Consider the following 288,358-nt stretch of genomic DNA (forward strand, 5'->3'; position numbering starts at 1 on the left):
CCTGACCTTCAAAATTCAGCTTGAGTTGTTGCTAAAACATTCTAACGTTCCTTTGCTTTCGACTCCCCACCCCTTTTTTTCTATAAGAAGCACCTGTGCATAATTTCTCTTCACCACAGTGGTTCCTGAACTTTACATATATCTCCTGGAGGAAAGGAAACATTTTTTGACTTTGAGTGATACTTATTTGTGGATAGATGGACAAGGAAATGAACACTTATAGGAGCACAAAATAATACAATTGGGTATAGTTGAGAAAAGACTTCATGTTAATTTTTGGTTCACTGTCCCAGAGATATAATTTTAACTTTCCAATGAACTTATATTTTAGGTGTAGTCTGAACCAGCTGGACCTAATTATGTAAAGTGACCTTTCTCTCTCTCCCTCACACACAATCAAAACCTACGCAAGAGAGTTTTTGTTTCATCTCTTACAAAGCAATGATCTAAAGTAATGATAGTTATGTTCATTTTTCTGTTGCCCGTTATCAAAAAGGAAACATGGTACATCAAAAGTGTTAAAAACAATTCTTATTTCATAGTACTGTGTATGAAAACAAACCAAAAATTGCTCATGAAGATATTTAGTAGCTCAAAAGGAAAATGAAAACAAATACTTTGAAATGGAACAAAAAGCTGAATTGAAAATGCTTTATAGCAATCAAAAGTACCAAAGAGCATAGTTTTAAAATCGTAGTGCCCCAAACTTCCCACCTCTACCCCACCACCTCTAGGTTTCTTTGACATCTCAGAAATGTCTTGTTTGCATCCAGCATCATTGATACTTTTGAAACTAACTTCTTGACTCACATCATTGGTTTATGTAAACTAGGAATACATCGTTTAAAGATCTTGCACCCTTCCATTCCCAATGTCAGGAATTCAATAGGAGATTACTGTTACGGGGCTGAACTGGGTGAGTGAAATACTAATTAAGATCACTATAAGCTTCTCCTGGATAGGATTAAAGAAGACCAGACTAAATTATTTATGTAATCACTTTGCTTTGGCATTAAGAGTGTATCATTTGGTTGAGCAGAGCCAAGCTCAAGATGATGCTGGAGATTGGTAATTAGATATGGGACTTTTCATAACTTGATAAAAGGCTCCATCTAACTCAAGAGAATTGTGACAGCTGCTCAGTAGCTGATGTTGGAAGTGATCCAGTGTGTGTGTGTGTGTGTGTGTGTGTGTGTGTGTGTGTGTGTGTGGTGTGAACCCTTCTTGTAAATGGCTATCTCATATTACTCAGTGACTTCATAAAACCCTTCATATTATCATTAGAAACCACACAAAAGTCTTTGGATGAATCCACCAAGAAAACCAACAGGTGCAGTCAGGCAATTCAAGTTCTAGTTTCATCTCTGACACTGAATTATCAGGTAAGACTGACTCTTCTGCCTCAGTTTTCTCATCTGCATAATAGGTCTGATATTATCCAGCAAGAATTAAAATAATTACAAAGTTGTTAGTACTATGAATAAAATAGTCATAAAAGCAATATGGATTTGAGTTACTCCTAGGAAGAACTCTAGAAATCTGTAATTATTTACCATGTGTTTTCTGGATTTATACAGATATATGAATTACAATGTATGTGGAAAATAGCTGCTTTTATTTTTTCAGGAATTTCTATATACTATTAATTACCATGATAATACCTATAAAAATGAAGATAACAAACATGCCTTTGGTTGTAATAGATTAAATTGCACTCTAATAGTACTTAGGGAGGGTTGAAATTATCTGTAGTCAGTTTTAACCTCATTCTACTATTAACCCCTCTATGACACAGACTGTATACCATTTATCTTTTTATCCTAAGTGCCTAACAGAATAAATTCTTGATAAGTTCTTTTAAAGATATGAATAAATAAACGCAACAGAGAATGAAATTTGGCATGTGCCTATTTATTCCAGACTTCAAATTGTGCTGTTCTGTCTGTCAGCCACCAGAGGGCACTTGAAGCCCGTAGTTTGGTTCCATCCGGGGCTCTCCCTAACTCCAGTGTGTTCTCTTGACAGGCCTAATTTCAATTCGGGCCAGCCAGATTTTTCAAGATGAAAGTGCTATTGAATTAAAACTTAATGTGAGGACCTCAGAATGCGGTTCTGGTATAAATTAAAATGAAGCTACAGTGAGATGCGTTGCTTTACTGGTATCATTTTCTGAAGTCAATCCAGGGTTTCAGACAGCAAGTTGGATTTAAATAGCATATGCCATGACTGAAATAGTTCTGTTTCAGCTATTTTATCAAAAAAAGAAGGACAGTAAATTCTTAATAAAAAGTGAAAGAAAATCTCGTGTCTCATTTCCCTGTCATCATGGTCCTCTCTCATAGAGTCCTTTTAGAAGGGAATAATACTCCTATCTTCCTTTTTCATACTGTTAGTGTTTAAAAAAGGAAAGTATAAATAGAACATTATATAGTGCCAAAACCCTGTAGACACTCAATGAATGTTGGCTTATGATGATGATGGTAAAGAATGCCAGTTAATGAAGGCAGATAGATTCTGTACTTGGGGTTCAATGTCGCTCATAAAATAACGTTGAGTACAGGAACTGGTGCCAGTACTTAGGGCATTCATAAATGCTCCGGCATAAATGCTCATAAATGTTCTGATCACCAGAACTGAGTGATAATAAATGGCTTTCAGTTACTGCAAACCTTCCGAATCCAAAATTATCTGTTGAGGGCACATCTTTAAGAATTTATCCTTTCTAGGTGGCTATTTATATCCAAATTGGGTTTTGACAAAGTAAGAGGCATAATGTCAAGTAACGAAAACAGAGACGTCCATCAAGCCCCAGCCCTTCCGATGTGCAGGCGATTTGGGTAGCGATATATATTGTGTCATTTGAGGAGCGTTCAGTTTGGCTAATATAGCACGTGAGTGCGTACTCTGGTTCTCTTCTCGGATGTATCATTGATGTGCTTGGTGATTTCATTGGTCACTTACAAAGTTCTACATGACGGTTGCCTATCATCCACATGATTCCTTTCTGCTAGGGATGCTGAAAATATAAAAAAGCAGGAGATTCACAGAGCTCCTCTTAGCAGGTGTAACATAAAGTCAAAGTTATAGGAAAGGACTTTACAAGTCCTTATGTATAATACATGCTGTACTTCTAGCAGTGGGGCTCATGAAACAGTTTTGTGTATGGGATCTATCTCCCAGATTTTGTCTCATGCATAAACATTTTTGGCAGACCTAGGTACTGAAAAACACAGATGTATTCACTGATCAGCTGCTTTTCCTATGTTCCTGACCCAGTTCTTTCACAATATGGAAACTTTGTAGAAACCTCCAGTTAACCAACTATCCCTTTATTATTATCCTCACTCCCTTCATGGTCTCGTTCCCTCCTTTTACCCATTGATGGTAAAAGGTGATGGTTTATCATTAGAACTCCTTTACAATTAACTTTAACTTCTCTCACCCTTTTTCCCCCCAATCACACACAGTCCTGCTTAAATGTAACTACCCTGAGAGCTTACTCCCTCCACGCATCTTATCCCCTGAACTTTGTGTTGAAGAAAATTACACAACATTCTGATAAGTCCTATTCTAAAATAACAACTACAACATTCTGAAGTTGGCCTAGGCTGGTCAAAACTGTTAATGTCATGAAAGAATGAAAGGCTATAAAAATTGAAAAGCGAAAAAAGCAGGGTGCCTGGGTGGCTCATTCAGTTAAGCATCTGGTCATGATCTCACGGTTAGTGGGTTCAAGCCCCACTTTGGGCTCTGCTGACAGCTTGGAGCCTGGAGCCTGCTCCCGATTCTGTGTCTCCCTCTCTCTGTTCTTCCCCCGGTTGAGCTCAGTCTTGGTCTCTCAAAAATAAATAAAATGTTAAAAAAAAAAGGGGGGGGGAGCGGAGAAGGAAAGAAATGAAGATCAAGAATTGTTTTATGTTTTTAAAAAAGAATAGATATTTGCATTTAAAAAATTTTTTTAAACAAAGTTTATTTTTATTCATTTTGAGAGAGAGAGGGAAAGAAAGAGAATCCCAAGCAGGCTCTGCACTGTCAGCACAGAGTCCAATCAATGCAGGGCTCAAACGGTCAAACCATGAGATCATGACCTGAGCTGAAACCAAAGGTCAGATGCTAACCAACTGATCCACCTAGGTGCCCCCTAGAGAGATATTTGTCTTTAAAGCGATGTGACAGTCTTATTAAACAAAATTATAAAGAATATTATTAGGACACTTGGTAATTTTAAACATGGGCTATAATATCAGTATTTTAAATTTCCTGAATGTTATATTTGTATTAGGAGGAATGACTTTGTCCCATGTTGTAGTATTTAGGGATGAAGTGTTACATCATAACAAACTTTCAAAGGGTTCAACAACAAAAACAAAAGTATATATACTTGATATGGAGAGAATGATAGACACTGTTAATCTAAGAGAAGGATATACTTATCACAAACAGCCTTGAAATTTTTCAAAATCATATTTTTAAAAGAAATAATGGTCACAATTCTCAAACGAACACTTTTCGCTGCCCCCAAAATTCTACTATACTTCCCTAGCCTACACTTCCCACTCCCCCAAATGCCCGTTTCACACTCCTCTCCCACAGTAACAACACTACTTCCTGCTTTACCAACAAACAGCAGCAATCAGACAAAAACCCAGCATCATCACATCACCAAATCTGTCAGCCTTCCTGAATCTGAATCCACTTTCCCCACTTTCCTCCACTTGTACTCTGGATCCCAGCACTCTCTCTTTCTTGATAATTTCTTTCCTGAGGTTACTCCTCTCCAACAGAAGTTTCTCCCTCTATTTCATCAACCCTTACAGCAGAAATTTGGCCTGGTAACTTGCATCTTTTACAAAAAACCATGTCTTGGTCACAAATCTCCCTCAAGGAACAGCCTCATTTCTTTGCTCACATTCAAAGCAAGGAAGACTTCTTAAAGAGATTTTTTGTTGTTTAATTTTGAGAGAGAGAAAAAAAGAGAATGTGAGAGGGGAAGGGACACAGAGTGAATCCCAAGCAGGCTCCGTGCAGGGCTCGAACCCACAAACTGTGAGATCATTACCTGAGCTGAAATCAGGAGCTGAATGCTTAACCAGCTGAACCACCCACACACTACTGTAGGAAGGCTTCTTAACTGAGTTGTCTATAGCTCCACTTACTTCCCACTCACTCACTCAATTCGGGGTTATGGTAATTGTCATTTCACTGAAGCTATTCATGTCAAGGTCAAGAGAAACATCTACCTTAATAACCTCTTAGCAACAATGGTAACAAATGACCACTCTCCTTCGTTAGACACATTCCTCTCTTCATTCCCATGTTGCAAAACTCTCCTACTTTTCTCTTAACTCATGGCTGCTGTCTTTCAGTCTTTGCTAACTTCTCAAACCCCAATTATATGGCCTAAGTTCTTCTCTGTCTCAGGGTTCTTGACTGCTTTGTGTTATTGGCACTCAAGTGAAGCCTATCAATTCTTTCTCATAATAATATATTAAAATGCACCAAATAAAATTCTTAGAGTTACACAGGAAACTATATTAAAGTATAATTATAAATATCTTTCAAAATAAATGCACAATATTCATCTTTATTAACACAAAAATAAGGCAATGCATTTCAAATATAGGTAGGCTTAAAATCACATCTTATTTTTAAAATACCAATTTAAAGGCTATTTATTTCTTAACTTTTATAAGAACATTAAGTTATGAGGTGGTGTTTAGCCAAGCATATATATTACATATGATATTTATATGATATATTGGACATTCCATCAATTTCAAATTTTTGTTTTAATGGTTATAAGTACTGAAAATATTGATTACTTAAGAGACATTTTTTCTTTCTTTTTTTTTTTTTTTTGCAAATGGAATGAAAGCTTCTTCAGCTCACTTTGCAAAGCCAGGAAATCTTGTCTCAAAGAACACCAGGATTCTTTTTGAGTTACATTTCAACTATAATAAGATTTGGTCCTAAGATCAAAGATCACAGGCTAGGACAATATCTTCAATAGAGTTTATTGAAAAGAAAAGGATTATGGATCTCTGGTTCACTTTAATATTATCAAGATAAAAGTAACTTCTGAAAGAATCAATAGTTTCCAATTGTCCCTAGATTTCTCTTTTTGAAGAAATTGACAGCCATCTGAGGACGAAGCACCTTCTCTCACATTTCAAGGTTTGGAGGGTGTCAGCCTTGCTTCTGGTTGCCTTGCTTCCTGATCAGTTGCTAATCCTAGTCACCTTAGGATTTTTTTTTTAAGTAGAAGGCACAATAGTCTTGAAATGAAAGTTTTATCTCATTCATATGGTTAAAAATAACTGCCAGGGGAGCCAACTCATGGATAAATCATTTTTTTTCAAAGTGTTCCAAATGTGGAATTTTTGGCTTTTAGAGAAATTAAAGCCAATGGTCCTTAATTCAGATAAGCATTTAAGTCTTGTTCTCTGGGAATGCCAATGAACTATTTGGTAAAGATGTCCTTCTTAGTCTGATCCTCTCTCTTGACCAATTCTTTTTTTTTTTTAATTTTTTTTAACGTTTTATTTTTGAGACAGGGAGAGACAGAGCATGAACAGGGAGGGTCAGAGAGAGGGAGACACAGAATCTGAAACAGGCTCCAGGCTCTGAGCTGTCAGCGCAGAGCCCGACGCAGGGCTCGAACTCACGGACCGTGAGATCATGACCTGAGCCGAAGTCAGCCGCTTAACCGACTGAGCCACCCAGATGCCCCATCTCTTGACCAATTCTTAAATGTAGTTAATTATTCAGAGTAATTATCAAAGGATAGTGTTGATAACTTTTACAGTTGTTGGCAAAGGATTTTAGGGATAGTCTTAATTCTTAGTGCATGTCTATACTAAAAAACAAAAAGTGATGACATCATGAGGTTCTTCCTTTCCCATTAAGGTAAGAATATTGGATATATTACCAAGTATTGCTGCAATCAGGAAGGAAAATAATGCTTTTTTTTTCCAATTGAAGTTTTGTTTGGAGAAATAATGTTTACAAAAAACAGAGCGATAAAACTTTTCACAACTTCGAACTTGTCAACAACCTTGCCCATTTCCTACAGAGACTCACAGAATAGGAATTCTTCCAGCCACATACTCAAGGGGAACAGGGAGGCTATCAGTTTCTCCATTTCTTGTTTCAAAATGTTAAGATATTTTTATAATTCTACCCTGAATGAGAACATTTGACATGAGAATCTCTCCTAGATTTCTGCTGGTTTGGGAGCTTCTGGGTAAAACCTGAAACTAGCCCCTGTACATGGAGGGAGCTTAGAGATGGAAGAAAGAGGCAGGCCACTCCAGACAGAAGTTTTAATAAGCGGGGAACTTACATATGAGGCTTGCCTTGGGCAGCAGAAAAGCAAGCTGATTTCTGCACTACCTGCCATAATCTTAAAAGTTCACATAGAGATCTTAACTTGGTTCAGTGATATATCACACAGTCCAGATGGTCTCAATAGCAACTCACTCTCTCAAGGCTGCGTTCCTGAAAATAGTTCCCACTGTGGGAAACGGTGGGCAGAGTGTGCATTCCAAGCCTCTGATTGCCTGGGTTTAAATTGTGGGTCAACTGGTGGTCACATCCCCTCTACCCACCTGCTCCAACAATTTCCTCTGTTCCAGTCCAAAAACCAACTTGAACATTTTCAGTGAATATGGCTGAACTAGAGTCTCTCCAATTTTATAGGATGTTAGAAAAAAGAATTTTGTTAAATGGAAATTCCAAATTTCAGAACTATCCTAGCTTTCATCTTGAGATTTTCTTGCATGAAAAAGTGCCACTCTTAAGAATTTTTACAAATAAAAACTCTGGTGGCATGATCCATGAAAGAACTAATCAATAAACATGACTTCATTCAAAATTTAAGTTTCTGCTCTCCAAAAGGCACTGTCAAAAATTGAAAAGACAGGGGCGCCTGGGTGGCGCAGTCGGTTGAGCGTCCGACTTCAGCCCGGTCACGATCTCGCGGACCGTGAGTTCGAGCCCCGCGTCAGGCTCTGGGCTGATGGCTCGGAGCCTGGAGCCTGTTTCCGATTCTGTGTCTCTCTCTCTGCCCCTCCAGCGTTCATGCTCTGTCTCTCTCTGTCCCAAAAATAAATAAACGTTAAAAAAAAATTTTTTTTTTTTTTAAATTGAAAAGACAAACTACAGACTGGGAAAAAATATTTGCCAAAGGTTTATCTGATTAAGGACTGTTATCTAAAATATAACAAAGAATTTCTTAAACTCAACAAGAAAACAAAAAACCAAACATGGGCCAGAGACCCCACCAAAGATCTACAAATAGCAAATAAGCACGTGACAAGATGATCCACATCATATATCATCAGGGACATGCAAATTAAAACAATAAAGAGATGCCATTATACACTTATTAGAGTGGCCAAAACCCAGAACGCATTGAATGCTGAGGAAGATGTACAACAGGAACCCTCCTCATTCTATTCCTGGTAGGAATGCAAAATGGTACAGCCACTTTGGAAGATAGTTTGATGTTTTTTTACAAAACTAACTGTACTCTAAACCATGTAATCCAGCAATCACACTCTTTGGTATTCACCCAAACGAGATGAAAATATATCTACATAAAAACCTGTACATGGATATTTATAGCAACTTTATTCATAACTGCCCAAACTTGGAAGCAACCAAATTGTCCTTCAGTAGGTGGGATGGATAAATAACCTGTGGTACATCTAGACAATGGAATATTATTCAGCACTAAAAAGAAATGAGCTATTTAGTTCATTAAAACTTAAAGGCATACTACTAAGTGAAACTTAAATGCATACTACTAAGTGAAAGAAACCAATCTGAAACCCAAAGAATACAAGGTCAAGAGTGAACCCTAAAATACAGACTTTGGGTGATAATGTATCAGTGTAGGTATATCACTTGTAACAAATGTACCACTCTGGTGGGGGATGTTGACAATGGGGGAGTCTCTGCATATGTGATGGCAGGAGGTATATGGGAAGTCTTCATACCTTTTGCTCTACTTTGTGAAACTAAAGGGCTCTAAAAAATAGTCTGTTAAAAAACAACTACACTGTAGCCTTTGTGTCCCTTACATGAGGTAATACACAACTAATACACTAGCATCTGAGATGGGAAGAGTATAGTTATGTTGTTATGGGCCTAATAATTCCTTTAAGTAGTGATGAGCATAAATGATGTTTCAAGATACCTCCAACAATTGTAATATTATAGAAGAATATCTATGATTTCCAGTGATATCACAGATACCAACGACACTACTGTGGTTTGCTGTCTACGTTAATAATTGAAGGGAATGCAAAATAAAGCTGTAATATTTTTCCCCATCCAAGTTCACAGCCATCTGCCCTCTGAGATCTTAGCCACTCTTGTGGCTTCAAATACCATCTATGTGCTGCTGAATAAGTCCCAGGTTTTATTTGTTTACTTGACTTGGCATTTACACTTGGTCTATAAGAACAGTTACCATTGTTGAGGGCTTCCTATATGCTAAGCACTATTATAAGCATTTTACATTTACTAAGTCATTTACTTCTCAAAGTAATACTATCAGTAAGTTCTATTCTCATTTTACATAACAAGAGACTTGAGGACAAAGATGTTAAGTAGTTTGTCCCTGCTACTGAGTAGCAGAGTGAAGCATAGAGCCCTGGAGGGCTGCCTTCAAAGCCTGTGCTCCCAGCCTGTAAACCAACCCTTCTCCTAATCAGTACTTCAAACTCAAGTTGGAGAAAACAGGGGTGTGGCTCACTGACCTCAGAATGCACCTCCTCCAGCCTTTCGATATCAAAGTAAATGGTCCACCATCCACCTAGGCATTAATGCCTCAAACTTAAGACATCATAGGTTTCCCTTGCTCCACCAATGCATTCCAAAATATAATTCCAAACGTAAATAACAATGCTGTCTTTAACCTATATCCAGGCATCTGTCCATTTCTTAACAATTCCAATACTTCCTTTCTTTTTAAAAAACATTTTTAATGTTTATTTATTTTGAGAGAGATAGAGAGAGAGAGAGAGAGAGAGAGAGAGAAAGAGCAAGCAAGCAGGTGAGGGGTAGAGAGAGGGAGACAGAGAATCCCAAGCAGGCTGCACACCGTCAACACAGAGCCCAATGCAGGGCTCAAACTCACAAACTTTGAGATCATGACCTGAGCCAAAATCAAAAGTCAGACACTTAATCGACTGAGCCACATCCAGGAGCCCCTCCAATACTTTTTTTCTAATTTCATCCTCATTATCTCTAGTCAAGAACACTACAATAGCATACTAACCAGTCTTATGTCCATTCTTGTCCCCAATTTAATCCCTTACTGCAAAGCAGGCATAGTGCATTTTCTGAAACATAAATCAAGGTTTAAAACTTGAACAACTGCTTCCTTGGGTTTTAAAAGCCTACTTTATCTTGCCCTCATATCGCTTTCCAAACTTACCTCATGCTTCCTTCCCCCTCATTTGCTATCTCCAGTTGCACTGGCTTTTTGTTCCTTCCCAGTTATTTATTTGTTTGTTTATTTGTTTTTAGTTTATCCTTATTTGCCATTATTTTGAAAGGGAGAGAAGAGGGAAATAGAAATAAAATCCAAGCCATCACTTAAAAATGTGGCCATAGGCACTGTTATTTATGTGTCATTGCATCATGGCATTTGATAAAAATGTTTCCTAATTTTATTGAGATATGATGAACATATAACATTGTGTTAGTTTAAGGTGTACAACATGATAATTTGATATATGTATATATCACAAATTGATTACCACAATAAGATTAGTTAACACGGTCATCTCTTCATATTATTACAATTTCCATCAAAAATCAGGAACAAGACAAGGATCCCACTCTCACCATTCCTATTCAACATAGTACTAGGCGGCACCAGGATGGCTCAGTTGGTTAAGGATCCAACTCTTGGTTTCAGCTTAGGTCATGATCTCACCATTAGAGAGACTGAGCCCCATGTCGGGCTCTGTGCTGACAGCATAGAGCCTGTTTGGGATTTTCTATTACTCCCTCTCTCTCTGCCCTTCCCCCACTCATATGCATGCATGTGCTCTCTCTCTCTCTCTCTCTCTCTCTCAAAATAAATGAATAAACTCAAAACAACAACAACAACATAGTACTAGAAGTCCGAGCCAGAGCAATTGAGCAAGAAAAAGAAGAAAAAAAGGCATCAAAATCAGAAAGGAAGAAATAAAGCTGTCACTATTTGCAGATGACAAGATGTTATATATAGAAAACCCTAAATATTCCACCAAAAAAAAAAGCCTATTAGAACTAATAAGCAGATTCAGTAAAGTTTAGGAACAAAATCAACATATACAAATCAGTTACATTTCTGTAAACAAATAATGAAATATCTTAAAGAGTAATAAAGAAAATAATCCCATTTACAATGGCTACAAAGACAATAAAATACCTAAGAATAAATTTAGCCAAGGAGGTGAAAGATCTGTACACTGAAAATTATAAGACATTGATTAAAGAAACTGAAGACACAAACAAATGGAATTTTGTTTTGGTCTCATAAACTGCAAGAATTAATATTGTTAAAATGTACATACTACCTAAAGTCATCTTTAGGATGACATCTTTAGGTATTCAAAGCAATCCCTATCAAAATCCCAAAAGCATTTTTCACAGAACTAGAAAAAGCAATCTTACAATTTGTATAAACTACAGAAGACCCCAAATAGCCAAAAGCAATCTTGAGAATTAACAGAGTTGGAAACATCACACTTTCTGATTTCAAACTATATTACAAAGTTATAGTAATCAAAAAACAGTATGGTAATGGCATGAAAACAGACACATAGATCAATGGAACAGAGACCCCTGAAATAAACCAATGAATATGCAGTCAACTAATATTGGAAGAGGGAATCAAGACTACTCAATGGGGAAAGAATGATTTCTTCAATAAATGGTGTTGGGAAAACTGGATAACCACATGCAAAAGAATGAAATTGGACCTCTTAGATCTTTCCAGTTCTTACTCATTCTATGTTTGTTCCTTATTTAAGATAATTGCTCTAGATGTTACCTCAATTGAAACTTTCTTACTTGACTGTAAGCTCCATGAGGGCAAGGACTTTGTATGTCTTCCTCATTGACACATTTCTATTACCTAGAACTATTTTTGATGATCAAGCATCCTTAATAAATATTTGTTGAATAAATGCATGAATATATATATATATATATATGCTTCTTAGTGAAAATATAAATTAAAACAATATTTTATTTGAGTTTATTGGAGTTTAATACACCTAACAGAATGCTGGGCAAATAGTAAGTGCACAATAAATACTTTTTTGATGAACTGAATATGACCATTATATAGTTAATCTACTTTCAAAGTAATACAAATTGCTAATTATAAGCAATACTTGGCCAGGAAATACTGTGGAGTGTTTCAAAATATAAAGTCAAGATTGAAAGCTTTTTGTTTGCTTCAAAACAAATAACAAATGGTTATTACCATTTGCCAAGGGCATATAAGATGTTGATTTGTTCTCAGTTCTGTCTAGGAAATGTCTTCTCAACTAGGATTATCCTAGCGCGTAGATAGCTATTTGGGGAAGGGAGGCTTAATAACATTGTGTCTAAAAAAAATTGGGGTCAATACAGTTTCCATATTTAAATCTCCTATATAAGGTTTTGGGAAAATAAGAATTGCCAAATGACTCAGCCCTCTGAGAACACTGCCCCACTGGTCCTTCACCTTCACCTTATTAAATATTATACCCAGTGAGGCATTTTTCAAATTGGCCTGTATCATTTTCCAGGGCTTTGCCCTTGACACAAAAGTATGATTTACTAATAAAAATGTTTTCTTAATTAGAATTTGGAGGGGGGGGGGTTGCAAACAAAAGTAACTAACTGGAAAACTTAAGCAAAAGGAAATTTATATAAAAAATAATGGAAGCTCCATATTGTCACAGGAAACCTGACAAATCAAAACATGGAAACAGGTAGGAACCAAGCCACTTTCTTTCTTTTTTTTTTAATGTTCATTAAATTATTAATGTTTATTCACTTTTGAGAGAGAGACAGAGTGTGAGCAGGAGAGGAGCGGAGAGAGAGGGAAACACAGAATCCGAAGCAGCTCCAGGCTCTGAGCTGTCAGCACAGAGCCCAACGTGAGACCCAAACCCACGAATCAGGAGATCATGACCTGAGCCAAAGTCAGACTCCCAAGGGACTGAGCCACCCAGGCACCCCTGTACCAAGCCACTTTCTAAGCCTTGGAGGAAGGAACCTCAGAACAGTCCTGTGTGAACAGACCAGTCAGGGCACCTCTGAGGCAATGAATGAATTCCAGCATTTACTCTCTCAAGGCTCCTCTGCCCAAGGTTCAAGCTCCAAGGAGAATCTGATACTCTGGGTTCCCCCCACCACACATATACACACCTTGGGTCACCAGACTACATTTAACTGGGAAAGAGATTATTCCACAAAGGAGAAATTGGGATGATGTTTAAAAGGGAGAAAAGATAGTGCTTCCCACATAAGAACTGTCTACTTCAAACAACAGAAACAAAATTCTCAAGGCATTAAAAAACAAAATAAAACCCACATGCTTGCCTAGGTTTTAGTCTCTTTACCCCTTTACATTTTTCTAGTTTCCTGACTTTTTATTAGAGAATGCTGCCAACAGTGTCACCTAGTGCCGGCAAGTGCCTTAAAGATAAGTGAGTAATACTACTAGCTTTCCCAAATTGCCTACTCTCATGCCTGCACATGCACACCTCCAAGTAACTGGAGAAAAGACACCATTCTTGTTGATTTCACTTTAATTCAAGACTGCTATGACCACTAGTCTGATTGGCTGCCTGCAGGGAGTATTTTCTGCTGACCTTTTGACTCTCCAACTCTTCTATCTTGTGGTGGATAGAGTCTAAGATGGTCCCCAAGTAGCCCTATTTTTTCAGGAATCTGCTCCAATCAGGATTTCACTCCTGCCATTTTACTATAACTGTTCTTAGAGTTTCCAATAAGCTCCACATTGTTAAATCCCAGGGTAATTGATAGCCATTACTTCTTCCTCCTTGAATACTTCTCCACATGGCTTCCCAGGCAATACTCTTGCCTGATGTCTCTGCCATTTTTTGGACCACCCTTTCTCAGTCAGTTTTGCTTGTTTTTCCTCATCTTTCCTACTACTCAATATTGGAGTTTCCCAAGGCTCTGTCTTTAGATCTTTTCATCTATATTCCATTCACTAGATGATCACATTCGGCCTCATTATTTTTAAAATACATGCTCATGTTTATCAGATTAATATTTCCAACCTGAAGTTTTCCCTGAGCTTCAGATTCAAAAACCAAACTGCCTATTTTACATCTCACTTGGAAATCTAATAGATCTTAAACTTGATATTTACAGAGGTGAGCTCTTGATACACTCTTCAAATATACTCTTCCTACATTCTTCACCACCTCTTAATGACCTCCATACTTCTAGATGTTGCGGACCAAACCTTGAAGTCATGTTTGCCCCTCCTTTTTTCTCTTACCCTACATATTCCCTGTCAGCAAATCCTATCGACTCGGTTCTCAAATATACCCACAACCTGACCACTTTTCACTACCAACACTGTTACCATCCTTTTCCAAGATACCATTATTCTCGCCTGGATTATTTGCATTCTGAATTTGCATCTCTGAATTGATGTCCCATCTCTGAATTGATGCATCTGCTCTTGCCCTAGTGCAACTAAATAGTATCTGAGTGTTTCTTTGAAAACATAAGTTAAATCATGTCATATTTTAGCTCAGTATTCTACAGGGGGTTCCCATCTAACTCAGAGTCAAATACATGATCCTGCATGATCTGCCCCACCTCCCATTACTTCTTGGTCTTCATATCTTATATACTTTGACTTCCCTGTTCCTTACACATCAAAACACACTCCCTCCTCATGGCATTGCATTTGTTCTAAAATGACTGGAATGCTCTTCTTCCAGATGTCCACATGGCTAAGCAAATTCCCTTTAGACCTTCAGATCTTTACTCTAAATTCACCTTCTCTGTGACAATTTCCTGGTCCTTCTATTTAAAACTTCATCATACTCAATCCACCCCCCTGCCCGCAATACACATGTGATATACTTCCCTCCTTATTTTTCTCTCTCCAGCATGTATCACTTTCTAACATACTATATATTTTACTCACTTATCTTGTCTATTGGCTATCTCCATTAAGAATGCAAGTTATGTGAAGACAGAGCTTAAAAACAAAACAAAACTAGTGCCCTATTCCTACTGCCTACAATACTGAATATTTGTTGACAGCATACTAAGAGAACCACCCTATTTTTGTAGGTACCTCATTTTGTTCATCTCTCATAATTAGTTCTATATTCAAAGTCAGGCTCTCACACACAGCTCATTTTCCAAGTAAGGTGAATTCATAGTGAACCCTTTATTCCTTGTAGCTCTGCAAGAGTTCTTACTAACTCCCTATACTTTCTCACTGCTTTCAAATTGAAGGATAAACAAGTTTATAATCTGTCTCTTTTTCACCATCAAGGCAGGTAGGACCAGGCAAAATGAAAATGAGGATTCCCTCATTCCAAAATTACTTAGGACTTCACAATGGTGACAGCATGGATTAAATGCATGGGACCTATGAGACTGCACGAGTCATATGCCCATGATGCTGGCCTATTAGTGGGGCTTTCTTAGAGCTGGAATTTTTTTTTACTTAAAAAAGAAGCATGGGATTTAGTGATCAGAAGTCACCTTCCCCTGTCAATGGTCCATGATGAATCTGTATTACAAAGGTTTAAGTATTCTAAAGATAAATACAATTTAAATTATTAGTTATGGAAACTACATAGTCATTTTTTCTGGTTCTAAGTTGACTTTTCATTACATAAATTTTCATCTAGTTGTAATTATTTATTGTCACATTATCCTATCCACTTATATTAATATTTTAAGATAAAAGTATCACTGGTGAGGGGCGCCTGGGTGGCTCAGTTGGCTGAGCGTCTGACTCTTGATTTCAGCTCAGGTCATGATCTCACAGTTCGTGGGTTCCAGTCCTGTGTATGGCTTCATGCTGGACGTGTGGAACCTGCTTGGGATTCTCTCTCTACCTCTCTTTCTGCCCTTCCTCCCTCTATCTCAAAATAAATAAATAAACTTAAAAAAAATCACTGGTGAGATCTTTTGCAAGACATTGATTTATCATCTAAATAAGAACTTTTATTTATTTATTTATTTTTATTTTAAGTAGGTTCCACAGCCAACATGGGGCTTGAACTCACAACCCTGTGATCAAGAGTCACATGCTCTACTGACTGAGCCAGGCAGGTACCCCATAAATAGGCACTTTTAAAGTGAGAAATGTTAAAGATGCTCATTTATTCATCAAGAGTTGAGTATAAAATCTATATATGCAAATTACAGTGCTTGGCTTTTCAAGAAATTTAGGCATTATGTGGCAGAAAATCAGGCTTTTTGTTGAAATATCAATTTTCCTAAAACAAATTAGCCAAATGATCAATTTGCTAAATGACCAATATGCCAAATTTACCAAATGAATGCAATTTAACATAAATAATTAGCAGCTTGAACAAATTGATTTTGGTTACTGATGGTGAAATATATAGAAAAATTATACACACATTTTTGAGTCTCACAACTGGGTTGTGAATTATATATGGATATGTGTATTTTATATTTATATATACTTGTTTCATACATATATGCACTTTTCCCTATTCACTTTATTGATATCCAAAACATAGAACAGTTTTCCTCCTTGTTATAAACAATATGGATTCCTTCTATAGGAGGACTTTCTATAGAAAAGTCTGCCTATTTCAATGGTTCCTGGTTATAAACTGTTCTAGTATAGGATATGGGACAAAGTTTTTCATTAACTTCTGATTTATTTGTTAACACTTTTGAATGACATTTACTACCTTTTTAATACTAAAACCACTTAAAATATTTTAGTATTATTTCACCTATTCCTCGTACTCTTTTTTAATTTATAAATTCAGAGGCATCTGAAAAAAAATAAAAATTTTGAATTAAATTGTTTAAATTACTTTTTAATGAAATCATCTAAAGTTTAACTTAGGTTAACTTAATCTAATTCTAATTTAAAAGCAGCAGAAAGAAATCAAAATTAACCAAGCAATTCCAACTTTTATTCCCACAGTACATTTTATTTTGGTTTTTGATATTGAAATATATATACACTTCTACACATTTCACAGCTAATAATTTAAAGTAAGTATTTTTGAAAATGCTGCTAAGCAATTCTTGATAAAGCTGGTAACTATTGCTATATGACATTGCAGTCTTCAAATTTAGTAAGTTTGGTAAATAATTAATCAGCAAATTGGCACTCAATGAGCTGATTTTCTGCTAATTGACCAACTTCCAGATGGAGAAGGGAAGGAAGGGTGAGTAAAACCTGCAGAAACATCAATTTTCAGGAAGAAGAAGTAAGAGAAAAATAGAAGATGGAAATGACTGGAGAGGTAGGAAGAAACCCAAGACTCTTCAGAGGAATGGAATTTCAAGAAAGATGTTACCAGTGTCACATGCTACAAAGAGTTCCCAGAGGCAGTGGTACCTTGCAGGCACTAGTTTCTGTGGGATGGTGACATGGGGAGTCAGTTTGCAGAACATTATGAGATGAATGTAATTAACCGGATCTAACCACAACAAAAACATTCAACCCCCGATGAGATAGGTATAAACTCTTGAAGAGCAAGGGACTAATATTATTATTTTTCATATTTTAGAGTTCTGGCTTCTATTTCTTCTCTCTTCCCTCCCAGCTAGAGTAGTCAGGTTTAGTAAACACAGGATACTGAGTTAAATGTGAATTTCAGATAGATAATGAATAATTTTTAGGATGAGTATGTCCTAGGCATTGCAAACCCTCACTAGAGGTGTGCTAAACTGGGGGGCAGTGGAGGGGTTAAGTGCATTGGCTCTGGAGTCACTGCTTGGGTCCTCACTGCACTTAGCTACGTGGCCTTGGGCAAGTCACTCAAAGTTTGGTGCCTCAGTCCACAGCTTGGAACAATGGGGATAACAATAGTAATTGTCATTAATAGTAATCGTAAGAGTCCTTTGGGGATTATTGTGAGTTGAAGTCTCTAAAGCACTGGGCATGGTGTTTGGGACATGAAGAGAAATCGATACATATTAGTATGATTGTCAATTAAAGGATCAGCACTAATTTATATGAATGTGAAGAGGAAAAAAACGTGTGGGGTTTGTGCATTAGGTGGACTTTTAGGCCCACCTGGTGATAATAATTAAAGCAGACTGGCAAATGAAAGTGTGTAGGCCTAGAATTGAAGGGGGGTGGGGAGTGGGGTAGGATTCATGGAAAACTTGCCCATTGATCTCTGTTGCCAGATGAAGTGGAGTCATTACACTCATGGGGACAGCCTTCAGACGTCAGCACCCAGGTTTGCCTGTGGAGGTCTGATCACCACAGACCGGTCGGGGCGGGATCAGTTCTCCCGCGCAGGGGAGTGTATCTGCGTGCAAATCCCAGAGGTGCGGCGGGACGGCCGGGGGCGGGGCGGGCCTCGGGTGGCTGAGTTCGCCTGCGTGCGTGGGAAGAGCGTGGCGCGCGAGCGCGTCTCCGCCCGGACCCGAGCCAGACACTGGCTGCAGCTGCGAGTGAGCGGCGCGCGCGGACTCTGCGGGGCTGGCGCGGCGATGGGACACCTGTGGCTCTTGGGAACCTGGGGCCTCTGGGGACTGCTCTTGTGCGCCGCGGACCCCCGCACAGGTAACTCATCCCGGGCACGGTCCGTGCAGACGCAACCCCTGATCCCAGGGGTGGCGTGGGAGAGGCGGGACTGCCTGCCACCAGCCCTGCGCCAAGGCTGCGAGTGCAGCTGCATGGCGATCCTGCGGACCTGGGACCTGCAGGGCAGGCCTAACAGAGAGACAGAGACAGAAGAGAAGAGGGATTGCTCTGAAGTCTTAAGAGTTCCTGCGTGAATTATGAAACCTCACAGCCCCTACCCCCAAGTGACTCCATTGAAAAAGACACTGAAACTTGGCTGGAGGTGGGGATGGGGGACACAGTCTGAGTCCTCTCTCTTCTCACCCTTTTTGGGTCCCTTTCCCCCAAGGTATGGAGAGCAGTGCCCCCCCCCCCCCCACCAGCTTAGGACAGGAATGGATCTCTGTGACTGGTGTCAGTCACTTTCAGGGGCAGCTGCCCTGTGCCTTCAAAGTAATACCCAGGAGAGAGTTGGAAGAGATGATAAGATAAGAAATTGGAGTTGTCCGTGAAGATAACGGGAGGATGAACCTGAGATAGGTGAGGAGCAGCACGGTCTTGGAGATAGGGTTCAGAGTCCTTACTGGAGTTTCCTACTCTTGGCTGTGAGCTGGTGGGAGTTATAAATGTGCCTGAAGCAGGATCAGTCTTGGAGCTCTTGGCAAAGTCAGACCTAAATTACAGACACATCTGAAGTCCATACTAAACTTTTTGCATGCAGGAATGGACTATACGATTATAATTTCTTTAACCTTTTCTCATATATCCATTTTAAACAGTAATTTGTGTGGCCTTTCTTTTTGGTCTCCATTTAAATTTTTCCACCCACTTTGAGAATTGTTACTGAATCTTATAAGTACCAGATTTGTATAGTTTAAGCAGAAAACGAACTCTTGTAGCCAATGTGTATCTTTGAGTTGTTTTAAAGCATACTTCCAGTTCTCCAAAGAAGCAGTCCACTCACCCTTGTGTATGCAGAGGCCCCTCCCTGTTTCTAGACCTCTTTATCTTTCCCAAACTTGGTCCAGGCCAGCTATTTACATTGGCCCTGCAAGATGCAGCCGGGGTGCCCCTTCTTTCAAGAAGCCAGTATGACCCAAGCAGTGTGGATGAAGTGCCCCTTCTTAGTCACCCATGGCCCCTGTGCTGTCTTCTGTGTGCTGTCACTCTGTGCTGTCTATCCTAACTTTTGGAAAGTTGGGACTGTCAATACATTTGTATATCCCCAGGAACCTTACACCATTCATTGAATGAGTTAGGGACCATTAGAGTAAGAACTTACTATCATCAGGAGGCTGAAAAGATCCCAGAAATTATCCTCCCTAAAGTCTTACTCTGTCACAGAAAACAATTTCTTCTTAAGACATATCATTACCTTTTGTACCTGGACTATTCTTTCAATTGACCCAGCTTTGCACTTCTGTGCTCTTATAACGAACAACCCTTTTCTCCACAGTATTATTTCTGCAGCATTGTCTGCTGCTGTGTGGGCTGCTAACTGTAGTTATGGAACTGTAGTTAGTGAGCACTACATGAAATTAAGGGTTGGAATAAATCTTTTGTAATATGATAGGTAAGAGTGATGAGAATGATCATGTATTATTCCCACTCTTTGTGGCACCTAAGATAGTACTTTGCATAAAGCCAATGGGTATTAAGTTAATGACTTAGTTTCTGTCAAATCATTGGTTAGTAGTAGAGCCACAAATAGAATATGGGTGTATTTACTTTCAGTCCTGTATCTTCATGATGTTTTTCTGTTAACATTGTAATATGTGGTACCATTTGATGCTTGAAATGAGTACTTGATGCTTTTACTTCTGCACTGTAATATCTTTCAGGTGGCTCCAAAATTATTCCCAAAGTCACAGAAATAATACCTAAATATGGCAGCATAAATGGAGCGACAAGGCTGACTATCAAAGGAGAAGGTAAGGTTGCCTCTTTTTTTCTTTTTCTTTTTCTTTTTTTTTTTTTTTGGCCAAGGTTGAAGCATTTTAAAGACTATATCACATTTAGAGATCTGTGGTTAAAAAAAAAATCCATAAGAGTTGTTTCTCCATTTGGCCAGAATATTAACTCTACCCCTTTGACAACTAACAAAATCCCCAACAATCTCTACCATCCTGATCATCTGAATTCATACTATAATCACTTGCTTAATTTAACTTCCAAGATCTGGATTATAATGACTGAACTGAAAGGAACATTTTTTTAAATGTTTATTCAATTTTGAGAAAGTGAGCATGAGCAGGGGAAGGGCAGAGAGAGAGAGGGGAACAGAGGATCCAAAGCAGGCTCCGCACTGACAGCAGAGAGCCCAATGTGGGGCTCCAACTCAGGAATGGTGAGATCGCTACCTGAGCAAAAGTTGGACGCTCAGCTGACTGAGCCACCCAGGTGCCCCCAAAAGGAAAATCTTGAATCCACCTTGGCAGTTATTTGCGTTGTTCTTCATGGGTCTAATAACATTTAATTTATCTTTATCAAATATAACATTTGGAGGGCTTGGGAAGTAGAATGTTTAATAAGAGGCTGTGATGGATAACTAGAATGTTAATGAAGGCAGAAAGGCAATTAAAAGCAAAACTTTGGATGGCTTCTCCTGCCACCCAGTCCTTTTCATATACTTCATCAAAGTATGGGTTATGTATCACTTTCTCCTTGCCTGGTCATGGATGGAAATATAGTAGGCAATCAGTGAACTTCTTTAATGAACAACTGTTCCTAAGATTAAATATATGGTTCTTTTAGTCCTAAGGCCTTTGCATTCTAAATAATAGTAATATTCTGTTCATGGATTTTTGAAGGATAGGAAAGAAAAGCATTTTTGAAAATACAAAAAACTATTATTTAGTCTTTAAAATAAAAAGACAAATGAGAACCTTTGGGAGTTAGAATGGACAGAGCAACACATTTAATTATTCTGTCATACATACTGAAATGTCTTTTGATACTTCTAAGTAACATTTCTGCAGAATTCGATCTCTCAATGACATATTTAAAATGGTTTATGCCTCTAAATTGTGAAGAATATATTTTGGACTAACGTTTGACTGTTGTTGTTTAGAGCTAAACACCTAAAGCCAATGTATTTGCTGAAGACTAATTTAAAAGAGGCTTTATCCGGAGTTTCCTTGTATTGTAAATTGCTGTTAAGATGTGCTTGAAAGCTATTTGGTTCTTAACAGAGTTTTCAAAGCCATAAAGAAATGCCCAGACTAAAGCAAAGCAAAACACAACAAAATAAAACAGAACAGAACACCACTCAACTATTTCTTTCTGCCTTGAGACCTAAACTTTTCTGATCTAAAAACCATTCTTTGAGATTAAGTACGTAGACCCAGATGGCCCTTAGTTATAAATACAAAACAAAACATTCTATTCTTAAGGTGTTTTGGAAGAACATCTTTATGAATTTAGCTGTAACCTTTGCTCTTACATGGACTTTCTGAGTCACAGTGTATTGTGTGTCACTCGTGTCATGGTGAATTTCTAGTTTTCCCATCTGTCTCAATTGCTGGATGCTCTTGCTAGAGATAGAGGATCATGGGATAGTGAAATCCTATTTGAGTTGCAGATACCTGCATCCCCACCTTGATTTGTCTTCCCTCTTCTTACTTTACCCACGTACTGCAGGTGACTAAAAATGTGTTAGCATATGTCCTTCTCAGAGGCTGAGTCTAAATACTGTTTTATATAGGTTTTCAGGGCCCATGATATATACAGAATGTGTATAGAGCAATGTAATGAATTTACAAAACATACCAGACTTCCAAAGCTAAGTGAATGTGCTACTTGAACAAACTTTTTTGAAGAACTACGTACACATACTCCATCAGTGCTCTCTAACCCATATTTCATGTTTAGAATTGCATGCAGACCTAATTTATTAATCACACAAGAACACTTTCTAAATGGAATTGTCACTGCTAGATGATTACCTAAATGTTGGTCCCATATGACTATATAAATATTTTTGTAAAAGTCATGATGAGAAAATTAAATGTTATAGAAATGTTCGACTTAGAAAGTGAGTTCCTGAAATTCCACCATCTAGAAAGGTCTACCGTTAATATTTTGGTGTATCTACGTGACTTACAGCTATTTCCACATATCATATTCACCATTGCAGGCAGAAATTTGCTGCTGCATTACTTTGTTCTAAAGGCTAGGCTTCAGGAGCCAAAGATATAATTTTACAATTATGTGACCTAAGTAAAAGTGTTTTAAATATTTTTGAAATGTTTATTCATTTGTGAAAGAGAGAGAGAGTGAGACAGAGTGCTAGTGGGGGAGGGGCAGAGAGACAGGGAGACAGAATCCGAAGCAGGCTCCAGGCTCTGAGCTGTCAGCACAGAGCCCAACGTGGGGCTTGAACCCACGAACCACGAGATCATGACCTGAGCTGAAGTCTGGTGCTTAAAAACCCCTAAGTAAAAGTGTCTTGAGCAATGGCATGATCATGGAAATAATTGTGTCTCTGTCTAGGAGGCCTACTTTAATGAGGAGTGTTATCGTTTTGATTAGTTCTGGAGTGTTTCTAACTTTCTTGGCCTTGTTACTTTATATTCATACCTTGTATTTCTCAAATGTCTTTTTTTAATATTTCTCTTAAGTAAGATGGAAGGAGTAGTATTTTACTTTTGGCTTTTTTTTCTAGAGATTTCCCTATTACATATATTTTTGTCTAACCGAAGTATTGAATTATATAGTTTTTATAATGTTATGAAAACACAGGGACTTTTTGGTCCAGTCTGACTGGCTTTTGTTCCATCTCTGCCCCTTCCCACTGTGTGACTGGGGCCGGTTACTCCTCTAAGCCTCAGCTTCCTCATCAGTAACGTGGGATATTAATTCCTACCTGTTGGGGCTGTTGTAAATATTGAAAAGGATGATGTATCTAAGGTACCCATAGATACTATCTGTTCTGTAAACTAGAGCTATTTTATTTTTGCATTTATGTTATAGGTTTGGTTCCATTCTTTAGGAATCATCCTTCATCACACTGCACCTTTCCTTCTCATCGTTTTGAATGTTACAACTTTGGAGTAGGTTTATATGCTTTCAACTCTGCTTTGTTTTTAACTAGAGAAACCCAAACAGCCTGCATTGTGCAAAACGACGACTGGCCTTAACAACACTGACATTTTCCATGATAGCAGCACAGGCTGCTATCAGGAGAACCAGGTTTGTGTGCCTGGCAAGTCTTATCTCCAGTTTTTCTGCAAAAGAAAAAAATACATCAACGTGCCAGGAATTTCCATCTGAAGCTTCAACGTTTTCTGTTTCCAGGGTACACCCAACCCTTCCTGTAATCTTTGTGCTTTGGAGTACTTCCAGAGGTATCTTCTTCATACTCAATTATTTTTTAGAATTATACCTTTATATTGAAATTCTTTCTAGAGGGGATTCTTTTTAACTCTTTGGAGTTAGCTAAAACATTAGAAATATTTCTATAGTTGTTTTTTTAAGTAGAATTTATGAGGATATTTTCAAATCTTACAGATTTGGCCTATGCTTTCCCATAGATTTTACTCCTGGGAGATATGTCTATATATGTGACATAAATACTGTATAAAATTTGTGTATGACATATATGACATTAAATATATATGTGACATTAAGTATATAGATGACATTAAAACAACTCCTAAGCAAAAAAACCAAACAAACAATATCTTCTTTTGTTGGTTTTATTTTTTACAATTGTATTTGCCTTAAGAATGCTTATGAACAGATCTGTGTTACCATATCAATTATGTGGCATGTGCCTAATAGGAAAATAAATACATGCATCACATCCTGAACCACACCACTAGTAAAACTTTCCATGCTTTAGTTAGTTTCCAGCAGCCCTTCTGTGTATTTCAAACTCAACAGGAACTCCAAAGATAAGCATTAGCTGGCAAAAGGAAAGAACACGTTTTCAAGTAGCTAGCTTTCCTCTGTTTTCATGTATCTTTTCAAAATTCCATTTTAGCAGTAACTGCCATCCTAGAATCAAAGCTTCAGATTCAATGCAGATATCTTTTACATGTTAAATTGATACTTATATTTGAACTTTAGCCTATGTTGGATAAGTTCTGTTTGTTTACGGTTTATGCTTAGAGGAAGAAAGCAGTATTTATTGAAATCCTTCCCCGTTGTTGAGTTCTGCTTATGTTTTCTATGTTTAAAGGACAGGAGAAGAGCTAAGAACATAGAGTCTGGAGGAAGTTATGTATGGTAATGGGTAATAGCTTTGTAATGAACATTTTTAATGTTATTTTTCTCCCAATATCATGTGTGCCAGGTTGACATCTACAATTAGATTCGAATCCTAACCACCCACTTATTAGTTTTGTGTTATTTATAAAAAGGAATATTAATACTGAACTTAAACTTCAGGATTTTTGTGACCAATAATAAGAGCAAATATCATCTGAGCTCTTAACATGTGAGCCAAGCACCAAGCTAAGCAATATATACAATCCTTGGTTAGTCTTCCTACAATCTAATAAGTGTGTTATTATGTTCATTTTTCTGATGAGGAGACTTAAGAATGAGAGAGTTTATGTCTAAAATTCTAATGCCCAAAGTCATACAACAAGGACATGTGGAGTTGGGATTTTACCCAGGATGTCAGGGTTCCTTTAAAAGCACTATCTCCTGGGGCAGCTGGGTGGCTCAGTAGGTTAAACCCCAACTCTTGATCTCAGCTCGGGTCATGATTTCACTGTTCGTGGGTTTGAGCCACGCATCGGGCTCTGTGCTGACATTGTGAAGCGTGCTTGGAATTCTCTTTTCTCTGTCTGCCCTTATCCTGCTTGTTCTCTCTCTCTCTCTCTCCAAATAAATAAACTTAAAAAAAAAAATAAATAAAAATAAAAGCACTATCGTCTAACATGTAGCTTTACCAGAGCTGGGGCTTTGGGGCTTTGGCATTTGATGAACCTCTAGCACAGTGTAGTCCTACTTCCAGTCCTACCTTAGACAAGGCAATATTCATGTTTTCTCACGGACTTTTTAGAACACCGAAAGTGTTCAATACTTTAAAAAGAAGTCACGCCACAGATATCTGTCAACCCCAATTCAGCCACTTCAACTATTAAAGGTTGTTAATTGTGAGCACTTGTGGTAGTAGTGATTGTTTTCTGAAACAAGCTGCAAAACTACTGACAATTTAAAGCAAGTACTTAATATTGATTTTTTCTAACATTAGTAATATATACACAGGATTTAGAGTTAAATCTACATCTTTGGGTTTAATATTTTTCATGGCTTGCAGATTTTAAGTTTATTATGGTACTGTGGGACAATATGCTATGTAGGGATTAGGTTCTGAAATTCAGGTAACTTATAAATTTACATTAATGACATGTATGCAAAGGAAAAAAATTCATAATTAAAAAATATCAGTCATCAATTTGGCAATAGTGCTGTTTTAATGTTAAGCACTTGTGATATTTAGAAAAAAATAACATTTAAAAACGCACATACTTTTTAAAACTAAGAATTTAGGAATTTTAGATTTTGAAGTGGTCAACTACTGCTCATTTACTAACTTAATTTTATTCCAGAAAATATTATAACATTAACAAATTCATATATTCACTCTGCATGTTAGAATACTAAGTATCTTTTAAACATTTTTATTAGAAGAATATTTAATTATAGGATTTAATCAATAGAACATTATCCAATTAATCTTAACCAAAGATATTATTTCTTGGGTTATTTTCAAAATTGAATGTTATTCCAACTATATAAAATACTTATCTGTGGCATAAAATTACTTAATGGATATTTAACTACTTCCAGATCTATTCTGGAATTTTCATATATTTATAGTAAGTTTAAAATAATTTTCATCAATTAAAAAATAATTTTCTACTCTGTTTCACATCATCCATTTCTCTGGTTCTATTGAATCACACCCATTAGCATGCAAGCATACTGTTATTTCACCAACCTAAAAAAAAGCAAGAGCAAAATCATCAAGTTTCCTCTTGCCCCGCAACCCCCTTCTGGCTACCACCCACGTCTCTGCTTCTGTGTACAGTAAAACACCCCCGAAAGGTATAAGTTTCTCTTCACTGATTGTCCTCCAATATTCTCTTGACCCCATGCCAATTATTTATCCATTGATCACTGAAATAGCATCTTCACTGCTGCCCCTCATCTATATTCTCAGAATAGAAGCTAGTGAATCTTAGAAGCTAGTGAATCTTAGAAAATGTAAGTCACATCATGCCCCTCCTCTTCTATGAAGCCTCTAGTGCTTTCTCACTCATAAAAATAATCTAAATGCCTCAACTTCTGGTCCCATGTCCTACCACTCTTCTCACACATACTTCTCCAACCGTGCTTGCTAATTCTTGAATCCAGAAACATGTTCCCAGTAGAGAACCCTGAACATCATGTTCCCTCTATCTAAAATGCACACACCATAGATAGTCTCCTGGCTTACTCCTTCCAAAAAGCTTTCTTGACCATTTATGTCACATGCCTCCTATATCCCAGAAACAGGGTTTGAAATCAGAAACAAGAAGGTCTTGGAAACAGGCACGTGAAGGGGCTCATGGTATGAGCACAAAGTATGCAGATCTGTATGTCTCAAGTTAATTCCTGCAAGAGAGGATCCCCCACAGAGGAAACAGAGCAACCACGTTGATGGAGTGACTCATTCAGGAACTTCTCTCTTTGTCCACCTCAGTGCTTGTGCAATGGGCCCATGAACAGAGGGGCCATGAGGTGAAGGCCATGGGCCAATACCATGGACTCCCTTTTCCCGAGGCTAAGCTGCTCACTGCAGTTGCTGAATACCTGACCTGCCAGTAGCAGAGACCAATACTAAGCCCTCAATAGGGTCCATCCCTCAAGAAGTCCACCACCTATTTAGTCACAAGTTGATTGCATTACTCCCCTTCTTTCATGGAAAGAGCAAAGATCATTATTGCAGGAACAGACACTTCGGATATAGATTTTGCCTTCTCTATCCACAGTGCCTCTGCCAGTTCCATCTTAGAGCTTCCAGAGTCTGAGTTATTGCCATGAAATTCCACAGAATAGTGCCTCATAACAAAGAAAACATTTTATAGTGAAAAAGTTGTAATTATTGGCACATGACCACAAAACCTGTGTTACCCTGAAAGATGTGGCCTAGTAGAATGATGGAATGGTCTATAACAGATAAGTCAGCTATAAAAGGGGTCTATAAAAGATCCCAGCTAGGAAACAACGTTCTGTGGGATGAGATGCTAGCCTCCATCATATGCCATATGCATGGAGCCATGGCAGATACATGCTGCTGTTTCCCAAGAGACAGAACACTTGGAGCTGGAAAAAAATGGTTACTCTCTGTTAGTATTGCTTCCAGTGATCTGGAAACTGAATCTGTGCTTTCTGTCCCTACAGTTTTAGATTCTGCTGGATTATAGAATGCTTTTTCTTTCTTTCTTTTTTTCTTTTTTTCTTTTTTTCAGAGAGAGAGAGTGTGTGCACATGAGCTGGTGGGGTAGGGACAGGGAGAGAGGGAAACAGAAGATTTGAAGTGAGCTCCATGCTGAAAGCAGAGAGCCCAATGAGGGGCTCAAATTTACGAACTGTGAGATCATGACTTAAGCCATAGTTGGACACTTAACTGACTGAGCCATCCAGGCACCCCTAGAGAATGCTTTTGCCAGGGATCCCTGTATGGCTTCCACTGAACTGAAACTACCACTACTACTTGATCTGTTTGAATTCATCAAACATAATTAGCAGACTACTAGAGATAATCAGTACTGATGATCATGGAGAGGTAGGGTTGCTTTCCCTAATGGAGATAGGGAGGAATATGTCTGGAATTCAGGGTATTAATGGAGTATCTCTTGGCTTCTGTGTCCAGTGATAACTGTGAATAGACGATTGTGGTAACCATAGCCTAACAAGGGCAAGGCAATTAAGGGCTCAGACCCTCAGTATGAAGGATAGTGTCACTCCATTAGTTGAAGTACTGGTTAAGGGTAAGGAAATCTATGTGTGGTAAAAAAAATAAAATGGGTATGGTGAATATTCATTATAGCCTCAGGAACCATTGTGTTAGTGTGGCCTGTATCTTGCCCCACTAACTTTCTGGTATTAAATCTTTAGCAGAGCTCTTGGCTTGAAAATGGATTGTACTTAAAATGTGGGGCATAAGCATGTCTATATGTTGTGAAGAGTTGACTGTAAGAGGTGTCTTTTACACTCAGCTTCACATCCTCTTGTTCTCACCTCTAATGCTAGCCACAGCTATGGCAAATAGTCCCTCATATACTTTGACAAAGTCTATGCTTGTAGCTCTTGCCTTCTGTGCCCATAGCATGTCTTTGTCTATTGTCCCAGGGCTTCACTGATGCAATGACTTGGGACATTGGAATCCATATGGCATGTGGACATATGTGCAGCCCGAAAGTGCAGGAAAAACCCTTTTCCCCTAGGGAGAACTCTCAACTAATGCGACAGGATTTGATGAAGTGATGTTTATTGCCATTGATTCTTTGATTCCGAGAGGTAGTCTGTAGTTTCCTTGGAAGTTTCCAGCAAGATTGAACCCCAGCTGTGCTTTTGGCTCAGGTTTTCTTTCTTCAGGTTTTATTCTTTTGTCCCAAAGGGGTCATCACTTGAATAAACCATTTGCTTGCAAGTTCTCACCTCAGATTTTGCTTTTTAGGAACTCAAAGTTAAGATTCCATCCCTTATAAAATAGTGTTCGCCTCATCTACTCTTCCTACCCCACCAGGCCTGCTTGGTTTCATAGCAGTTATCCCCAGCAGATATAGCAATTGGTGCACGTCTGTTTTCTCCAGCCTTGCACACCCTACCACTGGAATCTAAGCTATTTAATTCCATGCCTAACAAATAATACATTCTCAAGCATTACTTTTGTGGAGAAATGAATTGAAAGCAATTTTTTATGCTTCCAAGGAGGATTATTATCATTGGGATAAATACAAAATAGGTTAACTGCTTACTTTAGTACTATTCCTTATTATTTATTGATGATTCAGTACTGAATGACAATTCTTAGATCTTTGAAAACAGAATTCCATTAATAATAATTCAGTGTTTTGGGGCGCCTGGGTGACGCAGTCGGTTAAGCGTCCGACTTCAGCCAGGTCACGATCTTGCGGTCCGTGAGTTCGAGCCCCGCGTCGGGCTCTGGGCTGATGGCTCAGAGCCTGGAGCCTGTTTCCGATTCTGTGTCTCCCTCTCTCTCTGCCCCTCCCCCGTTCATGCTCTGTCTCTCTCTGTCCCAAAAATAAATAAAAAACGTTGAAAAAAAATTTAAATAGTAATTCAGTGTTTTTACCTTTCCAGGTTTTGCTCAAGCAAACCAGTTTAACTATGGAGTTGATAACGCTGAGTTGGGAAACAGTGTGCAATTAGTTTCCTCTTTCCAATCATTTTCTTGTGATGTAGAAAAGGATTCAAGTCATTCAACTCAAATTACATGCTATACTAGGTATGTTTTATACTACCTTTAATAAGAATATCTTTTTCATATACATATTAGTTTTATATAGTTTTTTATATAATCTGGATATTAATAATATTTTCTGATGATCAGCTGTCTTTATTTCATGTAGTTTAGACTATTTTATAACTTTATTGTATTGAGTTGTAATGCTCTTTCCACATATTGGCACAATAAAATATATTCTAAATATTCTCCCAGGTTATTATAGCTATTATCTTATCATTGTTGATCCCTTTTAGAAGATAAATGGCTACTATTAAATCATAATGATGCTCCTCAAAATATCAAAATTATGCTTTCCTGTCTGATTTAATCAATTTTGTTCAAAGTCTTGATGTAATCATTAAGATTAAAGATGATCATTTTGTAGAGTGACATTTCAAGTTCTTTACTATCAGCCCAAAATGATGTTTGTTATTAGCAACTTAGAGGAAAAAATTAATCATTATAAATGGCAACTTTTACTAATAAGACAGGTAGCATGTATTCTAGAGGATTTCATCTACATTGAGCTTGTTGGCTATTTTTCAGCAGCAAAAACTTTCTTAGAAATTTGATCAAACTTTTTAAAAAGCAAATCATAGCATAACTGTACCAAGGTGACAATGATAGCGTTTCAAGTTATTATTCTTACATTTGTTAATACATTTGTTTTCCTCCTCAGTACGCACCAGTGCACTTAGAATAAGCATTTGCCTGAGGTCCATGATGCTAGAATCTGCAGTACAGAGTTCAGGATGGACCTCTCTCCATAATATAGAATGGAATTCTAATAATATAGAATGGAATTTAGCTGTGCGTCAATTAGAATTTTTGACACTTTGTTTTCAAAAATGACTTGTAGTCTGGGGCAGTATTTTTTATTGATGGTATACATGAAATAAAAGGGTCATTGCATTCCTTATATGTTCTTCATTTGCTTTGCAGAGCAATGCCAGAAGGTTCCTACACCGTGAGAGTCAGTGTGGATGGGGTTCCTGTTACAGAAAGTAATACCTGCAGAGGTCGCCTTGACAGCTGGGCATGCACCTTCAATGTACATGGGATCTCCTCTTTAGCTTAACGGATAATCGATCTCGTGCTTGCTTTCTTGCAGAACTGGGCTTTTATTTTTTAATTTTAAAGATTGTTATCTTTTCCACATTTAAAAAATATACTAGCAGGTAGCTAAGGATAACTTCACTCAGGTTTAATTATCTTCTATAGTAGTGGAATCTCTTTTATCATTTATTTGTTTCCCTCTTTATTTTTACTATTGAATTAAACTTTTAAACTTTAAATTGTTTCCTCACTCATACTGTTTTTTCTCTTTCTCCATTTCTACTCTTAGTTTGATTTTCCTTTTCTTATTGTCATTGGATTCATCTTCATTTTAAATAGCCTATTTTTCCTTTCTTTATAATTTCTAATGTAAAGAGATGAAATATAACTGCACGTACCATAGAAGTCATGCAAAATGTAATTACCCTATATAGAGTTATTTACAATAATACATTTCTTCTAAGGATAATCCATATATTTTTAAAAATTATGTGTGTCTATCAAAAGTATTAGAGTTTCCATCACCCTTGTGGGCTCCCTGGACTTCTGCTCTCTCCCAATTCCAATCATGTTTGTCACAATTCTTAAGAATTATACCTGCATTACTCTAGAAAGTTATCATTAGTTTAGTTACTAAAGCTTAACTTTGATGGACTTTTGCCAGGTTTTGCTTCTGTTTATGAAATATGCTTTGTTATTTTTTCTCCATTGGCTTAAATAAAAGGAGGCTTTCTGTAATTTTATTTCACCAAATTCCTAAAAGTTGTTACCAGGGAACCTTATTACTAGGGTTTGACTTACACTGATAACGAAGGATGATTGAATGTGAAAATTCCAAGCTAAAAACATTTTGAAATGAAAGAAGATTTTTAGTGGCTAAGGAAAAGATCTTGAATAATCAGAATAATATTCTAAACCCTATTTTCTTATATGTAAAAAGATATATTTTGTAAAGTCATATTATGGATATTGTTTAAATGTAAATAATGTAAGGAGCAGAGATACTAGCTTATTGACAGTATTATTTTACAGGCAAAAAGTTTCAGAACCCCAACAATAAAGAGCATCACACCTTTATCTGGAACTCCAGGTCTGTTATAAGACAGCTGAAATATTTTTTTTGTTTGTGGTCTTTAATTTTTAGTATATAAAATTATTATATCTGATAATTTATAAGTAATATTTCTTTTTTATTAAAATATTTATTTATTTTGAGAGAGAGAGAGTGCACATGTGTGAGTGCGGGAGGGGCTGAGAGAAAGGAAGAGGGAGAATCCTAAGCAGACTTCTCACTGTCAGTGCAGAGCCCAGCGCAGCTCAGACTCACAAACCGTGAGATCACGACTTGAGCTAAAACCAAGTTGAATGGCAAACCGACTAAGCTATCCAGGTGCCCTAAATAACACATTTCTGATTGTACAATAGCTCTCAATATTGTCTCAAAAATGATTTTCGGTGGATGCATATGAATCTGCTATAAAGTATTTAACTATACCCCTATCGGACATTTAGCTGGCTTCCACTTCATTATAGTTATAATTATACCAGTGTATAATCCCAACAGGAATATGTGAAAATACCCTTTTCTATACTCTTGACAATTTTAAGTACTAATTTTTTTCAAGTATTTATATGAAAAATATAGTAGCTTATTTCTAATTTTTCCAGTTCTTGATTTATGCAGTTAAATTTACTCATTTATGGGGCGCCTGGATGGCTCAGTCAGTTGGACGTCCAACTTCGGCTCAGGTCATGATCTCACAATTTGTGAGTTCAAGCCCCACGTCAGGCTCTGTGCTGACAGCTCAGAGCCTGGAGCCTGCTTCGGATTCTGTGTCTCCTCTCTCTGCCCCTCCCCAACTGTGCTCTGTCTCTCTATGTCTCTCAAAAAATAAATAAATGTAAAACAAAAATTAAAAAAAAATTACTCATTTATGTACATTTATTGACCATTTGTATTTCTTCTTTTATAAATTACTTCTTCATCACATTGGTTTAATTTAATGCTAGTCAATTTTTCCGTATTAAGTTACAAAAATTCTTTATATTTTAAAGATATATATATCTTTATGTGGAAAGTATTTTTTTTAATTTACCATTTACTTTTAAATTTCATTAATGGTTTTTCTTGTCATTAAGACATTTTTTATTTTCTAAATTAAATCTATAGCTCTTAACCATTGTCATTTCTTCATTCATTTTATGCTGTAGAAGGCTCTACCACCTCAAATTATATAGATATTTTATAAATTTATACTTATTTTTCAAGAGTTTTTATGGTTTTAGTTTTATATTTAATTTTTATTTCTCTCAGGATTTATTTATTTTTTTTGGTAAAGATCTTATTTATTTTTTCAAATATGTCATTCATGACCCAGGCAGTATTTATTGAATAATTCATTCTCTTTTTCATGAAAAACTTCTTTAATAAATACTTTAATAAATACTATCTATAAATACTTACAGATAGTGCTTTAATACCATAAATACTCATGTTTTATTGTATTTGCTAGAACTTTCAGAACAATGGTAAACAATAGTGATGAACATGGGATATAAGTATCTGGATGCCTGTTTTATTGGGAATACCTCTGATGTTGGGTATTAAGTGTATGGGTGTATGGGTAGATAATCTTACACAGATTTTTTTGTTTGTTTGTTTTAGGCACACTAATAACTATCCAAGGCAGAATCTTCACTGATGTCTATGGAAGTAATACTGCATTAAGCTCAAATGGGAAAAATGTTAGGATTTTGAGGTAAATTTTTGATGTGGAAACATATGCTTATCATGGTATCTCATGATGTGATATTCCAAAATTAATGGGGCCAATGATATTAAAAATCACTACAATGTGATGGGATTAAGCATTGTATTTTCAGCCACATTATAGGAAGAAAAGTAGATTATTAGATGATTCATCCATCAACATGGAAGCAAAGGGCCAATATGCCATTCTTTTTTGGTTTGATGTAATTCTTTTTTTTTTCTTTAATGGATATTATTAATGGAAGGAACATGGAGGCAAGTTCAATAGTAATTGAGTTAGTCATAGAACTTTATTACTGGATAACTTGTTACCTAATCTAACTGCCTCAATTTGTATATATATGTAGCTGTGTAGCTTGGAGGTTTATAGCTTAGTCAAGATCAGTGGGATGCGGGAAGACGGGGGGAACCGAAGCCTCCTAACATGCAGTTTGGCCCTTTTTCTTCTACCCCATGGTGCATGGGAGAGTGCTGAAACTGAAAATAGTTAATAACTTATAGTGACAGTGTAGGATTTGAACACTGGTTCCTCTGTTTACCAGCTATGGACCAGATGGTAATATTGGCTACTTACCTAATATCAAGAAATAATTGTCCACATTTTGGACCAGAAACTAGCATTGTCACTAGCATTATCTTTCTGTAGCATAGGTGTGCTATACCTATTTCAGTCCTGCCTTGGAAGACATAAAGCCCTCTTCATTTGCTATAGAAGGAAGTACAGAATCAGTACTATGGCTTTGAAGAGGCTCCATGCTTATCGAATACATGTATAAAATGGATAAATAAATTAGATAAAAATTCATACAGCAATTAGAGGTTTTTTTAAATACTGAAAAGGTGATACATATGTATACACACATATGAGTATATAACTGTGAAAAGCAAGTAATTTGAGAGGTTTTGCTAAATGAAACAAAGGTAATTTAGGTGGCATTCTGTGAGGTAGAACTCAAATCACATTTGTATACATGTGTAATACTCTGGAAATGTTTATATTGTTTCCTTACATATAATAAAATAAATACTAAATAGAGAAAAAAATACTTAACATTTTGTATAGATAGTTTAGCATAAAGATTTTGTTTGCTTCCATATAGTTGAATGCCGTGAATGGCTTATATTCTAATTCTTAGATGGTATTTTCTAAGTCATCCTTTCCTATAATAATGCCAGGAAATAGAAAGCTTAACCTTCAAGAAGATTCCTTTTTTCGCAATTGTAGCTGAAATTTCTTATGTTTAGTACAGGGGAATGGATAGAAATTATTTCATGAAATCACAGGACTGCAGTCAGCAGCGACCTAGAGATCAGGCTACCTAGCCCTTATATCCTGGAGACCCTGAGATACTATATAAATGTAGAAAAACTTTTCACACACCTATTGATGTGAGAGGTGAAGAAGGTCTTAGAACTGCATTTATCTCATTTCTACCATCTTAATTGTGACACCAAGTACCCCCAAAGCAGTTTACTGGGCTTGATTCCCTTAGCAGGGAGCAGTGGCCATGTTCTGAGCAGGAAGTCAAGACACCAAGGTGTTTAAGCTGCTTCTGCTTCTCACAGGTCTTGTCAATTCAGCCTAATCTCCAAACTCAGACGAGGTACAAATTATAGAGGACACACAAATAACTAACGGACTTGGTACCCACTAAGGAGATTTTGGTATAAAAGATAAGATGGAAAAAATTTTATATATTTAAGGCCAAATAGGGTAGTAATCCCACTGATAGGCAAATCCAGATCACTGTGGGAATCACTGGGCATGGTTAAGAGCACCTGCTGGAGTCCAACTGCCTGGGTTTGAATCCCGAATCTATTCCTTATGGTTGTAGGCTTAAGCAAGCTACTTAACCTTCCTGCCTCAGTTTTTTCATCTATAAAATGGAAGAGTAATAGTTACTAACCCATAAGATGGTTGTAAGGATTAAACATAGTAAATGCCTGTAGGTGTTCGCTGCTAAATTTATTATTTAGATGCAATAAAGTGGGAGGTTAGAAGGAGAATATGAATCCATAAATCTCATACTGGGTACAGTAATTCAGTGTACTTGCATTACAAACCTAATGTAATGATAAAAGATTAGTGTGTAAGAGTATATTAAAAAGCGTAAAGTTCTCTGCAAACTCAAGTCCTAACTTTAAGAGCTCATGCTTGTATCTGCACTTACTTTGAATCTGGGATTTGTTGGCATGGAAGCTGGGTGGTTTGTTCTGAGTGCAGCAAAGAATACAGTACCAGTCATGCCTGCAGGCTTCCAATAGCATCGGGGGTCTGTCACCCTTAAAGCAGTAGGTTGACCTGGTCATCTAGGGAAATGCACAGGCAGATGTTTCCCTCAAGCCTAACCCTGCCTCTTCTCAGCTTTTTATTTCCATTCCAGTGGCATTGAGGATGTTCTTCTTTTCATTCTGATTTCTCTGTGGGCTTTCTGCTGTGGACCTTGTGTAATTCCAACCTGTAGGAATCAAAGGAACATACTTTGTATTACAAAACACAAAATTCTGTTTTGTATTTGACTTAATTGAACTTCTGATGGAAGAGTTCCCATTATCTGTTTCCACATTTTCTGTTCCTGTGGTATTATAACTTTCTAACACACCAAATGTATTATGATTATCATGTTTGTTACCAGGTCTTTCCCAGTTAGAATGTCAGTCCCACAAGAGCAAGATTTTTGTTTTATTCCCTGATGTGTGCTAGTATCTACAGCAGAGACTGCAACATAATAGATGTACAGTAGGTGTTTGTTGAATGAATGAGTGATAATAATAAGTGATTGTGAGAAAAACATAAGGTGTCAGCGAGCTTCGTCAGAGGAGAGCATTTTGAAATGACTTACTAAACATAACTTGATCTTTTCCAATACAATATTTATACAGAGTTTATATTGGAGGAATGCCCTGTGAGCTTCTCATACCACAATCTGATAATTTGTAAGTAATTCAAATAATTTTATTTAGAATATGAATAGTAGGTATAAACATACCAGTGTAAATAGTAATATCTAGCAATACTGTATAGTTGAATACTCTAAAATACAGTTAAAATTATAATATTTTGTATGGTAAATCAGGAGTCATTTATATAGTTAGATGTAACCTGATATCCCCTATTGTCTCCAGTACAGTATGATATGAACTATTATTTAGATTATTCTGTTTTAGGATATTTTGAGAAATATCTTTGTCAACTGACTGTTTCATTTGGTAGTATTTAAAAATATTTAAAAGGAATATCAATGGGGATAGCCAAATTAACTACAAAATAATTATAAACTGAAGCTTTATTCAAGTATCTTCAACCAAGGCTGGGAAATTTTTCATTTTACAGAAATTTTTGTTGTAGCAAAGGTTTCTGTCCTGATAGATATTCTAAAGTCCATAAGATGTTTTCAAGGAAACACAGTTATTTTATTTTATTTTACTTTATTTTATTTTATTATTTATTTGACAATAAATGGATCTTTATTATATAGATACTTAAGGGAAATGCAGTATTTAAGAACTCTATTGTCAATCTAAACTTTGTAATTAACATATATATTTTATTAGGTATGGTCTAAAACTAGATCATCCAAATGGAGACATGGGTTCTATGATTTGTAAGACGACTGGAACCTATATTGGTAAATGTTGATCATCATTCTTCATAATTCTCAGAAATGCCTGACTGACTCTGTTTCCTTGTTTCATATTCTCTTAGACCTCCCCTGCCCTTTCATCCCTTTCTTTTCAACATTTCCTCTTTACCTTGGCTTCTTTTCAGTTTCATGTAAGCATGTATAAATTACCTTTTTCCTAAGGTTTACATTGAGGGTAAACTTCTTCAGATTTCTTTTTTTTTTTTTTTAATTCTTCTGTCACCCAGAAAATTCCATTACTAATTTAGCTGTTTTCCCTTTAGCCTTAATTTTTATGTTGTTTTTTTTTTCCCCTTGGTCTATGTACTCCAGGCACATAAATCTTTCAGTTCTTTTTTTCCAGTTTTATATCGACATAGATCACTATGTAAGTTTAAGGCATACAGCTTGATGGCTTGATACTCACATATTGTGAAATGATTGCCACAGTAGGTTCAGCTAGCATCCATTATAATCTTTAGTTCTAGAATGAGCTTCACTTCATTCTGTCTCAGAGCCTTAACAAGCCTCCTCCCATCTTGAGAATTTCTGATAAAATGTCATGTCTTCAAAACAGCCTTCACTGATGCCCTGCCTTCCACTCTCAAAGTTCACTCTCCCTCTCTTTGATAGCTTTATCACAATTTTTAGCTCTCCGTTTGTGTCATTGCACTTGGCTGTTTCCTCTACTGCACAATATGCTCAGTTTGGAGAACCGAGAGCTCACCCTGCGTCTCTCATCTCCCTAGCAGAGTATCTCCCCCAAATAAATAGCTGTTGAATGAATCAAGGAAATTTGAGGGGTATATGGTTATGCATATGTTCTTTTATCATCCTTCATTCATTATTATATTTCGTCAGGTTTTTCTAGTTATATTTTTAAAAAATTTAAGTTTATTTATTTTTAAGAGAGAGTGTGTGAGTGGGGCACAGGCAGAGAGAGAGGGGGACAGAAGATCTGAAGCAGGCTCTGTGCTGACAGCAGAGAGCCTGATGTGGGGCTCGAACTCACGAACCACGAGATCATGACCTGAACTGAGGACAGACACTTAACCGACTGAGCCTCTCAGGCACCCCTCTAGTTACAATTTTGAGACATCTTAGTGTGTATATTTTAAAATACTTCTTTCAGATAATGTCTTTGAAGATTAATAAATGGTTGTGTAATTACAGTTTTAATTTTAAATGTCTTTACTTTGGTTTTAAATCAGCTTTATAATGTATAGTTATTGTTCTCCTGTGATTGGGAATTTAATTGATTGTCTATTTTAATTAATTCCAGGTCATCACAATGTCAGCTTCATCTTGGATAGTGATTATGGAAGGTAGGTCATTTTGTAAATAATAATTTTCATAATTGAGTCAACTGGGTAAATAAAAGTATATATTTACTTTGTGCTGTAGATCCAGAGATTAAAGAACGGCTAATCACTTTTTTCTCCCAAATTAATATTTAAGGGGTCCGTAACTCCCTTTCTCCAGTTTGTATCTCAGACACAGCCTTTCAACTGTTGGGAAATCTGGCATTACCTAAAACAACAAAATAAATCTTTGATTGTGATATTGAAAAGGGTTCTTTTAGGTCTTACGGCTTTTCTGACTTAATTGTAATTCTTTTGATAACTGAATAGTTCAGTTTTGATGTGAACTAATGTAAGAGTAAATAAAATCCCACAGTTAATATTTCCACATAAAGGTATTCATTTAAAGCATCAAGACATACAGAGTGATGAAAGATGGCAGTTACAGCTCTCAATTGTCCATCTTAGCACCAATGTTAATCACTTATAATCATGATTTTTAATAAAGCTAGAAATCATCTTGGAATCAATCAAGATTTTATTTACTCTTAACATTAGTTCACATCAAAACTGAACTATTCGGTTATCAAAAGAATTACAATTAAGTCAGAAAAGCCGTAAGACCTAAAAGAACCCTTTTCAGTATCACAGTCAAAGATTTACTTGTTGTTTTAGGTAATGCTAGATTTCCCAACAGCTGAAAGGCTGTGTCTGAGGCACAAATTGGAGAAAGGGAGTTATATGTAGATATCCTACATCCTAATTTCACTAAGAAATACTACCATATGTTTATAGAAATATCAGAATATGCAAATCTCAACACATGTTGCAAACCTCATATTACAGATAATAAAGAACATTTAGTCGCAGGCATGGTACTAAGCACTTTACATATATTGTCTAGTTGAATTCTCCCAAAGAACCTATGAAATTGAGTGTTATCATCTCCCCTGTGTTGCACACTGGGAACAATGAGACTCAGGAATGTGAGTAATTTGTCCACGGATATTCAGCCAGTTAGAAGGAGTGCTGGAATGTGAACCCACACAGCCTAACTCCAGGCTCTGAGCATTCCGTTCCAGTGCTCTGCAAAGAGTGATGGAGGGTTACAGCCATAGAACCACATTGGATCACTACGTAACATCCTGATCCAGGATTCTTTGACCATGGCAGGATTACCCCACCTCTCTGTGCATTTGCAAATGTGTGGGGGCATTTGTTGGCTGTCACAGTAACTGGGGCATGCTAATGGCCTTTTATGGGCAGGACCAAGATGTGCCAAACCTAAATGAATTATTCTGCCCAATGTATCATAGTGTCTTCCAATGAGAAAATGAGCCAGTTAACAGAAATCCAAATAAATCATACTATCAAGCCATCCAATACTAACATAGCTGTAGTAGATCAATAATAGGATAAGTCTTTTGATTTCTTTTTTGTTTCTGAAGAGAGATGAATGATTAGAAAAGATTGAAAAAAGATGAAAAAGATTGAGAAGAATGGCAATATTACAATCAAAGTAGATGTTATTCCTCACAGACTGCAAAATAAGGATGATGTTTGATCCTTTCATGCATAGAACTGTAATTGAATTGGTGAGACCAAATCCATTATCATTGTATTTGAGGATCATCTGGTTCCAGACATCCAGAAGGAATAGGTTTATAACAAAGTGATGATTGGATTGCATACTTTATTATAGACCAATACAGACTGGACCAAAACCATGAAGAATATTATGATTCAAGGGCAGACCTTACTGGATGGCATGTAAATGGTACTATGACTCACTGTTGTGATTTCCATGGGGCAAATGACATAGTGTCCCGTGATTTACCAGTTTTTTTTTTTCAGCAGGGACACTACCTACATATGTATATAGGCAATAGGATTTTATTGAAAAAATTAGAAAATCATGTTAGGAGCAGTACTTACTGAGTTTTAAATGATTTCTTGAAACATACTTGCTTTTTTTTAATGCCACTGTCATTCTTCTTCAGGTGAAAAAGATGAATTCTTAGTTCTGAGTCTGTGTGAAAGGTATTAATTACCAAATCCATCATAGATTTCTCAGAGAAATAATTATCTAAAAATAGGTTTGAGTGATCAAGCTTGAATGTGATTGATAAGTATCTATAAATCAGCATGTTGCATTAACATGCCCTGAAACTTTCAATTTTAAAAAGCCAGTAAATTTGCACATAATATAGGCAAAAATATTGCTTAAAATAGTTGATTCTGTGATCTTGGTGTATAATTCCTTTTTTTTTTAAAGCCAGTAGCTTTTCTTTTGTATTAATGTCTCAGAATTGAGGAAACTGTGTTTCTATATAAAACAATCTTAGGACTTTAAGATAACTGGTAAAAATATGGCATATACTTTTTAAAAGCCTAGTTTTATGATTAAATGGCATTAAAAATGTTAAATCATTTTATAAATTAAAAAATCCATATTTTACAAATTTCAGGAGTCTTCCTGAATATCAAATGAACCAATTAAAGACCATCGTGGCTTCCATTCTCTATTTCTTTTAATAGTTCACCTTCTCTCCTCTATTACCCCAAGTTCAAACAACAGCTGTTCCAAACTGATAAGGTTCAGATGAGGCTGCCTTAATTGAGAAATGCCTAGTCATTATCAATGAATTAGTGAAAATCACCTCAGTGTCATACCAAATAAATTACATTCAAATTTTATTTCAGGAGGCAATTTTCCCACCAACTTAAGAAGCAGGGTTAATTTTTCAGACGCAGGATCTGGCCACAGACAATATTTTTGGAGCTGGCATCATTTCAGATCTTTGAGAAATCAATTGAAAGGCTTATAGCATACAAACATGAATCCAGTATGAACTTCTTAAATAACTAATTTAGCATTCAGTATTTGCAGAGACCCTTTAGTCTTGCAAATGTGGATCATAGTGCTTGGGTCAGATTTGTAGTTTACTGTTGGTCTCAACCACAAGATTTGCCTTATCCTTTTAGATTCTAGTTTGGTGTGTTAGAAATATAATGAATGGGCTTTAAGTCTTAATACTTGAATTTCTTAACTTCTCTAATTATGAATTACATTGAGGTAATTAAGGGAACAGCATTTAATTTCTAGGATCAGATTCCTTACCGTCCACGCTCTCCAGGCTATGAAAGTGCAAATCTTATGTCTGTCAAAAAATGTGAATAGGTTCTATGTTTGTGAAGGGTGACTTACCTCTGGTGCGTTACTGTTAACCTGCTTTCATTCATTGTGCTTTCATGCAGATTAGTGAGTGGCAGGAGAAGAGAACTGTGTAGGATACAGGATAGGAGCCAGGGGTCAGGACTCAACTTGCCTGGCTTCAAATTCTATTTCTACCACTTACTCCCCATGTGATTTTGAGTAACAGAAGTAGATTCTCTGACCTGTACCTACCTCATGGGGTTAATGTAAGGATAAAATGGCATAATAAGTTTAAAGCTTAAAAAATCTTAGATTAAAAGCTTAAAAACCTTAGCATGATATCTGGTAAATGTTCAGTAATGTTACTTACTCTGATGTCAAATGGGTTATAAGAGAGAGACGAGGGCTGTCAACACAAGAGCCTGCATGAAGGGTGATCCTATTTTTTTACATTAATATGAATTCTTTACTGAGGTATAATTTGCATATAATAAAATGTACATAATTTAAGTGTGCAGTTTAGTAAGTTCTGACAGATGACTATTTGATTTGTATACTTTTATATTTATGTAACCAATAAGTACATCAAGATATAGAACATTTTTATCTTCCCAAAATGTTCTGTCCATGTCTTTTGCAAATTATGACATGATTTATATCACTAAAAAAATAACATTTTCCTAAAATAAAGTTTATTTTAAAGTAAGGATTTTTACTTTTTTTTTTACACAGGAGTTTCCCACAAAAAATGGCGTATTTTGTTTCTTCTCTAAATAAAATTTCAATGTTTCAAACATATGCAGGTATGTGACCTGTGTGTGTGTGCATGTGTGTGTGTGTATGTGTGTGTGTGACAGAGAGAGAGAAAGAATGAGAGAGACAGAAGGGGGATATGTGTACTTTCACCGAATTGAAGATAATAATGATTTAAGGGTACTATATTAATTTATGTATTGCTAAGAAAGGAAAAGCACACAAGATGGGGAGCCTAATAGGAAGCCCTGACATTAAGCTAAGTCCCTGAAAACTATATTTTAATATTTATTTATTTTTGAGGCAGGGAGAGAGACAGAATGTGAGTGGAGGAGGAGGGTCAGAGAGAGAGGGAGACACAGAATCTGAAGCAGGCTTCAGGCTCAGCACAGAGCCAACATGGGGCTTGAACTCACGAACCGTGAGATCATGACCTGAGCTGAAATTGGATGCTTAATGGACTAAGCCACCCAGGCACCCCTGAAAACTATATTTTAAATAGAAGGTTGAAAAAATAAGGGAAAGACAGAAGAGAAATTTGCATGTCTCTGCTTGGGCTGTGGGTTGAGGGAGGAAAAAAAGTTCTCCACTGTCAGTTTAATCTACAAGGCAGTACTCTCAGATTTATGGTCTCAGTATGGTCCAAAAGAATCCTCAAGCAGATTATAATTTATTGTAATTTACAGAAATCTCAGGTTGGTAGACTCCTAGGAGAGTGTCAAAAGCAAACACAAACCCTCCTGGAAGAATTACACTTCATTCCAGGTCAGGAGTGATTGCTGGAATGGCACGTTCAGATTTCAGAGATGTTCAAACGTGAAGAAAAGTGTCTTGGAATCAATCACATATGACATATCCTGGCTTTTTCTATTTGATGTGAAACTCATATGTAAAAATACAAAGAACTTTGATAGATAGAACTAATAAGAATAAATTTCAATAAGAATCTATCATATATCATACACTGGCTATTTTACTAATATACCTAAAACTTTTATATATGAAGCCAGAAGACTTCCAATCATAGTTAATGTATTACCATATGAGAAAAATACAAATATAAGATGTTGGCCCATAAATAGAAGAAAAACTTATTATTTAAGAGCATAGGTGTAAAGAGGCTGTTCTCTTGCCTTCCTGTGTTTTTTGTTTGAATCAAACACCTCTGCTCAGCCCAGGTTTTCCTTAATTTCTGCATCTTCCATTACCAGTATCTCTTTAGTACCAGTCAGCACTAAAGACTGGTTCCCATGAGATGTAGGTCTCTGTGAGAGCCATATTAATTGTCCTTTTTGCAGGGTTGCACCAGAGACCAAATTGAAACATTTAATTCATTCATTTAGTAATCCAGTGCCTGTGCTGTGCTATGTGCCAAGGCTAGGTAATCTAGAAAATTTATAAAACTCAAGCATTTGGGTTTATGTGTAATGTTCATGAAATTTTATTTAATGTGTTTCTCCTCCCTCTCTCCAGAGGTCACTATGATTTCCCCGTCACGAGGAAGCATTCAAGGTGGCACCATGCTAACAATAAGTGGACGATTCTTTGATCAGACAGATTTCCCAGTCAGAGTTCTAGTTGGAGGTATTTTTTATGACTTTTAATATATTACATTATAAGAATAGATCCTGGCTTTTAAATAATTTGTAAGCAGAATAATAGTCTTTTTTCAATTAATGTCTTACATTTATTTAAGTTTATTTATTTATTTTGAGAGCGCGAGCTTGAGCCAGGGAGGGGGAGAGAGAAAGAATCCCAAGCAGGCTCTGTGTTGTCAGCAGAACTGTGACATCATGACCTGAGTAGAAACCCAGCGTTGGACAGTTAACTGACTGGGCTGCCCAGGCACCCCCTTAATGTCTTACTTTTAAAGCTGAGTATTTTCACATGGGCATTTGGTTTTGGGGCTTGATACTTTTCCCATTGCTACTTTTCAGTGAGGGTTATTTCTTGCAGCCTTACATGACCAGGACTTGGGCTCTGAGTTCATCACCAAAGGACATTGTGTGGTAGCATCGTAGTTGCCATCCACAAATTCCCCACCATACTTTGAGACACATAAACCCTCTATTTAGCAAACTTTTAAATGCCTTTCTTGAGCTGTTGTATAATTCTCAGGGGGTTGGTTATGGGGAAATGTAAAGTACATGGGGATACTCTTCTCATTCCCTTTTCACTGACTGTGTTTTATCTGGACATCAGGAATCACTGATGATGTTGGCTCTGGAAAGAGCATTAATGTGTTCTATCTTTACAAATGTACATATGGCTTGGTTCTCTCGTTATACATCATTTTTATGTGTCTGGTTGAGACCAGTTCAAGGTAGGAAGCTGTGTAGCTCAAAAGGGAGATAGAGGATGAATGTAATAGAGGGGATCTGCCCACTTGATCATAATGACCTTACCTACCTTGATGAGCAAAGGACTGCATGTCTGTCCATGCAATTGGGTACATACTTATTCTGATACAGCCCTCTGCCATGGTACTTTCTACTTTTAAGGAATATGCCCATGAGCCAACCAAAATGTGATTTGAAGAAAAGAAATTAATATAAAATAACCTCATCTAACATTTATATCTCTATCTCTATGAATCCTTACTGGTCACCTGCATAAATATTAAAACTGAGGCAATAAGATTTTTAAATATCATGTATGTTATTTTGAAGTTTATATGTAAATATGTTTCAAATATTAAAACCAAGAACATAAAATATTTTTAATTTATATACTGTGTTTTAGGATCTGATATTGTGATACAGTTGACATGCAAATATAACTATAGCATGTTAAATTTTTATGGTACTTCACTGCCATTAATGTGGCAACTAGGTTTAAGATTTTAAATCCTAAGTAATTCCTTTTTCTTTTAACTTGTTACTTTTTTTAAAAGGTGGGGTTTTTTTGCATTTTTAAAATATAATTTATTGTCAAATTGGTTTCCATACAACATCCAGTGCTCATTCCAACAAGTGCATGCCTTAATCCCCATCAACTATTTAACCCATCCCCCATCCACCTCTCCTCTGGTAACCATCAGCTTGTTTTCAATAGTTAAGAATCTGTTTCTTGGTTTGCTTCTCTCTCTCTCTTTTCCCTTTGCTCGGTGGTTTTATCTCTTAAATTCCACATATGAGTGAAATTATATGGTATTTGTTTTTCTCTGACTTATTTTGCTTAGCATAATACTCTCTAGCTTCATCCACGTCATTTCAAATGACAAGATTTCATTCTTTTTATGGCTGAGTAATATTCCATTGTGTGTGTGTGTGTGTGTGTGTGTGTGTGTGTGTGTGTACCATCTCCACTTTATCCTTTCATCACTTGATGGACACTTGGTCTGTTTCCATAATTTGGCTATTGTATATAATGCTGATATAAACATTGGGGTGCATGTATCCCTTTGAATTGGTATTTTTGTATTCTTTGGTAAGTACCTAGTAGTGCAATTGCTGGATCATAGGATAATTTTTTTAACATTTTGAGGAATCTTGTTCTGTTTTCCAGAGTGGCTGCACCAATTTGCATTCCCACCAACAGTGCAAGAGGTTTCCCCTTTCTCTACATCCTTGCCAATAGCTGTTTCTTGTGTTGTTGATTTTAGCCATTTGACAGGTGTGAGGTGATATTTCATTGTAGTTTTGATTTGTATTTCGCTGCTGATGAATGATGTTGAGCATCTTTTCATTGGTCTTTTGGCCATTTGTGTGTCTTCCTTGGAAAAGTGTCTATTTGTGTCTTCTGCCCACTTTTAATTGGATTGTTAATTTTTTGGGTGTTGAGAAATCATCAGTAATTTCTTGAAAATAATGATTTGTTTATGTATCTTTCCCTTGCTCCAAACAAAATGGGCTAAGTTGGTTTAATATACTGTTCAAATGCACTGTTTTCTAGTTCAATTACCTTGCATTCACAGAGCGTTCAAAATCATGAAAGGTAGTGTTGAAGTATGTTTTCCAGGCCACCAGGCAAGACTTGGAAAAGATACCTTCCTCCATTTGCTAACCCTTGCCTCACTTTTCATGGGTTGTGATTCCCATGTCAGTAAATACTTAATGGACTTACCTTACGTTAGGCTCTGACTGTGAGGGACACTTTGGAAGTCTAAACCATAGACTCTTTGTTCAATTCAAATTGTGCTTTTGTAGAAGTATAATCATTCTCATTTGGACCCTGTCTGTTTTGGTTTCAGTCTGCCTGTGAAAATACCATTTACAAATTATTATCTCTGTTGTTTTCATTTGGAGGACTTGGACTATAGTGCCATTTTATTTATTTATCTTACCTAAGAGGGCTGGGATCATCTGCTATTGCAGATTCTGAACATCATGAGTTTATTCAGCACCTTTTCTGTAGGAGACAAAATAGAAAGCTTCACTTTGGACTCAGAGTGAAATCTCTTACAGTGACATAGTTTTATCATTTTTTAAAAATTTGTTTCTCAGAAATTACAAAATTTTCTAACTGAGGCTTGTGATGTTTTGCCAGGAAAACATTACCATGTAAAAGTATGACAATTAATGAGTGATAAGCTTTCATGGAGAACATATAAAGGAAATGAAGAACCCCCAGCTTTGTTTCTTTGCTTATGCAACTTGGTTTTTATCAAAAAAGTATTTCAAGATAAGCTGATTGTGATTTACATTATGGAGCTCTGTAGTAATAGCTTTACACCTTGCTTCTTTCTAGGCCAAGCCTGTGATATTTTGAATGTCACAGAAAATAGCATATGCTGCAAGACACCCCCTAAACCTGATGTTCTCAGAACTGTATATCCGGGTAAGTTACCAGAAGAGAGAACAGCCATTTCTGCATTTATGTAAGAAGACATATATCATTAGGGCTTTAGTACATTCAGGCTGCTAAAACAGAACACCATAGACCAGGTAGCATATAAACAACCAACATGTGTATCTCACAGCTCTGGAGGCTGGGAAGTCCCAGATCATGGTACCAGCAGATTGGATGAAGGCCTGCCTCCTCACAGATGGCATCTTCCTGGGTCTAGAGAGCTCTGTGGGGCCTCTGTTATAAGGACTCTAATCCCATTTATGAGATTAGGTCCAATTTCATGACCTAAACAACCTCCCAAAGGCTTCCCCTGCTAATAACATCACATTGGGCATTAGGTTTCATTATACAAGTTTTGGAAGGGATACAAATATTCAGCCCATAACAATTAGTAACAAAAAATATTTGAACTATTTAGAATTTATGGTGAGAATTATAATAAATTTCTTCCTAGTTTTTGGATCAGGAAATATTTGCATTAAAATAGCTGCACCAAAGCTGCACCATGCCTAAGTTCCTCAGACACCCTACTGAAAACAACACATCTCTATTGAATGAGTTCAGTGGTGACTTTATTTAAAATGAAATGAGATTACTAAATGTTGGTGCAGGCTACATGGAAATTGTATAAATGCCTTTCTGTGGTTAAAAAATAAATGGGAGAGGTTAAATCCTTACTTGTCTGGAATGTTTTAAGAGTGATAACGGGATGGGAGAAAGGGGACTCAAAATTCTTTCCAGACTTTGGCCTGTGGCCAAAGTGACATCTGCAGTGATAGCACTGAGAGGCTGTGCTTGGATCTGAGGGTGTGTTTCTCATATCTTGTGCACAAAGTGAAATTGGTTTATAATTGTATCACTGGTTGGTATTTGGAGCCAAGAAAATTACATTTATCAGCCTCTTAAATTTCCTTGTTTTGGATGACATTAGAAAAAAATGACCAGTTTCAGAAGAGAATTTTGATAATCACAGTTGGTAACTTTAAAGAGAGTTGTGTATATCAGAGCACACTGCTGGTGCAGAAGTTTGAGATGCACAAACTTCTCTCTGAACAAACTCAGCTGAAGAGGAGGAGCCTTTGTTTTCTAGATCCAGCCGCTCCAGAACAGCTTAAGGCTGCGGAAAGAAGGCATGTGTCTGATTGTTGTGTTTCAAGGAAGAAAAAAGAAAAAAAGTGAGATGGCTCCCTTATGATTAGGAAAAAACTTTTAATTACAGAGTTTACATTGGCAAGTGTAGGTTAACTTTAATGATAATTCTCTCTGATTCTGTCCAAGCAGGAGATGAATTCATAGCAGTTGTAATGTCAAAAAGAAGAAGAACAAATAATGACAAATCTTAAAGCCAACACTGTCTGTTCCTTGATTACTTGTAAACCATTAGTAGAGTAACTTTTGTTAGAGTAATCAGGCAAAAGTTTTGAAATCAAATGGTCTGAACCATGAAGTTTTGAGATTTAACTATATAAAACAACATGAGTCATGTCATAGGTAATAATTATTATATTATTATCTTAAGTAAAGCACTAATATCTAATCCCCATAGCAACCACACAAATAGTAATATCACTCCTATTTTACATATGTAGAATCTGAGGTGCAAATATATGTAATAATCATAAATAAATTGTAGACTATCTTAACAGCACTCTATACTGTGGATACAGGTATATGTACAGGTATGTGCAATTGTTTCATTAACATGCCTGCTCTAAAAATGTGAATAACAGTAGAATAATCTATAACCACCACCCACATAGAGGGCCATTGAGACACCACATCAAAATTCTGATGAGAATACTTTTTTGTTACATTCAGGTGGGAGAGGGCTAAAGCTTGAGCTCTGGAATAATAGTAGGCCAGTACATCTTGAAGAGATACTTGAATACAATGAGAAAACACCGGGGTACATGGGTGCCAGTTGGGTAGATTCAGCTTCCTATATCTGGCCTATGGAGCAAGATACATTTGTTGCACGCTTCAGTGGATTTTTGGTGGCTCCGGAATCTGATGTCTATAGATTCTACATTAAAGGTGATGACCGTTATGCCATTTATTTCAGCCAAACTGGACATCCAAAAGATAAGGTAAGGAAGCCACAGAATACTATTTAATATTACAAAAGCAATATGGCAACCTTTATATGTATCTCATCTATTCTAATCCAAACCAATGCATATATTAAAGAGTTTATGAGAGATATTTTCATGTGATTGGGTTCTTGGCTATTTTAACATGTGTTACATGAACTATAAAGTCATCATAGAAAACCCATGGCCTAAAAAATATGCTTTCCTGTATCTAAATTTGCCCTAGGAAGGGAAAAACATGCATATTTCCTTTAAATATCATTTTAATTATGGAAGAATTACTTAGGCAATTTGGGAAAGAGTGAAAATATTTCACTATTCTACTACATCTATTTCACTATTACTTGGTCATGACATTAAAGTCTATCATTTCTTTTTGTGTCTATTTTGTTTTTTTTTTATTTAAAAAAATTTTTTAGCGTTTATTTATTATTGAGAGACAGAGAGAGAACATGAGCATGGGAGGAAGAGACAGAAAGAGGAGGAGACACAGAATCTGAAGCAGGCTGCAGGCTCTGAGCTGTTAGCACAGAGCCTGATGCAGGGCTCGAACTCACAAACCGCAAGATCATGACCTGAGCTGAAGTCAGACACTCAACTGACTGAGCCACCCAGGCACCCCAATTTTGTTTTTTATATACATAAGATCACACATCCAATTTCATAGTCATTTTTGTCACATATAAATATTTTCACATTTTATTAAATAATTTACACAACACAATTTTTAATGACTGAAAAGTGTTTTATTGCATGGGTTTACTAAACCTGTATAACTTTGTGCATGTGGATAAAGTTTTTAGTTTACTTCTGACTTTTCATGACCACAAATAATACTCCATTGAACATTAGTGTTCATTAAATTATTCTGCATTTTAATTATTTCTTTAGGAGTTTTCATAAATGTGAAACTAATGAACCAAATCAAAAGAACATTTTATGACTCCATGTACATGGCAAGATTACCCCCCAACCTGGAGGAACAAATTTAAATTGTTGCCTGTAATATATGACTTCTAATTTTACCATAGCTTTTCAGCACTTTTCCTCCAAAGATAGTATAATCTTTCCTGATGGGAAGCCCAGAATTTTCTCAATCTGGCATGCAGACCCATTTAGTGACCTTGGCATCTTTCAGACCTACTTTTGGTGATCTCTTGTAGATTAAACCCCTAAAACCTCTCCACAGAGCAAGAGGATGTTTTAACAATATCAGCCTTCCTCCTGGTATATATCTTTCTATTTTCCATTGCAGCACTAATTGTGGAAAAGTTGTGGTTTGTGTGTATTTATGGTATAGTGGTTCTGACGTTAGGTAAGGGTGGAAAGTATGAAGTGAACTTTGATAATTTTTAAACACTGGATTTCACCATGGATAACAGATCCTAGAAGAAAAATATGTAGTTTCACATTTTCTGTTCATGAAAGTTCTAGGACTGACAGAAATAATAAATGATAAATAAATGCTGAAAAGTTTATTAATAAGTTCTCTCTCTCTCTCTCTCTCTCTCTCTCTCTCTCTTTGGGATAAGGTGAAGATTGCATATCATTCTTCCAACGCCAACAATTATTTTTCCAGTCCAACACAAAGTTCAGATGACATTCATCTTCAGAAAGGAAAAGAGTAAGGTTTTTTTAATTTTCATTAAACTGTTATGTAGTATTTAAGAAAAGAACTGTAAGTTTATATCTAAAAACATTGTCAATTTGTTTTATTGGTAGCAATGATGTTATTTCATTGGCTTAATTTACAATTGGTCATTCTCTATAATTTTATTAAAAATTTCTTCTGGGGGCGCCTGGGTGGCGCAGTCGGTTAAGCGTCTGACTTCAGCCAGGTCACGATCTCGCGGTCCGTGAGTTCGAGCCCCGCGTCGGGCTCTGGGCTGATGGCTCAGAGCCTGGAGCCTGTTTCCGATTCTGTGTCTCCCTCTCTCTCTGACCCTCCCCCATTCATGCTCTGTCTCTCTCTGTCTGAAAAATAAAAATAAACGTTGAAAAAAAAATTAAATAAAAAAAATTAAAAAAAAATTTCTTCTGTATTTCCAAGAATATTGACATTCATCTAACCAGGGAAATTTGAAATCTAAATATTTCTGTTGCAGAAATTATAATTTTGTGAAATTTACTTGATCCTGTTCTTAGTTTCTTACTAGGACCTTTCAGTCAATTCAGCCATCTAAGCTGAGCTCTTGAATATTTCTAGAGAAGAAACATAAAACCACATGAATTATTAACACAGCTAACATATATTTAATATTCACTGATTTAGATATTGGGCCAGGAAATTTAATACAAAAATATTCAAATCTACTCCCTACCCTTAAGGAGTATATCACTTAGTGCTGAAAGGTCAAGTCCAGGGAGAAAATGAGAGTTTCATTCAAATATGAGATACCACTCAAAAAGGCATTCAGGATTCCTGGAAAGCAGAGGTAAAAGACATGATAAATTCAAAGGAGCTAAGTTACACGGAGATCTAAAGACTCCGTGATATCATCTTCCATTTATCATTTGTATGTGTTAGGTTTTGCTGCATAAGATACCACCCCGCCCCCCCCCCCAATTTTGTAATTTAAGCAACTCAATTTTGTGATTGGCCAGGCAGTTCTTTTGGTTCTGTCTACTCTAGTTGGTGATGGATGGCCTAGGATGGCCTCACTTATATATCAGGAGCCTCAGTTGGCATGGCTGGAACTTAGATATTTGGGATGTCCCACTCCACATGGTCTCTTGCCTCCCAAGAGCTACCCCAGGCTTGTCAAATTTGTGAATGGGTTTCCAGCAGTGAAGAAAGAAATTCCTACTGTACATAATCTTTTTAAAGACTCTGCTTGTATCACTTTTGCTAATATCCTATTGGCCAAAGCAAATGGCCAAATCTAGATTCAAGGGGGGTGAAGAAATAGACTTCACTTCTAGATGGAAGGATATTGTTGTTTTTTTCCCCCTTCATTCTATCACACCATCCTTCCAGATATTGACAGCACCATGAAGATCTGTTGGAACTAGACAGAGAGGATTGGGATTAAAGGTACCTGAAAGCAATTACGCTCAGTGTTCTCACTGAAATCTTAGTAATAATGACATGGGGAAAGCGTTCCATTCTTTCTATCCTCCTCCTTCTACTGTCACTTCTTTATGTACTTTAACACTTGCTTTTTTAACCAGGATCAGTGGGCCAATTCAGGGTAAACGGAACACCTAATTAATCCCTACTGCTATTAAGTGTTAATACACTTTCAGGCTTTGCCTTGGCCGTGGAAAGTGCATTTAGTTTACCTGCTTGGCAGGAGCGTAGAGCTTACATGAAAGTGAGCCCTAATACATCTGCTGTCTGCTTTCTGCAAGGCAGCTTGGAATTTACACACTGATACTTATAATGATGGCTGTGAATTTTGAAACTGAGGCCACTGTACTTGGCTTATTGAACAGTGGTCCCTAGACCTTTCCAAAGGTAGCTGCTCATTTGCCAAATTCATCCTACTCAGATAATATAGCCCCATCTCTAAGTGAATTTCTTTTTCATTACCCTGTTCTACTTTGAATCAGTTACTAATTTTTAATAATCCTTTAATCTTTAAAACTCTCTTAGTCTCTGTTATTCATATGAACAAAGAGAATTATATTTTTTACAGGATTTTGTGAAGATTAAATATGATGTCTATAAAGTGCTCAGTTTAGTGTGTGATACATAGAAAGTGCCTAATTAATATTTTTAAGCTGCTAACAGGGTACAGAATTTAATGGTTCTTCTTTGAGCCCTACTTCTTAGTATTGCCCACATTCATTTGGTAGAGCTGGCAAACAGATTCTCAGAGCAGCCAAGAGCCTGATGGAATCCTCCTGTATCAGTTCTATGAGGGGGATGACCCAGAGCCTCATCATCCTAGAAAGATGAGAGGTGATAAATGTCCCTCATTCAGAGTCTTTCATGAATTGTGAATATTTAGTCTTCATATACAAAAGGGTATCTGTTAAATGATGTGAGGCAATTTAGAGGAACTCCCAGCTGGCCTCTCCAAAGATGGGAGCAATGGTGACATTGATTGAGATTTAAGTAGGTAACCAGTAACTTTTCACTCACCTGTAACAGCCAGTCAGCAAATGCCTTATCCTGGACATGCAATTAGATGATCCAGCTTGTTGGAGAGGCCATGATCAATCTAATCAGTAATAGTTTCCTGAAGCAGTGTTTTATTTCCACAGTTTTAACTGGAGTCATTATTCAAGGAACTAGAAAGGAACTTCCATCCCTGACAACATTTAACCACTAAGATACAAAACATGATATGTCTAAGTCTGCCTGTTATTTTCTTATATACATTAGAGTATTTAAACTCTGCATGCCTTCTGTGTTTTATGCCAGGGAGTTTGCATTATAATCTACAATGTAATTTTGTTTTAAGCTCCTTGAGGATAGGAGAGGGGAATGTATCTTTTTTCAATAAATATCTATTGACAAAACTGAATGAATTAGTCACGAATGGGGACAACTCTGTATCTCTAGTGCAGATACCCTACATAATTCATTTTATTTTAAAAAAACTGCCATGAAAGTTTAATATTTAAAATCAGGGATACTACAACATAAATCATTTAATAGGCAGGTATTTTATATAGTGTTGAAATTTTATTCATTGGAAAAAATTTCATATTTTTCAGGTATTACATTGAAATCTTGCTGCAGGAGTATAGACTGAGTGCCTTTGTTGATGTTGGCTTGTACCAGTATAGAAATGTCTATACTGAGCAACAAACAGAAGATGCAGTAAATGAAGAACAAGTTATCAGATCCCAGTCGACAATTGTCCAGGAAATACAGGTTTGCTGTGATGATAGATCTGCTTTGTAGAAAGTTAACGTTCCAAGATAGCTCTATTTGGTTATTAATTTTACTATGGAAGATACTACTTGAGGGGAAAGCAGTCATGGAAAATTATTGACTTGTGGTTAGGAGTATCTGTATTATAAATGAAAGAGGCTGTCATTTGATAAGACTGAAACTTTAAAATATTTTATCATTTGCAGTAAAATAGAGCAATAAAGAAGCATTGAATAATTGACTATCATGCTTTTTAAACGTGCTTTTCTATACAGTGAAGGTTTTTTTTTTTAAATTGGGAAATAGGTTATAACATTGGAAAACTGGGAAAGAACTACTGCAAGGAGTGAGGTTCAAAAGATAACAGTAACCAGCCCATGCGTGGAAGCTAATTCATGTTCCCACTACCATTATAGATTAATCTATAACATGGAAAAAACTGGTAAGTTGCAAATAATAAAGGAGATTTCATTTCTCTTCATTTATAGATGAAATTATAAAAATTTAGTCTAGTCTAGTTCTTTCTGGAAAATATTGTTTTAATAGTGTGCTAGACAAAGAAGCTAAAAATGTATTATGAAGAAAAACCTTTGGACTGGGATAAAAAATGGTATCAGTAAAAACAACTTCCTGGTATATACTATCATTTTCTTTTGTAATGATCACAATAAATGTATATCTAAGTGCATAGAAGGGTTTTATGTGTCTGTGACTCACAGGGATAAGTTAAGATAATAAGAATTAAATTCATCATTACAGAGAAGTAAATATTCCAATTTCTCAAAAAAAAAAGCTATGAGATACTAATTTATCTGTTAACAAAAATATTGCGTCTCTATATTTTATAATAAACCTGAAAATATAAGTTTTCTATTTCTGTTAATTGTTTCAATAAGTAAATATTAATGGGTGATTACTGTTTTCCAAATAGCTTATATAACAATAATAACAATGGTAATAACAATGCTTATTACCATGGGAATATTAAAACAATAAAATATGATCCTGATCTTTAGGAAATTACAATCCAATGAAGTAGTCACTATTTTTGAACTAGAATTACTTTCAAAACACAATTTTATTAAATGATAATATATAATACAGACTACGGGTGCTTTAAAAATTCAAATATAAGACATCAGTGCTGGCTGTGGTTAGTGCAGAAAGATTGCAACTCTTTTCTTTTTTTTTTTTAAATTAAGGCCCCTAATCATTTGCCTTTTTATTTTTATTTTTTTTAAATTCATCCAAGTCTTGGTACCTGGTGATGCTTCTGACTTCATACTGCAATCAGCTTTAAATGACCTCTGGTCTATAAAACCAGATACAGTTCAAGTAATAAGAACACAAAACTCCCAAAGCTATGTTTACATGGTAACGTTTATATCAACTAGAGGTAAGCATGTATCTCATTTTGTACTTCTGTAAATTTTTCTCTAAGAAACAAATTTATATTCTCTAAAGCTCCACTGAAAAAATTAAAAACTCCATACTACGTGGCAATGAGAAAGAATGAAATATGGCCCTTTGTACCAACGTGGATGGAACTGGAGAGTGTTATGCTAAGTGAAATAAGCCATACAGAGAAAAACAGATACCATATGTTTTCACTCTTATGTAGATCCTGAGAAACTTAACAGAAACCCATGGGGGAGGGGAAGGAAAAAAAAGAAAAAAAAGAGGTTAGATTGGGAGAGAGAGTCAAAGCATAAGAGACTCTTAAAAACCGAGAACAAACTGAGGGTTGATGGGGGGTGGGAGGGAGAGGAGGGTAGGTGATGGGCATTGTAGAGGGCATCTTTTGGGATGAGTACTGGGTGTTGTATGGAAACTAATTTGACAATAAATTTCATATAATAAAAAATTAAAAAAAGTAAAAAAAAAGTAAAAATTCCATAAAATGGCAGAGAAAGAAGTGGATTCATAGCCTTGATCACTTTTAGGAGAAATAGAAAATAAATGGTCAATTTTTTTCTATTGTAATTAAAATTTTAGTCCTACTTCAAGGAATGTACAGCTTCAATGCATGAGAAACACTATATATACCATAAATGCACTATCTGTATAATAGGCTACTTCATATTTAGAAAAAATTAGCAAAGATATGAATTCTGGAAATGAGCTTTAAGTAGTTAGCATGTCTTGGGAGACACTAGTCTAACCAGATCTTGCCTGATGAAAGGATTCTGTGGTCAAATCCACATGGGAAACTGCATACCCCAGCTTCTCCTTGAAGATTGACATATCTCATTAGAATAATAAAATCCCTGAGAATTCCTACAGTAAGAAAAAAAAACCATACAAAAACAAAAACTGAAAGAAAACATTTCACCTGTGTTTAAGACAGCATTTACCAAAATTATTTTTACCTCTCTGTCCTTTTCAAGCAATAGCTATTAACTTCCTATTAATGTTTTGCATTTTCAAGTCTTAAAGTCAAGTTTAACGACCAAATTTAGTATTTGGGCTATCTAGTTCAAAAATAGGTCCCTGAATATGTATGTATTTACTTTTCTTTGGGCAATAATTATTTTCCAATTCATTGTTTATTTCTCATTTTATAAGATTGTTTAATGTGCTTGTTGGATGGAGGGCAAAGAATTTCATTTAACATGAATTGAAATTCTAAAAATTTCCCAAAGTTTAGATTGTCAAAAATGCTGTATAAATGAAGATATGGTGATCCTTGTTCTCCGAGGAATACATCTATAGTTCAGAGAGAAATTTTACAGCTTCAGCAGCCTTAAGAAATATAGCACCAAAATCATAAGTACCAAATCAAGTTCTAGGACTCTACCCAGCAGAGGTCAGTGGGCTTCCAATGGTGAAGCATCTTCCCAAAGCAGCGATAAATCTGAGGACAAGCCCTTATTTCTTTTAAAGTGAGATTGTATTAACAGGCCTCCCAGGCCTCGGGCTATTTCCTGGAATTCAGTTTTGTACTGTATTCATGTTTAAAGAAAATAGCAATATCCCAACCTAGCCCTCTATACTATGATAATGGTACTGGGACAAAACGAAAAGAAGTTTTGGAATATCCCACTGGTCGTTGATCTTTACCTCATGGTCCCAATACCTCCTTTTGTTTATCCCGTAACACTTTATTTTAAGCCATGGATATTGAACCTTAAATGAATAGCACTTTATCTGTTATTTTGCTGTTTCTGCTATGGCTAATCTTTAGCTCAAATTCAAGGATCCACATCTTCCCCATTCATCCCCCCTTTTTTGTGATAATACAATAAAACCAATTTTGTTACTCATGGATATATTGGTATTTTATTAACATCTTCAAATCCTATTTGGTACTTCATCGCAGGAGACTTTGATCTGCTTGGTTATGAAATGATTGAAGGGAACAATGTCACCCTGGATATTACAGAACAAATCAAAGGAAAACCCAGTTTGGACACATTCACACTAAACTGGGATGGAATCACTTCGAAGCCTCTGACCCCATGGTCATCAGAAGCTGAAGTATGCTCTTAGCTAATTTGTTAAATAGAAAGCTATTTAAATATCACCTTTCTAGTAAAACAAAAGAAAACAAAATAAACCCCACACTTTAAGGAGCGGTAATACACTCATTTACTTGACATGGTGGGTTGGAGCCAACCCATAGAGAGTGGAGAAGGGAGGAAACATCACAGAGACACAGGGGATGAAAGGGGGGGTTCTTAGATCTGTGCCAGCAGGATCTATTGTATCTCTGTGTGGGGCAGCTGTTTTTGTAGAAAGAATGTTTGCTTGGGAGTTATTGAATTTTGACAACTATCTACACAATGAGTTTAGGTTAATATTTGTTTGATGATTAACATCTTACTTTATCTCCTTAATTCTAAATGCTAATTATATCTGTGCTTTGCAAGAGAAGTAGATGTGGAAATTACAGGAAAACTTGTGAATAAATGTGTACCAATTCCTATATAATCCAAGATCATTTATTATTTTTAAAATAACCATCAATACAGTCTTATAGTATCTGAATCTCTTCTTTTGAAAAACAGAACACATTGTGTATTTTGTATATTGTATTTGCATATTTTGAAAAACAGAATACAGTGTATAGTTTTTTCCAGTTAATTTTGAGCTAATGGGGAAAACTATTCACTTGGAACCTGTTTAATTGAGTGCTAATTCATTTAGGTTTGCCTCATTGCCCTCTTTAAAAAAAACTACTAAACAAGTGCGTCTACCTTACATAACAACGGTGTAAGGTAATGTTACCCAATTGGATGTAACTATTGTGATTCTAAAATAAAACTCTTGAAAAAGTCACTAGACACTAAAATTATTACATATTAACTTAAAATTATTTAGGAAATGATCTCATAATGATGGCTGAAGTATGGGAATTATGCAAATGTTCAGTTATAACTAATTAGTGGAATGAGTAGTTAGTATAAATGTTCTAACTCTTCATGAAAAAGAAGTTACTAAAGCTCATATTTTTAATTTAGTTTCAGGCAGCCGTAGAAGAAATGGTTACTGCCAAGTGTCCACCGCAAATTGCAAATTTTGAAGAAGGATTTGTTGTGAAATACTTTAGAGATTATGAGTCTGATTTTAACCTGGTATGGAATGTAAATGAACAGTGAAACTGACCAAATAAGAATTCGTATAAATGCTTGGAATCTTGTGATTCTCTTTGGACTAACATTAATTCCTATTGTCAAATTGCAAAAATAATTTGTTACACATTTATTGGTAAGGTCTGCTTTATCATCTCCTTGCATTATAGTGTGATTCATTTGTGAAATTCACCACATATGAATTTTCTCGATCAAGGGAAAGTAAGAAAGATGATGGACAATATAAGATCTATAGGGTGTTTTACTTGTTTTCTTTACTTGGACGCAGAGTATATCCTGTTTCCTCATTGGCTTCTGAGCATATAATTTGTAGTAGGGCTTCCCTTGATTTTTGAGATCACCCTCTGGTCAATTAGTAAAATACTTGTCCTTATTTCTCTCTTGGTGAGGTATAAGAACTTTTCTTTGATGTACAGTAAAGAAAATTTCAGAATACTCTTATCTTCCTAATTCTTATTTTGAAAATCCGAGGAAGCCAGATATTCACCATTTCCAAATGAATACCATAAGAATAAGGACTATATAGGCTAGTGATTTGGTTCAGATCAATACCTTAGAAATAAATATGAATCCTTAAAAATATTTATCACATGCTTTAAATTACATGCTTTAAATCTGTTTAAATGAGCAGATTTATTAGTGAAAAAAAAAGGAAAATCTTTCCATTTAATTGGCTCTCATTTCAAATTAATTTAATAAACATGCATGTACTTGGGTTCTCCTATCCTGAATGTAGCGCTAGCAGCCTTGGGAATTGCACAGTAATTTACACTATGTTCTTTCCTTTCTTCATTCCCCATCGTCATGCTGGCACACATTCTTTGCTCTATCTTACTTTGATTATTTGCATTTCCCAGCACCATCTTCTTACATCCCTGCTTATTTCACTTATTTTACCCTCTCCCTGAAGCTCCTTAGTCCATCTTTCCTTTGAAATGAGTCTTGTTTATCTTTAAAGACAACTCATGTAGTGCTTCCTCTGAGTTATCTTTCTTGATGCTTTATATGTGAGTTAGAGGCCTCTCTTCAACCTCATAATTATATAATATATGTATAATACTTCAACATCAGTATTATAATCCTTAGTTCCTTTGTCCCAAACTTCATGGGATAGGAAATATCCCATATGGGGATAGTGTTCTTCACCACTTGAACCTTGAAGATTCAACAAAAAACAAATTAACAAACAATAGCCTGGCACATAGTGAACACTGAATGAATATTTGTGGAGGGGTTCCTGGGTAGCTCAGTCGGTTGAGCATCCGACTTCCACTGAGGTTGTGATCTTGGGAGTTTGTGAGTGTGAGCCCTGCATTGGGCTCTCTGCTGTCAGCACAGAGCCTGCTTCAGATCCTCTGTCCCTGCCTTTCTTTCTGTACCTCCCTCCCTCACTCTCTCTTCTTCTCCCTCAAAATAAATTAACTTGAAAAAAATTATAAAAAAATATTTGTGGAAGGAATGAATAAATATCCCTAAGAGTTCATGATATAAGGAGAAATATAAGATTTAGGAAATAGCCAAATACAGGTACAAGGGATTATATGATTGTGGAGCCAAAGGAGTGATACAGGATGAGAGCATTAGACTTTCAAAGAAGAGAGAGAATATTTCAAGTTAAAGTGGTGTGGGAAGCAATGGATCCAAGTTGGAACTTGAACAAATTGTGTGGAGATGTGGGGGAATAAAGCAGGACAATAAGTCATGTTTTCATTTGAAATATTACTGTTTCTGTAGGAACATATTAATAGAGGGCAGAAGACAGCGGAAACTGATGCTTACTGTGGTCGTTATTCCCTGAAAAACCCAGCTGTTCTCTTTGACTCCACAGATGTTAAACCAAACAGACTACCATATGGAGACATTTTATTATTTCCTTATAATCAGGTGAACTCAACAAAATGATATGCTAATTTAATCTGTAAAATACCTTGATAATAAAATTTCCTGAAATATAAGACAGGGAAAACTGCTTGTCATGTGAAATCATGTCACATTAGACAGGTACTGTGGTTCACATTCTGGGGCCTTGTGATTTCCTCTTCTGTTGGTTTTCAAAAAAAAAATGAAAAAAATATGTAATATCACGCACACGTATTCTGCTTTATCTTATAATTTCAGAGAAAATTACTTGCACATGAATTTAAATATTAAAACAATTAAAAATGTATAATCTCCTCAATATATTTTATTTATTAAGAAGAAACAAAAATGGATAGCCATCATAGAGTGATCTTGGGTATCCAGTCAAGGAGAAGTGAAGGGAAAGCATGAGTAGAGATGGGAGTTTTAGGATAGGTATTTAAGATTAGCAGTCATAGTCTTGTTTACCCTTTCTCTGGTTTTAAAATTCTCAAGTTCTGATATACATCCTCAAGTTCTAAGTTCTAAATATATTTGGTATGCTTAAGATGTTGTAGACCATTAAGATTGGTATTTAACTACCATTTTACAGTGACATGCATCTTTACCTCTAAATGCTGAGCTGCATTCACATCCCAATTAATCTACTTCAGTGTTTATCTCCTCTTTGTGTGTTTGGGCTTTTACATCCACTGTAGAGTTCACTTAGAGCTGGATTTAAATTTTACATTGCTACATGACTAAAGGGAGGGAATTATTTTCATTTTTTAAGGAAACCATATCTAAGAAAACAATAAGGAATAATCCTTAATTGTAAGGTCATTCAACTCCACTTCCTCTTCTAGAAAATCTTTCACAATTCTTCTATACCTAATTGGCTGAAATTAATTATCCCTGTCTCTGTGTTCTGAAATATTTTGTATGGAAAATTATCAATATTTATTTACTGGATTAGGTTGAGTTAACTTGAATTGCTATAAAACAACTTAAAGCTAAGATATTATTATTGATTTCTTTTTTAATTTTCTGTGTAGTTATGTTTAGCATACAAAGGATTCCTGGCAAATTATATTGCTCTAAAATTCCAATACCAAGACAGAAGCAAGATTACTAGAAGCAATGATATACAATTTACCTATAACTTTACTAATGGAAACAAGTAAGTTACATTCTGTGAATGTAAAATGGAAGTTATAATACAGTGTATAACCTGAACATAAAACAAACCCACTCTTTGTTAACTTTTTAAATTTTTTTTCCACTTTTTGTTAGTTTGGGTTTTTTTGTTTTGTTTTTGAGAGAGAGTATGTATGCACACGAGCAGGAGAGGGGCAAAGAAAGAGAGGGAGAGAGAGAGTCTTAAGCAGGCTCCACACCCAACATGGAGCCTAACACAGGGGTCAATGTCACAACTATGAGGTTATGACTTGAGCCAAAAATCAAGATTTGGACGTTTAACTGACTGAGCCACCCAGATGCCCACTTTTTGTTAGTTTTTGACAAATGCTGTGCAGCATAGATCTGACTGCCGTTTTCATGCCCTCTACATTAGCATCCTAACAGAAATAATTGTGGCAAAAATAAATAGATAGATTATGAATATAAGAATTGGTCTAGTGTTATCATCACCCATGACCATTTGAAAGGTAAAACAATGGTAAACCTTATAATTTAAATCATGTATTATTAAATCTAATAATGTTCCCACTTACTGAAGGCAGGTAGAAAGAGACTCCTTTATCACAATATTGTCATTAAACTTTGATCACTGAAAACAAGGTGCTTTCTAGGTGTGAGCAGAGCAAATAAAATATTTCAATGAATATTTCAAAGTTAATGGAGAAGAGACACTTTTTAATGCTTGGTTTGCCAAAATTTAGACACATAGAAATGCAAGCAGAGAAATATAAGGGAAGAAGATAGATGTCTAAGAAAGCTATCTAATGACTATAATTGCCACACCCTCAAGCACAAGTTAGTTCTGCATAATTACGTTTGGTTTTTATTATTATATCTTCTGAAATTTGTGTCAATCCACTTTTGTATTTCCACATAGAACACACATACAAATTTCACACACAATAGAGTCATAATGAAGACATACACATGCACATATACACCTTTTTTATTTGAAAACGTGTTCTCCAGGTACATTTTGCTATAAACACTCCCTGCATGCCTGAATTGAACAGATTAGATTGACAATTTTAGTTTTGGTGAGCATCACCTGCATGCGTTTGACTCATTCACTGTGACGAGATTTTGGAACATTTTACAGATCTTGGTTCTTTCATATTCGTCAAAGCATCACTCACCATATTGCTAAATAGGTCTTTCCTTTTAACCTGTAATTTATCTGCTGTAAAATACATTTGATAAGACTGATGGGCTTCCTTTACCCTAAATGCTATGATAGCTTTAAACAAGAATGTCATGATTTTCAGAGGAATAGGGTTCACTGGGTAAAATTATTGCCAGTCAAGGCAAAGTAAACTCCCCTGCTCCTATTGTGTATTTCTAAATTTGCTTTGATTTAGGTTAGACAGGCCACCATCAAGTAGATGTGTTAGAGTTAGATTATTTTTAGTACAATGTTAGTGTTAGAAGTGCCATTGCCCCCCCAAGAATTATGGTATAACCTTTCCAAAACAGTGATTTTTGTAGCTATAAATCAGGTTTCAAAATCTGAAAAGTGAAATATGATTTTCTTTTAGAAAACACTGTTTTCTAGGGATGCCTGCATGGCTCAGTCGGTTAAGCGTCAGACTTCTGCTCAGGTAATCTCACAGGTTGTGAATTCAAGCCCAGTGTCAGCTCAGAGCCTGGAGCCCACTTTGGATTCTGTGTCCTTCTCTCTCTTTGCCCCTCCCCCGCTCATGCTCTGTCTCTCTGTCTCAAAAATAAATAAATGTTAAAGAAATAATAATAATAATAAAACACTGTTATGTAGCCACAAAGACAGTGTGCTGTTCACTTAAGTTTTGATATCATTTGTAGTCTCTTTTTGTCGGATAAAGGGTCCTGTCCAGTATACTAAATTTTCTAAGTAGTAGTTTCTTAAACTTTAGAATTATATAATTAGGGTAGAATTCTACTGAGACCCTAAGTCGGTTTTTTTTTTTCATATTTATTTAAAGAGCACTTTATCTTGCTGTAGTTCCACATATAGTTTTCTAAAAATATGTTAGTTTAAGCTAAGCTTTGAGGCACTGAGGTGGATCCCATGATGAGTTTGGGAACCATGAAGGAAATTAAAATAGTAGGTGCTCAAACAAACTAGTCAGTTAATAATTACAGCAGTAGCTGATATAAAGATTATTGTTAAATTGTGTTTAGTTATTTTGATGGCAATATTTTTCTCTTTGTTGCAAACTCTCATAGCTGAATTGCTTAACTATAACTCATAGAATTCCAATGCAGTTAATATCAAGTGCAAAATATGAATCTAAATTACACATTTAAGGGGTAATGTGCTTTACGTAAATCACTTACCACTTTTGTCTCCTATCAGGAGACAGTGCAACTCTAGGGAGCTCTTTTGGGAGTAATAACAAGTTCCAGTTTGGCTTCTTGGTATTGAACTGAATTTACTGTTCTATCCTTGACATTTTTTACTAAAATAGTTTACTTTATTCTTGTGTCTTGTTTTTATTTATATGCTTGCTCTACACCAAGGCACATACTCCTTAATTTCCTTACCTATCGCTACAGAATATTTCACCTTCCTGTGGCTATTGCCAAGGCTACAAATAAAAGAAAACCTATATTTACAGTATACAACATTAAGTCTATTACTACCAGTTCAAATTTCTGTCTGCTGTTTCTTGTTATGGCTGCACCTCTGTGCTAATAAAGTGCGTTTAATGGTCTTCTTGTGGGAAAAAAAACACTTTTACTCTTTAAGAATTTAGTGCTTTTTTATAGTGTATTGGTTTACGTTAATTAACCATATTTCAGCTGGACCTACACTTGCATAGACCTTCTGGACCTCATACAAGCCAAATACACTGGGACAAATTTTTCTCTTCAGAGGATTGGTTTACAGAAGGCATCAGAATCACAGGTTTTCTATGTAGACACAGTATACATTGGACAGACATCTACAGTGTCTGCGTGGGATGGTATGTTGTATCATTTCATATCGATTCAAAACCTCTAAATCTATCTTGTAGAAAAATCTTTCCAGGGGAATTATTGTTTACTTTACATAGAAACATTAATCTCTAAATATTTGAGTCATTCTTTTATCTGAATATTATTATTTAAATAATATTATTTTTTATTCTAAGGATAAATGTATTCTTAATGAAAACTTTGTCATTATGGCAAGAATTAGTCTTTCTAGTCCTGGATTCTGTTTATATATATATAAACTGTGACAAATATTTTCATTTTGCTTTGTTTGATTTTTGAGAAACTAATCACAAAGATATGTGTTCCTAAAAGGCAGCTATTGACATTGGCATCTGTTTGGTAGGATTAAACTGAATATTTTCATGGACATCATGGTGATAATTAATAATACTATAAATGAAAAATTTATTTCTGGTAGTCTAAGCATTGTTTTATAGTCATATCAGTAGACTCCTACATATGAGCTGTGATGATAAAATAATTACAATTAAACTGTGATCTTTAAAAAAATCAACCTAATTCTAAACAGTCACCTTTAACAGTGACTACTCACATTTTTCAGAGAAATTTTAAAATCCTTTCCTTTGGAACTATTTTCAAGTGCAAGGTTAAAAGTCAACTTAAATGTACTACTTTAGAGTCACTTCTTTTGAATCTGCTCTCACCAGAATTTACATTCTAATTAGTGGAGCACATATATAAGACAGCTCACTTGGGCTCAGATGGATGTTGTAGTTCAACAGATAGCATGCATTTAGCACCTACCATGTACCAGGCACTGTACTAGCTACTAAAGAAATTGCTGTGGACAAGACACCCCGAGTCCTGTCCTTATGGAGTGCACGTCTTAGCACTACATTCAGGAACCTAGGACAGAGCAGAGCTAACAGGCCCACAGAAGGCTACATGAAACCCAGGGTTTGGTGGCTTTTAAATATTTTCTTTTACCTGATAAAGCTCATATGTTGACAGACTTTAAAGCTTTATATTCTAGAAGTAAAAGTTTGCCAAGCTCCAAAAACTACTTGTCTTAAGATCTTCTTTCTAAAATTTGATTCTAAACAGCTATTCCTATTCCATGACATGGATATTATTTGATGATTTTCTTTTTTAGCAGCAGAAGCTATGAAATTTTATTTTCCATTTATTCCATGTTCTTTAGAAATGCCAAAGAGAAGACTTCCAGCATTAGCAAATAAAGGGATATTTTTAAAGAACTTTCAGGTGAATCAGACCAAAATTAATGGATCAAGTATTACCAACCAATATTCTGTCACCATGACTTCATATAATTGCAGTTATAATATACCCATGATGGCTGTGAGCTTTGCACAGGTAAGCTCAGAATTTTGCAGCTTACTGTTTTCAATTTATGGAAAATTAGCTTTGATCTAATAACCTTTTTAAAAAATTTTTACAAATGGCTGACATTCAGATGGAATATCTTTTAATAGGACAAGATAAGCATATAGCATCTGACATTCAGATGGAATATCTTTTAATAGGACAAGATAAGCTTATTCTAAGCATAAATGAAGAGTCAGAGGCTTGTTAGACTTGAGCATGAAAATTCACTTTAAGCATTAAGAAAGTCTTTAAGAAATATGTCTATGGGAAAAAACAAGGGGAAACTGTCTTAAGAAACAGATTTAAGTAGAATTTTCTCTGTTGACTTAAAAGGAAATGCTGTGGGCTCTTTCAGTAAAAGTTTTGAACAGAGATTGTTGAAAGAAAATTTGAAATTCTGCAATATGTTCTTAAATGTTTCTGTTAGAAACACCACTTTTTGCTTGTATCAAAATTGGTACTGGGAGGAAAAAGATAGGTTTCCAGAATTCCAAAAGGACCTGAATAATTTTTGTACTGCTTGCGTTATTTATAATAAGATCAGTATTAAATACTATAAATGTAAGTATTTTAAAATGTAATGTCCTCCAAAACTATCCAAGGAATTAATATAATTTTCCACAGTGAATCAAAAACAAGTATAATAAGCTCTAGATTGGAGTTAAATAGTAATTAAATATTTTTGTGAAAGTCTCAAAGAGTGTTTTGCTTAATGATAGTCTGATTCTGTGATTAAAAATACAGGAAAACTCTTAAGTATTCCACAAAAGTTGCTTTACCCTATGCTGGTGCAATGTTGTAATCTTAGTATCTTCAAGATGAAATCTCTTGTAAATATGTTTCAGTCGTTTACTCTTAGCTGCACAACAGAATGTAGTATCAGGGGTTTGTGTTGTTAAATAATCAGTGACATCAGCTCCCATTTTTCAAGATTCCTCATTAAAATTGGTAATTGTATCCTCTAGCTTTTGTTATTCAGTCAAAGTCAAATTAAGGAATAGGGGACATATGTTTGTGACCTTTTTAAAAAAAATTCCAGTGAAAGATACACGCAGTAATGTGCACATCTGTTAAATGTTATTTGTATTGATAAATAATCCAGTATGTGCTCTTTTGCATCTAGCTGCTTCTGTTTGATATTATGAGATTTGTGTGTTGCATGTAGCTGTAGTTCATTCTTTGTCATTGCTTTACCGTATTCCGTGGTGTGAATATACCACAATTTAACCATCCTGTTGATGGGCTTTTGTCTTATTTCCAGTTTGGGGCTATTATGAACAAAGCTGCTGTGAACTTATGTCTTTTGGCAATTATGTTTACTCTTTTCTGTGGGCAGTGAGGCTTAAAGTTTTAAATTCCACAAGATTCACAGACAACCGTGAGGGATCTGAAGCAGGAGGATGTTATCATTTTCACTAGTACAATCACTGTGTATGAATTTTTATAGCATGTGTTGCTTTTGTCAATTGATTGGCACTCAACGTTAGGCAGGTTTTTCTTGAGTCTGGATCAGAATCTGTGCTGATTATATACTTCAGTATATTGTTAGTTTTCTAGTCCCCATATGTTATTTCTCCAAAGAGATTTTCAGTTTTTTGATAGCAAAGACTTCATCTTATGTTTCTTTGCCTCCCCACAGTGATTAGCACTGTACCTTGAATGGGATGCCTGTTCAATAAATATTTGTTCGTTGAGTGATGGAGGGTACACTCTGAATTAATGAGGTATTACTAAGGTTCCAGCTGATTGCTGCACAGATGACTGAGTTGACTTTGGCCTCATTATTGCAGCTTTGTAGGTATGGCCTGGGTTGATTTATGTGACTCTCCTTAATGTTCTGAGGAATCCTGAATACCTGAGGCTCATTTATGTCATGTCACAGGATTGTACGATGGTGAAATAGAAATCATGTTAGCTGTTGTTATGTTTAATCATTTTATCAATATTTATTTTGGAAATTAGATAATCACAAATGAGACAGAGAATGAGTCTGTTTACAGAGGAAATAATTGGCCAGGGGAGTCAAAGATTCGTATTCAGAGAATTCAAGCCGCGTCTCCACCTGTAAGTGGCAGCTTTGACATTCAAGCTTATGGACACATTCTCAAAGGTATATGACAAAAGTTCAGAACGGTTGGACAATGCCAATCTAGGCAGCCATAATAACAATTTTGGTGTATTTCTTTCTAATATGATTTCCCTACATAATTTATATCCTTGAGATTATGTTAGTGACATAAAGCTAAATTATCCAGAACAAATTATATTTTCACTTTTTCTTTATTGCCTCACCAGATATACCAGGTTACATTCCCAAAAGTTTGTTTTTCTTTTATGTCCCCAGCTTATAGGTTCTCTATAAAGTTAATCAGTAATCAAAAATAAAAGTTTTTGAGCCAGAGCTATCATCTGAGGTACATCACTCATGTAATTTTCGCTTCCAAGAGGTTCATAAATTCTTGGCCTAAATAAGACACAAATTTCATTTTTACTATATTGGAGGAGGACAGTTGGCTTACAATATGTAGCACATACTTCATGGATTTTAAGGGTGAAATCGGTTTGTGAATTTTTGACCCCTGCTATTTGCTGTCCCTCTGTTGAATGCAGGCCTTCCCGCCACTGTGTCGGCTGCAGATTTACAGTTTGCTCTCCAGAGTGTGGAAGAAGTGGGACGAGTCTCAGTAACACGGGAGGGAACGTGTGCTGGATACTCATGGAACATCCAGTGGAGAAGCACACATGGAAGGCAGAATCTTCTACAGGTTCCCTCCTCTGGCTTGGCTTTTGTTTGTTTGTTTATTTTCCATGTGTTGCTGGCTTATTGCACCTTGCCTCATTTTTTTTAAAGAATTGGAGACTGTCTATATTTAAAAAATGCAAACTATAGACTAAACATTAAAAAAAGAGAAATTGAGGGAAGATTGTTCTAAGTTAAGTTGATTCGATGTTCTCTTTCATGGAGAATTGCTGTTGGTACTTTATTTGCTGTCCCCTCTGGAAAGAGACCAGGGATATGTGTTAGAAGACCCTTGATAGGGGCAGGAGGAGCCCAGGCAGGGCTTATAGGTTATCCTGTGTACCCCCAGGTAGTTCCTGTGGTAAGCTGTTATCTAATTACCTTTGCTTAGTTAGAGTGTGAAGGGGGTCAGAGGAGAGGAGTTGGACCCAGAGTATGTGAAGGAGAGGAATCTAGAGGAGTCTGGGGGCTCAGACTGTCAAAAACATTAAAAAGATGATGCTTTTGAGTGATAGTAAGAGTGTGAGGGAGGAAACGGTCTCTCTCGTGCACTATTGGCGAGAAAGTTGATTCGTATGATCATTTTAGGGGATTATTTAGTAGAATCTGAATGTAGATACCTTCTGATTTAGCAATCTCAGCTATGTAACTGTATAATACTGAAATAATAACACAAATATGAAATGATGTAGGCACAAAAGTAGTCACTGTGATAGTATTTGTAATAGTAAAAACCTAGCAACCTGGCCCCATCAAGAGAAGAATGGTTGTTAAAATGACACAACATTAGCCTGAATACCATGAAGCCATATATAGTGTAGACCCACGTGTATTCACCTGGAAAGGTGTCCATGACAGAAGGTGGAAGAAAATACAGAAATCTACTTATGGGACCATTTTGAGAAAAGAAAAAAAAATGAGGAGAGAGGGGAAAGAGGAGACCAAGAAAAAAAAAAAAACACCCGTACCCGTATATAAATGTAACATATGATGTACCTTACATAGACTATGGGTGTGCAGAATAGTAACATTCATAAAGATATGGAGGTAATTTAAGAAAACACATGGTCTGGAACTAGAATTAGCAGATTCTGTAGCTGAGTGGCTCTAGTGACTGGTCTTCCTCTTGGTATCTCTGCTGATGTCTGTGCATTTACCCCCTTGTCTCTTTTCTGACCAGTCCTTCCCTGCTTGCTCATCACTTCTGCTTCTTATCACCACTTTAGCACACACAGGGCCCAGCGTGGAGACTCCTGTCTCTTTGCTAGCCACTGTATATATGAGAAGGCTGGCATATTGGCAGAGGGATTTTGAAATAACCAAGTTGTATATATTGATTTTATTTTATTCATTTTTATCATTGGCAAAAAATATAATTCCACAAATGGATGAAAAACCAGGATAATCAGGGGTGAAAAATGCTGAAGGGGAAAAGTTGACTCTCAGGTGGAAAGAGGTATAACTCATTCAACTATTCAAAAATCATTTATCAGAATGGTCACATTTAGGACAATCATAGAACATTTTGAGAAAATAAAATTTAGTAAATTGATTTTCCTTAGACATGCTTTATTCTAACAATTCAGGTTGATTTTAGTCATTCAGTTCAACTTGTAATTGATGTAATATATTATAATGCAATCATGTTAGCCCTTTTTGGGGGGGGGGGTAGATTATGTTCACTTTGGAAGAGTCTCCTTTTTCAAAAAATGTGACTAAAGTGCTTTTTTGAATGATTTTTTTTCATTTTTGACTTTTATTCACTTTCAACCTTGCTTAATTAAAAAAAAACTAGTACAGTCATATTTATCATAGCCTTTCTAGTAAAATAATTTTGTGTAAAAATAGATTAATGATTCCAATATTATTGGAGAAAAAGCTAATATGACAGTTACGAAGATAAAAGATGGTGGCTTATTCAGACGGCGCATACTTGGAGACCTACTTCGTACACCCAACCAACAGCCACAGGTATTTCTGAAACTTTTCTCATGACCTGTAACATAATTTTAAATATGTACCAAGTTTGTAATACATTAAAGACCTGTTGAAACAGCAGGAATGATGTCTTTATTTTCATCTGAATATTAACTCAATAATATTATTATGACTTTTGGGAAAATTACCTTCCTTATGATAAAAGTGTGGATTTCTAAGCTTGACTACTACCTGTTAGAATTTGAAAATATGCTTTTTAATTTAATCTTTAGTTATTCTGTGAAGTAATTATTAGCATTCCTACTTTAATGATGAGGAAATTAATATGTAATGAATGTAGGTGACTTTCACAAGAGCATCCTTTATTGTCCTTCATAGCACTAATCACTGCTAGGGCATAATATGCACTTACTTCTTTTTCTTTATGCTTATTTATTTATTTTGAGAGAGAGAGAGACTGAGAAGGGAAAGCACATGTATGTGTGCACAGGCACAGGAGGGGCAGAGAAAGAGGGAGGGAGAATCCCAGGCAGGCTCTGTGCTGTCAGCGCAGAGCCCAATGTGGGGGCTCCATTGCACAAACCAGTAGATCATGACCTGAGCTGAAATCAAAAGTCAGACACTTAACTGACTTAGCCACCCAGGCACCTTGCATTTACTTAAAAAAAAATTTATAGTGTGACTCTCTGTCTCCCCCCAACCCCCACTAGAATATAAATTGAGTGACAGCAGGGATGTTGTGTTTAATGTGTCTTAATGCATTTTAACACTTAGAACTGTGCCTTTGCATACGAGGCACATGTGTTGAATGAATGGTCAAAGCAGAGAGTATAAATAGACTAATCTTTGAAAACAAACAAGCAAACAAACAAAACCCCATCATTTGTTTATATCTTACGTATATTCTCCATAGCTGTGCTACCCGTTCTCTGTTTCTGTGTTTCATTATTTGAAGGTTGAAGTCTATGTCAACGGAGGTCCATCTAAGTGTTCAGGTGACTGTGGGTTTACGTGGGATTTCATGGCGACTCCAGTAGTCCGGGCCATAAACCCATCTCAAGGTAATCTCCCGCTTTTTAACTTGGAGTAGAGTGTGGAAGACGAGTAGCAAAAGTGTAAACTAATAATGATTTTTAAATATACTGGTTTCACCACCTCAGGCATGCAGACATTGCTACATAGTTTTAAAAAAAATCTATCAGAAAGCTGTGGAAAGAGCATTAATTACTTACTTTTGAGAAACAAATCACACTTGAAGTTGGACTCGCCAGTCTACTTCTCTAGTTTCACCACGTTAGAGTCGGGTCTCTAAAATTTCACTCTGACGAGGCATTTTTGTGAAATTCTGCTTGCTAGGGTATTAACAGGAATCTTTCGTCAGATGAGACCACTTTTAGGAGATTTAGTACTAAAAAGCTGGTAATGAGACAGCTGCTGTTGAGTAAAAGAAAATAATTAGGTCCTAGACTTGAGAATTAGAGGAAAACACATTGCCAAGAACTCAGTCTTGGATGACACATTGTACCATATCTTCGTATTATGTAATTACTTTAAAAACGTGATTACTCTTTGTGTCTGAACTCCCCAGCACGAAAGTAAACAGCAGGGGCTAAAGATTGCAAGGAGTGGCTTTTCTTTTCAGTCAGAATGCTAAACTCAGATGATATAATCACAGATTTAATCTTGGTAGCTAGTAGGAAAATTCATCTGCTAATTATATATCACCAAAAAAAAAAAAAAAGAAAGAAAATTTAAAAAATAACTCATCTTTGTGTTGAAAGAATATGTTCTTCAGACTTCTTTACAGTAATGATATTACTTTGGGATAATCCATGTTACATGGGATCAAAACTATCAAGTATAAAAATTTGATGAACTTTAATTTGGTTGTGGTCCCTTGATATTTATATTTTTACATCTATTCTTGTATCTTATAACGAATTTCCACTTTTATATGTACTTCCTGAAAAAAACTGTTTCTTACTCAAGATAATTAACAATCTAAATTGCTTTTTTGCCATATTTTGATAAATTTTAAAATAATGAAAAGATAAGTATAAATAATGCTGTAAAAAACACCTATCTTCTCTTCACTGAAAATTAATGCAGTTAACAGTTTGTCATATTTACTTCCAATTATCAATTTAAGAAAGAAAATTTTATAGGAACAGCTAAAGTCCTCTTGAAACACAATCTCCGGTTCTAGTTCCTAAAGATCTCCCCAGAGGCAGTCACAATAATTAATTTTGTGTGTATTCTTCCATGCCATTGTTAATACCTTTTGTAAAGAACACACACACATAAGGTAATTTTAGTGTTTTTAAGCTTGTGAAAGAGATGTTAAAATGTAAACATCAGAGAAATTACGCTGTAAATATTATTTGCATCTGATTTTTGTCATTCAGCATTCCTTTTGAGAAATATATATATGTTTTTATGCATAGCTAATTTGTCATTTAAAAATACTTCATGACTATACCAACTTATTTTTGTCTCTGTTGATGGACATCTAGATTGTTTACAAACTTTTGTTTTTACATATAATTGCATTGAGCTTTGTTGTACAAATCTCCTAAGGTGTACATGCTAGAGCTTATTTAGGGTACATGCCCAGAGATAGAATTGCTGGATAATAATTGAGTATGTGTGTATTCAGCTTATTAGATGGCCAAATTTCTCTCCAACATGCCTGTACTTCCAGCATGTGTGAGAGCACTGTATTCCTCACATCGATGTCAATACTTAGATTATCAGCCTCCTAATTCTGGTCAATCTGATGGGTGAAAGAAATTGTCTCATCATTGTTTTAATTTGTCTTTTCTCTGATGAGTAATGCATGTAAGAATCTTCTTATTGGTTCTTGAACATTTAGAGTATTTCTTCTGCACATTGCTTGTTAACATCCTTTATTTATCAGATTGTCTTTTTTCTACTGACTTGTAGCTGTGTATTTTATATTATATTTACTGATCCTCTAGCACATCTTCTCCCAGTATGTCACCTGCACGTTGTTTTAGTATCTTGTTTATGGGAACAGTCAAATCACTGATTTATTCCAGTTTATTTATCTTTTTCTTTATGGTTAACCATGACTTTTCAATGTTATTTAAGAAAACCATCTGTACATTAAAGTTAAGATGTTTGATTATGTTTTCTTCTAAAATTCAAGAGGTTGACATTTTTCATTCTTAGCTCTTAAAATCCATGTGGAATCCATCTTGTATGTGATGTTATATAAGTAGGGTGACTATACCACTTATCGCCCAAATCTGGACACGCTTTTTTTTTATAATATGTGAAGTTTATTGTCAAATTGGTTTCCATACAACACCCAGTGCTCATCCCAAAAGATGCCCTCTTCAATACCCATCACCCACCCCCCATCAACCCTCAGTTTGTTCTCAGTTTTTAAGAGTCTCTTATGCTTTGGCTCTCTCCCACTCTAACCTCTTTTTCTTTTTCCTTCCCCTCCCCCATGAGTTTCTGTTAAATTTCTCAGGATCCACATAAGAGTGAAAACCTATGGTATCTGTCTTTCTCTGTATGGCTTATTTCACTTAGCATCACAGTCTCCAGTTTCATCCACGTTGCTACAAAGGGCCATATTTCATTCTTTCTCATTGCCATGCAGTACTCCATTGTGTATATAAACCACAATTTCTTTATCCATTCATCAGTTGATGGACATTTAGGCTCTTTCCATAATTTGGCTATTGTTGAGAGTGCTGCTATAAACATTGGGGTACAAGTGCCCCTATGCATCAGTACTCCTGTATCCCTTGGGTAAATTCCTAACAGTCATAGGGTCGGTCTATTTTTAAGTTTTTTTAGGAACCTCCACACTGTTTTCCAGAGCGGCTGTACCAGTTTGCATTCCCACCAACAGTGCAAGAGGGTTCCCGTTTCTCCACATCTTCTCCAGCATCTATAGTTGGACACTCTTAAGAATGAATGGAAATAACAGTTATGAGTAAAATGCTGAGACAGAGGGTGTACCCTGGGAATATCTCAGCCACTTGAGGATGCATATTACCCCAGACAGAGGAAGCTTATTTTATCACAAGTGGAAAGTGCCCACAAGTATTGTGCAGTTCATCTTTTTTCTCATGAATTTGTGATGGCAGTTCTGTCATACGATAAGTTATCATATAGGAATGCCTGTTTAATTTGTCATAACGATAATTTTCCTTATATCATTCCATACTTCAGACAGATATTCTACTGCTAATCTCTGTCAACACAGATTTAAAACATGAACAAATATAGAGCAATTCAATGGGAAAAAATTTACCATTGGTAAATATGTGTCTGTTTTCCCTGCTTATTTACCAGCTTATTGTTTATAGCCTTTAGATGAAAATAGGCTTATTTGTCTCTGCAAAACATTTGACTTCATAACAACAGATTCTTTGGTTTTTTCTTTTTCATATTGTTATTTAAATTGATCATTTTCAGGATCCTTTGAAGAAAGCACAATTCTAACCATAGTAGGCTCTGGATTTTCCCCCAGTTCAGCTGTATTGGTCTCTGTTGGACCAGTGGGTTGCTCTCTTCTTTCTGTGGATGGTAGGTCCTTTGTAAAATTATTATTATTACATTTAATTGTTTTTCTCATAAGAGAAAGTAGAGTCAAAGAGCAGTATTAAAATAGTCCTTCTGTAGAGTACCTCTGGGGACATGAAATTGGCAAACTTCTCTGGATAAATGCATTATGGTTTTTTTTTTAATTTTTAAATGTTTATTTATTTTTGAGAGAGAGACAGAGTGTGAGCAGGGGAGGAGCAGAGAGAGAGGGAGGCCGAAGCAGAATCTGAAGCAGGCTCCAGGCTCTGAGTTGTCAACACAGAGCCCAATGTGGGGCTCAAACCCAGGAACCACAAGATATGACCTGAGCTGAAGTTGGACGCTTAACCAACACACCCAGGCACCCCAAATGCATTATCTTTTTAATCTTTGGTTATGACCACAAACTAGTTCTTTCAGTGTTGGACAGTGTGTTTTATCCCTTAACTGTTGATTTTTGTTCTTTTTCCCTTATAAAGTGATTATATAAAAGCTTTCCTTCTTGAGGTGCCTGGGCGGCTAAGTCAGTTGAGCGTCTAACTTTTGATTTTGGCTCAGGTCACGAACCCAGGGTCGTGGGAGCCACATGTTGGGCCCTGTGCTGAGCGTGGAGTCTGCTTAGGATTCTGTCTCTCAATCTCTCTCTCTTTCTCTCTCTCTCTCTTTTCCTCTGACCCTCCCCTACTCACATGCACATAAGTGCACAAACTCTCTCAAATTAAAAAAAAAAAAAAAAAAAAAAAAGCTTTTTTTGGTGTGTCCCTGGGACACAAAAATATAAGAGATGCCACTCTGGTATTCGATGGTGCCCATGCTTTGACAGTGTCACATTAATAATGCAGCAAAGAGACATGGTCATCCTCTCTGAGTTCGAGTCCAACAAAATCTCTATCCGTTAACATAAAATTTCAAGATTATTCACATTTTTTACTCTTGAAAAAGTGAGAGCCATGATTGTGTATTTCCCTAAATATTACCTTTCATAATTAATCCTAGGTGTTTTCCTTAATTTTAATGGGATTATATAAGCAAATGTATCTTTCATATAATTTGTTTTTAATTCAGTTACTCTATGCATTCTTGAGATCTAAGTCAGTAATGCATCTGTATTACAAATGTGCATATATTGTTCTGAATGAAGTGTGAAGGATAGATTTTCATTTAGTTTTTGATCACCTTTCTTGATGAAACCTGATATTTTACTTAACATAAATCACATATTGGACCAACAATTTTAGAATTATTGATATAAATGATTTTCCAGATTAGGATTTTAAAATTACTAGTACAATAATCCCCTCCCACTTTTGGGGGGCCACAGTAGAAATCAGGAGTAAATTGTTCACTTTGCTTTTATTATTATTTCACCTACCTTTTTCTAACAGTGTCTGAGTCATAACATCAGATAGTTTGTAAAAACTTTCGCCCCATTCGTATATGAGTAGTTTTCCTCAGATATATTTCTTGGGATAAAAAATGAAGCTATTTATATTTGCAAATGTAAACTTTCAGTAATTTTATCTTACAAAAACATTTGTTTTATCATGTTTTTCTTTTGTTTCACAAGAAAATGAGATCAAGTGCCGGATTCTGAATGGCAGTGCTGGACATTTCCCAGTTGCTGTGTCCATAGCCGATGTTGGACTAGCACGGAACATAGAGGGTGAGGTACTCTACTTCATTTATCAGAATCAGATCTCACACATCTGGCCTGCTTCTGGGAGCCTGGCAGGTAATAGTTAATTGTTCTAAACAAAGAAAATTGCATACATTTCCATCATTTCGTTGTACTGTTTCTAGAACAGGGTGGAGGGAGAGGAACCCAAAGCCCCCTCATATAGAACAAAGGAGGCTCCCCTTTTGGAAAGCACAGTAATTAAATGGCTGACTAATTCTTTTGTTTCTTATGAAGCACAAGTCAGGGTGACTGCTTATACTTACATCTTAGGTTATTGAATTAATATCATCAATTATTACATGTTTCTATAACAAGCTCATCAATTATGTCAAGATAAGATTTATTAGTTATTATTCTGCTTACCAGCTGCTCCATTTGTAACCACAGTCTCAATGGAGCTACTTGACCCAGAAAAAGTTCCAGGAACAAATCGGGGAAAGGAAGTCTGACACAGAAGATGAAAAAAAAATAACACATTTTTCCTGTCCTGCTTCATTTCCCTTAGTTTGGGATTTTTGCCTTGGTCTTGATCCTTTTGGTGTGTTTTGTGTTTTTATTTCACTTTATTTTATTTTTATTTTGTTGGGATTATTTCTGAGTTTCCCTTTTACTTAGCGATAATAAAATTTGGGATTTGGTAAGAGTCTTAGTTGACTTTAATTTCATTGAGAGTCTTAATTCACTTTCAGAACACAAAATGGTTGAACATATAAAACCAGCATAATTTCTCTTTAGGATGAAGAAGACACTATAGAAAATAGCAGTTGATAGTAATGCCCCAAAACAGATGTTGGTTTGCAAATCTGTTATTTCATTAAATCACTTAGCCTAGTTTCCTTTATGGTTCCGGACTTCAGAGCTCAGGCTGTACTATGTGGCAGTGATTACACACACTGAGCCTAGTCCTTGATCTATTTGACGACCCATCCATTGGATGATAAGAAAATCCTTGAAGGATGAGTTAGATTCTTGCCAAAGTTTCCTTTTGGTATTGTTGACCTGTTATTGTTGTTGTCATTTCCTTATGAAGGTGGTACTCTTTTGACTCTGTCTGGATTTGGTTTTAATGAAAATTCAAAGGTGTTAGTTGGAAATGAAACCTGCAATGTGATTGAAGGGGATTTGAATAAGATAACCTGCAGAACACCAAAAGTAAGACATCTGATTTTAGTTATTTTTTTTTCTGAAAACTAATGAATTAAGGGACATCTCAGGAGAAGTTTAAACAAGTGACATATTTACCTAGGAACTGCAGCATTATAGTAACGTTCCTTCACAATTATTTCTTCAACATCTTTCTGCTAAGATCCAAATAGGAAGTATTATATCCACATTCTAGATACCTAACATTTAGAAAGACAGACAGAGAAACCAATACTAAACAGTGTGTTCGATTTGAAATAATAGAAGTAGAAACAAACTGGGGGTGCCTGGGTGGCTCAGTCCGTTAAGCGTCCGACTTTGGCTTACAGTTTGTGTGTTCAAGTCCCACGTCAGGCTCTGTGCTGACAGCTCAGAGCCTGGAGCCTACTTCAGATTCTGTGTCTCCATCTCTCTGGCCCTCCCCCACTTGCACTCTGTCTGTCTCTCAAAAATGAATAAATGTCAAAAAAAATTTTTAAAAAGAAGTAAAACAAAGTAAAAATAAAATAGAGCGAGGAGAGGCTGTCAGAAGAGTTTCACAGAAAAATAGATGGCCTATCAGAGCTTGAAGGATGAAAGAGAGTTGATCAGGTAAATCTAAGTATGAAAGAACCTTAGCACTAACAGTCTAAAAAAATTCAGAGAAGCAAATCTTTTGCTTTTTTTAAGGACTATATATTTTAAATGTGTTAAAGTTTCAGTTTGTTGATAATAAATAAATACATAAATCTAATACCAAAAAAACACCCCCATGTGAAGTTCCTTGTGGAATATTGCATCTTAGCACTAAATTGTTGTTCTTTCTCTTAAAAAATAGTGTTTAAATTTAAACCAAGACTCTTGTTTGTTTATTATGTGCACAAAGATGCTGAATATGGTAATTAACATTAAAAAAATTTAGCAGACTAAGTGGGGGTATTATGTAGTTGAAATCTATAGGAAGAGTAAATTAGAGCATGTGTTGGACCGAATGATGATGAGAACCTGGAGGATAGGGTAAGTGAAAACATTGTTTAGATTTTCTGTTTCAGCTAAAGGCTGAGTGCGCATTAAGCAAATACTGTGTGCTGGAAAAACTGTTTTTCCTAATTGGGAAATCTGTAGGTCCTCTATCAGTGAGAACACCAAATGTTTTTCTTAGGGGTCCAAGTATTCGTCTTGGATTGTGAATCCAAGTCAGCAAAAGATATAATAATGTGATTTGTCAATGAAGAGGAATAGATTACATGAGTGTATTTTAAGAGCAAAATGTCAAAACTTTTAGTATCTTATGCTTTATTAATTTAAAAGAGTCACTTATCCAGGGCATCTTAACTATATTGCAGAGCCCTTAGGAATCCAGTAATATAGATACATTTAAGTTGGTCATAACCTCCCTCAAACCAGTACATCATATACCTTTATCTAAAACATTAAAACACGTAGCCTGCATTTGACACCACAGCTCTCTAAATATCTGAAAATTGATTCTGATTCACAACTTTGAAACAAAACATCTTCAGCAGTTTATTTTGAATGGTTCTAGTTGTTTTTAGCCATCAAATTTCTTCATCTCAACATTGAATATTTTCTAATTTTTTTCTTCTTATTTCAGAGAACTGAGGGTACAGTTGATATTTCAGTTATTACCAATGGATTTCAAGCCTCAGCAAAGGATGCTTATAGTTATAACTGTTTGCAGACTCCGGTTATAACTGATTTTAGTCCAAAAGTACGAACAATACTAGGTAAGGAAAACTTTAATGAGATCAGTCATTTGACATGTGCATGAAAGATATATATGTATATGTAAGATGCATGTTTGTAAGATATATATACATACGTCATCACACATACATATACATCACATATATAAATGTAAACTCTTTCTAGAAAGGTTTTTGAAGTATAGTTTCTCCTGCAATTTTTTTTATTGTTTATTTGTTTTCGAGAGAGAGAGAGGGAAATCGAGCACACATGAGGGTGGGGTAGAGAGAGGGGGATACAGAGGATCCAAAGAAGACTGTGTGCTGACAGCAAAAAGCTCAATGCAGGGCTCAAACTCAGGAACTGCAAGATCATGACCTCAGCTGAAGTCGGACACTTAACCAACCAACTGGGCCACCCAGTTCTTTCTTAAAGCAAAACCAGCCACAAGTTCTATTAGTCTATTTATTATTTCACTTTGAACATGTGTGATAAGGAGAAAAATATTAAGTTTTTTAGAAAGTACTTTGCCATCTTTTTTTTCCTCTGTGAAACAATTAGATATGAATTTTATCTCCATATGGCAGATATCAATTCTTGCACTGATTTTTCTTTTGCCTCTGCAAGCGTTAGGATTTCCTAAATCTGATGAAAGATAAGAAATGAGTTCATTTACTTAATATGCAAATTTTATGCCACATAATAAGTGGAATCTTCTTCTAAAACTTCTATTGTCTTTTAAAATAATAGGAGAAGTTAATTTAACAGTTAAGGGTTATAACTTTGGCAATGAACTCGCACAAAACGTGGAGGTGTATGTTGGAGGAAGACCCTGCCAGATTTTTCACTGGAATTTCACAGATATTAGATGTCTTTTGCCCAAGTTGTCTCCTGGAAAACATGATATCTATGTAGAAGTCAGAAACTGGGGTTTTGCATCAACAAGGTATAGTAATGACCATAAACTCATGGGGTTGTGGGACACATGGGGCTAACAGCTTTGGGATAAGAAAAGAAGTAGCCATTCATCTTCTAATATTTGCAGTTGCTTTCTTCACCCATGTCTATCTCCTTTTGCAAAAGATTCTGAAAATGTAAAGTGCAATACGTGCTTAGTTTTGAGAACAATTCAGATTATGTTGTAGGATTCTCTGTAGAACTAGATTTGTGTATATATCACATATTTTCATTCATTCTGGAAATACTTACCGAGCAGTTAGTTACTTGTTCAGTGCTGAATTCACAGTGCAGAATAAGAGGGGCATGTCCTCTGCCATTAATAATACCCACAATTTTGTTGGGGAGGCAGATTTCAAACACATTACATCAATAACTTAATTATAAGTATGAAAGAGGCTATGAATAAGAGGTTGCAGGTCTGTAAGAGCATATAGTAGAGAGCACTGACTTTTCCTGAGGGACAGGAAAGCATTCTCTAGAAGGTGACAATTAAGCCAAGAAATGGGTAGGAGCTGACCATCTGAAGGAGAGAATGGAGAGAATCTTTCTCCAGCTTTTTCCTGTAGGTAACTTCTCACTATTTTCTTCCTGGAAGCTGTTTGTTAAAATTTTGAAGTAAAATTTCAGTGCTGGCCTAAGGAAAGTACTGGTTTAGATACTTAGAAAAAGAGAAAACTAAAATTTAGGAATTAAGAAAAAAGTAGGTAAAGCTGAAGTCAGAATAGGAGGAGAGATTATCGCAGCAGAATCTTGAGGTGAAGGAAGATGAGCAAGAGCAACCACGAATGAACCCCAGAACTACATCCCCACCTTTGATTAACAGGGCAGCTGGTTTGTGCTTTTGGCGTGATGGAGATAATGAATAGAATCGATAGCATACAAAGCTGGGTGTTTCACTGGCAGTTTAAGAAATACCAATCCAGGGGCACCTGGATGGCTCAGTGGGTTGAGCATCCCACTCTTGATTTCAGCTCAGGTCATGATCCCAGGGTCGCGGAATTGAGCCCCGTGTTGGCCTCTGCACTGGGCATGGACCTGCTTAAGATTCTTTCTCTTGCCCTTTGCGCCTCTCCCCCCACCTCTTCCTCAAATAAAAAAATAAAAATAAAAAATAGCAATTCAGTTGCATAGAGGAAGTGAAATAAAAGTTAATACAAAGACTCATTTTACTTATGGTGAGAGCTAGGATGTAGGAGTCTACTTCTATGTATCAGGTCAGAACAGCATGACCTCCTCGGAGACACATCGTCTGTAACAATGCAAAACAAATTTAAAACTCTCATTGAAATAGTGGGAAGGGAGATCATGACAAGTTTCCAACATATATAGAGTAATAAATTCAAATTAGTTGCATACAACTTTTATTTCTTTTTAAAAATTTTTTTATATGTTTAATTTTTGAGAGAGAGAGAGCATGAGCAGGAGAGGGGCAGAGAGAGAGGAGACAGAATATGAAGCAGGCACTGTGCTGACAGCTCAGAGCCTGACATAGGGCTCAAACCCACCAATGGTGAGATCATGACCTGAGCCAAAGTCAATGCTTAACCAATTGAGCCACTCAGGAGCCCTATTTCTTAAATGAAATGTATGGAATTTCATTTCTATACTCTTACAGATCATGAATGCTGCCTTTATGTTTTACTGTAATGAATATGTAAAATATTTTAAAGGATAGCATATATTTCTTGTGACCTCAGTTCTCATAACCATATTTATTTCACAATATTTTAAGTTCCTCCATATGAAATTATTCTGCCATGGGATTTTCAGAAAACTAATTTTCATTGTTAGGGAAAAACTATTATTATATACATTATGATTATATATATATAGTATGTTGTTACATGTTATATGATTATATTATTATTATATATATACACACATACATACAAACCATCCAACAAAATTAAAGCCATGATAATTATCAGATTATCTAGTTTGAAAAAGTAATGTCTAATTAAATATTCAACTTCTTCCTCCTTTGAAATGAGTCATATTCTAATGAGAGTTTAGCAACAGGACGCCATGGAAAAGTCACTGAAACATCTACCAATTTTTCTTTTGCAGAGATAAGTTAAATGCTTCTATACAGTATATTTTGGAAGTGACCACCATGTTTCCACAGAGAGGCTCTTTATATGGTGGAACTGAAGTCACTATTATGGGCGTGGGGTTCAGCACAATACCGACTGAGAACACTGTGTTCTTAGGTAAGAGTCTTATCCTCACCAAAGAGCGTTATCCCTTTTTCTCACTGTAAAGGATGTGCTTATAGGTGCTGAGTTATTACACAAATACTGTTCAATCATGGAAACGTTATTTTTCTATTAGTGTATAAAAAGTTAAGTGTGGTTAAGGTAGTAAAGAGAAATTGAGTAACTTTTTTAATTTTAATAAATATTTTACATTTGATGCATATAAAACACTTTAAAAAGTTAAGGTCTCTGGGGGCGCCTGGGTGGCTCAGTCGGTTAAGCCTCCGACTTCAGCTCAGGTCATGATCTCGCAGTCTGTGAGTTCGAGCCCCACGTCGGGCTCTGGGCTGATGGCTCGGAGCCTGGAGCCTGCTTCCAATTCTGTGTCTCCCTCTCTCTCTGCCCCTCCCCCGTTCATGCTCTGTCTCTGTCTCAAAAATAAATAAACATTAAAAAAAAAAAAAAAAAAAAAAAAAGTTAAGGTCTCTGTTGTAAAAATAATCAGTACGCAAACATGATAACTATCAGAAAAATATCAAAGATCCTGCTACATAATGTGGAGTTTTTGTGGCGCCTTTACTGTTTACTACTTATACTTCATTTCTATATTTTACAAAAAATGTTTGAGAAAAAATTTCCCCCATCTTTTTTCTTTCTAGGGTCCTTCCATTGCAGTGTGATTTCATCATCAGAAAATGTCATAAAATGTATTCTTCATTCAACAGGGAATACATTTAGGATTACCAACAGTGGAGAAGATTCAGGTATCAGCCAACATTTGTATATTGTAAATAATGGAAGCAATTTACCCTGATATTGATTTTATTTTCATTTATTTAATACTTCAAAGTATTCAGAGAATAAATATTGCTATTTCTTTCTATAATTGTATAGACAGTAATTTGTCTATACTTTCTCTCTTTGACATAGGGGGCTACATATAGAATGAGCCAGTGGTAGACTTGAGTCTAAAACGCTAGACTACAATTGCCAAGATGAGGAATCGCCATTCGATTTTATTGCAGTCCCAAACCTACTGAGTGTCTGTTGTTTGTTATTGGTCATAGGTCCCTAAATAAATATTCAAATTGACGTTATATAGATTTCGCATGCCTCTATGCCTGAGAAAATTATGTTTAAAAAATTGACCATAGCTTTAAAAAAATATTCCATGTGACATTTCTGAACAACTTGTTATTGACTTTCTGATTTTTTTCAAACTGTTTCTTGATCATCAGTTTTGGAGGTGAGTGGCTTATTTTTTTCCTTAGCTTCTCATGATCATACTTTCCATTATTTCTGTTTATTTTTGTTACATGTTTAAATTATGCACATAAAAAATTTAGGATGTTAGCCTAAAAGAGTTTTTTGCTAGTAGCTGTACAAAAATGCAATATTTGCAAAGATAATTATTGAGAATTTTTACTCCTTTTCCTTTTTTCTTTTAAAAATGTGTCTCAATTCTTGCTCCTAGTACATGGATTAGGTTATGCCTGGTCACCATCAGTCTTAAATGTATCTGTGGGAGACACAGTGACATGGCATTGGCAAACACATCCATTTCTCAGGGGAATAGGATACAGGGTATTCTCTGTATCCAGTCCTGGAAGTGTAATTTATGATGGCAAAGGATTTATGAATGGAAGAGAAAAATCTGCATCAGGTATGTTTCCACTTTGTTGAATTTTGTGTTATGTTTCTTTTTCCTAGATATAATAAAAGGATATTGTTTATATTTAAAATACTTTTGTATAAATAATGTGTATAAATACACAAATGATTTATTTGACATTGTATTGCTATAGTAAAAATATTAAAAATTTATAAACCTATTATAAGTAAATGTAAGCAATGTATTTTGTATATCAGAGATGATTTCTGATATCAGAAATGTCTTTCTTCATTCTGGAATAACCAACCAATTAAAAAAGTATTGAGATAAGCAAAATACAAAGAAAACTGGAGTATGTTTTAATCACACCAAACTAGTAGCAAGTAACAAACTTCTGTCGATTGGAATCAGCCTTAAAAATCAGTATTTCTCCTAGAACAACTCAGTGTAAAGTGTACTGTTAGACTGCCTGTTTTGTTATATATATATATATATATATATATATATATATATATATATACATATATATATATGTATATATAATCACTTTGAACTTTTTCTCATGAACACAAAGTATTGTTTATTTTTCACTGCATGTTGAGTTTTTCTTTAAAATTTGGTAAGTTATGCCATACTTAATGTGGTTTTCTAGAAAAATTAATGCTGGCTCTTGTCTTCCTGGAATGTAATTTCATTATACAAGATGGTTCTTTTATAACCAGTGAATCATTTTTTTACTACTTCCTGTTGAAATGTCATGTGCATGAAAAATAATAAACCTGTCATCTGCATGTGTGTTTGAATGATCATTTGAAATTTCTTTTTGAGGATGCATTAATTGCTTGTATTTATTACATACAATCTTATTTTATGGCAGGTTCATTTTCTTACCAATTTACTTCACCTGGAATCCATTATTATAGCAGTGGGTATGTTGATGAGTCTCGCTCTATTTTTCTCCAAGGAGTCATTAATGTTTTACCAGCTGAAACCAGGCACATTCCCTTGCACCTGTTTGTGGGTAGCACTGAAGCTACATACGCTCCAGGTAAGAGGGTTAAAGATGGAAACTCTGTTACTCCAGTGACCCAGGGTGTATGTGACCTTTCTGGAGGAGGAGGCTGATGACTAGGTCTAACACTGCTTCTGCCTCTGACCAACCACACGACCTTGAATAAATCTGGACTGTTCTAAGATTGGAATTTGTTCTATAAAATGAGGCCCATGTTAATGTTGTCCTACCATTCTCCCAGAATCCTTGTATGCCTCAAATGAGATGTAGTGTGAAGAAGTTCTGACACTCTGAGAGCACCTGGATGGCTCAGTTGGTTGAGTGTTGGCTCATGTCATGATCCCAGAGTCAAAGTCTCCAGCCCTGCATTGGGTATCACACTGAGTATGGAGCCTGCTTGAGATTCACTCTCTCTTTCTCTCTCTCTCTCTCTGTTTGTCTCCCTCCCTCTGTCCGTCTGCCCCAATCATGCTCTCTCTCTCTCTCTCTCTCTCTCTCTCTAATAAAAAAAAATGGGCCACCTGAGTGCCTCAGTCGGTTAAGCATCCAACTCTTGATTTCGGCTCAGGTCTTGATCTAATAGTTTGTGGTTCCAGCTCCATGTCAGGCTCCGTGCTGACAGTGCAGAGTCTTCTTGGTTTCCCTCTCTCTCTCTTTTCTCTCTCTCTGCCTCTCTGCCACCCACCCCCACTCACACTTTCTCTCTCAAAATAAATAAACTTAAATAAAAAATAAGGTTCTGACCCTCTGTATGTGCCCCAAAATATATTAAGATGTGAAACGATGTTATTGTTTTATTTTCCCTATAGAATCTGGCTTTGGAAACATTGAAAAGGAAATTATTTTTATATTCACTTTTCTCTCTTTACTGCACCATCTTTGTCCAGGTCTTTATTTTAACTTTGTATTGCCTGAGCCCGTCTTGTCACTAAAACAAAAGAAAAGAAAAAGTTTTAATGGAATATAAGCCACCACCATTAAAATAAAGAGTAATGCATTCTGAGAACGGTTCTTGTTTTAGAATATTTATACATGACTTACGGGTAGTTCTTTTTATCTAAAGGACCTGTGAGTTTGCACTTGGGAAGCTCTGGGACAGACTGCCTAGCAACAGAACCCCAGTGTGGCCTGAACAATACTGGGGTTAAAAATTCAGATAGATTGGTCTTTGAGCTTTCAAGTTGTTTTTCACCATCTATAAGCAACATTAGTCCATCTGCTGGAACACTACATGAATTGATAACAATTACTGGATGTGGCTTCAGTAATCTCACATGTGCTAATAAGGTAAGAATATAATGATCTCCTTTTTACTACTGTGTACTCAATAAAAGGAAAATGTTTCATCCATAACCTCATAACGTAATTCCTAACAGCTTTATTGCAATATAATTCATATACCATACAATTCACCCATTGAAAGTGCATAATTCAATAGCTTTTAGTATATTCACAGAATTGTGTATCCATCCCCACACTCAATTTTAGAACATTTTACCTTAACCCTTAGACATTATGCCCAACCTCTCCAACCCTTCTAGCCCCAAACAACCATTATCTATTTTCTGTCTTTATGGATTTCCCTATTCTCGACCTTTCTTATAAATAATTGAATAATGTATAAATAATAGAATGATAATAATAATAAAATAGAATGTATAAATAATAATGTGGTCATTTGTGACCAGCTTTATTCACTTAGTGTAATGTTTTCAAGGTTCTTCAATGTTATATACTATGTTTATCAGTGCTTTGTTCCTTTTTATGGCTGAATAATATCCCATTATATAGTATACACATTGTATTTATCCATTTATCATTTATGGGCATTTAGATTGTTTTCACCTTTTTGGCTATTATGAATAATGTAGCTATGACCATTCGTGTATGGTCATAGTTTTGTTTTTTTTTTTTTTTTAATTTTTTTTTTCAACGTTTATTTATTTTTGGGACAGAGAGAAACAGAGCATGAACGGGGGAGGGGCAGAGAGAGAGGGAGACACAGAATCGGAAACAGGCTCCAGGCTCTGAGCCATCAGCCCAGAGCCTGACGCGGGGCTCGAACTCACGGACCGCGAGATCGTGACCTGGCTGAAGTCGGACGCTTAACCGACTGCGCCACCCAGGCGCCCCCACTATGGTCATAGTTTTAAGATTGATCCGAGAGATGCTTTAATCAGCCCCCTAAATCAGTTTTATGAGGAAAAAAGTTTGCACATGATTAAATTTTTAAAATTCAGTTGCTGTTAATATAAAATTTAAGTTCACTCCAGAGTAATGTATTGACTTGTTTCCATATTCATCTTACTTTCAGGTTACGATTGGTAGCTACCCCTGTATTGTAGAAGAAAGTAGTGATAATTCCATTATTTGTCATATCGACCCTCAAAACTCAATGGACGTTGGCATCAGGGAAATTGTCACATTAACTGTCTACAACCTGGGCACTGCTCTCAACACGCTGTCCAGTGAATCTGATGGGCGTTTTGTACTTTTGCCAAACATCGACATGGTGCTGCCAAATGCAGGATCAACTAGCGGAATGACCAGAGTGACCATAAAAGGCTCTGGATTTGCGGTTTCTTCTGCAGGTGCAGAAGTCTTTATGGGTCATTTGCCATGTAAAGTTCTGTCTGTAAATTACACAGCCATTGAGTGTGAAACATCTCCCGCTCCCCAACAGCTGGTGAAAGTGGATCTTCTAATACATGGAGTGCCTGCCCAGTGTCAGGGGAACTGCAGCTTTTCATACTCAGAAAGTATCACTGCTTTCATAACGAGAATCCTCCCAAACTCCATCAAAGGACCTGGAGAAGTTCTTATTGAAGGAGACGGTTTTGGCACTGCCTTGGAAGACATTGCTGTTTTCATTGGAAACCAACAGGTCAGAGCAATAGATGTTAATGACAATAACATCACCGTGCTGGTGAGTCCTCTCCCAGCTGGAATTCATCCTCTTAGTGTTGTGGTGGGAAGTAAAGGTGTGGCTCTGGGGAACCTTACTGTTAGCAGCCCAGCAGTTGCATCTGTCACACCCACTTCTGGAAGCATTGCTGGTGGAACTCCTTTGGTGATCACAGGAAATGGCTTCTATCCAGGCAACACCACAGTCACTGTTGGGGATGAACCTTGTGAAATTATTTCTGTCAACTCCAGTGAAGTCTTCTGCAGTACCCCGGCAGGGATGGTTGGGAGGGTCGATGTGAAGATCTCCGTTAATACAGTTGCTTATCCACCTCTGTCATTTACATACACCTTGGAGGATACTCCGCTTCTCAGAGAAATTGATCCAAGGACAGGTACTCCAATGCCTTCCTTTTATTGTCTTGATATGATATTATCAGTAATATTTACTAGTGTAGAAATGGAATAATGTTTATCTGTGATTATTAAGATGTGTTCTTAGACAATCCACTTAACTCAGTTAATACATGGGATTTGAGTTCTGTGTAGTTTCCGTTTTGTGATTATTTTTTGCACATTCTTATGATGAAATTTTTAATCAAACTCCAACTTCTATTTTGAAACAAAATCCCCATTAACATGACCTGAATTTCAAAATGAGGAAGAAATAGATGGGTATCTATGAGTTGAATTGATAATTTATGTCATTAATGCTGGTATGGCACAGGAAACAACTGTTAAAATTCAGGGGTAGGTGATCTTACTAAACATTGAGACTTTTTCTATGTATCTTGTTTCCATGAAACTACAATTGAATACTAACTTATTAACTCAACAGAGTTCTTTTTAAGAAGGTAATTGGCCCATTCAGATAGAAAAAATATTATGAAATAAGATTTGCATAATGATTTAGCATAACTCATTTTTCTAAGGTAAGAATAGTTGGAGATGTCTTAATTTTTTTTGTCATTATTCTATGCTGTTTCTGATAATCTTCAAGGTGTTGGAATGCTTATCATCTACATAATGAATTCTGGAGAGGCAGCTATAGTGTAAAGGTGAGAACATGGCCTTGATGCCTAGGTTCAAATCTTGGTTCTTCTAGTTTATAGTAATACAACTTCGGACACATTTTTTTTAAATATTAGTTTCCTTATACATGCAAGTACCTACCTGATAAGGTTAAATAAATTCATTCATAAAATGTAACTTAGAATGGCAACTTTAATAAGAAAATAATTAAATGTTAGCCTTAAAAAAATTTTTTTACCTTTATTTATTTTTGAGAGACAGAGACAGAGCATGAGCAGGGGAGGGGCAGAGAGAGAGGGAGACACAGAATCTGAAGCAGGCTCCAGGCTCTGGGTTGTCAGCACAGAGCCCGACGCGGGGCTCGAACTCACAAACCGCGAGATCATGACCTGAGCCGAAGTTGGACGCTCAACTGACTGAGCCGCCCAGGCACCCCTAAATGTTACCCTTTTAAAAGGCTATTTAAAAATAATCTTTTTAAGTTTGTATTACCAGAAAATGTGCCAGGTTTGGGTAAGATGTATTCTCTCCCTTCAAGAGTTTGCTAGTGAAATTTTCTTTGATACATTAAGTTTTCTCATTTAGGAATTTTTTTTTAAAGTGAACATTAATATAGCAATAACATACATTTCCCCATGTATTTGTAATCATTACAAATGATGAATTGGATATTGGCATGTGTTTGTATTTCTGTGAGCCATTTCTGTTCCATCTTTTTGCCTGAATGTATCCTTCTTTAAAAAAAAAAAAAAAGGTTTATTTAGGGACACCTGCAAGGCTCAGTCGGTTGAGTCTGACTTTGGCTCAGGTCATGATCTCATGGTTCGTGAATTGAAGCCCTGCATCAGACTCTCTGTGGTCAGTGTACAGCCTGCTTCGAATCCTCTGTCTCTCTCTCTCTCTCTGCCCCTCCCCCAGTTGTGCTCTCTCAGAAATAAATAAAACATAAAATAAAAATTAAAAAATTAAAAATAAAGTTTATTTATTGATTTTGAGAGAGAGAGAGAGAGAGAGAGAGAGAGAGAGAGAGAAGGAGAGAGGCAGAGAGAGAGGGAGAGAGAGAATCCCAAGCAGCACAGGGCTCAAACTCTTGGAACCTTGAGATCATGACCTGAGTCAAAATCAAGAGTCAGACTCTTAACATACTGAGCCACCCAGACACCCCTGAATGTCTCTTTCAAGCAATGTATATGAAGTTATGGAACTTGCAGACAAGTGAGAACTGAGCTGCTTTATTTACCAAAGAGATAGGCAATAGATCAAACTTAGAACAACACTTCCATTTGATAGGTGAAAATGCTAGACAAAATTAAAAATTTAAGACTAAAAAATCATTTTTTTGGCTTGTATCTTAAAACTATTCCTAACATGAAAGATCTTATTAATTTCTGTGGTCTTTAAAATGACCATTTAGATGTCAGTGGTCTTTACTATGGTCAGTTATATGGCCATTTTTACCATTACTGCTTGAATTAAAATCAGCCTACTATTTGATGACTCTATGTGTAACAAGTTATGTTGGTTAGTATCTATTCACTTATTCTTTAAATATGAAGGCATTCATTTGGATGAACTATGAAAAATTCCATGTGTTTAATGCCCTTAATGCATTTTTGTGAAAAGGAAGAAGGATTGAAGTACTTTGTTCTATGTGCATTTATTCAAGGCATCAACATTCATCTATAATTCTTAAAATTAATTCCTTGTTTCTGTATTTACTATCTTACCTATCATAATTTGTTTATCAAGTATATATATTGAAAATATTTAAATTAAGAAAAATAATCCATCCTCAAAAGAGTTGCCAATATCAGGAAAGTACTAAAAATAAAAAATTCTAAGCCTCATTCATAAAATATACTCCAACTCACCACCCCTGCTCAGACATTCATACTTTTTTTTATTTTGAGAGAGAGAGAGGGAGAGAGAGAGAGAGAGAAAGCATGATCAGGGGAGGGACAGAGCGAAAGGGAGAGAGAGAGAATTCCAAGCAGGTTCCACACTGTCAGTGCAAAGCCTGACGTGGTTCTTGAATCCATGAAGCACAAGATCATGGCCTAAGCCGAAATCAAGAGTCAGACACTTAACCCACTGAGCCACCCAGGTGCCCCAGACATTCATACTTCTTAATTCTGAATCTTTTTCTTCTCTTTTCCCCTCTTCTGCAGTAGCCTGAATTAACATTAACAATAGCAGAATAACAATGTGCTGGAAAATAATGAATGTTGAGATAATTTATAGTAAATATACTATAGATTATAATATATGGTATAGCCAAACTTTGTATTTTGTTAATGTTTTTTAAGCTTTAAAATACTGGATATTATTTTGTTTATGGAAGTAATTAAGTATATCTTTCAATGCATATATAAGTACTGGATATATTGTTTTCTTTTTTTTTTTTTAAGGTCCACCAGGAACCCAAATTCAAATCACTGGATCTAATTTTGGTATTGATATCTTGGAAATTTCCGTGATGATAAACAACATCCACTGTAATGTAACCATGGTCAATGATAGTGTATTGCAGTGCATCATTGGAGATCATGCTGGTGGCACCTATCCTGTCATGATGCATCATAAGACAAAAGGCTTTGCTGTGTCCACAGTTGTATTTGAGTACCCACTTACTATTCAGAATATTCATCCAAGCCAAGGTAGCCATGAATGTGTAGGAACCTACAAATATTTTATATTGTTTCAGTAAACACTTAATCTTCAGTAAACACTTCAGTAAAAAAATTATTCTTTAAACACTGCTAAGATTTGTAGTTCCTATAACACATTGAAGATAGTTTGGTTTATCCATCAAATAAGCATGTGCATGTATCAATGAATCACTTCAAAATATTCATTTACTGCCTATATTTCTCTTAGTGTTAACATAATTTTATGAAATCATATTTAGACGTCACTGACCTATAATTACGAATACATAAATATTTTTTTCTATTTGAAAATTATTTTAGTGGTTAAAGAAAGTATAATCAATGTACTCTTAATTAAATAGTAATTTTGCATTTATGTTTTGACTACTCTGAAATTCCTTTTGACATCTCTGGTAAATAAAATTTTAGTTCCTAGAAGTAGTTGAAATAAATGACAGGATGTAATGTTTACTCAGTAAAGGTTTTAAATTAATACCATCAAAAGGAATTCTGTTGCATTAATATAATATATACTATATAATTTCAGTTCTAAGAATCATTTCATTTATTATAATTTACTTCCATTTCAGGTTTTGAAATATGTACACAGAGGAGGTTTTCATTTCATTAGCTGTGTTTTTCCCTTTTATTTTTCTTTATTAGGGAGCTTTGGTGGTGGTCAGACCATGACTGTGACAGGCACTGGGTTTAATCCACAGACCTCAACTATATTAGTGTGTGGCTCAGAATGTGCAGTTGACAGGCTTAAATCCGATTGCACAACACTATTGTGTAAAACTCCACATAATAATGGTAAGTAGTCAGAAAAAAGAGTGGCAGTCTCTGAGAAATGGCTAACGTTAAAGAAATCAGAGTCTAAATTTCTTCTAAGATTTGGAGGCAATTGAATCACCTTTATGACTGTCCTCATTTAAAAAATTTCTTTTTAAATTTTTTTTAACGTTTATTCATTTTTGAGAGACAGAGAGAGACAGAGCATGAGTGGGGAAGGGACAGAGAGAGAAGGAGACACAGAAATCGAAGCAGACTCCAGGCTCCGAGCTGTCAGCACAGAGCCCGACATGGGGCTCGAACTCACAAACTGTGAGATCATGACCTGAGCCGACGTTGGACGCTCAACCAACTGAGCCACCCAGGCGCCTCTGACTGTCCTCATTTTAAACAATTTCTGTAGAACTTTGTTTTCTAGGTTTATATGTCTTTCAAGACTCATGACCTTTGGGCTAGATTAAATTGTTTATAATAAATTGTGGTTTTTCAGTTTATCAGGTAAACTGATCATGCCTAATGGAGAACACATTTTTAATTCCTATTGAACTGTTAGATTTCCGTTAAAGAAAGGATAGTATAATGGTTATGAGTGTAAACCGTGGTAATGCATTGCTGAGATTCAAACCCAAGCTGTGTCTTTGGGCAGGTTATTCAACTACTCTGTGCCTCAGTTTCCTCATCTGTAAACTGAGAATAATCACATTTTCCTACTTTATTACTGTAAGGTTTAATAAGTTAATGTATGTAAAGTGGATGGAATGATATCTGAAACATGAGATGTGATTTGCTGTTGTTATTATTATTACTCTTATTTATTTTTATTTGGTGGTTAAGAGCCCGGGCTCCCAGGAGCCCCTGAATTTCATTTTTCCACTTACTGTGTCACCTCAGTTAAGTAACTGAACTCTATTTCAGTTCATGCATCTATTAAGTGGAGATATTATTAACCCTAATTCTTGGGTTATCATATTATTGCGAAGTTTAAACATCTGGTATTTTAAGTACACAACACATTTTAATTATCCAGTGAAATTTAAGATGAAACAAATGGAATGTTCTAGGTGAATAAAAAATATGGTTTATACACATTTAAAAAAATTTAACAAAATTTGAGGAAGTCTTTATAAACATTTTTACTTCTTCTCTGACTTTTTAAAAAATGTTTATTTTCGAGAGAGAGAGAGGGAGACAGAGTCAGACAGAGTCCAAGTGGGGGAGGGGCAAAGAGAGAGGGAGACACAGAATCCAAAGCAGGCTCCAGGCTCTCAGCTGTCAGCACAGAGACAGACATGGGGCTCGAACCCACAAAACATGAGATCATGACCTGAGCCGAAGTTGGACGCTTAACCAACTGAGCCACCCAGGCACCCCTGACTTCTTAAACAAAGAATATTGAAGAAAATATAACACTTTTATGAATGAGCTTATTTATCATTTCAACATCAGTTTATATGCTGATTTTCTTTTTAATGCAACAGTGCTGTCAAGATTTGTCGAGGTTTTGGGGGCTGTCTTGATGCCAGCTCTGCTTCTTTGTACACTTTCGTACCAGGTGTCTGTGTTCTTTCTGCCTCTTAGCTCACTTCCAGCTGTCAGTCCTTGCTGCTCTCAGCCTGTGTGTCTTACCAGTTCTCCCTCCCTTCCTGCTCTGATTTGTGGTGTTGCATCCTCTAGGGCTGGAAACCACAGGGAGGTTTGCAGCATCATCTACAGTAAGAATCTCCAGGAAAGGGTCTAAGGGGTTTTCTCTTTGACTACATGCATGAATTTTGAGGTTTTTTTTTGGCTATTGCTAGAGATCCTTATTAATTGAAAAATAGCCTGTGTATATTGGAAGTGATTACGGGAAAAGGAAGATGTTATTGAAAATGGGAGTTTTGGAAATGAATAAGGGCCTGATGGCAGAACTGTCCTCAGTTCGATCCTCTTCTCATAGGCAGAGGACCTGAGCAAGCTTGTGAAGTGAGTGTGGTCAACGGGAAGGATTTGTCACAGTCCACGACCCCTTTTACGTATGCCATGTCACTGACTCCACTCATCACGGAACTATCTCCCAAGAGAGGCAGTACAGCAGGGGGCACCAGACTTACGATCACGGGATCAGGCTTCAGGTACTGTCTTCACACACACATACATCGGTGTGTATAAGCTCAAGGCATCACTCTTCCTTTCTCCTATGCAAGGACAGTGCTTAAAATACTCACGTAATGTGTACCCATCTGCTCAGAAGTCATGCTTGAGGCACATCCTAGTACTAATAGCCAACATTTATCAACTACTTACTCCATGTCAGGCACCTTCCTACCCCACAGAAACTTCCTGCCTTACCATCTTAGATATTTTTATACCATTTTATGGCTAGGAGACTGAAATTAGGTTAAATAACTTGCCCTAAATCCTAGTCAGACCCCAAGTATAAATCACATCTTGTTATGTTTCCCCCACTATCTCATCACCAACCATGATCTGCTTCACTGAGTTGATGAAACATGTCTTCATACATCATGTCCATTTCATTGTAAGTGGCCGGATTCCTTCTTCCTAAACATATTCATTATTTGGCTCAAATTTATATACTGCACTGTCATTATTCTTCAAGTGGATAAGGCTGACTTCAAAACCACAGATCATTTAAATCATAGAAGGCAATTTTAATTTCTCAAGTATTTAATTTCTCAAGACCTTGGACTTGAATTTTTACATGGATATTAAATTCTGAAGTCTTTGAATTTAGTGAAAATATCACATAAACCAAAGGATCCCTGAAAGTCTCTACCAAAAGTGGCTCTTTAGAGACCAACATGGATTCTTTCAATAAATTGAACCCAGGCAATTTTTCTCCCAGCACTGGAATGCCTGCTAATTTGTACAGCTTTATGTCCTGTCTTCTTAATCTCTGTTTACTTTTTTTAACACATAGTTTGAAGACTTGCTATTGAAAAAAGTGTCAGTCTGCACTTTGATGGATCATAGAGTAAGATCATTATTTTTGCAGTAGTGCGTATCATTAATAGGGTTTGAAAATGTTACCTAGAAATTTGAGGGAAGAAAGTCAATGTTTTGTTTGTCCCCTTTTTTCTTTACAGTGAAAATATGCAGGATGTTCACATCACCATAGCTGAAGCCAAATGTGATGTTGAGTATTCCAACAAGACGTATATCATCTGTGTGACAAATGCCCACACCCCTTCAGGGTGGGCTCCAGTTAACGTCCACATCAGGAGTAATGGCATGGCCAAACTGGTAAAGGTGCTGTTGAGTATAGTACTAATGACAGTAATAGAAAAGTAGAAGAGAAAGGAGAAATAGAAAACATTATGGGAGATGACATAATTGTTAATGGACTTTTTACTCTGTTAATGTCTCCAAAAAATAACTGAAATGTAACTATGCTAAATTTAAAGTAACATGTTTTTGTTGCTTGTTATTAATATTTTATGATTTCAAATTTTTACTTATTCTGGATTGTAGGCTAATTGGTAATTGATTTTTCACTTTATAATTATTGTGAAATAAACCGACAGCTGTGACATCTTTAAAGTAGATTAAACTTGGGGCACTTGAGTGGCTCAGTCAATTAAGTGTCTGACTTCAGCTCATGATCTCACAGTCTGTTAGTTTAAGCCCCGTATGGGACTCTGTGCTGACAGCTCAGAGCCTAGAGCCTGCTTCAGATTCTGTGTCTCCTCTCTCTGCCCCTCCCCTGCTTGTACTCTGTCTCTCTCTCTCTCACAAAAATAAATAAACACTTAAAACTTTTTAAAAAATCGGGTAGGGGCGCCTGGGTGGCTCAGTCAGTTAAGCATCCGACTTCGGCTCAGGTCATGATCTCGCGGTCCGTGAGTTCAAGCCCCGCGTCAGGCTCTGTGCTGACCTCTCAGAGCCTGGAGCCTGTTTCAGATTCTGTGTCTCCCTCTCTCTCTGACCCTCCCCCCCCATTCATGCTCTGTCTCTCTCTGTCTCAAAAATAAATAAATGTTAAAAAAATTAAAAAAAATAAATAAAAATAAAAAATAAAAAAAATCAGGTAGATTATACTTTGTTACTAATGAAAATGTTTCCTGGTTTAGGTTCCTTCTTGTTTGAGAAGTTGAACGAATCACTCTGATAAAACGTTTGTATTTAAAAGCTTCTCATATTTTATTACAGGATGATGCTGACTTCCTGTATGTCGATTCCTGGTCTTCCAACTTCTCATGGGGAGGAAAATCTCCCCCCGAGGAAGGGTCTCTAGTTGTTATTACAAAAGGACAGACAATTTTGCTGGATCAAAATACACCTATTCTGAAAATGTTGCTTATTCAGGGTAAATTTCTGAAAACCTGCTTATTAGATTCTGTCTATGGAATATTTCTGTGAATAAAATTTAGTTAAAACTCATGATTATGATTATTTATAGTGGTATGATGTTTTTAATGCAGTATGGAATACTGTGTTCTTTAAATTGAACATTATAATCCATTTGTGGTATGCTGTTATTTAGTGTGTTGTAACCATAATCTTTTGATGAAATGGAATGGAAAATATCAGAGTGTCTTGCCTTCTTATGGGTAAGCACCTTCTAAAGTTAAATGTTGTTTTGCGAAACAAACAAATGTGCATGTGCCTATGCCTCTCCGCGTGTGGTGAATCACAACAGTAAAAGGTATTTCCCATTCAGAAAAGGACTGGTATAGTGGCCCCCAGGGGTTATAAAATCAGAGAGATTTGCTAAATTCTATACTAAATGACCACCCCAACTCCCACTGGGTGCCAGGTTGTGACTCTCACCTTTGTCTTTCAAACTACTTTCATTGTACTTGGGCTTCTCTCTGCTTCTTGATATTCCATTAGTACAGAGGAGGAAATAACCAGAACTGTTACAACTGCATGTAAAAGCAACAGTATTTGGTGAAAGTAAAATGTTTTGGGCTTTCAGGTATCAGCTTTGCCATAATGGCTTTAGCTGCTCAAAAACCTTTGTGTTTTGTTTTTGTTTTAACTTCCAGGATAATAGTGTGTTTCAAGTATTTGAAGTTATTAACTCTTGGACCTTTGGACAAGGAAAGTTTTACTGTTGACAAATTTACATCAGTCTCATAAAAATATATCTCAGCACATTCTTTAATAATGCTAATCAGGCTATAGGTGTTGCTGGTGCAAATTAGTGGATAGGAGTTCAGAGCTAATGTCAGCATTGTCATGATTTCTATAAAAAGTGCTTTTCTTTCATTTTTAGTTTAATTTAATTTAACTTTTTCTTTTCTTTTCTTTTCTTTTCTTTTCTTTTCTTTTCTTTTCTTTTCTTTTCTTTTCCTTTCTTTTCTTTTTTAGAGAAAGAGAACACAAGCAGAAGAGAGGGGCAGAGGGAGAGAGAAGGAGAATCTTAAGCAGAATACATGCTCAGCATGGAGCCCAGTGCAGGGCTCAATCCCATGACCCTGGGTTCATGACCTGAGCTGAAATCAAGAGCTGGGCGCTCGACTGACTGAGCCACCCATGTACCCCTAATTTTAATTGTTTTTGGCCTTAATTTATATTTTGAAGACTTGTGTTTATAGAACATGTAGCTGCACTATTTAAAAGCATAGAAAATAACAGTGGTCAAAGGAAAATAATCTGTCTAGGGATTTAATTTTCCATCAACTCTTGGGTCTTGTCTGAATTTTTGTATTTTATAGTGCTAAAGAGCTGAAGTTAAAGTGGCGTGCATAGTGATAGCAGATAAGAATAAGAAATTAGGGCTGGCTCAGTCCGTTCAGTGTCTGACTTTGGCTCCGGTCATGATGTCACGGTTTGTGAGTTTGAGCCCTGCATTGGGCTCTCTGCTATCAGCACAGAGCCTGCTTCCTCTGCTCCTTCTCTCTCTGTCCCTGCCCCACTCACGCACATGCCCGCTCTTTCTCTCAAAAATAAATAAACATTAAAAAAAGAATAAGAAATTAAAATTATATGTGTAATTTGATAAATAGCTTTTAATAATAATTTCCTTTGTTATATTTCAAAATTGTATGGTTCACAGGTGGAACTCTAATATTTGATGAAGCTGACATTGAACTCCAGGCAGAAAATATCCTAATTACAGACGGAGGCATTCTTCAGGTATATGAGAGAACCTGATATGGAATCCTTGCTAACCTCTCTCCATCTCTTTGTAAAATACCACTTGTAAAATGGATGGTTAATTATAACAAGCCCTCACAAGTTTATCTTTATGTAGGTCTCCATTACTAGTCTAAAATCCCCTTTTTGGGAAAATGTCTTCCAGAGTGTTCTTGTGCTTTTAATGGGAAGAGAATAGCATACTATCATAGAGCCAAATTTTAAATAGAACAGAAAAAAAATAATAGCTCTGAAATATGGCTAAAGTCAATCAGTATACTTTCCAAAGATCTAACTAGAAAATGTAAGGTTTATCTTCTGGAAGAAAGATACTAACAACCAAGCAATCAATTTCTCAAAAGAAAGGGTTACTTTTTAAGTGGTTAAAACTGTGGATATTGACTTTTAACTTTCCGAATGATGCTTGTGAAATCCCTTGCAGATTGGGACAGAAGCATCCCCGTTTCAACATAGGGCGGTCATTACCTTGCATGGGCACCTGCGATCTCCTGAGCTCCCAGTATATGGCACCAAAACTCTGGCCGTGCGAGAGGGAATCCTGGATCTGCATGGTAGGGCAGCCAAAAGGGCTCAGGGAATTGGTCCAGGAGATACTAGCCAGGAAACAAGGGATAACCCTCCTGACAACTCTCTAAAAGAAAACTTGCCAAGCTTCTCCTGTCTTTACATGTCCCCTCTTTGTTCCTCTTTATCTCTGCCCTCCCCTTATCCAGGGCAGGTCAGCCCTTCCTACTACCAAGACTCACAACCCAAGTAACTCCTGGGGACACCGTTCTGGATCTTCTCTACACCGTTCTGCTTCTTTGTATGTGTTCCCACAACACCTTTTGCCTATTTCAGCACCTACCAGAGTACATAGTGATTATTACTGCTTTCATTTGTCTATATACAAAGGCATTAAGTCTGGAAGCAGAAGATTGTAACTTCTAATGTTTGTATTTTAAAATGGGCTCTTTCTAAAATATGTTTATAGTTGTACTTCTATATGACTATATTCTGGAAAATTACCAGCAAATAAAAATGATTATGATCATGTTTGAGGTATCAGGCTTACTTATTTAAAGGAAGCATGGTGTGAATCCTTTTTATGTTAAAGTCTTCTATATTGCAATAATCTGTTTCTTTCATAAATTTAGAATGTATAAACACAATCCCTATTATGATAATAACTGTCACCCTGCATTGTGCTAAATAAATATCCTAATGTAATTTTCAGAAGTTTACACATTTCATTTGTCTCTAGATTATCAATATAAGCAATTTATATCAACAATGGCAAAGGTAATAGGCCTCTGCCTGTTTTAACAATAGTATCAAATCACATTTATATTGTGTTTTTATAAAGATGATTGTTTTAAATGGAGTATATCATTGCAGAAGGATGATTTTTGGTTTTATAGACCCACACATGTTATCATAACGTAACTGTTTCTTTTATAAAGCAAGCATTCTAAATATTTCTTTTTCTTTTTTGAGAAAGGTATAAAATGCCAAGGTAAAAATGAACCTTTCCAAAGTTGACTCAATCCAGGCAAATATGAAAAATACATAAAGCCCTCACTATGCAAGAAAACACGTCTTTAGACATACTCAGTCTGGGGGCACCTGGGTGCCTCAGTTGGTTGAGCATCTGACTTCAACTCAGGTCATGATCTCATGGTCCGTGAGTTCAAGCCCCATGTCAGGCTCTGTGCTGACAGCTCAGAGCCTGGAACCTGCTTTGGATTCTGTGCCTCCCTCTCTCTCTGCCCCTCCCCTGCTTGTGCTTTGTGAATCTTTCTCTTTCTCAAAAATAAATAAACACTGATTTAAAAATTAAAAAAAAAAAGAAAGAAAGACTCAGTTTGTCTGTTGGCTCCAGGTCTGCCTGTTTCTGTGATCTGGACTCGTCTGGCTCATACAGCAAAGGCGGGGGAAAGGACTTTGATTTTACAAGAAGCAGTAACTTGGAAACCAGGCGATAAGATTGTAATCGCAAGCACAGGTCACAGGTATGATGTCTTCTGGACATGATAACTTTGATTTAGAATAGAGATTTTTTTTAACTCTGCAAAAGAGGGATGATCCAGAAGGTCTACAACTATTTGATTTAAATTTGAAACCTCTAATAAAGAAATATAAATAGCCAGGTACGTATTTGCTAAATGTTAACATCAGGTTGAACACCACTGTGTTGTTTTAATTGGTTAATTTCTAATAGGAAAAAGTATAAATTTGAACCTATAAAATGTATACTAATGAAATATTTTAGTTGTTTTTCACAGATAGATTCCCATGTAAGATTTTGCTTGAAAAAAGCATTCTGCTATTAAGTCATTTAAAACCTCTGACTTAGAGCTTTAGCTAAATACATTAATGAATGCAAAAATGTAAACGAGCTGCTTTATTTGGGGTCACCAGAGAACACGGTGTCAGGCTGCTGGGGAACTCTTTCATATCTTACAGTCTTAGCAGTGGTTCCCATGGAGCAAGGTTGTTAGTAATGATTGAAACAAAGAGAAGAAATTATTACAGATTGAGTGATGATTAACACGACCTTTTACATGTCTGACATTTTACAATTGAAACGGCCTATGACCCTGAATTTCTGCTTAATTATATATATTAGCAAATGAGAAATAAAAAGAATAAAAATAATACAGCTACACCAAGAATATTGGTGGGGAAAGGGAGCAGGAAGAGCTTTATTTTTGCTTTATTGTTCAAATTATGGGTAATAGCAAAATTGGGTATGGTCGTGCTTATCAGGTAACAAGTAGTAATTTATGGTAAGAAACGGCTAAATTATGTTAAGGTCGTGACTCAATTTAGAATTAAAATTCAAGATGGCATTTTGATTTTGCCATTTTCCAAGTTAAAAATAGACTTGCAGATGTTAGGAAGAGTTAAGTATATACTTAGCTTTATAAGTGCCCTTTTTTTTTCCTGCCTTTGGAAGAAATTTTAATTACATAATGGCAAAATAAAAAGCAGCAAAATGAGAGGGCTTCCGAGTAGAATAGAAGGTTCTTGTTTATAGATTTTCTGTGTGAAATAACAGAGTAAATTTAGAATTTAGCTTAGAGATATTTAATTTTAAGGAACAAGAATTAAGAAGTTTCCCACCAAACTGAACTCATTGTTTACTATTTCATTCATACGTTGTATTTAAGAATTTGTAAAAGCAAGTGGTTGAGAAAACTACTAAAATTAGTCAGCCTGGACCCATTTCCCAGCAATACCACTTGCCAGGTCTGCAGCCATAGTATTTCATCTCTGTACTCCAGGAAAACTAGAATGCTAATAGTGTCTATGTCAGAGTTATTGTAAGAATTAAATGAGTTAGTATGTGTAGGCACTCAGAGTGAAACTGGCTCAAAGTAAGTGCTGTAAAAATGTTAGATATTATTAAAAAGGCATAAAAATTGTGTTCAGGTGCACATAACGTATTAAAATGCTTTGTAGAACCTTCTTTTCTAAAGAAATCTGTGTATCATCTGAATCCAAGAGAATTTGGGAGAGGCCATCCTAAATCCCTTTTCTATATCGCCTAAGGGATCTTACGCTCTTGGTATACCCTTAGCTCAAGCATCATTAATCCTCACCTCCCCATGGCTTCCTTTGCCCACAGTTCCTTCTCAGAGTCTTTTGTACTTTGGCTTTCTCCAACCACTCACTGTCTTGAAAAATAACTTTATTCTCTTATCTTTTCTAGCTGCTTTCATTTTGCTTAAAAAAATGATTAATTTGCTTAAATATTATGCCCATTTTTTCATTGCATTTTTGTTATCCATTTTTTCCCCTTAAGCCCTTACAGTCTAGTTTTGATCTTCACAAAAAATTTCCCAGTGACTTTCTGACTATCAGTATCTGTCACTTCCTTCACATCACCAAGTTCTTTGGGCCCTGCCCTTGAAATGTCTCTTCCATCAGCTTTCCCTGCCCTTAGTTTAATTTAGACTCTGTCCCTCACACCTGGAATATTACATCACCTTCCGATGTGGGCTCCACTCCTCTATTTTCCTCCCCTCACTAATTCGTTCTGCATTAATTTGTTAAATCAATCAAACACTGTTCCTGAGTTGTGACAAGCACTGTACTAAGTGCTCAGCACACAAAATGACTTAACCTCTGGGTGCCTTACCTGCAGGAGCAGCCAGGTAGTGGAAAGGACGAAGAAGCAGATAGGAGAGCCACAGCAGACATGATGGGCCTGCAGTGTGGCAATGGTGGGCACTGACAGGGCATGAGATAGAGTGTGTTGGGAATCCAGAAGAAGGGCTGGGAAAGTTGAGAGAGGTGTCTTTTTACCCAGTTTGCATGTGACGTTGTCATTTGAACTAGTATTTAAAAGAGGAAAAAGATTTGCCAAGGGAGAGATGAGTCAAAAGGGAAGGTCAGGAAGACACAGAAATAACTCCCCTAACCTTACCTCTGTTGAAAACATCAGTCACACACTTTGGTAGATAATAGACAATCAGGCACGGGCACACACGTCTCTGTAAAGTTAGGGGTACTTTCTACTTGGCATCCTTCACTCTGTGCCTAGAAAACCAGCTAGACACTCAATAAATGTTTGCTAAATGACTGAATACATGAGTGAGTATATTATAGAATCGAGAGGTCCTTTCGCTGTGGCTGGAATTGGAGGTGTTTTGAAGAAGTGGTAGAAATAACGCTTCATATACTTCCCCTCAGTCTTGTCTTTTCCCTACTCAGAAACTTCCAATGGCTTATCAACCTCAGCACTGTTGACACGTTGGGCCTGACAAGTCTTTCTTGTGTGGGGCAGCCCCTTGTGTTATAGGATGTTTAGAAATATCCATAGCCACTCCCCACTAGATGCCAGTCGGACCCCCATTTGTGACAACCGAAATGTGACAGGCATTGCCAAATGTCTCATGGGCAGATATAATCATTCGCAGTGGAGGACCACTGAGTGTGATCTTCAAAGTTTTAAGTGAATGGCTTATGTGAATACTTTATAGGAATTAGTCCAGTTCTCTCTAAACAACTGCAGCACTGGGAACATATTTATTTAATTGAAATGCATTTGTAAAAGTTGCTCACTCTAAGAAAGAGTTAAACACCATTTTCGAATTCCTCTTCAGAATATTGTAAGACATTTAAAAATTTCCTAGTTTATAGATGGAGTGTTCAGAGAGCATAAAACAAATGCACTGAAACAAGATTATGTTGATTTAGATTAATCTGGAAAGGTTTTTGTTGAAATTTTTACAGACATGGTCAACGAGAGAATGAAAAACGCACCATTGCATCCGTATCTGCTGATGGCACAAACGTAGTGCTCACTGACCCACTGAATTACACACACTTAGGAATCACTGTCACACTCCCTGATGGAACTCTGTTTGAAGCAAGAGCAGAAGTTGGAATTCTCACAAGGAATATTTTAATAAGGGGATCTGATACTATGGAGTGGAATCACAAAATTCCAGCATGTCCTGATGGATTTGACACTGGTAATTTTAGCAACCTGAGTATGTCAGCTTGTAAATTGTTTCCAGACATTGTAAAAGTGCTCCCTGGGAGAAAAATCACCCCCAGTTAAAAACTGCTGTTGAAAGAGCATACTAGGTTATGCTCTAGTACTAAATAAACCTCAAATGGCATTTCTCTTTAAAATGAGAAAGGTTTATTTCTCACTCACGCTGCACGTGTCCAATATGCTCATTGTTATGATTCTAGGATATAGGCTGATGGAGACTCCACCTCAACATAGGCCTCTGTGATCTCTGGGACAAGGAAATGGGATGGCCAGGGTGTCCGGCAATAGCAGTTAATCACTTTGGTCCTGAAGAGACGTGTCTCTTCCACTCAAGTGTCAATGACAAGAAATGATTCCATAGCTTACCACAGTTCTTATATGTGTGCCTGTGTGTGTATGCGTGTATATATAGAGAGATGATACATAGATAGATAGATAGATGCTTTATGTAGTAAAAATACCATTACAATATGATGTATAGTTAAATATTAAGAAATATGGTTTAAAGATAGACTTCAGTGGGTTATATTAGAAAAGGCTCTCTGGATTCAGTGTCAAATAACCTACATTCTGATTCCAGTTCATGAAACCTAATATCATCCTGTTTAAAATAAGAATATTTCCTGTTCTGCCCACTTACTGTAGTTACAGGAATTAAGTGGCAATATGCATATTCTAGTGCTATACAAATATAGGATTTGCATTATGTTAATCTCCAAATATTGGGGCAAAGCTTCAGAGATAGTAAGAAAAAATACCTTTATTAGTATTAATTTAACCAGTCAAATATTTATTTAGTATCTTTGAAAAATGCTGTAATAGGTACCTTAGGGAATGCAAAGGTGAACGAGATAGAGGAGGAAATGATGTGAATGCAAATAATTACATCCCAGGATGAGATTAAAATTATGTATGAATAAAAAGGTATAATTAGGTATGGAGGATCTATATAATTAAAGGATTTTGCCATGGTTTTTCTTTATGATATCTTAAAAAATATTTTTCAAGGTGAATTTGCTACACAGACATGCTTCCAGGGAAAGTTTGGAGAAGAAATAGGAAGTGACCAGTTTGGAGGCTGCATTATGTTTCATGCTCCTGTCCCTGGTGCTAGCATGGTAACTGGAAGAATAGAATACGTAGAGGTAAGACGCATTGTTAGTAAATCACAGTGGTTTGCCAAAAGTTATCCATGGCAGTGACTAAGCACTGAACTCCTGCTGTTGACCAGATGCTGCTTATAATCTGGTAGAGGAGACAGAGAAGTAAACAGACAATTTTGATACACCCAATTATTCACCCATTTAATCATGCCAAAATTTTGTTTCTTTTTCTCACACCCCACATAAAACTCGTCAGCAAGTTCTACCCACACAGCCTACAAAATATAATGACCTGCATCCACTCTCCCTCCACTACTGCCACCCAGTCCCTCACCCAAGCCACCATCCCCTCTCATCTGGACTACTATGATTCCCTCCTAACTGGTCACCGTGCTTCCACCCTTTCTCCAATAGAATCTCCATGCCACAGCCAAATAAACTTTTTAAAGTATAAATCAGATCTTGCTGCACCCTGTTCCAATGGCTTTATGTTACACCTAAAACAAAAAGCCCAAGTCCTTCCCATAGGACCCACACGATCTGTCCCCCAGCTGGCCTCTGACTTTATCTCCTGTGACTCTACCCAGGCTCATGCCATGCTAGCTGCATGGGCCTCCTTGTCAAGCACATTTCTGTCTCAGGTTCTTTGCATTTGCTCTTCTTTTTGCTTGGAATGCTCCTCCAGCAAATGCTTGTATGGCTCACATTCATTTCGGTCAGGTGTCTTTCTCAAATGTCCTCCCTTAAGAGAGGCCTTTCCTTACTGTCTTTATTTGAAATAACTGCCCAAACCTGTTTTCCTTCATTTACTCATAGCTCCTGACATATATGTATCTATTTTCAATCTCTCTCCCTAAAACATAAACTCAATTAGTTCAGAGATTTTGTGTTTCTGGTTTTCTACTGATTGTCCTGTAGCTGAAACTGTGCTTGACATACAGCAGGTTCTCAACTGATTGTTAATGTAACCAATTTGTGAAAAAATGAATAAATACGCAAGTTATCCCCAGGAGATTAGGAGCCCCTCTGTAACTTACTCAAACTCAGTCTATATAATCAAAATTTAGCACAGTTTTTATCAGATATTCAGCAAAAGGGAGGAGGATAGGAAGGATGAAATGATGGAAGGAAGGGAGGGAGGCAGGGAGGGTGTGTGTGAGAGAGAGAGGAATAGTAAAATCCATAAATCTATTAAATTGGAGACACCCAGACTGCAAACAACGTATTGAGGGTGGTAGAGGCAACACCTGTATCTCCCTCTTTCTAGGATATGTTACACATATGTGACATCTGAGATATGGACTAAATAAGGTCAGGGTCGATCTGTGTATTGATTATTAGTAATAGTTTTTATTTTTAGATGAAAAATGAAAATAAATAGATGCCCTAATATTTTTTCTAACATTATGGGATCATATTACACCCACACACTTGCACACGCACTCCCACACACTGGTATCCTCTGTATTAAATTAATGGATTATAGACCTACTGAAAGAAAGCACAGCACAGTGGTTAATAAAAGCACCAACCTAGAATCAGACCACCTTTAATGGAGTTTAAATGGAGTTTTATGACCATGAACAAGATTCGTAGCCATCGTAAACTTCATCTGTAAAGTGAAGTTGGTGACAAATGGCTACCTTGTAGGACTGTGGTAAAGATTGATCATGCATATAGGACACAGCACAATATCTGGCAATCGGTAAACATTCAAGAAATATTTGTTATTATTATATAAGAATCAGAGTGAAGGAGAAAAATAAGTCTTTGAAAGGTTTTATATTGCCAAACATGGAAGTTTAGTAATATATTGAGGTGAAAAACAAGATTCAGAGATGGATTTTGTTCATTCATTCATTTGGTAACAAGTATGGGCTGTTATATATTGAATAAAACAATGTGGATTGAAGGACACATAACAGATTTGAAGGATAAAAATGAATAATATGGCAGATATAAATGTATCGATAATAATTAATATAAAATTGGAGATTGTTATGAAACAAGAAAATATAAGCCAGGCAAATTATGAGTCTATGTGTATCACTAAATAGCTATGATTTCTGGGCTTGACAGATATTCCATGCTGGCCAGGCTTTCCGGTTGGGGCGATATCCAATTCATTGGCACCTGCTCGGAGATTTGCAATTTACATCTTATGTAAGAGGCTGTGCAATTCACCAGGCCTATAACAGAGCTGTTACTATCCATAACACACATCACCTGCTGGTTGAGTGGAATATTATATATGATATCAAGGGAGGAGCATTTTTTATAGAAGATGGTATTGAACATGGCAATATTTTGCAATATAACTTGGCAGTCTTTGTGCAACAAAGTACTAGTCTTTTGAATGATGATGTGACCCCAGCTGCATTTTGGGTAACCAACCCAAACAACACCATACGACACAATGTAGCTGCTGGAGGCACTCACTTTGGCTTTTGGTACCGAATGAACAACCATCCTGATGGGCCATCCTATGACCGAAACGTTTGCCAAAAAAGAGTTCCTCTTGGAGAATTCTTTAACAACACTGTTCATTCTCAAGGCTGGTTTGGACTATGGATATTTGAAGAATATTTCCCCATGCAAACAGGATCTTGTACTTCTACAGTGCCAGTGCCTGCGATATTTAATTCACTTACTACTTGGAACTGTGAAAAGGGAGCTGAATGGGTCAATGGAGGAGCCCTTCAGTTCCATAACTTTGTGATGGTAAATAATTATGAGGCTGGAATCGAGACCAAGAGGATTCTGGCTCCTTATGTTGGGGGATGGGGTGAAACCAATGGAGCAGTGATTAAAAATGCCAAAATAGTTGGGCATCTTGATGAACTGGGAATGGGATCTGCATTTTGCACAAGGAAAGGCCTGGTTCTCCCCTTTAGTGAAGGCTTGACTGTATCTTCTGTACACTTTATGAACTTTGACCGTCCCAACTGTGCAGCTTTGGGAGTGACATCCATCACTGGAGTTTGTAATGAAAAATGTGGAGGTTGGAGTGCAAAATTTGTTGATATCCAGTATTTTCACACACCAAACAAGGCTGGCTTTCGATGGGAACATGAAGTGGTACTGATTGATGTTGATGGTTCACTTACAGGTAATGTTATATTCTAATCTGATAATATACATTGGAAATGTTTATGTTTACACAAGAGAGTTGAACTGTCAAAGCAGATTCACATGAATCACAGATCTTACCCAGCATCAAACTTTGGCAATGATTTAAGGATATAGGTCAGCACTAGGCACAGGTGAGACACTCTTTTTGTGGAAGAAGCCCAAATTGTCAGGTGTAGCCTTTAAAATCATCCTTTATCCTTTTTTTTTTTCTCTTGCATTTGCACTTTGGTTTGGATTAACAGCAAATTTTGAGGAATATTTATGGGAACTTTGACCACAAAGGGAAATTTTTTGCTTATTCATTTTATATTCAGTTAATTATGCAGATAAGAAACTGTTTACATGATTACCCAAATTCTCTAAGCTAATCATGCCCCATCAATGTATATATTCCAGGTTTATTTACATAAGCAATGTAAGAAAACTAGAAATATCCTGCTAAAATACTGTAAAAGAAAGGAATAAGTTACAGGGCTACTGTTAACTCTTTCCTTTTTTTTTTAATTTTTAACATTTATTTATTTTTGAGAGAGAGAGACAGAGTGCGAACAGGGGAGGGGCAGAGAGAGAGGGAGACACAGAATTCGAAGCAGGCTCCAGGCTCCGAGCTGTCAGCACAGAGCAGGATGTGGGGCTCAAACTCACAAACTGTAAGATCGTGACCTGAGCCAAAGTCAGACACTTAACCGACTGAACAACCCAGGTGCCCCAGTCCTTTTCTTACCACTCTAAATTCTGAATTTGAAATTAGTTCAAAGAATATGTTAACTGTAGTACAAAATTCAACATAGAGTATGCCACATTTTCTGTAAATATTCATAATTTCTACAGTTTAGTATCTGCACACATTTTAATGATATATTTGTCTAAATAAGATCACAAGGATTATGTGTGGGATTCTGCATAATTCTTTAAGAGATCATTGACAAGTAAATCTACAGATATTAACAATTTACTTTTGAAAAACTTTGTAAGATGGAAAAAGATTCATCTCAATATTCAAATAGACTGAGTTCTCAACTATAGTTGTTGACTTTTGACTGTTGTTCTAATTGTGGCTTTTAGAGGGAGAACATTTGTGTGATTCTCATTTATAAAAATTTGTATAACCTTTATTAGTATCTAATTCATTCAGCTTGGGTATTTAATGGTAGTTGGCAGTCCATTGGTTAAGAGTACAGGCTCTATGGTCAGACTTCCTGGATTTGAATCCTTCTGTGTATCCTTGAGTAAGTTACTTATCCTGTTTCCCATCCTTATTTGGCTCTCATGTATTCTTCAGATCCTGTGTTTCATCTACATCTACAATAATCTCCCTAACCAAAGAATCCACTGCAAAGCTTCCATATGAGGTCCTATTCCCCCATGCCAAAAAAATAAATTACCAGGACTTTTAGATTTTGTTACTGGTACTATGGGTCACAGTAGCTATATGTTGTAGACAGTTTGGGGTTTTGTTGGTTTTTTTAGTTTTCTAACATGATACAGGAAACATGCTGTTTATGTCCATCTCCTAGGTCACAGAGGACACACTGTCATTCCATACAGCTCATTGCTGGACCCTTCCCACTGCACACAAGAAGCCGAGTGGAGCATTGGGTTCCCTGGGGCTGTCTGTGACGCCTCAGTCAGCTTCCACCGTTTGGCATTCAACAAGCCTTCTCCAGTATCTCTGCTTGAAAAGGATGTGGTTCTCTCAGACTCTTTTGGTAAGTGGAATACAATCATTTAAACTAGTAACTTAAATATTTTTCTATTGTCATCATCATCTTTTTGAGTTGTCACTCGCTATTTGGAACATGGAAAAATTATAATATTTTTATTAGTCATTATCAGGCAGGAAACAAATAACACACCCAAAATGGGCATGTGAGGATACGGAATAAATGCATGGACCAGCATGATGTTCTGCTGCTCAAGGAACCTCCAGATAATATTACTACAGAGAGTAGGAAAGTTGACATAGTCCTTGGAGCAAGACGGTAAAAATACACTGTTGTCCCTGCTAGTGAAGGCAGAGCCTTTTGATTATATTTGTTGATTGAAATGGGTTGGAGGGGCATTTGCTAGGTCAATAGCTGTACACCAGGTGCCAGAGATTATTGGTTCACCGATTTGTTTTAGTAATGATATCATACCTAGAATATCAGATGAGCTTGACATCATTACCTGACTAGTTTGAATTAATTTGCTGTCATTATTCATGATCCCTCTGGCATTTGCACCAGCCAAACAAGCAAGTTAAATGGGAATGTGCCCTTTGGTCGAGAGATGCAGGAGCCCACTGAGAACCACCTACTTCCTCACAGGGAGAGAGTCAGGGGACTAATGAGCTCATTACACATTCCTCTCTGCCTCTCTTCTTCCTCTGCTCCCCACTGTCCAAACTCATGAAGAATAGTGGACAGTGGATCTGCAGGGGAAACAGTAAGTATGAAGCAATTCTTTTATCATTTATTATGATGTTATCAGTTATTATATTTAACTTTTAAAACATTCTTACTAGAGTTTCTTCCTCCTATGAATTGAAAAGGTCATACAGCAACTCTCTGGGTAATGGTTATACCCACTATCTCAGTGGCTTAAAAACATGAACCCAGCAGCCATTCCTTTTCTTGTGATTACCAGATGTCTGGGATGGAGCAACATCACTTAAACTTTTAGAGACTGTGGTACAATAAACAATATTTTAAGCAAAGTATCTATGAATGTTTTCTTCTGATTAAAAACTGAGAAGCTAAAACAAAAAGGAACCAAAACACCAAATGAAGCTATTTTGTCTGATTAGATAATACATTAATATTTCCCATTATTATGTTATCAAATAGTTACTTATGATAAAAGTTTTAATCATATCTTCAAAAACTTTATGACTGAACATTAGCTTTTTATAAAACGTGGTCTAAGATAATTTTCCAGAGGACTCAGAGATGTACAAACCATTCTGAGGAAATTATTTTAAATATACAGCATAATAAAAAATATATATGCCTTTAACAATTTTTCAGTGGTAATATTTGAACATTTTGAGTCTGTAGTTTAGGGTTTGTTTTTTGTCATTGTTGGTTTTTTGGTGGTGGGGGCGGTGGTGGTGGTAGTGATGATTTTAGAAGTTTTTATTTGTGTTATTATTCATTTTTTAAAAGTTTATTTATTTTGAGAGAGGAAGAGAGTGGGGGAGGGGCAGAGAGGAGAGAGAGGCTCCCAAGCAGGTTCCATGCTGTGAGCGTGGAACCCAACTTGGGCTCAAATCCACAAACAGTGAGATCATGACCTGAGCCAAAACCAAGAGCAGGATGCTTAACCGACAGAACCACCCAGGTGCCCTGTTTGTTTTTATTTTTGATTTAAGAAGTCTAATATTTCTGAATTTATGAGACTATAGCTTTCTTGTGAAGTCTCTCTGTGCCGTTTTGTCTGATCCTTTCAGGAATAAAGATTTTTATTTAATTACTAAACTGAACACCTTGGTGGCAAGATCTATAAATTTATCTTTCTGTCACCCACATAGCTCAATACAAGACATTGCAATAGTGGAGACTCAGTAAGCATTGAATTACAATGGAATTAGTTGTAGTACCCAGACCAAATTACAGAGTAGAGAAAACATCATGCCAGGTATTTTCCTTTATAATGTGACATAAAAAATCAATTTTCAAAGTCAAGCAAATTTGACTATTTTTATTTTATCTCCATTGAATCCAAATAAAATTACTTAGTACTAAGAATTAAAAGCAAAAAAAAAGATCACTTGTTTTCATTTTATATATATACTAAATGAATCAAAAGTTCAACAAATATACTAGAAAAGTCGGAAATAAGATTTGATATAACTTTACATATATCTTTAGATATCTTTATCAAAGGGTCTTATACATGGTGATGTGTGTATCTTTATGTATATATGTATGAATATACATATCTTTATGAATTCATATGTAAAGTTAGACCAGATGGCAAATTAATTTTTGACACTGTTAGTGATACTATAGACCAGATGGCAAATTAATCTGAGACACTTACTTTTAATACTATTTTTTTAAATATCAATTTCAAATTTCAGTCCAAGATGCTTAAAATCAACATGCTGAAAATGAATGCATCTGAAAAAAATTAAGAAAACAAAAATAACTATTAAAAATGATAATTAGTTTTATTTACAAAATAATCATGAAGGAAGTTCAGCTTAAAGTATAATTCCATGCATCAGAAAAACTTTGGTGGAGGTTGGTTCTGCCAAACATAGAGCAAATTCTAGAGGTTGTGGATGATTTTCACGAACTCTTATCTAAGTCAGCTATTGCTTCCTGACAGACTATCCCCAAACTTAATAGCTTAAATCTACAATCATTTGTTTTCACTCTCGTGTCTGAGGACTGGGGGTTGGGTGATCTTGGCTGTGCTCGGCTAGGATGCTTTGCCTGAAGGTGAGGAACCAGTGGGCTCTGCTCCTCCCAACAGTTGAATTCAGGTTGTTCCATGTGTGTTTATTCCAGAGCACATGCTGAAAGGAGAGCCAGCTCCCTGGGGCAGGATCTCTGCACTGCAACCAGAGGCTCAAGATGGCAAGGCTCACTCAACTAGCACTTTTCAAATGGTTATGAGTGTCTGGTCCCCCAACATCATTAGTCCTGAGGAGTCTACGCTGCACTTAAGGAAGAGAGAGGAATAAATACTTACTGAATAAAATTGAAATCATCATAGTTCTTCTCATACATTGCAGGTCATTTGGAACTGTATGTTTTCAGGGTCTCTGCTCATGGCCTTTTTAAATGCAGTGCTAATTCACAAGCCTAAGAATTAATGAATTTGTTCCTCCTTAATATTGGAACTTTTTTTGCCTCATTCTCCAAAGAAAAAGGATGAGAGTTTATTTTATAGTCTTTCTTCTAGCTTCCTCTTCCTAAATTTATAAGGGAAAAGTTTGCAAATTTAACATAAATTTCAATCAGAGATGACAAGAGAGAGGGAAGGGAATGGAAAAAATAGAATGTAAGCAATTAATCATAGATCTCTTCTTTACATTGTAAGAATTCTTTTCAAATCTTTAGCTGAAGTTGTCAGGCACTCTCTTATGAACAAGAATTACCAAATTAAATATTTTTTTTCTCGTAACAGGTAGTTTAGGTCCCAAGTTTGTTGTTCACAAAATTTAGGGTATCATGGCCACTGTTCATGGTAAGTCTGGTGGTAACCTAGATCCTTAAGAGCTTTAAATCAAATCTTACCATTAGTACTTGTTACTCAGATTTTGTTAACTCAACAAATACAGGAAATCTAATAAAGAATTAGAACTTATATTGACATGCCCTACAAATGAAGCATCCTGAAGAATTAAGTTCTTAAAAGAATAGCAACACAGTACATATTTTTTTTTAATTTTTATGTATTTATTTATTTTGAGAGAGAGAATGCATGCACAGCACAGGCACAGAGAGAAAGGGAGAGAGAGAATCCCAAGTAGGCTCCATGCTGTCAGCACAGAGCCTGGCACAGGGCTCAATCCCACGAACCATGAGATCATGACCCGAACCAAAATCTAGAGTCAGACACTTAACCAACTGAGCCACCTAGGGACTCCTCAAAAGAATTATATTTTAGACCAATAATACTTAAAGAACTGTGTTAATATATTTAAACACTTTTGTCATAGTGGTCATAATCATCATCATGTTTGAATTTTATCTTTCCCTAAGGAATAATGATGTCATCTCAGTTCAGAATTCCAAGTGAGAAAGCATTTTGTATTTCAGTTAAGTGGAATATTAAACATTGGGGCCTTCAGTTAACAAAGACATTTAGAATATAAGTAATGAAATGCTATGTTGACTTCTTCAGAGACTTCTGTTGACTTGGCTAATATTTGACATTTGCACTTCTTGGTAAAAAGAGGAATTTTCTAGAGATAGAGATCACTATTATTTGTTTGTTTTGCATTCTGCTGTAGGCACAAGCATTGTTCCCTTTCAGAAGAAACGACTGACTCATATGTCTGGATGGATGGCTCTGATTCCAAATGCAAAGCACATTAACTGGTATTTTAAAGATGTAGGTCACATAACCAACATATCCTATACATCAACATTCTATGGATTTAAGGTAAAGAGCTATAAAATTCATCTTCTAATAATTATGATTGCATATAACACGAATGCAGCATGGAAGGTGGTTGCCTCACATGCTGACCTGCACACACTTCATGACCCACCCTGAATCTAAGCAGCCAAAAAAAAGGAACCTTGTGTAGGAATCGAAGTCAACAATCTCTGCCATATTCCCATAATACTAAGCTGGTGTCCTTTTATTATCACCGTAATAATAACTAGCATTTATTGAGTGCTTATGATGTTCCAGGTACCAGTTAAAGGCTTTATAATTTGTATTATTAAAAATTATTTTTGAGAGAAGAGAGAGACAGAGCACGAGTGGGGGAGGGACAGAGAGAGAGGGAGACACAGAATCCAAGGCAGGCTCCAGGCCCTGAGCTATCAGCATAGAGCCTGACACCAGGCTCCAATCCACGAACTGCGAGATCATGACCTGAGCTGAAGGTGAACACTTAACCGACTGAGCCATCCAGGTGCTCCTATAATTTGTATTTTCATGTATCAAACACAAAAAACAACAGGCCAAGTCCTTTATGCCTACCACCTAGATCTATCTGAATCTAACATTCTGTGTATATTTACTTTTGATTTTTTTTTAAAGAAATAAATATTTTTAGATAAAATGGAAGTCCCCTGTTTGGCTTACCCTAATCTTATTCCCCCACTTTCCACCTCTGGTGATAAACAGTATCCTGAATTGGGATTCATATTCTTCTACTTATACTACATACGTGTAGCCAAAAACAATACCTATCATTGTTTTAAATGTTTCAAACATTATAGAAATAAAATATTCTCTAGATATGTGTGTATGTGTATGCATATACAGAGAGAGAGAGAGAGAGAGAGAGAGAGAGAAAGACTTTTGTTGCCTTAGGATATAGTTAGCCTTATTTCCATAAATGTGTAAATGTTACTAAACAAAATATGAATGCAAAATGACAAACTAAAACCACAACTTAAGTCTTAATATAAGCTGTATCTATATGTCATCAAAATTAATGTATATCTCATCAAAATTAATGTATATTATGTAGGATATTACCATATAAAAGAAATCATATTTTGGGGAAAACTTTTATAGGAAGAAGACTATGTAATCATATCTCATAACTTCACTCAAAATCCTGATATGTTTAATGTTCTTGATATGAGGAATGGCTCTTCAAATCCGTTGAGTTGGAATGCTAGCAAGAATGGAGACTGGCACCTTGAAGCAAACACAAGTACTCTGTATTACTTGGGTATGTGTTCATTGGGCAGAGTGATTCTTTTATCTAATGCTTTGTCTAAAGGAAGAGAAAGATAGCTTAATGAGCAAATATGCCATACAGTGTCCTGCATATAGCAAGAATCAAGAAATGTTTGCTGAGTGAAAGGATTAGAGACTGAATTTATGTTGAAAAGGGCCTTGACAAAATGAATAAATCAGGAGACTATAGATGCTGGAGAGGATGTGGAGAAACAGGAACCCTCTTGCACTGTTGGTGGGAATGCAAATTGGTGCAGCCACTCTGGAAAAGAGTGTGGAGGTTCCTCAAAAAATTAAAATAGACCTACCCTATGACCCAGCAATAGCACTGCTAGGAATTTATCCAAGGGATACAGGAGTACTGATGCATAGGGGCACTTGTACCCCAATATTTATAGCAGCACTCTCAACAATAGCCAAATTATGGAAAGAGCCTAAATGTCCATCAACTGATGAATGGATAAAAAAAATTGTAGTTTATATACACAATGGAGTACTACATGGCAATGAGAAAGAATGAAATATGGCCTTCTGTAGCAACATGGATGGAACTGGAGAGTGTTATGCTAAGTGAAATAAGCCATACAGAGAAAGACAGATACCATATGGCTTCACTCTTATGTGGATCCTGAGAAACTTAACAGAAACTCATGGGGGAGGGGAAGGAAAAAAAAAAGAGAGGTTAGAGTGGAAGAGAGCCAAAGCATAAGAGGCTCTTAAAAACTGAGAACAAACTGAGGGCTGATGGGGGGTGGGAGGGAGGGGAGGGTGGGTAATGGGTATTGAGGAGGGCACCTTTTGGGATGAACACTGGGTGTTGTATGGAAACCAATCTGACAATAAACTTCATATATTGAAAAAAAGAAAAGAAAAGAAAAGGGCCTTGAGTTGAATTAAGAACTTACATTTTATTTTTTACAAGAATTTTTTAATGATTTTATTTATTTATTTATTTATTTATTTATTTATTTATTTAAGAAAGTGAGCTGGTGGGGAGAGGGGCAGAGGTGGGGAGAGAGAGAGAGAGAGAGAGAGAGAGAGAGAGAGAGAGAGAGAGGGAGGGAGAATCTCAGGCAGACTTCATGCTCAGTGCAGAGTCTTACACAGGGCTCAATTCCACAACCCTGAGATCATGACCTGAGCTGAAATTAAGAGTTAGACGCTGAACTGGCTGAGCCACCCAGGTGTCCCAGAACTTACATTTTATGTTTGAGATAATACCAACACTGTTACACATGGCCCTGACATTTATTTCACAAAATTAGAGGAAATGAATACAAAGGAAGCTGTCAAATATTTCATTTCCATTTTTATTATTTTATTATTTGGGGCAATTATAAATATTTAAGAATACATTTTGAGTTCCAGAATACTTGTTTTGTCAAGACAGTTTGACTGCTTCTCAATAAGACATGTGCATTTCATCAGAATTTTTCCATATGTATTGCATACGTTTGAGCTCTACCAACCTACTATCTAAAGAATATTTTCAAGTCGCCATGGTTTTGTCTACATTCAGATTCTTTAGTCATCTTATGAATTTACTGTTTTTAAAATTTTTTTTTAAATGTTTATTTATTTTTGAGAGAGAGCACAAATGGGAGGAGGAGCAGAGAGAGAGGGAGACAGATGATCTGAAATCTGAAGCAGGCTCCACACTGATAGCAGACAGCCTGATGTGGGACTCAAACTCATGAACCCTGAGATCAGGAACTGAGCTGAAGCCAGACACTTAACCACTAGAGCCACCCAGGTGCCCTGATCGTCATATTAATTTAAAATATTTTCCTTCACCTCCAGTGTCAGGAAGAAATGAACTTCAGCAGAGCCAGCCCATTTCTGGGACCCTGGATCCTGATGTGAAAGATGTTATTATTAATTTCCAAGCTTACTGCTGCATTCTCCAGGATTGCTTTCCTGTACATCCCCAATCAAGAAAACCAAATCCCAGGAAGCGACCAGCCACATATAAGTATACAGGCCTTTTGTTTGTTAATACCTTTGATAGCACTTGACGGTTTTCACACCTCACTCTTGGTTGAGAAAATAATGCCCTGGACCTGCACAATGCCTTGTAAGTCACCAGGCATGTCCACACTCATTACTTCACTTGGGCCTTATAACCACCCTGATGAGAAAATGGAAACGTCTCACAAAAATTATGTGTGAATGTTACTGGTAATCTCCAACTTGCAGAATGTTAGATATGGATTGCTAGGCCAACTCACTTATTATATATGTGAGAAAGCGGGCGCCAACGACCTTTAGTGAATTATGCGACATCACAAAACTTTTGATGACACTTTCAGAATAGCACCAGAAACTAAGTCTCCTCATTAATCCAATGCTTTCTTAGCAGGTCATGTCTCCTTTGTCTAGAATAACTGTCATGGCCAAATCTTGTAATACAACTTATTTTAGTTCAAATGTTTGATTCCCTAATGTATGTTAATTCTCCTAGTTAAAAATGATTTTTCTATCTTTGAAACTTACATAGACCTTTACCTTTATGTCTCATGTGAAATGTCATCTCTATCTTGTATTATAGCAATTACCATACATCATGGAACTAGTATGTGATGACTGTACTAGCCTTTAAGACCCTTAAAGGTATGATCCTGATTTTATGTTATTTTTGTCCTTTATGGACAAGTAATCATAAAAATAATGTTAGTGATGATAAAAGCTAACATTTAGTGGGCACTTAAGAGCCTACTACTATGCATCAAGTATGCCTCAATATTTCTTATTAGGTGAATTACATTTCAAAATATAGACATACTACAGTAGCTACTATACAAAAAGAATAATTGAATTTGTTTATATATTAACCCAATCATTAAAAAAAAATGTGCTGAGCACCTGCTATGCCCCAGACACTGTGCTGAGCATTGGGGAGTCCATTGTAAACAACAAAGATGTGGTCCCTGCCCTCATTGCACTCACATTCTATCCAAAGAGATAGATGCCAACAAAAGAAAGCAAAGAAACAAAAAAGTAAAGAGAAAATAAAGCACATGAGTGTAAGTTGTAATAAAGGTTATAAGGGCAATGGTTAGGGGCTGGAACAGAGAGCAACATGACAGGGACCTCCTTTGGGTGGAATGGTTAGAAAGGATGGGAAATTCCAGCTGAGAGCCAAAGGGTGAGGAAGAGAGGACCATAGGAAGGGTGGGAGAGGAGTGTTCTAAGCCAAGGAAGCATCTTGGCCCTGAAGTGGGAAAGAGTGTGGTATATCTAGGAACAGAGAGAAAATCAGCATGGCTGGACCCTGGTGAGCAGAAGACAGTAGCCTGGAAATATTGTTGGAAACAGGTAGACATCAGACCATTCAGCTCAGGCAGGCAGTTAGTATTAAGAAGTAGAAGCTTTTAAATGACTTTCAGCTGAGAAGTAACATACTCCAAATTGCATTTTGGAAAGGCCACTTTTGCTACTCTGTCAGCATTACAGAGGGACAGTGAAGAAAGGCTCATGAAAAGACTCTAGAGAGCTTTGTTTTTTTTTTGGTTTTTTTTGTTTTTTTTTTTAATTTTTTTTTTAACGTTTATTTATTTTTGGGACAGAGAGAGACAGAGCTTGAACGGGGGAGGGGCAGAGAGAGAGGGAGACACAGAATCGGAAACAGGCTCCAGGCTCCGAGCCATCAGCCCAGAGCCTGACGCGGGGCTCGAACTCCCGGACCGCGAGATCGTGACCTGGCTGAAGTCAGACGCTTAACCGACTGCGCCACCCAGGCACCCCGACTCTAGAGAGCTTTGTAAGAGACATGGGCCTTCAGGGTTATTGACCAAAAAGCCCTTATGTAGTCTAGGGTAGAAAAAATAGTTGAAAATTTAATTAATATTCATTATGACTCACATAATAGGTTTAGATTGGTCTAGACCAGAATGTGATAGAGGAATATGTTGTTATGCTACGTGAATAGGTCTTAGAATAGGGTTTTTCCCTTTCATAGTATGAGTTCTGCTCTCTAGAAATGGCTATAGTTGGATTTGTTAATTAGTATTATGCAGGTAATACTATCAGTAAAAACAAACAGAATCTTGATCCAGAGCTGGTACCTCAAGATTAGGATGTAAAGCTCTAGCTATTCAACACACATATGCTTAGTTTAAGAAGTATTAGGCTTCATTTCATTGATTATAACAATGGGCAGTAAGAAGAAGAATGTATAAAATGCATGGTATAGTGCTGGTAGGGGTAAGAATGAAAGGCTATTAATCTTGAGAAGAGCTAGATAAAATCAATTATCCAATCTGTACAATGCTGGCCAGGTTATTTAGTTAGAAAGATACAACCTTAAACAAACCTTCCCTAAAATTGCTTCTTGAAAAATAATGTATTATTGTCAGTCTAACTGCTAACCTCACTTTTAAAACTATTAAAACAAATTTTTATAACAGAATTTTTGATTAACACATTTCTTAATGATAAAACTTAGTAATTCAAATGTATACTACAAGTACACTTTTAACCAAACTGTATATTGACCCTTTTTTAGAATTCCAGAATTAGTATCATAGAATTTTTAAAGTTTTTACTAGTTAAGGAAGCAACCACTGATTGTGAATGTTTTCCAGTAGGAAAATATCATCAACTTTATAATAATATTCTTTACAACAATTTGGACTTGAGGTGGTTTCTGGAAAGTATAGTGATGAAAAGAGGAGACTGCCTCTCCCCCAAAGCACTTTTTATATCTATTTCAGTTTAACATAACCCTCACTCTGGTTGTACACCTACCATCCCTGACTCCAGTCCAGGGGCTTAACCTCATTGACTCATCGTTGCCAATTCACATCGCCAATTCCATCCGTCCCTTCACAGAATCTAACTGACCATATCCTATTTCCCCTTTCCCCATGCAGTAGCACCACATGTAAGGGTCTTTAAATGGACAAAGGATGCATTCCTTTTCTTTTTAAAAAAAATATTTTATTTTATTTTTTGAGAGAAAGAGAAAGAGAGAGTGAGCCAGAGAGGGGCAGAGAGAGAGAGAGAGAGAGGGAGAGAGAGAGAGAGAGAGAGAGAGAGAGAGAGAGAGAATCCCAAGCAGGCTCCATGCTGACACAGAGCCCAATTACAGGGCTCAAACTCATGAATTGCAAGATCATGACCTGGGTTGAAATCAAGAGTTGGGTGCTTAACTGACTAAGCTACCCAGGTGCCCCAGGATACATTTCTTTTCACTTTCTGTCATGTGAAATCTTATAAGGAAATTAAGTAATTTACATCTTAGCCAAAATGAGGGTATTACAATGAGGATTTAGTGGGAGAAAAAGTGATTCAGATTGTAGATGGAAAGGAAGTTTTCTTCAATGGAGAAAAAAAAAGCTGTATATGCAGTCATATGTGTTAAGTGTCCTACCAATTGCACCTATCAGCTCGCCTGCTTAGTGACAATGTATAAATTCTCTAATTTACATTCTGTCATCCCCGAAACATCTAGTATAGTGGTACACCCTAAGGAGATGGTCATTAAGTATAAAGAGATAGTACTTAATGGAATCATTTCTCTTCTCTTTTCAGCTTATGGTCAAATGATTCTTTTTGGCAATCATCTCGAGAAAATAATTATACCATACCTCACCCAGGGGCAAATGTGGTTATTCCTGAAGGTAAGTATATAAACGTAAGTAAATGAAATGCCTATATTTATGTGACATTAGGGTAGATACGACAATAGTTACATTCTACCTTTAAGCAGCACACCTTGGGGAAAGAGCAAATGTGAAGAGATGGATTCTATTATTGTGTCCTGGGTACTAGACCTAGCCTTCTGGGTTTTATGTGGATTTCAACCTGAAGATTAAGGATAACAGATTTCCTGTGAGAGATAAGAATAAGTCATTGTGTGGAAAAAGGGTTGCAAACTTCAAAACCAGGGCTCACTGATAAGGTTGTCATTGTTTTTATCTATAGGCAATAGTTTATGGATTATGTTATATTTCTCATAATAAAGCATTGTTTTATAGGAACATGGATTGTAGCAGACACAGATATTCCACCAATGGAAAGTCTCATTATTTGGGGAGTTCTGGAACTGGAAGATAAACACCGTGTGGGAGCTGCAGAGTCTTCTTACAGAAAAGTTGTTCTGAATGCTACCTACATATTGCTTCAGGTAGGAGGAAGGGTCTTACAATTTATACCTTTATTAGTCTAATTCTAGGATGTTGGAGATTTACTGAAAAAATTATAGGGGTGCCTGGGTGGCTCAGTCGGTTAAACATCAGACTTCAGCTCAGGTCATGATCTCATAGTTTGTGAGTTCTAGCCTCGCGTCAGGCTCTGTGCTGACAGCTTAGAGCCTGGAGTCTGCTTCGGATTCTGTGTCTCCCTCTCTCTCTGCTCTTTCCCCGTTCGCTTTCTGTCTCTCTCTCTCTCTCTCTCTCTCTCTCTCTCTCTCTCTCTCAAATAAGTTAACATTAAAAAAATTATAAGAACATATGTTCAATCGATGTGAATAAAAAACACAACTGGCTCTAACCTATAAGTCCAATATATTTCTGCTGCCCTTTAAACTGGTGGCCACACATTCCTTAGGTAGTAATTATGCTACTTTTTACTGTGAAGTTTGCCCATTTTTAATTCTACGTAGAATATTTGTATTATTGTTAGGTAAAGCTAAACCCACAACTTGCTCCAACAACTAGAGAATCCGATTCCAGGAGTTGTGGAAAAAAATAAAAAATTTAAACCTTTTCTTTTTTTAAGAAAACAGTGTTTCTTAAAATGAATGGACATAGATGGAATTATGACAACAGGAGAAGACTACTAAAAATATTTCGGTTGTTTGGAACAATCACCTCATTCTCTCATAAAGCTCAGACTGTCTTGAATATGTAACAGTATAATTGGTTGAATTGTTCTGTCAGTTTTTATTATTGTTAATTAAAAAGAATGGCCTAGCCAAAAAGCTGTTACGTGTCCTAAGAAAATAAAAGTAGTAGTAACTTTTCTTTGCTAAAACTAGGCCTTTACTGCTTTAAAGATATGCAGTATTTTAGTATTTAGATGCATGAGCTTTGAGGTAAATTAAAGGTACGACTGAGTCCTTACCTCAGTTGGGAACCTTGGGTAAGTTATTTGACCGCTTTTAGCAACAGTTTTCTCCCCTATCAAGGGAGAATAATAACAGCAATTCATGGGCTTAGTGTAAAGGTCAAATGATATAATGTATGTAAAGCCTTACACATTATGCCTGGCAGAGAATCAGCAAGCATTTAGTAGTAGCTATTATTATCAACAAAGAGGGCTCCTTAAGAAACGAAATAGATGAACATAGGGGAAAGGGGGGAAAAAAGAGAGAGAGAGGGAAACAAACCATTAAGAGAACAAACAGGGTTGACAGAGGGAGATGGGTGGGGGGTAGGCTAAGTGGGTGATGGGCATTAAGGAGGGCACTTGTAGTAGGTATTGTATGTAAGTGATGAATCGCTAAATTCTACTACTTAAACCAGTATTACACTATATGTTAACTAAAATTTAAATAAAAATTTGAAAAAACAAAACAAAACAATGAGGCCTCCTAATGGGCACAGCTTGGAATTAAGTGTGAGGAGTGTACTTCATATATGTCATATTGTGGTAAAATAAAACGTGATCTGTCCAGTAACACTAGTTTAGGTCTAAGCAGGTCTCAGCTTTAGGACAGTGCTGACAATAAGTAGCTAGTAAGTCCGACTTTGAAAAATCATTTAAGCAGCCCATCCCAAAGTGACAGGGTTAAATCAAGGTCACTTCCAGATACAATACTGTTCTTTGTATAACAAATTTCATTCATTTTTACTAGAGGAGGCTACCAGTATCTTTCTAATTCCATTTTTATGGGTGAAATTTTTTTCTGCCCAATTTTTAAGTATTAACAATTTTCTGCTTCACTGCAGGGAGGTAGATTGATTGGTGGCTGGGAAGATAACCCTTTTAAAGGAGAATTACAGATTGTTCTTAGAGGAAATCATTCTACTCCAGACTGGGCACTTCCAGAAGGACCAAATCAAGGATCAAAGGTCTTAGGTATGTGTTTCCAGATACCAAAAGTATCATGTCAGTTTTGAGAATCTATTTTTTTAAATTTTTTTAATGTTTATTTATTCTTGAGAGAGAGAGAGACAGAGACAGAGTATGAGCAGGGAAGGGTCAGAGAGAGGGAGACACAGAATCCGAAGCAGGCCCTAGGCTCTGAGCTGTCAGCACAGAGCCCGATGCGAGGCTCGAACTCACAAACCACAAGACCATGACCTGAGCTGAAGTCAGACGCTCAACCAACTGAGCCACCCAGGTGCCCTGAGAATCTATTTTAAGACATATGGCACTAAAATACTTATCAGTTCATGATGTTATGGTATCAGAAGATTTCACAGACATTTATTTATAGTAAAGCATTATAAAAATAAATTAAAAATGTTTAAATAAATCATGTCACACTAAAATAGGTATAGATGTGTGTATTTGAAACCAAAATATAATTCATTGCAAAACTAACATTAATCTCTCCATATGTGTATTATTTCTCCAATCTGGTTTTCTTTATAACTGTCTCTTTTTATAAATAATCATACTTTCTCATATCTTAGTGCTTTTCCCTTAAAAGGTAACTTTTCTACACATTGTTCTACTTATAGTGTTAATAATCTGTGAATCAGTTGACTGCCATCAGTTATCCAGTCACAACTGTTGCTGAACTTTATACTTTCCTGTTGGATGTGTATGGCTGTATGTATTCCTATCTGAGCCTGGAAAGTAAAGGAACTGAGAGGGTTTATTTGGTCATGATTAATAACCAAGTTTATTAACACTGCTGCATATCTGTTGGAAAGATACATACAAGCATGTGCTGCAGTCGCTTTGCCATACAATTTCTAAACAGTGACAATCAGTAAATAGGGGCATAAAAAATGGCTTTGACTGAAGGAGTCAGCTCTCCACTGGTAAGTGTTTCAAGGCAGACAAATTCCATCTTAAAAAGAACTTGCTTTTATGTGTTTATTTTTTTGTTTCAAAAGTAACATTTCAAACAACATAAACGATATCAATAAAAAATATTGAGAAAAAGTATACATCTTTCCAATTCTACCCCATCATGAGGAAACTAGTATCTGTATTAGTAGTTTTTACATGTCTTCTCATGTTCTTTATATATGTGTACATTCATATTGCATACATTGATTTGTGGTTATAGTATTGTGCCTTTTACAAAAACATGGTCAAACTGAATATATTCCTATGCAGTTTTCTTTCTCAGTTAACATGTTATGGATATCTTTCTACGTCAATATTTACAGATAACACTCTTTCTTTTTATAGCATATTACCCTAATGTATTAGTATATTATAATTTATTCCATCATTCTCTTGATGTACATTTAGATTTATTCCATTTTTCCAATATTTTCTAGTATTATGGTGGGCATTCCCATTCATGTATCCTTGTGCGCTGGCTTTAATTTCTATGGACCAGATTCCTAGAAGTGGCTCAAAGAGCCAAAGCCATCTTGTATAACCCTGAGCAGATATCCAACTTCATTCCATTCATTCTAAAATATCCAATCATTTATTAAAATGAATGGTTTCATTTTATATTAGCACCTAACTCAGTACTATGTGGTGAATAAATAGAAGCTTTTCTATTTCAGGGGTGTTTGGTGAGCTGGATCTTCATGGATTTCCACGTTCAATATATAAAACTAAGCTCTCAGAAACTGCAGAGGCTGGTTCCAAAGTCCTATCTCTAATGGATGCTGTGGATTGGCAGGTACAGGAAATATTATGTGGTGGGAACTGAATACACACAGTGGGTCAATTTACAAAGGTTTCTTTTTTATTCTCATGCACATTTTTTTTCCATAGGATTGATCAGATAAGAAATATATATTTTGCATTAACTTGCACTCAGAAGCTGACCTGATAGTAGGCATTTAAAAATTGGGATTTTAAAGGTCCTTCAGAATATATAAAGAACACTATCTTTAGTTATGAAAGGAAAATATGAAAGTTTCTGAATGGAAAAAAATTTTTTATGTGTGTCTTTCCCATATTTCAGGAATATCAAGTAATAGTTAATTATATTAAAAAACTGGCAAAATTTAAGAATATTGTACTGACCAGTTTTTAATATAAATATGAATATATTTGCTTTGATCTATTTAATTTCTTAAAAGTATATTGCCTGTGATTTTATTTAGTGACTGAATTAAATTTGAGGAGATGTTGAGATAAATCATAATTTAGAATTCTTAATATCAAACACAAGCATATTTATTTTTAGAGACCTCAATGTATGTTTGTTCTTTCCGATAATACCATGTTGCTAATCAGATATAAATTAAATTAGAATTTTAAAAGTTATTATTAAGAAATAGAAACCTATTTTGAAAATTGTTCTTGAATTTGGCACTTGAATTTTTCTAAGGAGGGAGAAGAGATTGTGATAACAACTACAAGCTATGATTTCCACCAGACAGAAACTAGAAGTATCATTAAAGTCCTGCATGACCAGAAAATTCTGATTCTCAATGATACCCTTTCCTACACTCACCTTGGTAAGTAGCTGTTCTTTAAACAGATATGTAATTTACATGCCTTGAAATGTTCACATTTTTAGTGATCTCCTTTGTAATTACAACTATTTGATTTAAGAATCTAACATTTTTGAGGAACATTTCACTCTGATTGGTACTAGTACCCAAGGGGCACTACTGTATTGGCTTCCAATAGTCCCTGCTGTATGCATTCATTCATTCAGCAAATATTCAGCAAAGACTAACATGTAACATCCCATGGGGTAAAGTGAGCACTTTCTGTTTTAAGCAAGCTTCTAGGTGATTCTCATCCACGTGAATTTTGAGAACCCTTGAGCCAAGAGCATCTTTGTCCCAATTTGTTTTGTTAACACATTTCTCAGCTATAACTGCATTTAGAAAAGCTACAACAAAATGGTAGAACCATAATTCTCAAGGATAGAAGGAATTCATCAGAATCATCTGAAGATGATCTTTCAACTTAGAGGATCAGGGCTATCCCAGCACCCACTCTTTCCCCATTTGACATTCTACTTTCATCTGAATCTAAGAAAGTGGTAGCAGACAGGGGTGTTATGTTAGAAAAGCCATACAGATGCTTCTGGTGCTCATGAGAACTTCAGCTATAATGTGGCATGATTGATAGGCAGATGTTTGACGTTCATGGAAAAGAAACTTCAAAGAACTTTTTATAGCAGTATTTTGATAGAAGCATATGTATCTATCATTCTATGTCACACATTTGTTTAAATCAAAAGGAAAAAGCTTGTTGACCAACACTGTAATTGTAAAACAAGTGGTTTTTATAAATTTGACATTATAGATTCTTTCATTTAAACTACCAAACATTTATTTCTGTTGAAATACACCTGCTTGCCTTAAAATTTTGAGTAAGAGTTCTAGAAATGTAGAATGTAATTTAGATTATGTTTTACAAATCATTAAGATATAAGTGTATAGACTGCGCTTGATATGCTACCACACATTTGTAAAAAAATGTGATCGGTATAAAATATGCCATAGGAAAATTGGAACAAACCAAAGTTTAGGCATCATAAAAGATAATATCTGTGTGCTTCTGATTATCCATATGACCTTGGACAAATTATTTTACTTCTCTACTTCATTTTCTCAACTTGGCCTTACAACAGTGATTTAATTTATATGCAAACTACCAAGTAAACAATAACTTCATAATTGCTGATTATAATCATACTTTTGGTGTAAACAGAAGAAATGCTTTTTATTTATTTCATTTTATAAATTAAAAAGTATTATGGGGGAATCTAAGATGGCAACATAATAGGAAGATGCTATAGACTCATCGTGTCCCTTGAACACAGCTAGATAACTGTCAAATCATTCTGAATACCCAAGAAATCAACCTGAAGACTGACAGAACAAACTCTACAACTAGACAGAGAGGCCACATGGAGAAAGAAGGTAGGAGGTGCAGAGACACGGGTTAGAAGAGAAACGAATCACTGTGGAGGTGCTGTGGAGAGGAGGGAGCCCTGGTCATGGAGAAAGGCAAGAGAGAGCATAGCACACAGGGGTAAGCACGAGGAGAACACTTCCTCAAAGTTATTGCCTAGGAAAACAGAGGGGCTGATTTTCGTGAGTTTTTGCAACCAGCAGGTCTGGAAGACTAGAGTTTTAAAGGTATGTGTGCATGGCTTGTATAGAGCCCTGAAGGTTCTACCCTGCTCCTGGAAAGAAGGCAGGCAAACAACCTGGGAGGCAGCTGGCAGAATCTGAGGAATGCCTAAAACACAGGGAGAGACTGTTCCCTCTTCTTGGAGCACTTCTGTGAAAGGTAGAATTCATGGAGATGCGTCTCTGTCTTGGCCATCCAGGGGCCTCGTTTCCCTTCCCTGCCCCTCAGCATAGCTGCAGAGCCACATGCAGCTGGTCTCTGACACTGGTTGCCTGGCCTGCCTCTTCCGAGTCCCACACCCCTGTGCTCTGGCGGGACTGCCCTTCTTGGTCAAGCCAGCCTCAGTCACAGGGCGGTGGGCCTCTCCCTCAGAAGACCAGTGCAGGTCCCCATCACACCATGTTCCTAAAGCCTGGAGTTTTAAAAGTCAGCAGGCTTGCCTGGGATAGAGCCCTGAGGGCACTACCCAGCTCCTGAAGTGAAGGCAGGCAGACAACCGGGAGGGTGGGGGTGGGGGACAGACAGTGTGGAAACAACAATCTGAAAAATGTCTGGGACATACAGCAGGGAGATTATTTGCTGTTTTGGGAGTGCTTCCCTGAGAGGGATTGTGCCTGGAGACTCCTTTCTGGGGACAAAGGAGCTGCCTAGCACCATTTCCCACCCCTGTCCCTCAGCATAAACACAGAACCACCTTCAGTAAACAGCACAGCACCAACACTGGTTGCCTAGTCCACTTACACCAGCTCCCACACTGCTGTGCTCTACCGGTATGGCCCTTCTCAGTCAAGTGTGCCCCAATCCCAGCATGGTGGGCCCCTTCCTTAACAGACCAGCAGAAATTCCTGCCCATACCATGTCTCCTGACCAGAGACTTCTGCAGGGCTTCAGTTCTAGTGGAAGTAGCATCAGGTCTCACTTAACAGGCAGACCAAAGCAAACCTACTTAAAACCCGGCACACTATGGCCAAGGACCAAACACCGCCCACTGCAGGCAAGGAGAGCCTCTGCAGACAGCTAGCCTGAAGGATAGCAGCCAAAACACTATAGCAGCATACATCCAGCAGACACTAGAGACATGATCTTTTCCTCATAAAACCATCTAAGGAGCAGGACACATAACAGACTTTTCTAACACAAAGAAGAAGACAGAAATTTAGACAAAATGCCAAGATGGAGGAATTCATCCCACATGAAAGAAAAAGATAAGGTCACATCCAGAGATCTAAGTGAAACTGATATAAATAACATATCTGATGGAGAATTTAAAGCAACAATCATAAGGATACTCACTGGGATTAGGAAAAGAATGGAAGATGTCAGGAAGGGCCTTACCACAGATATAAAATAGTTAAAAAAAATTGAAATGAAACATGCAATAACTGAAATTTGCAACTGACTAGAAGCAATGAACACAAGAATAGAAGGAGAAGAGGAATGAATAAGTGATATAGAAGCTAGAATAATGGAAAATAATAAAGCTGAACAAAAGAGAGAAAGAACTATGGATCATAAGAATAGATTTAGGGAACTCAGTGACTCCCATCAAATGTAATAACATTTATATTATAGGAGTCCCAGATAAAGAAGAGAGAGAAAAGGCGGAAGAAAATTTATTTGGGGAAATAATAGAAAATTTCCCTAATCTGGAGAAGGAAACAGATATCCAGATCCAGGAGGCACAGAGAATTCCCATCAAAATCAACAAAGCAGGCCAACACCAAGACATATTGTAATTATATTTACAAAATATAGTGATAAAGGAAAAAATTCTAAGAGCAGTAAGACAAAAGTGGTCCCTAACTTACAAGGGAGGGTTCATAAGGCTAGCTGCAGATCTCTCAACAGAAACCTGGCAGGCCAAAAGGGAGTGGCATAATATATTCAACATGCTGAATGGGAAAAATCTGCACCCAAGAATACTCTATGACAGTAAGGCTTTCATTCAGAATAGAAAAAGACACAAAGAGTTTCCCAGACAAACAAAATCTAAAGAACTTTATGACCATTAAACTAGCCCTCCAAGAAATAGTAAAAGGGACTCTATGTGGAAAGGAAAGACCAAAAGTGACAAAGACAAGAAAGGAACAGAGAAATCTCCAGAAACAAAACAAAACAAAACAAGTAATAAAATGACACTGAATACATACCTATCAATAATTACTCTGAAGGTAAATGGATTAAACAGTCAAATCAAAAGACATAGGGTGTCAGAATGAATTAAAAAAAAAACAAGACCCATTTATATGCTGCCTACAAGAGTCTCATTTTAGAACTAAAGACACTTGCAGATTGAAAGTGATGGGATGGAGAAACATTTATCACACAAATGGATGTCAAAAGAAAGGCAGAGTAGCAATACTTATATCAGACAAACTAGATTTAAAAACAAAGACTGTAACAAGAGATGAAGAAGGGCACTATATCATAATAAAGGGAACACTCCAACCAGATCTAATAATTGTAAATATTTGTGCCCCCAACATGAAAGAACCCAAATATATAAAACAAGAACAAACATAAAGAACTAATTGATAATAATACAGTAATAGTAGGGGCTTTAACACCCCACTTACAACAATGAACAGATCATCTAAGCAGAAAGTCAACAAGGAAACAATAGCTTTGAATGACACACTGGACCAGATGGACTTAACAGATATATTCAGAACATTTCATCCTAAAATAGCAGAATGCACATTCTTTTCAGGTGCACATGGGACTCCAGAATAGACCATATACTGGGTCACCAATCAGGCCTCAATAAGTACAAAAAGATTGAAATCATACCATGTATATTTTCAGATCACAATGCTATGAAACTTGAAGTCAACCACAAGAAAAACTTTGGAAAGACCAAAAATATATGGAGGTTAAAGAACATCCTGGTAAAAATGAATGGATCAATACAGAAATTAAAAAAGATATTAAAAATACATGGAAACAAATGAAAATGAAAACACAATGGTCCAAAACCCTTGGGATGCAACAAAAGCAGTCATTAGATGGAAGTATATAGCAATACAGGCCTACTTTAAGAAGCAAGAAAAATCTCCAATAAATAACCTAACCTCGTACTAAAAGGAGCTAGAAAAAGAACAACAATTGAAGCCAAAATCCAACAGAAGAAGGAAAATAATTGAGATTAAAGCAGATATAAATGATATAGAAACTAAAAAAATAGACCAGATCAATGAAGCCAAGAGCTGGTTCTTTGAAAAAATTGATAAAATTGATAACCCCTAACCAGACATATCAAAAGGAAAAGAGGAAAGGGCCCAAATATATAAAATCACAAATGAGAGGATAAATTAACAACCAGTACTACAGAAATACAAACAACTATAAGAGAATATTATGAAAAATTATATGCCAACAAATTGGACAACCTAGAAGAAATGGATAAATTATTAGAAACATATGTACTACCAAAACTGAAACAGGAAGAAATAGAAAACTTGAACAAACTGATAACTAGCAAAGCAGTTGAATCAGTAGTGAAAAATCTCCCAATAAATAAATAAATCTCCCATCCTGAGCCAGATGGCTTTATAGTTTAACTCTGCCAAACATTTAGCGAGTTAATAACTATTCTTCTCAAACTATTCCAAGGAAACAGAAATAGAAGGAAAACTTACAAACACATTCTACAAGGCCAGCTTTACCCTGATCCCAAAACCAGACCAAGACTCCACTAAAAAAGAGAACTACAGGCTAATATCCCTGATGAAGATAGATGCAAAAGTCAACATACAGAAATCTTTTGCATTTCTATACGCCAATAATGAAGCAGCAGAAAGAGAAATCAAGGAATCAGTTCCATTTACAATTGCACCAAAAACCATAAGATACCTAAGAATAAACATAACCAAAGGGGTAAAGATCTGTACTCTGAAAAGTATAAAACACTGATGAAAGAAATTGAAGAAGACACAAAGAAATGGAAAAACATTCCATGCTTGTGCAATGGGATAGCAAATATTGTTAAAATGTCTATATTACCCAAAGCAATCTATACTTTTAATCCAATCCCTATCAAAATACCACCAGCATTTTTCACAAAGCTAAAATAAACAATCCTAAAATTTGTATGGAACCCAAAAGACCCTGAATAGACAAGGCAGTCTTAGAAAAGAAAAGTAATGCCAGATGCATCATAATTCTGGACTTCAAGCTATATTACAAAGCTATAATTATTAAGACAGTATGGTACTAGCACACATACAGACACATAGATTAATGGAATAGAATAGAAAATCCAGAAATGAACCCATAACTCTGTGGTCAACTAATCTTCAACAAAGCGGGAAAGAATATCCAATGGGAAAAAGTCTCTTCAACAAATTATGTTAGGAAAACTGGAAGCAACATGCAAAAGAATGAAAGAGGACCACTTTCTTATACCATATACAAAAACAAATTCAAAATGGATTAAAAACCTGAATGTGAGACAGTAAACCATTAAAATCCTAGAGGAGAACACAGGCAGTAAGTGCTTTGACATAGGCCATAGCAACTTCTTACTAGATATATTTCCTGAGGCAAAGAAAACAAAAGTAAAAATAAACTATTGGGACTTCATCAAAATAAAAAGTTTCTGCACAGTGAAGGAAACAATCAACAAAACTAAAAGGCATCCTGCACAATGGGGGAATAATGGCATATCTGATAAAGGGTTAGTATCCAAAATATATAAAGAATTTATACAACTCAACACCTAAAAAAAACAAATAATCCAATTAAAGCATAGGCAGAAAACATGAAAAGACATTTTTCCAAAGAAGACATCCAGATGGCTAAAAGACACATCAAAAGATGCTCAACATCACTCATCATCAAATCAAAACTACAACTGGTGTGATATCACCTCACACAAGTCAGAATGGCTAAAATTAACAATACAGGAAATAATAGGTGTTGAAGAAAATGTGGGGAAAGGGGAATCCTCTTGCACCAGGAATGCAAATTGGTGCAACGACTCTGGAGAACACTATGGAGTTTCCTCAGAAAGTTAAAAATAGAACCATCTATGATCTAGCAATTGCACTACCTGGTATTGACCCAAAGGATACAAAAATACTAATTCAAAGGGATACATGTACCCTGATGTTTCTAGCAACATTATCTACAATAGTCAAATTATGGAAAGAGCCCATATATCCATTGACTGATGAATGGATAAAGAAGATGTGGTATATATGTATATACATACATACATATATACACAGTGAAGTATTATTCAACCATAAAGGAGAGTGAAATCTTGCCATCTGCAACAACGTGGATGGAGCTAGGGGGTATTATGCTAAGTGAAACAAGTAAGTGCGAGAAAAACAAATACCATGTGATTTTACTCATACGTGGAATTTAAGAAACAAAACAAATGAATATGGGGGGCAGGGAAGAAAGACAGGAAAAGCAAGAAACAGACTCTTAAATATAGAGGACAAGCTGATGGTTACCAGAGGGCAGGTGTGTGGGGGGATCGGTTAAATAGGTGACAGAGATTAAGGAGGGCACTTGGGATGAGCACCAGGTGTTGTATGTAAGTGTTGAATAACCAAATTCCACACGTGAAACCAATATTATGCTATATGTTAACTGGAATTTAAATAAAAACTTGGAAAGAAAAAAATTAAAACTATCATAATTTCAGTCTGCCATCTATGTATGTTTAAGCATGCAAATCTAATTAATTCACACATTTGTGTTGACTTTTGGCATATTAGAAATTTATGTGGCCTGTGAATTACAAAGGAACTGATAAACACAGGTATTTCTCAGCATTGGTAATAATCTAGCTGTCCTTTCTGTTGTAGCTGAAAGATACCATGTTCCTGGAACAGGTCAGAGCTACACGTTAGCAGCTGATGTTGGGATACTGAGTAGGAACATCAAAATATTTGGTGAAGATTACCCAGGTTGGTTCAAGGAATCTTTTGGTGCACGTGTCCTGGTCAGCTCATTCACTGAAAATATGATGACATTTAAAGGTTGGTACAAATTTGAAATATAACATGGTCTCTTCTATGTTTAGTCATTTCTTAAACAATTGTCACTTCTTTTTAGGATCACACTGTTTAAAAAATTCAAGTGAGTACATTTTAAAGATCTTACTGGCTTTAATCAATGAGTTGTGAATCAGGCAGTGTCTGATCTAGCGGATAGAAAGGAGCTCCAAAGAGCTGTGCAAAATGAAATACTTTTACAGGCAGAAGGGAGCAGGTTACTTGCCTCTAGGGGACGGCAGGGGCTAATCAGGGAGATTACCTAACCAGTGCTGATCAGGTGATTCCTGACTGACTGGTTTAAGATTCTATTTCTGGGAGTGGAACTGTAATTAAGTTCAGTCTCAGTTTGGTGACATGGGGCCGAGCATAAGCAACTCCCAGTTTGGGCCTGTTGTCTTGTTTTTAACATATGGAAGAATAAAGCCTTGAGAGGGATTATGTAAACCCAGGTGCTACCCTCAACAACCAAATCCCTAACATTTTTCTACTTATTTTATCTTCATAGACAATAAGAATTATTAATAATGACCTTAGGTAACAGCCCAGCTTCTCACCCAAACAGAAATCATTTGATAACAAGCACAATAGATCTGTTAATTTTGTTTGAAGGAAAATTTCAAATATATACAAAATTTTCAAACATAGAGAAATGTGTAATGAACCCCAGTGTACCCATCACTAGGTACCACAATGGTCAACTTTGGTCATTCTTGTTTCAACTATACAACCACCCACTCTCTTCAAGCCCCTGGGTTATTTTGAAGCAACCACATACATTTTTTTAATTGAGATATAATTGACATAACATTGTATAAGTTTAAGGTGTACACTGTATTTATGTTGATACATTTATATATCCCAATATGATTACCATTGTAGTGTCAGCTAACATCTCTTTCATGCACATAGTATGTCTTTTGTGTGGCGAGAGCAATAAAGATCTAGTCTCTTAGCAATTCTTAAGTTACAATACAGTGTTGTTGACTGTAATCACTACGTTGTACATTAGATCTCCAGAATTTATTTAGCCACTAGCTGCAAGTTTATACCCTTAAACATCTTCCTAATTCCCCACCACTACCACCCCAGCTCCTGGTAACCACCATTCTACTCTGTTTTTATGAATATGGCTTTTTTAGATTCCACATATGAGTTTCATACAGTATTTGTCTTTCTCTGACTTACCCCACTTAGCATAATGCCCTCAAGGTCTGTGTGTTGTGGCAAATGGTAGCAAATGGTAAGAGTTCCTCTTTTCTTAAATGGCTTAATAATGTTCCATTGTTCATATATGCCCCATCTTCTTTATCCATTCATCCATTGGTGGACACTTAGGTTGTTCCCATATCTTGGGTATTGTAAATGAAGCAATCACATATTATTTCATCTAAAAATATTTCAGCATGCAACTTTAAAAGACTTTAAAAATGTTTGTAAGTATCAGATTCTAAAATGTTAATGTAATTCCTTATATCAAATGATTATTCAGACTCCCCCAATTTATTCTTTCTCTTTCCTTCCTTTCTTCCTTCCTTCCTTCCTTCCTTCCTTCCTTCCTTCCTTCCTTCCTTCCTTCCTTCCTTCCTCTTGCATTCCCTTTGTTCAAATCAGGATCTAAATAAGACCATGCTGCAATTGGTTGTGAATTTTATAATTTTTTAAAACATTTATTTATTTTTGAGACAGAGAGAGAGACAGAGTATGAACGGGGGAGGGTCAGAGAGAGAGGGAGACACAGAATCTGAAACAGGCTCCAGTCTCTGAGCTGTCAGCACAGAGCCCGACGTGGGGCTCAAACTCACAGACCGTGAGATCATGACCTGAGCCGAAGTCGGACACTTAACCAACTGAGCCACCCAGGCGCCCCTGTGAATTTTAAATATCCGATTCATGTATCTCTTCTTGCAGTTTATGTACAAAAGAACCTAGATCACCTGTTCAGTAGTATTTCCAACAGTCTAGAATTTAGTAATTCATCCCTAGAACTTCACTTGTTCCTGTATCCTTTGTATTTTCTATCATAGGTAGTTTAGAGCTAAAAAATTGATCATACTCAGACCCAATTTTTAGGCAAGAATTCTTCATGGTTGACGGTGTACTTTTCCACTAAGTAGACATGTAATGTATGATTATTCCGTTTGTGTCTGATAAGCTTCTTTTGTGAAGTTAGCAGCTATTAATGATCATTGCCTGGATCTGTTAAATCACTGAGGTTTAAAGGGGTGATATTTTAATTCTACCACTCCCTTCTTATTTGTAATCTAGAATATTTCTGTAAAGAGAAGCTTCCCCAGACAACTATTTGACTACCCTGAGAAATAGTTTATATACGAAGTGTAGGAAAAATGCCTGATTCTTTCCTATTATTACCTAGTTCTGAAGTAGTAAGTTGGTGCCCAACCATTTTCCAAAGGTGACAAAGCATCTTTATTTTTTGTTTGTTATTAGTGTCATTATGAGCTCTGTGGCTTTAAACATATTTGGTGTTTTCTTATCCATATATGGATTGTGATTGTTAATCTTACTGATATTACAAATGCCCAGTTGCCATTGACAAATGAAAATGCCCCATCACTGACCTTCAAAACATTTTCATGTTGATACCTAATTCCTTTTGATTTAGGTTTCATTAGCTTCTTCAGTTTCTGATATGACAAACGCATGTCTTTTGTTTTGTTCTTCCGAGCCTGAGACTAAGTCATTCCTCCAAGTAATGCTGATTCTTTTATTTGGAAACTGATATTTCGATCCCACAATCTGGGTTCCAGGATTCACTCATTTATTCTTGACTTGAAATGTTTAGCAGGTCTTCACTTGTTCATAATTCTGCCTATTATGTTTTACAACAGTTCTAATTTTAGAAAGCTTTTATACTGAGCAAGAAGTCATCCCAGTATAGCTTCTACCTGTTGGCTATAATCTGTCAACAGGAGCTTAACTGATGATAACAGTAATGATGATCATGGCACAATATTCCAGGCACTGTGCTAAGCATTTAACATATATTATCTCATTTAATCCCCATAGTGCTATGCATAAATATTGTCCCCTTTTAAAGACAGATAAATAGATTATTAGAGGGATGAAATTGCTCTGACCATGGATCTAATCCACACCTGCCTCACTTCAAATCCATGATGGATCCAATTCTCAGGACAACTTTTCCTTGTTCCTATAAATTGTTTTGTGATGTTATACACACCTGTGGCTTTTATAGGCCCGGATGATCTGTAGTAACCATTTCTTCTCTGTCTCTAGCTTATGATTATGTTCTTCATCGTACATCCAATTGCTGGCTCATGGGTTTTGAGACAGGCTTTTCCCTTTCAGTACAAAGTAACTCTTCTCCACTGCATTTTATTAAATATCAGTTTTTGAAACAGGAAATATCCTCTACTGTTGCTTACGAGCCATGCATGATTCTCTGTGGCTGTATTTTCTTATATAGAATATAAGAATAATAAAACTTCCTAACTCACAGGATTTGAATTAAACCACAAATTGCCTTTTAAGCCCTTAGTGCAGCACTTGGCAGAGTAATCTCTCATGGATTGCTATTGCTGTTATTACTAATCTATGAAATTGCCTCTTGTCACCTCAATGGTACTTATGACAAACTGATGAGCAGATACTTACAATGCTTATTCTGGAAGGGATTATGTAAAGATAATGCCCTTAAAATCTCTTTAGAGCATCAAAATTGAACTGTTGGGTAAATTATATCTTGTGCTTTATGTCATGCGTTCTCAAAAGGGACAATATCACTACCAAGGGGATGAAAAATGGCTCTTACAGGACAAAAAAACTTAGATGAGCAATGGTTTGTGGCCCCCAAAGAGCCACCATATATTAACAGATATATAGTATATCTGAGGTATCGAAATTTCATGGGGAGGGGAGGCTATTAGAAAAAAGTCCAAAAAGGTCCTTGTGGAGGGCAGTGAAAAAAAGTCCGGAAATACTGCCTTATTTAGATTAAATAATGAATTAAATAATGAAATTTCAATGAAAAAGTTAAAAACAAATTTGTCATTTGGAAAATTACAATTCTTATAGCTTACAAAAACACAAATTTTATTATTTCAAGAAAAAAAAAATGTAACTCTTTCTTCCCTACCCTGCCAGGAAATGCAAGGATAAGCAATGTGGAATTTTATCACTGTGGTCAAGAAGGCTTCAGGGATAGCACAGATCCAAGATATGCAGTAACATTTCTTAACTTAGAACAGGTTTGTACTTGAATTTTTGTGTATATTCGAAATGAAACATTTTGATTTTGATTTGATTTTCATTTAACTTTACTAAAAATGCGATATCTTAGAATTGCTAAAACTATGATCTAATGTAACTTCCTTAGATACATTTCGCACCAACTTTTTTAGACTCATAGCATTTGATTTACCCACGTCACGCATTTAAAGTCAGTAAAAAAAAAAAAAAGACAGAAAGAAAACACAGAAAAAAGGAGCACAAAGGTGAAAGAATTAAAGATCTGTGATATTATTTCACATCTCCACTTTATTTCGCAGTGACCAAAAATACTTCCAAATAGTTCTATTAAACATAGCGGGGTTTGCTTATATTTCTCAAGTGAAAAGTATGTGTGCATATCCAAGCCTCTGTCAAAATAGATGTGCTTAGAAGGCTGGTGATTGAAGAAAAAATGAGAGAGAACATGTTTCTTATGGAAATGAAAAATAATGTTGCAGGTTTGAGGTTGCAGCCCCAGTCCTGTTCATTGACTGGTTCCTACAGACATTTGACTGTAACCCCCTGCCTAGAGCATCACCTTTTTTAATTAAAAAAAGTCCCTGCTTAATCATGTAATAAATTATTCTGAAAAATACTTTTTAGTTCCTTAACATTTTATAGGTAATGATAGAAAATAAATGCATAGAAAAGTACTTCAGAATTTTTATCTACATTTAAATATGCATTTTTGCTTTACTTAATCATAATTTGAAGACATATGGAAATTTCCAGGATTAAAAGATATACAGGGAAATAATCTTCTTTCATGGAAAGTAAATTGAGTATTTTATTTATGAACATTTATTTCCTGAAAATCACTTACTTCAAATTTTTTCTTCAAATATATTTTAATTTTATTTGTAAAATTTTCACTGAATCCTGATGTTTCATAGATTCAAAATCATGGCTCATCTTATATTCGAGGCTGTGCCTTTCATAATGGCTTTTCCCCAGCAATCGGTGTGTTTGGAACAGATGGAGTGGACATAGATGACAACATCATTCACTTTACAGTGGGGGAAGGTAGTATGATAATATTTTTGTCCAAATAATATGCTTCCTGAGACAATCTTATCTGAAGACTCTAGAGCCATGCTGTTTAATTGATCTTCTTGTGAGAATGGAAATGGCCTATATCTATGCTAATATGGTAATTACTAAACCACATGTGGCTACTGAGCACTTAAAATGTGGCTACTGTGATTGAATAACTGGATTTTTAATTTTAATTGTACTTTTTTTTTTTTTTTTATAGTGAGAGAGAGAGTGCGAGTCGGGGAGAGGGCAGAGGGAGAATTCCAAGCAGGCGTGGAGCCTGTCATGGAACTCACTCCATGATCCCGGGATCACGATCCCAGCCAAAATCGAGAGTCACATGCTTAACTGACTGAGCCACCCAGGCACCCCTAATTGCACTTAACTTGAATTGTACTTACTTTATAGTAGTTGCATGTGGCTATGGCTATCATAGCCATAGTAGTACAACTCTAGAATTATTTACCAGACCATGATATCGTGTGAATCATCTAATCACCAATAGTTTAAATTACTATGACTCTTAAAATACTCCTCACATATCAATCAAAAAGATTATTCACAAATAAAGGTTACTATTTTTTAAAAATTGGACTTGGTTTTAGGGGGTTATCCTTTCTTGAATATCAGTATAAAGCATAATACAAACTCATTAATGTGTATAAAATTGATGTGTTTGGTAAAATCTGAGGCAGAGCCTGTCAACCCACATATTTAATAGGCACCCCAGAAGATTTTAATGCAGGTAGTCTATTAAAGAGGTAGAGTTCAAAAGGTGTACTCTAGAATTTAGGAGGTTGATTTGTCAGGCTCAAACTAGAAAATGAATTTCATGGAAACATGAAAGACATTCCCCCATAGGACTCATTGCAAATTTTTATGTATTTGAGGGGATTTTATTAATATTTTGCAGGAATAAGAATATGGGGAGATGCCAACAGAGTTCGAGGAAACTTGGTGGCACTTTCAGTTTGGCCGGGAACCTATCAAAACAGAAAGGATTTAAGTTCAACTCTCTGGCATGCAGCAATTGAGGTAGAGTGATCAGATTTATAGTTATACAAAGGTATACAAAATTATAATTTGTAATTTCTTCACTGAAGATTATAAATTCTGTAGAAACTGTAATTCTCAAAATACTGAAAACTATTTCTTCCTTAAAGATTGGTGAACTAATAAAATAAGCTAAAGAAAGGAGAGAATAAACTTTCTTAAAAGATGTGGCAAGCTCCCACAGCCATTAGATTTTTCTTTGTGTTGATGTCCAGTGGTTTAAATATTCTCTTATTTCCTTGTTTCTCCAACATTAGTTATCACTTTGAAGTTCTGGTACAGGGTCTCTCTGCTGTTAATTGACTGAGTGCCCTGTCGATATTAGTACTTTGAATTTAGTTTTCTTCTTTGTAAGGAAAATTAGAGTGATAGACTACAGAATCTTTAAAATCTCTTTCTCATCTAAAACTCTTATGAGTCTCTATGCAAAGTTATTTAGTCTAATCGGTATTCTTAGCTGAACCCTTCTTGTTGCTCATAAAGTTTCTTCAATCACTGTAGGTTGTTAGGGGTAGGATGAGAAGGCAGGCAAGCAAATAGAAAGTACAGAGGAAGGGTTTGGAGGAAATAAAGCTCCATCTTGTTTTTATTTTACTTACCTATGCCATAGGAACCAAAAGGAATTTTAAAAATAGCTCTCTTCGGAATATAGGGTAAGGATTGAGTTTTGTTTTTGTGCAACTATTAACAATTACCTTAAAGTAAAACCTAAAATCCTGAAACATATACATTTATGATGATGTTCTCTTTCATCTATTTATAGATGTGAAAATGTCATCCAATGGCAATTCTAAATCTTTAAAGTTTTCTGGACCTTTTGAAAGAAAAGACACTAATTTTACTTTTATGGATTTCACTTGACTCTGTTCTCTTATCATAATATTTAAAAATAAAAGTGCTTAATATACTTTAAATAGTTGAAGTTTTGGCTGTTTCACTGACACCAGAGGCAAAAACTAAATCTTCTGTACTATATGCATTTCATTTTTTGCCACTTTGGTCTCATAAAATAAAATTGTTCAGTGACTGCCTAACCAGTTTTTATTATAGCAGATTTTATTTAAACTAGTGAGTGCTTCTATTGAATCTTATGGTCTACTGTAATTGCCTTAGTTGTTTTTTTTCTTAATAAGTTAAATTGGTAACATAATATAACCAGAGAGTGATAAAACCCTACTAACCTTGCTGTAATACTGAATTTGGCCCTTGGCTTATAATTATTGAGTGATACCCAGTGGATTTTGTGACTGAAATAAAAAAAAATATCTTTCATGTAGTTTTCTAATGAAATCTAAGGCATAGTATCTAGTGATGATTTTATACCAAGAACCTAAGGTAATTTCAATACTTCATTTATAATGTAAATTTGGACAGGGTGAATAATGAAACACATTTTTCCTCCTAAAGAGTAGTCATAATTCGTTTTCCTATATATGTTGATACTTGATCTCTTTGTACAGTTGTATAAGAGCCTGACCCATGGCATTTTCTTTATCACTGTGCTAGGTAAACAGAGGGACCAATACAGTCTTACAAAATAATGTCGTGGCTGGATTTGGAAGGGTGGGATACCGTATTGATGGTGAACCTTGCTCAAGTAAGTCTTTTGGCACAGAGCCACTAAAACTAGGAAATACCGTGTTCAAATTGGTTAGAAAGAAATAATTATTGTTTGTTAGTTCAATATATAGTATCTCCTCCTCCAGGACACTAAAAGAAGTCAACAAGCTAAATTATTTGAAGATACCATTGGGTCTAAAGAAAAAACGAATAGACTTTTAAGGATAATTACTTTTCCATGTTTATGATTGAAAAACTCTAGCAGTCACTTCAATTCTTGATGTGGCTGGTGTTGGACCAGTGAGTGCCTCATCCCACTACTACTTTCACAAAAGTAACACTTTCAAGCATAGAGATACATATCTCTAGGGATATGACACTGTTTCATGCTTCTTCTTTAGAGGAATTAATGTTCACTCTTCCTGTGTTTAAACCTACAAGCATGAAAAAGTCAAAGGGCATAAACAGTTCTTGGATACATTTCTATTAGATGAGTAAAAGTCCAAAATTAACCAAACAACTACTCTTTTGGCAAGGCTGTAGGAAAGCTAGGACATCTACGCATTGCTGGTTGAATGACAAATATAACCAACTCCTATAAAGGGGAGCAGGGCAGTAGCTGCCAAAATTATAGGAGCATTTGCCTTTGGCTCAACATTTCCACTTCTGGCAATCTAACATTTGCCTCTACAACACTTAGAAAATGATTTGTGAACAAGGTGATTCATCACAGCCTTGTCTGCTAGCAGGAAACTGGACCCTGCCTTGTGTACAATAACAGTGGGCTAGTTTTATAAAGCCAGACATTGGAACACTAGGGACCTTTCAAAAAGAAGGAAGAAGATACATATTGATCTACTGATATGGAGAGAGAAATCCCCAAAGATATTCTTAAGTGATAAATGGAGATTGCAGAACAATATAATACAATATGGTTTTGTTTGTGATATGCTTTATGGAAGAAAGGAAAGAAAATATGAATATGTAGGGTATTTGTGTTTAAAGAGACACAAAGTGTAAAAACAAACAAACAAAAAAACAAGGTGAGTAGGATCAGGGTGACTGGTGACTTATTATTGTATAATTTTTTATAACCTTTTGGTTTTTCAGTTAGTTAAATGAATTATCAGATCAAAATAAAATAAATACTAGAATTTCAGGGTTCACCTCTTAAGAAACTTAGGGGAAATGGGACTTTCTCTGAATACTTTATATCCCTTGTACATCTGGTTTTTATATCTCAGTATGGTTGTTTTTAAGATTGTTTGAGTCAGTATTTTTTCTGTAAATTCAAAAATCATTGGGCTTAAGCTAATATTATTCTTATGCAAAATACATTTTGAAGGAATAAAACAACTTCCAACAAATTCCTTATTATATTCTCTTATTAAATATTTTAATTCCCAACAACTTAAAGGTTTTCTTTGACTAAAATTTTTACAATATGTAGTTCTTCTGCAACTTCTTTTAAGTAGTCCTGGATTTTTTTAAGTCAAAATATGACCTGTGAATATGAACATTTACTAATATGTGTGTTTCACCAACTGATTAAATATTTATGAATATTTAATTAGTGATATTCCTAAATAATTGAGAGTGTTTACAAGGAAGTTTGGAATTTAGAGAAATTGAAATAGGAGACATCACTGAGGAATTGAGGATTTATGTTCATGGAATGGGACACCAGCCTATCCAGTCCACCTCCCAGGCAAGTGGGAGACTGGCACCAAGAGGCCCACAGTGAGAGGCCAGGAGGTGAGGAGGGGAACCCTGACCCACACTGGGTCCCAGGGGCAACACTGCGTGGGACCAAGGGAGAGACATGTGAACAGCTTCTTATGGAGAAAACAAAACAGAATCCAGGCAGTTGATAAGTAAAATGTCAATCCCAAAGCATTAGGAGGAAAGGAAAGTCAATAGAAGATAGGAGGAAGTCAAACACCAGGAGATTTGGACAAGAGAACTGGTACTAAGTAAAGTTCAGGAGGTGATGCTGCTGTATATAGGGCATCCTTCAATGTATGTATGCATGGTTGGGAGGGAGTTATTAAGGTTGCTGATCTGATTTGGACATAAATAAAGTTTCATAAATATCCACCTCAATTATCCTATATATTTAAAACAAATTTTTTTAATGTTTATTTTTTTTTCAACATTTATTTATTTTTGGGGGGACAGAGAGAGATAGAGCATGAACGGGGGAGGGGCAAAGAGAGAGGGAGACACAGAATCGGAAACTGGCTCCAGGCTCTGAGCCATCAGCCCAGAGCCTGACGCGGGGCTCGAACTCACGGACCGCGAGATCGTGACCTGGCTGAAGTCAGACGCTTAACTGACTGCGCCACCCAGGCGCCCCAATGTTTGTTTATTTTTGAGAGAGAAATAGAGCACAAGCCGGGGAGGGGCAGGGAGAGAGGGAGACACAGAATCCAAAACAGTGTCCAGGCTCTGAGCTGTCAGCACAGAGCCCAGCGTGGGGCTCAAACCCATGAACTGTGAGCTCATGACCTGAGCCAAAGTCAGACACTCGACCGACAGAGCCACCCAGGTGCCCCATAATTATCTTATATATTAATAATGAGTATAGCGTCCATTTATTGAGGCACTTTATGTGGGTTATTTAATTTCAGTTTGAAACTACTCTCAATTAGGCATTAAAACATGTTTTTTAAGTTCATTTATTTATTTGGAGAAAGAAGAGTCAGAGAGAAAGAGAGAGAATCCCAAGTAGGCTCTGCACTATTGGTTCAGAGTCCAACGTGGGGCTTAATCTCACAAACCATGAGATCATGGCCTGAATCAAAATCAGGAGTCAGATGAACACTCAACTGACTGAGCCACCCAGGTGCCCCCAAAGTTTTTATATATGAAGAAACTGAGGTTCTAAAAGGTTAAACAATGTTTCCAAGGACATACATACATTAATTCAACAGGTAGTTAAATGAGCACCTATCTCTGCATTACCCTCTAGACTCTGGGAATACGGTGATCAATGAGGTAGACAGACACAGTGTATTCTCTCATGAAGCTTACATTCTAATAGGACAGAGGAGATGGACAATTCATGAATAAGTAATAATAAAATAATTTTAATTGCCATGTGGAGAAACCGAGGTGCTACTTTGAATCAGATAGTCAAGAGAAAGCCTTCTAAGAAGTGACACTTAACTTGAAAATGGGGTGACTGGAAGGAACCAGCAACAAAAAGGTGTGTAGGGGAAGCATTTTATAAACAGCAAGTGGTATCACTTGTGTTTCAAAATTAGCCTTCTTTGAATCCAAACTTCATGTACTTTCTCATGAAATTCCTGTTTGGTTTAGTCAGATATAGTAAATTCAGTGTGCTAGCAACTAAACCAAACTTTTGCAAATGAGTATGCAATCGTTCTACTGGTAAAGGGACAAATTAAATAAGATTAAATACTGAGTAGAGTAACCCATAAATGGCCAAGCCATAAAAATATTTGATCATCATGTTTAAATTTGCATAAGAATTATGTATAGTAAGACCTTGGTTTGCAAGCCTAATTCATTCCAGAAACATGCTTGTAATCCAAAGCACCTGTATATCAAAGCAAATTTCAAGAACCATGGGCTAAGTCGTAATCACGTGACATTTGGCATCACATACTACTCATATTGCAAAACATCACTCATTTATCAAGTTAAAATTTATTAGAAATGTTTACAGAACACTTGCAGAACACTTGCAGAACAAGTTAATCGCAATCCAGGGTTTTATTGTATTTAATTTTTAAAAAATTTAACTTTAACCTGTACTGTTCATAAAGCTGTAGGACATGACTTATAATATTCTCTGTTTTCATATTTCCTTCCAAGGTCAGTCTAATCCCATGGAAAAGTGGTTTGACAATGAAGTGCATGGAGGTTTATATGGTATTTATATGAACCAAGACGGCCTTCCTGGATGTTCTCTTATACAAGGATTTACCATTTGGACATGCTGGGATTATGGAATTTATTTTCAGGTAAATGTGATCCAATATGGTGCTTGTTTATCTTGTTTTATGATTGTATTTTGTGCTATGTGACCTATAAGTTGTTTTACAGACCACAGAGAGTATGCATATCTATAATGTGACTCTGGTTGACAATGGAATGGCCATTTTTTCAATGATTTACACACCAGCTGCTGTATCTCACAAAATTTCCAGTAAAACAGTGCAAATTAAGGTAAGAAATGAATACAGCCACAATAAGAAGAAAAGGTGAACATTTTGAAGTTCCAATAAGAACAATCTCCTTGATGGGGCACCTGGGTGGCTCAGTTGGTTAAGCATCTGACTTTGGCTCAGGTTATGATCTCATGGTTTGTGAGTTCAAGCCCCATGTTGGCCTCTGCACTGAAAGCTCAGAGCCTGGAGCTTGCTTCAGATTCTGTGTCTCTCTCTATCTCTCTGTCCCTCCCCCATTCACAGACACTCTCTCTCTCTCAAAAATAAATAAATGTTAAAATTTTTTTTTTTAAAGAATGATCTCTATGACTTCATAGCTTGGCTAGTCCAAACATCCTCCCCTTGTTCTCATTGTCTTCTGCCAGGAAATGCTGTATCCTTCCCTCTCCTCCATATTCTCCTCACCCCTTCTTGCTTGCCACCTGCTAATATTGCCACAGTTAAATTTTCATTTCCTTTGTGAAACCTTTCCTGAATTTGCTTAGATAGTATTGACACTTTCTCCTCTTTTTGTTTCTACTTTTTCCCTGGGCATATTTCTGTCATAGAAATATGTCATTATATATAACAATTTACCTGCCTGTCTTCCCCCTTCCAATTTGACTGTAATTCTGTTCAGGGCATAAAATCACATCCTTTCATCTTGGTTTTATGAATAATCCATTCCTCAAACTGAAAGGCTGTGTTTTGCTACAGTGGAATTTAGAATTACCCATTCTAATGTTTTTATTGAGGAAAAGCTATTATTTAAGCTGTACTGTTGAATTTTTTTAATAGAGCTCATTAATTGTTGGAAGTAGCCCTGGATTTAATTGCTCTGATGTCCTAACTAACGATGATCCAAATATCGAACTTTCTGCTGCCCATCGGAGCACCAGACCTCCATCAGGTGAAAATTTTAGAAATTTAATTTTGGTGTTCATATGAATGCATATTTGAATTTTATTAACTTTCTTTCTTTTATAACAGGTGGGAGAAGTGGGATTTGCTGGCCTACCTTTGCTTCAGCACATAACATGGCACCCCGGAAGCCTCATGCAGGGATCATGAGTTACAATGCCATTAGTGGCCTTTTGGATATCTCAGGCAAGTTTAAACATAGTCTTGAAAAATCTACTTAATCAAGTTCTATAAAGAATATGTAGAATATATCTCATAATGTTTCACTGTAAGTAAAAAAAAAATAATGATTTAAGTAAACTTATATATGAATCTGCTCAGTATGAGAAGCAAAGAAATCAGATTATCAGTCAATTTGAAGAATGGTCCCCTGCCAAATTTGTATATGTTAAAGAAGTCCCATTTATTTTACCTTCTAAAACAACAGAAATAACACTGGTATAGTGATTTACATTAATTAGTTTCTATCAATTACAAAAGCCCTTTTATGTAAGTAGGGTTATATATTATGATCTCTCTTTAGAACTGAAGAAATTTAAGCTTATAAAACCTAAGAGCATAGTAACATCTACTGGCTATATTATTCTGTTCACTTATTTCTTCAGTGCTTCTTCCATAGTTGATACTGCTTTGTGATCATTTATATGCTTACTCCCATTGACCCATACCCTTGCTTTTCCCTCAGGCTTCCTTTTACCCAATCATCCAGTCTTATTCCTTCCAGGCCCCTAACTAGCTGTGTCATTTACCACTGCCTGTAGTCCATGTTTATCCTTACCTCAGACCACTCCACTCTTCACACGAAGTGGATCACCCTGTGTACTACCCAAATTTCTATCCCATAGCAGAATCCACCCACACCATACTCTTTCAAGGCCATCCCCAGTTTGAGCTGAAATGCACAGGCATTATATAATAGAGTGATTCCAATATTGCCCATTGCTCAGAATCTTTTGAATCCTTCTACAGTCTGACATGACAATTCTTACAATTCTACTTCATTTAAGGTGGAACATTATTTTTCCCAAACTTGGAAAAGCCATGGCAGCAACATGGGAGAATACCCTCATCCATATTGACACTCTCCCTTGTCTAGCTTTATATTCTTTACCCCTGATCTAACACCATCACAGTTTACTCTCCAATATATACTTCTAATTCCTGGCAGTACATGTTACTCAGCTTTTGCAGTTCCTTTGGTATATAACTCCTCTCACCCCATAGCATGCTTAGTGCTTCCCCAGTGAGGCCATGTTGAGACTTGACCAGGCTTACTGCTCTGTTTTCTAGAAGGGAAGGCAGAGACAGGTCCTGAAAAAGGCAAGATTTTCCTTTTAAACAACTACCTCTTTTGAAGTCTTGTCAGGATTTCAAACAAGTAGGGCAGGGCAGCTAAACTCTAATAAGGAAGAAGTGGACCACTTACACAGATCTGGACATTCAAGGGGAACCCAGAGTTTCAAGGTTCAAGTTCATCTTCTTCTATATTCCCATCCTAACTCAGGGTTCCATTTCTTTTCTATTAGAGCCATGACTTTGAAGTAGGAGACTTGCCAGTCTGAAATTCCACCTTCTAGGAACGTTCTGCTGGTTTTGTGATTAGATCCTGAGGTTTGCTTTGAATTTGTGATTGATCACCACAGCTTACATTTTCTTTCTTCAAAGCATCAGTGAGGGTCAACAGTTGACTACTTCTAGTTTCCTTGTAATTACTATTTCCCCTCTTCCACTCAAATGCCAAAGTTACTGTACAAGCCAGAGCAATTCTTTCCACTTAGATATTATCCCAGTTCACCACAGGTGAAATCTTAACAATTGCACTGTTACAGCATTCCAGAGACTGTCAATACTACACCTACCACCAGTAAGAGTGTCCTCATTCCCATCTAGACAGCAAGTGAACTAGATTCATCATTGCATCATTACACTATATATCCCAGGACCACTTATGGTTCCAGCTGTCTAAATCAGGTGGTCTAAAAGTAAAGCCAGAGATAGGATTCTTGTGCAGGTGTTTTATTAATGATGCACATTCACAAGAAAGGGAGTGAGGGAAGTAGGACAGGGCAGAGGAAGGAGTAAGCAAGGATATGGTCCCAGCTGGAGTCTAGCTCCTTCTTGAAACCTCGCAGGGCTGTGCAGTGTGAGCTGTACCACTTAGTTTCCCCCTCTTGAGGCAAGAGAGCCTTCTGTATCACTTGCCAATCAGGCATGGTAACCTTTTGGTGGTGGTGCTAGGAGTGCATAATCTCTTAAGAGACAGAGCTGTCATTTGATCTGATCAAAGGCAATTCTCCAGAGAAGGGGGCAGCTGTGAGTAGTTAGCAGCCAACACAGGAACTAAGGGGCAGTGCACTGGGCCAGGAAGGCAGATCTATACATCTTACAAACAGTATCCACTACTTTGGTATTTCATTAATATTCATCTACAGGCTCATATTCATGTATATACAATATCATCTTAGAAAAAAGTATCAGGAAGAGTAGTAGATAGCACGTAACTGATTTAAGAATTCTGGAGTCACCTTTTTTTTTTCCTTCTATTTTTGAGTTATTGGATTTTAAGTACAATGGAGATTAAGTTTTGGATTCAATAAATGTTATCTTCTGGTCACACAATATATGAAATAAGGCAAAAAAAAACCCCAAAAAACAATGTGTCCGTTAGTCTTTGCTGCATAACAAATTACCACCCAAATTTAGAGTCTTTAAACAACCATTTATTAGCTCATAATTCTGTGGATTGGCAGTTTGGGCTCTGTTCAGCTGATAGTTGTCTGCTGGTCTCATCTTGGATTATTCCATAGGCTGCCAGCAGTTTACAGGATGGATAGGGAGTAGTTGTCTAGGACAGTCTCACTTCCATGTCTGGTGGTTGGTGCTTGCTAATAGTTGGGCTGGTCTTTGACCAGAGTAATTGGGCCACATTTCTCCTAGTCTCATTCACATTCTGGAAATCACAAGATTCCCCAAGAACACCAAAAGAGAGCGAGCCCTAATACACAAGACTTTTCAGATCTACTTATATCACAGTTGCGCTTGTCCCATTAGTCACAGCAAATCACATATCAAAGCTCAGAGAAAATATGAGAGGACTATTCAATGGTATTGATATAGGGAGGCAACAATCTAACATAACTAGTGGTGGACTAGCTACCACATAAGGAAAGAGCTCCCTGTTCAAGGCGGTGTTAAATGATGTGTTTGCTGGAATGTACATGAAATGAAACTGAGTCTATTACTTTCTTCATAGAAAATTATTTTTTTTTCATTTATGTTTTAGGTTCAACATTTGTTGGATTTAAGAATGTTTGTTCAGGTGAAACTAATGTGATATTCATTACTAACCCTTTAAATGAAGATTTACAGCATCCCATCCATGTGAAGAACATACAGCTGGTTGATACCACTGAACAATCAAAGATATTCATACACAGGCCTGATATAAGGTATAATATATGAAATCCCAGTTTTTTCTTTCCTGTATTTATAGCTTTGCCTTGTCTTTTTCCCCCATCATAGATCTGAGAAAGTTGCTATATTAAAGTAAATATTAATTTCTATAAAATTTTAATCAGCATCATGAAAATTAAGGCTAATGCATCTGTATTTTCAGTTAAATTGAAAAAGTAGGCTTTGATGTGTATATTTTCTCACTCTGTTTTTTCCATGCATGATAATACCGTCATTCAACATAAAATATTGAGACCAGGTTAGGAGCGTGTTGTACATTAATATCTCTCCATAAATAATCATTAGGAATGAGAGACATCTCTATCATTTCTTCCCTTTTCCTTACCTCTTTTGTTTCCCGTTGCTTTCCAAATATCTTATCATGTTCACTCCATCATGCACTTTGAAATTAAATGTCAGTCATTATTATCACTGTGACTGAGAATATGCAAAAACTTAGCACAGTGACTTTTTAATCACAAAAGTCAGTGTCAGACTATTTCTAGAAGCTGAGCCACTTAGATTCTAAATCTTAAAAGAAGATAGCCAATAACTGCTACACTTTGTAGGAGATGCAAATCAGGAATTTAGATGTAAGACAATATTGGAGGAAAGAAATATTTTATGAGAGATCTTTGACCATTTTCAGTATAGGAAGAAGACAAGGAATACTGCTAATTAGATAGACATCTCTTCAGAGAAATGCAGTGTTTCATAAATAGTTTGACTTCATCTGATTTTGTGGGGTTTTTTTAATTTTTAATTTTATTTTAGAGAGAACACACGAGTTGGGGAGAGGGGCAGAGGGGGAGAGAGAATCTTAAGCACTTAATCTTAATTTCCATCCTGAGCGTGGAGCCTGACACAGGGCTTGATTCCACAACACTTTCATGACCTGAGCTGAAATCAAGAGTCAGATGCTCCAAAGTCTGAGCCACCCAGGTGCTTATCATCTAATTTTGTTTTGATGATAACTGCACACCTCTTCATTTAATAATTAATTATTGAACTGTAGTATTTTTTGGCTCAATAGAGCCTCCCCCCACTGGAAGATTATTAGCTCCTGTTTAGTTATCATTGAATCTTTCAGATACAATATATAATTTTAATAACTAAGTCATGAAGAAAATACATTTTAAAATAGTCTTTGAGCTCTGTGCTTTTATTAGGATGCTATTGATGTTCTCTCAGATCCCCTTTACAAGGCCCCTAGTGCTTTAAATGTTGGCCAATAATAACCTACAGTTGCCCACTTTTCCAGAAAATTGCTGTTAGCCAAACAGGAATAGCCTTGGGGGGCTAAAACCCTCCCTAACACCACCTCTTTGCAATCTATGGAAAATGACTAGTTGATACAGGAGTTCAAAAGGGCAGCCTCCTTATCTCCAGGTGGAAGCAACTCTCAGTACAGTTAATGATCCAGAGGTACCCCTGAGATAAGATTGAAACTAGTCCACAGACCACAGTTACCTTGTTTTCTTTCCCTTGCCCCATGTGGCTTCTCTCCTTCTTTTTTGATGGTATTCCTTCAATAAATCATTTGAACAAAAATCTACATTTCAGCCTCTGTTTCTTTGCAATACGAAGTAAAGACAGAGCCCTAATCCATAATATAAGTGTGCCACTGGGTACTCTTCCCACAGACTTGCTCACAAAAGCACTCTTCTCATACTTGAATACAGAGAACACACGAACTATGTATTCAAGTCATCTCCAAAACTGTTATAGTACAGTAGTATAGTATAGTAACTTACCCCACATGTCCCCCTTACAGCAAAAAGGGAGCAAGATGCTGAACACTATCTAATAGATCTGAGCTTTCCATTATTATTTTGTTGTTATAAGTCTGGAATAAGATCTATTTCCCCATACTATGTAGCACGACATAGTGTAACTACACAATATACCATGTATACTATGCAATGTGCAGTATTTTGCAAATTAAGCACCTATTTTACTATTAGAAGCAGCTAACAATCAACACTCCAGGTAGCTCAAGTTGAAGGCAGAATGCCATGTATGGTTGAACTGCATAATGAATGACTTTATAGTATTTCATCTCTTACAGTTTGGGTATTTACATAATGGTTACTGAAATATATAGCATAACAATTATAATCCAAGTATATCTGTTTCTATCTACATAAATAAAAGTCTATAGGAATATATACTAATCTGCAATTGGTAATGGCCTAAGAGCTTGAGATAGGAAAGTGAAGGAGACTGAACTTTTATTAAGTATTTGCATTATTTTATACTAAGCATAGGATACTTATAAATGTTAAAGACCCATGAAAAAAAAGTAGGAAGGGAAAAATAATAAAGACTTCCCTGCCAGCACAGGGATTTTGTATGTCCTGCACAACAGAGTAACTGTTCACCTGCTTGATGGGACAGTGTTAGTACACTGTGAGCAATGTAGAAAGATGAAATCTTCCCAACAAAATATGGAATAGCAAAATGGAATTCTAATTTTATATCCTACAGGTATAACTTGTACTTTTGAAATTCCAATGAATTAATAATAATACCAACAGAACGGAAAAGCAGACCTCATTACAATACTAATTACATATGCTACTTGGTCCTACTTTGAATCCTTTCTGAAATGATAAGATTCAATCAATCAAAAATTCTTTTGGATACTTTTTTTAAATTTTATTTATTTTTGAGAGAGAGAGAGACAGAATGCAAGTAGGTTAGGGGCAGAGAGAGAGGGAGACACAGAAGCCGAAGCAGGCCCCAGGCTCTGAAATGTCAGCACAGAGCCCAACACGGGGCTCAAACTAACGAGCTGTGAGATCATGACCTGAGCCAAAGTCGGACGCTCAACCAACTGAGCCACCCAGGCACTCCTGGATACTCTCTTATCAAACACTCAATTGAGTGTTCCCCTAGAAACAGGGGAAGGATACTTAATCTAAATATTCATCTGTTTCACTTTTTCTCCACAGTAAGGTGAATCCATCTGATTGTGTAGACATGGTTTGTGATGCCAAAAGGAAATCTTTTCTCAGAGACATGGATGGCTCCTTTCTGGGAAATTCTGGTTCAGTGATACCTCAAGCAGAATACGAATGGAATGGAAATAGTCAATTTGGAATTGGAGACTACAGAATTCCTAAGGTGATGCTCACATTCCCAAATGGAAGTAGAATTCCTGTCACTGAGAAAGCGCCTTACAAAGGTTCGTTGGATGTTATTCTGTTAGTCCTCAAGTTTGTGAAACAAAGTACATGTGTTTTTATGTTTACTAATTGGGGTACTCAATCAATAACATATTTTCTACTTACTAATCTTACGTAAATGAAAAATATAGTCCGTTGATGCTTTTGCAAAGAGATTGCTTTTCCTTGCTAAAATGTATATATCTGTTTTTCTAGGAATTATTAGAGATTCAACCTGTAAATACATCCCACGATGGCAGGGCTATCGGTGCTATGGGATGGAATATGCAATGATGGTTATTGAAAGCCTGGATTCTGACACAGAAACTCGAAGACTCTCACCAGTGGCTGTAGTGAGCAATGGTTATGTTGATCTCATTAATGGTAGGTATTCAGTGTAAACAAATTAGAGTTACTCAAACATTTGCTATTTATTACATGCATGGAGACATCACATATAAAACTAGCAAACAGGGGCGCCTGGGTGGCACAGTCGGTTAAGCGTTCGGTCCGGGAGTTCGAGCCCTGAATTGGGCTCTGGGCTGATTGGCTCGGAGCCTGGAGCCTGTTTCCGATTCTGTGTCTCCCTCTCTCTCTGCCCCTCCCCCGTTCATGCTCTGTCTCTCTCTGTCCCCAAATAAATAAATAAATAAATAAAAATGTTGAAAAAAAATTAAAAAAAAAAAACTAGCAAACATCAGGATTGCTTTACTTTCTGTTTTTAAGAAAAGATATGTGTGCAGGAGAGATGCTTGACACCTAAACAGTTTCCCATATTAGAAAGCAAGGACAGGGGCGCCTGGGTGGCGCAGTCGGTTAAGCGTCCGACTTCAGCCAGGTCACGATCTCGCGGTCCGTGGGTTCGAGCCCCGCGTCGGGCTCTGGGCTGATGGCTCAGAGCCTGGAGCCTGTTTCCGATTCTGTGTCTCCCTCTCTCTCTGCCCCTCCCCCGTTCATGCTCTGTCTCTCTCTGTCCCAAAAATAAATAAACGTTGAAAAAAAAAAGAAAGCAAGGACAGTTATTGCAAACTGACCATCAGAAGAAGAGGAAAGTTATTCCTTGAGTGATCTTCATACCTGTATTAATAAGGTGACATAAATATTTGAAGGAAAAATTGGCCTGTCTCCAAAAAGACATTTTGCCTTACATAAATTAAAAAACAGTGTGAAAACAACAACAACAACAACAACAACAGAGAATGTGTTATTTGGAATACTTGAGAACAGGTATTTCCAGCCCACTTGTTTTTCATTTTCATGAATCTTTATAAGGCTTAATCTTGAAACAATGTGTTTTGGAGTTTTTTTTCTTTTCTTAATTCCTTTGACTGTCAAGAATATCTTGACAAGCTCCAGAGTTTAGGCTCCTTACATTCTGGTCGTGGGTGGCTCTAGTACAGAGGGACGGCAGTGGCCTCCATAAGAATTCAGATCAACTCAGAAGTCCAGGACTTTTTGAAAACCTAAGATGAACTTCTAACATCTGCAGAAAACAGAGGGCAGAAACTCATTGTATTACCCTGAAATAGTCAGGGGCCCAAAGATTAGTCCCTAAGAAGGCTTAAGAGTCTTTTAAGTGCCGAAGGGGCCTGTAACCTACCTGAGAAAGATTTCTGTGCCCTGGCAGTGTCAAAACATGTACTGAAATATCCCACAATTCAACAAAGTGGCCAGTACGCCACAAAAATACTCATTTTTTAAAATGAGTCGAAGAGAATACAATGAGCTAAATCAGGGGTGTCCCAAAGTTACATGATTTCAAGTCTTTCCCCACTTCCGTGGCACCAACAATTTGCCTGGTTTCTCTGGCCTGCAATCAACCCAGTTACAAGTGTTGCCTTTAAACAAAGCAGAGAGCTTGTGGGAAGAATTTTAGACCAGTCAGTGAATAATGGAGATGTTTTCTAATTACTCTTTTTATGTGGTGGAGAAAGATTTTATTCTATTTATTTTTACATTTTTCTTTTCTGAAAGACAATACAAGCTTTCTACTTACAATAGTGACATGACATTTCTCTTAAAAATAAATTTAAATTTTCATTAAAAAAAATTTTTTTAATGTCAATTTATTTTTGAGTGGGGGAGGGGCCGAGAGAGAGAGGAAGACACAGAATCCGAAACAGGTTCCAAGCTCCAAGCTGACAGCACAGATGCGTCACATAATGTGGGGCTCGAACCCATAAACCGTGAGATCATGATCTGAGCTGAAGTAGGACGCATAACCAACTGAGCCTCCTAGACACCCCAAAAATAAATTTAAATTTTTAAAAGTGACTGTCAATTTGAAGAAGTCTTAATTGATAGTAACATTGCAAAAATTATGATGATATTGAAAGAATCACGGAATCATGAGATACACTACATTAGATTGGAAAAAAAATTTCCAAAGATAAGTTATTGAATACCACTAAAGTTTCCTTTAAAATTTTAATACTCAATTTCATCTATTTTTAAAATATGGCTTTTGCTACTCTAAATTTTTCATTTAATACATAGAAATTTCTTTCTGTTTTCAAAACCCACAAAGAAGGTTTGTTTAAAAGTAGAATTTATATTTTGGATGCTAAGAGAAAGTTCATATTCTAGATGAGATTCAGAAGTTTATACTGATTCAAAATTTGATTGAAGTTCAGTTATAAATATTGATTAGAATTCCAAGTAAGCCAGGAAATTGAGCAAAGCTATTGAATAAATACATCAAGAAAATTTATCATTCCGTATCTCACTCAACGTTTTATAACCCAGCTGAAGTGAAATAGTTTGCTACAAAGGTCATATTATGCCTGTTCTGGAAATGTCTGGATTCCACTGTCTTTTGGCTTTCTAGAAGGATTACTGAAGTATTATTTCTCAGATCATTAATGATGTTGACCCCCCAATGGTGCTTATAATCCCAGTCTTTAATAAAAAATGTATTAAAATAACAATGCAGGAAGTATAAAGACTTCATAAAAAACATACTTAAGAGTGTGTCAAATGCACAAATTAACTGATGAAGATGAGTGACTGAAGGAAAAAGTTAATGAATCCATGGGTTAGGCGGGTTTCCAGGTACAAGCTCTGTTTTTAACAAATTAATGGTTAACAGCATATTTCTCACTAAAGAGGCTCCCCACCTGAATTCACATTTAATAAGTAGGAGAAAAGATCAAGCACTTTCTTACCATGTGGCCTTGGGTTTAATATGATTATTAAAGTAGAGATTCATAGAAACCTCTTTCCTTCAATGACCTTCCAGTGCAAACTCAACACACTAACTTACCTTTTATCACCCTGTGCAGTATAAAAGTATGGGTAGTAGGGAGAAGTGGCTTCCCTGCCTTCCTTTTTTTTTTTTTTTTTTTTTAATTTTAATGTTTATTTTTGAGAGAGAGAGACAGAGCATGAGCAGGGGAGGGGCAGAGAGAAAGGGAGACACAGAATCTGAAGCAGGCTCCAGGCTCTGAGCTGTCATCATGAGATCCATGAGAGCGTGACCTGAGCTGAAGTCAGAGGCTTAACTGACTGAGCCACCCACGCGCCCCTCTTGCCTTCCTTTTTTTAAGCTAAGGTTTGAGAAATGGCTTAGATCACTGGATAGATAGATGGGTGGATGGATAATGGATGTAAATGCTGAACCTGACCACTGCAATTTGTTTTTAATACAATTAGTCTTCAGACTTTGCACTAAATATATTCATAATATGGAACATGAACGTTTACTTATGTGGCTTTAGGCCCACAGGATCATGGCTGGTGTGCCGGATACACATGCCAGAGAAGACTGTCCCTGTTTCATAGCATTGTGGCTCTGAACAAATCTTATGAAGTTTACTTCACTGGCACCAGTCCTCAGAATCTTCGACTGATGTTGCTTAATGTTGACCATAAAAAGGTAACACGAGATAGAAATAATTTCTCGAGTTTTTGGTGTTGCTTATTGACATACATTTCTATATGCTAAGGACTTTCTGTCCTCCCCTGTTCTCTTGAACATTGTCAGCCCTACAGCTCATTTTCAAGGGTCATCAGCATACTACTAAAAATCCTGTCAATCCAGAAGGTTTCATCAGCCTGAGAGCATAGATGCATACCAAACACCCTTCCCCTGTATACACTTGATTCTCTGCTCTATGTCTGAGGCATGACAGTGAGGCCTACGATTTGTGTGATAGGCAAGCAAACCTGAAATTTCACATAAAAATAGTGCACATCCAGAATTGGTCACTGGAATTATATATTTATTTTTCCAGGCTGCTATTTATATATTTCAGAAATACACCTTTGGAATTTACCTGAGAGATCACAGCATGTTGTTTTAAATATCTTCAACCGTATCAAATCTTGGCTATAAACTGAATTCAGGTGGGATGATTACATTTATGTATATACCGTGTCAGTGGAAAAGAGTATGAGGTTAAGCAATAGTCTCATAGTTGAGATTTTCTTTTCTCAGAGTACAAGACTCGAACATCCCAAAGTATTAGGAATGTGAAGAAGGGATGTGGATAAGATAAAGCAGAGGAGTAACAAAGAGAGACACCTGCCTCTTCTGAGATGATACCAACCTCATCCTTTCAGTTGCTGGAGATAAAACCTTGGACCCATTCTTGATTCCTCTCTTTGGGTCATATTTCTCATGCAGTCCATCTGCAAGTCCTGTTGAGTCTCCCTTCAAAATATCCAGAATCCGTGACCACTTCTCACCACCATCACTGCTACCACCCACTTTGAGCCACCATTATTTCTTCCCTGGATTAAGGCAGTTGGCTCCCCACTCCTGCTGCTGCTCTGTCCCTGCCTGCTCTAGTGTCTGTACTCACCTCAGCAGCCACAGAGTTACCTCCAAAATATAAGTCAGACCAGGTCACTCCTTGCCCCAAGCCCTGCAATAATTTCCCCATTGGGCTTTGTACAAGGGCCAGAGTCCTCTGACTTCTCCTCCAGCCACACTGGACTCCTAGGTGTTCCTGCTACCTACTACCACCTGGGCCTGTGTTCCAGATGTTGAGTCTGCCTGGAACATTCTACCCCAGGTGGCTAACTTCCCCTCTCTACAGACCCCCCTCCAATCCCCCAATGGGCCTAGCCTGTTCACCCCTCCCCAGCTGGCTCTCCCAATTATCCATACTCTGATCTCCCTTTCCTTTTCCCATAGCACTTACTGCCTTCTAACATGCTTCATATTTTACTTTTTATTATTTCTACTGTTTATTTGTCTCTCTCCTCACACTAGAATGTAAGCTCAAAGAGGGCAGGGACTTTTGACAGCTCCTAGAATAGGGCCTGGCTTAGAAAGGCATTCAAGTTTTGAATGAAAGAGAGTATTTTTAATTTTAAAAGTAACTGCAAAGTAATGTGACTGTTAATGTTCTGAGATGTTGAAGATAATTTCAAAAGAAGATTCCCAAACTATGTATAGCTTATTATATTCCTTATTAATTTCTCCCTGCCCTTGTGAAAGCTAGTCTCCTTACTTTATGATTACATCTGATGTTATGAGATGTGAAGAATATAAACATGGAAAATGAACAAAATTGAATCAGAGAGTATAGTTATGTTGACTAATTTTTTAGTCTTACTACCAAATTTGTCTCAGAGGTAAGCATTTTTTTTCAACGTTAACTAAATTTGTTTGGTTGCATTATAGAGCACTGCTAAATTCCCTATTTCCCCCTACCCCTGGAGCTCAAAGCCTATATTGAACTTTTTTACCTTTGAAAGGAAATCTTTCTTTTAGAGATACTCCTTTACTAATTCTTTCTTACATTATACTTTTCTACTGAGAATCATCAATTAAGAGTTGAGCTATAATGTCAGTATGAATGGTTGAATATAAGACCATTTACAAATTTTAACTCAGTATTTATCATCAATTCATAAAACTTAGTTTTAGTATTTTACAGAAGATATATATAGTTGAAGGACATTTTAAGTTCTAAATTCTAAATATTGTTTCCTTGTTTTCTTAAGAAATAAAAATGTTGTTTATTTTTAACAGGCTGTCATGGTAGGAATTTTTTTTCACACACTTCAGCGTTTGGATGTCTATGTGAACAATACATTGGTTTGCCCCCAAAATACAATATGGAACCCTAAAAAGAAACACTGTGAACTTAAAAGACATCTGCACACAGGTATTTCCTCAGAAAAATAAAGTACTTAATTATGTATAAAATTCTTTGTAATGTCTCATTATTAATATTTCTAGTTCCTTAGCCATTGACAAATGAAAAGAGAAGATATTTTTTGCCACGGTCCACCAAATTCTAAGATGTATTCATTTATAGTATATGTGTCCTGAAAGATTATTCCTGATGGAACTCTTATCTATCTGTACACATGTGGATTTTGTGTATGAGGCACATTCGTTGGCCCCCTGAGAACATTTACATTCTACATGTAGCTCAGTTAATCCTATATACAGAAGAGATTTTGCTTAGAATGTTTACCCTATTTCTGCTTTACTTCTATTTCATAGAGGTCAGAGCCAAAATTAATTGGCAGTCACCAGAAATATTGCCAAGAAAGCTAGTATAACATCAACCAAACACCATGAAGTCAATATAATAAACTGGATTTAAATGAAATATAGGGAAAAGGCTAAACGTCCATTTATCAGTATTTTCAAGGCCAGGATTTATATCTTCTCATTGAAGTCTTTTTGTTAAACAAGGTACTTATAAATCCAATACCTTCCATTCCACATGTGCTACTTATCATTTTTAGATGTGCCCCATAATGTTGGTTAACAACTCCTCAAGTGCGTGCTGTAGGTCATAACATCACCTAGACTTCAGAGTATGAATGGATAACCCATATCTATTACTGTCTGTGGAGCAAGTCCTATTTCTACTAATAGTCTGAATAGCTAATGTTTCCAGAAATGTTCCTGTGTGCCAGGCACTGTTATAAGTGCTTTGTATACAATACCTCATTGTTAAATATTCTAATAATAATGCTGTGAGGTAGGCAGAAATGAGTAAACTGAGACAACAGGAGGTGTCTTTGCCACAGTCTCTGTCATAGCTCTGGCTGCTATAACAAAATGCCACGAACTGGGTGGCTTAAAGACAAATTCATTTTCTCTGAAGGCTGCAAGTATGAGGTCAGGGTGCCAGGAGGGTTAGGTTCTGGTGAAAGCTCTCTTTCTGGCTTGCAGATGGCTGCCTACTCACTGTATCTTCACAGCAACAGCAGATGTTGGGATCTCCTCTTATGAGGGCACTAATCCATCATGAAGTCTCCACCCTCATCTAAAGCTAATTACCCCATCTCCAAATTCCCTTACACTAGGGGTTAGGGCTCTAACATGTGAATCTGGGTGGGGGGCGGGGGGCACAGTTCAGTCCATGGTAATATCAGAGATGGTGAGGGCAGAGCAAGGACTTAAACACAGAGAGTCTAGCTCTAGAAGCCATGCACTTAACCATTAGGCCATATTGCCTCCTTGTAAGCTAAAAGAGTCTGTGTTATCACTTTCTATATGTAAACAGCTACTCATATTTGCAGCTTCATTTCATTATTTTTAACTCTTTTGAAAAACAACATTTTGGGTACCAAGTACTCTATCATTCAAGTTGGGGAAATAGAAATGATCTCAACAAGGACTATTTAATATAGGGAATTGATTATACAGGTGTTGAAGGGCTGAAAAACAGTATTACCACTGCCTTCTTACAAGATTTTTTTTCTGATATAGCATTGTTTATAAATGAACATTTTTCCTTTGGCACTTAGAATGCAAAATAATTTCCCTGTATTATGAATCTATACATATTGTTTTAGATTACCCAAAATGTTTCATTATGTATGTCTCTGCTTCCTTCCATTACTGTGAAGACATGAGGAAGTTACCTGAGATAAATGGTGTATGCACCTCTAAATGTAGTTTGAGAGAAGTTTCAATTTATAATATAAAAGCATATTCTTCAGATTCATAGAAGGTTTAAACCAAATTGCATCTAGAACTTACACTAGTAGCTCTTAAAGAGATACATAGTGATAATGAAGTGGCTTCTTAATACCAACTGCTATGAATGTCTATTACATTCATAAGAAATATCTTCTTTCTAAAACTTTAATTTATTTTTTTATTAAGCCTCACTATGAATGTGGTAAGAAGCTACATGTCACATTCTAGTACTATTATATAATTCCTTTGGGCTCTGTTAGTGGATTTATTAACTTAGACAGTTTTGACACTCTGCCATAAATATATATATATATATATATATATATATATATATATATATATACACACACACATACATATGTGTTTATGTATATGTGTGTGTATATATATATATATATATATATATATATATATATATTCACTCATTTTATATATATAAAAATCTCAGTCACTTTTCCAAAAGTCATTTCCGAAGTAGAATTTGTTTTGCATTAAGCAAAGATTTTTCAGGCTGAAATGTAAACCTGTTTCATTGGTATAAAATCCTTCTGAGATATTTTTGTATATACTTCATTTGTATTATATACTTTTGTCCTTAGTAAAAATAGAAGCACTGAGTTGTAAAAGCTCCTTAAGAGTTGATATATAGCACTGCATAAACTAGACAGCTATTGAAGTTAAATTTACATTTTTAAATTACCAAATGCCTTCGGTAAAGCCTTTAAAATTCTGAACATGTAAATAGTGTTCCAGGTACAATATAGGCTCTTGGGTTCATAATTGAATTTTATTTCTCAATTATACTGTATCTATGGCTAATTGTTTTTAAAATAAATTTAATGTATAATGATGATTAACGGTATTGTTTAAAGTGTTGACTTTAACTTTGCATGTCAGTTCTAGAAGTGTTTTTTTAAAGGTGTTACTGTTTTTAATATGCATACTTTCCTATGGAAGAATAATGTTGAACTTTTTCAGAATTTCCTAAATTTAACAAATATTAAATACTACTAAATATATGGTTATTATGATAATATAAAGATTTTTACTGTGCTGTTTTGGCTTTTTTCCTTCATAGAGCAATTCCTTCCTAACCTGAATTCCACTGTCCTTGGTGAAAACTACTTTGATAGAACCTACCAGATGCTTTACCTTTTGGTTAAAGGAACTATACCGGTTGAAATCCACACCACCGCGGTCATATTTGTTTCTTTCCAATTGCCTGCTGTTACAGAAGATGACTTCTATAGCTCTCATAACCTGGTTAGAAATCTTGCCTTGTTCCTGAAGATACCAAGTGACAAAATCCGCGTCAGCAAAATAATACAAGGGAAGAGTCTGCGGAGGAAGAGATCCACGGAACTTACAGTTGAATTGGAGATTGGAGATGCTCCTCCTCAGTTCATAAACAATGATACCACAGGTATGAAGAGTAGGTGTTTGAGAGAGAAGAATGTAATACTAGACCCACGATGACCCTACCAGGGCCTGGTAAACCTGCCCTCAGGAAATCCCACCAACCCCACATCCTGAACCCTGTAAGGGCCTAGAGACCCTTTTCCTACTCTACCCCTGTAATCCCAAACTGTTTTGGAATTATGAAGGAACTATAGCCTCTATTTTGTTATTGTAGCAATTAGTAAATTCAACAAAAGGATTTGAGCTAACACAGAAGATTTGAGAGGTGACATAAGGAAGTGACTTTATAGCTGAGAGATTAAGCATAAAAAGAATCAGTCTATGAAAAGAGAAAGGTAAGAATGCTCAAGTGTAAGGAAATGGGAAACCAAAAGAAGCTCTCCTCTTCATAAGCTGAAAGAACTGTGGATGTTTCCTTAAGGAGAAGAGTAGATCTTTGGAGATGCTGAGCTGTAGTAAAGTCACAGATTTACCCTAGCAAATGCAAAGGTGCGAGAATATGTTCTGTCTTTAATTCCTGTGACTGATCCAATCAGTGTCCCCAGCCGTCACCCTTTTCCCTGTCCCTTACTCTCCATACCCCCATTTTCAGATGAAAATCAGCTCAGCTGTCACATCAGAGGTATCTTTGCTGCTTTAAATTATGTCCTTAGAGTGACTCAGTTTGGGCATTTGGGTAAATGTTCAGCCCTTCAGATTTTTTCCTTTCTATCTGTTTAATTTGGTATCTGAATACCAAGGGGACTTTCCTGTCTTCAGACCCCCATGTGGCCTCTTGCTTTCATAGTCGCTGGTATAGGGTAGGGGGTCACAAGCCTCTCTTGAGGTGCAACTGTACCGTCGTGGCCTCTTGGCATGCATCTCCGGCATGTATCCCCAACCATGCCATTGCCTCCAGTAATCAAGCACAAGTCTCAACTAGGCACACTCATCTCCAAAAAGATGAGACGTAGATCCCTGTCAGAGGAAGATTAGCATCAAGCTAATGAAGCTTAAGCTTCCAGGCCTTTCACTTGTACAAGTCATGGGAGGGACTTGAACTTTTAAGACTCTGGGAGAAGGGTCCATTTAATAATGTGGTCCAATCATTGTTATTATAAAAGTTGCAAAAATAAGCACTTTCCTTATTCTTTTTCTTAAAGAGAGCCTCCAAACTATATAAATTTTAGACTCAGAAAATCTGGATCTATCTGATCTCTGTCCAGCATCTTTTTCATACACACCTGGACTCTATCATGTATAAACCTGGGTACTGGGTAAAGTTCTCACCTTCTGTCTCTAGGGGACATCACTCATGGCTCACGGAAAGCCCTACAACTTGGCAAAGAGGAATTTCACAGCAAAATATTGGGAAGTGGCAAGAAAGATGTGCATGTAGTAATACTCCTGGCTCTCCATGGCCTTCACATAGTGTCAGGATATCCAGGAATTCCCAGGTGTCTAGAAAGGGGTCCCTCAAGGGATCCCTACAGAGGGGACCTCTCGATAAACAGATTGGTCAGGGATAAAAGCTCTTCAGGTTAAGGACTTTGGTTTCTTAAGGTGGCAGTTAGCAGAAATGGGTGCCTTCATGTGTCAAGCAGCCAGAGAAAATGTGTAAACAGTGCAGGCAGGTCAGACCTGCCTCGCTGCACCAAAAACCAGCGAGGACGAGTGGTAATAGTAGTCTGTGGATATGAAGCACCTTTGTACTGCTACCCCTGGATCACATGAGCCCTCATGCCTGGGAAGCCATCTTGGAGGAGAGTATATGGAGGGAATGGGGGGGGAAGAAGGAGTCTGAAAGACTGAGCATTTATTCAGAGGGTCTAAGTCAACCAAAAGAGACCTGTTAAACTGACAGGACTGAAATTCCCTAGGACCACGATTTTGAAAGTGTTCTGTGAGATCAGCTGCCTCCTTCTTCGTGAGCACACTGAGCTTCATGGTTCAGCCTTAATGGAAGAAATGCAGTGCTCCTCGTCCTCAAGGCAGGACTCTGGATCTAGAAGGCACTGGATACCTAAGCACGAGGTGTTGTCAAGATTCAGAGTACACCAAAAATATCCTGCATAGAGTTGTTTTTTAAAAGATCACCCTGACTACAGTGTATAGAATGGAGTGGAAGAAGGAGAATGGATACAAGAAGCCAGTTTAAAAGTTGTTTTAGTAACCCCCTTCCCCCAATGATGGCTTTGACTACGATTTTGACAGTGGGGACAGAGAGATTGAGAAATCGGTAACTGATTATACGGTATGGGGGAGAAATGAAGTAGAAGAAGGGATCAAGCCAAAGTAGCAGGCTCTGACAAATGAGTATGATGAATAGAGGTGCCCCTTCTTAGGTAAGGAGCACTGTGGGGGCAGCAGGTCTACGAGGACCCGCCAAGCTAGACAAAGACAATAGAAACTACCTGTAGTGTTAAAATTAAACTTGAAAATCAAGGTCCAAAGCAAGTAACAATTTGTGGGTAATGTAGTGTTAACTTCAGAACTTACTAGCAGACATTGTATAGATTCGATGATGCTAATTATCCTTACATTAGAATTCTATTTTTAAAAAATGCTATGTAGCAATAAACTTGCATGACAGTGCTTCACTTCTTAACAAAGAAGGACATGGGAACGTATTAAATTAAGAAACATATTTCCCACTATGCTGTCATTCATTTTTCTTGTGTCTATTTTATCTACCTTTGGTTCTTCTTTAATTGCAGCTTAAAAGCATATTCTCCAGAGTTCTCCATTTTCCTAAGCTCATTCATATGACTTTGTCATGTTGAGCTCATGTGCAAAGAGAAAGCTAAAGCATTCCATAATTTGGATGGAGGAGTGCAAACAAAAACTAAAGTGAAAAACTCTCATAATTCTATATTCTTAGATCACATATGACATATTACTGTTTCCCCATAGGTCAGATGCAGTTATCTGAACTCCAAAAAATTGTTGGTTCTCTTGGACAAGCTGTAATTTCAGGAAAAACCAGTAGTATCCTTGGATTTAATATTTCTTCCATGTCTATAACCAATCCCATCCCCAGCCCAAGTGACTCTGCCTGGATTAAGGTAAGAAAGGGCAACTAGAAAAATATACCTTAGGTATTTAAAACATTGCTGCTTATTTCTTATTTTAACTCTTTATATTTCAATGCAATAATTTAGAGAGCATGTCTTTCTAATTAACGTTGGCTATTTTTAATGCTATACTAAAATGATAAAGTAGTTGAAAAAGGAGCATATCTTCTAAAAAATTATTTATTGGTATAAAATGTGATTTTCTTTGAATATTTATAACAGTGCTTCATGAATTTGATCAGGGGGAAATATTTTAAGAAAATTAATTTCACATATTAAGGATATTTTTACGCTTATTATTACATATTACACTTAGCCTAAGATGAATTTGCTACTGACTGTAATTTATCATGTGAAAACCACTTCATCACTCATGACCGTTAATTTACAGGTGACTGCCCAACCAGTTGAAAGGTTTGCATTTCCTGTTCATCATGTGGCCTTTGTGTCCTCACTCTCAGTGATCACTCAGCCCGTGGCAGCACAGCCAGGACAGCCATTTTCTCAGCAACCTGCAGTAAAGGCAGTAGATTCAGATGTAAGTTATAACCCAGAGCTTTAACTGAGTGAAGGAATTAAGCTATAAATTCTGGAAGGTGAGCCAACTTCTGTAATCCTGGTATGCTGGCAACCTGAGGATTTCACTACCCCTTGAAAACTGGACTAAAACCTGTGGATACAATATTTTACTGTTTTAAAAATGTTCCTTTTCAATGAACTTGTTCCACTGCCCACCCATATTTGTGAACTCCTTGTACAGGAGAAGCTTCTACAGATTTCAAATTTGTATTGAGGCATTTTAAATAATATAGTTTTGCATATCTTAAAAAAAAAGCATGGGAACAGGACAATTATAATTCTCTATTACTTTTTTCTTTTTTTTTTACATTTTTTTTGAAGTTTATTTATTTTTGGGACAGAGAGAGACAGAGCATGAATGGGGGAGGGGCAGAGAGAGAGGGAGACACAGAATCGGAAGCAGGCTCCAGGCTCTGAGCCATCAGCCCAGAGCCTGACACGGGGCTCAAACTCACGGACAGCGAGATCGTGACCTGGGCCGAAGTCGGCTGCCCAACCGACTGAGCCACCCAGGCGCCCCATCTATTACTTTTTTCTTTAGGGTGATTGTGTATCAGTTGGGATTACTTCACTGACTTTGAAGGCCATACTAAAGGACTCCAATAATAACCACATCACTGGTCTTAGTGGAAATACAACAATTCCATTCAGCAGCTGCTGGGCCAACTATACAGACCTTACTCTTCTTAGAACAGGTGAGTGTACTATTTTGGATCTTCACATATACATCCAAAAATAGGGATAATTATAATTGAACAAAGCATTCTATAATACTCTGATCAATAAATTATAGAAATTGGAACACTATACCTGCCTTGTTTCAAAGAACATTTCAGATAACATCTAGCTTACAAAAGTATCAAAAACAAAATAGAAATTAAAATAGGTAATTAAGGAAATTAAACAGATAATCTGAGGCTGTGCATCAAAATTATATCATGATTCATATTTTTATCCATTTGTTGATTTTTCTAAATTTTCACTAAATATGCATTACATTTATAATAAAAACAAGCAATACATAGATTTTCAAATTGAAGAAAAGGGAGGATAAGATAGGCTAATATAACTTTAATGCCCCATGCAGGGGTTCAGAGTTGGACTGAGAAGTGGGTTCTAAGCTTTCTGAAAGCCATTACAAAGGAGAAAACATAAGCATTATGATTCCACAGTGCCCATCAGGAAAAACCAGTAAACAAACCAGTTGTTGTGGAGAATTATAACTTGTTCTGAGATCAGAACAAATGTGTCCTATGAGTTTTCATAAAGTATACCAAATGAATCTGTATGAAGTGATATCTTCAATATTATAATAAATAGTTATAACTTCCACTGTGATGTTTCTTATATTATTGTTATACGGGTTGATGGCATAACTGCAATTGGTAAAAGCCTTCCTACTGAGGCCAAAACAGATTGTAGAGTATCTACTCGTGATAGATTGTAGAGTATCTAAAAGAGAGAAATAGATAAATTACTTATACTTGAGACAGGCTTCTGTTAATCTGTTTACCATTAATCTGGGCCCATTTAAGAACTTTATAGGCCCTAACTTCTGAAAAGTTATATTGGTACTCCCCACTTCTTACCACTGTTCTCTCACACATATATACATACTAAAGGTGAGAATAAAGGTAAAAAGTGAAGAGTAAAATAAGTAAAAGAAATTCCAATAATAGTCTGATTCTTTTCATATCAACTAAATAAATATCAAAGACAAAAATCATTCCCCCTAATATCTTTTTTCTTATTTTTTACTTCTTCTTGCTTTGATGGTACCCTAAACCAGACAAGCTTGGTCTGCCTACTAGGCAGCAGTATCTCAACCCAGTGTTCGATGGGACTCAAATGAAAATGAGTTGTGATCCTAGACAGGTACCTAGAGTGCCCTATACACTTGCTGGTTAAGGGCAGAGCCTAAGTCTTTCTGAATCAGTGTAAATGGTAGTAGAACTGGGATCCTCTTCTGGAAAGTGAGGCACTTAACAAGAACCCAGGTGAAGAGAAGGTTGCCCACTGCCTCATGAAGGTGGACCCAAATGGTACCCAGTGGCAAAAACCCAACCTAGACACTATGTTCTTCAAAGTGCCACTTCCAAATAGCAATGTTCCAAAATAACCAGTATCACTGGAATGCTGAAACAATAATATAAGTTTTGGTGTTTTATTGTGATAACAAAATATCATCCCCCTTTTATACACTAAATTTTCCTTCCTAGTTCAAAGCTTCCCTCGAAGTATTTATCTGACTGCTATGGAGAACAGCCATTGCTTCTAATCTCTTTCTTGCTTGCTTACCTGCTGTCCTACTTTATTACTTTCATCAAGTGTACGGTCTCAGTTCTCTGGTTGTATATAGTAAGGAACACCAACGACAGTCATCTCTTCATTATCTTTAGATCAGTTATCTAGTTGGTAGATTAACCACTATAAAATTGTAATAACAACAAAGCACATGAGAAAAAAATAACAAAGCATCGTTTTTGTAACTCTGGTAGGCAACCCCCATAGTTACTGGAAGTGGGAAATCCCCTTGCAGATCAGCCGAGAGCCTGACACCACACCCTCTTCTACTTTTAGCTCAATAAGAAGCAAAGCAGGGGCCAAGATAGAGAGGAGGTATGGGTTGTGGTTTCTCACACAGAAAATGGGGATGTGAGAATTAAGTGAGAAAAGGGTGGAAGAAGAATAAAGTAAACAGCTGAATCCGCATCTTTGAGCAATCTGGATAAAAAATAGTATTCCTAGTGGATAACAACATTTGGGACATGTCTACCTGGCAACCTATATGATATAAAGTGCTTGTTTCTGTTCTTATTGCTACATAACACACCAGCCCCAAATCTAATGGCTCAAACAACCATTTCACTTGCTCACAACAGTGTGGGCCAGTAATTTGGACAGGGATGGCTTATATCTGCTTAGTGATGTCTGGAGCTTTAGCTGGAATAGCTTGACTGAAATCATATCCCTAAGGTTTTGATTTTGGATTTTAGCTAGGTTCTTCAGTTCTCCTGCAGGGAGTGGCCTCTCCACAAGGCTCTCTTGGGCTTCCTCACAGTATATATAAAACATACTGAAAATACAGTACATTTTAAGAAAAAAATACGCCTGCCACGAAACTTCAGTTTTTTTCAAACTGAAAAAAGGAAAGACTTAAATACGCCATTGTCATGGATTGTAATGGTGGCAGAAAATTCTATAGAACAAGGACCGTCTGTCTTGAAAGTTACAGAATGCACTGGCATTGTTTGTGAAAGCACAATGAGGTCAAGATCTAACTATACTCTGAAAGAAAGGGAAGGGAAGGGAAGGGAAGGGAAGGGAAGGGAAGGGAAGGGAAGGGAAGGGAAGGGAAAGGAAGGGAAGGAGAGGAAGGGAGATGGAAGGGAAGGGAAGGGAAGAAAGAAGGAGGGGGAGGGAGGGATGAAGGGACAGAGAGGAAAAGAAAGAAAACAGAAATGATTTTTTTTAAAAAAGATAACAGAAGGAGAGGAATGAAAACTTCAGGGTTGGATAAGAATTGCAAACTCGGTGTGGTAGCCATTATTAATGACAGCAGGAGTTGTAGAAGCAATTATGTCAAGGAAAAATATATTGGTTATCTCATGTTCAAAACCGGGGAGACTTAACATATGGATTAAAAAATATTTGGATAAGCTTTTTATGTTCCACATTCTAAAAATATCTAAAAAGTTTCCTTAAGCTTGTCTGCATGGAAGTAAGAAGAAAGGGTCACAATCGTGCAACACAAAAATAGCATCTGACTTAAAGGAAGTGTGAAAAACAGTAAAATTGTTGAATCAAAATGGAGAGCATATGGTTTTTGTTGTACTATTCTTCCAACTCTTCTGTGATTGAAACTTTTCAAAATAAAAAGTTTAGTATTTCGGTATCCACCCCCATCGCCCCCAGCTGAGGCTGAGGCTTCTCTACTCCAGGTCAAGTATCCAGGGATGGAACAGAGGCTCAGTATTTTTACTTCCTTTCCCTACTGTCCCTCATTTTAAGCAGCCTCTCTCTAGTCCTGAGCACTAGGAAGATATCCCTAAGAAGCAAGTACTGATGCTACAGAAAGAAAATCTAGCCAGATTTCCCCTGCCCACAGTTGATGGGCAGTTGGAACTCTAACTCTGAGACCTCCTCTATGCGTGTTTATACTTCAATAAATCTATTTGGCTCAATTTCCAAAAATACTTCATTAGGAATTATACAGTACTTTTAAGTCAATGAAAACCCAACTGCGTCTGTGTGAAAACAAACAAATTATAAAAAGAAGTCAAATTCTATAATGATGTTTCCTCCTAGGAAAAAATTATAAGATTGAATTTATACTGGATGATATTGCCCGGGTGGAATCTGGGACTCTGAGCCTACCAGCACAGTCTGTCGCTAGTGGTGGTGGCACCAATGGTGGCAGCAGCAGCAGTGGCAGCAGTGACAGCAGCAGCAGCAAAGCATCGACTGTGGGCACAGCTGCGCAGACAGTGATTGTAGTAATTAGCTGTCTGGTGGGAAGAGTGTTGCTCTTGGAAACATTTATGGCCACAGTTTTGATTTTGAACATAAATCTAGGTAAGCATAGTTCATTTCTTATGTAATGTATGTATATGTCTCCACATACTGAGGTTCCAGTAAATGTTTACTAAACAGAGATCAAGGGCACAACCATTGTGCATGGCACCACTGGGAACACAGAGACATGGTCTTGGCCATTGAGAAAGTAATAGCTTCAGTGGTGGAGGTAAAGACAACCTTACAGGAAATGTTATTCACATTACATGATGGCATATGGGAATGTGGGGAATGAGAAGATAATGGTGGGCTCTCTTTCAGTTACAAGGGGCAGAAGCTCAGCTTGAATTGGTTTAGGCAGTAAAATGAACTCACTTAACTGGGAATTCCAGTTGTGATTTCTGCTATAACTAGACCTAAGCACGCACATGATGTCATCCAAAAATTATGTCTCTCCATCTCTGGGCTCCATGCTCCTTGATGGTAGTAGATTCACTCTCAGGCAGACAACCTCATGGCAAGGGTTCCACCTGTGTCTTCATGTACGTTCTACCAGCCCGGCAGCTAATGCAGAAAGAGCAAACCTCTTTCTCAACACTTTCAGCAAAATCCCAAAGCAGTATCATTGACCTAGTTTGGGTCACACATCCATTCTTGAACCAATCACTAGGGCCATCAGGTGCTGTGTACCCCATCTCAGCTAATGCTGAGGTCATTTTTCTCATCTCTCAGGCTGATACTTCTTAGGCTTTTTTCCTTCAAGCTCCATGTCCCTTCAAGTTGCCCTATGTCCATCCATAATGTTACAGATCTGTTCCTCCTTTAAAGTCTTGGGGCTCCACTTACAACTTCTTCTTTTTTATTACTTCTTTCTTGACCTTTTACAATAGCCTCCTGAATTCCCTGCTTCCGAACTCCTCACTTTCAGCCTATCCTCCATATAGCTGTCAGATTTATGACATGTAGTGATGTCATGTAGTGATTTGTCATGTCAGATCCTCAAAGATTCCTCACTACATGCAAATTGTAATCAACACCAAAGGTCCTGAAGTCAGTTTTGAAGATTTCCTCCTGTGACAAATCATTCCTAGAAAAGATTCTTGCCATCCTACGTATTCCCTCCCTTTGGGCTTTCTCTGCTCATGGCATCCTGCCAGGCCTTGCTGCAGATCCAGCTCCTCCACCAGGTTTCCCTTCTTTCTTCCCACTCGCTAATACATGTAATTCTCTTCTCCCCTGTTCTCCAGTTATGCTTTGTTTCTACCATTATTATAGCCTTTCCTGTGGTATACTTGTATTAAACTTACACAAATTCAAATCTACCTTCCTTCACTAAATAAACTGTGAGTACTCAGAAGATAAGACCACATACTGTATTTGTCATAGGTGCTAAAAATGTGGTTTAGTTGGTTTTAAATATTAAAAGGGGGACAAGTCCTGCCTGCCGACATAGGAGGAAATTTTGAGTTGAGGTAATATAGGCAAACAGTAAAAAGCTTAGATTGGCAGGTATTAATCAGTTTGCAGTTTATCTAATAGGGGAATGATGAAGAGTTTCTGACAGACTAATGAGATGAAAGTATCACATAAAGAATACTGATAAGATTTAAGAAGATGAAAACGGTTCTAGAGATTGGTTGCACAGCAGTGTGAACATACCTAACGCTACTTGTCCACTTTAAAAATGGTTAAAATTTGGGGTGCCTGGGTGGCTCAGTTGGTTAAATGCCCGACTTCGGCTCAGGTCATGGCCTCACGGTTTGTGAGTTTGAGCCCCATGTTGGGCTCTGTGCTGACAGCTCAGAGCCTGGAGTCTGCTTTAGATTCTGTGTCTCCCTCTCTTTCTCTGCCCCTCCCTCACTCACTCTCTCTCAAAAATAAATAAATATTTAAAAAATTTTTAAATAAATAAAAATGGTTAAAATTTTATGTTATATGGATTTCACCCTGATTAAAAATAAAATTTAAAAAATCAGGATTGATCTATACAGAACCAATACAGATCTCCAAATATCAAAAGATGATAAATATTCTAAGTTTTAAGATACCTAATTAGATTCTTATATTTGAGTAATAATCAAAATCCAAAGAAAGATTTAAGAAGAATTTGAGATGGGGTAATAATTTAAAAGGATACTGAAGAATTTCAAGCAATAAAAGCCAAGACCAGAATTTAAATTTAAACATAGATAAGGTCAGGATGAAGGGACACATTGAGGCTGGTTCTGGGAGTAGCAGAACAAACTGGAGGCTGGGGTTTCAAGAACAATGATCAAACAGGAATTATCTGTTCTTTCCTCTTAATGGCAGAAATTAATTAGGAGACAGCTGTCAAGGGAGAAGTGTGGTTTGAAGAGACTCAGTCCTGGCCTCTTATAGCTGAATAAGGGTGGGTTTAGAACTAAGGGACAAGAGGGAAATGATCAGCACACAAGTTATTGTATTTTTATGCCAGAATTCTAAATGAAGCAAAACCAGTTGTCCATTTTACAATAGCATTACAGGTACTGCTTGAATTTGTTTCTTCTCAGAAGCATTAAACTATAAGGTATAAGTACTGCTTAGTATATCTTTGTGCATTTTGTATTTACTCACTAAATGCATTGTTTTCTAATTATCCTCACTGACTTTCAGCCTGCTTGTTCCCAAAGACTTTGGGATTATATAAAATTCAGAAAATTCTATTTTCAAGTCATTAGTAAATAATACTGTTCCTGGCATTTTCTCCTCCCCCCTCTTCGCCCCCTCCTCCCCTCCTCCTTCCCCTCCCCCCTCCTCTCCCTCCTCCTCCCCCTCCTCCCCCTCCCCTTCCTCCTTCCTCTTTTGAATGTTTATTTATTTTGAGAGCAAGACAACTTGAGCAGAGGAGGGACAGAAAGACACAGAATCCAAACCAGGCTCCCGGCTCTGAGCTGTCAGCACAGAGCCCAATGCAGGGCTCAAACCCATGAACCTCAAGGTCATGACCTGAGCCGAAGTCAGTCGCTTAACTGACTGAGCCACCCAAGTGCCCCTATTCTTGGCATTTTCTTTAGGACTTTTTTTCTCCAGATAGAAAAATTAATCAACATCTTCTCCTACTAAATAATCGCTCAGTAATCTATCCTTCAATTAAAACATAAAATGATTTAAACACCACTGTCCTAGTCTTGGGCTACTATAACAAAATACCACAGATTAAGTGGCTTTCTCATCGTTCTGGAGGCTGGAAATTTATTTCTCATGGTTCTGGAGGCTGGAAGTCTGAGATCACGGTGCCAGCATGGTGAGGTGAGGGCCCACTGCCAGGTCACTGATGGCGCCCTCACAGGACAGAAGGGCCTCAGGAGCTCTGGGGGTCTCTTTTATAAGAACACTAATCCCATCGTGATGGTTCCACTCTCAGGACTTAAACACCTCCCAAAGGCCCCACATGCAAATACTATTTCATTGGGTGTTAGGTTTTCAATGTAGGAATTTGGGGGTGGGGTGCATTCACACCATACCAACTATTAATGAAATGAAATGCTGGGATTTTTATAACTTTGCATTCTGAATTAACACTTCTATTTGTAAGAAAGTCATAAAGTTCCACTAAATAAAATGACATCTTGAATGTGAAAAATACAAAATTTAAGCACCATTATTGTCTCTCCCCAGTTCCACAAAAAGAGTGCATTATTGATTCTAACAATATATGGTCAACTTTGAAATACTAATTTTTTAGTACTGCTTTTGCCCTATTAACCATACCATGAAATTTTAGAAATGTTAAATGAATGAAACATATTTTAAACCACACTAGATGTTACTGCTACTTAAAAAAATATTTGTATTGTTTTCACGTTTCAGGATGCAACTAAAAGTGTGCTGTTCCGAAGAACAGGCTGAAAACAAAAACACAAGAGCTGCTTTTTATGAGCTATTTTATTGTGCAACAAGAAAAAGCCTATAGCAGTTTCAAGAAAATAAGCAAAAAATATTTTTATAATATATAAAATGTACTAATTCGCTTTCATGACAAAAATCAAATTTCTTCAAAATATAAGTCTTTTGATTCCTTATATTCATATGTTCTTATTTCATCTAAAAAAATACTTTAAGAAATCTTTGATTTGGAAGCAGATATGCCACCTCCAAGTTGCTATACCTACAAATCATAGAGTCCTTTATGTGCAAGAGCTTGTCTAGTTTCGACTTACCCACTTTTAGATCAGATTGGAAGCATTTTGAATTTGTGTATGTACTGGGGGATCTGACTTCCGTTATCCATTCATGACACTCTGATTTCCAATGATCTAAACCATTCTAATTTCTTAGGATTTTGGAGAAATTAGATTTGTTTTATACCTTTTTCAGACAAAGTTGCTGATTTTCAGATCTATAGTAATCCTAGAAATTCTAGATTGCCCTGGATTTCTGGGCCTGCCAAACCCTGGCTACCATTCTAAGAGTTTTTGTTGTTGTCTCTGGAGCAAACTTTTGGAAAAAGCCCAAATTATCTCTGCTTACGTTCTTCCCACTCAAAAATGCCTCAGCTATGAGTGTAGCTTCCTACAATCCCATGCTATAGCACAAGAAATATGTATTTTTAAGAGAATAAAATAAGGGAATGCAAAAAAAATCATAATGTAGATAAGTTAACCAAAAGCTCTCATACTATGAAAATTGTACTTTTTACTCAGAAAATTCTAAAGGAAATGCTTAATTTTGAGGAAGAACTATCAATAAAGGCATTGTAGCTATGTCCAGAGCAAGAAAAGCTGATACTCAGAAAAGTTACCTTCCAGCAAGTAACAACACTAAGGAAGCATTGGGAACAGCTGCGAACATTCAACAAATTTCAGACCTTTCTCTTCTGTCTGCCATTTCCTAGTATATTCACCCCACATCATTGTTAATCTTGGTTAAGAAAAATAGTAAACATTTACCAGGTAGCAAATCCAAATATCTTTGTATAAATCTGGCATTTTGTTCAAACTGAACAAATCTATTTAATCAAATCTATCTATCTAGTCAAATCTATTTAGCATTTACTAGATATGAGACATTCTAGTGAGAAGACTACAGGGAATAAGATGCTGTCTCTACTTTCTACCAGCTCACAAAGTAGTTGGGGAAATAGTCCTGGAAAAAGGTAACACTGATGCAAAACAGTATGTGAGGACCACAGCTCAAGGGTGATGCCTGAGATGAGTGTTGAGGAATAAAGCATGAGATGAACCAAGGAAGGGAGTCCTGGCAGAGGTGTGGTGGCAAGAACGAAGGCTGGAACACCAGTAGATGGTGAGTTCCTTGAAGGCAGGGCACTCCTTATGCAGCATGTCTTCCTGCCATGTAACAAAACATCCAGCACTAGTAGATCCTGATTCGCTCTTTAGTGGACAAACGAAGCATGGAATGTGGGGAAATCAGCAAGCAGTCTGATGTTACTGGAACACCAATCTGACATAAGGAACGGCACCAAGCAAGGCTGGAAGGAGAGACAGCAGTCTTCTGTGCCATGCCATCAGAGGAGCTTGGATTTATTTTGTAGGTCCTAGGGATGCAGTTTTAACTAGGTATTAAAATAGAAGTTTTGGCTAGGACACATTTTAAAGCGGGGGGGGGGGGGGTGTACCAAACAAAGATGTACAACCTTTTTAAGTAGGTAGATTGGAGGATTTTTGGAGAGCAGTTTTTTAGAAATAGCTATGCTGAGAGACCCTTTGCAAAGGGGAAGGATTGGATGTACTAGCTCGCGATGCCAAAGCAAGAGACAAGGATTTAATTAGGCTTATGGAAGCTCAGAGGTTTGAGGCACGCAATGGATTGGTGTCGGACTCATTGCTGTTAAGAATCCTAGACAAAAAGGTTTTAAATAGCCTTCATTCATAAGCTGGCCACCTTTTTAAAAAAATGTTTCTTTGAACAATGCTGTCTTAGAAATTCATTTTTAATTTTTTAGAAATACTTTTTAATGTTAGAAGTGGCTATTTACTGGTATATTAGGATTGTTCTATCCATGATGTGAAAAATTCGTAAAATAAATATAATGCTTCCACTTTGCTCAATGTAAGGAACAGGATAAGTTAATAAGAAAGAAAAAAAAAGAATGTCTTCCTATATTTCTGGTAAGTAAAACATTTATGTCTTGTACTACTGTTTCTACTCTTTCCTAAGCTCTATCACTTTTGATCATTGCAGTGACTCCCAGATGGTGCATCTACTACTACCACTGCGCTGCCTGAGTGGCTTAGTCGGTTGTGCATCCGACTTTGGCTCAGGACATAATCTCATAAACATTAAAAAAATTAGAATACTACTACTAACAATAACAATAAATAAAGATTCACCACATGCTTACTATGTGTCAGACATATGCTGAGTGTTCTATGTGGACTCTTTCCTTACAATAACCCTGTGAAGTCATTGTCCCCTTTTCCAGATGAGGACACTGTTGAAACCTAAAAAGATTTAATAAAATGCCCCAGTTCACAGAGCTTCCAATGGTAAAGCTAGGATTCAATCTACCTCCAGAACCAAGTGGCAACATTTCACTGCTTCTCACTTTTCTTCAAGCACTGGAAAGTGTTTCATTCTGAAGAGGTTTTTCATAAAACGTATTTATGTCTAAGACACAAATTCTAGGTTTATACTTTATGACCTCTATGGCCTCAGGCACGTTCTTAGTTTTTCTCATTCTCGGTTTCTTCACACGTAAAATGTGGAAAATATCTACCTTGCAGTGTGGTATTTGAGGACTGATGATAGCATGTATATGAAATTCAATAACAGTGCCTAACAGGTGGTAGGTGGTAAATGGTAGCCACTCTTGCTATTTTTAGTACCATAACGTTGCCTATATCATGTCAATCCCTGGCCCAATAAATCATTAGGCTTCTTATTACACCAGAACAAGGTCTAGCATGTAATAAACACTGTGAGTGTTAATTAAATAGACTCTTAGGCTGGGCACAGGCCACCTAGAATAAAGACTAGTTCCCCATCTCCCTTGCCATTAGGAATGACCAACTTTTGTGTAGTAAGTTATAAAACTGGAAATAATCTTGTGGAATATTGTAGGAACTTAAAAGCTGGCTGTTAGGCATCGCTTTGACTTTTCTTCATCCTTTTCTGCCCTGTGGAACAAGATGTGTCCTTGGGCCAGGGAGACAAAGGCCAGCCCCTGAGTGCTCAGTTGCAAGGAGCTTGAGTCCCCGACAATGTGGTGCCCTATACCAGCCCTTGCTCTTGCAGGGTTTCCTTGTTACTTGGCAGAAATACTAAACCTAAACGATGTATCTCCTGGTTTCAGAAGATTCTTGAAAGAAACAAGACAACAGGGAATTAATCCTTCCCATCCAGGGATGTGGGCAGGGATAATACCAGGGCAAGAGAATAATTTAAAATATCATGTATAGGGGCGCCTGGGGGGCGCAGTCGGTTAAGCGTCCGACTTCAGCCAGGTCACGATCTCGCGGTCCGTGAGTTCGAGCCCCGCGTCAGGCTCTGGGCTGATGGCTCAGAGCCTGGAGCCTGTTTCCGATTCTGTGTCTCCCTCTCTCTGCCCCTCCCCCGTTCATGCTCTGTCTCTCTCTGTCCCAAAAATAAATAAATGTTGAAAAAAATAAATAAAATAAATAAAATATCACGTATATCTTTGAAGTTTTTGCCTGTTTCCTCCAAAACAGAAGTGCTTAAACCTTGATCTGAATCCATTGCATATTGGGTTTAGGAAGCCTACCTGAAACAGGTGAACCATCACACTTTTCTTCCATGTTCATCAGTGGGCATTTTCAGCTTCCTCAGGCCAGTACCAGCTGCCAAGAAGTGTTCAACTTCCAATGAAGGAAACACTCACCTCTCCAGAGAGTAGCTACAAACACATTTGTAAGACCAAAAGGAAAAGTACCTGCTGTAGGGGTTACAATAGGTATTTGAATACTTGTGGGCAATCTGACCAGCTGTAACAAGCCTCTAGCTGTCTTACTTACAGGTCCTAATAGACTACTCTAATTATGATGATCAGATTATTCTAAAATTAGATAACTCCCTATGAAAAAACTGTTCTTTCAGGCATTCTGTTTACCCATGACAAGCTGATTTTATTAGAGAAGTTCCTCCAGGGTAAGTGTTCTTTATGCTTTTCACTTCTCTAACATGCTTAGCACACGCTGTGCCGATGGTCTGTGTTGAATAAACTGTTTCATTAAACAAATGAGTAGGCTGCACAATGAAACTTTTCCCCTACAAGATTTTTGAGATAAATAAGTCCTTCCAAAATATTATAGAAATTGCACTTTATCTTCACTTACTGCCTTAACATTTCAAATAACAGTGTATAAAATTCACATCCAGTTAGACAACACAAGTTGTGGTTGCTATGGTAATGGGCTCAGAGCCTATGAGCAGAAAAAAATAATTCCTTTTGAGCAAGATATTTATTTGTGTGTCCAGTTACGTGGCAAGAGTATTTTCCTTTGGCTTTTCTTTACAGTAATTTATTCAGGCAGATGACCTTTTATGCATATAAGTTCTCCCTAGGAAGAGAGAAAATAAATATATTAAGTTTTTATATTGAAACAGTATATACAGAGAAATGTTTTTAACAAGAATTGATGGTATGTCTCACATTTTAAAGGGCCAGACATGGTCATAGGGGGATCCAGGAGCAGCAATTTGAAATGAAGAGATTAAAAAGCAACAATCAAGACACATGTCCTTCCAAGTGAATTTGAATTGATGGACAACAGCAAATCTCTATTTTGAACAGGACCTTTATTGTGAAGAAGCTTTAAAAATATTTATATTAATCATACAGCAAAGTCCAAGCTAATTTAGAGGAAAGAAAAAAATAAAATACAAAAGACTAGTTAGAGATGATTATGAGAATTCTGGTGTACTAAAATGATAGATACTGAGAAGAAAGAATGGACAAAACTTGGTAACAGATACTATTAGAAGCACAATATCCCAGAAGTAGTGAGAAAAAGCATGGAGAAGGTAGGGTTGTAGGTACTTTCCTTGTAACAGCTGTTTTCACGTTCTGTATTTTTTTTTTAAGTTTTCATTTATTTATTTTGAGAGAGAGAAAGAACGAGAATGAGTGGGGGAGGGGCAGAGAGAGAGAGGGAGAGAGAGAGAATCCCAACAGGCCCTGTACTGTCAGCCTGGAGCCTACTGTGGGGCTCAAACCCATGAACTGTGAGATCATGACCTGAGCTGAAATCAAGAGTCAGATGCTAACCAACTGAGCCACCCAGGCACCCCTCCCCTTCTGTTTTTAAAATCAAAAGGGCAAAGGAGTTGAGGAATGTACTCGGAATGTAACTTTAAAATTTAGCATTCCTTCTTCTTTCCCCCTTTTTATATGTTACTAACAAACATGTCTATTTCTGGCTGCTGGTAACAGAAAATCACTCCTCTTTTTCCTGGAAGCACTATGCCCTGCTGTGAGCTGAAAGAAGATTCTGCTAGACTTGAAGATGATAAAACTTCCATTGACCTTATTGCTTTGTTTCCAACACATTTCCACATACATTATGCCACTTAGTTTGCAAATTAAACCTATAAGGCAGGAATTATTAATCTAATTTTGCAGATGAGAAAACTAAGCTCAAATGTGTTTAAGGCTTAAGCCACAATGTCCATCATGCTACAGCTGAATGAATTAGGCTTTCATTGTTCATTCAGTGTTGTTTCATTTTTAAGTTTTCAATTCACATATGAAACAGATTGTGTTATAAACTGTTACTTTATATTGGTTGTCGGCATCTTAACACATTTACCCTTAGAAATAATAAATGGCCTTACATTTCCAGATCTCAGATCACATCTACTTAACTCATAATATAGCTGAACTATATTACAGCTCTAATAACAACATGGACATTAGCCAAAGAGGTATTATGTTGTTGAACCTCACTACTGGAACACAGAAGTCAAGAGTTAAGGGTATCTTTTTATTTGAATCCATTTTCCTTCCTTCCTTCCTGGGTGGTGCCCCTGAATCCATTTCTAATAAAAGACATGGATTATTTTTCTCTATTCCTATCCAGGCCTCTTCTAAAGGTTAAGTTGTTTAACCCTAAATTATTCTTAAACCTTGGGTCTTCCTGTATTTAGCAATAAAAATTACTACCAATTGAATATACTATAGTAATATTTGTGATGGAAAATATTTAAATCCTTCACAGAAAGTCAGTTTTCCTTTAACAGAAAATAAGAAAGCTGCTTCAGACTTTTTGTTTTCTCTATTAAGCAACTGATATTATGTATTAAATGGTGATGATGGATATTAAAAAATAAGTTATAATTTTCCAGAACATTAAAATGTATTATTTTGAAAGCAAGCACGATTCTCTAGAATAGAAAGATCAATAAAACAATCCATTAAGATTATCATCAGAAAATCCTTTGCTTTCAAACGTATCTATTCAAAACTGTCACTCTGTGAGCCGCAAGGCTTTGTTTTGCTTGATTGAGAAATGAATGTGACTTTATAATCTGTATTCAACCACGAACAGCTGCTCATTAATAAAAGGCCATTAAAGTCCAAGTCAGAACAGCAGGTCTAAAATTATGCTTGAGGAAAAAACCATCCCTTTAGTGAAAAGACAGAGAATTGGGTTGGGGAGATCTGGAAACACTGGGCTGTGTTTGCAAGGTCTGCCCTAACTACTGGGCAGGGATGGGAGGACAGTTGACAAAACACTACTCAGACCCACATGGAGAACTCAGAACAACAAAGCCCATACAGGCTTTGAACTGGGAGATTAAATGGTGAGATGCAAGTTGATAAAAGTGAATAAATCAAGTTGGTGATTAGGGATTGGGCAGGGGCAAATCAGAAGCCTCAAAATGGGCAAAGTGAACACAGAGCAGGTAGAATTAACTGCAACCCATGGAAGACAGGCAATTTTTCATATACCAAGTCTATGCCTTATCCTCCTCCCACTTGACATTTGGTGGTCCCTATCCCCACCCCACCCAAGCCTTGGGTGGAAGACTGGACCTCAAATTGCACACTCCCAAAGGATGGTCCCCATGCAAGATCCCAAGGTATTGGCAGCTGTGATTCCCAATTACAGAATTACTAGTCAACGACTGAAGATGATTTTAAATGTGATTTCATAGGTATTTTCAAAGTAAACCAAGTCTGCAATCTTTAACAAGTTTTGTTATTATGTTGGAAAAGAAATATTCAGTAACTAGTTGTTTCTAGAAAAATATATACCTTTTGTTTCATTTGGAAATGGCAAATGTAATTTAAAAAGCCTTAAGAATAAAAAATATCATAGGGATATGATAGTTTGAAGCAAAGATATGTGTCTAAGAAAAAACATTTTGAAAATATGTTTTTGTCAAGATGTAGGCTATTTTGGATTATTGATTAGGGGAATCCAAAAAAAAAAAAAAATGGGGGATTTTGCATTGTTAGGATATAGGCATTTGAAGAGATTAAGGTTAGAATAGGTGTTTAAAAGACTGCAGAGGATTTAGTGGGTTTACGGAGGTACAGTAACTGGGAATGATGATGAAATAGTGTACTAGTAGTATAACAGCAGCAGCTGCAGTAATAGCTATTGTCTATGTATGCTTGCCGTGTGCCAGGCTCTGCCCTAAGAGCTTTGAACCGGTTAGCCATCCTATGAAGTAGGCACTATTATGTGCACAGGCTGCTTTCAAGCAAACAGGCTTGAGCAATGGAGTATAAAAAGGGCCCACAGAGACCCCCTGGCTGAATACAGACAGGCCCATCAGGGGTTCCACCTCAAAATATCCATAGGCCCTAACTGACCAATGGGCTACTTACAAGTAGGCACAATTACCAAAAAAGGGAGAATTCAGTACTTCACCATACCTCCTTATCTTCCCCCTTTAAAAATAGTCCCAGGGACACGTGAGAGGCTCAGTTGGTTGAGCATCTGCCTCTTGACTTTGGTTCAGATTATGATCTCAGGGTCCTGGGACGGAACCCCATGTCAGACTCCATGCTGGGCTTGGAGGCTGCTTAAAAATTTCTCTCCCTCTGCCTCTCCTCTGCTGTGCTGTGTTGTCCCCTGGCTCCCCTGTGGTGTATTCGAGAAAGTTCGATCTCCTTTGTTCTGCCTCATACACATTTTTTCACCTCCAGGGCCATTGTCCACCTGATCCTGTCTCCACATTTGGGGGCTCCCATCCAGTGGTGAGACACCCCATTATGGTCATGTTACTGATGAGGAAACTGAAATAATGTATCCAAAGTTACACAGAATCATTCTAGAGCAAAAGTTATAAACATACAGTTCATCTCTTGGGGATAAACAAGTTAAATTACAAGAAATGTGGTACGGATTGGAGTGGGAAGGGTACTTACAAAGTAAGTGGGTAGGTGAGTGCTGGTTAGGTGACTTAAATGATTGTAGCAAAAAAGAGATAAAAAACCAAAACAAAACACGAACTGCTTTCAGCCTCTGACCATATAAACTATTGCTTTGCGACAGTGGAGCAGATAGTTTTCTGACGGCCCCTCGCCCACAACAAGCAAAGAATCCTGGCCTTTTAATAGCATACAGGACAAAAACGGACTTGAAAGAGAGAACCATAGAAAGAAAATCTTAGTTTGGCGGAATGGCTAGCCTGCGCTGCAAGCGACGAAGAAATGCAGGAACAAGGTTAAGTGCCACTTTTTAACTCCTAATTAAAGGAAATTCAACAACTTGGAGGAGGCCAAGTCCTGAATTAAACTAAATGTTTCGCACCCCTAAAGTGGAGGAATGATTGAGACCTGGCTTACTGACAGCCAAATTACCCTGAGACAGCCGCAATTCCCCCATTTTGCAATCTAAATACTGCTCTCCCTTGATCCCATTTGGTAGAGGGATTCTGTAGGCCGAACGAAAAAGGGGCTTGGTTGGAGCGGAGAACTCTGCACAGAAAGTAGGGCAACACGGAAGGAACCCAGTTGTTCTGAGACGGAACGGTCCGTACTGCCAGCAACAAACACAGAAAACCTACCCGTAACCTAGCCTCTGCCACAGCCACGCCGGCCACCGCTCTCCCCGCCCCCCCCCCCCCCCCGGCGCTGATTGGCTTAGCCCGGTCGCCGGAACCGCAGTCTCTTGTCTATTGGGCCAGACAGGACCTGGGCGGGGTGCGGAAGTGAGGGTCCGGAGACAACCGAGAACCGCCTTCCAGGAGGGCGAAGTGGGAGGGGCCGGGGGAGTGTTTCCCGAGGAGGGGGCGGCCATGGCAGCTGCGCGGCGGCAACGGCGGCTGCGACGGAGCGCGCGCCCGGCTTTGAATGAGCGGGGCTGGGACTGAACGGGCGGAGCGCGAGCTCGGGGAAGCGACTGGCAGCGCGCGTGCGCGCGCCTTGTGTGCGCGCGCGGCCCGCGGCAGCTCGGAGCCTCCGCCGGGCGGGCGGGGAGGGGGAGGGGCAGGTGAGTGTGTGCGGCTCGCGCGTGCCCGCGAGGGGCTTCCCTCCGCCACTGCCCCCCGATCCCAACCTGGGGCTGGGAGGGGGGTCTTCTGCCTTTCCCTGGTCAGCTTTCTTCTTCGTCCCGCACTTCCTGCCCTCCCACCTTCCTTTTCGCCCCTCCACCCGGTTTCTCCCCTGTACGGCCGACTGCCACTCTGGGGTACTGTTTCCGGGTCGGGGTGACCTCTGGGGTGAAGGAACTGCGACTGGGAGCAGGCCCTGGGCGTGCAGCCGTCACCATGCCGCGCTCACGCGTGGAAGGCACGCCTGCGGGACGCCGGCGCGGAAGCCCTCGAGTCTCCGAATGGGCCCCCGCAGGTCCTTCCTGCCCTTCTTCTGCAGGCCTTGCTCCTTCCCAGATTTTTCCAAAATCCAAATCCCAACCTACCCCTGCACCCACTTCTAGCGATTTAGAGCGTTTCTCTGAGCGCCGTTCGCATGGCGTTGGGTTGTGTAACCTGAAAATGCTCTTGTTTTTCTCATCTGTACAGTGGGTATGATTTTTTTTTTCATCAGCCAGTTTCAGGTGGGTGACCATAAGTGAAAGCATTTTAGTCATGAAACTCCTACCATTTGAGTCATTCAGGAGACCTTAACTCTATCAGCCCTCCTTGTTAAGAGTTCAGGTGTCACATATTTGAGGGCCTTTAAGTGGCAGAGATGGTACCTTCAGCGCTCCACTGTACAACCCACTCCCACGTTCCACTTCTAGTTCCCTTTCTCTTTGGTTTTTCACATGTGAGTTCAGGTAAATTTTATTTTTGCAGTCTTGTGATATTCCTTAACCAACTTGAGAGTTACCAACTTAATTTGAGGCTGTTCCGTACTGTACTAGATCGTATGTATTTTTTAAATTTTATTTTGGTGTTGAAAAATTTCAAAAATGTGTTTTTAGAATTACAGCAATTGAAGACTTATTTATTCTGGTGTGTACTAACATAGATTTTGGCTTGGCTTGTTTGACAAATTGTGATCTAGTGACTGCTGAAAGGGTCTCACCAGCACTTTAAGGGTTGCAAGGAAGGAAGATACATTTAATCTTGTAGTTTCTAATGCAGTGTTTTTTCACAAGTGTAGATGAATCTTTCTCTTGACTGAGTGGAGTTCTCATTCCTGTTGATTTCCTAGAGATGTTCATTTCTCCAAAAGCCCTGAGGATAGGTTGCTTCAGAATTCTGATTCTTTTCCTGCTGTATCTTAATTTTTTGCATTTTCTTACTAATTTTAAAGGAAATTTTAATTTAAAAATCAGGTTTTATTAGCATTTTCAGTTTTGAAAGTATTTTGAAGTAACCAAACTGCAAAGTAGCCTAAGATGCATACTTAACAAGTTGATGACCTTTCAAAAATTAAACTGAGACAATAAGTACAAAATTAAAAGCTTTGTCAAATGCAATATGCTGTGGGGAGAGCCTGGGCTTTGGGGTCAGTCTCTAAATCCTGAGTGAGTGAATCTGAGCTTCACTGTCAGCCTCATCTGTTAAATGGGTATAGTGGAACTTAACCTCCTTGTCCTTAGGAGTCCAGCAACGTGATAGAACATAGATTGTCTACAAATATGTCTTGAACATACTGAATACTCAAGGAATGTTAATTTCCCTTCATTCAACAAATATTTGAGTACCTGCTAGGTGCTTATCTATTGGATAAGATCTAGAAATACCAACCTGAGCAAGACTGATGAGTCCCTGTCTCTTTGGTCCCTTACATTGTCACTAGCCTGTGACAGTTGAGAGCAAACTAAGGGTTTCTCTTTACTGTGTCAATAGTTTTTCCCATCACCCAGGGTAGCATCTGTTAGATAGTAGGTGCTAAACATATATATTCGTTGAATTGAGTGGGAACATTAAGCAACTGTGGGTCTCAACAATATTCCTGCCTGCAAATGAGTGTAATTTATAAAATCAAAAGTATAGTTAACTTGAGTGCATTTTCCCGTTTCATTGCAACTGGTTAGAAAATTTAACCTGGAAACTATAATATCATCACTGTATTACTAAGAATGTGCATTGTTAGTGAGGTGTTCTTGGCCTTGGAATTAAATAGACCTCCGTTTGAATCTGAGTCATTGGGTGTAGGAACAGGGAAACATGGGCTTACTCTTAGTGCTTCAGTTCTATGAAATGAGAACAATATTATCTATCTCATACGATGGTTTTATGGGTTAAGAGATAATTTTTAGATAATGCTTAGCATACAGTAGCCGGTCAATGAATATTGGTTCCTCTCTTTTGATAATCACAAAAGCAAATTTTCCACAGAATGAAGATATTCTTCATTGCTGGGGAGAGAATTCTATTGTCAGTAATAGCCCCACTTCCTGTTTTTCTGTTGAACAAAACTTTATTTTTATTTTAGAGAGTGAGAGGGGGAGAGAGACAGAGAGAGAGAGAGAGGGAGGGATGGAGGGAGGGAGAGAGAGAGAGAGAGAAAGAGAGAGAATCTTAAGCAGGCTCCACGCTCAGCAAGGAGCCCACCTAGGGCTTGATCTCTCAATGTTGGGATCATAACCTGAGGTGAAATCAAGAGTCAGACATTCAACTGAGTGAGCCACCTAGGTGTGCCTGTTGAACAAAACTTTAAATTTTAATTTCAGTTACCATTGAAATCGGCCAAGTTGACAAATACTGAACAATGACACACAACAATATTTGTGGCAAGGTGATGACAGTGGTTGCAAAGGTTCTATATGAAATTTATTTTCAACTGTGCGTGCATGTATATATCCAGAGACCCACTCCTTTCCCCAGTCCTTAGATATTAAATATCTTCTCCCTGATAGAGTATTTCCTCAGTTCTTTTCCCCCTTTCCTCCAAGTGCCACATTCCATACGGTCTCTTTTCTAGTTATCTTTTTTTGTTATAATTTTTCTGAAATTTTAGCCTAAATTTTTATTTAGGGAAATTTGCTTTCCTTTGGTTGAGAGTTTTATTTTTGACAAATCAGCTTTAAAGTGAAGCTTTTGTTCATCTTAACTAGTCAGGTCATTCTGTTCATAATAAAGCAGTTAAACCTTTCAGGTCTGTCTTTGCAGCTGATAACTGAAGGTACTAGGTAAACAAGATTCCCTCGGGAAAGATGGCACAGGGCAGATAAGGTATGTAGAAAAAAGTCTAGTACAAAATATAGAATATAAGTACTGTAAGAGAAATATACTGGAATTAAGAAAACTTTATAACAGCCCAGCAAGAAATAAAAAAGGCTTATGCCAGGGAGATTGCAGTGGAAATAGAGAAGAATATGGGCAGTACTAGGAAATGGAATAAGGCCTTTTGACAGTTTGGACATCAGGGACTAAGAGAAAGGAGCAGTCAAAATTATTGCATTTTTTGAAATCCAGTAAACCAGTAATTGAGGGTTTTGTTGACAGAAATATTTAAGTTACTTGAATAGTGAACTTCTTAATTTTTTTTTTTTTTTTTTTGGTTCATACTCTTTGAGTCACTATTTTTTCTGTCTTCTCAATTAGTAAGCCAACTCTGAATACAGGCATTCAGTAAATCATTCCATTCATGTGGAGATAAGGCCTCCGGTTGTACAAAAATGTATGAACATTGCTAAGGGAGCTTTTGGAACTCTGTTACTATAGGGTCTACTTGGCCTTTCTACCTTTCTAATTGTAGAAATGAAAGGAGCTAGCTGTGTGTTTTGCCCTTCTTTGAAGGGACTGGCAGTAGTGGCTCTACAGAGCGTTAGGATCAGGTACCATAAGAGTTGACTTGTATTTCCTTGTTTGCTTGTGTTACTTTTTTTAATAGTTTATTTATCCTGAGAGAGAGAGAGAGAGAGAGGGAGACCAAGAATCCCAAGCAGGCTCCATGCTACCAGCCTAGAGCCTGATGAGGGGTAGGGCGGGGTGGGGCAGGGTGAGGTGGTAGCGAGGGCTCAAACTCCTGAAACTTTGAGATCATGACTTAAGCTGAAACCAAGTCTGAGGCTTAACCTACTGAGCCACCCAGGTGCCCCCTTGCTTTCTGTTTTTGTTTTGTTTTTATTTGTTTTGAACTTTTATATTAAGGCATAACATACAAACAGTATATATAGTATATTGGTGTTGTTACCACTCAGATTGAAATGTAGATCTTAGTTCCCTTATGCTTCCATACAACTCCTCCATTAGAGGTGACCACTATTTTTTACTATGTTCTTTTTAATTTAATATAATATCTTACTAGTTGAGAAAACGGTTACATGCTGTTTTCAAGACTTTAGGAGGTTATTACTCATATCTGGTAATTAAAAACAAAGAGTACTGTCTGCTTTAATCCATACATGAATGAAATATATTTTAAAACATTAGGTTATTCATAGAGGGATGGTGTATTTATCTAGGAAGATTTGAAACTTATAAGTTTTATTGCCTATCTTTAAAAATAAATTTTTTTTAACATTTATAATTGAGAGACAGAGCAAGACAGAGCATGAGCATGGGAGGGGCAGAGAGAGGAGGAGACACAGAATTTGAAGCAGGGTCCAGGCTCTGAGCTGTCAGCACAGAGCCCGATGTGAGGCTCGAACCCACCAACTATGAGATCATGACCTGACCCGAAGTTGGACGCCCAACTGACTGAGCCACCCAGGCGCCCTTTATTGCTTATCTTTATAAAAAAAAAGTCAGCATTTTAATTTTGGGTAGAAGTAACATAAAGCTCTCTCTGATTCCATGATAATTATTACTTAAGTGAGGTTTCACCCTCTTTTAAGTAAATATATATAGAACTGATGTCCAAACATAGTGTTTATGCTTTTTTATTTTGGAAAAAATAATGTATCAAATTATGTTTTCATTTGTTTTATCAAACCATTCTACTCCAAATAATGGTATTAACCGACTGTAATGATTGTTTCCCAAGTTGTTACTAATGGACTCGGCGGCAGATGAGTTTTAGTTGTGTGGTTTATTGCCTCACTTTGCGCAGAAAAGTTAATTTCAGTGTATATTAGTTTGCTGATTGAGGCTATTAAGAAGTTGGATGATATACTGATATATTCAAATTATTCCAACATAGGAATTCTATTCTAAGTGCTTACTTGGTAATTTTCCTCCTTTGACAAATAAAAGGCAAGGAGCCGCTAAAACGCGAAAATTGCATTGTCAGAAACACTGCTGTGTGTGTGTGTGTGTGTGTGTGTGTGTGTGTGTGTGTGTGCGCGCGCGCGCACTTGCATGTGTGCAGTTGTAATTTCTTCTGATTTGATTTAATGTTATTTGCTCTACCTTCCGACAGTGGAAAAATAGTCATCTTTCATTGATTAGTGAACTGTATTTTCATTTTCTGTCTTGTATTTAGAGACTATGAATGTGGAAATGTTTACTCATTCTCCTTGGCAATTCATTCTTCTCATCACTCCCAGTCCCATCCCAAGATACTACTGATCCACTTTCTGTCACTATAGATTTGTTTGTATTTGCTAGGGTTTTTAAAAAATATATGGAATCATATATGTTTTCTGTCTGGCTTTTTTCATTCAGCATAATTATTTTGAGAAACAGCCATGCTGTTGCTTCCAGTAGTAGTTCATTACTTTTTATTGCTGAGTAGAAATCTACTCTATGTATATACTATGGTTTGTTTATTCATTCACCTGTTGACATATATATTTGGGTAGTTTCCAGTCTGGAGCTATTAAATATAAAGCTGCTGTTCTAGTACAAGTTTTTGAATGGGTACATGCTTCCATTTATCTTGGGCAAATTCCTAGGAGTAAAATGGCTGGGTGACCTAGTACGTGTTTGTTTTTCTTTGGAAGAAACTGCTGACTATTTTCCAAAATGGCTATACCATTTTACATTCTCACTACCAGTGTATGAGAGTTAAAGTAGTTCCACATCCTCACCAGTACTTGGTATGGTCATCATTTTTTAATTTGATTAATTTTAATAAGTATAAAATGGTTTTAAACTGTGGTTTTAATTTGCATTTCTTCTACGATTAATGTTGTTGACCATTATTTCATATACTTATTTATCATTGTATCTCTTTGGTGAAGTGTCTGTTTAGACCCTTTGCTCATTTTTTATTTTTAAATTTTTGTTTATTTATTAATTATTTTTTTAAATTTACATCCAAATTAGTTAGCATATAGTTCAACAATGATTTCAGGACTAGATTCCTTAATGCCCCTTACCCATTTAGCCCCTTCTCCCTCCCACAACCCCTCCAGTAACCTTCTGTGTGTTTTCGATATTTAAGAGTCTCTTATGTTTTGTCTCCCTCCCTGTTTTTGTATTATTTTTGCTTCCCTTGCCTTATGTTCATATGTTCTGTGTCTTAAAGTCCCCATATGAGTGAAGTCATATGATATTTGTCTTTCTCTGACTAATTTCGTTTAGCATAATACCTTCTAGTTCCATCCACGTAGCTGCAAGTGGCAATCATTCTTTTTGATTGCCGAGTAATACTCCATTGTATTTATGTACCACATTTGCTTTATCCATTCATCCATCAGTGGACATTTGGGCTCTTTCCATACTTTGGCCATTGTTGAGAGTGCTGCTATAAACATGAAACAGCACACCTGTATCCCTTGCATAAATGCCTAGTAGTGCAATTGCTGGGTCATAGGGTAGTTCTGTTTTTAGTTTTTTTTGAGGAACCTCCATACTGTTTTCTAGAATGGCTGCACCAGTTTACATTCCCACCAGCAGTACAAAAGAGATCCTCTTTCTCCACATCCTCACCAACATCTGTTGCCTGAGTTGTTAATGTTAGCCATTCTGACAGGTGTGAGGTGGTATCTCATTGTGGTTTTAATTGGTATTTCCCTGAGGAGTGATGTTGAGGATTTTTTCACATGTCAGTTTGCTACCTGGATGTCTTCTTTGGAGAAGTGTCTATTCATGTCTTTCGCCCATTCTTCACTGGATTATTTGTTTTTTGGGTGTTGAGTTTGGTAAGTTCTTTATAGATTTTGGATACTAACCCTTTATCTGATATGTCGTTTGCAAGTATCTTCTCCCATCCTGTCCTTGCCTTTTAGTTTTGCTGATTGTTTCCTTCGCTGTGCAGCTTTTTATTTTGATGAGGTCCCAATAGTTCATTTTTGTTTTTGTTTCCCTTGTCTCTGGAGACATGTTGAGTAAGAAGTTGCTGAGGCCAAGATCAAAGAGGTGTTTGCCTGCTTTCTTCTTGAGGATTTTGATGGCTTCCTGTCTTACATTGAGGTCTTTCATCCATTTTGAATTTATTTTTGTGTATGGTGTAAGAAAGTAGTCCAGGTTCATTCTTCTGCATGTCGCTTTCCAGTTTTCCCAGCACCACTTGCTGAAGAGACTGTCTTTATTCCATTGGATATTCTTTCCTGCTTTGTCAAAGATTAGTCGGCCATACGTTTGTGGGTCCATTTCTGGGTTCTCTATTCTGTTCCATTGATCTGAGTGTCTGTTTTTATGCCAGTACCATATTGTCTTGATGATTACAGCTTTGTAGCATAGCTTGAAGTCCAGGATTGTGATGCCTCCTGCTTTGGTTTCCTTTTTCAAGATTGCTTTGGTTATTTGGGGTCTTTTCATACAAATTTTAGGATTATTTGTTCTGGCTCTGTGTAGAATGCTGGTATTATTTTGATAGGGATTGCATTGAATATGTAGATTGCTTTGGGTAGTATTGACATTTTAACAATGTTTGTTCTTTCTATCTAGGAGCATGGAATCTTTTTCCATTTGTTTGTGTCTTCTTCAATTTCTTTCATAAGCTTTCTATAGTTTTCTGTGTATAGATATTTCACCTCTTTGGTTAGATTTATTCCTACGTATTTTATGGTTTTTGGTGCAGCTGTAAATGGGATCGATTCCTTAATTTCTCTTTCTGTTGCTTCATTGTTGGTGTATAGGAATGCAACCGATTTCTATGCATTGATTTTATATTCTGCAATTTTGCTGAATTTATGAATCAGTTATAATGGTTTTTTGGTGGATTATTTTGGGTTTTCTTGCTCATTTTTAACTGAGTTATTTGTTTTGTCACTGAGTTTTGAGAGGTCCTTATATATTCTGGATAACAGTCCTTTATCAGATACATGTTTTGCAGAGATTTTCTCCTAAGCTGTGCCTTTTCATTCTCTCAACAGTGTTTTTGAATTTCGACAATTCAGTAACTTCTACAGTTATTAATTTTGATGTAACCCAAGTTATTGATATTTTCTTTGATGGATGGTGCTTTTGGTGTCCTATCTAAAAACTCTTTGCCTCACTCAGGGTCACCAAGATTTTGTCCTTTTTGTTTCGTTTCGTTTGTATTTTTTCTCTTAGAAGTTTTATAGTTTCAGGTTTTGTATTTAGATTTTGATTCATTTTGAGTACTTTTTTAAGTGATGTGAGATATGGATTGAAGTTTGTTTTGTTTGTTTTTGTGTCTGGATGTCCAGTTTTCCCAGTGGTATTTGTCAAAAAGACTGCCCTTTCTCCACTGAACTGTCTTTACATCTTTGTCAAATTTCAGTTGTCCCTGTATATATGGGTCTATTTCTGTACCTTTTATTCTGTCAGTCTTGACTCCAACACTACACTATTTTGATTACTGTGGCTTTATGTAACAGGCCTTGAAATCAGGTAGTATTAGTCTTTCTACTTTGTTCTTTGTAAATGTTGTTTGGCTCCTATAGGCTTTTTGTATTTACATTTGAATTTTAGAATTGTCAGGTTTTAGAGAAAAAAAGTTTGCTGAGATTTTGTTTGGTATTGCATTGAATCTATAATTTGATTTAGGGAGACTTAATATCTTAACCATGCTGAGTCTTCAAGCCCTGAAAGATCTTTTTAAGTTAATTCAGGTCTTCAGAATTTCTCTAAGCGATATTTTATAGTTTTCAGTATGTAAGTCTTTCATTACATTTGTCCTGAGTATTTCATATGTTTTGTGCTTTTATAAATTTTTTTAAATTTCAATTTGTAACTGTTTGCTGTTAACATATAAAAATATGGTTGATTGTAGATTCCATTGAATTTTCTAGATAGACACACACTGTTTTCCTTCTTCCTTTCCAATCTGGTTTCCCTTTATTTCCTTTACTTACTGGATTGCACTTGCCAGAACCTCCACTACAGTGTTGGCTAAAACTGGTAACAGGAGACATGCTTGTGCTGTTCATAATCTTAGGTATGAAGTGTCCAGTTTTTCATCATTAAGTCTCATGTTATTATATAGGTTTTTCATAGATGTCTGTGACCGGGTTGAGAAAGTTCCCTTCTATTCCTAGTTGATAGTGAGTTTTTACTAGGAATGGATTTTGGGTTTTGTCACATTCTTTTTCTACCTCTGCTGAGATGAATAAAGGGTTTTTCCTTTTTAGTTTGTTAATATGGTGAATTACATTTGATTGTCAAGTTTTAAATCAATCCTACATTCCTGGGTTATGCCCCACATGGTCTGAGATATTATCCTCTTATATATTGTTGATTTTGATTTACTGATTATTTTGTTAAGAGTTTTATATTTCTCTGCCCCTCCGCCCTTCCCTCCCTCCCTCCCCCCCACCTCAAAAATAAATAAACATTAAAAAAAAACTTTAGGAGCATCTGGGTGGCTTAGTCAGTTAAGCGTCCAACTTCGGATAAGGTCATGATCTCACAGTTCATGAGTTCAAGCCCGTTGTTGGGCTCTGTGCTGACCACTCAGAGTCTGGAGCCTGCTTCAGATTCCAGGTCTCCCTCTCTCTCTGCACCACCCCCCCCCCCGCCCCAGTAAATAAACATTAAATTTTTTTTAATTACCAAAAAAAAGAGTTTTGTATCTATGTTCTTAAGGTATTAGCCTCTAGTTTTCCTTCCTGGTAATATCTTTGGTCTGGATTAGTATCAGTGTAATTGCTGGCCTCAAGGAATGAGTTGGAATTCATTCTCTCCCTTTCAGTTTTCTGGTAGTTTGTGTAGAGCTGGTATACTTTTTCCTTTAGGTTTGGTGGAATTCACCAGGGAAGCCATGTGGGCCTGGCAAAGTCTGAACCACAAATTCAGTTTCTTCAATAGATAGAGAGATTTTCAGGTTATCTATTTCTTCTTGTGCTTTTATAACTTGTTTCAAGGAATTTGTCCATTTCCTCTTATATGTCCAATATAGGCATAAAGTTGTTTGTAGTAAAAGTTGTTTAATATCTGTAGACTTTCTGGTAATATCACCTCTTGTTTATGATATTGGCATCATTGTGTTATTAGGGATGTATATATTTTGGATTGTTACGTGCTTTTGAGTAACGTGCTTTTATTTTCTTTGAAATCTACTCTCTGACATTGAAATAGTCACTTCAACTTGTTTTTGATTAGTGTTAGCATGGTATATTTTCCCCCATTCTTTCACTTTTAGCCTATTTTTATATTTAAAGTACATTTCCTTTTTTTTTTTTTAATGTTTTTATTTATTTTTGAGACAGAGCACAAGTGGGAGAGGGGCAGAGAGAGAGGGAGACACAGAATCGGAAACGGGCTCCAGGCTCTGAGCTGTCAGCACAGAGCCCACCACGGGGCTCAAACTCACGGACCGTGAGAGCATGACCTGAGCCGAAGTCGGACTCTTACCCGACTGAGCCACCCAGGCGCCCCTAAAGTACATTTCTTGTAGGTAGCGTACAAAGATCTTATTTTTTTAATCTAATTTAATAATCTCTGGCTTTAAATGGGATGTTAGACAATTGACATTTAATTAGAATAGGTTTAAGTCTTTCATCTTGCTGTTGGTTTTTGACTTGTCCAATCTGTTATTTGTTCCACTTTACCCTGTTTTCTGCCACCTTTTTTTTTCTTTCCTTCTCTTCTCCCTTCTTTTCTTTTCTCTTCCTTTTCTTTCTTTCCTTTCCTTTCCTTTCCTTTCCTTTCCTTTCCTTTTCTCTTCTCTTCTTTTCTTTTTTTCTTTAGAGAGAGAGTGCGCCAGCCAGCATGAATGGGGGAGAGAGCAGAGCTGGATGTGAGGCTCAGTCTCACCTAACTGTGAGATCATGACTTGAGCTGAAATCAAGAGGTGGATGCTTAACTGACTGGAGCCACCCAGGCACCCTCTGGCACCTTTTCTATTGTCGATTTTTTATCTCCTTTGTAGGCTTACTAGTTTAACTGGAACTTGCCCCTTAGAAAATATGATTTAATTAATTTACTAGGGTTAGGTCCAGGTATGATTATTTCTTTAAAGAATCCCAAATACATGAACCACTGGACTAGATCATCTATGGTTACTTCCAAGTTATTAGCTATGTGACTTTGGGCTAGTTATTTGACCTCTCTTAATCAATTTCCTCATCTATATAAAGGGCATAATTCAATGTATCTGTCTAAAAGTTAAAAACATTTAAAAATATTTGTGAATAGTACTGTTATGTTCATGTGGTTCAGACTTCAAAAGGCACAAAAGACGGTATACTGTTTTATGGGTTTTTTTTTTTTATTTTTTTCATAGAAAATAAAGATAATTGGAGTTGAATTAAAAAACATTCTGAGAATATTGAAAATTTAACTATTGAAAATTTAAAAACCTAGTTTCTCAAATATTGAAAATTCTCAACTATTGAAAATTTAAAAACCTAGTTTCTCAAATTGTCAATATGATTTACATTTTAATTTTAAAATTCACGGTGTTATATTTGTGGTTTCTAAAGAAAAGTAAAATATGTCTGATTTTCACAGCTCATAACAGGATCTTTCAGCTTGACTTCAGAATGGGAATATAGCATATGAAATCAGCTTAATGTATTTATTTTTGTGCTTTTCCCACAGGTTTTGATTCCCACCATGGCTATTACACAGTTTCGGTTATTCAAAGTTTGTACCTGCCTAGCAACAGTATTCTCATTCCTAAAGAGATTAATATGCAGGTAAACAAATTTTATGTTCAAATTGATCTGTTTATCATTTTGCTGATTTTGGATACCTTCATAATTATAAAAATACAGGGCAGACAATATTTAAGCTAAATAACTTGATTATAGTATTCATTCATTATTCTTTGATATTTTAAAAAACATTTTCTCTACTTCAGATCTAGAAAGTGGAGTTTTACTTCTTTTCATTCTTTCAGATTCTTACCTCTTCAATTAAAATCACATTCTCATTCCTACAGAATTTCAGAAAAAAGCAAACCAACTTATAATAAGAGAGTTTATATGTACATAATTATTTCATTACCAGAATGTGTTAAGGTGGTTAAGTGGAATTAGGCATAAGTATTTCTTTATATACCACAATATGAATGTTTTTATAGTAAAAAACAAAACAAAACAAAACAACTTGAACAGAAAAATCCCAAACAAAACAGTTTTGTTTTGTTTTTTTTAATCTCTTAAATAATATTCCAGAATGTGGAATGTGGACTACTTAGTCCCAGTCAGTTAAGTCATTCTGCTTCAGTAAGTCATCCGGAGATTGGAATTCCTTCTGTTTTGTCATGCTACTGTACCCTAGAGCTGTAGTGCTGTATGCTGAGGTACTTCAGGGCTTCACATTAAATTCACAGGGGTCTCATCAGGATATTTTTACATTTCCAGCAAAACACACAGTGAATGTGTTTTAGGCAGCATCTGTTAACCCTGCACAAACTACTAGTTCGAGGTAGTTCACATTAGATCCTGCAGCTGTTTTGATGTATTCTTGAATGTTTGAGATAAGTTTTTGTTTACTTGTATTTTTGGTGGCCTAGCTTTGCAAAGCTAGGATTTAGGTTAGAATTAAAGCAAGTACTGAACCAGAATTAATGTGGAAGAGAAAAAGAGGATAGTAGTAGCCAATCTGATTTCAAGTTTTGAGAAATTGTGTCCAGTAGACATACACACATTGCATTAGTGATTGTGGTTATTTAAGAATGAAATAAAAATATTTTTCCTTAAACTTATTTATGGTGTTTTTTCAAATGGCTACTAAGTAGTTAGGACATACATAAGTATTAAATTGTTTGGTCCTAACTACTTAATTAGTGGAACTGTTAGGGATTTGTTTTGGCCTAGGGGTACTGTGAGAGAAAAAATACTGACACTGAGTAGGTAGTCAAAAGAGGAAGTAGAAGGCTGTTTGTTCCTTTTGTGGCAGACTTGATTTAGAAGTTGCACACAATGATTCTGTTCTCAGCTTATTGTCCAGAGCTTAGTCATATGGCCACCTAGCTTCAAAGGAGCCAGGAAATATATTCTCTGGCGAAATGGCCATTTATAACTACTAAAACTCTGAGGATAAAGGACATTTATTGTTAGAAGTAAAGTGAATTGGGATTTTTTTAAAAAAGAGGTCCATAATATGGCAGTGGAAATGAGTGGATGAAATAGAGTGAAGATGATAACTGGAGGAAGAAAGGTCAGGAAAGAAATGGGAAATTTAGGTGATTGTTGAATTCACCCAGGAAGAGAATGGGATTTGGGAAATAGGGAAAATAGTGAACTAAGTGCTTAGATCGTCAGAGCATGAGGAGGAATGGCCAGAAATTCATGAGGTAAAGTAGGATAAGAATTGGCATTAATTGGGGTGCCTGGGTGGCTCAGTCGGTTAAGCGTCTGACTTCAGTTAAGCATCTGACTTCGGCTCGGGTCATGATGTCATTGTTTGTGAGTTTGAGCCCCACATTGGGCTCTCTGCTCTCAGCACAGAGTCTGCTTCAGATCCTCTGTCTCTCTCTCTCTCTGCCCCCCCCCCCCCACACTGTCTTTTTCTTTCTCTCAAAAATAAACACTTAAAAAAATAAAGCACATCTTTGAAAAAATAAATAAATAATGGGCATTAATTGCCAGAAGGCTAGACGTTAACAGAAGATAAATTATAGGTGTTTTTCTCTTTGCATATGTATTTTCTAAAACTAAAACACTTTTAGTATAAAAAATTGCATTTGATTTTTAAAATATTAAGGATAATTGTTGCCATTATAAATTTCACTATAATTCTTAATAATAAATATATTTAGGATTGATTGTATGTTCATTCTGAAAGAAAACTGATTCATTTTATAGAATAAGCTTTTCTTAAGTGTCAGAAGGAACCTAGATCATGTGTTATAAAATACTGGGTTTGCATTATAAATTTAGTAGTAGACTGTATTATCTGTTTATCCTTTAAATAAGATATGATTTCTAATCTTGTAGTAAAAATAGCTAACTTTACCAGTTAGCTCTAAGTAGATTTATAGATTATTTAAAATGAAGCAAGTGATTAATCATCTGTAATAGCTACCAATTTTTTAGTGTCTTATTATATACCAGGCACTGTCTGGTGTCTAGCCGCTGGAAATATGTCATTTAATTAAATCTTCACAACAACTTGACAAAAGTAGGTTTGAATACCTGCATTTTACAGATGGGGATTTGAGGCTGAGAGGTTAGTTGATTCTAACTAGACTCATAATTAAAAGAAGTAACATTGAAAACTATGGTTTACATAGTTTCCTTAACCCATGCTCTTTTTTTTTTAAGTTTATTTATTTTGAGAGAGAGACAGTGGGCAAGCAGGGATGGATCAGAGAAAGAGGGAGACAGAGAATCTCAAGCAGGCTCTAAGCTGTCAGTGCAGAGCCTGACTCAGGGCTCAATCCCACGAACCGTGAGATCATGACCTGAGTCGAAATCAAGAGTCAGTTGTTTAACCGACTGAGCCACCCAGGCACTCTGATAACCTGTGCTCTTAACAACTGGGTTACAGTACGTGTCTTGTTTAATGTAGTGCTTTTCCTACTAATCCTTTAAACTTACCAATTACAGTTTAATTCAACCCAGTGATTTTCAAACTTTTGAATAGTTTAATAGGTAATCTTACCAAAAAAAAAAAAAGTGTGTGTATGTATATATATATATATATATATATATATATATATATATATATATATGACAAAAGCCAAGCCATCTTGTTGAAAATGGCATAGGTGTCCCAGAGCTTCACCTACAGAGCATGGTTTGAAGAGAAAGCATGGTTTGAAATCACTTGGCATTTTTGTTTTTGTATTTATATTCCTCCTGAATTTATCTATAATTTGAGTCCTAAGCCAAAAAGCAGTTTTCTCCTGTCGAAGATTTAAAAAATATTGAAAAGATACCTGATGCATGCCTTTTCTTTTCATATTTTAGTGAGCAACTGTTAATTATTAAAATAAATAATCGTAAAATTGTAAAAGATCTTTTATAAGCCTTCAGTTACTGTTTATAATTCTTTTACCAATGCTTGTTTTGGTAGTTATTAAATTATTTCATTTTCATTTTAGATCTGGTAGAGGACGGAAATTAAGTGGAGACCAAATAACTTTACCAACTACAGTTGATTATTCATCAGTTCCTAAACAGGTAATTTTTTTTAAGGTTGAATAAGGGTTCCAGAACCATAGTTTTCAAACTGGATTGCAGACCATTAATTAGTATGTCATGAAGTTAATTTGGTAGTCAAGTCAGGATTTTTGTTATATTTTTTAATCCTAATATCTTTATTTGGTTCTTCATAGTATTTTCTGTTACTTTGCTGAGATTTTCTGTCTTGTTTTTCCATTGATTTCAAGAGTGTTTGCTATTGCTTGTTAAAGTTTTTTTATAACTACTTTAAAGTCTTAGATAATTATAACATTTATATTATCTTTCCATGCAAGTTGAAATTTATTGATTGCTGAATAATTTTGAGTTGTTTCACAGACATTTTGAATATTACATTTGAGATTCTGTCTTCTATAAATTCTATCAAGAATGTTGATTTTTTTTTAAATCAGGTAATCAACCTGGTTAAGCTTAGGATGCAAGTTTCAATATTCTTTCAATGGACTGTAGCTTTAAATGTCAGTTCAATTTTTAAAGCATTTGGTCTTGTTTTGGTTTTGGTTTTTTAATGGATAGAACTGATGAATTTCTAGTAAAAGTAAGTGGTTTTTTAAACTTTTGGTTTAGTTTTGGTATGTGTTATAAAATTTGTATTTTCCTTTTGGTCAGAAAGTTTGAAAACCAATTGTTTAGACAGCCTATAGTTTTTTTTTTCTTTTCTTTTAATGTTTATATATTTTTGAGAGAGAGGGAGACAGCGAGCAAGTGGGGTAGGGACAGAGAGTAAGGGACATGTAGAATCTGAGGTAGGCTCCAGGTTCTGAGCTGTCAGCACAGAGCCTGACACAGGGCTCGAACTCATGAACTACAAGATCATGACCTGAACTGAAATTGGTTGGTTAACCGACTGAGCCATCCAGGCTCCCCTAGAAAGCCTATTTTTCTAATAAATGATGAATTGAGATGTTGATTAGGTTACTCCTTTGTGACTGACAATATTTGTCAATGAAATGTAGGCAGATGTTGAAGAGTGGACGTCCTGGGATGAAGATGCACCCACAAGTGTAAAGATTGAAGGAGGGAATGGGAATGTGACGACACAACAAAATGCTTTGGAACAACTGGAACCTGACTATTTTAAGGACATGACACCAACTATAAGGAAAACTCAGAAAGTATGTTAAAGATTTATGCTTTTGGAAGTTAAACTATTAAACTGCTTTTCAGATTCCTGTAGTCAAAATTAGTATAATTGGTATTTGTCAGAAAGCCTCTTTCTGATGATCAATTTGTTGTGTTTTCTGTCATATTAAACAGGTTGATATATTCAACCTACTAGACGTAGATCTAGTAAGTTGTACCCCTACATCTGTTAAAGTTTTATAAATATTACTGAAATCCAACTGTAGACCAGATTCTAGATTCCAGTCTGTTCTGTAGATTCTAAGCTGAATAAGATAAAGTTCTGACCTTAAGAGAGTTCACAGGTAGCGATGTCTCCAAACTGATGGGTATAGTTTCCATTGTTCGTAACCATTATAAAACTGATGTAAGGCTCTGAGAGCACAATAACTGTGAGCTTATGTTAATCTTCCACACTTTAATTAATCCATTTTGAGTTGAATATGGAAGATCACTTAAAGGTGGAGGGGAATTATTGGAAAAAGAGCAGTGACTGATTATTTTCCTTTCTTTTTATCAAAAATAGTACATGTACTTAAAAAATTAAGTTAAATAATATAGAAGAACTTTTAATGAAAAGCAACAAACTTCTGTCCCATCATTCCCCATAGCCAGTTGTACTTCCCATAAGCAATCGCTCATAACTTTTCCTGTTTGGGTTTGTAATGTTTTTTATCATATCTATATATAATATGATTAAGTTGCTGTGTCTTGATTTACCAATCACAGACATTGTCCATTGGCTTCATACTATCCTAGATGAGGTTTGTTTCATACTACTCTCACTACTATTCCCCCTCTTCCAAATATTATGATGTTATTATTCCAGTCTACCTCACTAATCACTCTGACATTTCAAAAAAATAAATAAGTAAACATATTTAGAGTTCCATTTCTTGTTCAGTCATGCATAGAAAATATTTTTTTAAATATACTTTATAAAAAGAGGACATTATTTATTCCACTCTTCTCTAATAGGGTTTCTCACCCTCTTCTACCTCCCAACCAGTTTCAGCTGTAAATTTATTTTGACAATTTCAAGGCTGATAACATTTACATTCTGTAATCATGATTGTTTTTGTTAAGCTGTCTGAATGTCTCAGTGCTGAAAAGCATTAAGTTGTGTATTTTTCGAGGAGTTTGAGTTTCTTAGTAGATGAATACCATATATTTTGGAAGAATATTGCTGTTCTTAATAGAAATTCAGAATATTACACTAGTACCTTAATAAATTAATTAGATTGAAATGTTTAAGCTACACAGCTAATACTACTGCTTTGAAAGAGTTAATACATTCATCAATAACCATATGCTAAGAGAGCTTTTAGAAAGATGTAACACGTGTTCTTATTTAATACAGTGACTAAAAGTGCCAACTTCTATTTTATGGGGCTAGTGAAAGAAAAAGAGGAAAATTTATTCTTTTTAGAAAAAGTAAAATGGAATTTTTCTTAATATGTAAGTGATTTGTATGACAATTGCTTAAGAATTTTGATACTCTTTAGAGATTTAAAAAAATTATATTATAAATTTTAAAAGAAGAAAGGCAGGACATATTTAAAATAATTATAAAATACTTTGGTCACTTAATTATCTTGTTTCTTTTTACATGATATGTAAAATACTCCTGTAATTCTGTTTCAATTAATCTTTCAGATAATTATTAAGAAGAGAGAACCATTAAATTTTGGCATCCCAGATGGTAGCACAGGTTTCTCTAGTAGATTAGCAGCTACACAAGATATGCCTTTTCTTCATCAATCTGTAAGTATGTAATAGTATCTAGATAAGAGTTTGTTTTTATTTGTTTTCTTGAAAAGAGAAGGAAAAAAATCAAAATGAAGTGAACATTGTATTTCTCTGCTTTGAAACAGGTTTAGCAGATTGAGAGAGATTAATCTGGAGTTTTACCAATCTTATCCTTTTATGAGATTGTACATTTCATCAGCAACTAAGATCAGAGTCCCACTGTATATATAAAAGATCGAGACAATATGTTACTTAAAAATATGACCTTTAGGGGCGCTTGGGTAGCTCAGTCGGTTAAGGGGCCGACTTCAGCTCAGGTCATGATCTCGCAGTCCGTGAGTTCCAGTCCTGCGTCGGGCTCTGTGCTGACAACTCAGAGCCTGGAGCCTGTTTCAGATTCTGTGTCTCCCTCTCTCTGCCCCTCCCCTGTTCATGCTCTGTCTCTCTCTGTCTCCAAAATAAACGTTAAAAAAAAAAATATATGACCTTTGAAGAGATTACCATGAAATTTAAACTTAAAAGCAGGTAATTTTAAGTGAGTCATGAATTGTTTCCCTAGTAGAGTATATTTACATTTAAAGTATAAGTTGACTTATAGTTGGTTTTGACTTAAGTGCATCAGTTTTAAGGACAAAAGGAGTAAGGAAAATATATAACTGTTTCCCAACCTTGGAAGTATCTCAGAATCAGCTTTGAATTTTTTTTTTAATGTTTTTATTTATTTTTGAGAGAGAAAGAGAGAGTGAATAGGGGAGGGGCAGAGAGAGAGGGAGACACAGAATCCGAAGCAGGCTCCAGTCTCTGAGCTATCAGCACAGACCACGATGTGGGGCTCAAACTCATGAACCGTGAGATCATGACCTGAGCCGAAGTCAGACACTTAACTGACTCAGCTACCCAGGCATCCCTTTGAATTTTTTTTAAAAACACCAATATCCAGACGTCTCCCCAGATCTAAGCTTTATCATGCTTTGATTAATTATTGATTAACTTATTATATTAGTTATTGTATAACAGCCCCACACTTAGTGACTTAAAACAGTAAACATATGCTTTATCTCCTACAGTTTCTATGGATTGGGAATCCAGAAGTGACTCAACTGAATGGTTCTGGCTCAGGGTTTCTAATGAGTTTCCAGACACATCATTAGCTGGGGCTGTAGTCATCTGAAGGCTTGACTGGAACTGGAGGCATCATTTCAAAGGTGGCTCATTTTACATGCCTGGCAATTTAATGCTGGTTGGTTGCACAAAGCCTCAGTTCCTTGTCACGGATCTCTCCACAGGGCTGCTTGAGTTTCCATATAACATAACTGCTGAGTTTTCCAGAACAAGCAGTCCTTGAGAGAGAGAGAGGACATGCAGAGATGAAGCCACAATGCCTGTTTGTGACTTAGTCTTATGAGGGACACACTGTCACCTACAATTATTTTATTCATTGGAAACTAGTCAGTAAATCCGGCCTACATGCAAGGGGAGAGGAATTCAGCTCTACCACTTGAGGAAGGAGTGCCAAAGAATTTGCAGACATATTTTAAAATTACCACCATCTTATTTGTTTGTTTAAACTGCACAGGTGTTTCAGAGTACCCTCTCCTCGGAGGACCCATGTTTATGTATGTTTTTAATTCATTAATCAAAATCTGTTCCTACTAATGTGAGACAGTGTGTTAGGTGCTAGTAACATAGAAGAAAGTAAGCAAAACAGGCAGAGTCCTTGCTTCAAAAGAGTGCAGTCTATGGGGGAGTTTCAGTGTTAAATAAATGATCACACATAAATAATGTAGATTTTGATAACTGCTGTGCAGTTACATCATGCTATGAGAGCATAATAGTACCATAGATATTTCTCTAAAAGAACATAGCATGTTTCTTATTTTATAAGTTTTATACTTTATTTATATATGTTTGATCCATATTGGTAAAGTGGTTCAAATTTTTCCAGTGAATTAGTAAAACGTTTGCCACTTAACTGGAGTTATACATTATTATAACACTAATATAGCTCATTATGAAGTTGTAAATATGTAATTCCTTATAGAGTTGGGAAAGGTAAATAGGGTAGGTGGAGAATCTCCAATGCTATTTCCACATATTTTCCTCCAAGCAGATGAAATAAGGGAGTATTGCTTAGGAGAGAATGGTAATCTACTGCACTTTGTTCTCTGCTCCAAAAATAACGTATCACCCATTCTACCAATTAGGCTTCTTTGAAATTCCACATTCTATTTTTTTTTTAATTTAATCATCTATATTGTTTTGATAGCTTTTTATAGTAAGGATATTAACTTTTTTCTGTCATCTTTTATAACTTTTCAGTTTGTTGTTGGCTTTATAATTTGGTTTGGATGTTTTTGATTGGCAGATACTTGTTTTTATGTAACAAATCAATCTTATTGTTTAAAACTTTTTTACTTAGAAGGCCATCTTTACTAAAGGACCAGATATCACTCTTTTTTTATGGTCTTAGGAGTTAACTTTTTAAATATCTAAATGTTTTATACATAGAAAGTCAAATATCTCAGTGGAAAAACGGATATGAAATAGACATAGCCTGATAACGAAGAAATGTTCTCAAAGAAATCCAAAGTAAAATAATAAGACACAATTTTTAAATCTTAACAAATTAGTGAAGAAGAAAGAAGGCTGTTGGCCATATTGACAGATGACAGGAAGACAAGGCTTCACCTGCTGCTGTTGGTGGGATAAATTGGTATAACTTTTCAAGGGGGTCATTTTTATTTGGTTCAGTGGTTTTAGTTTTTTTTTAATTTGATTTAGCTATTCTAATTTTAGAGATTTATATTAAACAGATGATCAGAAATACACTAAAAATTTTTTAACAGAGGGAGTGCCTGGCTGGCCCTGCCCATAGAACATGTGACTCTCAATCTTGGGGTTGTGAGTTTGAGCCCCATTTTGGGTGTAGAGACTATTTAAAAATAAAATACTAATTTTTTTTTTTTTTAGCAGAGGATGGTATTACATTTACAGTTAGGAGAAAACCATACAATTTACTTCATTTTTAGGTGTAAGCGCTCAAAAGAAAATATAATAAATCTATTCACAGATTGACACCAGTTATTTTATGTTCATAGTCACTTCCACACCTAAGTAAACATTCCGGAATGAGCATTTTTATTGTTTGGTGGAAGAAAAAGTGAACTTTTAGAGGTCTGGCCTGGGGAATAGTGGAAGGTAGTGGCTAGCCTACTGGTATCAGGTAAGTAGGACAGGCAGAAGGAAGCACAATGTAGAAGTACTCTGGTGAAGAGTAAATTTTGCCTGATTTATTGTGTTTGCCTTGGACCCACATAGTAAGAGCCATTGAAAAATCTGTATGTTACTTATGCTTAAATGAAAATGCCTGTGCCGGCTTGGAAACTTCAGTTCCTCAGGTTAATCGCAGCACAGAGTAGTGAAGTACCTCTAATCCCTTCTCCAGTCAGTCTGTCTCTTCTCTTGTCCCCACCCCACCCTGTCAGCTCACTGAAAAGAGAGAAACCGAAAGAAGAAGTGTTCTATTCTTGTCCATTCCAATTTAAAGAAGGCAGAAAAAGAAAAGTCAGTATAAAAGGACTATGCTTTAAAACATAAAATAGGAAGAAAGCTGGACCTGCCCAGGACTGCTGAGTACTGAAAGTCACACATCACAGGAAACCCCTGAGTTCCAGGAAGACCAGGGGCCAAATCATCTGGGCCTTTGATAGGACATGAAGAAGACACAGAGGAGTGACAAAATCTGAGTTATGTTTTAAAAGATACCCTTCTTAGGGCGCCTGGGTGTCTCAGTCAGTTAAGTGTCCGACAGCTCATGTCATGGTCTCATGGTTCATGAGTTCGAGCCCCACGTTGGGCTCTGTGCCGAGAGCTCGGAGCCTGGAGCCTGCTTCGGAAACTGTGTGTCGCTCTCTCTCTGCCCCTCCCCTACTCATGCTCTGTCTCTGTCTCTCAAAAAATAAATGTTAAAAAAAATTAAAGATACTCTTCTTGATCTCTAAGGGGAGAAAGGAGAGCTCTTTACTCTCATAATTTTGTTTTGTGTTTTGTTGTAGCCTGAATTAGGTGACTTAGATACCTGGCAGGAAAATACCAATGCATGGGAAGAAGAAGAAGATGCGGCCTGGCAAGCAGAAGAAGTTTTGAGGTATTTTAGTAATATTTACACTGCAACTCGAGTAGAAGAACCAGATTTGTTCATGTTACATTCAAAGTCAAGAAAGCTTATTCTGCCAAACATTTTATTTTTCTTAAATTTTTCTCACTTGAGCTTAGATAATATGAGATTTTTTATTTCAGACTACATATACTATTTTACATGATTAAAACTTCACAGAAACCAGAAATTTAAAGCATTATAGAAAAAAAGAGTAATAATGTTATTAACGGCAAATGAGATCTTTTTCATATATACATCATTTACTATTTGCTTTATACTACCTTCCTTCTAAAACATAGTTACCTTTTGAAATGTGAGCCACCACTGTATATTCCTCTAAGTCAGCAATTCTACCTTTAATTTTGTTTCTCTGTGGCCTAGAATAGTGCCCAGCACTGCACATTTGAATGGCAATAATGTATATAGCACTCTACATTTGGATATGTATCTTATTAGTTGATACTCAAAAGCCCTATTAATTGTAAATAATTATGTCAGGTACTGCCCATTCTACAGAGAAGAGAATACTATTCTAGAGGTCTTCAGGTTTGTTTTCGTTGGTGTTTATGTTCTTATCTCCGTGTTTTTGTGAGCAATAAATATAATTCTTGCTATTGCTGTATTAAAGAGTACAGAGAAAATTTACCCTGAAAGAGTTTGTGACCATCATCACTGATGAAAAGCTCAGATATTTAAATGTGGGTAAATTATTTTTGTGTTTTTTAAAGATATAGTAAAATACATTGATGTAAGTTAATTTTAAAAGATAGTTTTTATGATAGGGATAGAAAATAACAACTGATTTCATTGATTTCATTTTTGTATTTCTCTATCAATTAACTACAGTTACCTTGAACAGACAGCAGAGGGTGCAGTTAAATAAATGAGAGTTATGGCTTTTTTTTTTTTCTTTCTTTCTTTTTGGTCTTGTCCTTCCTATTTTAAGCACTTTTTTTTTTTTTTTTAAACAGGGATGGGTCACATTTTAATAGTAAAGTTATGAGAGTTTTAAATATTTAGTTTTCACTTAATCATTATTCACTGTAAAGGAATTATTTTTTAAATTGTAAACAGCCACATTTATGTTGCATAGATCATCAAAAAAGATGTTACTTTTTTTTTTTTTACTCTATTTTTGGATAATCATAGATATAGAAGTGTGAGTGTTTTAGAATAAACAGTGGTCATTAACCACAGGATAAAGGAAGGGCCATTCATTCTGAATCCAGTAATAACGACAGCACTGTACATTTTATGAGTTCACAAGTATCCTAACATTCACTGTACCAAAACATTTTTTTCCACCCTATCCTCTTGCACTCTGAACAAAACAAGACAAAAAAAACCAAAACCCTAAACTTAGTGTTTTATGTTATATGACAGCTTAGGAGAAGGGGCCTATCAGTCAGTAATATATATGCTTCATGCTGCAAGTTGCATAAGTTAGAGTCGGAGAGACATGAAGGAGTCCTGCGGTTTATTGTCCCCAGAAGAACACTGCAAATTGTTAGTGTATTCACACTCCATGTCCTCTGACTCAGTCCATTTCCCATTGCCAATTTAATACTGCCAGTACTGTAATCAATATTGTTAAGGAAGAAGATTCCTATACTTTAGAAATTCCAGGCATGTATCTGGAGAGGAGAAATAGGTTTTCTCTGCAGTAATCTCTAAATTGCTTCATTTTCCAGGAACATGAATTGCTGATATTTACACTTCACCTAGTAACAAGGTGAAGGCTTATTTGTTTGCAAACAGCCGGCCCTTTATAATTCTTTTCTTGTCTTCCTTTTTGCCACTGACATTTTGACTGTTTTAGTGCAGATTATCAGTTTTGCTTGAAAGGTATCAGAGCTAGTGACATGTAGATTTTTTTTAAAACTATTCTTCCAAAACTTTGTGAAGGTCAAAGTATTGCCTAAAATAGCTCTGTACTTTCTTGAATTTTGGTCATACACCTCTCTGCTTACTCCCACTTATAAATATGATGAGACAAAGATTTCGCTTGCCAGAGTCGGCTTCAAGCTACCCCATATATAGGTAATCCACACTGGATTTTCCTGTTTTATAAAAGCTTGTGTTGCCTATCCCACGTACAACTGTGACCTACCACTTCCCTCCTCAACCTTGCATGTTTTGACTTATTTTCTCATACCCTCATCCAGAACCAGCTTCGGTTCTTTTCTCTCCTCTCCATCACCCCCTACTACTCTCACTCCCCACATGAGTCAGTCAAATGACAAAAGAGAGGCTGGTGATTCTAGGTCTGTAGAGTCAGGGAGGGGCCAGGGAAGAAGTAAGGATCTCCTAATGTATACTCAGTAAATACCCACCATTCTGCCCCTTCATCAGCAGAGCTGGCCAAGTGTTAATCTGTAAATAGATTTCTAGCTTGGTTGGAAGCTAGTGTGTTGGAAGGCTGGTGTGAAGTTTCCATTTTCTTTGGGCATTGTGTTCTGCACATCTGTGTTCTTGACTTCCTTTAGCAGAGTGTTTTTAACTATTATAATAATAGAAGATTTAATCCTCAACATCACGCTTTTCTGAATGCTATCAAAAAGAAGGTGTGGTGCAGTGGAGGTGGTGGTTTAGTGAAAATAATCTGAAGAAGAGGGGTTAGAAGATGTGGGTTCTTTTACTTAAGTTTATGACTTTGGGCAAGGCACTCAGCCTTTGTTCTTCATTTTACTTATTTGTAAAATAGAGATAATACTCTTATTTTCCAAGCTTTGTTTTAAGGATTAAAAGAAATACTAGTTTTGAAAATCTTTGAAGTTTTCAAAGCAGTGAGAAGAATGAAGATTTTTTGAACTTACATTTGATGATAGCTATTTCTTTCTGGAATTTATTTGCCATTTTACTTGTGTGGTATTTTCTAAAAGTAAATATAGGACTGTGTTTCTCTTCAGGCAGCAGAAGATAGCAGACCGAGAAAAGAGAGCGGCGGAACAACAAAGGAAGAAAATGGAAAAGGAGGCACAGCGGCTGATGAAGAAGGAACAAAACAAAATTGGTGTGAAGCTTTCATAGCAAATGCTCTTCACATGTCATAGTGCCAGGAGGAGAAATGGGAGTTCCACAACTCAAGCAACATTTCGAGGGATTTCAGAGTATTTTCAAGAATACAAACACATTGCTTGGTTTTATTGCATTCATCTGGCCATCTAGGACACCAGGATTCTCTCAAAGTACCTTGAGCTCTTAGTGATTGAGACTCAAAAGAAGAAAAAGACCTATGAGGCAATATTTTTTTCAACATGCTCCAAGTGTAAGACAATTGTTTGCTGTAGAGAAATTATTACAAATGGAATATACCAGTACCTCTTCTAGCTAGTGTTTCTAGCTGAATAAATGGGTGTAAATAATTTTATGGTGGGAAAGAACTCTGCTCTCTATGCTTTCCTTCATTGTGCATAATGATAAAATAAATAATTTTAAATATTTTTTTGTTTCCATGATTATCTGACCTAAATCAGACAAACCGCAGGGCTTTAACTTCTTTATTTTTGTTGTCAGAAGCTGGTGTTGACATACATTTCCTCTAAATTGAACTGGTATTGTTTATGTTTAATATGACATTAAGGGATTTGATGACTTTGGTTTTCAAGAAAATCACATTAAGTGCAGTACTTTTATTTATCGTATATATTTTATACATCATTGTTTCTTTTAGACGGTGTTGTAATGTTATACATATTTGTAATTTATATTGCATGTATAAATTGGAAATCAGCAAAATGACAAATTTGCATTATTATAACTTGTGAGTTTTAAAAACTAGTATTAGTAGTTTTTCCCTTTTGTTAGGGATTTTAAGATGTTACAATGTTTTAAGTACCTTAGTCCCTTGCACAAAAGCCATTAAATTCCAAATGCAGAAAGCCTTCATTTCTAAAATTTCAAAGCTTTTAGGTGATTTCTGTATCAATTTTATATATCTGATATAATGCAGTTCACCATGTTGTTGGCTAAGATAATATTATTGATTCATTAAATTTCAAACTGAGATAGGAATAGTATTTTTATTTTTGGGTGTTGACTGGCTCCAAAATCGTTTCAAGGAAAAAGATACATACTGTGTTTACAGGAAAGAAATAGATTTGATAGTTTAAAATTCCATTAATTTTTCTCCACAATTAAAATACATCGTCTGATTTTCTATGGCTTTAGAATTTTTAAAGATTTTTACTTTCATAAAAGTTGTTGCCCAAAATTAACATTCTGTGGGTTTTTTTTTTAATGTTACAAGTACTCTAAACTATTGCTGATCTGTTAGAATTTAAAATATTTCATAGTAAAATCACAGACTATATAGTGAGATCACCCTGGGTCCTTATCCTAAGCTCCCAGACTAAATATGATTGTAGAATCGGTTGAAATTTAACTTTGGTTAAAAGCTGCTTTTTACAGTCCCAAGCCACATTTTCAATCATCAAGTTTATTTGAGTTTCTGCCAATATACTCCCAGTTAAATAGAATTAGACTTAAATTTTTAGTAATAAAAGTATTCTCTTCCCTTATTTGTATTTGTTTATTTTTGTTCATGGGAATGCTACATGATTTCTCTAAATTTGGCGTTCATAAAGGATAACCTCTCTTTTAGCACAATAAATTTTACTGCTTTTTCCCAACAGTTGACAAGTATTGAAGTCTGCTTTGGTCATGACTTTAATGAGTGTGGGATTTTGTTTTTTGTTGGTTTTTTGATTTTTATTTAATTAGAAGTAAAAACTGGTTAGAAATTATAGTTTGTATGATTAATTCGAGATTTTTCTTATGGAAAGAATGAATAACAATTCTGGGATTTTTTTTAAGCCTATTTTGATATGTAAACTGAATACCTGTGTTCAGTTTGGGTATAATATGGTCCCGAAAGAAGTTGTGTTGTCAAATACATATGATAAACACTTCATGGTAACAAACTGGCTCTTTTAGCTTTGAAATTTATAGTTTCTGTTTTTGTTTGAATTTTAATTAAGAATTACCAGTTCTAGGAGCTTATTAGTAAAAGTAAAAAAGAAATATGGATAGTCATATATAGAATTAGTGAAGTGCTACCCATTATTTGAATTATGCATTTCATGTATTGAGGTACCAAGTAATGTGCAGACATGTGAAACTTTGTTTTGTGTGTGTGTGTATACACACACACACACTATATATATGTATACAAACTGTGTGAATATGTATATATATATATATATATATATATATATATATATATATATATATGGTTTCCACTTATTTTCCTCTTATTAAGCTGTAGCTAGGGATATCTTCTAGTTGACTCTTGGCTCTTTTTTAGTAGCATAATTTAACTGAGTCAACATTTGAGAACTTAAAATTCAGCATTTAAATTCCTCAGTTTTGACCTGCACTTGCCTCTGGCCAGTATGGTGACTATTCTCAGTTGAAGATTGGTGGTTGGGAAGAAGGTGGTAGCTATAGAAACTGGTATCTGGATCAAGCATCCAACACCACTCTATATGCTACGAGTATAGTGCAAATCTAACCATGGCCAGTGTTCCAAAAAGCCTAAGTTTTGTCATTAATGATGTAAGTACTAAGGGATGGTCTGGGTCTGATATATATAACACACACATCTTGTTTAATCCTGTGTAGTTCAGCTTTAAGATAACCTACTGCAACTATTTTCACAGTCTTTAGCCCCTTGTTTAAAAGAAATCTTTCATAAGGTGTGTAAGAAAATTAAGTTACTGTGGTGAGTAGTTTCAGCTGAAACCACATTGAGGGGTGGGGGTTTGCTTCCGGGAAGAAGTTTCTCCCCTCCAGTGAATTGGAGTGCTGAAGAAGATGGTGGGTCCATGAAGAGCTTATTTCAGTAGTGAATAACTTAGTAAACTTGTGTTTACCATTTACAAAGATTTTTAAATTTTGAGGTCCTCTCTCCTAATAACAAGGAGCCTTTTTTTTTCTTCATGTAATTTACTTCACTTTAACCAAAGTTGTTCCAAGGTTATAGGATCAACTTGTGATTCCTTTTGTATTCAGCTGTTTTTCACTTTGCTTCCCACCTCTTATCTGCCATGCCCCTTAGTCATGCTCAGTAAGTAACTGAGGTAAGTTTTGAGAGTAGTAAGATGCTTTTCTTTCTTTTTTTTTTTTTTTAAATGTTTATTTATTTTTGAGAGAGAGTGCGTGAGCAGGGGAGGGGCAGAGAGAGAGAAGGAGACAATAAAGCGGGCTCCAGGCTCTGAGTCGCCAGCATAGAGCCCAACTCCGGGCCTGAACCCCGAGCTGTCAGGCCATGAGTGAGCCGAAGTCAGACGTTTAACTGAGCCAACCAGGCACCCCAGAGAGTAATAAGGTTCTTTTCACCAAAACTCTTGGTTTTCTAGAGGTGGAAACAGACCCTATTCTAGGAACACACTTTCCTACACACACCTGGCCCCCCAACACACACCTTTCTACCCTGACTACCTGCTACTGACCTTGCTAATCCACCAGCAGGATCTTTTGCATAGAAACTTTCACAAGAGGGTTGCCTGGTTAAGCATCCAAATCTTGATTTTGGCTCAGGTCATGAATTCACAGTTCGTGAGTTTGAGCTTCATACCATAGTTTGGGGCTTGCTTGGAATTCTCTTGCTGCCCCTCCCCTACTTGCTCACTCTCTCTCTCTCTCTCTCTCTCAAAATAAATTAAAAAAAAAAAAAAGAAAAAAACTTTCACCAGAAGTCTGTGACCAACCAGTCTGTGGCCTTCCTTCCAGGAACTTCCATGGATGTTAATGATTTGCTATGTATCGATCTGATTGCACCAATTGTGAGAGCTCTGAATTCTGAGTTGTAGCAATGGTGCAGTATTAAAAAAATTGCCTGAGTTTGCAAATCATTTAAATGGAGATGGTGGTTTTAAGTACTGAGACTATAAGTGTTCATTATAGTGCCTGGCTCATACATAAACCCTCAGCAAGTGGTAGTTGTGAGGCCCTGTACACTTTCCACATTTTGCTGTGCTCTATTGGCAGCCCCCTTCCTGTGGACAGTGGGAGTTGACTGATTTTGCCATATTACTTTTAATACATCTTTATGGTGAACTACAAGTTTAATTACAAAAGGGAAAGCTTTATGTGTTCAGAACTGAGAATCTAATTATATCAATGACTTCTCACAATCCAGTGAGGTAGACATTACCCCATCTCACATATGAAGAAACCAGGCAGTTGCATGTTTGAATAACAGGAAAATAGCAAGCTTTGAGAGCAGATGACCTTAGTGGTTAATCAGCATTCTTGTGGACTATGATTTTTAAGGCCTCTTTGCTGGAAATTACCACCTGACAAAGTTTGCCATCAGAATTTCCTTTCTAGTTCTCAATGAAAATGATGTTACAAATTATAATAGATAACACCTATTTTTGTTTCCTAAGAACTTCTTTAATAAGGAAATTAGCTTGGCTTTTATTTTCATATAAATAACTGTAGTTGAGTGCCAATGCTATTATGACTGTATTCCCAGTTTACTTGGGTCAGATATTATATAATCAAGGCAAAATGAAATATGGTTTATATTCATGCAGTTGTAAAACTATGACTATTAGGTCACTTGATTGGGTCATTATTTTTTTTCTAATTTTTTAACATTTATTTATTTTTGAGAGAGTGTGAGTGGGGGAGGGGCAGAGAGAGAGGGAGACACAGAATCCGAAGCAGACTCCAGGCTCTGAACTGTCAGCACAGAGCCTGATGCGGGGTTCAAACTCATGAACCGTTGAGATAATGATCTGAGCTGAAGTTGGATGCTTAACCAACTGAGTCACCCAGGCACCCCGATTGGGTCATTATTCTAATGATGCCAAGGTCACAGTTCTTGTGCATGTGTAGGTCAGTGCTGTACCCAGAGACCTTCCTGCTACAAAATGTGTCTATGACCTTGTCCAGTTATGTTCTTAACATGTGTCTTTAGGATCTGGTTGAGAGTGTAAATGGCACAGAAAAAATCATTTCTGTGCATAGGAAATTCAAAGGACATACTCTAAGTTGGATCATTATGGTTTCTTATTCTTATGGCAGTTTGGCTCATTATAAGATAACTTTTGCCCCAAACCAGTTTTATTTGTTAAAATAGTCCTTCATTTACACATCAAGGCAGTTTCCAAATGTGTTGATTATTCCTAAATAAAATCAGTGCTTACCTATTTTATGGAGACAATGTCATCATCATTAGATATATTGGCCTGTGAAACAAATTTTTGATTTTTTTTGACTTTTTTGTAACGGTAAATGAAGTAAGATGTGCATAAGGATATAGATATATTTAACTTGTTTCATTTAAGTTTAAAGCACATAAAAATACAGATGTTTTTTATTTCTTTTTGAAGCTTCACAGTGCACCTGAACCTCATAATTGCCTATCTTGATTAGAAGGAACCCTTATGGAGTAAGATAAGTACACGGGTGAGGGGTGCCTGGGTGGCTCAGTTGGTTAAGCTTCCAACTCTTTATTTCGGCTTAGGTTATGATCTCACAGTTTGTGGGATCGAGCCTCATGTCAGGTTCTGCACTGATAGCACAGAGCCTGCTTGTGATTCTCCCTCCCTCTCTCTCTGCCCCTCTTCTGCTTGCGTGCGTGCACTCTCTCTCTCAAAATAAATAATAAGTACGTGGGTGATCATTTTTAAAATTTTTTTCTGTATACTACTTTCAGTGGGAGATGTGAACATTATTAAGACTGCTTTCGTTGTTCATTTTCTCTATATAACCAATAAGCCAGAAATAATGTGCTGGTTCAGAAGAATTAAAGGTCAGTTTAAAATGCCAGTACCTATTGTTTACTGTAGAAAGTAAGGCTGGAAAACCATTTCAAACACTGTGAGCTATTTGATTGTGAGGAAGGGGAAGGAGGGCTTTACTACACCATCAAATTGGAGAAATATTGCAGTTGTTAATAGTTCTCATACTCCAGTTCATTACAGTTCTACTCGGGCAAAATTTTTCAAAGTTATTCAAAATTACTTTGACCAAAAATGACAGCTTCCGGGAATGAAAGTAAAACTATCCCTGAAGGCCAATCAGAAGATCACCATGGGGAGGAACTCTAGGGCAGTGAGGAGCAGGAGGCAGGATGCCTGCCTCTAAAACCATTCACAAGGGGGCTGGCTGTGGGCTTTACAGCCAGAATCATTCTGCATAATCATGGTCCCAAATGTTTTTATGGCCTCGGTACTGAAAATGAGAGATCCTCTTCACAGTTAAACCAATAGATCACTGGCAAACATGTATGAGAAAAGATTAGAAAACATCTCCATGAGTCCTAGCTTCAGCAAGCACAACACAAAACAATAAAAGGCATCCAAATTGGCAAGGAGGAAATTAAACTTTTACTTTTCACAGAGGACATGATACTCTATATGGAAAATCTAAAAGATTTCTAGAACTGATCCAGGAATTCAGTAAAGTCACAGGATATAAAATCAATGCACAGAAATCGGTTGCATTTCTACATACCAATAAGAAGCAATAGAAAGAGAAATCAAAGAATTAGTCCCATTTACAATTGTACCAAAACCCACAAAATACCTAGGAATAAACCTAACCAAAGAGGTGAAAAATCTATACACTGAAAACTGTAGGGAGCTTCTGAAAAATTGAAGAAGACACAAAAAAAAAAATGGAAAAGTATTCCATGCTCATGGATTGGAAGAACAAATATTGTTAAAACGTCGATAATACCCAAAGCAATCTACATATCCAATGCAATCCCTATCAAAATAACACCAGCATTCTTCACAGAGCTAGAACAAACAAACCTAAAATCTGTATGGAACCAGAAAAGACCCCAACAGCCAAAGACATCTTGAAAAAGAAAACCAAAGCAGGAGGCATCACAATCCCGGACTTCAAGATGTATTACAAATCTGTAATCGTCAAGACAGTATGGTACTGGCACAAAAACAGACACTTAGATCAATGGAACAGAATAGAGAACCCAGAAATGGACCCACAAACGTATGGCCAACTAAACTTCGACAAAGCAGGAAAGAATATCCAATGGAATAAAGACAGTCTCTTCAGCAAATAGTGTTGGGAAAACTGGACCGCGACATGCAGAAGAATGAACCTGGACCACTTTCTTACACCATACACAAAAATAAACTCAAAATGGATGAAAGACCTCAATGTAAGACAGGAAGCCATCAAAATCCTAGATGAGAGAGCAGGCAAAAATATATTTAACCTCAGCTGCAGCAATTTCTTATGTAACATATCTCTGGGGGCAAGGGAAACAAAAGCAAAAAACTATTTGGACCTCATCAAAATAAAAAGCTTCTGTACATCAAAGGAAACAATCAGCAGAACTAAAAGGCAACCAATGGAATGGGAGAAGATATTTGCAGATGACATATCGGATAAAGGATTAGTATCTAAAATCTATAAAGAACTTCTCAAACTCAACACCCAAAAAACAAAGAATCCAGTGAAGAAATGGGCAAAAGACATGAATAGACACTTCTCCAAAGAAGACATCCAGATGGCTAACAGACACATGAAAAAATGCTCAACATCATTCATCATCAGGGGAATACAAATCAAAACCACAATGAGATACCACCTCACACCAGTCAGAATGGTTAAAATTAACAACTCAGGCAACAACAGATGTGCTGGTGAGGATGTAGAGAAAGAAGATCTCTTTTGCACTGCTGGTGGGAATGGAAACTTGTGCAGCCACTCTGGAAAAAAGTATGGAGTTTCCTCAAAAAGTTAAAAATAGACCTACCCTACCACCCAGCAATTGCACTACTAGCTATTTATCCAAAGGATACAGGTGTGCTGTTCCAAAGGAGCACATGCACCCCAATGTTTATAGCAGTGCTATTGACAATAGCCAAAGTATGGAAAGAGCCCAAATGTCCATCGATGGATGAATGGATAAAGAAGATGTGGTATATATATACAATGGAGTATTTCTCAGTAGTCAAAAAGAATGAAATCTTGCCATTTGCAACAAGATAAAAAGGTAAATATCATATGACTTTACTCATATGAGGACTTTAAGATACAAAACAGATAAACATAAGGGAAGGGAAGCAAAAGTAATATAAAAACAGGGAGGGGGACAAAACATAAGAGACTCTTAAATATAGAGAACAAACTGAGGGTTGCTAGAGGGGTTGTGGGTAAGGGCCATTGAGGAAGGCACTTGTTGGGATCAGGATTGGGTGTTATACATAGGGGATGAATGACTGGAATTTACTCCTGAAATCATTATTGCACTATATGCTAACTTGGATGTAAGTAAGTAAGTAAGTAAATAAATAAATAAATATTTAAAAAAGGAAGGAAGGAAGAAAGAAAACATCTCCAAGAAGCCTTCCTTTGTTTAGGACAGGAGAGGACAGAGCCCTTTAGTATTACTCAGAATACTAGTGCAGGGAACTGAGAGGTATCTCACAGGGGCTCTTACATGAACTGGCTGGTATTTAGTGAACTGGTTTTCTAGCTGTTCTCAGAGGTGATACTGAGACCACTGCAGGGGAGGAGAGGGAGGCAAATGGCAGGACTCCGGGCTGGGTGTCCTGTGCCCCAACTTCACTTTTATGTGACTTACGTATGGGATTTTTATGTTGAAACATTAAAAAAAAAAGAGCTACACCTTTTGGGGTGCCTGGGTGGCTCGGTTAAGCATCCAATTTTGGCTCAGGTCATGATCTCATGGTTCATGGGTTCAAGCCCCACCGACAGTGTAGAGCCTGCTTAGGATTCTCTCTCTCTCTCTCTCTCTCTCTCCCCCACTCATGCTGCTCTCTCTCTCTCAAAATAAATAAACTTAAAAAAAAGAGAGATACACCTTTTACAAAACTTAAACACTACTGAAGTATTCACAACTTTTAATACCAACTTTTCGGAGTAGCATTTAAGTCTTTTTGAGATTTTAAGAATTATTTGGAATTATTGTTGTAACCATTAGTTATAGCCATTGTGACTGTAAGAGAATCAGCAGTCACAGCACAGTGTGTCTTCCAGAGATTTAAAAATATTACCTGATATACTATGGTTTTACTCTATGTGGACTTTCTCATTGTTTTTGTTTGGAACAACTGAGAGTTTGACATACTTTCAAGATTTGATTGTTAATTTCCTAGGTTATTCCTTCATTGTGTACACTTTGCCTGGTAAGATTGGGAATAAATGAATTTTGTAGAGTACACAAGTAGTAGAAAAAGAAGTGCTCACTGAGCCAAAATGGAAATTAGAAACTACCCCTAAACCTTTTAAAATGAAAAGTCCTCAAGAGAAAAACATAGCAGACCCAACCACTACTTAGGCAAGGCCTATGACAGATTCAAATCACAGACTTCCTTTCTCTCCTGCCACAAATGTCAGCAACGCTTGGCATCTGAGTGCAATGCATTTTTCCCCCTTTCCGAACAGCTCAACTTGGAAAGGTCAGCATATCCCTTTGGGAAAAAATCTTTTCTTATAAATTGGAATGTTTGCACACATAACTGTAGGAAATGTTTAACATTTGCTTTGATGGGACAGCAATTTGTTCAATAGAGTAGAATTGTTCTTCTTTTTCCATGTTCCTGCCTATTTGTTCATCACAGGCACACAATTACTGAAAGCAACTTTGAGTACTTCTTTCTATGAGATCAGATCATCCTGTCCACAAAACCAGCCAACGCCTTGGGCTTCCGAAAGGCAAGCTATGTTCCATCTTTTATTTACTCCAAGGGATTCATTTGTGAGAGACTGTTCTGAATAAAAGCAGTAATTTTCCACAGACTGAAACTCTGAAGAAGGGGAGGAAGGGTGGGGAGACAGAGGGTGAGAAAAAGAAAAACAGAACTGGTCCAGGATCTCCTGTTTCACCTTCGCACACATTCGTTTCAATGTGGATAGGATACTCAGCGTCCAATGTTTCAGATGAGATAATTTTGTTTGAATCTTTTGTTTTACTTAAAGAGGGACACAGATCGTTATGACAACAAAGCAATTCACTGTTTGTGATCAGCTGCCTCCAATTTGATAATCAACATAAATATTTGTGGTTCATGGAGAATTCTTCACCAGAGCCCATCTTCCCATCCATCTTGAATTGATGAAGAACAGTGCTGAGTTTGTGTGTTATATTTGTTTCTGTAGCAACAGTGGATACCAAAAACAAGTTTATAATTTTTCTGAAGGTAAAAATGCTTTAATTTAGCAATGACTTAAAATAAACATAGGGAGGGACTGTAAGGAAGAAAACAGCATCTAGGTATTGGTCTAGGCTGGACTACAGGAAGGGACCTGAGTCAGCACAGCTCATTATTTTGGGACACTTCCGATTATTCACCTCCAGAAATAGTTTCCCTTCCATTTCAGCCAAATTCCTCTATGGTGTGCTAAGTGCCCATGTGTGCCCTCAGGCACGTGTGTATTCCAGTAGAAGAAATGTCCTACCAGAGACAAACTACCTCTGTCCACACGCTTGCCCTACATCCTATCCCTTCTCATCTTCTCTCCTTCACTTAATCCTTTCTCTCCTAGGTTATCAATTTCTTTCCATTTCTCAACTATGAAAGCATACAAACATATTCTATCTCCTCTCAATATTGAAAAATAAAACAAACACTTGTAATTCCTATCCCCTTGTAACTACTACCAACTTCCCTACTCCTTTTGACAGTGAAACTTATTTAAAAAATTAGCGGCACACGTTGATTTCTACTTTCTCTCTTCCATTCGCTCTCCAACCCACTTCAATCGTCTATTTCTTCAAAGAAAAAGATCTGGACAGTCACTAAGAGTTTGTCAAAGCCAGTGGGCATGCATCTGTTCTCCTGTTACTCAACTTCTTGGTTGGATTTCCACAGTTGACCACTCCACTCTTGAATCGCTCTCCTCTCTTGATTTTTCCCAGTACTACCTTCACCTGGTTTTTCTCCTACTTTTGGGCTGCTTCTTCTCAGCCTGGTTTGTTGGTTCTCTATCCTCTATTTGAATGTGGACATGCCCTACGACTCAGTCTTTGGCCTTCTTTCTTTCCTTATACTCTCTCTGGATGATTTTATCCATCCCATCATTTTAATAGTATATAAGTGCTGAAAAGCCCCAAGTTTATAACTCCAGCCCCAATGACTCCTGTGATTTTCACAGTCATATGTAAAATTATGCACTTGACATTTCCACATATATATTTAATAGACACCTCAAATTATTCTCCCTAACGCGTGTCTCTTTCCATTCTCAGTAAATGGTACTACCATTGACTCAGGTGTTCCAGAGTCATCCTTAATTTCTCTCTTTCTTAAACTCTACCACTTCCCCTCCCCACATCCGATCTCTCTGCAAATCACCTCAGTTCTAAGTTGTATCTTTATTCAAGTTAGTCTCTATATCCACTTCCACCTCCAAGTTGTCATAATCACTCATCTAGACTATTTCACTGGTCTCCCTGCTTCCACTCCTGCCTGCTTACAACGCCTTCTGCACATGGCAGCCATAGTTACAAAAAAAAAAAAAAAGGAAGAAAAGAAACAAGAAAAAAAAAACACAGATTATATCACTGTCCTGTTTAAAGTCCATTCATATTTCTCATTGCACCGGGAAGGAATTCAAACCAACCCTAACATGGTTACATGGCCCCATATGAACTAGCTTCCTCTCCACTTCTCCCAGTCGCCGGCTTACTCCACTTCTTCCTCCACTCTAGCCACTCTGGCCTCCTTGATGCCCCATCACATGCCCAACCCCTTTCTGACTCAGAACTTTTGCTTTTGTTCTTTTTGCAACAATTTACTCCCATATCTGCACATACCTGGCACTTTTTAATCCATCAGTACTAATGTTATTTCTTCAGAGATTTGTTCCTTACCATTATTCCTGTTACTCTTGGTCAAAACACTTTATTTACTTGGAAGTACTTAGCACTTAGTACTTACCTAAAATGATTTTCTTCATTTATTGGCATGTTCTGTGTCTTTCACGAACAGAACCTAAACTCCCTGAGGGCAGAAACCTTATCTGTCCCCTTCAGTATTGCTGACTGATCCAGTGAAGTGCCCAGCACCCAGAAGTATTTGTTGGGTGAATTAATTCATTCAACGACAATTTTTAGAACCCCTACTATGCATACTGTTTTAAGTTCTTGACATACATCTGTGAACAAAACAGAACACAGATCCCTGCCCTCAGAGACCTAGTATTTTAGTGGGGGAAATGGGCAATAATCAAGACATAGAAAGTCAAAATACAGTATGTTTAAACGTGGTAAGTGCTATGGGAAGAAGAGTCTCTGGGTGAGAACTTAGGATATTCTCTTCGCTTTGTGGTAGAGTGGAAAAAACCATTTGCTTTGCAGACACTTGAAATCCTGGCTTCTAGAGATGAACCATGAAACTGTGAGCATTTTACCTCTTTGAGGTTTAGCTCCCTTATCTGTAAAATAGAATAATACCCCACCTCACAAGGGACAAATAAAGTAACAGAGATCAAATATTACCTCATCCTTCCCAGCCATCCTATTATTCCAAGGGGAGGAAGCATACGGTGCTAGCACATTCTCCCCCTCTGCATCCCTGACATGCTTAAAGAAAATCAACCCAACTTTTCTGAAAATACTCAACACATCTTAGTGAATAAATGTATGAACAAACAAATGTATCAGTAATTTCAGAGCAATCAAAGCTACTTTCAGTCAGAAACAATGCTTTTTTAAAGACAGAGTAGGAAATCCTCGCCTCTTTTAATCATTGTTTTCCCTCTTTCTCATTTCTTAAGTCCATTTTTTATAGATCCCTACTGATAAAGAAGAAAGTATCCATTTAGCCTTTCTTACCATTTACAGAAGTAAAACCACACAGGTAATTATTTTATGGGAGGATAAAACATTTATTTAAATGTAAACACTAATCTTTATTTTCATCATGCTGAAGTGTGTGGTTACAAACAATTTCCAATAAAACACTATATAATAAGCAAAAAATAAGTTAATGCATCGTAAACTTACATACAGTCTCATCAATTAACAGGTTTAGGAACAAACAAGCCATTTCACGACTTTGAAGCTACATTTAGTAAAAAATTGCAAACACTCAAATCTTATCAACCCCAAGTAAGACGCTAAGGAGCTATTCAAGACTTCTTCAAACCAATTACACAAGTACAGTTTTATTTTTGGTTACAGTCCCCTGCTGTGCACAAGACCATTGGAATGCTGTAACAATTACACATTTTAAAACGGCACAAAGCAAAGCAAGGAGATAACATGCCAGCCTTACAGAAGCTGTCTTGAAAAGTGCAAACTCTGCATTTTCTCTTCCTGAACCACTAGGATAAGAACGGGTACCTCAGACGACACGGCAGGGTCATGAGCATGCTTTCTCTACCACTGGTGGGGCATTTACTTGAACCAGGTCTCCATGCCTTTGAAGATACCTCCGGTTTTAAACAGTGAACAGGCTTCAACTAAATATAGTGCAAATCAAATACCGAGGAGCAAAAACGACAGACTAGAGGCCGCCGCAAGTCGACCTGCTGTTTCTCCACCTGGCACGACGCCACACGGGACAGATTGGCACACGGAAACAAAGACTTCTATTTTAGGTTTTGATGTGAAAGGCGGTGCGGCGGAGCGAATGCAGGGCGACCACACAGCAGCCCCGGAGCAAGGCCCCGATGTTGTAGACGGGATCTGTCCCCCCTCTCTGAGTACTGAATGCCCACAGAACAGTGGGGACCACGGGGGCAGCCACAGCCAGGAGATCCACCAGGAAGCTGCTGCTCCAGTACTGCGTCCCGACGGCCCCGCGCGACAGCGGGATGATGCCGTCCAACCTCTCTTCCGTGGGGCCTGCAAAATCCAGCTCGCTCATGAGGCGGGTTGCGGGAGCTTCCGGATCCACCGTGGCGGAGGGGGTCTCCACGGGAGACAAAAGGATGGCCGAGTTGGGGTTTCTTGGCGTTAAATCCACCATGAACGCAGAGACGGACTCGGGGAAGCTTTCTGTCGAGTCAGCCCCGGACTCGTCAGGCGATGCTGAGCTCGAGGGCCACGGGTCCCGGAGCTGGAGCACGTGCTGAATGAGCTCCGAGACGGCGGGGCTGTAGGGCACCACGTCGGTCTGCACCGCTCGCTCCACCACCGCACTGCCCTCTTCCTCCCCCGCCGCCAGGGGGAGGCCGTCGAGGGCCGCTGCCGCGGGGGTGGGGTGAAGGAGCTCCAGGTCGCCCGCCTCTGCGGTGGCGGCGGTCACCATGCCATCCAGCAAATCTGTGCGGTCGGCCAGACCGTCTCCCACCAGCGGCTCGCCGTCGGCCCCTTCCTCGGTGCCCTGCTCCTCCGGAGACAGCCCGTCTGCCATCTTGCCGAAAGGGGGGCCGAGGGGGAAGCTGTTCTCTGGGGAATCGCATGGGAAGTCCAGGCACAGTTCATCCCTCAGGGAGCCACTGTGAGCCATCTCCATGCTCTGCAGTAGAGACTCCAACTTCTTGTTTTGAATATTTATGTCCACAAAATATTTCTGAATGCCTTTATCTTTATCAGCCAAGCTGCTCCTCATAGTTTCGATGACCTGTTTGAGCTGTTTGATCTCCTTCCTGGCTTCCTTCAGGGCCAGCTGTGCCTCCACGCGGTGGCACTCTTCTTCAATCCAGTCTTCCCTCATCCGGGCCAGCTGGGACTTGAGCTCCACAATCTCGCTTTCCCTGCAGGGAGAAGGCAAGGTCAACTTCCAACCGGGCGCCTAGCGATTCTGCCCCAAGGCCAGGAGCCCGGGCTCTTGCCCTTGAAACTTGGAGGTTAAATCAGTTTTGATTTTTTCTTTTCTCTCACAGGTATTAGCCGGGAACTGCCCCCCTTAATTGCAAAATAGCAAAAATGATAAGAGTAACTAGAATCAGAATAAAAAATGTGACTATTTTCTGCTTTTCTTTTCTTTTTGAGTGCTGTCAGGCGATGCGCAAAGTGTAAGCATTAGCCTCTCCCTATTCGGTATTTAATATTTGAAATTTCGTTAATAGGACACATTAGAGTTTCTTAGCCTCCTTTTATGTTCGTAGACCACCTTTTTCGTATATCTACACTTTCTGGAAGTAAAGTTCATTTCACTTTTAATTACCGATCAAAGATGGAAGGCAAACTGGTAAGTTTTAGCCTTGCAGAACTGTTCTGGTCATATTCCAGTAATAATTTGAATTTTTTTTGAATTATAAATTGCTGCATATTGCAAGGACTTTGTGAAAATTATTCCCTCTCTTCTCAGGGGAAAATGCTAGTGGATCCATCCTACACTGAAGAAAATCTATCCCATTTTTTAGATCCTTCACAGGACCCTGATTTCAAGATCTTTGTTGGCGATTCCTCCTGATAGATAATTTCTTCACAGTCAATGTAAATACAAGTCCTCATATTCTCAGTGGATATGAAAACCAGGCAGTCAGGATCCTGATATACATGAGGAGATGTTGTTAATTTTGCTTCTCTAAGTTTAGACTGGAGTAGTCTCCAGTTTCATTGCCTTCCCCTGCTTCTCTGCCATGACTGCTCAAACCCTCACAGGGATTCTTCAAATCATAAACAGACTTCCAGAAAGTAAGGTCTGACTCACGCCACCCCTGCCCTGAACTCTCAGCCACCCTGGTCAGAGCTCCGTTCGTCTATCCCAAAAAGTTCCGAGGGAAATCATGAAGCAGAAAATCTGGCCTGCCCCAAGATGTCAAAGGTCTTTTCTCTGTGATAAGATCTCTTAAGCATGGGCTTTTTTTTTTTTTTTTTTTTTTTGGTTTTTGTTTTTCACCTTAACACTTAGCCAAGAATAATGAACCTCTTCCTTCGGCCCAGAAATAGCTTGCAGAAATCATAGTGCACATGGCCGTCCACGCTCTCAGAAAGATAAACAGGACTCAATAGGGGCCCCATGTGTGACCCTTACTGCTGGCAGTATGGGATTGTTCCTGCCAGTGTTCCTGCCATTTAAAAATAGCCACGCACACACCCAACCCTTCATGTCCGAGCTGTACACACCCAGAAGCAGAGGTTCCCCTCAAACCTTAGAGGGTCCCCGGTGCTCCTGAAACAGCCAAATCACTGAGGAATAGGAAATGGCTCTTTTGAAAGGCTGATTTCAGAAATTTACCAAAAATGAAAAAAATTTTCTTTTCTATTTCTCTATAGTGTGGGTTTGTGTTTCATTTCATGGAAAAAGAAACCATCCTTAGCTCAGCGTGCAAGGAATGCAGATTCACCTTTCATGAAGCCGGCGCTCCGATTCCTTCAGCTTGGTCTTCAGGTGTCTCACTGTAACCTCTTTTTGCTGCAGAGGAGTCAAATATTGCTCTGGGTTTGGGGGTTTGACACCATGATTTTCACCACAGGACATGTACCTTCCAGACCGCCTGAAACAATCCAAGCAATGAAATGTTACTTTTTCTATAAAAAGAAAAGTGACAGCACAGCTCACAGCTAGGGAAGGAAAGACAGCTGGGTACCGGGGTCCGAAACCTCAGTGATGCAGGATTCACTTAAGAAGGGGGTTGTAATGTTACCTGCTGATCTTAGGACTGCTCATCACTCAGGAGAGTGTGGGGAGGGTGTTTGTGGAGAGGGTGTACACAGTGGAGAGCGAGGAGTTTTCTATGGCTTAAGAATGACCTCATACAAAATAATGCATGATTGTGCACAGGCCTGCCTGTGGATTGATTCGGAGTAATGCACTGTTAGAGGACAATGAGTGGGACGGGTGGAGGGGGGAAGGACTGGAGCGAGACGGCCTGACTTTCCACACAATGTGCCACTGCCTAAACATCCCGATTGTTATTAGTTGAATTCAAACAGTTCCGAAATCAATCCTTGGCAAGAGTGTGCTGATTTGGTGGAAAGTTTCCTCATTCCAAAGGGGAAAGGCCACTCCACTGTCACCAGAGTGTGTGTTTTGTAAGAGAGATGCCTGGTGTTGTAGAAATCTTCCTGAGCTGGAATGTCGGCCCCTCTCAGGCCTGGCCGGGGCTGGGCATCCCTGCTGGAAGACAGCTGACTAACGAGAATGGCCACCCAGAAGGAAGAAGGCCGAGGAAGGAGGGCTAGCAGCTTTCTCCCCAACGCTGGAGCCCTCGCCCTGGTCCTGCTGAACCTGCACTCCATCCCGATGGCCTGTGTCCACCTCCCAACAGGCTCCCCCTGTTGTGGCCCCTTTGGTTGTGGAGGTTCTTTTTTCTGCAGCCTCATGCTCCCCAGGGACTAATTAATTCCTTGCTTGACTTTCGGATTTCATTTCAATGTCATTTACTCTGATCCCTCCAGACTGAGTTGGACAGCCTCCTGACCTCTTACAAACACACGCAGCAACAGGTACTTGCAGAAAAGCCTTAACATGTCTTTGTCACTAGATAAGCAATGTCTTTGGTATCATCTGGGCAGTTGGCACACGGACCCTCCCTGCTGTCCACTGTCCCATTTCCAGTGCTTTACACGGTCCCTGGCACAACATGGCACTCAACAGATACCTGACATTTGAATGAACATGTGGATGATTCTTTCCTGTTCTGGGGACCCTCCCCCTGCCACAGTGCCATTTTTCCTCCCTATCCAGTCCCTCCCTGGGCTGCTGAGCCTTACCAGAAATCATGGTTTGTGTTCTTTCTGCAGCTGCCCTTGAAGGATCAGCTTAGTGTGGGAAAGGAAAGAGAAGTGGCTTTCTACAGAATAAGTCAGGCGCTCAGGAGATGCATAACTTTTTTTAAGTTTTTAAATTTTTTGAAGTTTATTCTGAGAGAGAGAGACCATGAGTAGGGGAGGGACAGAAAAAGAAAGACAGAAAAAGAGAGAGAGAGAGAGAGAGAGAGAGAGAGAATCCCAAGTAGGCTCCGCTCTGACTGTGCAAAACCTAATGTGGGACTTGAAGTCACGAACCTGAGAGATCAAGACCTGAGCCGAGACCAAGAGTTGGATGCTTAACCAAGCCACCCAGGTAACTGCCTCCTCTTTTTTTCTAAGTTTTTTAAAGAAAACTTACCAAGTAGGACACACTAAGCCCCACGACCTGGGAGATGAACAGCACTCACCTCATGACTGGGCTGCAGTCACTTCCTTTGTAGGAGCCAGAGTTGCTACTACTTGGGGAAGAAGGCGCATAGCTGGGATGGATGTTAACGGGACTCAGCTGATTCCTGCACAGCATGGACAGGAAGTCCTTCTCCCGTGGGGAGGGGGGGCTGTTGCCAGACTTGTACGATGAAGCTCCATTACTCCGCCCATGGGGACCTCGGCTGGGAGAGAAAACATGAGAAATGTTAAAATGCTTGGGGCTCCCAGTGCTCAAATGCTAATACTTAACTCCTGCTAAAAGCCAGTTACTACTAAGGAAATCCAAGCTTCAGAGTCGAAAGGGGCAATATAATTACCGTCCTCAGGGACAGTCTTGTTGCCGCCTGACTGATACTTTCTTTCCTTCTGCCATTAGCACAGGCAACCTCACTTTCTGCTGTTCTTTCAAATAGTTTCTGACCATAAAGCTTGTTTTGAATTAATCCCAAATGCCTGTTAAGAACACAAACCATGTAAAATATTGATTTGGTTTAGGTTCACTTTAGAGGCTGCTTTGAAGATGTGGTTTTCATTCCAGTACACCTGTTTTAGCTTAAAAATGTTTGGGTTTGGTTCATGCTGGCGGAAGAAAATGAGGGTGGTTCATTTGGAGTATGAGGGAAAAACGGGGTTGCCCGTAAAGGAAGAGGAGAAAAGAGGACAGATAAACAGCTCATATAAGTGTGTCAAGCCTACAGTTTTAACCACCTCTTTTCTTTCCATCCCCAATGACTTAACACAACCTTTATCGTTTAACTGCTGAAATGTTTTAAAGCTCTTTCTTCATTCCCTGGCCTGTTATTTTGCCCCCTAAGCAAGGAGGCTGACTCTCTGGCTGGAGTGGCCTTTCTAAAATGGAATTGGATATCACTGTCCTCAAAGCCATTCAACAGCTCCCCAGGGCCTCAAGAAGAACGATCCCACCTACCCATCGAACCCATCATCTGCCACTCCTCCCTTCCCCCGCTGTATTCCAGAATTCCAAACAACTTACACTTCCCTGAAGATCCATGCTCTCCAGTATTTTCATGTTTTTCAACTTATCATTTTCTCTGCCTAGAATGCTCTCCCACTCCCTACCCTAACCCTTAGAATACTTACAACTTGGAGACTGATGGAAATCCACTCCAAGCAGCCTTCTCTGGATTCTTCCTTCCCTAGGCTTGTATATGTGTGGCTCCTTAATGTTCCCTAGTACTCCGTGAAAACTTGCATCCTGGGGTTTATTGCATTGTCTCACAACTACACAATTGTTTGTCTTTCCCACTAGACTAGGGCCTTCTGAAGGCAGGAACACAGTCTGTTCTTTATCCCCACTACTTCATGGCACATGCTAGATGCTCCCTAAATGACAGCTAAATGAATAATTTGGGTTTGAGCCTTAGCAATGCCACTTACTAGGAACTTGGGCAAGTAAGCTACTAAATATATGGGGATATATAATAATAACCTTTTTTTGTTGTCCTCACAGAGTCGATGTGAAAATCCAATCAAAGAATGCATGTGAGTGCATCTGATAAGATGTTAAGGGCAATTCAGCTGTAGGATATTATTACAGGAAAAATTTGTTCAGACTTCCCTATTAATCTCGTTTCAGAGATTTGGCACCCACTATGTAAGGCAGCAACTTGAGAATGTTGAAATTACTTAAATAGGATAACAGTTCTGTGTCAGAAATATTTCTTGTTGACATTACAAGAAAACGAAAGAGAACAAGATACCTTTCATCCAGAAGTACTGCTTTTTGACAATCCCCTCTTTGCAATTCTGATTTACATCTGTATTCAACTGACGCGTCTCAATGAGAAACTTGTGTAAATGTGAGTGTGCATGTGGGTATACTTGGCTCCAAAACCACACTTACTCAAAATCAAATATAATTTCAACTAGCTGTCAACCCAGTAAATCACACATAAATGAAACATCACCAAATTCTAAAGTTAAAAAGTTCTTTCCTTTTGAAATCATCCAAAGGGACTCTGCCTCTTTTTTGTGAGAAGGGGACACTTTATATGGAACAGATGGGCTGATGGCTTTGTGACAAACCAACTCAGCAGCCCAGTGGTGCTGGGCTGAGCAGCAGAAAAGAACACGACGGGCTCTGGCTTGGATCTGCTTCTCCACACTTCACTTCCGAGTCTTCTGCAACCAGCCTATTTCTCAATGTGACAATGAGAAATATGCAGGATTCCACACTACAAGTCAGGAGAGACAGTAAGGAGCTAACCTAATTTTGACCTGGGAATTCTCTTCTGAGTCGACCTTCACCAATGACCTTCTGTGCCCTAGCCCTGTTCCAGATGCTTTATGAACACAGTTTTACATTGATTTTGAGCATCATGCTATAAAGCTGGTACCTCTCATTTACATTATGTGAAGTGTGTGAAGTATTCAGTTATGTGAAGTGAGTGAGGTTCAGGGAAAAATCTGGTCCAAGAACACACAGCCAAACTAGGATTTAAATACAGATTTTTGAACGTTACAGAAATGCCTCCTTCTTACTTTACACAAATAGAATATATTGTTTGGAGCTTGTAAACAGGTATATTAGGTACTATGTATGTGGTTATTACCTGAAGAATTCACCACTGACCTTTTACTACAGTGCAGTCACTAAGATACAAATTAAGTTAGATGGGAAGTTTTAATAACTCACCTGCGATACTGAATAAATAAAATCTCTTCAAGTATTAAACATTACTATAGTACAATAAAATCTTCAAATATATTTCAGGAAATGAGTTATTAGACTATAATAGTTGACTTAAAAAAAGAAACTACATGCTTAAAAATATCAGTCTGGGGAGGGCGCCTGGGTAGCTCAGTTGGTTAAACGTCTGACTTCAGCTCAGGTCATGATCCCACGGTTCTTGAGTTCATGTTCCCATCAGGCTCTTCACTCTCTGATCTTCGGTCTCCCTCCCTCTCTTTCTGTCCCTCCCTCATTCCTGCACTCTCTCTATCAAAAATAAATAAACATTAAAAAAAATGGAAAAGCTCCTTTAAAAAAATATCAGTCTTGCTCTTTACATTTAGTTCAGTTCAAGTGCTAACACATATGGGCACAAAGTCATTGCAAAACATTTTCAAAGAAGAGGCTAGGGTTCCATATCTGTCATGGCCATGAACAGTCAAACTCGATGATACCTTCCTCAGCCCAGTTTAAATCCCTTGGTGTGGTGGACAAGAAGAATGCCTTCCACAAAGAGGAGACAGAATTCTGTGGACCCTGCCCACTTCCCGAATACCTGAATACAGTAAATGGAAAGTGAGAGAAAGGGAGAAGGGAAGAAGGGAACCAACTTCATAAGGGGCTTAGGTGAATTTCAGTCCCTCCCCCAACATTGTCCTTTACTTCCCGGTAACATTATCATCATCATCATCATCATCATCACTGTTATGGGTTGGATCGTGTCTACCCCCCAAACTCATAATGTTGAAGTCCTAACCCCCAGTACCTAAGAATGTGGCTGTTTTTGGAAACAGGATTTTAAAGAAAGGTAATTAAATGTAATTAATCCCAGTCCAGTTTGACTAGTGTCCTTATAAGAACAGAAAACTTGGACACAGGAACAGAGAAAGGTTATGTTGAGGAACAGAGACAAGATAGCCTTTTATAAGCCAAGGAGAGAGGCTTCCGAAGAAGCCAATCCCGCTGACATCTTGATCTTGCACTTCTAGCCTCCAGAATTGTTGAGAAGGTAATTCCTGTTGTGTAAGCCTCCCAGTCTGTGATACGTTGCACCAGCAGCCTGAGAAAACTAATATGAACATCATCACCACCATCGCCATCTTCTTCATCATGTCCACTAGTATCATTTTTACCACTACTGACTAAAACCCACTTAGGACGCTTTTACTAAATTCTGGACACCATGTTAAGCACTCATATATTAGCTCATTTAACTCAGTGAGGGAGATGCCACTATTAACCCATTTTCCAGAATAGTAAGTCTCAGGGCTCTGGGTCATGTACCTAATAAATAATGGAGGCTAAACTAAAGCCCATGTTTCTCTGACTCCAAATTCCAATTTTTTTTCCCTTCTCATTTCTATCTGCCTCTGATCAGATTAGGATTTTAGTTTAAGAAAGAGAATTCTTCAGAAATGTTTGCAGAGTTGGCCTTCAGTAAGAAGAGATTACTTGTAAATCTTTAAGTTTTGTTTTTTAAATCCCCTGTCAAAAATATTCTCACCAACTCCACTTGTTTATTTCTCCCACTCCTTCCCCAAATGTTCGTGCTCACCTTCCTCCCAGGAGCTAATTTTCCACAGAGAAAATTCATTTATTACAGGAGAAGCAAGCCATTTAAAAGGATCATAAGCTATTATAAAGTTTGGCATGAAAAAAAATTAAAAAAAATAATAAAGTTTGGCAGTGGATACCCGGCCCATCTAGAGGAGCTGTTCTCACTGCAAGATCCTACAGAGCACAAATATTACATGAGATGCCCAAGATACCCCATCACAGAAATCTGACTGTGCTCTGTGCTTGGGTCAGATAAAAAGAAAAAAAAAGTGAGGATCATGGATAGAACATTGTCAATTCCAATTTTCCATTGATGATGCCTGTATTTGATTTGCATGTAATTCTATTTAGCTATTTTATGATTAACATGTCAATTTTTAGTCACTTGGAGAAACCATGGATTCCAGACTAGACAATTTTCTGTAAGGCACTCAGTATTGTTGACATTAGCTTGGAAATTAACCACAAACACAAACTTCTTTGCAAGGCTTAATAAAATTGGCCTCTTCCACAGGCCATTTCTTTTTTTCTTTGCTCTGCTCTTTGATACCTTGTACCATGGTATGTGCTAATTTTCTTGAATGGGTTAGATAAATGGTTTATTCCCAGAGCAAGCCACATCTGATTTATACTGAGAATGTTTATATTCATGTTCTGTGATCCCAGAGGCACTTTATTTCCAAATTAGATTGTGTTTGGGGATAGAACAATTGTGATTTTTCATTGTGGACTTCACGCTTTTGTTTGCTTGTCTGGCTTCAGCTTTGTTTTTTAACAATAAAACTTCACCAGAGAGGGTCTCAGGTCCCTTTACAAACATCAGTTAAACGTTCTGCTCACCCAAGAGGAATGGGAAATATTTGCTTGCTGAATCCTGGGAATGCAAGTTTCCAGAAATTAGCTAGTTTTTCTCCAGGAAGAGACCTTAAAAATTATGTGGTCCAACCCTTTTTTTGCAAACTTGGACACTACGGCCCGGGAAAGTCCAGTGACCTGCCCAAAGTCTAAAAACAAATCATCCCCAGTGTCTTGCTGCTCACTCCATTGAACTGTTCGGGTCCCTGGCTCAGAGCTCAGCTTATCACAGAGCTGTCTTGGAACCAGCCTATTTAAAATGTACCACGTATCCCACTGCTCTCAATATCCTTTCTCTCTGTGTTGTTTTTTTTTTTTAATTTTTTTAACGTTTATTTATTTTTGAGACAGAGAGAGACAGAGCATGAACGGGGGAGGGTCAGAGAGAGAGGGAGACACAGAATCTGAAACAGGCTTCAGGCTCTGAGCAGTCAGCACAGAGCCCGACGTGGGGCTCGAACTCACGGACTGCGAGATCGTGACCTGAGCCGAAGTCGGACGCTTAACCGACTGAGCCACCCAGGCGCCCCTCTCTCTTTGTTTTTAAAAATAATTCTATTATTTATGTATTTATTGTCTTTTTTTCCTACTAGAATGAATAGAATTTCCATGGAGTTTTGTTTAATGCCATATCTCCAGAACCTGTCTCATAGCAGAAGCTCAATAAATACTTGTTGAATGAATGAAGTCACTGACAGTAGGAGAGAGTCCCAGGGCTTACAACCTTTCCTACCAAATGTGAATGGTGGGTCATGATTTCCCACAGTTCCTCTCTTCCCGCAACCCAGATAGCATCCATGGTGAACATCTGTTGATGCTTGGTATGTTCTAAGCACTGACCCCACACTATGTGTATATAAACCCTATGAAGTGGGTATGGGTATAGTCCTATTTTACATATGAGAAAACTGAGGCACAGAGAAGTTAAGCAACTTGCTCAGGGCCACACAGCTTATAGGTGGTGGAGCTGGCATTCGAACCAAGGCAGCCTGGCTCCAGAGCACAGATACTTAGCTATTCTGCTCTAATGTCTCTTTATGGTGGTGGTCACCCACGCCATTAACTTTAGTCTTTTTTCACCCCCTTCCCCTAGTGACTGTTGGGAGTATTCAGGGGTCACTATGAAGTCAGAGGTTTCACAGCCAAGAAGTCATGAAGTCAGCCACAGTCATGAAGGAGGGCAGGTAGGAGGTGGATACCAGGTGAGTACACGGGTGAGCGAGAGAAAGAGAAGGCAGAGGACGAGCAGACACACAGCCAAGGACCGGGTGAGAGACAGCCACCGGGTAGACACATATTGGTCAAGCCCTGTGACCACAGTTGGTAGGACAGGGGAAAGTTTCAATTTCAAACCATTATAAAAACCAAAACCTACTCACTGAAAAATAACAAAATCATGAACGGACAGTAATCCAGGTGGTTCTATAGAAACATAAAGTACAGGTGAGTCACCTGCCTAAAGCGTCTCAATAATTACAGAGCAGGAGACGACGCCTACTTGCGTGAAAAGGAGGACCGCTTGCTTCCCGCAGCAGACATATGGACCTCAGGAGCGGAAATGCTGCCCGTGCTGCTCGAGGAGCTAAAATCAGCTTCGCTACCTGAAAAACAACAGGGGAGTGAGAGAGAGGCCTGAAGGAAAGGAAACCTGAGAACGTGCTGGCCAGCCTCCTGCCTCTCCGGTCCGGCTCCCGGCGCGGCGCGTGCACACTCGAGCGCAGCAAGTGGCAGGATTCCAGACCTTCTAGGCTCCCAGCCTTTCCCTCAAAGCAAACAAGAGAAGGTGCAAGTACAACGACATCATGTCATAAACACAGCTTAGAAGCACGGTGAGGCCAGTTTCATAAAGACACCCATCATCCAGCTGATCGTGCACCGTGACCCAAGGTTGGGGCAGAAACGCACGCCTCTTCCCGTCTGTCAGGCCCTCCTCGACAACATCAACGTGCAGGGCCCAAGCTTTAGGCAGAACGAAAAGCAGACTTGTCAGTCCCAAAGGAGTTTTTCCAGGAGAGTTTATCTTTGGGCTTTTGCAGTCAGCTAGCCATACTTGAACCTGGCACGTTAGGGTCTGGAGAGAATCAGTCTGTTAGAAGCCGTTGGGAAGAAAGCCTGGGTCCGGATAACTGCTTGAACCGGCACTATGTGATCAGTGACTCTCTGACTCCAGCTGCTGTTTTTCTATTAAGAGCACAACCCTAACAAAAAGCAGAAATGGAACATTTCCAAACAGAATGAAGAAAGTTCAGTGACAGTGATGGAAACTGGATTATACTGATATGTGAAGTTTTACTTGGGGGGGGGGAGTGGGTAGGGGGATTGTTCATTACTTTACAAAAATCACATTCTATTTTGAGCACAGACTACAGTATGTAATTAGAAACATGCTGTGTTGCAGAATAATTAATATGAATTCATTTCTAACAAAAAATACATATTTCTGGAATAGTAATAATGGAAATATTCCAAGGATTGCCTGGGGAAGTTAAGGAGAGTGAAAGATGCAAAAGAGAAGAAGTGGGAAGAAGAAAGAGAAGATTTAAAAAAAAAAGATAATGTTCCATATGCTTTTGTAAAATAAATCTAGGGATACAATTTTATTTGACCTTATCTCTCAACTCCTACAACACAATTTATGACTCCTCTGGTCTAGAACCTAGAGCGAACTCACATTTTTGAGTTGAGGAAAATATGAATAATCTAAATCCTTTGAGATTCTAACAATAATTATCATCACAATAATAACACAAGGCCCTATAAGGACATGATTTCTATTCTTTGTTTCTGTTAATCTTGACAACTCTGTAAGGCAGACATATATCTCACTATTCTACACTGAAGAAGTCAAAGCTGATTTGTCCAAGGCTTGTGGGGGGAAAAATCCTGGCAGGACCAAGTTCCCCTGCTACTTCTCCATACCAGGCTGCAACCTCAGGAAGGCAGCGGGAAGGAGGGGCGCCAGGGAGATTCCTGGGTAAACTATATACTACCATCTGCCTAACTGCCAAGATGACCCATTGGTACAAGACGCAGCTGGACTGGCCCACTGGTGAACAGATCCTCTCACTGATGGGTTGTATTTGTTTTGCCAGGTGATGGCAAGGCAGAGAGAGAAAAATCCCTTTCCTGGCTTCCAGGACCTCTCAGGAAGTGCAGCCTCTTGTGGAAGAGACCAAGAATGACCTCTTAGCACAGATGTCAGCAGTGAATCCCAATTCCCAGCAGAATTCTGGGAGAACTAGGGTGGCAATTTATCAAGACTGAGACCGGCTATTCCTTCTGGATTTCAGAGACTGTCTAACATTGTAATGAGCTCCCCAAATGTAATTAGTTGCCTCTGAGTAATGCACTGGCTAACCTGTAGTATTTTACAATCTCAAGGATTCATCATTGGTAGTGCTGTCCAGCAATACACCAGTCCTGATGGCCTTAATCAACCAGCCTTGCCGGCTAGTAAATGATCAGGTTGGTTATTAAGTGATAAAGGCAGACATTTTTCAAAAATAGATCCTGTGGTTGCAGCCACCAGGTTTGAGATATTCTTTTCTAACATAAAATTATGGCTCTGAAACACCCCAATTTTCATTCCTTAAAAGAAACACAAAAGCCCATCAATTATAACTTTACTACCTGAATAACAAGAGAAATTCTAGAACAAAAACAGACAACTGCTGAAAATCCATTGTTTCCTCAAGATGACTTTGATCTTTGGTAATTATGTACTCTGAACCGAAGGGACAAGTCTGTTCCACGTTTTATTGCTATTGGAACTCAATATATTGACTCTTAGGTATGGGCAGGGTCCAAGGTCACTTTTTTCGTATACTTCTCTAACTTCCCTTCTGCACTCTGAAAGAAGTTAGAAGACTCTTTTGGGGTACCCAGTGGCTGCATTCAGGACTGAGTAATATGATAGAGAAAAATGTCTATGCTACTTACGCCATTTCAGTTTCCTATTTTTTAAAATACATTTCCAGTTTGGTTAATGCAATGTAAAGTCAATACACTCTTTTGAAGGGGTACAAGGAAAGGTCGATTTTACTACATCATTTACTAAGCAAGACAAATAAGAGGAAGACTGGAGACCTGAAAACCCCCGATTTATCTACTAGCTGGCAACAAAGACTCAAGGAAGGAGAGGCACTCTGTTTCTTTTGAATTTGTATGCAACTAGGTTATTGTTGTGGGTGCTGTAGTTCAATGCTCATTTGTATTATTAAAATCATATAGGGGCGCCTGGGTGGCTCAGTCGGTTAAGCCTCCAACTTCAGCTCAGGTCACGATCTCACGGTCCATGAGTTCGAGCCCCGCGTTGGGCTCTGGGCTGATGGTTCAGAGCCTGGAGCCTGCTTCCGATTCTGTGTCTCCCTCTCTCTCTCTGCCCCTCCCCCGTTCATGCTCTGTCTCTGTCTCAAAAATAAATGTTAAAAAAAATTAAAAAAAAAAATCATACAAAGAGAGTACCTAACCTAAAAACACAGGCCCTGAGTCAGACAGACCGGGTTCAAATCCTACCTCTACCACTCACTTTAGGCAAATTACTTCACCTCTCTGTTTCAGTCTCTAAATCTGTTAAACAGAGATGATAATCATGGCATCTGTCAAGGTTACTGTAAGCAATGAATGTGTGTGTGTGTGTGTGTGTGTGTGTGTGTGATATAGTAAGGTCTCAATAAGTGTTAGCCATTATTACTCCTATGCAGGGGTTAAAAGGACAATTTTTATTACACATTTCCTTTGTAGAAAATTTAGAAAATAGCAATGATTCATAGGACAAAATGTAGTCTATTATTCCATCACCAAATAAATAAATAAATAACTATAGTTAACCTTTTGGTATATAATTACTCAGCATTCCTAGTAAATACATTACTATATAACCTAATTGCTTTTCTTTTAATATGTGAGTATCTTTAAACATACTACATTTTGTTTTATTAAATCAATGAATAATAGGCTATGTCCAATTATTCCATTATTAGTAACAAACACTATGTGCCAAAAACCATTCTAAGCATATTTACTTATTTATTTTTAAATGTTTATTTATTTATTGAAAAGTTTTCAACATTTATTCATTTTTGAGAGATGGAGAAAGACAGAGCATGAGTGGGGGAGGGGCAGAGAGAGAGAGAGAGAGACAGAATCCATAGCAGGTTCCAGGCTCTGAGTTGCCAGCACAGAGTCTGACATGGGATTTGACCTCACGAACTGTGAGATCATGACCTGAGCTGAATTCGGACACTTAACCAACTGAGCCACTCAGGTGTCCCACATATTTACTCATTTATTTCTCATGACAGTACAGACTCCAGGGGGTAGGGGACAATTATCAGCCCCTCTCACAAATGAGGCCAAGAAGCTGAGTGACATGCACAAGGGGACACAACTCCCAAGAAGTAGGGGCAAGACTTGAACCCAGGTCATCTGACCAGGGTCCATGCTCTTAAAATACAGGCCTAATGTTTCATGGATATTCCAGGGAATGCAAATTTATACCCTTGCCTGCTATTCTTTTTTTTTTTTTAACGGTTATTTATTTTTGAGACAGAGAGAGACAGAGCATGAACGGGGGAGGGTCAGAGAGAGAGAGAGGGAGGCACAGAATCTGTAACAGGCTCCAGGCTCTGAGCTGTCAGCACAGAGCCCGACGCGGGGCTTGAACTCACGAACCGCGAGATCATGACCTGAGCTGAAGTCGGACGCTTAACCAACTGAGCCACCCAGGTGCCCCCTTGCCTGCTATTCTTTAGGATAAATGCCTGCAGGAATTTTTAAGTCAAAGGATACGCTCAATTTCAAAACTTTTAATATACATTGCATCATATGTATTTTTGGATGGCTAAAGCAGTTTTTGTGGTCAAGAATGTGTTTGCCCCCCATGTGCCTGTGCGTAGATACCCAAAGGTAAATCTCTGATGTCACAGAGAATACTCTGACAAAGCAAAGGACACAATATTTGGCTGTTGAAGACTTGTGCTTGATCAGTTAAACAGGGTTTGAAAATATGCATATCTAAGTCATCCTCATCAATATTGTCTTCGATCAGCTGCTGGCATTGGTGGAGCAGGATTCCAGGACTGAAAAGGGGAGGATGAACTTGTTTTGCCAATGTCCTAGTGACTATACATCCTGCAGCAAAAGGCATTCTCCAACTATCAAGAAGCTCAGCTCGCAGGCCTCCAGAAGCTCTGGTGGTTCTTGTTTGGTAGGTAGTACTGCTGTACTCTTGCTAGGGTAATAAGCATTCTGTGCATGTGATGGTGAGGCCAGGAGTTGGAAAAGGAAAAATGGAAACAAAAATAGTATGTGCAAAAACTAATAACTAGACTTATTGTTTTGAAACACTGCCTGCAATCTGGTCTCTTAGGACGTTATTATTTTTGCCTGCTTTCAGGAGACTATGGAGTCCTCCTCATACATCAGAGCATCACAGGCCTCTGAAGACAGTCACTAAGCTGTGTTAAGCCATTCTAAACCACTGATTGAAGCAACCCCAAACCTTCCTTTATCCTTTGTCATTATAAAGCTATCGAATTAATTCAGGTTGGCCACCTATATCCCCACCTCAAATAGAGGCAGCAAACTAGAAAAGAAAAAAATAAAAAAATAGTTCCCCATCCCTTCATCCTCCCCCTGTTCCCCCAACACACACACAGATACACAGATCTTTTATTTAAAAGTCTCTAGGGAGGAGAGGAGCCATTTTCACTGAAGCCAAGCAGAGGGATTAAGGAGCAACTGGGGCAGTGGACACATGTAATTACAGAAGACACTCTAAAAAAAAAAGCTTCTCTAAAGTAGATTTGGTAGAACAGACTCTGAGCTGCGAAGCCTTGGGGCACCTAGCCAATGAATCCAAGAAATGCTTCACAACCTAAAGGATTTTTACTTTAGCTTTTGCAAACTATTCCCTAAAACCCCTATAGATGTTTATCTTAAAAAAGGAATATTTGATCAAAAGACCAATAAACTGATTGAAAATATATACACAAGTTTTCTTGCATTTCAGAAGTCTTTCTGAAAAATTCTAAGCATCATTTTCATTAAATTACACAAAGGATTTATCTTCATTCTGAATGATGTTCAATAGATGGAGACACTGTAAATTTAAAAACATATATAAACAATTAAAAACAAAAGGAAGTTCAAATTTAAAGTATTTAGAGAATAATTTTGTATTGAAAAATATGACTACATAACTGTAAAACTGCTTATGGGAAAACGGCAGTCAAAAACAAATAATAAACTGAAAGAAAATATTTACAACATATGACAGACAAAGGACCAATCTCCTTAATTTACCAAAAGCTCATACAAATAAGAAAAAAAATAACAGAAAAATGGGCAAAAGACATGAACAGGCAGATGGCAAAGAAAAATAAATGATCAACCTACACAAATAGCCACTCAATCTCATGTATAACATTATAAATGTAAATGTAAACAAGGGGTTTTTTTTCATCCACAAGACTGGCAAAAAATTAAAAAAACAGTTTGATATCACTACTTCTGTTGAAGGTTTGGGAAAAATACTCCCATAAGAGTTAGCAAGAGTGTGAGTTGGTGTAATATCCATAAAAAAGAAAGCTGTATTGCTAGGAATTTGTCCTGCACCTAAGCATCAAAAAAACAACCTAACTGCCCATCAATAGTGACTGGTGAAATCAGATGATACAGGGACCTAAGAGTATAGTCTACAATCATGCAAGGAGTGAGTGACATGAAGCTGTGTGTGCTGGAGTGAAAACATCTAGAAGACCTGTTGCTACATAAGAAAACCAAGATGCAGAGGCGCCTGGGTGGCTCAGTTGTTTAAGTGTCTGACTTCCAGTTTTGGCTCAGGTCATGATCTCACGGTTTGTGGGTTCAAGCCCCATGTCTGGCTCTACACTGACAGCGTGGAGACTGCTTGGGATTCTCTCTCTTTTGCCCTCTCTCTGCCCCTACCACATTCTCTTTCTCTCTCAAAATAAATAAATAAACTTTAAAAAGAAAAAAAAAGAAAACCAAGAAGCAGAATAGTAGGTATGGCATGCCTGATTTTGATAAACAAATCTTTAAATAATATATAACTGGCTACATGCATAGAACATTTTTATTGAGGGATAAAAAAGATCTGATAATAGTGGTTTCTCTTGGAAATGGGACAGTGGGATATACAAGACCCTTATTTTCATTTTATATATTTCCGAGCTATTTGGCTTTTCTAACCATGTGCATATTACTCTTCAAAAAAAAAAAAAAAATAGGAGGCACTACAATTACTGACAATTTATTTTTCCTTTGAAACAATCTAATTTTTTCTAAAGAAAAAGCATTTTATAATAAAAGCAGTCATGCCATTTAATGTAGTATTAAGAGGGCCCTGGAGTCTAGTCACTTGGGTTTGAATCATGCCTCTTCTAACTCTGTAAAGCCTTAAGCAAATCATTTACCCTCTCTCTCTGCCTTCGATGCCTCATCTGTGAAATGGAGATGAAGATATTAATAGTAAGTATTGTTAAGGGATTGCAGGAATTAGGTGAAGCATGCAGAGAAGTTAGAACAGTGCTTCGTACATGGCAAGCACTCAGTATATGTTAGCTATTACTATTTCTAGTTAGAACTACTGGTACAGTGGCTTGAAGGCCAGAAGAGAGCTTTTTAAACACCTTTCCCTTAAAAAGTCCCACAATGGGAAATGCCTTCTCCTATTTAAGTCAAACATTTTTATTTATTTATTTATTTATCTTTAATTTATTTTTGAGAGAGAGACAGAGAGAGGCAGGGGAGCGGCAGAGAGACAGACAGACACACCGAATCTGAAGCAGGCTCCAGGCTCTGAGCTGTCAGCATAGAGCCCGACGAGGGGCTCAAACTCACGAGCCACGAGATCATGACCTGAGCCAAAGTCAGATGCTTAACCGACTGAGCCACCCAGGCTCCCCTTTAAGTCAAACATTTTTATAATCACTCTTTACAAAAGGTGGTTTTCCTTCAGCCATTTGTCAGTGGAGAATATGTTTCTATTTTTTACTCTGTGTGTGCGTATGTGTGTGCATGTACAACAGAGTATGTCTAAAACATCTGTGGTTTTAAAACAAACTCCTTATGATCTCCTCCAAAAATCTCTAGAGTTGCACCCAGGTTAGAACCCTGCCTTCAGAAAGCCCCCAGGAAAATGTATATAGGTTTACTGAGCTCTACTTATCAGAGGCCAATCCCCTGAGCCTGGTCTGAGAAAAGGAGGGGAGGAGCATGAGAAAGGAGGCCCAAGAGGCCTGACAGGGTCGAAGACAACTTCACCTGTTCACTCCTTTATCTTGGGTTGGCTGAGCTGCCTGTCTTGGCAGAAATACAGGGAATACATCTGCTAACCAAGAAAGTGGATGAAAGAAATGATAAACATAGAGGGTGTAAAGAAACTTCAAGAAAGCAGGAGGAAGTGAACATTTCTGACAGGAACCCAGGATGCAACTAGTCTCCTTTTGCTTCACCCTCAGTGAAAATTAAGTCTGTGTATTGACCGACTTGAGTAAACTACAGGAAGGACACCAGGTGTTGTCTGGTTTCGTGAATGACCACCCAGCTTCCCTGGGCTTGCTCTCTTCATTAGTAATAAATAAATATGTGGCCCTTTTAATTTGCCAGAGATGGCCAGGAAGAGAACGCTAGATGAGAGATCCATCAACTCAACCAAAGGCCAATCAGGTGCCAATCTGGGATCCTCTATCACCACTGCCATGCACTACCCAGCATCAGCAGAAGGAGGAGCCAGCCTGCAAAGTCACACACCCAACAAGCTCTACCTAAAGAAGGCACTATAACAGCCTGACTCCATGTATATATGTATGTATATATGTATATGTGTATGTCTATGTCTATGTCTATGTATATATGTGTGTGTGTGTGTGTGTGTGTGTATTTAACAAAAATTTATTGAGCATGTGCCATGTGTTATGTGTCAGCCCCACTCTAGGTGGATAGCAGTTCCTGTCTTGGAGGATTGTTGTGAAGCTGAAATAAATGAAAAGTGAAATGCATGAGATGTGCTTGACAGGCTCATAAATATTCATTTTATACTTATTATTAATAATGCAGTGATTCTTAAACCTTACTGTGCCTAAAGATCACTGGGAAGTTGAATAATAGTGCAGACTTCTGGGTAAGAGTCACAAAAATTCCAGTTCAGAAGGCCTGGGGGGAATCCAGGAATCTGAATTTTCAATAAATCTCAGATGACTGTGCAGCCAGCAGTCACAGACCACACTGGGGAGGAGACCTCCAAAGATAAAGAGCACATGGAATCTCCCTCCAGGTGCAGTCAGATTGCAAAGACTTTCTTCAATAGGAAGTTGAAGGTAAGTAAAAAGTCGAGGTGAACCCGCTGCCAACAGGAGGAGTCAGTTTGAAGACAAAGTGCCCAGAAGAGAAGAATCTAACTTCCAGAGTGGCCTGCACCCTCACGGCCTTCCGAAGGCACCCTCCTGGGCGAAATCCATCTTCAGAGGGTTGGCAAGGAAGACAGGGACTTGGAGGAGGCACACATTTGAATACTGGCCCAGGTCCAGTCAAACTCATGTGTACACATGTTGGTTTGCAAAGCTAGTGGATAATTAGTAGTGGGCCCATGATTTGAAGTCTTCATAATCCTGTTTTAAAGAGGAAGGACTGGCCAGTTTAGAGCTGGGGGTGTCAAATACCATTCAGCAGAGAGAATAACTTCACAATCTAGAAAACTCTCCATCTGGGTTATGCCATCAGCCTTAACTTGCTGCCTTGGGTGTGGCCAATGTGTCCAAGGCTAACATGCTGAATGGCACCAAATGAACCACATAGGCAACACATCATCTTCCACGATGAATCAGCATCAGACACAAACCCTTTGGCAGGTGGTTCCATCTCCCACTGCCTTCCACCGAACAGGTCTGGGAAGGGTTACATCCACTGTGGCCATGAACTTCATCCTAACTGATTGTTCTGGGAGCCTGGTAATAAGGAAAGCAAATCCTCCCTGAAAAATTTTCCAGACTTTTGCACATTCCTTATCTTTAATTTCTTGTCAAATTCACAGAACTGAACGGACTTTCTGCCCCTTTAAAAAAGCTAGATGGGGAGTCTGCTGCTTCTATTTAAGGAGAAGTGTTGTTTATCCAGTGTTTACCAAAATGAAGTGCCTGCCCTCCAGGTCTGGCAGGAAAACCTAAATCAGGGAAAAGCAAACTGGTGGGATCAGAGTAAGGTGGCTGGTGGGATCAGAGTGGCTGGTGGGATCAGAGTAAGGGTGTCAATGCAGAATGAGTTAATGAGGGAGGGAAGAGGTGATGAGGCCTGGGAGAGAGAAATGCGGACTGATTAAAGTCAGGGACAGGGCTAGGACTGAGGTCTGTGACTTTAAGTCCAGACTGTAAGAGAAAGGGAGAGGATGAGTCTTGTTCGAAGTCACCTCATTTTCTTTTTTTTTTTTTTCAACGTTTTTTATTTATTTTTGGGACAGAGAGAGACAGAGCATGAACGGGGGAGGGGCAGAGAGAGAGGGAGACACAGAATCGGAAACAGGCTCCAGGCTCCGAGCCATCAGCCCAGAGCCTGACGCGGGGCTCGAACTCACGGACCGCGAGATCATGACCTGGCTGAAGTCGGACGCTTAACCGACTGCGCCACCCAGGCGCCCCCATTTTCTACTCTCAGTGAAGCGGTGTTGTCCGCAGGCAGTTTGACACCATGAATGGAACAAAAACACCCACTTCCTAGGAGATGACATAATTTACTACTCACTGCAGTGACCTGCAACAACACTCTAAGACAACATGGTGTTTCATTTTGTTTTTTAACTTTACTTTTGTCGTAAGCACTGTTTTCCTAATTGACTCCAAGATCTAGGGGCACCTGGGTGGCTCAGTCGGTTAAGCTTCTGACTTCAGCTCAGGTCATGATCTTGCAGTTCCTGAGTTCGAGCCCTGCATCTGGCTCTGTGCTGACAGCTCAGAGCCCGGAGCCTGCTTCACATTCTGTCTCCCTCTCTCTCTGCCCCTCCCATTCATGCTCTCTCTCTCTCTCTCTCTCTCTCTCTCAAAAAACAAAACAAAACATTAAAAAATTAAAAAAAGAAAAAAGACTCTAATATCTAACAGGCTTGATTGCCTCTCTTCATCCTTGCCACCCCGTGTGACACTCTCCAGGTCACACCACACAGCTCTTGTTCTGCACTCACAGGCCCCGCCACCTGTGACAGTGGCCCTACCTCCAGGGGTGCCACGATCCACATCTACACTGAAATTGCCTCTGGATCTCAGCCCACTCCCTTGACTTTCTCAGCAGCGCTGAACTTCCCCTTTCCTGCACTGAAACAGTCTGTCAGAGAGTTACATCAATGGACCTTGTCAGCACTCAGTCATGCTCCACTTCTCATATCTTAATGTCCTTTCCTGTTGGTTCATGAATGATGTATCCCCTTTTCTGTTTCTCTCTTGCATTTCAATCTCTGTGAAGTTGTTTCTCTTTGCTTTTTTTATGAGGTGCTATGGTTTAGTAGCTTCCATTACTAGCTGTGTGACCTTGGAAAAGCCATGTAGCCTCTCTGTGTCTCCCCTTCTTCTATGAGAGGAAAAAAATAATAGCATCTATCTCGTCGAGTTGTTGAAAAGATTAAATAAGTTAATATATGAAAAAGTAGTGCCTGGCATTCGGCAAACACTTTAAAATACTGCCCTCATTTTTATTTTTCTTCTTATGATTACCCTCCCTGAACCACATCTGGATCCCAACACTATGTAAGACCAGAATCAGGGAAAAGGACTTGGATCAGGAACCAGGAGTGAGGTGAGCTGTCCCGTGAAGTGTGAGTAGCAAACCAAAACTAGCATGAAAATAAACAAACAGAAGATGGTTCTGATAGAGAATGATAAGGATTCGTTCTCCTCCAATTAGATTATAAATCAACAAGGGAATCCTCAGATACGGGCTGTATCGACTGAACTCTCCAATTTCACGTGAGAGCCTGAAACACACGAAAGAATAGCCAACTAGAGAACCTTCTCCTAGAGACTGTGGGTCACACGCACGGTGGGAGACGACATTCCACAAGGGTGAGATGTCATTAGTTCATATCTGAATGCCCACAGCTCTTGGTACACCTAGCAAATGTCAGGCTGAGACACTGATCCTGCTGTCAGAAACAGGCAAATGCCTTAGCAGGGAGCTAACTTAGGTTCTAAAAGAGGTCAACAAAGGGAAGTACTATTTCCTGCTGGAGAGATTAAGATTCCATGGAAGAGGCTGACTAAACTAGCCAGCTTTCAAAACTACCCATGACCATTCAAGCCTGTAGCACGAGGGGCTGTGGAGACAGTCGTGCAGGGTGAAGGGAACAACAGCATACGAGGGAAGTAACACCAGAGGAAAAGCAATAGCAAGGAAATGAGGCAATAAAGGCACTTCAGAGGCAAGTTGTTTAACATCCTTCTAAGACACAGGCCCCCAAATTTGTGTCTGGCAACAAGTCTTTTGTACTGGACACAGTCTTCCTCATTTTCTAAAATTCCTACTTTTGCTTCTCTGAGAAGAAATGTAGACATGTTACCTTTTTCCGAGAAGTAGGTATCAGAGAAAAGGAACCACATGTTTTTCCTACCCCAGTGATACTACAGCCATGGTTTGTCTGAATGACTCTGCTGGTGATCTTCAGTGACCTACTGATATCTTCCCTCAGTGACCTTCATTTATAAAGAACCAAATGGACCAAATGACATGAGAGATGGGAGAAAGAGGTGAAGCCTTCAGGCCATAGTGCTGTGTGGGAACCAAGCATGGGCCTAGAAGGTGACATTTCATTATTTTCTCTGCAACTTAGAAATCGATTTCCTCACTCCCTCCTCCTCTTTTAAAAATGAGTCACAGATGCACAGAATTGGATTAATCAGACTCCCTGGTTCTTGACACACTCTCATCATTGGTCCATGCAAGACTATCTTTATTTCTTTACTGACTGGTTTGTAAGAACCAGTATTTATGTTTATTTGTTTAGTATTTATTTATTGTATTTATATTTTTGTTTACATTTAACATAATAATCAGGGAAGAAACCACCACCCATCACAAAAACTAGAACATCCACACTAACTTGTATTTACCTCCTCATCTTATACCCTGTTCACCATTTCCTTCCATTCCTTTTTATAAAGAATTATCACATGTATAAATATTCCAAAAAAACAGATTCTTTTTTACTTTCTGTCTTGTCTATCTTTCATTTTTACAACAGGCTACCATGATATCTATAATCTTTGGGGACAATTTTAATTTAAAATCATATTGCTAAGATTCTCCATATATTTGCGGTGCATTCATTTGACTGCTATCTAATATTCCATTGTAATACTCATACCATAATTTCTTCAATCTCCTGGTGATGAGAAAATGAATTGGGTTTATTCCAGTTACTCATCTAGCCAGAGTTTCCATTCTGATAAACAACTATTTGTATTTCCAGAGGCACAAGTCTCCCTAAGGAAAAAACCCAGAGAGCAAATCCACTTTAATGTAATATATTCCACAGACGAAAAGAAATGCTCTGCAGATCGTTCATCTTTCTGTACTCTTACCTCTTACTGCCATGGAGGATCAACAGTTACAAGTAAAACTAGAATGTCTGCCTTACCCTATCCCAATTTTAGGGTCCAACATGCCTGAGATGATCCTCCATTCTTGGGTCATTCTGACCCTGAGTAGCCCTAAAAGATGAGAGATTACATGACGTCATTTGGGTTTTGCTTAGGTTACTCCATGACTTTCCCCCTTAGTGTCGACAATGAGACCAGCCCAGAGACATGAGAAGACCCCCAGAGTCACTGGACTATAAATATATCCTTACAGAGGGAGAAAATCCTTGCTCCATGGTGCTTCCTTAACACAGCCCAGAACTGGGTAAAGTACCTACTTCTAAAGCCAAACACTGGGTTTGAGTCACAGGTAAGGGAACCACCTGGGTTTTAAACCAGGCCCCACTGTTTGGGGAAGGGGAAGAGACTGTGTAAAAGTTTCTACATCAGAAAGCAACTGCCCTGCTTTGGAAATATTAAAGATAAAGATTTTTATATTTTGATTTTCATCTAACCATCTCCATGTTAGAGCTGACGATTTGTCGCTTCCAAGCATCTTGGTCAAGTTAAGCAATGAGGTCTGTGGAGCAGGTCAGCAATCATGGGGTAGATTTTAAACCATCCTCTGCTCCTAAATTCACCAAAATCATCTACTTATTCCTCGGAGATGGTGGTTCTCAAAGTTTGGTCCCCAAATCATCATCATCATCAGCAGCAGCACCTGGGACCTTGTTAGAAATGCCCACATTCAGACCACATCCCAGACCTACTGAGGTAGCAACTCAGAGGCAGGGGTGAGGCCCCAGTAATCTGGTTTTTAACAAGCCCTTGAGATATCTGTACACTCAAGTTGGAGAAGCACGGCTCTAAGACACTCTGACCGAGATGCCCTCAAAGATCATCTAGCGTAGCTCCTGAATGGTTGCCTCTGGGAAGCCGAGTGCAGGCTTGACTGTGATTTAAATAGAGCTGTACACCACAGAAAACACTTTGGTAATCAAGTTTTACACATTTCACATTCAAGATGAGTCAATTTCTTAATTTACTTGGCATAAATCTGAGTGTTACTAACCATGCTTCACTTAACTGACAATACGTATCTAACAGCTGTAGATAAGAGCAGCGTCTAGCTTTGGAAGGTTCTGAGTTCAAATATTTGATCTTTTTTTGAATGATAATGTGACCACAGGCAATCACTTAATCTCTCCACACCTCAGCTTCCTCAATCCAAAAAGGGATCAAGCATGCCTGTTTGATGGGATCATTGTGAGAATTTAAGGACAGACTGGGACAATTGTAAGTGCACAATAAATATCCATCATTGTTATTATTGGCCTATTTATTCATATGTTTGGTATGTGTTGCTAAATTCTTATGTTTCTTTAAGAATTCTTGCATATGGGCACCATAAATGTGTGCGGTTTTAAATTACTATGATTGAAATAAGAAGGTGAAGTGCTTATTAATGACTAACCTCTAATTCAATGATATAAAGTTTTTACAGATTACTGGGCAGTAATGGTCAGAAATGGCTTATTATGTTCATACACTGTTCAGCATGGTTTACATGTTTTCTCATTCAATCCTCACACCACGCCCATGAGACAGGTGGTTTTATTTTCATTTTACAGATGAGAGAAGGAAAGGACAGCCATAGCCACAGCCATTGCTCGTGGTGACACAGCTCATAAATGGTGAAGCTGGGATTTGAAACCAGGTATATTGGCCTGAGAAAGATCACAATAAAAAGTGCATCAAAATATGCCTTAAACATTAAGAATGCACACCTGCATGGAACTTCAAGGGTTGGGGAAATACTGTTTTTTCCATTAATGGTCGCTTGCTTGCTCTTGCAAAGGGCATGCTGAAAGCTTTGAAAATTCATTTACAAACAATCTGCAGCAGGGGTTTTAACAAGATTACAGCCACTCTGCTTGGCTCTGCATCCCTTTTCGAGAGCAAACAGGGAGGAGACAGCTCTTTTTTTTTTTTTTTTTTTTTTTTTTTTTGCACATTAACCCTAGGGGCTGAGCCATTCCTGCATTTTCAACAGAGATAACAGGATTGAATCTTCATTCTTAAGTGAAAAGTGAACATACTGTGAATACACTTAAAAGAAGTACTGTCATTTTAAAACATCTAATAGAAAGGGATTCTTCATGGTGTGGTCTGAGGACCATCTGCATTGTGTCATCTAGACTATTTGCTGAAAATACACACTGACTCCCATAATCCACATTTTTATGAACTGTCCAGGTGATCTTTTACATACAGTAAAGTTTGAAAACCACTATAATCAATGGCTCTTGTTTTTAATATTTAACCATAAACTGCAAGCCACCTGCTCAGATCTGTTTAGTGACTCTGAACTCCATCTGCTTCTTCCCATCCAGAATGCTCCACCCCAGACCATCAGCATTTCTCGCCCAGAATCACTGAAACAGCCACACACTGTGCCCTAGCAGCTCACCGTGGCCCTGAACACTCCATCTCCCACGCTGTTCCAGAGCATCAATCTCATTAGGTGGCTCCCCTGTTAAAACCCTCTAATGGCACCCCACATCCTTAAGATCAAGTCCAAATGCATGATTTACAAGCCCTTTATAATCTCTTTAGCTGCTACTGTACCCCAGCCAGTGCAACCACCACCATTTCCTGAAGGCAGCACAGTACTCTTTAGACTCCCAGCTTCCACACATGCTGTTCCCTCTACCTGGATTATTTTCCTGTCCCTCTGAGCCTGACTACCTATTACCTGTTATTCAGGTCTCTGGCCTCTTTGACCTTCAGGAAGGGCCCCTCCTTCATGCTCTCACCCTACCCAGAATTTAAGAAGCATCTATCACACTGCACTGCAATGCCTGCTTACAATTTCCCAGCATGTCATCAGCTCCTTGGGCACTGTTTTTTTAAAAGTTTATTTATTTATTTTGAGAGGTAGGGGGAGGGGTAGAGAGAGAGAGGAGAGAGAGACTCAAGCAGGCTCCATGCGTCAGAGTAGAGCCCAACGTGGACTTGATGTGGGGCTCGACCCCACAAACTGTGAGATCATGATCTGACCTGAAATCAAGAGTCAGAGGCTTAACTGACTGAGGCACCCCGATGGCCCTCCTTGAGGGCTTTTGTTCATTGTATCCCAGTGTGTAATGCAGCCGTTAGCACACAGTAGGTGCTGTTGCCTCGACAGATTTAAAAGTTCCCCACTCTCACATTCAGCAGTGGCTCCTGAAAAAGCTCTCCGAGCTACTTTCCTCTTTCTCTCCCTTCAACTGGACTGACAGACTAGTATTACTTACAATTAGGATAGATATTCCCTCCACCCCTATCTCTACCCCATATGACCAAATCACTTAAAACTCAAGCTTTCGGCCCAAGACTTGGTATGCAAAAATCACGCAGCCTAGGAAGGCCTGTGTGTCATTCATCCCTGTCTCCCTAGGGCCAAGCACAGTGCCTGGCATATACAGTAGGCTCAGAAGAATATTTGTTGGGGTTGCCTGGATGGCGCAGTCGGTTAAGCGTCCGACTTCAGCCAGGTCACGATCTCGCGGTCCGGGAGTTCGAGCCCCGCGTCGGGCTCTGTGCTGATGATGGCTCAGAGCCTGGAGCCTGTTTCCGATTCTGTGTCTCCCTCTCTCTCTGCCCCTCCCCCGTTCATGCTCTGTCTCTCTCTGTCCCAAAAATAAATAAACGTTGAAAAAAAAATTAAAAAAAAAAAATAAATAAAAAAATTAAAAAAAAGAATATTTGTTGAATGAAGGGGGAAGGTACTGAAAGAACTTACAGATCTGGCTGAAATAACACCTCTAAATTTTTTTAATGTTTATTTATTTTTGAGAGAGAGCAGGGGAGAGACAGAGAGAGAGGGAGCCAGAGGATCTGAAGCGGGTTCCGTGCTGACAGCAGAGAGCTGGATGAGGGGCTCAAACCCATGAACTGTGAGATCATGACCTAAGCTGAAGTCAGATACTTAACCGACCGAGCCACCCTGGTGCCACCCCAACCCCGACTAATTTTTGAGAAACCACAAAGGAAGAGAAGTAACAGGTTGGAGATGAACAAAAAGTATACAGGTATTCAAAGCAGACAGAAAGGTAAATTCTGAAAATTATAAACTGCCAAGTTTGGTGTTGATCAGTAAAACTGTAGAGGCAAGTAGGAGCCAGCAAGAGTTCACTAAGAACCAGATAGGACACACAGCTCTCACTTCCTTTTCTGACAGAGTTAGGATTGCAGGCTACCACATAAATCACACGTGTGGAATCCAGTAGGCATTTAGTCACTTAGAACAGTCTTCCGAACAAGGTGGAGATGTGCACTGGGTGATGGCACAGTCCAGTACCCAAAGGATGTTGACTAATGGATTGCCTGTCAACCTTGAGGGAAATCTCCAGTGATGTGTCACCTGACTCTGCCCTTGTCCTTAACCTACTTAACATGCTTTATTAATGACATGCATGAAAACACGAAAGGTATGGTGTTGACAGCAGACTACAGATTACACAGGCCTTGAAGGGATAACCTACTCAAGGAAGGACGGGGTCAGGTACTAATGTTACCAGCTGCTGTGAACCAAAAGCTGAATGTGATAGAAACTCTATGTCTGCCATTTCCTTTAATTCTTCCTCTCAAAAACATTCAGAGTGTAGACGAGGAAACTGAGGTTCTGAGTGTGACGTGATTTGCCCCACGCCATGAGTTAGTAAACAGCAGAGCTGGTTGACTCCAGTTTCTTTTCCACCCTCTCTGCTTGGGACCTCACGATCAGAATTCACAAAGATCTAAGAACTGGAAACCAAGATAATAACATTCAATTTAGTCCATTTCAAATATGTAGTAAACCTTGCACTTGCTAAGGCTTTGGGAGTAGAGATTGGGGAGGAGGGGCCTGGAGAAGAACTCCAGGGCCCAAAGACCCTGTCAGGAGATGGGCCACACAAACAACTGGAATATGAGAGGACAAGATGGGTGCAATATAGACAGGGGGACCCTGAGGGAACACAGAGGGAGAAGAAATACTTCTAGCCAGGTGAGGGTAATGGGGGAGGAGATATGTCATGGATGAGATGCCACTTAAGATGGGCCTCGAACACTGGACAGAATAGGAACAAGTGTTGTGGGTGCAGAAAGGGACAGACCTCACGTGAAAGGGATGGCCAGACCTGACACATGAAGGAAGGAAAACACAGGGAATATTCAGAATATGTTGGATCCCTTGTTTGGCTGGAGGATAGTGATCGGATGAGATAAAGCAGCCACAGAGGTGAGTTGTCCTGGAATGCTGAAGAATGTGAATGCTGTGCTCAGGGAGTTTACTTGGAAGGCAAGAGGGAGCCATGCGGAGTTTTGGATGGAATGGTGATATGAATACTGTGATGTTTTTGCAGATATAGTGACAGCAATATCTGGGGGAGAGATTGGAGGCTGGAAGGCAAGGCAGATGACTATGACAGTTAGGAGGAGGGTCATATGGTGAAGGGAGGAGAGCCCTGACAGTGGAGATCCTTCCCAGTTCTGAACCTAGTTGTTAGGTTCAGAAAATTAACTGCATTGGTTCAACGTCATCCAGGTGAATAAAAGAATTTAAAACAGCAAAAGCAGAAAGTATGTGAAACATTAACAAACACCCTCACCTTGTGTTACATGCTTGACTGCAATGCCACTACATAAAAGAACAATTGAATGAAGATATGTATGTTTTCTGCCCTATCAGAGTGGAAAAGCAAACCAAACAGGAACTTTCTCAGCCAAATGAAAGGAAGAAATGACTCTCATATTGCCTGAGGACTGTGCAAAAAATTAAATAATCTAATCAGAATGGATTGAGATGCTCCGAGATCAATGCTAGATTTAATCTAGTGCCGTGTAATCCACCTTTAAAGCAAATATCTTTTCTTTGGAAGCACAAATGTCAATAAAATAAAACAAACAAACTGGGTAAATTCTGGCCACTTCTGGCATCTATACAGAGTGTTGGAACAAAAGCAAATGGAGAAACAGAAAGGCTAGAGGGGTTTGTTTTAATTCAGACATGTGTTCAAGGAACTAAAGTGAGAATCAGGGAGAGGGAATAATAGGGTCACATGGAAATGTTTCCAGGAGAAAACCTGGCAGCACAACAGAGAGAATTCTGGATCAAGGGCCTGGCTTGGAGGAGAGCAGGTGCAAAGCAGGTGGAAAAGCTATTGCACTCTGCTCAGAGAGACCTGTTCAAGACCTAACCCGCCCAGGGAGGGGACACTACCTCAGAGGCGGCCCTCCCACTGTGACCTTGCAGAGAGCCGGGTGCATGCTGGGCAGGGAGACAAGGCATTCTGCAAACCAGCTCAGCTTCCATCAGCCAGCTCCAGCATTGCACCTCACACCACTGTTTACCAATTAAAAATTATCTGAACTCTCCAGCTTCTGAACAAAATGCTTTTGCCTGTCCCCCTGAAAAAATTCTCTATTGATTCTTAGGTGGTTTATAGTATTTAAAAAGAATGAAGCACACTCACAATTAGATTAAGCTCCACACACAAATTATGCTCTGAATTTCCATGGACTTGTTTAATGGAACCTTCCCCAGGATCTCCACTCAAAGTGACATCTGGCATGGAGCACAAGTTCCCAGGCCAACACTTTGCTTGCCTTGCTAATCTGCCCCACCCCCAACCCTCCACAAGTTAACTTTTAAATTCAAGTGTACTCAGTGTTCTCTCTTCTCTCCACCCCTTTCCTCCTCACCCCACAATGTTCTTTGAAAAAGCAAAATGGAATGGAAAAGCAAAACAGACCGTCACAAAAATACTGAGGTCACTGTCTTCAGGACCACTGGAGAATAACTAACTGCACAGTGGTAAGACAGAGAGGATAGGTAGGGGAGTGATAGTTTGAAAATATCTCCAAAGAACTAAATGGTATGTGACTAATTTCTGTGGACTATATCTATGAGCACCCCCAATGAGGCAAAACTAACAAGGCTCAAAAGGAACAAGCTCACTGGAGCTGAATTCCAATTTCTCCCTGACATACAGCACCACACAAATATCCTCTGGGCTCTGGGGAGCTTCCGTTCATTCACAAACATCTAGAGAGGACCTAGAAAGTTCTAGGCACTGTGCTAACTATGGAGAACATAAAGGCAAAGAAAACATGGCTCCAGGTCTTTTAAATCTTACCCTTGTGTTCAGACATATTTTTAGAGACACATATGTAATAAGATGTTAAGATTGTTTTTGAAGTGCAAGGCAATACAAAACACACATTTCGATATAGTGGTGACCTGTGGGGGGAAGCAGAGAATGGGATCTGGGAGATCACACGGGCAGCTTTGGGGGTGGTAATTCTAAGAGTGGAAGGTGGGTCACAAATATTTGCCTTATTATTATAGTGAACGCCTTACATGTATGTTATATATATTCTTGTTATGCATCACATTTTATACATAACATTAAAAAGAAACAGGGAAGCAGCTAAAATGAATTTAAAATAAAAGATAATAAAATGATAAGGAAAGAAAGAAAGAAAGAAAGAAAGAAAGAAAGAAAGAAAGAAAAGAAAGAAAGAGGAAAGAAAGAAAGAGGAAAGAAAGAAAGAGGAAGGAAGGAAGGAAGGAAGGAAGGAAGGAAGGAAGGAAGGAAGAAAATGTAGTCCATGTCCTAGAGAGGCTCACATCCCAGCAGAAGAAAGAGCCATCTAAAAAATAATTATTAGATATAACATAGTAATCATAACAACAGAATTTTTTTAAAACTCTAAGGGAGAGGAACCCCTGGGTGGTTGAGCGTTTGACTCTTAGTTTTGGTTCAGGTCCTGATCTTGGGGTTTGTGGGACTGAGTGCTGACAGCATGGAGCCTGCTTGGGATTCTCTGTCTCTCTCCCTCTCTCTCTGCCCCTCTTCGACTCTCTCTCTCTCTCTCAAAATAAATAAATGAACTTAAAAAAAAACCAACCCTAAGGGAGTACATAGTATTCAAATGAACAGCATTGGCTTGTGAAGTTCTGATACCTCAGTGTCTGCACATTTAAACAGCTGGTTTAACCCTTTATAAGTGTCAGTACAACACTACTTACCCTGGGATGATTTTCAGACTCCCAAAGTTTGGGTTCTAAGGTCCTCCTCTCTGCACTCACGGGACCCTGTACCTCCCCCAGAAACATGTTACACATCTTACAGGGAACCCCAAGTTTACAGTTATATCCCAGTACCTGGCTCAGCACCTGACTCATCAATAACTACTTGTTGAAAAAACAAATGAGTAGCATTACAGGTTCAGTTCTGTTAAGAGGTGGCTGAGACCAAAGAAAGAAGGAAGGGTGGGAACCCTAAGTTGGAGAATCCCATCCAAAATTCAAGAATGCCCCAGCTTCGTGCAGACAAAACCCCTTACTATCCCTGGCAAGCCCGGCTTGGTGGGATACGACACCGGGGCACCACTTACAGATCCTAACCCATTGCTCAGTACGCCTAGAGCTTCTCAGCCTGTGGCCTGGATCCTTCTCCTCTTCCAGTAACTGAGGGGAGAAGCATTGGATGTCAGGCAGGATCAGGTTCAGGCACAACCTCCATCTCTCAAGAACAGTCAGGCCCGCCAACAGTCTCGGCAGAAATCAGATCGTCCTGGCAGAGGGTTTCAGAGCCTTACTATCTCAGCCACAGGGGTGAGGACAAGAAGCCAAAGACTCAGGAAGATCCAGTTTCCCCGAATAATGTTGCCGCCACACAAGGCAAGGAAGCATGCCTCCCTCTGAAACTGCCACAAACTCCCTCTGCTGAAAAAAAAGACTCAGCGAACAGAGGTGAGAGCTCAAAATGCTCCTCAGATGTCAACAAAAGGATGTGACCCACAACTCATGCCTGCAGCACCAAGTGCCTAGCGGAACACTTGACAAACTGTGCACCATCAGAGCATCTGACTGTGTGGCCGATAACAATGGGAAAGAAAGTGGGGCATTATTTTGGTCACCAGACCAGCATTGTAAAGATAAAAGGTCACCATGCTGGTGGGGATGTTGCTAAGGATTTAACGTTTGCCTTGAAACTTACAACAGAGGGCTTATTCTAGTTCGATTATCTGAGTGATATTGCATATGAAATCATGTTTAGCATAATATATTTAACTATGTATTTGGACATACGTTGATTCCCAAGTTCCCAAACTCCCGAGAGCTCATTTTAAATCACATCGTAAAATGTCTTCCCTTTTTTTCCATTCGAGTGGATTGGTATGGTCCTTGTTCCACATGCCACGTTCTTTCCAGGGCAAACAGATGGAAAGAGAGGATATGCCAGAAAGAAGAAATGGAAAATGAAAATGACATAAAAATAAAAATAAAGCTGCAAAATGTAATCTGGGTCAACTCCTCATGCGTTTTTAAAATCAACACCAGCAGGCTCTGTGCATAGGGCATTGGTTTTATATGTACTTTTTTTTTGGCTCAGATGTCACACAGGATTAGTGCAAAAGGAAAAGTCCCAGCATGGGGCCTATTTTTATACAGATTAATCAATCATTCCTGTCTCTTCCTCTCCCATCACCCCCCAAACTTTCAACTTAATGAAACTGTTCTCTTTTCAAAGTATGTCATTTACTAGACTCTGAATGGAAATCCTTTCAGGAAAGGAAGTGAACTTAAACTTTGAACCTAGATTTTTCACTGTCATATTTTTAGTTTATTATAAATATTAACAACTTATGCTATGGCCTACCCCCTTTTATCTTACAGACCCATTGTGGAATGCTACATATCCACTAGTGGTAGCAAAATGAGTAGGCAAACGCTTTGTTATATGCACGTATAGCCATTTAACCAAAAGAGAAAAGCACACACTGGAAAAGAGAAGACTATTCTCTATCTCACATTTTGTTAGGTACATTATCTTGTACAGTGAATGCCATCATTCCCATCAGAATACTAAGCACATAGTTAGATTCTCAGTAAGTATTTGATAGAAAATTTGATAGGCTTAAGGGAACCAAACCAAAGAATTGTGCAAGCTCTGAGCCACAGCCTCCCTTGACTATATGGCATCACAAAAATGGTGATGATGATACTCATAGTATTCATAATACAACAGCTAATAATTACTGTATGCCATGTGTCACTGATGATGTCACTCAATTTTCAAAGCAGCCTTATATCACAGGTCCTATTATTGTTCCATTGTACAGATGAGGAAACAGTTTTAGAGAGGGGGTTCACATATTTTGAGGTCGAAAAAAATCCCATGTTATGCTGGTTTGCAGAGAAGGGGACAGACACATCGAGATGGTGAAATGGGGCCCTATGCTACCAATCAGCTGAAAAACATTGGAAAAGTGTCATTGACATTGTTTCCATGTCTCCAAAAGCATGATCACAACAGAGTTCATCATGCCCCTTTATCTGTCTGCTGTTCCTTTGACAGATGGAAATTATATTTATAAAATATTAAGGCAATGACCTAAAGCTTGACCTCAGTGACAAAGTCAGATGTGGACTTGTCACACACTCTCACAGGGTGATATTTTTTCACCACTTTGGGCAATACAAATTGAGCCATGACTAACAGCTGTCAGTCATAAGTACAGAAAATAAAAGAAATTTACAATCTAGCATGATACTCTGTGCTCACTCTTTTATGTGATTAAAAATGAATTTCTCTTATACCAATATAACACATGCTCTGCTTTTTGTTTAGACCTGCTGGATGCTATCTACTGTGGATGGCCTAAAAATCTAAATTTTACACAATTTTAAAGTTATTGAACTACACTTAGGCTTACCATATGTATAGGCTTCCTTTGTTTCTAGTAATTAATTTTAACACCACAGACATTAATCATTTGCCCACCAGATGAAAATCGCTTTAAGATGACTCATTTATTTTACAACATTGCAAACCCAACCCTTATGCTCTTGGAATGTAGAGTAAAGAGGAAGCGTTAGATCAAATCAGTCAATAAAAAGGAGAAGAAGAAGAAGAAGAAGATGAAGACGAAGAAGAAAACTTTTCGACATCCCAATTCCATGTACATGAAGAGTTTCAGAGTTTCTCCTGGATGCCACGTGAGAAAAGTAAATTAAAACTGGTCAGAGATGTGCTCTGAATAATTTCCATGAACTGGCAGACAAGAGCACGGGAGCAAGCTCTCTCGATAATAAATACACTGCGTCTCAGCCTACACAGAGGCCCACTGCAACTATGCGCAGTGCCAATTAGCATTAATTGTGGTTGTGCTCAACTATTCTCAGAGCGCACCGCTGGGGAAGGCCAGGCTTTGCATTTACAAATGCAGCATGCGATGCTCAGACTTAGAAGAGCGTTCTAAAATGTAAATGTTCATGGTCAATCTATCTTCATTGCGTTGGCTTTGAATTCCACAAACAGACTCACAGATGACAAGGGGTATTTAAAACAATATATGTGTGTATTTTTAAAAGTTTAGTTATAGACTCTGCATTCAGAATATCTGAGAGGCAGAGTTGAAATTTGCTTTTAGACTACATTTTTCGCCTACCACAACTAACTTTACACACACAGACATACACAAAGAGCATATCCTCTGTGATCCAATATAATTATTTACTTACTGTGACTAATACTACTTACTTAGAAGGTAAGCTCCGTAGACTTTCATGGCAAACACTGCCTCTGCAAACAGTCTCCCGCCACAGGCTGGGGTATGTCTCGTGCAGAAATACAGTGTGAGCAGCTCATCTCTCCATGGAGTACAGTCTTAGAGTGGGGTATCCATGGAGACAGAGCCTCCTCCATGTGCAGGGCAAGGAAGTTCCTCTGCTGGGCACCATAGCAACAGGAGGCAGAGAGATGGCTGGCCTATCAGGGAAGAGGAGCTTCTCCCTGGTGACTGCAGCATTTCAAATGAAACCATCGCCCTCGTGAATGGACACAAAGCATTTAAAGAAATACCAAATTGTCAAATAGAAGGAAATGCCTGCACAAGTCAGGGCTGATCCTTTGACAATGTTGGAGCAAACGCTTAGTCTTTCTACAATGACTGTATCCCAATGGGCAAGGAAGAAATTGCATCAAAACCCCACACATTCCTAAATTTAATGGCAAGAATGTGAAGCTTGGGGAAAAAATGCTTGTTGTACTCCATGAATTCCAGCTATTTAAATATGCAAGGCACTTCACAGAGCTGCCCAAGAGAGAGGAACAGGAGAGATCTGTTGTTCTGAAGGGAGGAAAGGAATCGAGGACTCCCTGGGCATAGTCCTTCCAAATGGATTTGCTTAGAGTAGACATGTTTATTAAGCTTTCACCAAAGCCCTCCATTATATCAGAATAATTCTTAGAAAACAGTTATCTGTGATAAAACCAGACCAATGCAGAGGAGATGGTGAGTAGACATTCCAATGCCTTAATACTGTGCTATTTGTCAACTTTCCCCATTTCTTATTTAATGACAATAAATACAGTGATTATTTATTGAGCACATACTGTGTACCAGGCAAACACCATCACTACATGATACACATGTTTACCTCTAAATCTGTGCTCTTTGTAAACTTGCCTCATTTCTTATTTAATAGCAGTGATAACAGAGATAATTCAATACGTTCAATAAATATATTGAACACATACAGCATGCCGGCAGACACCATCACTACAAACAAAACTTCCTGCCAGACATTAACAATGATTTTTGCAAAGATACAAGATGTGCACGTGGACCTCTCAGTGATGTGCAGTATGCATATGCTATATACCCGATACATTTTACGATTCTCACAGCAAGCTGCAAAAGCTAAGTATTAATTACTCCTCTATATTATAAAGAAAAAGAGAAGACTTTCTTTTCTCCATAGGTCTGCAAGTGGCCTGGTTCACCCTATTCAGTGTCTAAATATAAGGTGAGGTAACCTCCTCCCACAATTATCTCTCAGAAAAGGAGAAACCCCATATATTAGAGTCTTTCCATAGCCTCTTATTATAGAGCTCTTGCTCATAATTACCTTCTCTGAACAAAAAGTGCTGTTTGAAAAACACACATCAGTCTGAATTGACCTCAATCAGTGCTAGTTTGGGCTGCCTATGGAGGTCAACTGATGGGCTTGTTTAAAATGAAGGAGGCTAAGAAATGAAAAAAAACAGATTATGTAATTATTCTTGTGATTTCCCCCCATCCTTTAAAAGAACCTTTTAAATGGCAATATGGTCAATGGTTAAATTGTAGAGATCACAAAAACCCATATCCCTTGCTAACTGAACTCAAGAACCAAATAGCTTTGGATAATGAAGGGTATTTGTATAAATCTACAGGAAAACAAAAATCAGCTGTCCTCATGCTACAGTGGATGTTGTGACAGCTTGCAGGTTGTCTACCTCCATTTTCCCCTTTTTCCACAGTAACAGGTGCCTGTTTGACCAAGTGTCCTGGGATATAATTGGAAATGACTTCTGTGTCCTGACCTTAAAGTGACTGAGTGCCCCCCGGTCCCTTTCCCCCTTCCTCTGCCTAGTAGGTCACAGCCAACCTGACATAGGTTGTGATTCGGTGATCAGGTGATTAGGGATCACCCAAATACCTAGGTTTTGTTTAGCAAGAGACAAATAAACTTCTGTCTGGTTTTAACCTCTGTATTTTATTTAATGTTTATATTTAACCTTTGTATTTGTAATCTCTTTTTTACAGTAACTTCACTGATACCTTCATCGTACTTGTAGTCTTAAAGAAAATGTCCGATGAGAGCACTAGACGTGGATTCAAAATTGCTTCGTATCAAACAAATTGGGTGGAAGTGAAAATGATGTGTTCCAGAAAAGTCAGAGGAGTTGGAAACTAGCTCTAGGGATGAGAAAAACTGAATAAAAATCTTACATTAACTGTGAACAAGAACACCCCCCAATGTTTCTAAATTAATAGTACAGTATAAATAAGTATATTTAACTAAAATAACAAATAAAAATTCCATCAGAAACGGACTCTTCCATTCAGATCTCCTAAGATTTACTCGAGCTAGCAAGTGAAATAAAATTTTTTTATTCTCATTAGGGAAATGCGAGTCCTTCGATTCTGCCATATACACTGCATCCCTGTATCTTTCTCTGTTTGCACCGTCCTTCCTAGGCTAAGCCATCTAAACTTAAGTACATCTTCTTCCAGTTTCCCATCCTGATGATCCAAGCTCCACAGAATAGTCAAAAGGATCTCAAACATTTACCTTGAATTATATCTGTCTTCTTGAAACCCTCCAATGGCTTCCCAGTAATCAAACGATACAGACTTCACCTGACACCACTCTCTCCCTTCCTAACTCACTGCCTTACCCCCACCCCCACACGTCCCTAAATATGAAGGGATATGGCTAAGTTCTCAGCTCAAATGTCATCTCCTCAGACACTCCCTTGCCTCATCCCCAGCCACTGTCTACATAAATTACCTTGCTTCATTTGTCACTATCTGAACTCATCTTGTTTGCCTGCTTGTGTATCAGCCATCTCCCCATGTTAAAGGCAGACTCCATGAGAACAGGCATCTTGTCTGTTTCTTCCCTCTATCCTTACTGTCTAGAACAATGGTAGCAGCACAGACTAAATGCTTAATAAATATCAGCTGCATGAAAGCTGGTCAATGTACAGCCAGGATTCAAACCTAGGTTTAGGGGAAACCTCTTAGATGTGATGAAGTGCGGGTTCCCTTTCTTTTCTTTAGACTCTGACGTGAACCTCATGCTTCTGCTATGCCATAAACATTCTAGTCCATGCATCTCCAAGTATATGCAGCCAGGTTCCTGAGGCATTACCTCACTTAAACCATGGCCTGCATCCTTGGCTGCTATCAGATACAAGCTTAGGTGGCAGAAAATGTTAACGCAGTGAATTACCCAAGCAAACATACTATGTGGTTCAACACATATTCTTTTTCTCTTTTTTAAAAATAATGTTTATTTATTTATTTTGTGGGAGACAGAGACAATGCAAGTGGGGGAGGCACAGAGAAAGAGAGAATCCCAAGCAGGCTCCACGCTGCCAGCACAGAGCCCAACGCGGGGCTTGAACCCACAAAGTCGTGAGATCATGACCTGAACCAAAACCAAGAGTCAGACGCTTAACTGACTGAGCTACCCAGGTGCCTCTCAACCTATAACTTTTTGTCTATAGCCCTGCTGTACACCAAAATGCCACAAAACGAATTGTACCCGCAAAGGAGACAGTGAGATCAGGGTATTTAACTGTCTGGCTCTTCTCCTATCAGGGGTTTCATTCCTACACAGAAGCGCGTGTCCAATTGCCTCACACGTAGCCTCAGAGTTCTTTCCCTCTGGGTTCTGAGTAACTCCGCCCTCTTCTGGGCCCTTCAGGATGTAGAAATAACTCCAAGCTGCTGACAAGGCCAAGTATTTCACCATACCTCATTGGATCCCCTTAATTATGCCCCCACCTCTGCACACAGACAGTGTCTTCGATAAACTCTCCTCAGTTAGTACAAAAACAAAAGTCTAATCTAAAGCATAGATCTGCATGATTTATAACTCTTGGTTTCCACGTTTATGTATAAGGTTCCAGGTTTATTTCTCTTCTGTTGGCAGTCGATAAGTATGTTTAACAGTGAGTGTGTGGTCTGCTGGAACATCTGCTATGTATGGGAAACCAATAATGCTTCGTTCTCAACACATTAGAGCACTTAGTAAGCATTTGGCAGGCCCCCAAACTGGTGGCCATAACACTACACATGCAATAAATGCTAGCAGACCCAGGATTTGGATGGCAGTCACCTTTGGGAAGAAGGGGATTACAATCCACTAATTCTTAGGGGAACACCATTACCGGACCATTTGGCACCATTAGCTTGATTGGGTGCATCCTCAAAAGCACAGATGGGAGGAAGGCATGAGAGTGAATATGTAACCTTGCACAAAGATAAACACTTCCGTCCACTCATCACATTTCAGCTTTATTTTACTGATCTGGTGTCTGCTGGGGAAAAGTGACAGACTGAACAATAGTCTACCACAACATGTTCTCTGCTGTATTCTGGGTGAGCATTCTTGCTCTCCGGGTGAAAGAAAGGTTCAGAGGCTCATTTCCGTATAAATGCAAAAGCTCTTGTTTAAATTGACAAAGTCTAATGACCTCTGCTTAGGAAAGTATTCATGATATGCAGGGTAGCACAATAAACATTTTGACAAGCAGGAAAGGACTAGTTTATGATTAAGAGGAGAACACCGAAGATCTTAACATTCCTTTGATGTTCGTATCCTCATAGTTGATTGATCTGCACCCAAACAGTCTTATGTGTTCAACTCTGTGGACTTTATTGAAGCTATATTGAGCTTCATTGATTTTGTTATTGGCAACAACCAGCATAATCTACATATGGACTATATTAGCTAATTTATAAAAATTAATAAGAATTTTTAGGGTTTTACAGACATTAAAGAAAAATAATTTCTGTCTTATTCAACACATTTTTCTCAATTGTCACACTCCCTTATTGCAATTAAAATTATTCCTTTGAAGGCAGACCTTATAAGCAGGGCAATGGTTAAAAGCTAGTACCAAGACTGCCCTGTTTCAGTCTACTTACAGGCTGTATGACCTTGAATGAGTTACTTAACTTTTCTATGCCTCAGTTTCTCCATCTGTAACACAGGGGATAATGGTATCCTTTTCTCCCACTGATGTTAGGATTAAATGAGTAATGTGCTTAGAATTTTGATTGGGATAATCAGTGCTTGATAAATATTAGCTAAAAAAAATTTTTAGAGGAACATATTGCAATTCAACAGTTTTTATTTTAATTTTATTTATTTATTTATTTATTTATTTATTTATTTATTTAGACAGAGAGTCAGGAAGAGGGGCAGAAGAGAGAGGGAGAGAGAAAGAATCTCACAAGGGGCAGAGAGGGAGAGAGAGGGAGAAAGAGAGAAACAGGGCTCACCCAATGTGGAGCTCGAACTCATGAACCATGAGTTCATGACCTGAGCTGAAGTCTGATGCTTAACTGACTGAGCCATCCAGGTGTTGAGAGAGAGAGAGAGAGAGAGAGAGAGAGAGAGGAGAATTTTAAGCAGGTTCTATGCACAGCACAGAACTGGATATGGGGTTCGATCCCACAACCCTGGGATCATGACCTAAGCTGAAATCAAGAGTTGGACACTCAACCAACTGAGTCACCCAGGTGCCTCCATCCAAAGTGGTTTTTTTTTCAAGTAATTTAATTTTTTAAGTACTCTTTAAAGTTTTTTTTTTCTAAAGTAATTTAATTTTTTAAGTAATCTCTACACCCATGTTGGGCTCAAACTCACAACCCTAAGATCAAGAGTAGCATGCTCTACTGGCAGAGCCAGCCAGGCACCCCTAGCTAAAAAATTTTTAAATCCAATTTCAGAGTGTTATCCAAGCCCACAGTTCCATCCAATATATCTTCCAGATATTTTCATAAGGTCTTCAGTATCTAAAATAGATCACAGCCTTACTGCTGCAAGACCTTTGATTATAACTGTAAGCTGTTAGAAAAATCATGCCTTGCCAAGAATGCTGAAAGTTTCCGTAGAACCAAAATCTTTTAGCTCTAAAATTTTAATTTTTTCCACTCTATGAAAATATTTCTAAAATGCTTAGGACATTTTTCTGCCCTCACACACATCATTTTCTGCCAACTCCACCATCACAATGACTCAGTCTGTTTCTACAACATTAATTACTGCACAAAGTGCTACAAAGCACTTACATTTAAGAGGCCACTGTGCTTTTTAGTGGTCTTTTGTCTGCTCTTTCATATTTTCCCATCTCCTTCCTCATTGTCAAGGCATCAGCTGTCAATTCACACTGTTGCCAGTGTTCTCCTGTGACAAACACTGCTCCCATTTTATGTAAACTAGGATCCCATGACACGCTAGAGTGGGGTTTCACATAAACACAAGTTCTGTGTGGTGAGAATTTTTTTTTTTTTTAATGTTTATTTATTCTTGAGAGAGAGAGATAGAGAGACAAAGAGAGACAGTGCAAGCGGGGAAGGGACAGAGACAGGGGGACACAGAATCCGAAGCAGGCTCCAGGCTCTGAGCTGTCAGCACAGAGCCCAATGCGGGGCTTGAACCCACAAACTGCCAGATCACAACCTGGGCTGAAGTTGGATGCCTAACTGACTGAGGCACCCAGGAGCCCCTGTGGGGTAAGAGTTTTAAAGAGTTTTCTTGTAAAGGAACGTGCACAGAATTTGTGTCACCTATGGTAGCCACAAATGACCACTATGAACACGCACTTGAGGAATTATTTTGTGGAGGGTCCAATGTTGGGCACTTTACATTCATTAGTCTATTGAATCTTCGAAAGAACCCATTTTACAGATGCTGAATACAAGGCTTTAGGGAGATAAAAGTAGCTGAAGACCACAAAGCGATAAAGTGGTGGTATGAAAATCTGAACCTAGTATGTTGGACACCCGAGTCTGGTGGTCAGAAAGTGCTCCCAACCCCGACCGACACTTTCTTTTTCCCACGCCAAGTCAAGTTGCATAACCTAGGGGGCAGCAGCACAAGTTGACATTCTCAAGCTCTCAACTCCCCTCCAGGCAGCTCAAGTTATTATCAGGATGGCCTGCCCCAGGTAAGTTGTCTAGCTCTCCTTTATTTCACAGAACTAACTTTGAAGTGAAGGCATGCTACTGATAAGCACAGGAACATCTGTAGCTATCAGCTGTATGAGAAAGAGCCTCCATCTACTGAGGGAACCAGTGTTGATTAATCGCTAACCTAGCTGGTGCCTTCTGAGTTTTCTAGCATCTGCCTCTGAATGTGGGAAATAGTCTTTTTAAAGTAACCAAGCCTCTGTTATTGTTGTGAGGTTATTATAGTTCATCTGGCCAGGTCTCCAATTTCCATAGCCCGGGTGGTGTCAGATGACAAGGGAATACTGCTTTAGTTTGAATGCTGATGGAGCACAGTGACATCTTTCAAATGCAGATTTCAACATTTCAGTTTCTAAATGTGGATTTCTTTTAAATTATTGTGACCCTAACCATTTGCTTTTTATCTGTCTCCTCAATCAGCAGGTGTGTTTTTTTTTTTCTCCTTCCTTGTCTTCCAATTATTTGTTTAAATCTTGTAATTGTTTCCCCAGCTCTCCATCAAGCCTTGTGGGGAAAGGATTTAGTATTTCTTTTTGTAGAATAATGACACCAAGGTCTTTTTCTTTCTCAAACTAAGGTAGACCAAGTAGTAAATCCAGCATTATAGGAGGCCCAGGAATGTTGTTTAATCCCATTAGGCCTTGCCTTTCTGGGTAAAAATCATCAGGAAAACTGCAAACCAAACTTTTTTTTAAATTAATTTACTTTTTAAAATATTTTAGTTAGTTAACATACAGTGCAATACTGGTTTCAGAAGTAGAATTTAGTGATTCCTCACTTACTTACAACACCCTGTGCTCATGGACAAGGGTCCATCACCCATCTAGCTCGTCCCCCACCCACCTCCTTCCATCAACCCCGTTTGTTCTCTGTTGTTAAGAGTCTCTGGTGGTTTGTTTTCCCTCTCTTCTCTTTTTCTGCAAACCAAACTTGAGAGGAGCACCTGGGAGAAGAATTGTTACCACGGCAGATTCCTCAGAGCCCCCAGTCGAAATGCCTTCGTTTCTTTCCTTCTGATCTGCACTATGGGCCAGATTTATCACACGGTATTTTGTCTTCAGTTACAAAGCAGGGATGGCACTGAGGTCTTCTTTGCATCCCTCCGACGCCCTTCTCATGCCAAACATAATCCCTTGCACAGTGTACACTCTATTTCTCGTTTAAATATTTATTGGACACCTACCTATAAAGACAGGCGCTGCATTAGGCTCTGGGGATTCAGTCTTGAATGTTTGCTGAACTGACTTGTAGATAAAAGGAAACCATGAAAATGCAAAGCCATTATCCAACTGGACCATAGGGATATCTCCTTTTGCTCTTTGGTGGCAATTTTTAATTAAATGTGCATAGGCATTAAGTGATAGAAGCCAAAATGACAGAAGGCTCACTGCCTCCAAGAAGTTCCTGAACAGGTCCTGCCTGGAGGAAGGAAGGGCTTTCATGCTGTGTGTGCCACGGTGCCCAGCTGGCAAGGTGCAGGCTTGCTCAGCTCACCTTTCTAAGCCTTTCCCGGCATCCTGTGACAGATTTCCCTTCTCCTTCTGCATCGGATACTCAGTGAGCATTATTAGCTCTTTATCTAAATGACTAAAGGGGCATTTCAAGAACTCCTTTTTGAGGTGAATAGCAGTTTTCCAGAATCTAGAACAACGGACCTAAAATTAAATGGGCCTGGGTTATTTAATGTTAAAGAGTCCTGGAACATCTGTAGAAGAGACACTAATTGCTTGCTATTTTAATAAATTGGTATTGGTTCTAATGAGTTGATTTATTTTAAAAAAGTAGAGCACACATCAAGGGCTGAAGATGGGTTTGAGCTGAGGGGAGACTGTCACTTGGGGTTAGGGGGGAGGCGGAACGTTTTAACCTGAGAGCAGAATCTTCTTGTGGTTTAACAGATGAGGTCTCTGCATTTTATAAATTGTGGAGTCATCCAGGGGCCTCGTTTCCAGGATTTCCTCTCTTCAAATTTATGAGACCGTCAGGTTTATTCTGCCGAAAGTTCAGAGAACTATAGGTCACGGTGCAGATTTTTCTACAAAGAGCTTACTGTACAGAACTGAGTCCCACTCAAAGGCTTGAGCAACTTTTTCGCTGATGACATTAGGAATTTTAGGCAACTAAGAAATAAGCTTTAGGGATCTCTCTGACCTTGGTTAAATGCAAATAAATAAAAACATTGTTAAGATAAAGATTGTTTAGGTGATATGAATGCCTATGAGCAAGTAAATCAGAATTCTGGTGACAAAAGTTGTTTTTTGACAAAAGTGGTGTTTCGGGCTCTGCCTCTGGGCAAGGGTCATTACACCAGGATTCATAATTTCTAATAAAGGAGGTCTAAGAAACCTCAGAAATAGGAAGTGATATTTTGTGCATATGGGTATTTTTCTGGAGTATAGGTTCATAGCCCTCATGATTCCCAAAGGATCCATGAACTAAAACAACATGAAGACTGTTCTTGTTTTCTTCCTTTTATCTTTCTTTCCTTCCTTCCTTCCTTCCTTCCTTCCTTCCTTCCTTCCTTCTTTCCTTCCCTCCTCCTCCTTCCTTCCCTCCCTTTATTTCTTTTTCTTAATTGTATGAATTTTCTTCAGGATGACCTAAGGCCTTAAACATTCTCAGCAAGCAAGTGGCTGGTCTTTGGCAAGTGGGTACCTACTACTGGAGGATTAAGGACTTGCTCAGCATGAATCCTGCACACACACATATACGGATTTAAGTCTTATGGTAACGTATGATTATTGTTATTACGATTATTGAAACAAGGAATGATAATCTTAACGCCCATTTAATCTTAGTTTGTTCTTGCTGCACCATACTTGTCTCCTGTGTTACTCTTTCCTTGTATTGTTACCTCTATACAATGTTTTTGGAATGAGGAGAGAGGTAGGGAGGGGGGGATGGGAAACCAAAATGAAATAATTTCACGTTGCATCCAAACCCTGCACACGTTGCATACAATGCCTGCACAGTGAAATCACTGTTTTGTTTTTTCAATTCACGCAGCTGGCATTCTTTCCTGCACCATTTTATCTTTTCAATTCCACAGCCTACCTTTGCTGTTGAGCCCCCACTATTCACCAGACTCTGTGTTAGGAATATAAAAAGAGGATGACAAGGCTCCTGCTCTTAAGCTTACATCCCATATGTTAGAGAAATAGATTCTACTGGGTGAGTACTCCCTGGTTAAAAGAAAACTGAGAAGATATTTCCAAAGAACATATACAAATAGCCAATAAGCACATGAAAAGATGCTCATAGTCATTAGCCACGTAAATCAAAAGCACTATGAAATACCACTTCACACTCACTAGAATGGGTATAATAAAAAAGACAGACAGTCACAACTGTCAACAAAGATGTGGCGAGACTGGAACCCTCATACATTGCTAGTGGGGATGTAAAATGGTGCAGTCATTTTGGAAAACTTTGGCAGTTCCTCAAACTGTTAAATATGGTTACCATATGACTCAGCAATTTCTTTCCTAGGTATATACCCAAAAGAACCGAAAGCATATTCATGAAAAACTGTTACATGAATGTTCATAGCATTTATATAATAGCCAAGAACCAGAAACTATGCAAATGTCCATCACCTGTGAATGGATAAACAAAATGTATAACCATACCAAGCAAGACTTTAATAAAGAAAAAGCTGGAGGTGGCAGGTGTGAAGAGGTAGATGGGAACTCTGTACCCTCCATTCAGTTTTTCTGTAAACCTAAAATTGCTCCAAAAAAAGTCCACTTAAAACTGTGGTATAGCTATACAATGGGATATTACTGAGCCGCAAAAATGAGTGAAATACTAATGCATGCTACATTGATGAACTGTGAAACAATATGCTAAGCGAAAGCAGCCAAATACAAAAGGCCATGTACTGTATGATTCCATTTATATAAGATGTCCAGAATGGGCAGGCCCACAGAGACAGAGTAAGTTAATGGTTGCCAGGGGCTGGGGAAAAGGGAGAGCAGAGAGTAGTTGCTAATGGGTAGGAGGTTTCTTTTGGGAGATGATAAAAATGTTCTGAAATTTGATAGTGGTGATATTTGCACAACTTTTTAAATAAACTACAAACCAGTTAATTGTATACTTTAAAAAGGTGAATACTATGGTATGTGAATTATATCTCAATTTTAAAAAGAACCACTGAGCTGGAGGAGGGAGGGGGGTAGTTCCTGTCCTTGGGTACACAAGGTAATGGTTTATTTGCTGGCTCTAATCACATCACATTCTTTTAACTCATTGTCTCTGTCTTAAGCATTGAAGGTATCCAACACTTTTTCTACAATAACCATCTTTCCCTTTTATATTCTGACTTCCCCCTTTCTTTTTCATATTATTTCAAAGCAAAGGACTATTAACGAACTCATCATGACTACCATTTATCAAGAGCCTAAGAAAGGGGATTTCTTTTTCACACCGTTTAAGTTGTATTCTGAGACTAAACAACATTGTCTTTGGTTGACCAAACGCAAGATGAAGAATAATCCATTAAGATGTGCTGAGCAAATCAGTTATTCAGGAAGAACAAAAGCAGACAGAGATGGAAGAGGACACAGGACCAAACCTTGGCTCCAATGAAATAAAGCTGTCTATAGCTCCTTGCACAATAATGCCATCACCAAACAAAAATGAGAAGACAAACGTAAAGAATGAGGACTCCTATAAGTCATTAATCTGTCTTTTCAGTCTCATAAATACATACAGCATTCACTGTGGGTGTCCAAGAAAATAACGCAATATGGCAGCTCTCAATGCCAACGCTCAGAGATTTTTACTTTAAAGTTATAACTTTAGTTTTACTAAAACTGTACTTATTCATATAACGTATATATTTCTGGGATGTAAAATATTTATTTATATATTGCAAATTCTGAGAACTGACATTTTCTGGTGTTCATGGTGTCTCACCCATTGTAATAAAAATTTCCATTTCATCTCATATTTTACAATATTGAACATCTATATGTATACATATAACATCATATTCATATTTAATTTTTAAAAGCAAATAAAATAACTAGGCCAGTAAGTATGCCCAGCCCTATAGATCTGCATCGAGATAACCTGTTCTTTTCATAATCTGTAGGCACTTTAAGTGGTTCCAAGTAATTTCATCGTATAATTTCTGCTAGAATTACATAGTATAAATGTGTTAGACCATCCAGTTTACATTTCTCCAACTTTGCTCTTTTTTCTACGTCTATATAATGCACATATGTCCCTACACTTACTCAATTATTAACAATAAGTACACAAAATATTCCACTCTCTGCCCACTTCCTTAAAAAAAAAAGAGAGATGTTTCTGGGTAGTGGGTATAACATCAATATAGTATTCTTTGTCTTGATATACAAGTGCTTTGTTTCAAATGTGAAATCACCCCAGTCATATTGTTCTGAGAAAAACATTAAGAGTAAGTGCATTTACCTGGCTTTACAAGGCCTGATTTTGGTTCCTTCTTATATCGAGATGACTGGATGCTTCCTTCACTAACCATTCCAACTGTGCATTTCTTTCTGGAAAAGTCTTCATCACTTCCAGGGCAAAAGCCAACAGGGCTGTTTCCGGTATCCGAGGGTGTCTTCACAGGAGACACTGACTGGCTACTGGGACAGCCTGTGTCATCTGGAAGACAGGAATCAATAAGTGTTTAATGAGGAGGAGGAAATCAATGATGGCAAAGAGAAGCCATGCAGTGAGCCATGCACACGTGCACTCACACACACGTGCACGGCTCAGGAGGCTCTGGGTTAATGCCTGGGGATGCCTCTCCTTTTATTTTCCATATTTTGGCCAATTGTGTTAACAAAGAAAATATCAGCTATCATAGAACATATTTTAAGGCAAAATCTTCTAAGCTTTTTGGACCACAAATATTCCTGTAACATTCATGTTGTGAACATGTAAAGATTTGTCTGTTTTAACACTTTAGGTAGTATCCTTTTGGGTCAAAACTGTCTATAGATTTTTTCATGCAGTTAGTAATAAAAAGTTCGCATAGCAACTTGGGGGCATTAGTGTGAACTCTTCAGAGGTGTTTGTGTTAGGAAAAAAAACGTTACTTGAATATCACTGACCACATCCAGTTTTCGATTACTTGGCTTATCAACTGGTCAATAGGGTTTGAGAGGTAACAGAGTTGGCTTTTGGAGTTCAAGGGAGCAGAAAAAAGTGATCCTGTTTTATTACCATACATACCCACCCAAAATATATTAATCCAATATCTTGCTGTCTGTGCTAAACTGGTAAAATGAAAATAATATTCAATTAGAAACTTTCCCTTAACTTTCAAGTTATAGATTATAACTATGATCATTATTATAAGCTACCATGTATGATATGAAATGACCTGTGTAGATGCTTATTAAGCAAACAGGAAAGTCATAGCTGGCTCCTATAAATGCTTTCCATACTTATTAAATATTCATCGTGGTTGGTTAATTCATTTATACTTTGATGATGAGAACTGTATGGGAATTTAAAGTAAATCAATATTACTTAAAAGTATGTCAAATCAAAATAGTCAATTAGTGGTAAATATTCATTACTAAATAATTCTTCATTATACAGAAATATTTTGATGGCAGGGTTACTTTGGTAACTCATAAGAGAAAAAAATGAATAAAGACTTTTAGTACTAAACTTTAGAACTATATTACATTTTTATGAATATTAAAAGAACTAAAATAATTTGCTCCCCATGAAAGACCATCTTAAACTCCATAACTTTTTAAATAAAGACTGAAAGAGAACTAGGCATGAATAAAATATACTGGTTGCCTGAAATAAGATGACTAGAATCCATATAAAAAGTAATTGCCATTGTTTCATTTTTGGCTTTTATTTCAGTTTTTATGAAACTGATATTAAAAAATATCATAGTTTCTGGAACAAAGTGAACTTGGCACTGGTAAAATGATTTGTTTCTCCTAATATCCTTTTTTTTCTTTTTACTTTTGGACATACTAGTACACACAGGACCTCAATGGTCCATTCTTGGAAGTGGATGGTTTTTAGTGCACTGTTCATGCCTTCTGCCTTGGCTGCTCTTTTATTTTATTTTATTTTATTTTATTTTATTTTATTTTATTTAAAAAAATTTTTTTTAACGTTTATTTATTTTTGAGACAGAGAGAGACAGAGCATGAACAAGGGAGGAGCAGAGAGAGAGGGAGACACAGAATCTGAAACAGGCTCCAGGCTCTGAGCTGTCAGCACAGAGCCCGACGCGGGGCTCAAACTCATGGACCGTGAGATCATGACCTGAGCCGAAGTTGGACGCTTAACCGACCAAGCCACCCAGGCACCCCTTGGCTGCTCTTTTAAAAGCGCCAGTTCTTACCAAACTCCAGAAGAAATTTTGGCCCTGAATTACAGTGATGAGAACCCCTCTGGGCTGCTACCTCGACTATTTCATCAAGTATTGTCCCTGCCTTTCTCTTACATTTGCATGCCTCATGCTTCAACCCAAAGAAATCCTAGTTTCCCTCTAAAGGTGCAAAGCTGCTAATTACTCAGACAGATTCCAGCAATTTTACAAGGCTCAACAGGTCTGAACATTGCCTCAGGAGGTCCTCTGTTCTTGATTCCTCCGATCCCAAAACAGATAAACCCAAGCAAATGAGGTCTAATCATTCAAAAATACCCACTGCCTTTAAAATTATTTCCTTATGAGTCACTTCCATAAATTACTCCTTTGGAAAGAAAGATGGCCCAAATAGAAATCCATGCTTCAAATTCTCTACCCTAAAATGTAATTTTTCTTGAAAACTCTCAGACTCAAGGGAACAAAGTCCAACAATGTCCAGTATTGAGAAACACTGTCAAAATTATAATTTAAATAGATAGAAAGCAAATGTGTTTTGTTGGTTCTATTATCATTTTGCCAGGAATATGTATAAACCATGTTTTCAGTACTAACAATGTTAAGGATTAAGTGCTAGGTCTGGTGAAAAATTGGGACCTGAAATTATATAGAAAAGTGGCAGTTTAGGGAAGGCAGAAGTACATGGAATGTGTGCTTCACCTGTATTTACAGCTAGTATCTCCAGGAGAAGGGACTTAGAAGATGAATACTTAAATAAATCTGACGTAGGTACTACATACAGCATCTGAATCACTACATAATCTGGTGTTCACCCACATCTCTTAACTGTCTAGTACTGCCCTTCATCTTGAGGGGGAAACAATAGACATGATCTTTCATCGGTTAAACAAATATATACATATATATATCAAGTCTTGGCACTGAACCAGCCCACAGGCATTATACCCAGCCCCACACTGATGGAGCTTATAAATAAGCAAAAGGGATTGGGTAAATATCACTTACAATACATAGTTCCTGTAAATTGGCAAGTTTGTTAAAGCAAATCCATACTCAAGAAAGTCGGTGAGTTATCAGAGAAGTTTGGGGGTATTCACCTGTTTTGTCTGATGGGATCAATACTAACAAAGGAATCTGGTTTTAGACAGGGCAAGGCCATTAAATTTCCTACTAGAGAGAATAAACTTTAAGTCATGCAAAGTAAGACCCTAGCAAAGGCAACAGAGGCCCCTGTACCAGGGAGTCATCCGGTAACCTGAGGCACCTGAGGTATTTTCCTCTGGTAGCACTGAAAAAGTTGTTATTTTTTCAACAAGTCTTGCTTAAGATTCCTTTCCCCCTTTCCCTCCCCTTCCTTGCTCTTCCTCCTCCTCCTTTTTAACATCATGGTTTCAGTTGGAGGCAGACTACCAGTCCAGATGAAGATGATACTCCTTTCCAAAATTCTATGTAAAATATTCTCCCTTCACATTTACTGTAAGATTCTAAGAAAACTGCAGCCAAGTTGATGCTTTTTGGTTATTCATGTCTAATCTTACTATGTGCCAAACTACATGTGGATCAAGCACATACTTAAAGAGATTTATTTATTAAACCCACTTCAGTTAAATCCTTTGAGTACGCCTTCTGTTTCCTGCTGCTACTAGCTGAATTTGTCCTGTGGAATCCATAGATTTATAACCACAGAATTTATAATTATGGCTTTTTTGGTTATGTTAGTATAAAGAAATTATCAATGGCAAAAATTTCTAAGACGACGCCATGAGGAAACTATTTCAGGGCAGGAAATGACTGAAATCCTGAATGATCTACCCAAAAAGTGTGGAGTGTTTCAAATTTCCAGAAAAATGCCCGAGAAAAACAAGAACATTTCAGCCTGGCTTTGGCATAGGGAACCTTTCCTGAAAGGCTTTAGGAAAAGCATGTGGAAGACTGTCAGTCTATTGGAGAGGGAGAAGTTTTTCTTTTAAAACACACACACACACACACACACACACACACACACACACACCTCTACCTCAGCGCTTACACAATTGAGCTTTTACACTTCTTTATTATTCACAGTAAGTATAACTTCATTAAAAAAAAACATGCAACAAGACCAAGTTTCATGTTTTACACATTGTGATCCATTTGAAAATACAGGATAACTTCTTTCTGAGGTAAATAATTTTAAATCCCACTTAAATAGGCCCAGGATGGTCCCTGGTGGAGCAGGGGTAAAGATGACTCTTATCAAGGCTTTTGATCACCATCTATAATGAAGGAGACTAATTTACATTTCCTCCTTGATTTATATTAAGGAATAGGTTATTTTGTTCTTGTTCATTTGCTCTGAATCTGTCAGCACACAGGATTAAGGATAAAGAAAGAATACTCATCCAGGAAGTTCCACAAGCTGTGGCCTATCTAAAGTCCTGTAAAGAAACAGACCTACTAAATAGTTTCCAAATTGTTGTTAAGGAAAAAAAATGTTGAGGTCTATAAAGACAGATGAGACAAAATTATTATAATTTTGTAGCCTGGGGATTGTTTTAAAAAAATGTTCTTTAATCTATTTTTCCTCTTTTTACATTACAAGCTCTTTAAGAATATGGGACATAGTTAATAATTGTACAATTATAATTCTGAAAAAATGTGTATATAAGTATATTTTAAAATAATTTGTATCTTGGGGCACCTGGGTGGCTCAGTTGGTTACACATCTGACTCTTGATTTCGGGTCAGGTCACGATCTCACAGTTTATGGGATCGAGCCTTGCATCAGGCTCTGCGCTAACAGTGCAGAGACTGCTTGAGAGTCTCTCTTTCCCTCTCTCTCTCTGCTAGTGCTCTCTCTCTCAAAAATAAATAAATAAACTTAAATATATATATATTAAAATAATTTGTATCTTATTTTAAATGCATTAAAGGAACTTGCTAAGTTAAAGGAAATCTGTTGGGGTTGTTAAAATTTTAACTTACTATTTATGTATTATTTATTTTAATGTTTATTATTGAGAGAGAGAGAGAGGAGACAGAGCACAAGCAGAAAGGCAGAGAGACAGGGAGACACAGAATCCGAGGCAACTCCAGGCTGTCAGCACAGAGCCCGATGTGGGGCTTGAACCCACAAATGGTGAGATCATGACCTGAGCCAAAGTCAGATACTTAACTGACTAAGCCATCCAAGTGCCCCTAACTTAATCCTTAAAATCATAAAAGTAATAATTCTTAATGCAGAGGATCTAGATAGAATACAGAAGAGTACAAAGAAGTAAAAAGAGAAAATAAACAGACAATAGTTTCCTATAACAGGAAAAATATTTAAGAATTTTGCGTATTTCTTATTCATCTTGTAATTATGCATATGGTTTACTTTCTCTCTTGCTTTTTAAAGCTCTGTTTCAACATATAGTATAGACAGTTTCATTACTCTGTTACTGAATACTTTCCCCAGGAACCTGTTAGACTATAAAGAAAGAAGCTATTAAATACTGACAGGAGCCAACACAAAAGGGTCCACATTGGCCAAAGATGGGACAATTTGAGCATCAGAAAGAATACATAATTAATGCCAGCTGACTGATAACCACTGGATACACAAAAAAATTCTGTGAGCTCAGAGTCATAAAAATAGGAAACTACAGAGAGAAAGAAGGACCCTTTTCACCTAAAAGAATGCCAACACACTGGAAATCATTGGCAGTGATCTAGGGACCAATTCTTTATATCGAACTGTGGCAATTAAAAGGAAAGAAAAAACTAGCATATATCCTGATTGAAAAACCGTTCCTGTACAAACTATATTTCAGTATAACTGAAATCCCTCACTGATATTGGAGAGTTCTCCTTTACAGAAGCATCTGGTTAATGAAAATATATGGAATAACAGAAAGTTACTTTTTTGTAACTATTTTTTAAATGTTTATTTATTTATTTTGAGAGATAAAGAGTGCGAGCATGCAGGGGAGAGGGGCAGAGAGAGGGAGAGAGAGAATTCCAAGCAGGCTCCATATTTTGCGTGGAGCCCAATGTGGGGCTCGATCTCAAGACCATGAGATCATGCATGAGCCAAAATCAAGGAATCAGATGCTTAATTGACTGAGCCACCCAGGTGCCCCAATTTTGTAATTGTTTCTAATGAAAGAATTGATTTAGATAACACACATAATAGATGAGACATGAGACAATAGTCTGATAGAGAATTTCCAGTGAAGAGATCAGACCTTACCCATCTCTACCTATTCTTAGCATCACCAGTAGTGGGATAACAGACATGATGTACCTTCTGATGGGATGTCCAGATGAAACACACAGCTTTCCCCATGAAGTATTCCTGCCACAAAAATTTCCCCTGAATCTAACCAAGTTTAAAGCTAATGTCCACCTTATAAAATATATGGAGAACAGAGAGTAATGAGTTAAAACAGGGGCTGGCAAGCTGCAACCTGCAGGCAAATTCTGCTTGCTGCCTGCTTTTGTAAACAGAATGTTACTGGAACACAGCCATGCTGAATCCTTTAGGTATTGTCTACTGTGGCTTTCCAGCTACAATGGCAGAGTTGAATAATTATGACACAGATCGTCTGGCTAGCAAAGTCGTAAATATTTACTATTTTGTTCTTTACAGAAAAAGTTGTTTGGCCTCTGGGTTAAATGATATGAGGAAGCAAACACTTTTGAAACAACTGGAGCTATTTCAATATTCTCCATGATACCAAGGAATTATGGTAATTGTGCAGTAATGAAAATGGCACTATGATTAGGTAAGAAAATGTCAATTTTTTAAAGAAATGCTTGCTGAGGTGTATAGGTAGAAATGAAATGACATGAGGCCTGGAGATTTGCTTTTTAAAATGCTTCAGCAAAGTAAAAAAAGAAAAAAGGGAATAGACGTAGCAAATATGACAATATCTTGTTATTGCTTAATCTTGTCAAAGTAGATAAGCAGTATATGGGGGTCACTGTAATATTCTGTTTCTGAGTATGTTTTTAAAAGTTCCTTGGGGCACCTGGGTGGCTCAGTCGGTTAAGCGGCCGACTTCGGCTCAGGTCATGATCTCGCGGTCCGTGGGTTCGAGCCCCGCGTCGGCTCTGTGCTGACAGCTCAGAGCCTGGAGCCTGTTTCAGATTCTGTGTCTCCCTCTCTCTGACCCTCCCCCGTTCATGCTTTGTCTCTCTCTGTCTCAAAAATAAATAAAAAAATGTTAAAAAAATTTTTTAAAAGTTCCAAAATATTTGATTTAATTTCTCAAAAACTTACTTTAAATGAGTAATTATTTAAAATAGATACAAACATATCATTTTAAAAAGTCAATTCCATCTTGTGGGTTATTTTAGGTTGTTTCTAATTTTGTCACTACTATTGAAATTGTTTTGAATAACACATTTTAAAAATAAATCTTTGGTCAAATTTTTTTATTGTCTTATAGAACGTATATCCAAAGTGGAATTACTAAGCCCTCAAAGAAGTTTGAGACAACTTATACTCCTATTATTATTGAATGAGAGTGTCCTACTTATAAATTCCTGCAAGTATTGAATACCATTTGTTTGCATTTTTGCCAAATTAATAATGAAAAACATATTTTTGATGTTTTAGCTGTATATATTTAATTATTAGTGAAGCTTAATGTCTTTCATATGTTCACTGGACCTTTTTACTTAGTCTATGAACTGTTAGTTTGACAATTTTTCCACTAAAATGTTATGGATTTCTTATTGATCTGTAAGAAATCCTTATATATATGAAGGGCACTAATCCTTTGTTATGTTTCACTGAGTTTGCTTGTTTTTAATTTACAGTGTTTTTTAAAAAAAGTTTTAATATTTTTGAGAGAGAGAGAGAAAGAGAGGGAGAGAGAGACAGAAGGGCAGAGAGAGGGAGACAGAATCCGAAGCAGGCTCCAGGCTCCAAGCTGTCAGTCAGCACAGAGCCCAACGCAAGGCTGAACGCACCAACGGTGAGACCATGACCTGAGCCAGAGACTGACGCCCAACCGACTGACTGACTCACCCAGGCGCCCCTTAATTTACAATGTTTTGACATACAAACCTTCTTCTACTTCTAGTTGTCAAATCTCTCCATATTTTCCTTTGTGATTTCTTCTGATGCTTTAATGATTAGAATGTCCTTCTTCACTCCAAGATCAATAAACATTTACTTATATTTTCTTCTAGACTTTTTATAGTTTCACTCTTCATTTAAATTTAATCCATCTAGAATTCATTAATTTTTTAATGTTTTATTTATTTTTGAGAGAGAGAGAGAGAGAGAGAGAGAGAGAGAGAAATCGTGAGTGGGGGAGGGGCAGCAAGAGAGTGAGACCGAGAATCCAAGCAGGCTCTGCACTCTCAGTGTGGAGCCTGACTTGGGGCTTGAATTCATGAATCATGAGATTCATGATCTGAGCCCAAATCAAGAGTCAGACACTTAACTGACTGAGCCACATAGGCACCCCTGGAATTCATTTTAAGAGGCTATGGGAGGTTAGATGCCAACTTTATTATTATTTTTTTTTTAAGGAAATTTATTCTTTCCATATTACTTTGCAATGTTTTTTTGGTAAAAATTTGAAATCAATGAATATTTCTTGCAAAGTGAGTATATATACATTTAAAATCCACATTTTAAAATAATAAGCTTGCCCAGTTAAGATTGTGTGTGTGTGTGTATCACATAATTTCCTGAGATTTAACTACAGTGCCTAACAACCAATGTCATCAAACTTTTGGTGGCAATTATGATGACCAAGTCACTACTTCATCCTTGCACCAATTCCATACAAAAGTAAAACACAGGTTATAAAGATTAGAAACAAAATATTTCTTCAAAGTCCAAGAAACATTTCTGAAACTTCTGGTTCATTTTTGAATTTAGATCTTGGAGCTCATTTGTTTCCCAAAATGCTGAACTAAACAATTCCAGAAGATGTACTTAAAAATAACATCAGGCAGAGGAAAACGTGGTTTTATGCCATGATGTCTTCTTGAAACATTCAGTTATGGTTTGATGTTCTTCAGTGTTCATTTGAATAATTTGGAGGAAAAAAAATCATTGTAGTTCTAAGGAAACATTAAACTACATGGGAATTTAGTTGATTCTCAGGAATGACTGAAGCATTTACAGACTACTTACTCATCCATTCAACAAATATTTACTATCTATGTGCCGGACACTGTTGTAAGTGTTAGTATTATTTCTGTTCCAGATCCTAACATTTCCCAAGACAGTCTGATGGAGACATAAAACGTCACAGTTTAAACTCATGCTTAGTCTGAACCTTGTGAAATTCTTACCACAAACCATTCAAATGCACTGAAAGGATGTAGGTAAGATAAGAAAAGTGATACTTATTAAGTAGCTATCAAGTAACACTAATTTTTAATAATATTTCATAGGTGGGAAAGCTGAGGCCCAGAGAGGTTAAGAATTCCACAGTCACACAACTACTAAGTAACTAACTCAAGATTCAAACTCAGGTTTCCCTGACTCTGAAATCTGTTTTCTTCACTACCACAAGCCAGTTTCTTTCTAAAATTTTCTACCTATGTTTGTTCCAAGAGGAAACAGCAGCAATTCTGGGAATGCTCAAATTAAAAACAGACAAAGGAAGCTGTTAGAAAGAAGCCATCCCATAATAAACAGACCACAAAAATTCGAGGCAAGAAGTTCTAGCTGGTTCTAGTTTTCCAATATTCTTGCTTCAACACTATAACCATATAATGCTTGCCATTCAGAGAATTTTGCTTCTAGATTTGAACAGGACAATTTAAACTTCTTTTCCTTTACCTAATTTTAGCATTTTTTTGGAGTGAGAATTCACAAGTCTACAAGGCTTTACACTAATTGCTTCAGTATTACACAGTGTGACACTACCCAACAGCCAATGTTGAAGTGTAAGAATATCATCCATCCATCCATTCAACCATCCAACTAACCATCCATCCATCCATCCATCCATCCACCCATCCATTCCTTCCACAAATAATTACTGATTTCCTATTACATGACAGGTAGTCATCTACATATTAAGGATGTCATGATGATCAAGACTCTATAAGAGCCTTGTCCTGAAGAAGTTCACATTCTAGTGGTGGAGAGAGACAGTTAATAAACAAGTAAAAAAAGAAATACATAGAGAAGATATCTGATTGTGTTTACTATTAATGAAACAAACTGGGTGATATTACATAGACTAGCTAGGTTGGGGGGGTGGGTGGGAAGTATTTCATCAGGATGACAGGATGTCATGGAAGCCCTGAAGAGGTAATTTGAGCTGAGACCAAACACATGAGAAAGAACTAATCATGGAAAAGGCAGGGAAAAGAACTCCAGGTAGAGGGAGCAATAAGGAGTTTGGTATATTGAGGAAACTGAAGGAAGGCCAGGAAGGGTGATAGGGAGAGAAGGACTAGTGATGAGGTTGGAGGGAGGCAGAAGCCAGAGCATGTGCAAGATTATAGGCCAGGAATCCCAAGTTTATGTTAAGTGCGATGGAAGCCTTAAAGTGCATTAAGCAGATGACAACAATTTGGTTTGTGGAGAACAGACTGTATTAGTGATGATATATCTAGCTAATATTTACTGAGTGCCTACTAAGTACCAGGCATGTTGTAATAAGTCTTATTAAGTTAACCTAATAACCCTTCAAGACAGGCACTAATATCATCCTGCTTTGCAGAAGGCATACAAACCTAGCACTAGAATTTAAGCCACCTGCTTGAGGTTGTAGTCAGTAAGTGGTAGAGCCATGGTATGAATCCAAACAGGCTAACTCCAGAGCCTCCTTTTTTTTTTTATTTTATTTATTTTATTTTTTTTTTAATTTTTTTTTCAACGTTTATTTATTTTTGGGACAGAGAGAGACAGAGCATGAACGGGGGAGGGGCAGAGAGAGAGGGAGACACAGAATTGGAAACAGGCTCCAGGCTCTGAGCCATCAGCCCAGAGCCCGACGCAGGGCTCGAACTCACGGACCACGAGATGGTGACCTGGCTGAAGTCAGACGCCCAACCGACTGCGCCACCCAGGCGCCCCCAGAGCCTCCTTTTTAACCACTATGTAGTGTGGCCCCTTTAGGAATGAATGAGCCCAAGCATATAAACATGTGGAGCCCCTGACATGGTGGAAATCAGAGATAATAATGGTTTGACTAGGTGGTAGCTGTGAAAAAATCGAAGAAAGTAGATGGATTTGGGATTTACTTTGGAAAAATAATTGGAAGCATTTGATTCACAATAATGAAAAATAGGAAGGGATCGAGGATGTCTTCAAGTGTTTTTTTTGTTTTTGTTTTTTAGAGACAGAGAGAGAGAGCACTAGGGAGAGGGGCAGAGGGACACAGAAACAAAGTGAGTGAGAGAGAGAGAAAGAGAGTGAGTGAGAGAGAGAGAGAGAGAGAGAGAGAGAGAGAGAATCTCAAGCAGACTCCATGCTCAGTGCAGAGCCTGACATGGGGCTTAATCCCATGGATCATGACCTGAGCTGAAATCAAGACTTGGATGCTCAAATGACTGAGTCACCCAGGTGCCCCTCTTCAAGGTTTTTTTTTTTTTTTTTTAATTTTTTTTTTTCAACGTTTATTTATTTTTGGGACAGAGAGAGACAGAGCATGAACAGGGGAGGGGCAGAGAGAGAGGGAGACACAGAATCGGAAACAGGCTCCAGGCTCTGAGCCATCAGTCCAGGGCCTGATGCGGGGCTCCAACTCACGGACCGCGAGATCGTGACCTGGCTGAAGTCGGACGCTTAACCGACTGCGCCACCCAGGCGCCCCGTCTTCAAGGTTTTTTTGTGTAAGCAACTGGTCCATGGTGGTCATTTCTGAGTTGGAGAAAAATGGGTTTATAAGCATGTAGGTGCTGCAACCAAGAATTCTGTTTTTGATATGTTAAATTTGAGGTACAAACTAACCATGAACTGGAAAATATCAACTAGGCAGTTGGATATGAGAGCCTGAAGCTCAGGGGAGAGGCCAGAAGCATCACCATCCTACAGCTGAGAAATTTAGAGGTGGGAGCCCTTGGGGAGGGCAGGAGCAGGAGGGGGCAATGTGACAAGTGAGGACAAGGGGCGGGGGGAGCCAGCAATGGTGCCCAAGAAGTGACTCGAGAGGCAGGTGGAGCCTCAGAGGGGTGGGACCAGAGGCTAAGGAGGAAAATCCTTCCTAAGGGAGGGGCTTATTCATTCGTGTTGAGTGCTGCTGGGAAGTCACAGAAAATGAGGGCAGACAAGAGAAAGATCTGCCAGCAAGGCCACTCACATGTCTGGCAAGGGCAAAAAATGGAGTTTTGCTGTGAAAAGGAGAAACAGGATGGCAGGCACAAAGAGATGAGGGGTCAAAGGAGCCTATTTCCTTTAAGGATGTGTCTACTCGAGTGAGTGTATGTATGAGCTGGTGGAAACGAGCTGGGGAAAGTGATGCAACGAAGCCCTTCCACCAAGACTTGTCACCTACATCTATAAAAATGGAGAGCGGAGTAATTATTTAATGAATGTCTCCCTGGTTTCTTGGAGACAAAATAATCATCTCCCATGCAAACATTCCTGGGATTTCTGAGCTATTTTGGAGCTTTGAGCGCTCCCTAATGTCATTCTGGTGCATACTTTGGCGGTGGAGAAGGATGAGAGTAAGTGAAGTAAAGGAAGGCAGGTGTCCATTTCTTCATAGGACGCATGCTGTTTTGGAAACAAGGGCCCCTACTTGGTTTTTCACCAAGCATCAAGATGTTTCATTTGTGTTAGCAGCCAGAGGAGAAGGAGTTTGGACGGGAAAATATCTCGGTTCCAACTAAATAGTTAATGTAGTGTGAGAAAGGACACTATGGAAGGGTTCTGGTGAGGGGGTAGCAGGTGCAGAAACAGGGTAGCAGGGTGGCTCTGTCACTGCCCCAAGACAGGGGCGCCCGGCAGGTGGTGTGTCGAGGGGATCTGTCCTGCAAGCTTCCATTTTCCGTGCTTGGTCCTTTCGAAACGATGGTTCTGAAATAGGCATGTTACTAATACTTCTGATTCCCTCTCCTTAGCAATAGGGGTTTATTTGCAGTTTCTGATGCCATGCCTTTTTAAAGACTCAGTTATTTTTTTAAAGGTTCCTTGGTGGGAGAAGATGAGAGGTGAGGGAGGAGCACTGGAAGGACCATCAGAAGGAAAGAGGAGAGAAACAGACAGAGACAGATCAAGAAGCTATCTCATCATCTCTTGAAGAGTCATTAACAAGGACACTGCAAACCTCTCCAAGGACACCTGAGTTAAACTTAGCTGTCTTGTAGCAATGTAAATATCGTTTCCCTTTTGTTCTATTTTTCTCACACTGAGAATCTGAATATAGTGATGGTCAGGAAGGAGGAAGGGGTACAAATGAAGAAAAGGAAAAAGCGATACTCACATAATTCCTGTAATTGCTACCTTTGGGTTTTATCTATTAAAAAAATAATAATGGTTTCAGGTAACACATGTGTAGCATGGTTTTACTTTGGTTAAAAAAGGGAACAAAGAGAAAGAGAAATATGCTCACAAACAGTCTAATTCCAGTGACATTCATAAAATAAGGTTCTGAATTTTGAAGGTTAACCCTACAGACAAAATGTCCACCTACGAAGAATGCATTGAATAGTGTCCCTCTCTAGAGTGGAATATGTGCTGTCCTTACAATGAACGAGGGGACCTCTCTGTGCTGACAAGCAATGCCAGGAACAGGTACTGCCTGAATACACCTTCCTGGAGACCGGAGTTCTGTGGGTACTGTTCATCACTCTACATCAGCTCTCAGGATAGTGTCTTGCCCACAGCAGATGTTCAATAAATATTCACTTAACAAATAAACAGAAAGGATCACTGATCAATATAGCATGATCTCACTTTGGCAAAAAGCAAAGCAAAATAAGTCCTATAAATGTGATTACATCTACTCTATGGGTTTGCACATTTTTATTACTTTGGAATTTTAAAAATACAATAATTAGCATTAAAATATAATCCTCACAAACACCTCAGAATAAATACAAGTGTTGGTTAGGGTCCACAGACTCATGAATTCTGAGGGTTGGGTTAGAGTTTGTGAGGAATGCTAACTGTATGGTCACCCACACAAAAGGAGACAGAATAAAGACAGAGCCAGCCAGGAAAAAGGAGGAGCCCCGGGAAAATTCAGACAGCAGCGGAAAGCTGAAGGATGAGTTTCTGCAGGGAGGGGGGTGAGTGCTGGATGAGCCCACATGACAGCACTGGGAGGCACTGGGAACCTTGGTTTGGGTTCCCTAAAAAGAAAGAGCGGTCATTCAGACCTACAAATACAAAGAACAAATCGGTGGTTGCCAGAGGGGAGGGAAAGGGGAAGAAGGGAAAATTGGGTGAAGGGGAGTGGGAGATATAGGCTTCCAGTTAGAAAATAAATCACAAGAATAAAAGGTACGGCACAGGGAATACAGTCAATGGTACTGGAATAGCGTTGTGAGCACAGCATACACAGAGGGTTCTTGAAACACTACGTTGTACACCTGAAACTAATGTAACATTGTGTGTCAACTACACTCAAAATTAAAAAAAAAAAAAGAGAGGAGTCAGCCTGAAAAGGACTGGCCTCCTTCTGGAACCAGAGCAGTGTGACCCCGGGCAGTGGAGCCTGGGGCACTGTGACTGTCCAGCAGCTGAGGAGCAGCTGTCACTGGTGTCTCTCTCCCCTCTGGCAGAAGAGGGGCTGCACAGTATCTCCAAAGCAGGGGACAGCCAAGCCGAGCTGCAGGGGACATGTGGAGCAGTTACTGTGCCCGGGAGCCAGCAAAGCCACCTTCCAGTACAGGCATACTCAGCAGTCTTGTTGTATAGCTGAAGTGCACCCCGTCTCCCCCGGGTCAGTGGGAGGAGACCAGAGCTTTCTCAAAAGCACCTGGGTGGGGGGAAGGGTGGGGTCGTGGCTAGTGTCCAGTTGTAGTGCTGGGAAATGTGAGTATGTAGCTTTGTGCTAAATTCCTTCTTGACTCTAACCTGGGCTGCTTTTTTCTCATGCCTTGCAAGTGCCAATTTGTGAGTGGAGCGTTTTCTGATTTTCTTAGCAAGAGATCTCTCTTCTAGCTACCCAGAGCACTGGAGTCACGGTTCTATTACAGAGATTAATTACTCTTTTTGACATTTGGAGATGCTAAACCGAGATGCCAAACTCTCAAGGACAGGAATGTTTCCTTCATTTAATAAACCCATTGAGTATTAGGTACCGTTCTAGTTGTTATTCCCCCAACTACTAAGATAGTACCTGCTCTCAGTAAATTTTATTAAATGAATGAAAATACTTCACTTGTCTTACTCATAATTATGCCTTCTATCAAATTTCAGTAAATACTAATTAAGCAACTGCTATATGTCAGGTATAGTGCAGGGAACTATATTGTTCCTGCCTTCACGGAGCTTAGTCTACTGGGGAGTCAGGTAACTAACTATGAAATCTAAAACCCAGGTGGGTCATGTGGTATGACAGAGGAAGCATATAGTGGCACCTAACCCAGCTGTGAAATGTATCCTTCAACTACCTACCCTATACTTACCTATATTCACCTCCAGCCTTTCTTTTCTTCCTAAACATGTCTTTTTGGGTCCACCCCCAGGGTTGTTACAAAGCCAAACCTTTTCCACTCATTCTCTCAATCTCTGTGTGTGTTTATTTAATTTCTTTCTTGTTTATTTCCCCTCAGCCTAACAATCTTATCAAAATACCTGTCATTTGATAAACACTCTATCTTCACTATAAATAACACTTTTCTTAAGTTTATTTAAGAGAGAGAAAGAGAAAGTGAGCTGGGGAGGGGCAGAAAGAGGGACAGAGAAGGAGAGCAAGAATCCCAAGCAGACTCGGTACTGTCAGCGTGGAGCCCAATGGGGGGCTTGAACTCATGAACTGTGAGATCATGACCTGAGCCGAAACCAAGACTCCATTCTAACTGATTGAGCCACCCAGGAGCCCAAAATAACACTTGTTTTTATTCTACTTCTTTCCCATCCCAGTTAAGCTTGTTTTAAAAAGCTGTCTACACTGTATTTGTCACCTCCCATTCACATCTCAGCTTGATGCATTTTGGATTCCATCCCCACAATTTCCTGGGATTGTTTCTGCCTAAGATCACTGATGCCCTAGTGG

The 288,358-nt window shown here is 37.7% G+C and overlaps 3 protein-coding genes and 1 long non-coding RNA gene across 10 annotated transcripts in view; 2 read left to right on the forward strand and 2 right to left on the reverse strand.

Annotated features, from left to right (window-relative positions):
• The first annotated feature begins 18,519 nt into the window (after positions 1-18,519).
• On the forward strand, positions 18,520-176,637 carry PKHD1L1 (PKHD1 like 1). 5 transcript variants are annotated; one of them, XM_045049585.1, is made up of 78 exons: positions 18,520-18,787; positions 20,629-20,718; positions 30,113-30,257; positions 31,200-31,308; positions 32,346-32,403; positions 33,979-34,072; positions 36,967-37,020; positions 37,639-37,712; positions 38,989-39,031; positions 42,897-42,967; positions 44,391-44,501; positions 47,607-47,696; positions 49,527-49,795; positions 51,331-51,422; positions 54,464-54,623; positions 54,930-55,065; positions 55,876-56,019; positions 57,943-58,100; positions 59,084-59,197; positions 60,950-61,099; positions 62,110-62,234; positions 65,033-65,196; positions 66,372-66,544; positions 68,519-68,666; positions 69,167-69,321; positions 71,145-71,267; positions 72,190-72,295; positions 75,690-75,800; positions 77,365-77,529; positions 78,506-78,627; positions 80,213-80,345; positions 81,055-81,250; positions 83,332-83,474; positions 84,119-84,223; positions 84,934-85,122; positions 85,949-86,119; positions 87,147-87,370; positions 88,398-89,382; positions 92,428-92,676; positions 93,331-93,480; positions 95,396-95,570; positions 96,546-96,708; positions 97,609-97,765; positions 99,461-99,540; positions 99,983-100,112; positions 101,423-101,552; positions 104,782-105,023; positions 106,058-106,194; positions 108,232-109,261; positions 110,802-110,993; positions 115,232-115,383; positions 116,476-116,635; positions 118,444-118,615; positions 122,176-122,264; positions 122,622-122,770; positions 124,536-124,665; positions 126,285-126,403; positions 127,061-127,190; positions 134,646-134,819; positions 138,963-139,066; positions 139,982-140,111; positions 141,037-141,158; positions 142,683-142,773; positions 146,577-146,725; positions 146,808-146,930; positions 147,710-147,821; positions 147,902-148,018; positions 151,116-151,281; positions 154,240-154,472; positions 154,669-154,836; positions 158,169-158,326; positions 160,433-160,568; positions 163,425-163,769; positions 166,658-166,809; positions 167,210-167,356; positions 167,939-168,092; positions 171,706-171,972; positions 175,744-176,637. In XM_045049585.1, exons 1-78 carry the CDS (start codon positions 18,715-18,717, stop codon positions 175,752-175,754), a joined length of 12,768 nt encoding a protein of 4,255 aa, XP_044905520.1. In that variant the 5' UTR covers positions 18,520-18,714; the 3' UTR covers positions 175,755-176,637. The 5 variants fall into 5 exon arrangements, with proteins under 5 accessions (XP_044905520.1, XP_023104041.2, XP_044905521.1 ...); XM_023248273.2 differs by having other exon boundaries at positions 96,546-96,702; XM_045049583.1 differs by lacking the exons at positions 18,520-18,787; positions 20,629-20,718 and adding an exon at positions 23,587-24,132.
• LOC123383024 lies at positions 166,983-181,028 on the reverse strand. The gene is made up of 3 exons (XR_006592213.1): positions 180,506-181,028; positions 179,618-180,413; positions 166,983-167,330 (listed from the first exon to the last, which is right to left on the reverse strand). It is a non-coding gene; the product is annotated as an uncharacterized LOC123383024 (long non-coding RNA).
• A 4,716-nt stretch (positions 181,029-185,744) lies between these two features.
• EBAG9 (estrogen receptor binding site associated antigen 9) lies at positions 185,745-211,064 on the forward strand. The gene is made up of 7 exons (XM_004000067.6): positions 185,745-185,861; positions 197,038-197,135; positions 200,492-200,570; positions 201,548-201,706; positions 203,370-203,477; positions 207,518-207,609; positions 210,531-211,064. The coding sequence occupies exons 1-7, from the start codon at positions 185,832-185,834 to the stop codon at positions 210,649-210,651; spliced, it is 687 nt and encodes a 228-aa protein (XP_004000116.4). The 5' UTR covers positions 185,745-185,831; the 3' UTR covers positions 210,652-211,064.
• Positions 211,065-223,437: 12,373 nt separating this feature from the next.
• SYBU (syntabulin) overlaps positions 223,438-288,358 on the reverse strand; it is a 112,805-nt gene continuing 47,884 nt past the window's right edge. For 2 of the 3 annotated variants that reach the window (XM_019823041.3, XM_011291446.4), the window contains exons 4-8: positions 272,345-272,542; positions 235,255-235,357; positions 228,631-228,834; positions 226,816-226,965; positions 223,438-225,276 (exon numbers count right to left, since the gene is read on the reverse strand). In XM_019823041.3, coding sequence (XP_019678600.2) covers positions 224,172-225,276; positions 226,816-226,965; positions 228,631-228,834; positions 235,255-235,357; positions 272,345-272,542 — 1,760 coding nt within the window. In that variant the 3' untranslated portion in view covers positions 223,438-224,171. Of the gene's footprint in view, positions 225,277-226,815; positions 226,966-228,630; positions 228,835-235,254; positions 235,358-259,914; positions 260,333-272,344; positions 272,543-288,358 lie in introns of those variants that run through there. The other variant, XM_019823040.3, reaches the window with a different exon arrangement.

Source organism: Felis catus, chromosome F2 (genome assembly GCF_018350175.1).
Source record: "Felis catus isolate Fca126 chromosome F2, F.catus_Fca126_mat1.0, whole genome shotgun sequence".
Lineage (NCBI taxonomy): Eukaryota > Metazoa > Chordata > Mammalia > Carnivora > Felidae > Felis > Felis catus.

Coding starts and splice junctions, on each gene's coding strand:
- EBAG9 (XM_004000067.6), top strand. CDS start 185,832: ATGATTTTTTTTTTCATCAGCCAGTTTCAG. Junction 200,571..201,547: donor ATTCATCAGTTCCTAAACAG/GTAATTTTTTTT, acceptor AATGAAATGTAG/GCAGATGTTGAAGAGTGGAC. Junction 203,478..207,517: donor TGCCTTTTCTTCATCAATCT/GTAAGTATGTAA, acceptor GTTTTGTTGTAG/CCTGAATTAGGTGACTTAGA.
- PKHD1L1 (XM_045049583.1), top strand. CDS start 23,943: ATGATAGCAGCACAGGCTGCTATCAGGAGAACCAGGTTTGTGTGCCTG. Junction 44,502..47,606: donor AGTCAGAGTTCTAGTTGGAG/GTATTTTTTATG, acceptor GCTTCTTTCTAG/GCCAAGCCTGTGATATTTTG. Junction 122,771..124,535: donor CTACCTACATATTGCTTCAG/GTAGGAGGAAGG, acceptor GCTTCACTGCAG/GGAGGTAGATTGATTGGTGG.